The sequence below is a fragment of the Erithacus rubecula genome (genome assembly GCF_903797595.1).
Source record: "Erithacus rubecula genome assembly, contig: SUPER_Z_unloc_2, whole genome shotgun sequence".
NCBI lineage: Eukaryota > Metazoa > Chordata > Aves > Passeriformes > Muscicapidae > Erithacus > Erithacus rubecula.
This window is the reverse complement of record NW_027635860.1, coordinates 433,514-653,022: the sequence shown is the minus strand read 5'-3', so window position 1 is coordinate 653,022 and position 219,509 is coordinate 433,514. Positions and strand designations below refer to the sequence as shown.

At 40.7% G+C, this 219,509-nt stretch overlaps 6 protein-coding genes and 1 long non-coding RNA gene across 24 annotated transcripts; 4 read left to right on the top strand and 3 right to left on the bottom strand.

Moving 5' to 3' along the window:
* Positions 1-3,244: 3,244 nt before the first annotated feature.
* HOOK3 (hook microtubule tethering protein 3) lies at positions 3,245-93,046 on the bottom strand. 3 transcript variants are annotated; one of them, XM_079331276.1, is made up of 23 exons: positions 92,915-93,046; positions 79,309-79,394; positions 70,390-70,462; positions 57,469-57,519; positions 54,323-54,455; positions 52,547-52,614; positions 45,695-45,757; positions 44,304-44,387; positions 43,133-43,296; positions 40,897-41,037; positions 39,073-39,274; positions 35,659-35,769; positions 33,074-33,161; positions 32,444-32,513; positions 26,538-26,678; positions 24,360-24,447; positions 19,305-19,339; positions 18,419-18,501; positions 17,033-17,133; positions 15,888-15,992; positions 15,715-15,786; positions 14,137-14,273; positions 3,245-6,120 (listed from the first exon to the last, which is right to left on the bottom strand). In XM_079331276.1, the coding sequence occupies exons 1-23, from the start codon at positions 92,969-92,971 to the stop codon at positions 6,105-6,107; spliced, it is 2,169 nt and encodes a 722-aa protein (XP_079187402.1). In that variant the 5' UTR covers positions 92,972-93,046; the 3' UTR covers positions 3,245-6,104. The 3 variants fall into 3 exon arrangements, with proteins under 3 accessions (XP_079187402.1, XP_079187404.1, XP_079187403.1); XM_079331278.1 differs by lacking the exon at positions 92,915-93,046 and adding an exon at positions 59,754-59,848 and having other exon boundaries at positions 79,309-79,325; XM_079331277.1 differs by having other exon boundaries at positions 3,245-14,273.
* Positions 78,124-85,143, top strand: LOC306814838. Its single transcript, XR_013777256.1, has 4 exons — positions 78,124-78,227; positions 78,346-78,403; positions 84,225-84,385; positions 84,673-85,143. It is a non-coding gene; the product is annotated as an uncharacterized lncRNA (long non-coding RNA).
* Positions 92,970-116,723, top strand: RNF170 (ring finger protein 170; the record flags this gene model as incomplete). 13 transcript variants are annotated; one of them, XM_079331305.1, is made up of 8 exons in its annotated part: positions 92,970-93,187; positions 95,867-95,923; positions 102,185-102,328; positions 106,920-106,995; positions 108,285-108,393; positions 109,400-109,473; positions 111,326-111,430; positions 113,133-116,723. In XM_079331305.1, 8 exons carry the CDS (start codon positions 92,970-92,972, stop codon positions 113,400-113,402), a joined length of 1,053 nt encoding a protein of 350 aa, XP_079187431.1. In that variant the 3' UTR covers positions 113,403-116,723. The 13 variants fall into 13 exon arrangements, with proteins under 13 accessions (XP_079187431.1, XP_079187426.1, XP_079187432.1 ...); XM_079331300.1 differs by having other exon boundaries at positions 108,282-108,393; XM_079331312.1 differs by having other exon boundaries at positions 93,128-93,187; positions 102,185-102,254.
* Positions 116,724-141,261: 24,538 nt separating this feature from the next.
* Positions 141,262-146,129, bottom strand: LOC306814813 (transcription factor Jun-like). The gene has a single exon (XM_079331257.1). It carries the CDS (start codon positions 145,994-145,996, stop codon positions 144,701-144,703), a length of 1,296 nt encoding a protein of 431 aa, XP_079187383.1. The 5' UTR covers positions 145,997-146,129; the 3' UTR covers positions 141,262-144,700.
* A 3,494-nt stretch (positions 146,130-149,623) lies between these two features.
* Positions 149,624-156,456, top strand: THAP1 (THAP domain containing 1). The gene is made up of 3 exons (XM_079331313.1): positions 149,624-149,923; positions 150,272-150,467; positions 154,447-156,456. Exons 1-3 carry the CDS (start codon positions 149,628-149,630, stop codon positions 154,912-154,914), a joined length of 960 nt encoding a protein of 319 aa, XP_079187439.1. The 5' UTR covers positions 149,624-149,627; the 3' UTR covers positions 154,915-156,456.
* Positions 156,457-166,838: 10,382 nt separating this feature from the next.
* Positions 166,839-184,020, top strand: CHRNB3 (cholinergic receptor nicotinic beta 3 subunit). 3 transcript variants are annotated; one of them, XM_079331289.1, is made up of 7 exons: positions 166,839-166,913; positions 170,279-170,396; positions 173,400-173,551; positions 174,590-174,634; positions 179,896-180,005; positions 180,230-181,112; positions 182,420-184,020. In XM_079331289.1, the coding sequence occupies exons 2-7, from the start codon at positions 170,354-170,356 to the stop codon at positions 182,552-182,554; spliced, it is 1,368 nt and encodes a 455-aa protein (XP_079187415.1). In that variant the 5' UTR covers positions 166,839-166,913; positions 170,279-170,353; the 3' UTR covers positions 182,555-184,020. The 3 variants fall into 3 exon arrangements, with proteins under 3 accessions (XP_079187415.1, XP_079187414.1, XP_079187416.1); XM_079331288.1 differs by lacking the exon at positions 170,279-170,396 and having other exon boundaries at positions 166,850-166,913; XM_079331290.1 differs by lacking the exons at positions 166,839-166,913; positions 170,279-170,396 and adding an exon at positions 170,511-170,541.
* Positions 184,021-186,698: 2,678 nt separating this feature from the next.
* On the bottom strand, positions 186,699-212,706 carry CHRNA6 (cholinergic receptor nicotinic alpha 6 subunit). Of its 2 annotated transcripts, none has more exons than XM_079331285.1 (6): positions 196,412-196,765; positions 194,112-194,251; positions 193,334-193,378; positions 192,195-192,304; positions 191,087-192,071; positions 186,699-188,171 (listed from the first exon to the last, which is right to left on the bottom strand). In XM_079331285.1, exons 1-6 carry the CDS (start codon positions 196,743-196,745, stop codon positions 188,049-188,051), a joined length of 1,737 nt encoding a protein of 578 aa, XP_079187411.1. In that variant the 5' UTR covers positions 196,746-196,765; the 3' UTR covers positions 186,699-188,048. The 2 variants fall into 2 exon arrangements, with proteins under 2 accessions (XP_079187411.1, XP_079187412.1); XM_079331286.1 differs by lacking the exon at positions 196,412-196,765 and adding an exon at positions 212,568-212,706 and having other exon boundaries at positions 186,731-188,171.
* Positions 212,707-219,509: the final 6,803 nt, after the last annotated feature.

The window sequence follows — 219,509 nt, the reverse complement described above, 5'->3', positions numbered from 1 at the left end:
CATTTTATTTTCAGGGTCCTTTGGGCTGCAGTGATTACAGTCTCCATCAGCTTTAAAGGGGAATCCCGCAGCTGGTTAAGGCCTCAACTTGAAAGGCCTTTTCCATGTGAGAGGAAAAAGATCATGAGACAACAGAAACACCCACCCCAGCTCCCAACATGGACAGCCTGCTGGCAGGAAGCCTTGGTGCTCTGTGCTTGTGAACTTCTGGAGTGCAGGGACACCTGTGTTGTGGCCAAGTGGTCATGATCATGTAAAGAAGCATTTTCAAAGGTAACAGCAGAATAAATTTTATTACAAATTCGTGGAAGCCTGACAAAGTTCCGTGGCAAGATTCGGTCTTTTATCACACAAAGGAGAGCTGGATTAGAATCCATCTGGAATGACACACAACGGAGACTGGGGATGCAAGAGGGTGAGGATGGAGAATGTAAGGGTGCAGAGGGGCAGAGCCCCTCCGAGTCACAAGGTTCACAATGGGCTCCTTGCCAAACCCACCCTTGGAACTGCTCAGTGCTTTATGTGTAAAGGGTTTGGCAGCGCTTTATTAATTGACTGATTTAACTCTTGCAGAATGATTCCTTAAGATGTACCATAACCACAACACTAATTTGATTTTGAATCTAAGATGGCAACATTGGTGCTGCACTTGCTGTGCAGCGTTGAATTCAGTTTTCACAATGCACACAGACACAGACATGTTTATATTTGCAGATTTGTGTGTGTGTAGGTACAAAGCACCTGTTTAGGGCCCCCCCCCCCCCCCAGCCTGGACTCATCGAGGTCAGTGGTTTTCTCAAAAATCAGTAACGATAATTCTGCTTCACTACAGCTGTGACTCACGCACACACACACACACACACACACACAAAGTTTCCAAGGCTATTCGTTACAAAGCAGAACTTTGTTAGGAAACATTCCTGGAAACAGGGAGTGGTAATGATATTAAAGTAGACCATAATTGTGCATGTGCAGAGGGAAGACATGCCCCACCACAGGTGGGTCCCAGCTGCCGAGTTGTGTGTGCTCAGTGTGTGTGTGTGTGTTCTCTGTGTGCTGTTCGTGTGTGCTTGCTCTCTGCGTGAGCGTGCTGTTTGTGTTCTGTGCTATCAGGCGCCACCCCCGTCCGTATCGCTGATGCTTTCCAGAGCCTGCTGTGTCCTTTCCTGCCTGGTCAGCGCGGGCAGTGCCAGGTTCCATTCTGGCAAGGGCTGCCAGGGAGCCTTTGCTGGGGGTGATGCAGATAGAAAGGCATTCTGACATTTCACTATTTTGTATTTAAAGTGGTAGGGAAAATGGTTGAAACAGTGAAGTCCCTAGCAAGCTTTTTAGAATATTGGTGTGGTCTGTCTGCAACTTCGGATCTGCTTTAGTAAGAGGTCTAGGTTGGATTTTGGAACCTTTTTTATCTTTGTGTTAAAGTCAAAGAAAGGCTCTTACACATGGGAGTGTAACAAGCAGTGAAAATGCATCCAGCTCGTTTTACTTGTAACTGCTTTGATCAATTCCCTGGCACTGGGGGTTGGGGGAATTTCCATTCTCTGCCCTTCGTTCAGGTTGGGTCTCCACCTTGGCACAGAGTTGTGCTCCCTGTTAAGTTTGTAGACAGTGTAGTTTGGTGCAGAAACCAAACATCCTGATTGTGCACAGCTGCAGCTTTGAGACACTTGTCCGTTGTGAAGGACTAAAGGCCATTCCCTGCTACCAACAGGAAGTCCCAGGAGGCAGAGAGGCTCCACTGCCTCCTGGGGCTCTCAGAACTAAACCAGGGAAGCAGTGTGTGAACTCTGTGTGTGAAAATTTTCTACTTACATCACTTAATCTGCTTTTCCCTGGCAGAGCTGTCCTTCACTTCTGGTCAGCCTGCTTTGCCACATGGGTGCTCTGCTATTTGGAGGCTGTCTAATTGTTTTACCTCCTAAGGAAGAGGAAGGGTCTTGAGACAGCTGGTGGGCACAAAGATTTATTTGCAGTGTTTATTATAGTTAATGTGCACAGTATATAGGTGCTCAAAAAGAGTAGAAAAGGGGAACCCTGGGGGGGGGAACTGTGCAGCTTCTGGAGTGTGCCTTCACCACACTTTTTAACTCAGCACTGGCTGTCACCCCCTGCAACATCTAATGCAAGACAAACTGTGGGACAGTGGTAAAAGCAGGGCCCTGCAGCTCTGGGGTGTGGAGGAGAGGTACCACCAGAAGAGAACCTGCAGAGCTGCATCCTCCCTGCTGGACCTGTGGAGGGGCAGCATGGAGCAGGGGGCCGGGGGCACAATTCACCCCACACCATGTGGAGCATAAGTCATGGCCTTGAAGGAGTTGTCAGGGAGCAGAGGAGAGAACGGGCTGTGGAGGCTAGAATGAGGGTATCAGTGTGGGTCTCAGCACGCTGAGGCAGGAGGGCTGGAAAAGGAAAAAGATGTATAGCAAAAGTTAGGAGAGGTTAAGAGTGAGAGAAACAACAGCACAGGGAACGGTGGCCAGGGCAGGAAATGCTACAGTCATGCCGAAGATGAAGACTGACAGGTGAACAGAGGAGGGCAGAGGACCACAGTGAATCACAAGCAGTTGGAGTGAGGTTCTGGCAGCTTTCCTGCTTCCACTGTCCACTGCCTGTGGTGCAGGAGGAAGCTGACCACCACCTCTGGGGCTCTCCTGCCCTCCCAGACAGCAAACACTTCACCCCAGCCTGCCCTCAGCCTCACAACCTCTCCAGTCACTATCAGGCTGGCAGTGCTGCCACCAGGGCACCCTCCCCTTTCTGATCCCACCCCTTTGACAGAGCAGCCTCTGAAAGGCTGTGCCAGAGTCCTTGCACATCATTCCTAACCCCAGCACCACACACAACACTCATGGGCTCAGTAATGTCTGGAAGGTTGTTGCCTTCTCTTTCACAAAGATGAGCATTTGCCTATTGTGAGACAGACCCAGCCCTGCTCATCAGTGCAGGGTGGAAGGAGAGTTCTTCCTGCCCACATTAGCAGTGTCTCTTTTCCCCACCTTTGACAACATCTGTTGTGAAGCTTCCTCTGGCAAAAAGGAAAATTTTCTTATTTTGGTCATTTAGGCTTGACCCTTGGAGAAGCAAACAAGGGCATGCAGCTCAGGCAGCCGGAGGGGACGTGTCCCAGCAGAAGTGAGGATGTTGTGCTTTCTGATGCACTGGTGCTGCCTCCTGCCACTCACTCTCTGCAGAGCCCCAGGAAACGCAGCTCACAACCAAGTACCACATAAAGGAGAGACAAGCATTTACGTTTTATATAAGCGTTTATTTACAACTTGTTTAACAACTGTACACTCTTCTATCACCTTGGAAGCATTAGTGTATTTGACTGGGAAAAATATTAAACTTTTTGATTCCAATTATGATTAATGAGGTTTTTTTTGTCTATATACAGGTATGTATATTAATATTGCTACCATAACAATCTGGTAGTTACACAATTTGTAGATGAACTGAAATGGGAAATTAATGTTTTGACACTCTAAGAATTCATTCTTTTACAGAAAATATATCACTGGCAACTTCACAAACAGTTATTACTTTGATAATTGATCAACATTTAATTCAGGACTGTCAAACAAGCTGCTATTAAGAAGGTAAGAGAGTTTTCTATGCAGCACAAATGAAGTTAGTATATCAGAGACATGCTGGAGATCAGCTCTGAGTTGAGAGCTCACAACCACTTCATTACAGAGATGCCAGGCTAATCTAATTAAAGTAGCCAGTTCCTTGACTGACTCCACCTGGCATCTCTCTGTTGCATTAGTAAACTCAAACAACTTTTGTCAAGCTAAACACACTTACATACAAATGTCATCAAGGCTCAAGAACAACTGATACTTAGTCTCTAATCTGCACAGACCACTTGAAGAAATGAGGTACTGCTCGGCATCACTTTGGGACAGCTGTGGAGGCAGGTGCACAAAAAAAGCAATCCCCTCCTGCCTGGCACAGTGCCCTGATTTCAGGGAACCTGCACCCAGCCTGGCTTGGGGCAGGGTGTGGTCCCTGCCGAAGCAGCACTTGCAAATGAAAAACATACCATGCCTTTAACACCCAACTAAAAGAAGTTTTACTACTAACGCTTGCCCTGACACATAACAAGGGATCAATGGTTAGGACCTGGAAAGACACAAATCCTGCAGCTCTCTGCTGGACTCAGTCTGATGAAATGCTGCTGCCTCTGCTGCGTGAGTACTTGACTCATAATCACCGAACTCCTGGCTGCAGGTCACGTCAGACTTCACTGTCCCTGGCCCTTGTGGACCAAGAAAGACATATATCCCCATCTGAAGCCTTTACGGACAGCTGTCAGCCAGAACACCTGGTAGCCACAGTACCTGATACAGTATCCAGAAGGGAAAACACCACAGTTCTCACTGGGATCCTAGTTTTATCCTTCACTCTGCCGCAGGGCCTGCTTGGAGCCCTTTCCTACTGCTCATCCCTTTGCCAGGCAGCGCAGGCCACCCCTCTCTGGTGGGGAACACGTCTGTCCTTTCTCCATGTGTTCTGCACAAGGCCACGGACACTGTGGGATCGGGATCCCTGAGGACTGGACACAAGCGGGCGTCTCTGCACGCGAGGCGTGGCTCTGTCAGAGCCCACCCGATGGCAGGGACGGGGCAGGCACTGTGTGTGTGGCCAGAGGAGGCTGCAGAGACGGGTGGACACAGCGCTTCTTCAGCCTGGGGCTGCCCCCACGCCAAACAGGGCTGGAGGTTCTTCCACTGCCCAAATAACCAAAACTATTCCCGGAGGCAGCAGTGCTCATATCAGTATTTCTGCCAGGATTAAGATCCAGGTGAGCAAGAATGGGGTTTCTCTATAACTGGATTTCAATCAAACCGCTTAAGGTACTCAGCATTCAGATTTTTCAGTTTTTCCAGCAAATCCTATGGCTTGAAAGCCCCTTTCCCTGTTTGTTACATACTAACTCTTATACAATATAAACCCCTTAACTTACAACACTACAGCACTCCCTCGTCTTCTGAATCTTGCCAGTACTGGATGTCCAATACAAAACAAAGATACAGTAGTACAAATGTGCAGATATTTAGGAATATTAAATAAGCAGCTTCTTAAATTAATATAGGCAGTACAAAGCATTTTGAGTTACACTGTCTACATATGGCAAATCTTATAGCTAAATTTCAAAATACAAAGAAACAGCCAAGCTAGTGCAATTGGAAATTAAATAGCTAAGACTGTGACAGGAGAAAGAAAAAAGAAAAAAAATAGTACATAAACGATCCAAATCATAAACTGGCAAGGACAGTCTGCATAATACTGAAAGTGTAGATGACTTTCATACTTATCTCCATTCATGATCTTTCCTCAGATTGTTTTAACAATTGTACACAGATTGGAAAAAAAGTTTCTGAAAGAAACCAACAACACAGCTCAAATGTAGAGAGAAAAATACAACAGCCACAAACTACTGTGTATATACATATTAAGGAAGCAGGCAGTGCCTGTGAACAAAATACCACCCGGTAGTTTGCCTGGCTCGGAGATTATCAGATGAAACTTGCTTGGTTTTCTAAGGAAGATGGGATCGCCAAGCAGCATTCATTAGTCATTTCTCCTGGTAAAACACCTCCTTCGCTTTACATTATTTGTTTAAAGATTCAAAGTGGATCCTTTAAGGGTTCAGGTGCTTTGAAATTTTAACAAAATTCCAACCAAAAGGCCTTTTTTGGGAACTCATTAAGACTAGATTTTTATAATTCGGTATATGAAAATGTTGCAGGAAGTCTGTGTGTTAATACTGTTAATCAGAATTAAGTAAAGTGGACAGGTGGAAGTAAGATGGAGAGCTGACAGTGCTCTGTCAGTTTGCAGAACGCCTCCTGTTGAGTTGTGAATACAGGATTTCCTCTCTTCTAGCCTCATAGGAGACTTTTTGTGAAGAGAAAGAGTAAGTGGAAGTGGGAAATGGGAAAGCCACTCCCCAGGATGGTAAGCTTCTCTGCAAGTAGATCCCCCTTTGAAATCAGATGGCCATGAGTCTTAAGTGTAGAACTGGTTAAGTTTTGGTTATGCAGTCTGGACAGAAAAGCAAGTCATGCACTGAACAGTCCCTGTTATAATAATGCTGCAGGTCATGCAACCACATCACTGCAAATAAAAGAATAAAGAAGAAAGTTAAAAAGCAGATAACATATTACTGTTGAAAAAAACCAAACCAAAACAAAACAGAGAACAGAACAGGTCTTTCTAAAAGCAGTTTAGTAAGGCCACCTCTACTTAAGAGTTGTGCAAATTCATGGGGAAATACCTTTGCCAAGCAACTGTTTAAATTAACATTAAGATTACAGGCCAATAATTGGAAAAAGCAACAAAATAGCCTTGGTCAATATCTAAATTTAGCTGTAATTAAACTTTACACACTTCTGAGTAAAATATTTGAGGGCACCATTCTTAACTAATAAAGCTATGGCACATAAGTTTACACAGCAATGAGCAAGTGTCAGGTATTCCTGCTGTCTGTGAGTACAAATGTTACATCAAGATAAATCAAGATAAAGTGAAAGGTGCCCACTCAGTTTTAGCATGTGCTTACATGCTAAAAGACAACCAGAGACGACAACTGTCTTGAGCTCTGAGCACCACTGAAGGCATCTAAATTTCATCAGAGCTCATCCTGTGGTGCCTGAGGCTCAGCATCACTGCCCCACTGCAGTGGCAAGTTCTATTCCTTGCAGGCAAATACAGATTTGCATTGCCAGAAAATGGTACGTGTTCTTGTTGAAGTAAGCTGAGTTGGAGCCACCGAGCAGTCAAGAGAGCACTCCACAATGCTGCAGAAGGGAATCTAAGTTTGGAAAAGAATCTGAGAGGTTGGCACAGCTCTCCAAGCTCACCGGTGCACCCTTTTTCTGGGCCAGTGTAACTGGAATGGAATGCTTTACTGACACAGCTGCGGTGCCTCCACTTGCCCCAGGTAACACACACACCCCTGCACCGCACTGGCACAGCACTAAATGGCATTTGTGTTTTCAAACTGCAAAGAGTAAATTGGCTTCAGATTGAAATTAGAGCCTGTTTCCCCACTTCCTTCTCCCTTGTATTGCACTGGTCAAAAATGATTCTAAGAATGCTTCTTGTGATGGGCCAATCCAGGTCAAACAGATTAAAAAAAAGAGAATTTATGCTACAAGTCCTGTAGCTTGTGTATCCCTCTTTTTTCCCTTCTCATTCATCTACCCAGAATACTAACCATAATTGAAAAATAAATAGAAACACAGAGACACATATCAAATGGAATAAAAAATTTAACACATTCAACACATTCAAAGACCTTTACAATGTGTATTTTGAGTAATCATTGTCTTTTAAGCTTGCTTGGCACTGCTTGGTACATGAAATTACACAGTTCAGGATTAATATGAAGATCACTGTAGTTATTCTATAAAAAATAAAAAGTTCAAGCTACATAAGCATGTACCTATTCTATTGTGTATAAATGAATATAATCTACTCCTTTAGTCTAACCTGGCTCGAAGTTACTATTTAGTAGAACTTCAAGTGTCCTTCAAGTGTATGTTGCACATACAAAGAAGTGACACTTCAGGCTACTCTTTGAGTCAATAGTACTTTTGAGAGGTCTTGTAAACTCAGGACACTGTACTGTCTTTCAAGTTAGTGCCCTTTCCTGACTAGAAATTCTTACCATGTTCTAAAAACAGATATCTGTCAATTTCTCTAATTTAAAGCCATCTTTTGAGACAGCAACACATAGAAAACAGAGATGCAAGATGTGAGGGTAAATTCAGTGAGCATAACCTGTCACAGTATCTGCAGCATCTTTAGATGGAGACAGTCTATGCACAGACAATTTGTCTAGGGAGGAGTGACAAAGAGAATACAAAGCAGGTTATAAATTTTTTTTTTATTTTTTTTTTAAAAGGTGGCTTTATAATGTAATGCTTATAATTATTCCAAGACCTTACTGATACTGCTAAACAAAAGCTTTAAAATCTCTCTCAGAACCACTAATGCCTCCAGGAAATAAGTTTACTCTCCAGCTTAATAACCTTTTGTAACAATAACCTCTGCTTTACTGCATTTAAAATTATCTAACTGATGTTATATTCAAATCCAAATCAAAAGTCTGATGGCCTTATTACAACTATTTTATAACTCCATAAATACTACACCCCTGGGGATCTTCTCTTAAAACTCTGTCCATTTTCATGATCAGGCTGACAGTATCTAACAGTAACAACTGGACTTCATGTTAGCTCTTTTCGCTTCAAGTTAGGTATAATCATTAGGGATTCAATTTGCATTTCCAGAACAAACTACTCTATACCTGTGCAAATACTCGCTTTTGCAGTGTTTCAGATTCATGCCATGCTACAGTAGTTAGCAGTTCTTCAAAGTGCTGACAAATGTCTGCTTTTTTAACAATTAAAACAACCATGTTCCCCCTCCTGAAATCATCTCAACTGATCATGAAGCACCTTTCTAATGCAAAGCAATGAATAAAATCAGCACCAGAAAGGAAAGGCTGCTCAACTGACCTGTATTGCCCTCTACTAACAGTATTTTTATTGTTGTATGGATCAGACTCTGAGACCCACAGCAGCAAGACAGCCACAGGAAATTTTTATCTGACAAATGGAATCTGTTTTCAGTCTGGAAATGACACCATACGCAAAGGGGACTGAAGAACATGCAATTTTCCAAACAACTTTACATGTGCAGCAAACAGCAGCAGAGCAAACTCCTGATTTACCACCAGAGCCAACTAATGTAGAAACATACTTCAGGATAGTCCTGTACTAACTTGGCAAGGCCCTAAGGTGAAGGTAGAATCTGGACCACAGTGAAGCTGACAGCAGCACCATCCCCCGGCAGATGAGGACTTCAGTTACAGCAGTCAGCACAAGTTCCTACTGATCCACTGACTACAATCTGATTCCAGGACAATTTGTCTGGGAAGCTGCCTTGGCTGCCCTGTCAGGTGCTGTTTCAATGCCAGTACGATTCATCAAGTTTCCTAGAGCCCCCCAATCAACATTCATTCATTACCTAATTCAATGAGCTGATGCATTTTAAAAAATAACTTTATGTCTCAATATCTTAATGAATGAACAAAAATAAGATCAAAGAAAAAACAGATGATGAAGCTAATTAAGTCTTCAGCATCTCCAAATGGTACAATGGAGATGGTAACAGAATCAAAATTTACATGGTTTCACTGTACCAGCTGCAAGAAGTCTGAGGTTGCAATGGCTGATAATTGCAGCTTTTGCCTTACACACAGGTAAAATCTCTAATAGTTACTCAGTTAAAAATAAAATTTAATTAAAAAGATAAAAACCTGGCTCAATAAGCTCAGGTCCTTCATATGTTTTTAAAACAAAATCAAAATGCAAAATGGAGAAAGAATGCTCTTCTGATTTTTGTACTGACTAGTTACTTGCATCTGCTTCCCCATTCTCAAACCAAAGAAATCACACCTTATTTTTAGTTATAGCCTGCAGGATCACTGTCAAACTTCTCCTACTTTTCTGGACTTCCACAGGAGAGAAAGACGACAGGAATAAGGCAATCCAATCACCATGCCAGTATAGTTTCTTGATTCCTTAAGAGTGAAAAACTGGAAGAATGGCTAGGATCCTACCTAGAATATGACATTTGCTCCAAAAAAACCTCATCGCTTGGGAGTATATCCTGATAAATCCTTTTAGCTATTTATTCATGCAATGCCAGGTGAGGAAAATGCCTGCTTAATTTGGTTAGGAGATATTGAAGCTTATCAATACAATCTTACTGCAAAACACAGAATCCACATTCTACCTAAAACACGTGTGCAAAAACCCATTAGAAGTCAGTATTGCATAGCTGACTGAGTGCAAAAATACCTCCCTCATCAATCCTTGCAAAAAGCCAATATGTTGGGCAAGAATAAAAAAATCTCTATACAAGTAAGACTGAAATATTGTTTTGCTTCATATGGAAAAGGAAAGTTAGCCACATTCAGGGTAGTCCTCCTCCAAATCACTAACAACAAGAAAATCAAGTGGTGACATTAAAATGCAACTACCAAATCTACAGAAAATGTCAACACATCACGACAATTAAACCCACAGAAAATCATTCAAGAAGCTGTTAAGTGTACAGTCTCATATACTACAGAAGACAGGAAAAGCAAAAGCTACTCGACATGCCGAAATACCAAGGACTTTAAAGTTGCCAAAAAGTGTTTAAATTTTCTTGACAGTTTACACATACCACTTACTATTTGAAATCATAATAAAGCAGTAATAGGAATATTCAGTGTTAATTCTTTCAGACACACATAAAAATACCAGTGCTCCTTACAGAACAAAGAGCCACAAAAGACTTGCAGAAGTATTACTGCTAATACAAGTGACTCTTGAACGGGACAAGACTGCCATTTGATTTTTCCCAAACAGAAGGAAATGTATCTTGTAGCCATTATATATTTATATCATTCTGCAATATACAAAGTTGTATATTCCAGACATGTATTTACTTTTGCATTGTGGATGGAATACACAATTTAAATTAGATTACTTCCATTTTTCACAGAACTTAGAAAATATATGTTATGATCCAAGTGGTTATGTGTTGCTATCAAGAAAACAGGGGACTTGAATTTTTTTTCTGTAATGTCTGATTGGATATGCTAAAAACTCAACCCTTCACAGAAGCATGTGAACTGGACTGCACACCTGAACACATCCTTTTAGGTCAGAAACCAAGCTTCAGCTCTAAACAATGAAAATGTTTATTCGTTTATCTGTTATCTTTTATTTGGATTAATTAAAATCTGTCAGAAAGATTAGGCAGATCCTCAGCACAGTACCCAGAAAAGTAGTCTCATGAACTCCTCTGCTGCTTTATCACTGACCTGGAGAACATTCTCTCTTTAAGCTTGGTCGCAGGGGCTTTTTTCTGTAGTGTATCAGGACAGGATATAGCACTGGCTTAGTAATTACCACTACAATTTTGATGTAAATAGTCTTTCTTGCCTCAGGGAAAAAAATTATTCCTATAAACTTCTCAGAACTGTCTAATGTACTGAGAGAATTCTGTTTCATAGGTTGGGGCTTTTGCTTATATTCTTTTATTACTCAAGGTACAACAATATAGAACATATACTGGTAGCTCCCCTACATAGGTGTTTATTCCCTGGAGTCACAGTCTGAGCTCCTTCTTTTTCTTAATACACACTGCTTACAAAGTTACATACCAAGCAAGAGAAATAATGAAATTGAACCCTTTGAATAAAGAAGCTGTTCTTGTGACAGAGAAGGTTTAATGATATTCACTGCTTGCATTCATTCACACACCAAGATTAAGAATGGATGTATGCAGCAAATTAAAGAAGTAAAGCACTGAAGAATAAAGAATTGAATTCCTCTTAATTACTAATAGAAGACATAACAAATTACTTACTAGAACCAGACAGAAACCAAGTATATTTCTGTAAGAGTGGATACATTTTTAGGTTTTTATATTCAACATGAATTCTGGGAAATACCAGGATTTCTGCAAGTTTGTAAATTCTCAAAGACAAAATGATTGTTCACTTGCCTAATAATTACTTACTCAGATTCAATATGAGTATTGTGTTGCTCTTTGATACTATATGATACTATTTTTGAAGAGAAGTACAGAAAACATTTCAGTGTCTTATCTTCAAGGGAAAAGGAAAGACAGAATCACAAAGAAGAGAAAAGCCAACAACCACCAGGAAGCAAAAGAAACTATGAGAGACTACAAAGTAAAAGCATAAGACAAGGTTTCTAACCAGCATCTGTTCATGTCCTAACTCTCAGGGGCATTAGCCTGTCATCAAAACTTTGGAGGCAAAACAGTAAAACAAATACTAACATAATAAAGCAGTTACTTTTAATCTACTATGCTGATGGTGTTCAAGTTCTTTTAGACCTACACCTAATTAACAGCAATTAAGTAATTAAATTACTAGGTAAAATTAAGAGATAAAAATTCCCATTAAGGTTCCATCCCTTTCTTTCACAAAGAGCTCTTGGCAGTTTAGTAGCAGAAGAGTTAGATAGCTTTAGGTATTCCTAGGTTCTTGCTCTGGGTGATATAAAATGCTGTAACCTCAAACAGGAATATCAAATTCCCTCAGAGAAGTGGTCTTGCTCCTGTTCACATATAGCATGTGGTAAAGAGTTCTTCAAGCTATTAAAATAGATTGCACAAAATCAGAAGAAGATATCCCACACAAACTGTAATTGTCTAGATAATTATAGATAGTATTTTGTATACAGGGTATTTTGTATCTCAATAAGAGACTGCAGATTGAGTATATCACCCCACTGAGCTACAGAAATTATCCACAACTTTTGTTGCATTGTTGACTTTCTGCACACAGAAACTTGCAATGCCTCATCTAATTTTTGTAAGCACAGCCCATACCATTCATACACTGCATAAGTACAGAAAATCACTAGAAAACCATTTTTTCCCAAATATAAGGAATAAAAGACAAAACTATATGTAGCATTCAGCATTTGTTCTCTTGAGGGGCAGGGGTGTAATGGGAACAGAAAATATTTTTCAGACACATACTGAATGCTTTTCTCAGCCCAGATTAAAACAGATGATGCATTTGAGGATAAAACAACAGTACCTAAAAATGCCATTCACCTGGTTTTTACCCTTTAATCGAGGTGTGCTTGTTTTAATTATCCATTGCTCATTCTACCCAAGTTTGACTTAAAACACACATTCAGATGACTGATAAAGGCTAGTATCTTTTCTCTAAAGGGATTAATGAAAAAATAAATGTCTCCACTTAGAAGGGCATTAAAATCAGATGGAAGAATAAACTTACAAACCGACTGCATCTGCATTAGAGTCCATATAGTCTCTAAATAAAAACCTAAATTTAAAACCAGTCTCCAAATTTAAAAGAGAATCACAACAAGATGTATGAATATGAAACTTCCAGCCAATACTCAGGTTCTCTGTGTCTATCAATTTTTTGTAAAAATGATAGGGAATGCACAGAACTGATCAGGGAAAAAAGCACAACTTTGTAGGAGGAGCCTCCATCCACTGATCAACATGAAAGTGTTACAACAATTAATCAGCTATACACTAAAAAGGCAGTACAATGAGTCACAGCCAGTTTCCAACAAAGTCAGCAATAAACTCACCTGAAGGCACTGGTACCATTAGTAAGGCAACTGATACAATTATACCCTGAATCAATATATTAAAAGCAAGTCTTTTAGTGGGGGATGACAACTGGATTACATTAACAATATTAATTGGGGCCTTGATCAATTACGCATTGTGCATCCATAACAATAAAATTTTACAACAAATGTCCTTTTAAAATGGATGATAGAGTAGTAGATTAGCATATGCTAAATACTTCTCCACCTATGTAGAATATGTATTTAAGCATATACTTGACAAAGAGTGGAATAAAGCATTTGAAAATATTCATCTCTACCAGCAGAAGAGGTAACACCAGTTGACAAAGAAAAACCTGGAAAAAAGATCATCCTGCTTCCCTAAATGCCAAGAATAAGAGTAAACTTTGCACTTAGGAGATTAAAAATAACCCCAAATCTTTCTTTTTTGCATTGGTGAGATTTTTAGTATGAAATATATTTCACAATAATATTATAATCCAACTTTGCATTTCTGTAATGAGATTTCAGCATTTTTCTGAAGCAATAGGATAGGAGATGAAATAAAAAGCTAATTCCCTTTGAACAAAAACAGTCTTAGAAAGCATAACAAGCCTTACAGGCACAGAAATTACAACTGTGATAAGAAATCTACACTGTCATATGGTCCACATGAGGTTTTTTGTAAGAGACCAGGCTTCATACAAATAAGACTGTTTTTTACAGCACTCCTCTAGATGTTTCCAAAATTTTGGCACATTCAGAAAATGCAGAGAGAAATTAACTTCAAAAAAATAAGAGCAAAGGGCATTACAGAGCAATGAGAAAGCATAATAAAACCCTTTCCTGAACTGTTAAATAATAGCAGTAACAAGGGAGAAAGAGAAATGATGCTGGTTTAATTTCCTTGAATGTTGTCACTTGCAATAGAAGTGGCCTGGATCACAGGGTAGTTTTCTTTCTAAGGGCAAGGCTTCTCTACCTTGCTGTTGCTGGCTGGACATGACCAGGGTAAGACCTCCTTGTGCTTGTGGCTTGCCTTTGTCTAGCCAGGAAGGACTGTCCTGAGCCTGTACTAGCCAGTCTGTCTTCTGCTGCTTTTTTATGCAGAGTCATCCCCTATGGACAAAGAGAAAATCTCAGTGAATACCAATACAAAACACTGAACAACTTACTCATTTACATTTTGTTCATTATTTCTGTCTTCACACTGACTAAACTATTTTGAATTCCATACACAAAGGTGGTAATTTACAAGGACAAAGGTAAGATATTCTTCCTAATACTTTGTGTGGAACATTTCCCCTTCCCTGAAGTCATTCACTAGGTTTAGAGTAACCACCTAAGAATTCAATACATGCTCCTCATGGCAATTGGACAAGTCTTGGACAACCCCTGTCTCCTTTCAGCATGTTGACCTAGAAAAGTACTTTTCTGAAAAAGACTGAGGTATTGTCATCCTCTGTGGAAACACCAGCTAATATATCAGAAGCATATCTTGGGAGACAGTATGTTCTCATTAGGCAAAAACGCAATTAGGAAATTAAGGAAACTCTGGTGGGTTGTACATAAAAGCAGAGGCTGATTAAAGAATTATACAGACAAAGCTATCAGTGACCATCTTCATGTTCATGATAGGTCACTGAACTGTGGGTCTCCCCTCAGGGCTTGTCTTCTAGTTATTAGTGGGATTCATGTCATAAAATTGGCCAAGGACACTGGTCACTTGAAAATACCTTCAGTATGTAAACAATTCAAACAGTCTGCTTGAGTTTAGACCTCCTATTCATGAACACAAGAAGGATGTAGAACAGCAAGAAGAAAACTCTTCCAAAGGAATACAGAGAGGAGGAATTTGAATTCTATGGTGGAGCAGAACAAAACACTAAAGTAAAGATGTCAAGAGCAGATGTGAAGTTACAGATGAGCCATTTCAATGCAACCAGTCTGTTGAAGGGAAGTCTTGAAAACATCTGATGGTAGTGACAACTCCCCTGGCACACAGGCCCAGCAAAAGCTCTATAGCTGCACAGACCATACATATTGTCTAACCAAATTTATTCTTTGAAAAATTTAAGTGAGGGTCTTGCCAATGCTCTCACTCTTCATATGGGGCTATATTTACACCCAACTTAAATGGACCATTTCTCAGAGCACTTCAACTGAATTGCAAGTAAGATGAATTGCTTTGATAGTGCCCCTTCATTAGAAACAACTGGAAGACTGGACAGTGAATCAAAGTAAATTTGAGCACTGTAATTGTATAAGTGAAGGGGTGAGATTACAAAATAGTGATCTGAACCACTTCTGATTTTAAAACTTGAAAATCACAAACTTATTTTTTTGTTTTCCACAAGGTTGTTATAAGAACACACTCTTACATAGAGATAACCTATGATTACTAAAAAGTATTTGCCTCTGTGTTTGCATGCTGGAAAATGCTTTTCAAACTACAATACTGTAAATGAAGAATGCTGTTATAAACATGCCAGAAACAAACGGTATTAATACTTCTTTCCTTTATTTTCCCTTTTGAATTAAAAAATTAAAAAATTCTTACCATATTGTACCAGGCACTAACAATAAATTTCTCCTCCATTTCTCTTTGACTTTTTGTTTTCTCATATTCTTTCTATAAAACAAAAAATCCATATATTTAAAGCCAAAGTACTAAAGTATCAGTCTCCAACTAAAAAACAATAAGTTTTTACCACAAAACACAAGGATTACTACCTCCAGGGAATGAAACATTCTGTCCCGCTCCTGCAACTGATTTTTCAGTGCCTGAATCTCAGGAGCAGCACCCTGGTTCTGTTTAGGATCTAATGTGCGAATGACCTGTAAGACAAAACCAGTGTATTTTTTATTAAATCCTGCAAAAGCAATCCTGTTAAGTAATTAAAACCTTTGAAGTCAGGTTAAGAAATTTAAAAAAATGTAACTTAAAATATGTCTACCTCTCTCATCAACTGTGACAGAGCATCTGAACAGGGCCCTTCTTTACAGGACTGGGGAAAAAAAACTGCTGACAAGATGTGATACCTAAGAGGTTCAGTATCCCAGACCCACATTTGTAGCTCCTAACCCAGACTACATTACCTTGGGGCTATGGTGACACAACTTCTATAAGGTTTCTCTCTATAGTTACAATTTTCATGCCTGTCAATTTCTCCTGCTTGAGGAAGGACTGCTTCTATCCTTCTGGATATTTGCTACGATACACCTACCTGGGGAATCAGATGCTGTAATTTCTAGGTAGCTCTGTTAAGCCAAGAAGTACTCCCTGGCACATGCATAATTGTTATGCTACTAAAAAGATGAAGGGACATCTGGTACACTTGTATGTCTCATTTAAGAGTGCTAGCAAACAGAGCTAAACTAAGAAGAAATCCAGTAAAACACCTGAATTATTAAGCCTTTAATAGGAAATTGTGTGAAACTCTTTAACAACCTCTGGCTATACAGAAATAGACTTCTCATCTTTTATCCTTCTACCTATATCAGCATTGTGTCCACATGCTGAAATAAAACAATATCCCCAATAATTAAGTATTAGTCACCTTCTTGACAGATGCATATATTAAGCAATAAAGGCAAAAGAGAATGCTGAACATCATCAGAGAAATCTAAGAATTATTGAAGGTGATCCAGTCAAAAATATAATTTTATTGCAAAAAGGCATCAATAAGAGTCTCAAAAATGGGGTAATCTACAGAATGAATCCAGAAACACTAAAACAATAAGATGATAATCAATGGAGCTTCCTTCAACTTATTAGTGTGTCTACAAATACCTCCTTCATTTTCATTCCCACAGAGGGGACATGTAATACAGTCTCTGTCAGACAGGGATAATCAGCGAGGAACACATCTACTTACACTTTTGGCCTTTTCCAAATACTTTTTGTATCGTTCTTCCATTTGTTTCATTTCCTCCTCCTTTTTCCGTAGAGCTTCTTGTAATTCCTCAATTTTAAGTGCTTCAAGTCAGAAGATGCACACATGGAAAAATAACATCATTATATATGCATATTTTCAAGTTTTACAACAGAGACTTAAGACTCAGCTAAAATATATTTCAGTACAAAAAGCTGACATAAGAAACCTGATGTGGCAGATATCACAGATTTAATTACTGTACAGCTCAGAAATACATTAAAAATATATACTCATATAAAATCTCATGAAATAGATTGTTAGGGACATAATTTTGCTTTTTCAAATTATGACAAATAAAGAGAAACAAAATCATAAAGCAATCATGTCACTGAACACATTTAGAAAATGGGTTTACTAAGGATTTACAGCTACTATAATATCTTGTCATGCAATACAGGGAAATATGATTTTTCCTATTTTATGTAAGAGAAATAATTCCTAAGAGGCACAATTCCTGCTTAAATCCACTAAACTGTAACGTGAATATACCAAACTTAATTTCTCCTTCACATTTTCTTAAGCAGCAATCAAGATCAGTAGGACAATTTAATTGCACAGATTTTTCCTGTGTTGGTGTAAGAATATGTCAAGCCACTATTACTTCTACTTCTTCTATACAGCTTCTCAGATCTCAGAAATCAAAATTTTATTTTTTCTTCCATCTCATTATGAATAAAATAATTTTACCACAAACCACAAAAGCTGCCATCAGTTACAATCTTTTGCCTTGTGCTAGAATAACTAGTAATTTGAAAAATCCAGACTACCTTCCTCATAACTTCTCTGTAAAAAACGCAGCAATAATGTGCTAAAAACCACGTAGATACTGGGGTTCTGCATACCCTCTGGCAATATGATACATATCTTATATTCTCTTTCACCAGTAACCAGTTTGCTCAAATTACAACATATTTTTGAAAACACATTGAGGGAATACATATTGGAAGTAAAAAGGAGTCAGTGACAACAGCAAGGATCTTCTAAATTCTTGACAGTTGAGGTTCAACAGCAGGTATTGCAGTGAGCTGGTATTTCTATGGCCAATGTCACTGGGGTTTGGGACTAGATGATCTTTAAGGTTCATTCTAACTTCTTAGCATTCTATGATTTCTTGCTACAGTGTTCCTAAAATGTGATTCCCACACACTTCAAGTGTTAAAAGCAACTTTTTGGTTATCTTGGTTTCCAGAGAAATTAACTGCACATGTCACTTACATTACAAATGAACATTTTGCTTACCTGACACCTCTTTTAGGTATTATAATTAAAAACGTTGCACATGAAATAATTTACAAAGAAAAGAAATGGACTGCACAGGTAACTCACAACTGTTGTTGCATCTTGGTTCCAAGTCTTCAATAATAGCTCGTTTCTTCTGTAGCTCATTGTTAGCTTCATGGAGCTTCTCACTGTTACAAACCATAGAAGCACATATTGTTTCCCCAGTAGTATTACTGTGCTTGAAATGAGCACTAAGCAGTACAGAAAATCCTCAGAGAGAGAGTACTTCTAAGGGTATGATTGATTATTTTTTTTTCTGTGGAGCATGAGGACAAGTGGTAATATCACTGCAGAAATATTCATTAGATAAGACGAAAAACAGCTCTGTATTGGAGAACTGCAACAGCAAACAGTTCCTTAGTCAGTAACTGTGCTTAATTTAGAACTCAAGAGCTAATTGTACAATGAGGGTCTAGAATGAATACTCATAACTGATACTACAGTGGGGAAGAATGGCTAAGCCCAAAGGCAACAGAAACTTCTTTTTGCAAGACAGTCAAAAAACAAATACTCTTTTAGGGAAATAAAAGATGTGCAAAAATAACACAATAAAATGATAGCACTTCCTAAAGTACTACCTTCTATGCCATAATGTATACCAAAGAGTAAACAAATTAATTTTGTCATATTAACATGTTTTCCCCAGGAAAAAATAACTTAGTCTTCTTGAGCCAAGATTTGCACAATGTTAAGCAAAGTTTTCTACCCAACACAAAATAATGGTTCCCTTATCGCTCTTACTTTCACAATATTTTACTCTGGAAAAATAATAAGAATCTGAACAGTAGATTTCCAAATATTCCTGTGTTATCTAAACTCTCTTAGTTGTGTATTTGCCAGATCCATGATTAATGACTGTCTGCCTTTGTCACTATACAGAAAAACACATAATTTCAAACTGCAAATAACATAAGCAAACAAAAATACTTACAGATGTTCTTCAAGTTTCTTTTTCAGAAGAACTGACTAAAACAGAAAGTTAAATGTTTTATTTTAATGCATTGTGAAGCTTTAACATATTAAAAAATTATTTTAAAACATGCAATTTTGACATTCTAACCAAAATCTAACTTTTTACTTCAGTTTTAGATCACAACTGTAAAGCCTCTGTATAGCAATGTTTCTCTTCACAGCTGTGTGACTTATTAGAATTTTACAAATATTTTCCCAGGAACTAGATCAATAAAAGCAAGATCCATAAATGACAGAATTCTAAGGCAGTTGTTTTAATTTTTTCAGTACTTTCTATTGGAAAGTGCAGCAAAATTCGCAAGAAAAGCTGTCCTATCAATATTGCATTGCAACTTGCATGAAGACATGTAGCAAATTAGTTGAAGTAAATTCCCATCCCCACAGAAAACCAGAAGGAGTAGAGTATTTCTAACTGCAGTGTAGCAAAAAATTCATCTTTTATGTGTTTCTTATCTTTATTGATTACAGATGCATAAAATCACCGTACAACTTACAGTGTTCCACTTCCTGGTTAAATCACATTTAGATAAGCTCTTTGAATAAAAACTTTGAAGTAATTTTTAAATTTTAAACTCACTTCATACACAGTGAGTATCTTTCAAAAGGAAAAAACCTCAAATCCAATAAATGTCTATGAACTGAAAGTAGTGTTAAGTAAATAGAAAGCCATACTCACAATAGCCTTGAGCAGAAGCCCATGCCAAGAAACAGAGATGACATTAGTATAAAGCAAAACAGCAGCCAACAGAAGAAACTATTTAGAAAGTCATGAACAGAAAAAGTTAAAGCTATGTATTTTTCACACATGTGCAATTTCTTCCTCTGTTCTCATGAGCAATTTCATCTTGTAACATTTTTTAAAACATGTCACTAAACCCAAAAATATAAAGATAATAAAGAAGCACGTTTACAAATAATTGTGTTTAAATCAGAATTCCAAAGGAAAGCAACTGCTATTTTGGAAAATTTCAAAACAAAAATCATACAATTAACAAAACCAAGGAAAACAGCCATTCTGTAGGGCTACAACCAGAATTAAGAGATGCAGGTGTTTTTGTGGTGTGATGCTGAACTGTGTTATTGCCACATTGATTGAATACAAAGCAAATGTAGAATATTTAAATCTGCAACTGCCTTTTTAGTTTGTATTTATATAGTATTAACTACAGGGGAAAGTTAGCATGTTACTGATGGTCCACAGCATCATCATAATATAAGATAAAATCATCAACAAAATTACTTATTTGTTTTTTCTCCAATGTTCTCTCAACAAAGATTTAGTCACTTTGCTAACAGAAAAAAATGACTGTGTGCACTCAAAAAGCTGTTTTTTAAAGTTTAGTTATATTTCAAAATACTGTCTTTGATCACATTCCTGGGGCGTGTTTTTTCATTATTACAAAAGAGATTTTCTTAATGCATGACAAGAAAGGTGGGGAGCCATAAAAATAAGTCAAGATGGCTCTACTGACTTAACAGAAATTTGCAACAGCTAGGGATCTGCAGGTTTTGACCACCTGGCTTTTTTCTTTCCCTCTGAACAACTGCAGCAGCACCACCTTTTCTGTAACAAAATATATTCATATGCATCTTTATCAGCAACAAATCATCTAAACTGTCTTCATCACTTATATCTGATCATTTAGGGGACTACCAGCTGGCTGGACAAGAAAGGGAAAAAGTTGGAAGCAGTGCCCATTTCCCTAAGGAAATAAAATCAAAATGACCTCAGCTTTTTTTTTTTTTTTTTTTTTTTTTTTTTTTTTTTTTTGCGTCCTTGTATTAAGCTTGGGTTTATTTTGAAACTGACACAACTATTAGTCAACACTGATTCCACTGGTGTATTATTTACCTAGTACCTGCACTGTTGAGGGAGTAACCCCTCTCCCAGCTAGAGAGATCATGTTTTCACAAGCAAGAAACTAATTGTTATAAACAGCCCGAACAATTAATAGAAGCAGAAATGAGTTTACCCATATTAATTCACCCAAGACACATGATTAGGAATAAGACTAAAACATTCAATGTGCCATTCGAGGCACCCAAAGATCCTGTATATAGTTGGCAGAAAAACTCAAACAGATCACTCTAAAAATGGGCAAACATTACTTCCGGGATTTCTGGAGTATCAGTAAACTTTAAAGACTCATACAAATCTAAAATGCAATTAGTCTAATTATTCTTTTATAGGAAGATGAGTCTCATAAACACTACAGAAATAAAAGGATTGTTTGCTTGAAGTTCCTTTCATGCTTAAACAAGCCAAAAGAACAAGTCTGTCCCCCTTTTTAGGGCAAAAATTGATTTCATTTTAGATGTTGAGGTTGGGGCAGATGGCTAGGTTCTGGCCTGAGGTTAAGCTAACTTAGTGGGGTGTGGGAAACTATGGGACATCACTCCAAAACACTGCTGCATCAGATTGGTAACACTGTGGGGTGATGAAAGTCACAGAACAGCACCACGATGGATGGTCAGATTCCAAGGATGCTGAGAGTAATTACAGAATGGCTCAGATTGGAAAGCACTTTCAAATTTCACATAGTCCAAAGCCCTGCAAAAAACAGGGACACTTTCAAGTAGATCAGGTTGCTCAGAGCCCTGTCCAACCCAGCCTTGAATATTCCATGGATGGGTCATCCACAACTTCCCTGGACAACTTGTTCCAGTGCCTCACCAAATGAAAAAGTGGCTGAATTATGCAAAGTCATACAACAGTGGGTAACTGAAGAGGTAACAGAGTTCCATGGACCTTTTATGGAGATGTATCAGTAACCCCACGTAAGGCCAAGACTGTATATGTTACATTTTGAAAAACATTAGGTCTGAAATGGATTTAACAAGTGAAGCAGAAGTGACTAAAGGCAGGGTGTTTATACAGGAAGGGATTAGGGCAGAGAACAGGAGAACAAGGATGATAAAAGACAGTGATAAGACATGCAAATGATATAGTCAAAGCTGTCCAGGTAACTGCTGAGTAGACCCACATGACTACTGCGTTCTGGGGGAAAATAAATAAAACCTATTCTCAGCACACCAGATATATCTGAATTGATTCTGTAGTCTGGAAGATATGGGTAAGGAGCCTTTGCCTGGATAGCAAGGTAATACAAGGGATGGACTAATCATGCATCCCAACAGAATGTGTCAGTGCCCATCATGGCACAGCTGACTTCCATTGCAGTGCAGTAAAAAATCAAAACTGCTTGTCCTTGTGAACCTTGGCACACAGCATGTAACACTGCAAGGGCACTCGCCTACTGGGTTATGACACTGTACCTTCTTGGGCATGTGCAAAAATAACTTCAGCTTTAAAACCAAACAAAACTTAAGAGAAAAAAGGTCAAAACAAACAAACAAACAAAAAAGACCCAATGAAAAGCAAACCTGAGCTCTCACCACACATTTCTGGACTGAATTAAAACCAAGTGTCAATTTTCTGGATTGAGCACATTTACAGTGTAAGTGCATAAAAATACAAATTTCAGTACATTGTTGCAGAAAAATAGCAAAAAAGAGTGGAACTAAAAATTATGTTCACCATGAACTGTATGGTGAACTGTATGCCATGTCTCTCCCATTGCTTTTTCATATGTTTCTGAAGAATCACTTTTTTTTTGTATGGCTATCCTACAGACAATTCAGGTCATCTCAGCACAACTTTGATCTATTTGAGCAGTTGGGTTTAACTTATGAAGTTTGCTCTGCATTGCAAGGGAGATTGCATGAGGAGACCACAATGTCAGAGGTTCTTGCATCCTCAACAGTTTCCTGAGTCTACACTCACCCTTTTGCTTCCTTAATAGTAAATTAAATCCTACAGATCTATCTCAGCAAAACAGGCCCGAGATCAGTGCCCATAAATCACCACTTCTATGTGCAGACCAACATAGAAGCCATGAGTGCAGACACACCCAACAAGAGCCTCAAAACGGACACAACTGCAGTAAATAAAGATAAATACAATTTGACAGGGATCATTTACAATACTCAGTATCTGAGAAAAATTCTTTCATATTCTTGCTTACCCAAAAAATGTTTTGGCCAATATCAAGACAACAAAGAACATTTCAGAATATACGTATTTTAACGTGCATCCTAAAAAACATTCTAAGTTACTCAGGAAATAATCTTGTTGAAAATCAACTAGGTGTTTAACATTCATATAGTTTATTCTGAAAATTAAAAGGGTAAACTAAATTTAACACAATCTTAAATGAACATAAGCATCTAATAAAAACTTTCACTATTTTATATAAATTAGTTAAAACAAATCCACAAAAATAGAAAGCAGCACATTACAGTTTGTTGCCAATTAGCAACATGATACACTGAAATTGTGAGCATATTATGAATGTACAGTCCAACAAATTGCTGCTTCAAAAAAGTTCTAGAGCTTCTTTTTTGAAATACAGAAGATAATAAACAATTTTTGAGTGGAAGACTGAAAGTTGTTTTCCACGCTAACTCAGTTACAATGTGTCTTACATTTTAAATAAAGTTAACTCTGTATACAGAAACAGAAAATGCTGCATTGTGTTGAGGGCCTAATTATTTGACTTTTTTTAAAGTTTTGGTCCAACTGGTGTTTTTCATTCTGAAATACTTTACATGAAGAATTACAGACCTTTTGGTGGCTGGAAAGGCCTTAACTTTCTTTAAGAAAACTAAACCCAAAATAACTTCAGATGCTTTATTCATGGAGAATCAACATTTCCTTAATTCCCTGCAAAGCTCTCTATTTAATGCTGAGTTTTCTATTGCAACAGACACAAATATTTAAATAAAACATGAGTGACACCTTCTCTACATAGGATGGTTTTCTGTTCTAGATAACTGTCTCACATCCTAGTTAGAGAAGCACAATTTATTGGTAAGACCATACAAGCAAATACACAAAACTATTAGAAATCTCAGTTCATATAATTCTTTAACAATTTTTCTTTTATTACAAAAAGGTGAAAGTTTCAAAAATGGTAGCTACTTGAATGTAAGTTTGATGTACATTTCTACTTACATCTTCAGCTTTTGAACCTTGATCCTGCAAAGATTTTTGTAGTTCTTCAACCTGGGACTGTACTTCCAGAAGTCTCTGATTTACCAATCTAGGAAAGAGAAAATATTGGTTTTTCAAAAAACAAAAAAAATGCAATACTGTAAATTACTCACAAAAAATTATAGCACTAGTTAGATTTTACAGAAGTTTAAGAGATTATAACATCCAGATCATTCTCATATTCCTTAAGAACAACATAAATGCATGCAAAAATCAGCTCTACATACATAAAAGACTGACTTTTAATAGCCAGTTTTACTGTGTGAGAGCCACTAGCTTATGCTTTTACACCATTACAGAACCCTATAAACCTGTAGTTTGGAAGGGATGTCCACATGAAGCCTAGATCAAACCTCCTCAAAGCAGGTACACTTACAGAAGATTGCTGGGAACCATATCCAGTACCAAGTTTGAACACTTGTAAGGACAGAAGTCTAACAGTCTCTTTGAGCTTCTCTTCTAGAGCTTAGACCTATATTCCCTACTTTGTCTGTTGCTTCCTGTCCTTCCACTACTAATCTCTTGAGAACAGACCAAATCTGCCTTCCCATCAGGCAGATGCAGTTCACAGTACACTGTCCTCTACATCACCTTTCCTTTGGCCTGGACAAACCCAGTTCTCAAGTTTTATCCCACCTATCACACATTGCAGCGTCGCTCACTTTAGCAGTACATGCTACACATTCCTAACTCTCTGGTACAGGGGAATCCAAAATTACACGCTCTGTCCAGACGTAATATCGTAAGTACTGGTGGCAGGTGAACAATCATTTTCCTATACTGTCTGCGTCTCAGTGAGGACAGTCCAAACCACAGTAAATGGCAAGGTCCCCAGATAACACATCCTCCTCTGCCACCCACTAGGACTCCAGAGCTTTTGCTGCAGAGCTGCTCCATAGCCAGGGACAGCGGTTCCATAATTTCTCTGGACTATTGAGCTCCTTTGAATAACAGCTTTCCCTTTCAGGACATCTTAAAGTGCTACCATTCTCAAACTTGCTAAGAGTGCAGCCCCTCTCATCAGTGAAGTTGTTAATGAAAAGTGATGAACAGCACTCGTACTGGTTGAGAAACTGGTTACCAGTTGGGTTCCATTTCACTGACAATATTGCTTTAGGTTCAGCTGTCTGATCACTGTCCAATCAATTTTTTTTGCTCACTTTATTGTCTACTAACTTAGTTTATACCTAGCCATTCTGAACAAAAGGTTACCATAGGACACTTTATCAAAGGCTTTGCTAAAGCTAAGTACAGTTCTGTTTCGCCCTTCTTCACATGTGCTGTCACCTCATTGCCAAGACAACTGGATTAGTTAGGCATGACTTGCTCTGAAAAAATTCATGCTGACATTTGCCAGTTACTTTCCTGTCCCTCATGGAAATAGATTCCAGATGGACTTATTTTGTGAATTTCCAGAAATCGAGCTGTGGCTGACCAATCTCTGTCGTTCCTCATGATTTTTTTCTTGTCTTTCTTGAAGTGAGTGCAGTATTTTATACCTTCTTTCAGGCTTCAAGCACCTCCCCCCAGTTGAAGGGGAAGATAGGGGAAGACTAGATAAAGAACAGATTCAAAATTTAAACAGAAAGCAGCCTCACATCACTATCAGCCACATACTGTGGCATGCTTTGATACACTCTCTCTGGTACCATGGATATCTGTACGCTGATTGGCTCAACCTAGCAGTGTCAGCTAGAGAAGGCTGCTGAGGAACATGCCTGCTGAGTTTAAGTATCTACAAGAATGGAGACAACCTCTCTGGGCAACATACTCCAGTGCTCAGCAACCCTCACAGTGAGAAAAAAAGTATGTTCTTACATTTAGATTAAATGTAATGTGTTTTAAGCTCTGCCCACAGCTTCTTGCCCTGTTCCTGAGTATTACTGACAAGTCTGTCTCCACCTTCTTTAGACCCTCCCATCATGCACTTTGATAAGATACATTGATAAGATTTAACCTAAGCCTTCACTTTTCTAGGCTACAATAGTCTCTAACCCTCAGACTTCATTCATACAAAGACTATGCAGTCCTATAATCACATATCCTTGTGGTCTTTCACAAGACTAATTCCATTAAATCCATGTCTTTCTTCTCCAGCCTGCAGGAAAGTCAGCTGAAGCAAAGGACAAAATTTCTTACCTGTTTTCTGTCTCCAGTTCATTCTTCCGTAAGTTTGCATCATCGAGAAGGCTCTGCAGCAAGGCAATCTTCTCATTGTCAGAACCTTCTTGGTTCAATTTTAACATCTTGTTCTCATGCTGAAGGCGGATGAGTTTCTCCCTAAATACATAGAACATGATTTTGTAAAAAAAAAATAATGCCAATATCTATAACAAAGAAAACAAAGAAAGAAGTAAAATAATAACATAAACAATCTTTTAAAGGGAAATGCTGCAACAACAATCATGTCCTCAAACCCCCAAATACAAACCCAGTTTAAGGAGTTGTAATTACAGAATGCAGAACACACGGAAATTACCTCAGAACTCCCATCAGATCTCAGAGTACAGCTCAACAAGTTTATAGGAAGAACAGAAAATGTAAAACTTAATACTAAGTGTGAAGAAACATTGTAATATCAGCTGTCACTGAACTACTACACAAACCTGAGCAAGCCACTTCAACCCTTGGTCTGTTTACAGAGAATCACAGAATCATTTGGGTTGAAAAGACTCTTTACGACCATCAAGATGTAACACAAACCTAGCACTGCCAAGTCCACCACAGAACCATGTCCCTTAAGCACCACATCTACACATCTTTTAAACACCACCAGGGATGACAACTTAATCATTTTCCTAGATGCAATGGTTGATAACCCCTTTTAGTGAACAAATGATTCCTAACACCCAATCTAAACCTCTCCAGCACAGCTTCAAGAAAAAAGACCAACCCACACCTCATTACAACCTCCTTTCAGGTTGTTGTAGGTCACCCCTAAGCCTCCTTTCTCCAGTATGAACAACCACCTGCTCCTCATAGGAATTAACTCTCCAGGCCCTTCTCCAGCTCTACTGTCCTTCTCCAGACATACCCCAGCCCCTCAATGTCCTTCCTGTAGTGAGGGGGTGCAAAACGGGACACAGAACATGAGGGGTGGCCTGACCAATGCCATGCACAGGGGACAATCCCTTTCCTGGTCCTGCTGGCCATTCTAGTGGTGATGCCATTGGCCTTCTAGGCCACCTAGGCATTCAATGGGTCATGTTAGCTGCAGTCAACCAACAGCACCAAATCCACTCCAGAACAACAGGTGCTATCCAAAGGGATCTGGATAAACTGAAGAAGTAGGGCCATGAAAACCTCATGAAGTTGAACAAGGCCAAGTGTAATATCCTGCACTTGGCCTATGGCAATCCCTGGTATCAGCCCAGGCTGGGGATGAACAGATGGTGAGCAGCCCTGTGAGAAGGTCTTGGGGGTGTGTTGGGGGTTGAGTGTTTTTCTGTTACTGTGTCAATTGAAAGAATTTTTCCCATTATCATGCCAATGGAGCTGGCCGGGCTACACCCAGGGTCCCTGATGGGTCCAGACAAAGGGGGTGGGTGGGGACGGCCCCGGAGGGGCCTCTGAGGCTTCCGGGAGGGCACTCGGGTTTCTGGCGAGCCGGGAGGAGGACGCCTGGGATCGTTCAGCCACGCGGCCGAGCACAGGAGAGCCAGACCCTCTGCGACCACCTGCCCTGCATCTGCCCCGTTCCAGCCTCCTGCCTCTGTGGACACAGCTGATCCCCCGGACACACACGGTGAGCGAGGAGCCGCCGCTCCAGCCCGTTCCCACCCGAGACCGGCGTGGCCGCTGCTGCCCCTCCCCCCTCCCTCCTGCCTTCGTTCCCGTCTGCCCTCTGGCACATCCGGGCTCTGGACTAAGCACAGAAACAGCGTGCTTGCATCTAAAGGGACTGACACTGAGTTATCTATTCCGTTCTGTTAGCAATATTAACTGTTATTGCTTTCTGTTTGTACAGTTAGATATATTAGTAAAAGAGCTGTTATTCCCACCCCCCCTTATCTCTGCCTCAGAGTCCTTGATTCATACAATTATAATACTTGGTGGGGGGGGAAGTGGAACCAAAGTCTCTATTCCTAAGGGAAACTTCTGCCCTTACTGGCAGACACCTGTCCTTTCAAACCAGGACAGGGTGCTGGTGGGTGAGAGGCTGGACATGACCCAGACAGAGGCACTCCCAGTACAGAAAGTCAAATGTGTCCTGGGCTGCATCCAAAGTGGTGTGGACAGCAGGGAAGGGAGGGGATTCTGTTCCTCTGCTCTGCTCTGGTGAGACCTCACCTGGAACCCTGCATCTGGCTCTGGGGTCACAGCACGGGAAGTATGTCAATAAATTAAACGAGTCCAGAGGAAGCCAGTAAGGTGATCACAAGGATGGAGCACCTCTACTACAAAAACAGGCTGAGAGAGTTGGGCTTATAGATCAGACTCCAGGGATACCTTAAAGCAGCCTTACAGTACCTGAAAGGAGCCAGCTAGGGAGCTGGAGACAGATTTTTTTACAAGAGCATGGAGACACAAAACAAAACAGAATGTCTTTAAATTGAAAAATGGTGGTTTAGATTAGATATTAAACAGAAATTCTTTACTTTGAGGGTTTGGAGGCAATGCCAAAGGGAGTTCTGGATGCCCCATACCCGGCAGTGTTCCAGGCAAGGCTGGATGGGGATTTGAGCAGCTTGGTCCACTGGAAGGTGTCCTTGCCTATTGCAGTGGAGGTGGAACAAAATGACGTTTAAGGTCCCTTCTAACCCAAGCTGTTCTGTGACTCTACGATTACTTCCCGCTGTGAATCTTTTCAGACACTCTTCTACAAGCCTGTAGCACTGCACAGGTTGTTGTGACCCAACAGCAGGACCTAGCCTTTAGCAATGTTGAACTTCATGCAATTGTCCTCTGCCCACGGATAGAACCTGTTCAGATTCCTGATCAACACTGTTCTAAGTAATCCAGTTCTATATGCCCAAAATTGTTACTCTCTTCCTGCAGCTGGAAAACAGAATGGCAGGGGCTGTGGAGGTGCCTCAGGCTCTTCAAAGGTTGAAGCACTCAGTCACACGGTCACTCTGCCCACTTGGCTTGCCTCTTGGCTCTTTCTTGCCTCTACTTGCTACAGTAGCAAGCAAGAAGCTCTACTTCACAATCAAATACTGTTTCAGAGTCAATTCTGCAACACCTGTCTACAGCCATTCCCTCAGTACCCTTCAGACTTGCAGGGGTGTAAATGGCACATAGCTGTTTCCTTCTGTATTGTGAAGGCACTATTCAGCTTCTCGCATCTGTCTCCCAGACCAGTGATCTTATTATCAAAGATTGTGGCAAAGAAGGCTTTAAGTAGATCATCCTTTTCCTTGTCCTTTACTGGTACGGTTCTCGCTCACAACCAATAAGGGATTGAGTTTTTCCTTAACCCTCATTTAATTGTGAATGTATTTATAGAAACTTTTTTTGTTGACTTTCATTGGCAGCAGCCAGAATTAAGGCCTCTGTAACCTCATATATTTTTTTTTATTCTTCCCATGTCTGTCTCATTTTTCCTGGCTCTTGGCCAAAGTTTCCCATCTCTTTAGGACAAATCCTGGCTCTGGGCAAGCTACTTTCTGCCTCTCTTTCTGATCATTTCTCCCCTAGCTCATGGCTAGAATATTCCCTGCCTCTATTTCTGGGCAGTTTTCTGTCTCCCCCTGCAAAGACAGTCATGATGTTGAACGGCGCTGTGCCGAGATAGAGAGACATGCACTCTGTGACCATGCGACAAAAAGCACCTTTATTGTTCAGAATTGCTGCTTAAATACCCTTCTTAATGTTCCTTGGCAAGCACTTGTGATTGGTTTAAGTTCAGGCTGCCCCAGCTCTCTGACCAACAGCCTCCACAGCCCAGGCAGGAACTCAAAGGTCCGAATATCTCTGTTTCCAAATTTGTCCTATCCTGTTCCCTGGAGGACTAGTGTCCCATCAGGTTGCTTCTCCCTATATAGAGAACTGATTTGCCCAGAAACAAGAAAGTTTGTACTGTGACATCCCTCTGCCCCAGGGTCCCCCAGGCACGGCAGAGCTCCTTAGGGCACCCCAAAAATGGTCTGAAGGTCCTGGTAGCAGCCCCTGTGCCCTGGGGGTGCTCAGAGCTCCCTGCTGTGGTGCTGGGCAGGGCCAGAGGCATCACTTGCTACTCTGCACCATCCTCCTCCTGCCCCAGTGTGTCTCCCGCCCCAGAGCCATCCCCTCAGTGCAGGCAGAGACTCCTCCAGAGCCCCATATCTCCAGGGCCACGTCCCTCCACAGCTCTAGAGCTCCTCTGGGGGTGACAAGACACCAGGGACACTCTGTGCTCTGCATTTGGGATTCCTCCTGTGAGGAATGGCTGACTTTATCTCCAGAACAGGTTTCCAGGCATGCTTAGGACACAGCAGCAGAGCCCCTGTGTGCAGCAGCGGTGGCTGGGACTACACCAGTACAGACAGTGCCACCAGTACAGGGATAAGTGCTGGCACCATGTCCCACTGGGCCATGGCATGTTTGGCTTTGCTGTTGAACTCTGGGAATGGTGCCTGGATCTCGGACTGCCAGGGGTGGGGAGGAGGCTCTGGTGCCACAGGGAGCAGGGTGAGCTTCCCAGTGTTCCCAGTTGCAGACCCTGTGGGGCAGGGGTGGGAATGCCCAGAGATGGGTCTGTGCTCTTGGTGTGGTGGGGGTGGGGGGTGGAGCAGGAGAGATTGTCCCCATGCCCAGAGCTCAGCCCTTTGCTGCTTGGAGGGGGAGGCTGCCCTAGAGCCAGGAGATTCCCTTGTGCTGCAGGCCTGGCTGGAGATGACATAAGGCTGGGGGAGACTCAGCTTTATCTGGGAGTGAGCTCTGCTCCAGCGCCCTGTGCAGCCAGCAGGGAACTCCTTGTGATCCAGGCTCTGCCAGAGCTGTGCCTGGGCTGGCTCCTCAGAGGGAACAGCAGGGGGAGGAGGCCCCGGGGGTTCGGCCAGCCCGGCACTGAGTGGCCAGTCCTTGTCTCACTACAGATGGTGGCTCAGAGGCAGCAGGTGCTCACCATCATGTGCAGGTCTACATGGGCTCCATCTACTACGAGCTGGGCGAGGACACCATCCGGCAGGCCTTCACCCCCCTCGGGCACATCAAGAGCATCAACATGTCCTGGGACTCTGTCACCATGAAGCACAAGCAGGGCTGCTGGGCTGTGGGAGGGGTGGGGCTGGGTGGGATTGAGGGTCCTGTCTCTCCCAAATCAGTATGGGATTGCCTGGATCACAAGGTGGGAGGGGTGGAACTGGGTGGGCTTAAGGTCCTATCCCACCCAAACCACTGGGATTGCAGCAGAAATCTGGTAAATTGAAGTCCTCCATAAGAAGAGAGGCCAGCAATCTCAAGACCTCTCCCAGCTAATTATAGTATACCACATCCTGGACAAGTGGTCTATAACACATGCACCAAAATATCTGCCCTGTGGCCTTCCCTTTAATTCTTACCCATAAATGCTCAACTCTTTTGGCAACATCATCAAGCTCGAGGCTAACAAAACAAGGCGACAACAAGAAGCTGTTTCTAATATCCAACCTAAACCTTCCCCAACACAAATTCAGACCATTTCCTTGGGTCATGTCACTGGTCACAACACAGAAGGGATGAATGTCTGCCTCTCCTCTTCCTCTTGTAAGGAAGGTGGAGACCACCATAAGATCAAGCTGAGGTCACTTGATCTGCTCAGTCTCCTCCAGGCTGAACAGAACAAGTGACCTCAGCTACTCATCATATAGCTTCCCCTCAAGGCCCTAATCCATCCTTGACTCTCCTTTGGATGCTAACAGTCTTATGTCCTTCTCATATTATGGCACCCAAAACTGCACACAGGACTCTGTCCCAGTGCAGAGCAGAGCGAGACAATCTCCTCTCTTGCCCAGCTGTGATGCTGTGCCTGATGCACTCCCAGACAAAGCTGGCCCTCCTGGCTGCCAGAGCACTGCTGACTCACGTTCAACTTGCCATTGACAATTGCAGAGGTTAGTAAAACAAAACATGCATCAGCTTACTTTATTTCAGGAGTAATGATTTCTGCTGCTAAACTGTCTGAAGGCTCTTGTCTTCCCAGAGGCATCAATCCTGAGTAAGGAAAAGCACACCACTTACTTTTTTATATGAGAAGAAGTAGACATTGTTCTAGAAGTTTCAGATTACTACTGGGCAATGTAAAACGACACAAAGGCCACAGCAAGACTGATGGACAAGCACCATTTCATTTGCTTCATTTCATTACTTCTGATTTTATCTATTCTGAAGAAATAATGTTGCAGTTTATTTTCTGATCATTAACTTATCTAAGAACTACAAAGGTACAAGGACAAGATTACACATGCAAATGAACTCTAACACAGGAAACATCATGAGAAAATCTCTCTCTAAATAAAACTATGTAACTACATAGAAACCAGATATACGTGACAAAAATACCCCACTGGAGAGGAGACTACAATTTCTGATTGACTGAAATACCATTTGAAGCTTTTGCTTTCTTATGAAGCTATGAGTACTTGACGTTATCACTGCTGATTTTAGAAGAGCTTAAATTTATTCCGTGCTAAAAAAAAGCACATTCAATACTCTACAGAAAACTCCTGTGCACTTTAGAAAAGAAGTATTTAATCTCCTTATTTGTCCTTTACCTGTAGTGGTGAGTTGACCCTCCTGAGCTTGTACACATCTAAGTTCTTCAATAGTTTCTTTCAAAGAATCCCTTTCTGTTCTTAATCTCTGAATAATTGGAAAGAGAATGAATATCAATTTTGGCAGTACAAATCCATTTATAACAGCCTTCAAAATTTCAAAAATAATTCAATGCAACTTCAGAAATTACTTTTAAATTAAGATATCTCAGTCTATTTCATAACAGAATAAATGTAAATATTATATATTCCACACAAACAGTGGTTTGGGTTATTTTGGGAGAAATGTTGCTGATCTTATTGGACTAAGAATAGCAGGGGTATAAACTTATAAAATCAAGATACTAGTGACACAATGGCCCCAGGTAGTAAACAGTATCCACTGGGGCCACTCAGCTATGTTATTTTTCTTTTCACTGGGGCTGATTCCAAGGGAAATGGAGGTCAGTTGAGAAACCATGGATGTTTCCCTCACCATGAACACAAGATTCAACCAGGAGTGAAATAACGAACAGGTAAATACAGAATCAATATAACAAACAAACAAACTGCTTTTGCTTCATTTTGTCTTTCACCAGTGAAAGTATGAGTGGCATTTCCACATCACATTTCTTCTGTGTGTCAGCTGGCCTTGTCTTTCACCAGCATCTTGGACATGAAAGAAAACTAGTTGTGTAAGACTTAGACCAAAGAGAACTGAAGAACAGATCACCTGGGGATCCAGAGAGATGTGCTATTCAGTAGCATCAGGCAAATTCTCTCTCAATTTGGCACAAGTACCCTTCCGGCAAAAAAATGAGAATCTACAGATAGCACCACTTTTTTGTTCAGAAGGTTGCCAACAGTCAAAAAAAGGGAAAGAAAATGGCTACTATGTAATGATCCAAGTTGTAGTTTGCTCCAAAAACAGACATGTTCAGTATTACTGAATGGTCCAGAACAGACCTTGCCTCTGTGTAGATATGGAGTAGTATTGGCTGGCAGCATTTTATTTTCCTAAAGGTTGATTGGCAAATGCCAGAATATTTTAGTGACTTGAAAAAGCTCCAGGGCTTCACTGGTACAAACAGCTCAATAATTATCTTAGAACTTATAACACCACAGACATAAAATTCCAAGCTACTTTGATGAAGATATCAAACATCACCATGCTTTGCCAGAACATAAGGAAAAGGATAAAATCAATTTCAGTAACTACTTCCAAAATATAACTGACAAGATACCACTACCTAGTTTGTGACCTGTGGTGGGCTACTTTACTGGTACGTACTGACAAAGGAACAAAAAGAGTAGGTAATTCAGACAGTAAATCACTAAACTCATGTGATGAGAGACTTCTAGCTGTAATTTACTTCTCACAGGTGCATATCCATTCAAAAGAATGTACTTAAAAACAACATCGACTTCAAAAAAATGCTATTTGCCAGGTGTAGAACAGAAAACTGTATGACAGTGGCCTGCAATTCAGATCCTTTGTGCAAGATGAAATGGTACACTGAGCCATGGACAAGCCACAAAAAAACTTTACCATTGTTCAACATAAAAGAATTGGGAAAAAAAATTTAAAAGCAGGAAAGAAAGCCAAAGCACAATACCATTACAGTTATAAATAGCATGCCAGACTGATTTGAAAGGCCGATGAAAGGGATGTGAAGGTCAAGTGTCCACCAGAGCTTAAAAATTTAAGAAAAAATGGAAATCAATGGCCTATGAACTTAAAATAACTGAAAACTTTCAGTTCAAATGATATCTTAGTGCTGGGCTTGGAAATTTTGGAAATAACTGGACATGATATATGACTATTGAGGAAAAAGCCTAAAGAGTTATTATTAAAGCATGCCTGAGAAACTGCTAGCTTCAACTGCTGACCTTGATTTTAGGCACTTGCATATACATTCCTAAGAATCATGCTGAAATTAACTGTTGAAAAATGACAGCATGTAAGAGAAATCTGAAGGATCAGTCTTGGCAAGAGAGCACAGAGCAATTAATTGCAGAACCACTAGTAGCAAATGACACAAGAGAAAGGGGATAGATTGTTATCTACCCTATGTGTTCCACACTGGGAGGACAAGATAGGTCAACAAGGAGCTGTCATAAAAGGTGAGATCGCCACAAAGGACATTTCCCTCTACACAACTACTAAGCCTCATGCTACACTAGTGATGACTCTACAAGGAGAAGTACACTAATGGTATCTAAAAGAATGCCTTAGGAAAAAAAAAGCAACAGGAATTCAGTTCTAGAATGATAATGCAGAAACCCTGTTCTAAAAACCTTTTCAGAATACATAAAAATTACCCTGGGTATTTATTAACTTTCGCATGGTAAATGGTCAGGAAACAACTTCAGATGCCAAACATGAAGGCTTTTCCTCTTAAAGCAGGTTTCATATGTTTTTGTACAGTCACTTCATTCCATGCTGTACAATTCTTAGATTTAAAAAGTATCTTGTACAAAGCATTAGACAATTTTAAAGGAAAAAAGACTTCCTAATTTAAAAAGACAGCTAACCATATCCCTGTGTTATAAAGAATACAAAGTTGCTAATGTTACTAACAAAAAAATAACACCTTGGCACTTACATCTTTTTCTTTTTGGAGGCTGTCTACTTTTTCTTTCAGTCGTTTGCATTCATAATCTAATTTATCAGCTTTCTTGGATTCTTCAGATAACCTGTTTTGTAGTTCAACTGCCTGTGAGAACAAGAATCAATAATGTGTCTGCAAATGTTAAAACAAAATACACAAGACAAAGTAGCCAATTATAATGCACCACAAGTCATGTTGTAAAACAAGTGAAATAGTTACTTATAGGACATACTAAAAATTTCAGTTGTTCTGTGTTTCAGCAAAACAAAAAGCATTCAAATATTAGGTCTCAGTGCAAGCAAAAGATAGAAAAAAAGTGAAGCATTTTCAGTACATCTAAAACAAGAATTTAAGCTCAAGCAAGGTTTACAGAAAAAAAGCTATTTAATTCTAAAGATCAAAAGGCTAAGGAACAGCAGAAAAATCTATCTGCATTCTGAAAAGCCTAGTAAAAAGAAAAGAGACTGAAGAAAGCCAATTATCTATACCTTTTATTAACTTTATTTTGTAAGCCTCACTCAGAATTCAATGACTAGTTAATGAAGCCAGGTAACATTCCCTAACCTGAGATTTCCTTGTAAGTTTTAATACACTAACATAAAGATTCAGCCAGAGGCTTCAAACAGGTTTTTTTATTACAGTGAAACACACATGTATGCTTTCAACTTTCAAGATCAGTAAAGAGCTCTTAAAATTGAGTGAGCAGAAATGTGAAAGCCAAGCATAACAGAAGATAATTCAGTGAAGTCTTCCCTTTTCAAAGCTTACAGCCTTTACTAGCAAAGATTCATTCCCAGAACACTAGTAAATTTCATAATGCAGAGAGCATGGAAGCAAATAAGCTAAATAAAGACTGACCTGCAAATACAAAAGCTGAATGAAGACTCAGCTAAAGATCTACAGCTTCTTTTGAAACAATTTATAAGAAGGCTTCTTCATAGCTTTTATACTACAAAGGAAGTGATTAAACCAGTACCTATATCTCCATCAAGATTTCCCAGTGGTTCTAATGTCCTTTTATTTTCAATGCGTACAACTACACCAAAATAACTACAAGGCCTAAAATACACATGGTCTTAAGTCTTAGAGAAGGACTTTGCTGCTGTTGTTCTTAAATTAAAGGCTGCAGAACCAGCACAGGCCTGAATTTTCTGAGATTTAAGAAACTAATATGGTCAATTTGAAAATATTCAATTTTTTTAGATGTGACATCTATCACTGGGGCTACCCGCAGAATAACTGCAGGTATAGCAAAAACACTGCAGGCCTTCATCAGTGACAGCGACAAAACATGAGTATTTTCACTTCTAATGGAAACAAATGCATTTATGTTTGTAATCAATCATGCTAAGGTAATGGTATGTAGAAAAACACTGCAGGAAATAAATTTGTCTTGAATCAGGACTTGTGAGTGTATAGAAAAAAAATACAGTTTCATGGTAATGCAGAAGATTAAAAAAAAATTAACTGCCATCACATTTACTAAGCATTATCTGTGTGTAGAATGAGTAAAGCAGGAATCTTGCAACAAAGAAAAGCAAGATGTACTGTTAACTATGTATCAGAATGCACATGCACAAAGGGCCTGAATTAAAATTACAAAAAAATTATCCTGCAGTCTTCACATTCAAGTTCTTTATGCCGAAATAAAGTTTCTTAGAAAAGGCTTGTGCTTGCTCTCATAAGAGCAAAAACAGAACACCACCATTCAATGTCACCTTACAGAAACTGCTCTGTGCAGAGAAGATGCAATTTCCAGATTACTACAGTAATTTGAATCAGCAACTTTCATCTGCATAGCAAAATATTCTTAGCCAACGAAATAACTCTTGCATGGCATCCTCATGAATGGGGTTGGATCCTTCAAACACCAGACAAGACATATTCCATTACAAGAGCACATCAGTACTCAGCAGTGACGTAAAATTACAGGCCTTACATCTGGCTTACTTCGGATACCATAATTTAGGTTTCCCCAAAAAATAATTTTGTGGTTTATGAGTCACAGGCAGGTCTCAGAAGGAGTCCAGTCTTACAGACACTTAAGACAAACACAGAATGTTCATTTTGAGACACTATAGTTAGGTGAAAAAAACATTCTGCTACAGGACACCTGAGGTTTATTCCAGTCCCAGCCAGTAAACAGTTTTGCACCAAACAACAGTTCCTCATACAGGAAATCCTACCCATAAAATACACAGAATAATGAAGAAAAGGAATACTTTAGCAGCATAAACGATGGGATTGGCCCTTCCAAAGTCCTCTCAGTTTGTGAAATAGGAAGAATCAAAGGCAGATGTTGAGATTACACAACAGTATCACATGCTCAGCCATTTAACGGAGTGAAATATTGGGTTGCCAGTAAACCTGATACTACTCATGTGGAAGGTTATTCCTTTCTACATTTACTTTTTTCTTTGCTTCCCTGGACAATTTTTCTTGTCCAAGTTCTTTTTTTCTGGTAAAATAATTTGGGCTGTATTTAAAATTAACCCACATAGGCTGAAACTAGTTGTTTTAAACATCAAGATGGCCAAGTGGAAGGAAAAAATCTATCAAGTCTTGGGGAGACACATTGATCCTGGGCTTTCAATACTGAAGTGCTTGTTTTTATACTTCATTCTACAGTAAACTGACATACATGGACCCCTGTGCTGTGATCATTTGATCAGGCAGAAATACAGAGCAGGCACTACTGCTTTAATAAACCAGGATCTCTCTAGCCCTGTAACTGGAATACCAGAATGATACTGTGTCCCTGTAGTATAGAAGCAGAAAGAAGATTAAGCACATCCTCCACCTTTACAGAAACAGCATCACATGGCACTTGGATAAGTAGGAAGATAAACAGGTGCCTTTCACTCTACAGAGAATGCTGGTGACACATTTTGTATTCCACTAGTTGCATATAAATAATAAGGATGGTATGTGTCCTTCTCTCTTCTTAAGTGGAAAAATTAAGATGCAGAGGAATTCAGACAAACTAGAACGTTAAAAAAAGGAGAGATTTAACTACAGGATCAACTTACCTCAGCTGTGGTGTGCTCCTCACTGGTGAAAAATTGCAAGTGGAAAGTGGACACTTTTTCTGAAAGAACAGCCTCTAATTCAAGCCCCACTACTGAATATGAATTTGGGATCATTTTAGAAAAAAACAAACAACTTAACATGAGTTGGGTTTTTAAATGCAAGAAATACTGCTTTTTTACAAAGTAATAAACCTGTAGTAATGGCAAGAATTGCAGGAAAGGAGGACAAACATAGCAAGCACCTACAAAACATGGAAGTCTTCTAAACAGGAGTTGTTTTTCCATAGCTTTTTTTTTTACTTTGAGATAATAGCCATGTCAAGAAGACAGAGTGCTGAACAATACAAAGTACTATTGCATTGATGATGCCTGTCCTCACCTGTCTCTTGTATGTTTCCAGCTGACTGCGTGCTGCGTTGGCCTTCCTCAGTTCTTCCTCCAGGCTCACAGTATTTTGCATGTACATCGTATTCTTCTCTTCTAAAAGCTTCACTTGCCGCCGCAAATCACCCAGGTCCTCCAGTTTCTTTTTATATGACTCTACCTGGCTTTCTAACTTGGCTACTTTATCAGAAGAATGCCTGAAGGGACAGATTTGCATCAAATTTGAACTCTGAAAACTAACAAAACTAAAAGAAATGCTTTCCCACTGTTTTTTAATTAATGAGAAGATATTCTGAGAAATCATGGGGAGAACAAAAAAGCAATCAAATCCTCCTGTTTCTGATGTTTTCACTTCTAAATTGACTGTTTTCTTCCCATAACTATTTGTCAACTCTAAGAACTGCTGCTGAAGGTTCTTTTAGACCCTATCCCTCCTACTAATATACATTTCTTACCTGTTTTCAATCTTAAAATAATAGCAAAAACAACCTTACTCCCACTCACTTCCTTTCAATTCTAAATTATCTTCTGTCCTAAATATTTCAAGGTAAAGAAAAGTTTCTGCTGTTCAATTCATTTTAATAATAACTAGGAATAAAATCATAAAGATCCCTCTGCTAGACAAATGGTACTTGGTGACAGAGAAGCAACATAACAGATTTGGAACTTGATTCCTTCTTAAAAACAAAACAAAACATAACAAAACAAAACAAAAACACACACACCAAAAAAAAAAAAAAAAACCAAACAAAAAAACAAACAAAAAAAACCCCAAAACCAAACAAAAAACAACCCCCCCCCCAAAAGCCCCAGAAAACTAGGAAAAAAGAAAAAGAAACACCAGGTTTCAGCTTTTCATAGTTTTATCAATCCACCTGCTACACTGCCAAGATTACAAGAGATCTCACATCCCCCAGTGATCTCTGCAACTATTACTGTTCCCAGTTAGTTTTAGAATCAATCAATTTACAAGTCTAATTTCCTCTGAAATCCAGAGAATTTCTCACAGAATTAATGGGTTGGTTTATGGGACACTGAGGCTAGCTAGCTCTGTTTAATTCTCAGTGAGGTGCAGGGCCTATCTCTCGAGACAAGGAATTGCTCTTTGAACCCACTCGATCCACACAGTTTATGCAGCTGGATGGGTTCATTCCTTACATTGATGACAGGAGGTATAAAGACAGATAGCTTTGGTAGAAGGCTGCTGGTGAATCAGGAATAGCAACATTAAATAAGCCTTGTGGGAGAGAATGGGTAACTGTTCTGAATAACCCACGGCAATAGATGCCAATACTGAAAGAATATGCTCCATAGTAAAAGTGGCTGTCCCACTCTATAAATCCCTAGTATCATCTAATTATGATAGCTTTCATTGCTAAAATCCAGTGGGAACAAGAGCTGCAACAGATATTGTTCATATTAATATTACATGATAAACCAAAAGCACCACCTGAAGTCCAAACAACGCAAACCCAGGAAAGGAAACGGCCTGGTTTTCTGATGAGAACAGATGTCTGAGACATAATGAAGGTGAATACTGCATACTCACAAGAGACCAGTGAGTGCCCTGTTACAACCATAAATTGGCACAGAATTAATAAGTTTACTAAGAGTTATTGATTAGGTACAAAATAAGTAACTATTTTACTCAAGCAGAAGTGTGGCTCGGTCTATGTACCTAAACTAGAGGATTCAAAGAATCTTGACATTAGAAGTGTTTAATAGTAAATTATTTTTAAAAAAAGATAATGCAGATTAAGTACACAAAACATACAGATTAAAAGGTAATAGTTAAAGAAGCTAATGGAACAAAACCCACCTGAGTACATCTATCTCATCCTTCAAAGACTGAGCCTCCTCTGCCAGTGTAGTAAGTTCTTCTGTTTGTTGTCTCAATTCTGCAATTTCCTTTTCTAGTTCCTCACAGCGTATTCGATAATCATCTTTGGCAGCTTCTAATCTGTAGGAATAGAAAAAAACACAGGAAATAATTTTTCATCCTGAGCCACATTTACCTTTCCTCATCATCATCCCCTCTAAGAACATGTGAAATGGCCTTCTGCTGCAGTGAAGGAAAACAACAACCCAATGTGCTTATACAAAATGTAAAAGTAGACTGACTTTATCAATGCTCCCAATTTAATATCAGTCTTTCTGATTGAAAATTCACAAGGTATTATATGTTCTCATAAAGACAAAACCTGAGGTTTCCTTCTATAACACGAGGAAAGCTTAAGGAGAAATTTCAATTTTTCTTCATCTTCGGACATCCAGAGTTTGAACACGATACCTTTATTCCAAGATTCTGTTCAGCTGTCGAACTCAACCTCCAACAATATTGACCAGATTGTTATATGTTATAAATGCCATAGACCTTTCATTGAAGGAGTTTTATTTATTAACTCATAATGAACTTGTGCATGCCCAGTATATCTGGACAACCAGGCTATCTAGTTAGCAAGACCAAAGTTGCTGAACTTCTTGCATGCACAGTGCATAGGCAAAGCTCTATTAACCTAGCAGTGAACAAAGGGAGTAACAGAAACTTTTTCAAAGTATTTTGAATGAATTGGGGAGGACACAATCTAGAACAGAAAGTGCTAATGTGATTTTTGTTCTGAAATTAAAGCAAAAACAATCCAGGATAGGAGATAAGGGCATGAGAAAAAAAAATGTGAAGGAGTCCAAAAGGAATCTCCAAAAACGGAGACAAGAGAAAATCTTTAAGCCATGCAAACCAGAAACAACAAAGATTTGGATCATGACAGACCAGAACAGTCAAAGAACAAATATCCAAAACTAGGAGGAAAAGTGGTGTACTGCACTAGGCACCAGTTAAGCTGTACATATGTCCTACTTGATCACACAGAGCTGGATGCAACACACACAAATGCCATTAGAAGCCACATAATATGAAGACAGAGGAAGGACATAATGGAGACTGGGAATGAGTCTCACATATGAAAACAGTTTAGAATGACCTTCAGAACCTGAAACTACAGTAACAGGCAGGGCAGACATTGAATATGGCGACAAAATCTGTTCCAACAGTAATTGATACTAGACTCAGGTACGAATCACTGCAGAGCATGGAGATGAATCAGAAAAGATAAAAGGGGACATTATCATTACTTCATTCCTTTACACAGTAGACCTATAAAAAGAAGAAATCCAGGCACTAGTTGTTGTGAGAGAGAAACACAATGTTTTTCAAGGAACTGATGGGAGATGATATGTCAGAATAAGCAGGAAAGAGGCTTAGCAAAAGGAATTGAAAAATGGCAAAACAGACCAAAAGAGGAAAGTAATGTGGCATATATTGTAAAAATTGGAAAAAGGTAATGAGAAGACATAAAAACAAAAACTGTCAGTGTAAAGAAAGAAATACCATAATTCCACTCACAAAGAAGAGAGAAAGTATGGCAAAGAGAATGAAAAGGTTGTGATGAAGTGAACCAGCTTTCTTCAGCAGAACAGGCTTACGCAGCCTGAAAGCAACAGTCTAGAGGACCAGGAAGGATCTTCAAAGAGGAACTGTATTTTCATATATTGGGGAAATGTAAATCCAGAACTCATACATGGATAATCTCCATCTTTGATCATCTCCGAATCTTTTTTTCAATTTCAGAGGAGGACACATTTTGCTATGTAATATAATGCCACCAGCAGTACAGCCTGTAGCAAACTTTCACCGAGGAATTACTAGACCTTAAAAATACAGTAAGAATAATTTGCATAAAGGAAAACATGCTACTTTTCATTCTCACTGACTTGGCAAAATATGGGTGAAATGACTGCACCCAATCAATCGAAATAACTCACAGCAGAGTGACATATAAAGCACTTTAGCACTAAGAAACTGTGATTTCTTTAATGCTGGATCTTTCTTTAATGCTGTAAAGAGTGAAATTATAATGCACACATCACTTTAAAAACTGTACTACTATGGTTATACACCATCCATTATACCAATTCACATTTTCAGCAGAATCAGAAGTATCCAAGTCACCTCTATTGCCAGCTACAACCAATCTAATCAAGTGTAGCTTTTCTACCTGAATGTTTCCTCTTGGAGCTGTTCTAGTTGCGTCTGCAGCTGTAGATGTCTACGACCTGCAGGACTGTTAGGATCTTCAATAGAATCAGATTGATTTAAACGTTCCATCAAAATCTGGTTCTCGGCAAGCAGGCTGCTCTTCTCCTCTTGGAGGGCTGCAACCTGTTGTAATAGAAGTATGAACAGAAATAATTAACCTACCCAGGTACAGAGAGCAGTATTTATTCGTGTTAATAATGAAGTATCAACAGACTCCACAAATACAAATATTCAGCCTTCACTAACCACATTTCACAAGAACACACTGTATCATTTAATAGGTATTCAATTGCTATGCGATGTAACCAACATATTGCAACATTAATGGCAGAGTTACAACTCAGGAAATACAATTATTCTTGTATGTATTTCACACAAGCATTTAAAGAAAAAGTTTGTTATGGCAGAACACAACTTCATTATAATAAAAAACTACATACTTTCCCTACAAACAAATAAAACTAGCTCTCCACAGTAAAGACCATCTGCAAGCAGGCCTGAAACAGGAACACAGACCCAAAGAGCTATTTCCACTAACACTGTGAAAACAAGTAGTAGTGCAAAGAACCCAAAGTGCTCCAAGATCCGTAACAGGGATTCATATAATAACCATGACGAATGAAGATCAGCTTCCTTAATTCCAACAGTTACTCAACTACAAGAAATCTGAATTAATATTTCAAAGGAAGGTTGCAAGTGCAATACCTTTCAGGTGTGTTCCCCTTCACACTCCTCATGTCTTCCAGATCAGTATTGATTTAGTTACAGTAAGACTTAGTCTAAATCCATACACATTTGGTCTACAACAACATCTGACTGGGATTTAACTGTTAACTGGAACTGTTAGATCACCAGAACTTGTATGAGTTCTCTACTGAAAAAGTTTTACCACACAGCTCAAACCCTCCCCATATAAATGAAGTTTTGCTACTATGAATCATAAAACTGCTAACATGGCAACAAGATAAGAAAACAGTGACATTCATTCTGCTAGCACAAGGCAAAACAAAACAACTACTGTGTCATTTTCACTGCCTTCCAAAAATTATGTTTCAATATACTACTACTTATTTTTAGCCACAAATCGTTTCTCCACTTCAAAATTGATATGGACTCTATAGCAAACTTACCTGCATATCTAACTCATGACATCTCTGGGCAATTTCTTCTTTTGTCGCAAGTGCTTCATTTAATTCTTCTGTAGTTTTCTTCAGCTACCATAAACAAGAAATGTTTATGTTTTCATCACTCTCTGTGAGCCATTAAAATATTCAGAACTACATGTCTGTAAAATTATTTTTACATTTAGGTAATACTTTTGTTTTTTCTAAAAAAAACTGAGCAGTTCTGCTCACATAAAGAAAAGAAGCATATATGAATACTGTTTATATGCATCAGTAAAAACATACCTAAAAGCAATAGTTGCTCTTACATTAGAATTACCACATCTATTCTACAAATTGAGTCAAAAACTCTAGGAGAAATTGGGTCTGAAGAAATCACCAAATCTCCACACTGAAAAAAACCTGTCAACACCACTTTTCTTTACAGACACAAAGAGTGTATAATTTTGATTTTCAATCTACATTTGAAATACAGAAAGGACTGGAAGGTGGAATACAGGGAATAGACAATTAGGGTAAAATCCCTCTGGTCACTGGAAGCTACTTGTAGAGCACGATAAAACTATAATGTGACAGAGAAGCCTACCCTTCTAGAAAGGGCCACTGAACCTTACAACCACTGGGAAATATTCCGATGCTTCCCTTCAAAGACTTAATGTATAAAGACATACATCTCACTGGTTTGCAAATGAATGCAGTCAAGAGAACATACAAAAACATAGCTACAAGAAAAGTGGTCTGATAAAATAGACGCATTCATATTATGTATACAGACACAAATATATATGCACTATTATATATGATGAAGTTTAAATGGGCTTTCTCAAAAAATCATCATACCTTGCATTTGCAAGTTTATTTCCTATGCACTTGCTTATATACAAAGACTTAATTTCATCTGCAAGAATTTACATATTTCTTCAGAGAAAGTATAATGAATATGTGATGAATACAGTGAGCACCACCATACTATTCTTCTTCTCAATTAGAAAAAAATGCTAAGCATGAGAAGAAGCTAGCAAAAAAAAAAAAATACAGTTTGCAAATTTTTTAAATATATCAGACCAGGAAGGATTGTATTTGAAAAACCTCTCTTCTCTTTTTGGAGCAGTTCCACAGAAGCAGTTTTGGTTTTTTTTACACTGATTTTGGAAATAGGAGCTCAGATAAAAATATTTATTCAATTTTTATCTTTCTTTCTTTCTTCATTCCTAAAGATCTGTAACAATCTGCAGTTTTGCTTTATTGTGTCATACAGCTAGATTGGTTTTTCAAACCAACTTTTCCACAACCCCCTTTAACGATTAAAGACAGAAAGAAAAAAAAAAAAAGACAGTTCTTAATATGGCCCCTGACATGCTTTGATTGAAGGAAAAGAAACATCTAATCTTAGATACCTGCCGATCAAGGTCAACGTAAGCATCATTTCCAACAGAGACTGGAGACTCTTTACTCATCAACTGCAATTAGATTACACTGGATTAGAAAAAGCAAAAAGCTTTACTTTTACATTACAGCCTAAGTTCCAATGAAATACCGAGCTGATTTTCACTTTTGGGAGCTTTATTCTGAATTATTTAGAGAAGTTTTTAACTTCAATTTTATATATGACATATTCAGAAACAAGAACAATAAAAAATCTTCATAATTTGAAGTATTTATAGTGCTATAAAAGAAATCTTACATCATCTCTTTTTCTTTTGACAATGCACATTCTTTGTCTATGACAAGCCTACAGAACATCCCAGTAAAAATTTTACTGCAGCAGCATTGGAGTGATAGTAAATTATCAACACACCATGCAAGACCTATTTTTAATTTTTCTCTGCTAATGAGTGGCATTTTCATATTGTCATTACCTGGACTGATTAATTTATTTCACTCAACTTCAGGACATATCTATCTCAACTACTAGTACGAAGCAAAGGTGATAAAAATTCTCTTCTGGAGTTGTCTGTGATTTTCAACCTTAAAAAGTAATTCAGTACAGTGCATTCCTGAAATGCCTTATGTACCACTTCAGTGCAGGAATAGCTGATAGTGGTTTTGGCCTAGAGTATTAAAAAAAACCCAACAAAACAAAGCAACAAAACAAAACAAAAAACAACCCCAGCCAAACCCTGAAGTGCTACAAAACTGACTGATGTACTGATCAAATGATAAAGAAAAAAAACTGGTAAGTTTTTATGGTAACCTAATGATTACCTGCACCAGTTGGAAAAAGGGAAGTCAAATGTAGCAAAAGTTCTAGCTCACCAACATTCTCCCACACAGCTCAAACAAACAAGTAAGTTAACATTCTTAAAAGTTGTAAAACAAAAACAGGAAGAGTCTCGCAAATACAGTGTAACTAATTTAATAGGCATCATTACAGAACAGCACTGATGATTTTTGTCCAAACACAAAATATTCCAAGAGCTCTCCATTGACGCGATTCATGAAAGTTACAATTTTAAAGGCCCTATCCTAACCAAAACCAGGACAAAATTTCTTCCCTGGAATCTCCTGTCTAGTCTGGTAAGTCTCAAGACAGTACTTCCTTTATTCATTCTAGAAATCAGTGCTTTTGTACTGCTTCCCTTAGCAAGGTCTTTTGGGATACACTGCACAGAGTCTTCACTTCTCAATCTTGTTTATATCACTGTGTACAACTGAAAAATCTGTTTGGCATTTACATAATTCAAACACGTACACATACATTTCTCTCACTTTCCCCATTTCCTTAAATAGGATTTACCTGCATAATTTAGATTAATCTATTTCTCCCCAGCAGTCCTCCTCAGACCCTGACAATATTTGCCAAATCTCTTACATTTTCTTTTACATCTTTACAGTGACAAACTACTCCAGGAAGAAGCATTCAGAGTGTGGGCATCAAGCCCACACTTTTTGCAACAATAATTAGAAAGAACCAAGCCTCAGAGCTGTTCCCTGAAAAACTAGGTCTCGTCTTTTTCATTACCATATATAATGGCATTACAAACTTGTCTTCAATTTAGGACCCTGTTTTCTAAGCTGATTATCATTTAAACAAAATCTCCCAATCCCTCCTCTCCTTTGTGATGTTCATACACACTTTGAATACTTTATTTCACCAGCTTTTCCAGATGTCAAACAGGGATATCCCATATTAGCCGAACACTGAACTCCTCTCACTATTTCATATTCCACAATGCTGCTCACAAACACACTTTGGACACATTTACTCACTCACACACACACACACAGAGGTAAATTCCACCAGCTAAGTCAGCACTTTCCAAAAGGCAGGTCTCCTGCTGCATGCAGCCTGCAAGGGTGTAGAACAACACGTCCCTAAAAGCTGCCACTCCTTTTTGGCCCTCACACAACTTCCTCTCTGAAAAACCAGCTCAACAGGCCTGTCCAAGACTTAAAAGGAATACAAGTGACCACACAACCCACTAGAGGCCACTGTGGTGTCACTGCTTTCGATTATTTGCCATAGCCAATAATACAACCTCTATTTTCTTCAACAAGTTTTGCAATTTCTCCCAAAACATCCTGTCCTTAAGAACCCTTAGCAGAAGAGAGGACATTATCTGGAATACCATTAGGTACTAGAGATGCATAGTCTGGGTGTACCTGAACACACAGTGAATGTGTGAACTTCACACCATGAGGGTACATTGAGAATATCATGGGGAAATGCGAATGAGGCACCAAGGGCAAGAGACACAGATACGTGTGTAGATGTATCTCAGAGGACTCAGTGCAATAGAAAGCACCTTGCAATTGGATAGTCTGTGGTATGTACAGTGGAAAAGCTTAAGGCAGAATTTAAGGGACTGTTTTGTGTTCAGTAAAACAAATCAGACAAAGAACAAGAATGAGATTGCTAAATAACTAAAAAAGAACACAGGAATCCAATTTCTGATCATCAGTTAACAATAAAATAATTTTAAGAAGTGGGATATAGCTGTAGAATTATCATGGCAAAGGAGTGGTTCCATCTTTTCCCTACACATCTCCCCACATACTGTAAATATGTAAATACTTCATGCAAAAAATGTCTTGACCACGCTCTCCTTCAGGACTGCCTGTACACAGTCTCTCCCCACTGAGAAGCAAAAACTTTACCATAAATAGCACAGCCAATAGAGCACACAATTCCACTCACCTACCCAAACTTCTCTCTCTCCAGTCAGATTTTTTAAAAATTTCAAGAAAACTTGCACTGAATTCTATGTTTTAAGATTCCATACAGACAGGTATATCAACTTAAAACACATACTACACTATCCATCCACCTAAAAATATCGTACAAGAAGCTCATCTAGTTTCCCCTATTCTTGACTTTGTTTCTGGTCAGTCAGCATTCTCTGATATTACTGAAATTTAGAGTTGCAAAATGCCCATTTAATCAGTTACCTGCTCAATGGCACATCAACTCTTTCTGCATTATTTATTACTAATCCTACAATACTAGTAGGTTGTTAATAATTTTAAAGCAAATTTCAATATTGTTGTCTTCTATATATTTCCTTTACTTAAAAGCTTGCAGTCAGAAGAAATTCATTAAATGCTGATCTAATTTCAGAGCTTCACATGCAACCTGCAACCATTATACTAGAGTATGTGGTATTGGGAGGTGTGGATCAATGGCAATACTTTTGAGTTTAGAGGGGCAAACTTTATTTCATTTGTATTTCAAATAAGTCAAAAGCATAAAAAGCAGAAGGAAGTGGCCATCTCATTTTTCCTTCACATCTGTGAGTTTTCTTCAGGACCTGACTACAAAGAGCATAAAGGTTTACCTTCACAATTCTGCAGCACTGGAACTGGCTTTCATTTCCAACTCATCATTTAGTCTAAGTATAGTATAAGCAACTATATTCACATGTATCTTTAAAGGAGGATGATGTGCAGAGATTATAAAAAGGGAAACATTAAAAATGTGCTTTCAAATTGAAGTAATTGCATTAGGCCTCTACAGGAGAAAGAATAGTCTGCTTAAGAGCTTCCCAGAGTGAAATAAACAAGCACCTAGCATTTACAGGCTTGCTCTTTTTCCTGTTTATCTTGCATAGAGGTCAGTCTGGATTCTAAATCATGCAATTATTGGGACAACATGACAATTCTTACACTTATTCGTGTAGTTTCATAAGAAGTAGCTGTCATTCCCTGTTAATCCTTTACATCTATGTTTTTTCAGGCTCATAGCTTCGGTATGATATATTGCATAATACTTGTAGGTCTGCTAATCCTGTATTATTAAAACCTTCAGTTTTTAACTGCTTTCACTGTAAAATGTCAACAAGCTCTGTTGTCATAGATACATGAAGACTAGGGAAGGGGTAAAACCTATCACAAAACCAGCATGCACGAATTACCTGAATTATGAAAGCTTTTTTTCCCCTACATATGATTTTGCAAACACCGTTGCTCTATTTAGTTCATGATTTTAAAATCCAAAACACTTATTTTATCTGAAATGCTTCTACACTTCATAATACTGTATAAGTTCACTTAAGTGTCCACAAAGCAGTATCAAAACCTAGCTTCTGTACTCATGTTCTTTTTCTTAGAACATCTTTATTTTAGTTTTTAAGAGTCATGGCTATATTTGACACTGTACATCCTTTAAAGCAGCAGGGCTTTCCTCTTCCTCCATTTGATAACCACTCTACCTTCAGTCTATCTGCTGATAGACCCAATAAAATACTTTCATATCATTTCCTAACTTATCAAAAATAGTTTTACTTCAGACAAGACAAATCTTTAAACAACCAGGACAAAATAGAGGAGAGAAAAGCCCCACAAAACAAAAAAGTAGAAGTAACACCATTGGTGTTACCCCATAAAATAAGCACCTTTTCCTACTTCCCCCTTGGCAAGTTTTAACACTACCACTGACACAATTCTGACTCTCAACTTGACTTCTAGAGAGAGCTGCTGAGTGATCAAATTTAGAGATATTCTAAATAGCAAAGGCAAACAATTTATTTACCTCAGTTACCACCTTCATCAACAATGAACCTAGGCATATTTTAAATATTTAAATAAGTGAAGAAAATAAATTATTAAGAACCACAGGTTAATTAAAAATGAAATAACAATATAATTTAGCATATAAAATGCTGCTTCTTCCATTGAAAAATCAGCTTTAAAAAAAAAAGGAAAACATAAAAAAAAAAAGGAAAACATGTTCTACCTGTGCCTCACGAAATATTTTCATGAGTAAGATGATTTACCATAACCAAAAAAGCATAAAAAAAATTTGTATGCGCTCAGCTGAAACAAAAAAATTAATTACGTAATACATCAGTAAAGTTTAGAGAGGTCTTCTGGCACACCTAATTTTGAAGACTACCTGCAATGACAAACGCTTTGAAATGTCTGGATTAGGTGACATAACAACTTTTCAATACGCATGTATAGCTAATATCCTACACACTGCTTTTTCTAAGTCACTTGGATTCTAGGAGCTGTTATGAGTTTAGAAATAGGAAATAATAAGAAGAAACAGAAACACCTCCTTACAAAATCTCATTAACTTTGACTGCTTTAAAGATTCTTCCTTTATCAAACTGTGCTGGCTATGATCTAACTTCCAGAATAATCTCCATAATTTTGTCAGCCACTGAAGTGAGACAGGCCTCTAACTGATAGCATCTTCCTTCTTTCTTTTCTTGAAAACTGGAATAATATTTGCTAGCTTCCATCTGACTGGGATCTCTCCAAACTCCCAGCCCACTGAAAAATAATGGAGGCCTTGATCTCAAAGTGTGTCAAAGTCTGAGACAACTTCCTGCCTCTTCATTAAGCACTTGAGATCCTCCTCATTTGGTCCTGAAATGCCTTCAATTTCTAAGCAGCTTGGAAATTAGAATCAAAATCACTTAAAACTGTGCCAATAGATGAATAGTAAGCTTTTTGATTCACTGAGTTTTAAAAATCTGTTCCAGAATAACATACCCTTACCCTGTGATTTCTTCCTACTTCTAGTCATCAAGTCAGATAAAGGGCACAAATACTAAAGAAGTTCAAAGTTTACTCATCAAATGCTGAATACTGTTGGCTGCTTCAAGTCTAGCTATTTTTTCAAATAAAGAAGACCTTCATAAAAATCAAGTAGATTTTCAACATAAAGAATGAAGATAAAAGAAGGTTTTCTATTTCAAGGTGGTGCAAAAGACAGTGATGCTGCAATTTGGCTTTAATAAAAAACACTAGAAAAATCCACCAAAACACTGCATGTTACAGTTACAAAGATTACAAAAAAGTGAAATATACTGAAATTCCAGCAAACTGGTGCTTGGCAGCACTGATTGGAGGATGATTTAGACAATGATTCTTTTGATAATTTCAAAAATCCTCTCTGCTATGTTATAGACAGCAGTCCACACACAATGAATGCACGACTGCATGGATATAGCACCAATCAAAGTGATGACTGAGGACAGACTACCTTGTAGGCTCACTGATATTTCTTTCTCTATTCAGACATTACAGACATGTGAAACTGCTCTAAAGCGCAACGTGAAATTTAGTTTCTCTTGTTCAGGTTCAGAAGAAATGTGATTTCTAGTGGTTTTCTGCCTTCCCTATTGAGTGGCCTGCCTTGCAGTAAACATCTGTAGACTGATGGGCATTTCTCTTAGAGGCAGTTTGGACTTGTAAGTTACAGAGGAGTTTCAGTGGCTAACACTGTGGTTTTGATTTACCACAGAAGAGCACTTTTACAATATGCACTGAAGTATACTCACTGTGTTTTATAATTCATATATGTTCATGTTACATATCATTACCCCACTCATAACACTACAGTTGATAAAACAATACTGTTACCCAATTTTCTTTGTTTTCACTTGTCTACTTTATTACTTCATTTAAAAAAAATTAAAATTAACTCTTTATAAAATATTGTAGTTTCAAGGTACAAATTTTGACATAAATACACAGTAACTGGTTATCCACGTAAAATCAATCTAGCGCGCTTCAGGATTCACAGGGTGGGGAAAAAAAAGGGAAAGGGAACCCAGTATTAAAAATATCCAGAAGTTTCAGTCTTCTAGATTTAAAGAAAAGTGGGACATTCAACCAGAGTTCCTTGACATAAAGCAAGACTTTTCTAAGGAAAAATAATAAATTTTTTCACTGTAAAAAGGCAAAATCTATGACCCTTATTTTCTTTACTTCCAACTAAGTTTTTCCTAAGTGGGAAAAAGCATACTACCATAAAATAATGAAAGACTGAACTTCTACACACTATGGGCATCCCAGCATACCTCCTGAATGGCTGTCATGACAACATGTTGAACTGATTCTTCCATCATCATTATGGTCTGGATGTACTCTGAAAATAAAAGCATACTGAAATGTCAATGCTGCAACTCAAGCCATAGAAGGTAAGATCAGAAGCTGCATCCTTCCTTCAAAACGACTAGATGCCATGGATGACACTGAAATGTATAATTAACAGCCAAGTCCCAACCCAACAAATCCAACAAGATTTTAATCACAAGCCTGCTTAGACACAAATCCAGGCTTCTTTGAATTCTATAACAATGAAAAAAGTACATGATTACCTTTTTTCCTCCCCTGTCATTTCATACTTCTGAAATAACTACTTTTATCCTTTTCTCACTTTGTTCCCAAACTGTTCAGGCTTTTGAAATAAATGACCCATGCATAGGTTGTTCTTTCCTCTAAGTGTAACAATAACAGCCTGCCTTCCTACAGCATTCTCATTTCAAAGCATTTTCACATTCACTTTTGGCGTTTGCTCTTTTTTTTGTACTACATTGCAAATTAAGTCCCCTCCACTTTTTAAGTTTTCAGCTATAAGTACATGTGAGTAAAGAGCAAAGGGGACACAAGAATAAGATGTATATCCCGCTTGAAAATGACAAACAGTGACTAAAAAGAAAGTAATTTTATACAAAACTGAGATGACAAGAGGTTTGATAAACCAGTTATTTATGTATTTGTGAAGAACATTACTTCTATTTTAATTAACAGAACAGCCAGACTACTTCCTGGTTAAGAGAACAGAAGTAATTTCCGAAGGAGAAACTAAGAAAATTGGAAACGGGAAACTAGCTGTAAAATTAAGATGCACTGAGCAAGAGGAAGATAAAAGGCATGAAATCTTGGCAGCCATCAAACCCAAAATAAGCTAAATCTGGAAGACTTTCAAGTATTTAGAATAAACGTTTGCATTTGCTGTTACCTTCACCTGGCTTGAATTAAGTGATATTTAATGTACGATAGTAATAATAAAGAGTCTGTACCCAATGTAAGTTTAGAACATGAGATGTAGCATACTTTAACAAACACCTCAATTGCTCATCATATCCTCTCTGGCATCTTCAAGAAAGATGAATGGATCTCTATGGTATTTGTGCCAGTCAGAATTACAGTCAGTGTTTTGGATTAGAGAGGCAGGAGCCTCCTTCAAGGACTGCTGAAGTGGGATTCAATCATCTGGCAACTGGCCTGAAAGTGACTTTTTGAGTCACCTTATTGTGCTCCACCTTCAGCTGCTGCTCAGAAGGGCATGGTTGCCAACATTATTTTTTCCTATTTGCCAATGCCCTAGAAACATCTCAGAAATTACAGTATCCCAGATCATACCAGACTTATCTTCAGACCAAACAGTCATACTGATGGCTTTCGGCCGTGTAGTAAGATGCTGCCTGGAATGCATCTGTACAGTCAAAAGTCATGCTGAATAATGCAATGATCACATTTTTTTATTCTTAACTATCCTGATCTACTTCATAATGGTTAAAAGGTGGGACCAAGAATTTTTTATTTGTAGACTGACTTTTCAGTTCAGCAAACCAAAATTTAAAATATGCATGGAAGTAAATTCAGTTCCAGTCTGAGTCTCTAAAAGTAGTGAAGCTTACACCAAAAACCAGTTGCTATGTATACAACAATATAATGTCATCATTATCTAAAAAAAAACCAATCTGGTTCTGACAGAAGCCCAAGAAATACAATTTTTCTCCTTATTAGTTGCACAATAACCAAGAAAACATATTTTCCAAATGTATTACCTTGCTTCTGCTCACAATTCACAGCACATCCCAAAATAAGCTGAAGCATTCTCCCAAGTTCTGCAGCATCAGCATGCTCTCCAATCAGGTTAACATCAGGAAGAGTGAAGTCATTTATCTGTTGCCCCAGAATCTGCATAAAGACGAAATACTACGTGGCTGCATCACTGCACATACACATATCCATTTATTTCATACAGAGATGATTCAGAATCAACAACAGCCAATTCACTTGTACTTTACCATAGTTTTGAATACATCTTCAAAAATTGTGTAACACCTAATATCCCACTACAAAATCATACTGTTTGATACAAATAATATCTGGGGAAAGACAAACATGACTGTCTCAAATCACAAGCAACTACTAGATAAAGACTCCCATAGCGTTATCTAGAATCTAAGATTCTTTCTCTTCAGATAAGAAAGCTAGCAAAAGCAGGCCACCACATAGCTAATTAATTTTTTAAAAATAATTCTATTAAAAACATCCAACTAAAAACACCTCCTGTAGCAGAAGATATTACACACAAATCTGACATTTCTTACAATTACAAAGTCAGAAAATTAAATGTTTCACCTACACAATACATATATCCAACAATGACAGGTGACAAATACAATACACCAAAAAACTCAGATCATTAAATCTCACACTTTCAGCAAATCTAAGGATATCTGGCAAGTTTTACAGCTAAAAAAGCTGTTCCATGGAAGAGAATCTGAGGTAGTAGTACAATGATATGTAATTAAACAGCCTACGTGCAGAAAGAAAGAAAAAAACCCGCAAAACAAAAGCTCATGTGAGTTGCAATTAGTGTTATCTGATTTATCATTAAAGATCATTAAGGATTAATGACTGTCAGGAGAAGGAACTAGACAATTCTGCTAAATTGCTCTTTACTGAACAGAGGGTTGAAAATATGAATATGAAATTTGGAATTTAACACATCTCTGACACATTAATTGCAGATAGAAAGAAACTAACTTCTTAAACAGAGTGCAATAAGGAAACAATGACTATATAGAAGGAATCAATCATGCGTTTGCTGCCTGCTCTTTTTTGTGCAATACCCAAGAAAAACAAAAATCAGGTTAAGGCATTTACAAAAAACATAGTGTATAGGAAGAATGCAAAGAAAATAAGCCATTCTAAGGTTTAGTAATGTGGGGCTTTGTGGAAGTGTTGTGGTTTTGTTCTGAGTATGTACGGTGTGTTTTGTGCTGAGGAATGGTAGGATTTTAAGCAGTTTTCTCAAAGAATTAATTTCAACACTACCAAAAACCTCTGTATACTTTCAAGGACTGAAATTTACTGCTGTTGGAAAAGACTTTCTTTACGTCAAAAAAATTCTGAATTCATCAACCATAATAGAAAAATATTACCATCATATACAGATTGCAGTAATAGAAAATGCAGTATTTTTTAATTCTGATATGCATTTATATATTGATCTGTAGTTCCTGAATTTCTTTCAGACACAATGCTGGGTTTAAGTTAACAATACTACAGTGACTTTATAGTCACTGGCAATAAAACTCTTGTTGAGGAAAGCTGAAAGGAAGAGGTAAATTGGCAGGCACAACGAAGAAGCCAAGGATCTGAAGGTATGAACAGAGTTTGAAATGAACAAGATAAAAAGATTAATTAAAAAAAAAAAGAACCAAAAAACCCATCAAAAGCCCTGAAAGAAATATGAAAATTAAGGATATACTCTACAATAACTGTTTTGAGATGAAAAAAAGCATTTAACACATTTTTGAAAAATATTATACCTTTACCAAAAAAATTAAAAGTTTCCATTCCAGAGCAGCAGAGGTCTGCACCAAAATTAACTGAGGCAGAATCAAGCATGAAAGCTATAAATAATTAACTTAGGCTTCTATACTTAAATGGACAAAGCATTTGTACAAATGTAGCATTTTTACTGATTGCTCTTCTGAGCATGATACAGATTTCTAAATTTTTGAGGATGAACAAGACTAACATACACATTCAAAGGTTTTTAGTTACATCAGGTAAAATCCACATATCTATATTTTTGTAGCCAAGCAGGGCATAATATTGAGGAAAACATAAGAAGAATTCATTAGTAGAATCCAGATTCCCTCTACTATCACCTCCAGCAGTGCCTCAGTAGGAAAAACACCGACCTAAACCAAAATCCTGCCAGATTTATAAAGGTGCATTACCTTTACAGAAATTAATCAGCCTGAAATCACTCAAACTTGCCTAAAAGCTTCTGCACCAGAGACTTAATCATCGTACATACTAACCAACTAAAAAGGAGCTTGTATCACTTTGTCCTAGTAATATTAATTTTCCATAACAAAAAACTGATCTGTTTCTTTTTAGTGTTTCCAGTCATGACCAGCTTGCTTAATCACCAGTTTTCAACACTAATTTAAACATGGATACCTAATAATTTACTGAAGATGAACTCCCAAGAATAATTTTCTCTTTCTGAAGTACTTCAATTTATTAACAAATAACCTAACCCCCATAGGATTTATAAGAAGATACTATTTTGAAACAAACAGTGTCTAGAACATGCATATTATGGATTTTGTGCTGCTGCCTGTACAGATTAATTTGTCTCAAACATCACTGAAAGCGTATTTCAGCTGAAGATTCACTACTGAAAGAAAAAATACTGTCTCCTCTGGAGAATTAAGCACTGAGTTTGCTCAAAATAAGTGAGAATGGGCTGAGTCCAATACCCCTGAATTAAAATACTTCATTTGAAATTGTAATGTCTAGAAATGGTCTTTACTCACTCTCCTCAAGAGAAAAATAAGGAAAAAAGCAGACCTCAGCTGCAGAGGAAGAAGGAAAAAAATCAGACACACATACATTACAGTACATCAGACTCGAAGTGCATCATCAGAGCATAGTCAGAGAGCCATTTACTCTTTACATGAGAAAATTTGCATATGAGGCTTCCCTGGAACCCCTGAGTAAAGCAGGCAAGAAGTTCTACAGAAGGCCAAGACCAGGGAATGGGCCATGAATCACTATATATGCAAAAAAGTTTGCAAGAAAATGTGAAAACTTAACCTGCACAATACAATTTATCTTCAACAGGTTAACTAAAATACATAACTCAAAAGGCAACTAGACGCAGATAAGTTCAAATGGTTCTTACCTCATGGTTGTAATCCAGTATTCCTTTTAAAATTTTCTTCAGATTGCTTACCTATTTGGCAAGAAGGATGAAATACAATAAATACAGGAAATATTTTACAGAAAAATGATCATAAAGTGGGTAATCACAGAAGAATCACACAAAAGAAGGATATAATTACATCTATTTACCCGCAGTTAAGTTTAAAATCATGAAAGTTATGCAAGAGGCCCTTACAATCAGACTTCCAGATGTGATCACAAATCTTTATTAATTCACAGAACCCATTTCAATTTATGAAAAATGTAACATTGTCTTGGATAGGCTTTAAATCTGATCCTACAGCACCAATGTTTTTAGGTACTTGCTTCGCTCAGGATTATCTTTGCACCCAAAAGTTGAAACAATCTTTTCCTCCTTTCTTCTCTTGAAGAATCCTAGTAATCTACTTTCTGCACTGATAAACCTCTTCTTCCAAACCAAAACTAGCTACTGCTCAGTATCATCCTTTATTCCCAATCCATGTAACTTTAATTTGTTATTTTTCTCATTAATTATTCCTCTTAGCTCTTTCATTTTTGTTCTTAGCATTCTCTGTCCCTCCTCCCCCCTCCCAGTTTTTACAAATGAATGTCTGTCTTACAGAATCTAGTAAAATTCACATTTCTCTGTGATGACTTCACTGCTATACAAAGGTAGCTTCTGTTCACTCACATAACCAATGGCACCAGTTAAGTATCTCTTGCTGTACAGAACGTATCTCACATTTCTCTAGTAGTGAGTATTGCTCCCTTCCCCCAGCAAAAATCCACTTGCATCAAGTCTCTGAAAGTAGTGTGTTTAAAGTAATAAAAATGCCTGTGGGTCTCACAGGTGAAATTCCAACAACAAAAAAAAATCTTTGCTGAAAAATAACTGCTAGCAATTACCACCAATTACTGTTCAAGCATTTTAAGAAAAGAATTCAGATAGTAGGAGCAGCACACTGTTTCCTGGGACAGAGGAATGGCCGAGGGAGCTGGGGGTGTTCAGCCTGGAGAAAAACAGGCTCAGGAGTGAACTTATCACTCTCTACAACTGCCTGCAAGGAGCGTGTAGCCAGGTAGACAGTTAAACCTCTTGTCCAAGGTAACAAGAGATGGGACAAGAGGAAATGGCTTCAAGTTTTGCCAGGAAGAGTTTAGGTTGGGTATCAAGAAACATCTCTTTGTAACAGGCTACCCAGGACGTGACTGAATCACCATCCTTGTGGCATGCAAAGAGCTGTGTAGATATGGTACACTGGGACATGACTTTTTGACAGCTTATGGTTATATTCTAAGATCTTAAGGATTTTTACCAATCTAAATTATTCTATGACTGAAGTTTAAAAAGAATCTGCAAAGACTAAAATTGATAGAAACAGGATTCACAAAGTCTTCACCTACCGGAGCAGCCACAGCAGGAAACTGTGGAACTGCAATGCAGGGAAAGCAAACCTCTCAAGTTGTAATTGCCTTTGAAGCCCACAAGGAATTTTATATTCTTGACTGCATTTCAGAAATACCCAGTTAAGAGATTCTGTCCACTTATTGAAGTTATTTACCTTTCAAATGACCTGATGGTTGTGATACTGAAATCCAGGGGCAAACTCAACACTTCAATATGGCCAACAAACACAATGGTGTGATGAAAGTAAATTCCAAACTCAAGAAAGAAACAGGATACACACACTAAGAGACTTTTGCCAAGAAAACCAAAGTGATAACTATCTGATTACCTGACTCCCATTAATCTACTCCCTTCTGGAAACAAGCGCCAGAAGTTGACACCTTATTAAGATTCAGGAACATTCTGACTGTCTCCATAATCACTGAATTTTAAGTCATACAAGAAACAAAAATTCATTTGGATCTTAAGTGTGGGTGCAAAGAAAAAAGGGACATCAAATACCCTGACAACGTAGAACAAGAATTGGAGATGCCATATTACAGCATGTATATGAGAACATTTACTGTCTCTCCCATAACAGTGTAATAGGCAGTTTACACATCCTACACCAAAGCACATACTGTTTCTGTACTATTACACACAACACAGCATGGCTACATAAGAATTGCAACTATACAACTAGGTGTCTACCCAAGGGCAACCAAGACCACCACTCAAAGGCAATGCACAATCATAACCAAAGGTCACAACAGATGTAAGAATTTATAGAAATTAAGCAATTTTATTTTTACATCAAATCACCACAAAGCATACCACACTGATTGGAATATTATTTTCAAACTTGATTAATTAAAATCTTCTGGTTTACAATTTACCTGAGTCTGCTGCAGAAAGAGCCACAGAAACGCAAGGGCCATGTTGCTGAATTTAAGTCCTGTTTACCGATGAGAACATTGTGAGGAACCTTGAACTTGAACATAATCCCAAAAAAATGAGAAACCAAATGGAAACCTGTGAAATATTTCTTTTCCCTTCTTCTTGCCAGCATTTTTAAACCAAAATCCTTTAAATGCAAAGAGCCACCCTCTTCCAAGTAACCTTTATAGGACTTGGAGTTGAGATAGTGGAACAAAGCCAATATTGATCAAAATTCATCATGAAAATGAGCTTACAGGGCAGCATTCTTGAAACAAGAGAACTGCAAACAAACTGAAAAACAAATCTTCACAGTCCTATTTCATCTCACTGTCAATCAACAGTACAGGGTAGCTTGTTTTCAAGAATTAACTATACCGTCTTTGTATTTGGCATACAATCACCCAATTGTGAGGTTAAAGTAGCTTCTTTATAGACTTCTTTTAAGACTAAGACTGACTTAAACGTAACCATGATCTTCAGTATTACTCCAGACAGCTCTTGATTTTTTTTCTAACTTGCATGCAGTGAATAAACTGGGTGGTTTTACTGCCCCAGGCAGAGAGAGGATCATCATAGGGAAACTACCACTAATATTTTGTATTTTGAAACTGAACTGAGTAGTTCCAGCAACATTTATGAGGCCAAAGCATATGAAAGGAAGAACTCAAGCACCTGAATGAAAATAAAGAGCCCAAGAAAGTGTTAAAGACAACAATTATATCAGAATTCTAAGTCACAGGAGGTCATGGTTGTTCAGAATTACTTTTCACTTCCTTAAGCACACAGGAAAACCTAATTGTAGTTAACAAAGACCACTAAATTGTGCAATGTCAGAACACAACAGACAGAATTGCCAATATAGATTATGACTATAAAGTACATAATAAATAAATATAAATAATCATTCAGATGTCAGACCACATGAGATGCCTATTTGCTTGCATCAGCAACATGAGTTATTCCTTTCCCATAAAAATATACGCTCTACCTTCCCAACACCTTTTAACATTCATTCCCTGCAGCCATACTTATGCTGGAAAATATATGAATTTTACTGGGGTAAAATAAGTGATAACAACATTTTATTTCACCTCAGAAATTTGTTGCAATTCACAGTAGACAGACCATTAAGTATTTCTAGCCAAATCTCAACCCATTTTCAATTTCTTTACCATCTGGCCTTTCTGTTTTACTTTCCTAATCTCATATTATGAATGACAGGATATCTGCATGCACAAAAGCAACCTGAAAGTTCTCACAAATTTGAACACCTAAATTTCACCAATACCCACACCAGAGTTGTGTGGGTGTTCTCTGTGTTAAATTGCCATTACCTCTCTGTTAACAGCCATCTTGGCTGTAGTATAGCACTACATGCTAAGCACACAGTGCTCAGTATAAGACTGATCCTTATTACACAGTAGTAACCTGATAAACTGACTGGAATGAAAGCAGGGATGATGTGACCTGCCAACACCAGAAAACTTCACGGTTGTTTTTTCTCCTATTTTTCTTTTATTCTCACTTGTCATATAAAATCTCTATTTAATTACAATATACTTACTGTTTCCAATCTCACCTTTGTAAGAGGTAGCCTGTCTAGGTTTCTCTTTTTACTAATACAGTTGTGCAACAAAGCGAAAGGCCAATGATATGGCAATAAAAAATGCCCTTAAGCTTGTGATTGCTGAAAAAAAGGGAGCATGAGTTATCTAACTTCTTGGTTCTTCTCCAACATTATGACACCTAGTCTCCAATTTTGCATTATCCTTGTATTACATGTATGACTGAAATCCTGTTTGTGCTGAAGGCTCTATGTAAATTGGCTTTTCTTTTTTTATTTCAGATCTTGAATAACCTCTGGAAGTCTTGCTGGAGCACACTTTCAAGTGGTGTGGGAATTCTTAACCAATAAGTTTTGAATATCTCATTAAGGTACATTTTTATCCATCTGCAGTTAACAGGTGGGGTATGGGGTGGGTGGGCATGGGGGCATGGGGGATGTGTGCATGTACACCAAGGAGAGGGAGCACGTGTGTGCACAGCACGCATTTGGTTCCTGATTTAAACTGCATTTTGAAAGAGTGGGTCTCATTGCTGATTATAGATGGAACCTAGAGAAAGATTAGGTAGCGAAGGTTCACAAGACTAACATAGCTTGCTACTATAAAATTAGTAAAACTGTACTTTAAATTAATGCTGCAGTCTGAATGCCAAAATGAAAAGTTCAGAAGAAAAAGTCAGAAATCAAACTGAACAATGTGTTTCCTTTCCTTCCTAAGCTTCCCACACTGAATGAAAGAGGATGGCAGGGAAAGGGGGACAATTTTATGCCATCGCTCAGACAGCCAACAGCTTAATCTGTAATTGCCAAAACTGACGTGCATGTGCCAAATCAGTAATTTTTTTCTTGATTAGGAAATTTCATTTCTGCATAATTTTTGGCAAATTATTTTCTAAGCTGCTTTTCATTTTCAGTATAGTTTATATTCAAGATGTCATCTTCCTGAGCCATGAAATCCTATGTTGTACACAATTTAAATCTGGACTATATAGAAGTGTTCACGGTACATGAGGAAAGAGTTAATGTCTTTGGCTTTTTCTTTTTTTTTTTTTTTTTTAAACCATCATAAAATCGCAGGTAAGGCAGTTTTTTTCTTGCCCAAGGATAAAAATAAATTACAATGTACATTGATGTATGCTATGAGCATGAAATTTTAACCTGAAGAAGGAACATTTCTCTACTAAATACAGCAGACAAAGATCTGGTCAGCTCTAAGAATCAGAATACTTGCTGAATGGTTCCTACTTTGCAAGCTCCCCAAGTTTAGTGTTTCCCTTTTTCTCTCCTGTGAATAGCTCAATTTCTCATCTGGCAACTTGCCCTGAAACCAAGAATTTAAAAACAACCCTATGAGTTGTTTTGTTTTTAATGGTATAGAAACAGGAAAAAAATTGCAGTTATCAGAAAACAAAATGCTAAAAAAACTAACCAAACCCATGTCTCCCCCTCCTCCCTCCCCACAAAAAAAAAATCTCAGCCTTATGTTCTTTCTTCTCCATACAGGACAACAGACAATTTAAAATTAACAATCACATCAGTCATTACCTTCCCCCAGGTAACAAGTGACAGGACAAGAAGAAACAGCCTGAAGTGGCACCAGGTAAGTTTTAGTTTAAATATTAGTGAAAGATTTTCACAGGAAAGGTTGTAGACCAGTGGAACAGTCTGCCTGGCAAAATGGTAGAGTCATCATCCATAAAAGTGTTCAAAAAATGTGAAAACATGGCCCTTGGTGACATAATAGGTTGTGGTGAACACAGTGGTGGAGCTATGTTGACATCTGGACTCAATCTCAAAACTCTTTCCCAACCTTAACAACTCTACGGTTCTATCATTTTCTGAGTACTTCTATGAACAGTGGTTAGGTGGGCTGTAAAAGACTAATCTCTACCAGCCCTCCCAAACACTGTTTTACAAAACTTCCTACACACTACATCTTAAATTTTTTGAATGCATTTTCCCTATTAGACTGGCTCCTTTGTGCAGTTCATGATACCAAGAGCTCATACAAGTAGTGACTGTTATACCAGATGGCATCAGAGGCAGAGAGTGATCATGTTTAGCAACAAGAAAATAATGCAGCTAATCTGCACAACATTTGAAATAATCAAATTATCTCATGGCACTTCTTAAAGTATGAAGGGAAATCTATATTCTAGAGTCATGCAAGTAGTATGCCCACATCTTAAATCAAGTAATGAATAAATTTCTAAAAGGAGGTTGTAGAGAGGTGAGGGTCAGTGTCTTCTCACAGTTGGCAAGTGACAGGACATGAGAAAATGGCCTCAAGTTGTACCAGGGTAAGTTAAAATTTGATATTATGAAAAAATTATTCACCAAAGGAATTGTGAAATACTGGAACAGGCTGTCAAGGAAGTAGTTGAGTTACTAAGTTGAAGTTGTTTAAAAGAGGTGTAGATGTTGAGCTTAGGAACATGGTTTAGTGCAGACTTGGTAGAGTTGATCTTAAGCATTTTCTAAGCTGAACAATTCTAGGAATAGAAATGCCCAGACTGGAGTGCTCCTACAAGTCAGACTTTAAATGAAGCACTGGACAATAGACATTTGGAAAACTAGACTACTAATAATATTTACTTGGATATAAAGAGCAGTTGGCAAAGTATAGGATTACTTTCCTGATTAAAAATGAGTTAAAGTATCACAGTTGTGCCTTTTAGCATTCTTCATGAAAAGAGAAGTGGTATATAGAAATGTGTACAAAAAAGTGAATTAGGCATATTTCTTAAACAAAACAAAATCAGTTATGCAGGCACTTGAAAAACAAGATGGAATGACATAATGAAGAAAATGAAATTTGACCTGACATCTTGCCAGCTTCAGTCACATAAGGAAGTTACTAGATTGCTCAGCTTTTTTTTTTTTTCCACACTTGCTCAGCTTTTACATTTGCCATTTACATTTGCCAATGGTGGGAGACATAAAAATAAAATATTTATTCCTCAAACTCCATATGACAGCTAGAGATGCTGCTGCTCCACATTCGATCAACTCAAATGCTTTTATAATGAACAGCCTCAGTTTGTTATCCTCCACATTTAACAGCCAAGACTTCAGTACTCCTTAGGAAAAAAAAAATAAGCCAAATTTACAGAAATGTAATGTGGGAGCCCAGGGTGTACCCCTGGCCTCCTTGGGGGTCTCAAAACCCCCCTGGCAAGGGTCTCAAAGACTCCTGAGTGAGACCCTGGTGTCACAGGCACTGAATTCCAACCCCTGGGGAAAATTACCAACATAGAGGGAATGGAAACAAGCCACCAAAATTAGTAAAGTGTAAATTTGACTTTTAGAACATAGATAAATAGGTTTCTTGGAATGTTTATGATAAGGGACACGTGGTCAAGATGGAGAATTTGGGGGGTGGACACCTTTTCCTCCTTCTTCTCCCTGTCATCCATGTTGGGTGACACGTTGGCACTCTTGGATTGGATGGGGTCAGGGCTGAACTATTTAATAAAATTGTACTGTATTGGGAAAATTTTGTAAACATGTAATACGTAGTACTAACTATATAAGATAAGCCCTGCCTTCACCAGGCAGATTCCACCATGGATGCCAGGCTGAGCAGACCGCTGCTGGCCAGGCAAAAAGTCCCAGAGATAAGAGATAATAAACAGTCCTTGGAACAAGAGAAAACCGTCTCCGGCAGTCTCTCTTCGGCGGCTTCGGGGAAAACCAGGGTTTGAACCACCTTCGTGTCCCTCTGGGGTGATCTCGGGGCAAAGGAGAAACCCCAGACAGGGACATCTGTCATCCCTGGGTGGGCATTGACATCTGGCATCCCCCTAGGTGGGCTGCAGCCCACAAAGGTGGGTGCGGACCCCTGGACCCCGACACTTGGCATCCCTCTGGATCGGCCTTGTAGCCTGCAAAGGCAGGTACAGACCCCCAAAAGACAGAGCTTCAGAAGAGGCACGCTGTTGAAAAGGACTGCGGAGGAGATTTATGACCCTCTGCCAAGAAAAGCCGAGCTCCAGACACAAGTCGGAGAGAAGGTGTCCCGGGAAGCCTCGCTCCTGTGCACTGCTGGTCGGTATCAGGAACCTCTGAATCGATTTTGGACTAACTGCTTTTTGGGTAAGATGGTTCAGAATCAGACACATCATAGGATTCCCACCTAGCCATGAGCAGGGGGAGGGAGGTTTATGGCTGCCTTGCTATCAGCAGGCGGAGAAAACAATTAAAGTCCCTCAGAGACTGGGGAAGGATTCTCACCTAGCTATGAGCTGGGGGAGGGAAGTTTATGACTGCCTTGCCAGCAGCAGGTGGTTCAGCAAGGGCCTTGCCAGCAGCAAGGCCAGGGAAAAAATTAAGTTAGAAATATTTCCAAGTGAGTTGCAGGACATACATTTTTCTATTTCACCCCTTCAAAAACCCTGACCCCAGAAGGCGGGAGGGTGCTACAGGCGACTCCCCGGGCGTGGGGGACAGAGGGGAGGGGGACGGGACTGTGAAAAAGGCGGGTTCGGTGCATTTAGCTGCAAGGGATGTCCAGGGAGGGGCAACCTGCGGCAATGGCCGGGACGCAGAAAAGCGGGAAGTGCAAAAAGGCACAGACAGACCTGTCTCCAGCTGTCAGGAATGCTGGGGGAGGAGATGAATGCCCTATTTCAGGGAAACCTAAGATATCCACATTAGAACTGGCAGATTCTAATGGGGAAAGAAATTTATGCTTTGTAAAGTCAAAGGAAAAAAAATTAACAACTTTGAAGCAATTGCAGGCAGCTGCCCAGACACAGCCGGACAGAGCAAACCCAGGTACAGCAGCATGAAGTCACCAGCCCAGGCTCACCGAGAGAAGGGGGGGAGGCACAGCCACCCTGCTCCAGAGGCTCCAGCAGCACCCCCACTGCTCCCCCTGTGCCTGCACAGACCCAGTGCTGCAGATGGGAGGGGAATGGGGGATGGAGAGAGGCCAAGAGCTGCTTTTTATCTATACTGTGGAGAACAAACAGAACAAGGGAACAGGACAAGAGAGTCAGTTTTATTTTCAGTTCTTGTATGTTAAACTAAAGATGTTTGTTTTGCATTGTTGTTAACAAAAAAAAAAAAAAAAAAAAAGCTGAAACTTTAAGAATGGTGAAGGTATTTTAATAGTATTAGATATTTTAATAATTGAAGGTATAATAAGGTATTTTGTATTTTATTTGAATACATATCAGCTATATTTAATGATTTGTTATTGCTCAGATATGAGTGGACATTTATCTAAATGTCAACATTGAGTTTTAATTTTCCTGTAGCTAATTGTTTTAAAGAAGCCAGTTTATAAGTATTTGCAATACTGTCAATATAAATCAATAGATTTTGAGTTGGATTTTAAAATTTAAATTTAGTTTCTGTATTTAATTTTAAAAACACTGTAATAAGATTGTATGAATTCTATACCACAGAACGATTTTGTTTTCTGTTTCATTGTTTAATCTGAAATCTTTCAACCTTTTAAGTAAGTTTTGGAAAGCCTCCAGACGTGTCCTTGAATCAAATGTATGAAGATAATCAGCTAAATTGTGAACTTAATGTTTCTTTGTTTTCTTTTTATTAATTCTCTCTTTTATTCTGGCAGGTCTTCTGTGACCTGGCACTGTGCTGTCTTATGGTTTTGAATATTTTGCAGAATTCCAGAAAATTATTTGAGCTTCATTCTCAGAACAAATTCCTAGTGTTATGGTTTTCCTGAGTTGCTATCACAGAAGCACTGCAGTGTCTTGCCATGTTCAAAGTATTTCGCCCTCAAGAAGAATTTTAGAGAAAATGAGTTGCTAGAGGAATTTAATTTCTTTTTGAAATGTTTAATTGTAGCTTTGCTGTTAAGAGTTGTGGGTTTTTTCTTTAATAAGAAGATGTCAGGACTTCTCTTCCAATTAGAGAACTCTGGCCAAGCCTTGATTCTAACTGAAAGAGAAATTGTGTAAACCCAGGTGTTTTCTGCATCAAAATAATATTCCATTCGTTTGGATTGGCAATTTGACTTATCAATATAAAAGCTGAAGCTGACTTTGAAGTGAATTTGGTGTTCATTTTCCAGAGATGACCATCTAATTCCTCATTGAATCAAGGTTTGTCAGCTGTCTGCAGACCCTGAGGTGATGATACAGTTTTTTAAAGATTGATGATTATCTAATCTCATAAATGTATATCTGTTGTTTAATGTACTGTTTATTATTGTACTGTGTTTACTTGCAGAAGATTGTAAATTTTGGGTTTGCCTTATGTTAGATAATAGTTGAAATAATAGTTGAAGGAAAATTCTCCAGTTTTGATCAAAAATTTAGAGACAGAGAAAGTTGAAAGCTTTCAAAGTAAGCATTTGGGGGAAGGGTCATGCTTGTGTCTCCACAGAGAGAGGACGGAGATGGAAGCCAGTGAGATACGAGAGGCAATGTCCGGCCAAGACGCGGGCAGATGCCAGCCCTGGAAGTGAAGAAGGGAGCTCGCAGACAGAATCAAGGACAAAGGATGTGAACTTTTCTTCAAATAAGATATAAAAGACTTAAGGACTGACAGTGAAACATGTTTGTTTATATGTTGTTGTATCTTATTTTTTGTCAACTGTATTAGGTGCAAAAGCGGATCTACTGATGATCCAGCCAAGGGAGCATGTTTGGGAAAATTTAGCATGGACAGTTGGGTTGGACACAATTTGTTTGACGTATTCCAAGCCAAAAAAGCCATTTTCAACATGTCTGGTGGGATTGCCAGTGAAAGAATGGTCCATTCCAGAGGGCATCCCTTCATGGGTGATGTGAGTTGTGACAACTCCTGTGAATGGATGGCATGTGTGGGTTCAATTTCTCCCTGTGGCCTTCTTCAAACTAGAAGAATTGGAAATTTTTGGTTCGACAATGGATTTTTGAATTGTATTTGATGTTTTAGGGGTGACAAAGAACCAAACAATGGATGTTACTCTGAATCAGAATGTATATAGAAATTATATTGTAGTCTCAAACAAACCATCTTTCCGAGTTCTAGCACAGTTATTGTGCCTGGATGGTCTGTTTGACCTTTTTGATCTTTTACATTTGTAAAAAGAAATTTTGAATGTAGGTTTTATATATTAGTGGGGCTTGTTACTATTCTCATTGCTTTGCCATGCATCATCCCATGCACTCGGCGCGCCTTGAACAAAGCTGTGAAAAGGGTGTTTTTGGTGCAAACAATGGGGGGAGATGTGGGAGCCCAGGGTGTACCCCTGGCCTCCTTGGGGGTCTCAAAACCCCCCTGGCAAGAGTCTCAGAGACTCCTGAGTGAGACCCTGGTGTCACAGGCATTGAATTCTAATCCCTGGGGAAAATTACCAACATAGAGGGAATGGAAACAAGCCACCAAAATTAGTAAAGTGTAAATTTGACTTTCAGAACGTAGATAAATAGGTTTCTTGGAATGTTTATGATAAGGGACACATGGCCAAGATGGAGAATTTGGGGGGTGGACACCTTTTCCGCCTTCTTCTCCATGTCATCCATGTTGGGCGACACATTGGCACTCTTGGATTGGATGGGGTCAGGGCTGGACCATTTAATCAAATTGTATTGTATTGGGAAAATTTTGTAAACATGTAATACGTAGTACACACTATATAAGATAAGCCCTGCCTTCACCAGGCAGATTCCACCATGGATGCCAGGCTGAGCAGACCGCTGCTGGCCAGGCAAAAAGTCCCTGAGACAAGAAATAATAAACAATCCTTGGAACAAGAGAAAACCGTCTCCAGCAGTCTCTCTTTGGCTGCTTCAGAGAAAACCAGGGTTTGAACCACCTTCGTGTCCCTCTGGGGTGATCTCGGGGCAAAGGAGAAACCTCAGACTGGAACAAAGTAAGACCTATATCCAGCTCTTCACTTGTAATTCCATACAATTATCTGCAATTTCATTTATATTACATGCTCTACATGCAGCTGATGCCAAAAGCATCCTAAAGGTTTTTTAGGGATCATGTCTTTTATTCATCACAGTCAATATATCCTCATCAATGTATCTTCACTTTACTGGCAGCCCTAGTAGACAAAACATTCTAAAGCATTCCAAACTTCACATAGCTGGTCAGACAGCAGAAACCATGCTCATATGCTCCCTGGCCAAGTCAAAACATAAACAGCAGCAGCGTGCTCCATCTTTGTTTCAGGCAGCATTCTGTTTGCATGTCCCTGGAATTCAGAAAGTGACGTTGATAAGTGATGTAACTACTAGAGCATTTCACAGTTGTAGGCCTTCCCCAGACGCTCAGAATAGGTTTCTGTGGCTGGAACAAAATGGTTTTGCAAGAAATAAGAACTAACAGTAAATTCATAACTATTTTTCTTCCCCCAAACTAGTCAGGCTGAAAATGGAAATTTAGAAAATAATTCTCTGAACAAAACTAATCAAAAACTACATTAACATCTGCATGTGAGACTGTGTTCTTCAGATTCTAAAGTAAAATGTTCTTCATTCATAGTTCTTATAAATTCTATTTTCTTCTCTTCAGGTTTGCAGAGAAGTGCTAGAATGCCAAGTGACAAAAATGACCCAGCAAACAGACCCTGGTTAAAAACCATGCTGAGTAGAAACACAGAAAAAAAATTACTTCCTCCTTTAAAACTCAGTAGTTCTGCAGAGCTGACAAGGTAAAAGGAAGCAAGACTTTGCTATTTTTCTTTAAATATATTGCTTATTATGTTTCTATTTTTATACAGGTGCTTCTCAAAAAAGCTGCTTTTTAAAAAGCTGCTTTCACAATGTGCATTAAAAAATCTCTCATTCAACATTTGAAAAACTAGAGGTTATTGAAGCACAACATTTATTTTAATGTTTTCTTTTTAAATCATTAAAACCTGCTTACAAATTCAAAATGTCTTTGTTAAAACTGTGCAGGACAATATAACATTAAAAACAAGTAAGTATAATTTAAGTGGTCTAAAATTCAAAATGCTGCCTATGAAGCAAAATCCTAATTCAGAAATGCAAGAATATTTAGACACAATATTGTATTAAGAACTGAAGTACAGATTCACAGACAAGCAAGTCAAATACCTTTAGCCTCCAATTATCTCCTACTTCCGTTTTGATTCTGTTCAGCCAATTTTCATCAAAGTAAGCTGGATCTCTGAAAGACAAAAAGTGTATTCATTAAAAACACGTAACAGAAATTGTGAGTATGCATTAGTCACTAGCTTCTGTCTCAGGTTTGAGTTAATTTAAATGACTATTTCTTCTATCTAATGGACTGCCTGAATATAGTAGTTCAGAATCCTGTTACTGCTCACTTTTCTAAGGTCATGCATCCTGTTGACAGCACAGCTTCATTTATGTGCCATTAGCAGCTTATGCTTTGAGGAAGCTTCTCTATATTTTGAATGCATTTTGCCAGTTTTCCCTCCATAAGTCCTGCCTCTTGATCTCTCTTTTGGTGCTGCAGAAATGTTTACTTGCATTTCTTAAAAGTGTTAAAAATTATTACTTTTTCACATATTATGAATACCTACCATTGTACACTACTTACAACTATTCAGCTTCCAAAATAAAAGCCTGGAACTGAACAATACACATGCTGTCTTGATACAGAGCTAGGAAGCATCACTAAAGCTTTTATGACTAAGAACACACTTCACTACTTCATCTACCAAACGCTATCAGCTCTTGAAATTTTCTTTTCACAGTAACCCTACCCAAATATTTTTGTGAACACCATTCCTCAGAAGTTTTTCTATCCTCTGCAATTTTTACAAGGCAATCAAGAAAAAGAACAGAGAACTCCTATGCTAACAGAGTGTACTTCTATTTCTATGGACTTCTCCCTAAGCATTTTTCTCGAAGCATCTCCCACAAGCTGCTTTCTCAAGACACCTCCTGAGATTCTCTATCCTGCTGCCAAGCTCTATAAGCCTCTAAAAGGCTGACATTTTCTACTGCTCAGTTCAGTCAAATTTTCCCTTTATCATAGAGAATTTTGAAAATGCTACTATCTGAATTAAGGAGAAAGAATGTACTACATATAACTGGTTTTAAAAGAGTAGGAATGGCTCATACTGCATCCAATATATAAAGTTAATACAGTCAGAGTGAAAAAAAAAAAAAACCAAAAGACCACCTTTCTATTGTTAGCAAAATGTTCTTATGAATTTGTGTTACGGTTTCAGGTGAAGTACTTATTTTCTGGATTATACTGCTGCATTTGCCAGTGATTGCTATTAGATTTACCGCTGCACCTTTTACACATAGAAGAGGTCTGGACTGAGCTCCCTTTTTAAGGGCAAGATGCCATGAGATCCTTTGGCAAAACTTCAAGAAAACTCTGACTATGCCTGGAGATTCAAATAACATCCATATCATATTTACTGTTAACCCGGTACTTCTATTAGAGCACAACTTTGCAGCCACACTCTGCACCTTCTTGCAGAGTGCTGTATTCTATCTCTTCTCCACAGTGTCTTCACAATGCACCAAGGTCTCCATGCTGTATTACAACTACAATACACAGCAATGGAGGAAGATCACAAACAGCAATATTTCTCTACTGACACATTTTCATTGCTATTTTTACACACTTTGTTACAGATTCTAGTGAAGATTACAGCCTATTTTGTTTCCCTCGACATGGCATCCGCAAACATATATCTGGAAGAACAGCTTTAATTACTAGTTAAGTTGATGACTCCAAATTACTTCCATTCAAAAACAGTACAGTTCTAGCACAGATGACAGAATCTTAAATTATGAAACAGAAAAAGCAATGTCTCATCCCAACCATCACCTGTTTTTTAAATATATGCTTTCAAATAGCTTCCAAATGACCTCTGTGCCACAAGAAGACAAGTAAACCTATGAATGACATTGATTCAAGTATATATAAGATCTCTGACATACCAAGAAAGTTCACATTCTGTTTTTACATGAAACAGATAGCTCTAACTGCAAAAAGCCTTAATTAAAAAGTCTTCATTTGCCTAATTTCCACTCAATCATAACAAAATCATCTGGACACTAATGAAAAGAAGGACAGTTCAAATCCCATTTTAGGTGTGGGGTTCAAAAAACACACTGATAACTGTCAAATAGGTCTTCTGGGAATGACCAACACACAAATAAGGTTGCTTAACAACAGATTCACAATTACAGAGTATTTATGCAGCTGAGAGAGAAAGCAGGTGTGCTTCACCATCAAAAAACCCAACAGAACTTCCTTAAGGATTGTACCTTATAATTTTAAGGGTTGCACTTGGCCACTAACATCTTCAGCTGCTTCAAGGCTGCAGTGCTGAATATATCAATCCTTGACATACCATTTTCATGGTAAATAATGGTTCTAAGAAACAACATGGATAACTACAAACAACACCCCACAAGCAAAATTATATTTAACTGGTCAGCAGATATTGCATATCCAGTTTTCAACAATAACAGCACCAATAAGGACATCATCAATAACATGATTTCAGAGTTGGACCTAACTCACTTCATTCTGGAAACCTGAAATTCAGCAGAAACTAAGCAGCTTTTCACAGCTACTACTGCAATAAAAGTAACACGTGGCCAAGCAACTGTCTCTTTCAGTCTTGTTGAAACTCACAGGCCACCTAAACCCTTATATATGTCATCAGATACACTTGAGGAAGGCCCCTGAGAAATAAATGTAAACTCAGTGTGATAGTTCTCTTCCACAGACCCCATTTGTTTTTTTATTTGTATGTGTACAACCTCATGGAAGCATCCAAGGGTACAGTTGAAATCAATACCATGTAACAGTGGTCAAAATAGCACAAACAATTTTTTCTAGAGAACCTTCATACAGCAATAAGTAATAGCACACTGCAAAAACACTTTGCCAGGAATACAATAAGAAAAGCAACAAGTTGTATATCAACATCAATCAAATCTAGAACGATCATCCTTTCTTTAATTTAGATCACCTACCACTATAATTTTCTTTCTCTTCAAAAGTCTAATTAAAGTTCATTACTACTACCAACAGCAAGGCTCTCCCTATATAACAAACTACTAGAAGTCAAACCTGAAATAAAAACTTTTCCACAAGAATTTCTAAACATACTTTTAAAAAGAGGCTTCCAGATGTTATGTCATTCACAGCCTTTGCTATAAACAAATCTCCCTTTGCTGAATTTTTGGGGATCGGGATTCAATCAAATTTAGAGTCCCTTAACCACCTTAGGCCATTTCATGTGGAAGCAACAGCGTTCTTCTTACAGTGTTTGAAAAAGCATCACCTAATCAAATATGAAAATGTGTGGCTAAGAAGTGAGCAGCTAAACTATAAGAAAATTTATAGTTTAGTTGGATTATCTTCATTACCACGACATGACTTGCACATGAACTAAGTATTTTGAATTCAGTAAGTTTCTGAGCCTCCATCCAAACTTACAAAATCTCTAGCACTGGATAACTTTCAGGTTTAGAAAGGAATTTGTGTATCAGTTGATTGCTGACTACTATCTCAGTAGCACTGCAGATAAATGGGATTTTTCTTCAGATACTTATGCTGTTGTTAATGTTCTATCACTTCATGTGATGTTTTCAGCAGTGCTCATTTAGACAATCTCCATCTTATTTTGTATGCAAATTTTCCTTTATTTAAGCAATCATCTCTCTGCATCACAGATGCCAAGAGACAGAAATACTCTTCTGAAGAAAACCAACCCACAGAGCATGTAGTGTAACTCATGATTATTACTCATTTTAACAGCGGTACAGTAAGCTGCTCCAAAAAACGTGTAATATACAAAATCACGGCTTTTGTGTTTTGCATGTGTTAAAACATACACAGTGTGTTGCAACGTATAATATAACAAATGAATAATTCACTGAGGGGGGCATAATGCACAGCTGACAAAAGAAAAAAATATACCATTTCTTCCATTTACCAAGGCCAATATGACAGAGGAAGAAAGAATCAAAACAAGAGGGACACCTGGTATTAAACAGTCTCCAGAGTGGGATGAAAGGAAAATTTAAAAATGTAGTATAAAACATGAAATCATGCTATTCTAGGGATATCAGTGGAAGTGAAAACATAAGTAACATCAGTGCAAGCTACACAAAAAAAAACCATAAAAGGATGCAATTCAGAAGCTAGCTATGGCACCTCTACCAGCACACAATTTTAGGCCAACAGTCTACTCATAAAAAAACTAAACATTTTCTTTTGCTTCTACTACTTCTTCCTGGAGTACATCAGTACTGAATGTGTACAGGCATTTTATCTCACTGTATTTCACATCAATCCTACTCATAGGGCCTAATGCTAGCCAGAAGGACCACCACATCTGATAAGAAACAGAACAACACACAAAAGATAAGCTAAAGCATAGACTCAATTTCTTCCTCCCAGATAATACAGTTAGCACTAGAGAATTACATTCAATGGTACTTTAAGCTGAAATTCAAATATAAAGTTTTAACACTATAAAGGATGAAAATGTCCTTTGGGGATTTGCCAACACCTGTTTTTTACAGCTGAGATTGTAAGAAAAACATTCATGCTTGGTTATATAGAACATACTTTTGCAATATACTATCATACATTACAGCAATAGTGAAAAGTTTCTGAACGTGTCAGCAATTTCCTCTGTAACTTTTCTTCTCACAGCTTCTTTCAGCAGCTTTTTAAAAGAAAATTTGCTACATTTGTTGTGATGTCTGGCACTTACCTACAAATGGGCTGCTACTGTGAATGCAAAAAATATTGAGGATGATGTATGAAAAATTAAGAACCATAGAAGAAACTGTCAACCCTTTCCACCTGGCAAAAGGCACAGCTGTTTTTTATCAGCTGATGAGTAAGCAATGTTCTTCCTCCTTTCTTTCTTTTTCTGACAATAAACCCTACAATTCTGTTTTGAGCAAATTTTATGTATGTCTAAAACAACTGATCCCCTGAGCTAGGGATCTCTAAAAACCCATTCCTCATGATGACCTACATCTTCTATCCTCATAGGTACCAGTGGACTCTTCCTATGAATGTAGATGTAAGAAAGAAAAATAGAAAAAATAGAGTTTGCTATCAAACCTTAAGGTTTTTTAGTAGAAATGCTTATTATCCCTCCCCTCTCTGGAAATATACCCAGATCACTGGAACACTCCATGCCTTTAAATTTTCATCAATGCCTCTCTTTGCTGGATATATTAATCTGCACTTTCAGCTATTTTTTAAACATTCATTAATTTACTATAGTAAAATCCTGACGCATACAAGTTCTGGCAACTTTCCCTTCCCTACCTTTTCCTAATTAACCTCCCCTCCAATTGTTATTAGTCTCAAAGAACACATACTTAAAAAGGGCACCATACTTAAACAGGAAGCACCTACACCAAGAAACACCCAAATTTCAAGGAGTAATTTAAAAAGAGTAATTTATCCTTCTCAATAGAGTAAGAGTGGCATTTAAGTTGTGTCTGCAGTCAAAACAACAGTTTTCCTTTGAAGACTAACTTTTTGAGAGAACTTCACATCAAAGACAACTATTCAAATTTTCACTGCAAATGATATGTCTGCAGTGACCTGGTGCTTTCAGGCTTGCTCTTTGCTATTTACCATCACTGCATGATTTTTCCAAATAACCTTAATCATGCAGCTGTCTTCCTGCAAAAATTGCCTTTCTTGGGACAGAGTGGGAACCCATGCTGCTCATATAAAAATAAAAAAAGAAAAAAAAGCCTGCTCTAGACTTGCTTCACGTTGTTGAACATGTCCTGACTCCCAGTAGTTTTCCTGTTGTATCTCTTCAAAGGACCAAAGGGAGGACTACACTGCTAGTGTTGAATTTGGTTTTGTTTTCAAGAAAAAATATTTTAAATGGTTTTGTCAACACTCCTGATCAGTTTTCTAGTCAACTATACCATTGCCAATACCTGTATTTGACTTATATTCCAAACTCATGTTCAGGGGAAAAAAAGAATGTTTGGCTATTCTACAATCCTTGGTTTCTACTTCAAAAGCCAATTAGACTAACCTTCTTATCTTATACTACTTTTCTTCTGTTCATTCTGTTTTACAAAGAAAAACAAAAAGGCAATATTTTCTCTCAAAGATTGTTCATGTGATCATTCCTGTCATACAGTCCAAGATGACACTTCTCTTGCTCTTCAAAGTCTATCTCAACAGGAATGCAATCAAGATTTAGCAATAGTGTTGCTAAATTTCAGCATGAGAATAGGCCTGTTCATTATATAAGTATGCAAAATGTTAAACCTGAACCACACTATCATAAAATAACATAGCTGAATACTAATTTTGGCATATCCAAATTATTACATAGGCCATAAAGAAAGAATTATAAATTGTTTGTGATCTTTATGTATTTTAAAATCATGCTACAGAAATGCAGTATTTGTATTGTATATTATTTGTGATCTTTATGTATTTTAAAATCATGCTACAGAAATGCAGTATTTGTATTGTATATTTATTTTAAAAGTATCAGTTCATGAACTGAAAACAGTATATCAGAACCACATGCTAAAAATTCAGGCTTTGAAACATTTGACTATATTGAGATTTCCCTTCTTTCCTTTATTATTCTTCCTGTTAACTGGCTGTTCCTTCTTTCTCTAGGAGGAAGGCTCCTGCTCCTGACAATCTGCAAGGACAGAACAGACTCAGTGCCCTCACAGCAGTTACAGCCCTAGGAGCTCTGCCAAACAAATGATTTGTTTGACACAACACAACACAAATCACATTTGAGCCACACAGCAGCACTAGAGGGAAGCGCTAAACACTAGAATAGGATGGAGCACCCTCATCTTCTGACTGACATCATCCAAGAAGGGCTGTTGTTTGCTCGGGGTTTGAATTCCTGGCATTGCTGAAAGACTGCTGAAGCTTGTCCAGCCCTCGCATTATTACCTCTTCTGCTCTTCCACCAGGGCATGAGCTAGGGAAATCTGCAAAATGCCGAGTATGATTATGCAGCTTTGGAAGCTATGGTCGAGGCTCAAGCGGTGTTCTCCCCTGCTGCACCACTTAGTGAGGAGGTGGTTTGAGCAGCAGACAGATCCTGCAGGTCATCAACAATAGTGTTGGCAACAAAGTTTTGGTTATGATAATCATTAAACCCTCTTGAGAATAAGGACTGCTTGGAAGAGATGGGATCCACCAGACTATGGTGGGCAGATGCATTTTCACGAACAGGCTGGCCAAAAGGTAAGAACAGTTTATACAAGCAACAACAGAAAAATAAACAGGTGACAAAGTAGTGGACCCTGTTGAAGAACTGGACTCTGTTGAAGAATTAGGGGTGAGGAATGATATGAAAAAAAGATACCTTGGAGCCAACGAAACAGGTCTGGGATCACCTCAAGCATATGCACATTATCATAGAAAGGCCTAAAGAAGAACACTCTGGGGAAAGCTTCATTCCTGGGAATCAGAAAGACTGGATGCATACGTGGAGTGCTTGTGCACTGATGCATGCACCATGGTGAATAAATTGGAAGAAAGAGTTCTACAAGATCGCAGTCTTACTGGGATCATGAAGTTGTGGTAGAAGGCCCATATGCCAAGGTTGCTGCCATGAACACATACATGCTCTTCAGGAAGAATGAGCTGAGAAGGCTGTGACAGACATCCTTCCCACAACAGACTAGAGGGAATGCACAAGCTCTTTCTTAGGATGGATATGAGCCAGCTGAGAGATTACTGGTTAGAATGACTAAGAAGATCAACATGAGTGACACCGTGACAGATTCCTGCTATAGACTGCCTGATGAGGATGACATCTTCACAGAAGAACTGATGAAGCATGACAGGGCTAACTGGATAGCAAGGTAGGCTGAAAAATGGCTGAAATGCTAGGTTCAAAGGTTTCAGAAGCATGAAATCCAGCTGGAGACCAGTTCACTAGCAGCATATTCAAGGGGTCAGTACTATAAAATGCCTTTAACAGAGACCTAGACAATGGGACAGAAGGCAATTTTTCATATAATATAAAAATGGAAGCAGTGTTTAATACATCTGATAGTTGTGTTGCCATTTAGGAGAAATTCAACAGGTTGGAAAAACAAGTTGAGAGGAACCTTACACATTTCAGAAAAGGTAAGTGCAAACAAACCCTATTCACCAGCATATACTGGGGACCAGCTGGTTGGAAAACAGCTTTGCAGACAAGAAACTAGGCAGAAACCAAGTGAGACACACTTCAGCAATGTGTCCTTGGAGCAAAGAGGGCCAACCACAATGTGGGCTGTATTGGGAAGATTGCTGCCAGCAGGCTAAGGGAGGTACTGCTCAGATCTGTTAAAAGCAGACCTGAATTGCTGCATCTGGGACTCCTCAGTTAGAGAGACACCTGGACATAGATGGAAGTTCAGCAAAGGGCAATTAAGATGATTGACAGACAGAAGTTTCTGTCAAATGAGGTGAGACTGAGTGAGCTGTGTTTGTTTAGCCTCAAGAAGAGTAGGCTCAGCAGGATCTTACCAATCCTGTGTATAAATAACCCAATGGTTCCTTCTTCTTTATATCCTCACATAATCTCAGTGGTGTCTGGTGAACAGAAAAGGGGTAGTGGAAACAAACTGAAAAGTACTTCCAGCTGCAAACAACTAAACTGACAGTTCCACTCAGCTTATCATGGAAGCTTTATTACATTTATATAAACAAATTCTAAAGGCACTGGCTATCGTTTGAAACAACAATCAGGGCCAATTACCTTACTGATTTAAATTTTAAATGTGAATGTGTAAGTTTAGTTTTAATTCAGCTTACTTTCCATTAAGTTCATACCTGAATAAACAGTTCTCCAAAACAAAAATTTGTTTTATAATTTAACATAGTTATCTGTGAACTACAGAGAAGAAATCATTAGACATGTTCCAGTTTAAAGTACCACGTAAGCACATCCTTAGGGAATACCAGCCACGGAAAAATACATGGAAATATATTTTAAAAGTACCCTAAAAAACCTCTGTATTTAATTCATTAAGTAAACAATTACTTACATTTTTTGAAGAACCTGGGCCATCACAACCCCACTCGTTAAATCTTCCACGGTCTGGCATGGTGCCTCTACATTAAACGTTTGGATCTGTGGGAGAAAGGAAAAAGTTATCTTCATTTCCTTCAATGCCAAGGAATTTTCAAAAGTTTGAAAAAAAAAAAAACCCACCACCAAATAGAATGAATTCCACCCATTTAGTGTACATGTTAGGTTTAAAAAGCTTTATATTTAATTGCCATCAAAGAAATGAACAGAGCTCAGTATCCTTGTTTTCTCAATAAACTACCACAAAAACCAGTATTACATTCTCCAAAAGGCAAACTTTCTACTGCATTTTCTACTTTCTGAAAGTCATCAGTGCATTCAATTACTTCCATACATTCGTGTATATATTCAAGTACACCCTCTCAATCAACAAAAGTAAGAAACTCAGTTTTTAGAAGGAACACTGATTCCACAGAACACTCATCAGCTCCCCACAAAGAGAAGATGAAATGTAGATTAACATACATATTCCAAACTTGATTATTTCTTACAATCAGATGGAAGAGAAGAACACAATGCTGCTAAACCCTAATTGGTCTGTACACTACTAGAATTCTGAGTATTTCATGCTGCTGTATTAACACAGTGACAGACACTACAGTCCAGAGCAAAGCTCTTTTCTTCCTTGCTCTATTGGTGAGAAGAACCAGTCCACTTTAGGACAATCGTTTAACTGGTTTAAGTTATTTGATCATTTACTTCAAAGTAACATTGGTTTTTGGGTGAGTCTGCAACAATAATTTTGATGGTACTTTTTGCAGGGTATCTCCCTAGTGCTCTCTGCTACTGTTCTCCTCCTAGGGGAAGCTTGGGCTTATACATACAAGGGATAAGTCAGTCTAGAAGAGCACTTGCAGCTTCAGAGTCCAGAAATGTTAGATACATCAATCATTTTTTCTGAACGTAACATACAACCATTCATTCTTTAGTGGCATTTGAAAGAGTAACAGTGGTTAGTAATTTTCCAGTAAATACCCTTCATATGTGTGTATTACAATAAAAAGCAATTTGTATTTCAGTAGGAAATTTTGAAAGTCTTTCTCTGAAAAGGCTCTCAAAAAGTCAAGTGCACAGTAGCCAGATTCTCCTTATACCTTTGGAATAGTTATAAGCATTCTTGGTCATGTAAGGTACAACAAGACATGTAAGCACTCTAACAATGCTATTTAACATTAATTTGGAGTACAGGCATCTAAGTGAATTTTCCTTCTTTTCCTTTATTCTGGAGAAAAAAACTAACACTCAACTAGGAAAAAAAAAAAGCAATAACATCCATGAAGAGTTACAAATTGAGCTCTCAGAGCATGTTTCCTTATCAAGTCCAACTGTGACCAGTCAATAGCAATGAATGATGCCCATGTCCCAAAAGCAAATGAATAAATTACTGAATGGCATATAAAACAGACAGAAGTGACCGCTGCACTTCTGATCCAGATTTTATTACAGCATTGTCTGAGATACTTAAAAAAGCCCCACAGCTGCTTCTCCAGAAAATCAAGAAGACATCACAGATTGTCAGGAACACTAAAGTAAAAGTAAAAAAGTAAAAGTCAGAGTGGGTGGGTGAGGAAAAAAACCCATGAAAACACAGTGTAACAGGAGACAACACTGAATTGCTATTTTGCCAGAATTTACCAGTAGTCTCTGATTTGCGGCAACACTGTTGAAAGAATACCGAGAGTTCCTGACTCAGCAACATATTAAACAAGAAATAATACTTTACAGCTACAACAAAAATGATTGGAATGGCATTATGGATGCTTAAGCTTGAAGAAGTTCAAGATGCTGAAAAGATAAAATTATTAAGCATGGACAATGAAAACTTTTTTTTTCTAACTTTGAATATTATATGCTTAAATAATGAAAATTGAAATCGCTTCTCCGCATAAGAGCCAAATCAAAAAATCACTAAAGAACTACTACTGTTATAGTTTCTCAGAAGTAGAAAATATTAAATGTTCTTTTCAAACAAGCAACATAATTAAGATCTTCAGAGTGCAAACTAACCAGGGTATTTTAGATTTATTTTGTAACTTGATATATGAAACACTTCCTTGACTAAATAAAAGCGTACATAAACAATAACACTACAGTGATGGTCCATGAAAGATGACTAAGCCTATTTCCAAAACACGGAAAAACAAGATGCACATCCTCTGTTGTTTTGTACATAATTTTATCATCACACTTTCCCAAAACTTTATATAGAAAAAAGGTCAAAACTGCCATTAAGGTTCAGGTAACCCATCTGAACTCTTTCTTCTTCCCATAGATACACATGCAAGATTGCCATTGAAGAAAATTATGTTTCTGAAGAACAGAAAGAAAGACTTAAACTAGTGTTACTTTTTTCTTCATACACATCTAAATTTTATAATAATGGTCTTTGCTTTTATATTTTAATTGTGCCAAATTTATGCTGCAAAACATTTACACAAATCTTTTTTTTTTTTTTAAGAACTATATGCTTTTCATATCCTTCAGTAATTATCCTTCAGAGATATGAAAGTAACAAGTTTTCTTCAAAAAACCTTACACAAAATAGCTTTTCAAATTTACATCAAAATTAAACTCCTTTACCATTGCCAGTTCTACAATATGCCAATCTCATCTAGAAAAGTAAGAGTTCATTTTACAGAAGGGAGAAAATGACAAGAATGTAGCAAATGATAAGAATGTTGCAAGACACAGAGTTCCATCTATGGAGACAAAGAAGCAAATTTCTGCCCGTGTGCCCCTAAACAGCTATTCAGTAACAGCTGTTAAAACACTGTTATCCTGGGCATTGTGATGCTCTCCTTCTGGAAGACTTCTCAGCCTTCCGGCAGGAACTGTTCCTCTGCTTCTAATTCCTGAGTGCCTGCAATGCAGTCCTTGTTGTTAAGTACACAACACTGAATATTAATTCGTGTTTGCTGTTGTGATTATTGGAGTTCTTTCCCCACTTCTTGAGCAGCTGTATGGAGCCTCTACATCACGTCTGCAGGCACACATGAATCTCATGAAGTTCAAGGCCAAGTGCTGCATCTGCATTGGTCTGATCTGCTGCATCCCTCCACCACAGGCTGGGGAATGAACAGATCACGACCAGCCCTGCCAAAGAGTTGGGAGTGCTGGTGGGTGAGAGGCTGAACATTAGTCAGAAACATGCGTGGGCAGCAGGTTAAGGGAGGTGGTTTCCCTCTCTACTGCTCTCTCGTGACACCCCACCACTCTCAGTTCTATGTCCAGCTCTAGAGTCCTTCGTACAAGGAAGACAGACATACTGGAGCAGGCCCAGAGGAGGGCCTTCTTCCTATTAGGAAAGGCTGGGAGAGTTGGGGCTGTTCAGCCTGGAGGTTACAGGAAGACTTCACTGTGGCCTTTCAATACTGAAAGGGAGGATGGACAAACTTTTTAATAGGCCCTGTATCAACGATTAAAGCAGTAACTGTTTTAAATGGAAAAATCATGTATTCAGACTAGCTAAGGAAGAACTAGTCTATGATGAGGGTGGTGAAACACTGAACAGAGCAGAGCTAGACTCCATCCCCAGTAAGGTTGGGCTAGGCTCTGCACAACCTGATCTAGCTAGCTGAAGATGTCCCTACCAAAAGCCGAGGGGTTGGACTATTCGACATTTAAAGGTCCCTGACAACACAAATTATTCTATGATCCCATCACACAAGACTCTGGGGAAAAGAAACTGGAAAACTTGGCTCTACCGCAAGGTCTAGTAGGCCTTCACACCTTCCATCAAGTACCATGCAAAGAGAAAAAAAGGCTTCCTTAATTGTATTAAATATTAATCCAGATCTCTGATCTGCATGGCCATGAACAGCCAATTCTTATACAAACCTTAAAATAAGAATTAACAGGTGACTGTTACAATGCAGAAGAGGTTATCGCTGGGGACTAAATGACTGCTTCAGAAAGAAAATACCTTGGAAAATATGAGTTACAGTTCCTGATTTCCTGTACAACTAGTGAGGATCTTTTAGCTGCTAGGGATAGGATGCAAAAATGTATTTAATGAAAAATACTTTCAATATGAAGGTTAGTGAACTGCACAAACAATCAATTGTCAAAGACAGTAGGTGAAAACCAGGATAAAAATGTGATGGGGAAACCAGCATCCCATGAAATATGAAGGAAAAAAAAAAAAAAAAAAAAGTAAAAACCAAAACAAAGCAAACCAATTCTACCTCAAAGACAAAAAGAAATTCTCAATGACTATTTCCTTCTCTACACTCTACACTAAGGGATCATGAATAATTTGCTCTTTGCACAGTGATTATATATACATCTTGGTTTTTATTAATGATGCAGTTATGTAATAAACCTCTTAAGTATTCTTTTCTAATAGTACCTGAAATTGTCATTAGTGGTTCTTAGCAAATAAAACACTGTGACTGGTTACCTTAAGCATAAACACAACAAATAGTAACACCCAGTTTCCAACTTATCCAAGCAAAGCACTCCCTAGTCACTGCTGGAGGACAAACTGAGCATAGGTCCACAGAATATGACCAACCTGCTTGTTTCTGTCAGTCTTGCCACTCTCTTTCCTTCTCCTTACCATTATCATTATTATTAACAATTATTATTATTAGCATATTTAGCACATGTTATTTTCATATATAGTACTATTCTATGCTTATGTTATCACTAGCCTATTATTGTGACATTTTGTTTCAATGATTAAATTTTTCTTATGTAAACTGCTAGGTTTACCTTTTCTTTCCCAGTCTTCTTCCCACTGGCAGGGGAATTGGGGGGAATGAGTGAGCAGTTGGGTGATCCTTAATTCCCAGCAAGGGTTAAACCATGACACCACGACTTTAGAATTATTTATCCACTATTTTCCTGTATTTTTGGATCTGACTATGCAAGCTTACAGTTGGTTGCTATGCAGAGCCAAGAGCAAGGCCATGCCACTACAGAAGGAACAAAGCAGAGAGACAAGACAGGGAGAAGTGGCTGTGAAAGGGGACAATGAAGAAACCAGCCTCACAGGGTTGGATGCGAAGAGCACACTGGCAGAAAAGAATAAGGTGGGTTGGATACTTTTGTCCTTGAACATTAATCCTGTATTACATACAACATCTGCAAGAATCTCACTAAAACATTTACTCAGCTTCAATGCGTAGAGGAAACCAGAATATCAATTATTTTCACAACAGCGAGATAATTAAGTGATAACACACAGTAGTCCTTCCTCAGATGTAAAATTTTTGTATTGAGACAGTCCTTTCAAATTAGAAATGGATTCCCACCCTAAAAGCAGATCTTTTCCTTTTGGATAACCTTAAGGTTCCTTTGCCCATTTTTCTCCTCACAGATGGAGGACTGCTGCTGCTATCTTCTGCCTGCATAGTCACAGCATAAGCTGTTTTTTCATGCTTTTCAAGACAACAGACTGCATGAAACAAACAATGGGGAAACAGATTCTCTAACAAGCAGCAGCTTTATTCTAAGATTTGAATTTGTGAACGTTTCCACTAATTTTTGGGTTATCAGACTTTCATTACTACAATCTCAAAAGTTACTCTGCAATCCAGCTGTAATGTTAGCTACTCAATTAGCTCAACAATTGACAAAGTTTTTACATTACTGGTCAGGGTGCATATTCTCCTGGGGAGGGACCTGAATATTAACTTTTTTATTAATTTGCCTCCCATTTTATATATATTGTGTTTAACCCCAAATACCTGAATAGGTCAAAGCCATGAAATATTTTGATTAAAATATTTTATTCAAAGTGACACCTTTTCAGATATTAAATATCTCCTTTGCAGAAACACAGTGCAGAAAGCAGAAGACACACCTTGACTAAAGCTTACTAAATGACATCAGAGATGAGAGCCACGACAGCACAAACCAGTTCTTACTCCACTGTCTTGGCACTGCCAGTAAATTGCTGCTAACATGTTCAAGTACGACAAATTATTAAGATACAACAAACAAGAGTCTCAAGTCTGAATGGTTTTTGGTTTAACCATTTCAGGAACACTAATGAGAGGCCAAGCTAACCTACCAATTCCTGTGGTGCAAAGGAATGTATTACTATTTTCAGTTGAAAACCAGATGAGCCAACAGAAGAAAAATAATTCTAAACAACATTTGTAATGAAAATAAAATGAAGATACGCAACACGTAATAGGAAGACCTAAAACAGCATCATAAACAAACAGTTCTTTCCAAGCCTTCATCTATCTCAAAATGTTTTATTTATACATATCAGTCAATGCCTTCTCTTTTCAAAATATAAGATACTAATACAGTGCAAAATTGCCAAACGTTAAATCAATGCACCCACATTTATAGGATACCTACATTCACACTGCATAAGCACCAATGAATGTTTCCAATGAAAGCTTCAGAAGTGCCTTTTAAGACTAAAAGTATCTTCTCATGGAAAAAAACCCAATCCAAAACACAAATGGTAGGATTACCAGGAACCAGTAGCTTCCTCCACTAATCAGAGAGCAAAAAATTTCCATCTCTGTTGCCCAGAAGAAACAAAATAACACACTTATTATGTTGTCATATTAAACACAGAAGTAGGATATCTTCTACTTTCAGCACTCTGACTCACAGAAGCCTGGAATGTAATCCAGCCCATAGAATTGGGACATGTGAAGTTTCACCAAAGAAGGATAATGAAACTTCTCTGTAAAAGTAGGTGTTCAAAAAAAAAAAAATAGCAGAAGACTGCTCAATGAACAAAAGAGTGAAATTATCTTTATTCTGAATGAAGATGGCTAGGCTACTACAAACCTGAACAACATCAGGCAAATGCACTCAAAAGGATCCATATTAAGATAAAGAATAGGCAGCAAGACATAGTATTTATATGAGGGCATAGGGCCAAGTAAAAGGCAATTAACCTCTTGACTACTGGCTAGCTAGAGAAACTTTCCAAATTTACATATATTCCTAATATTATTTAAACAAAACACACACACACACAAAAACAAAAACCAAAAAAAACCCCCAAAAACAAACAAATACCAAAAAAACCAAAACGAAACAAAAAAATACCCACAAAAAACACCCAAACAAGTCAACTAAACAAAAAGCAAACAGAATCAAAATAAATAAACCAAACCAAAACAACAAACAATAAACAATAGATGACAGCTTTCCCCTTGCAAAATACAGAGAAACAATTATTTAAAGCCTGCACTTCCAACATTTGCAGCTATAATTCAGGTGAAAAACAGTCTCTATTGACAGGTAAAATAAAGAGCTCTCTTTCCCAAAAGCACAGAAGAACACTAAGTTCTACTGAAATATTATCTGCACAAACTTTCTGATCATTGTGAAAACAAAGGCTTTCACAGGATCACATGAGTAAGAAAGACTTAGCAGCTAAAAGATAGGATTAACAGAAAGCTGGCACTAAATTTTCACCAGGGTAAGAAATTTCAGACTTAACAGATTCTTGAACTGGTAACAGATATATAGCACACTACTAAAATTAGAGTATCTTGCAGTTAAAGTCTTCTCCTTTTCCTTATTTATATTTCAACTATTACCTGAACTTCACTGAATTCTGTGCAGAGTAAGATTTTTCAGAGGCTGACCAAATTCCATGATTCCTTAAAAAAAAGGCAGTAGCCACCATACAACAGGATCTTTTGGCATTGCCCATAAAATAAAATCATTAACCCTGCCATAGTGATCAAGTCATGCTGGGCTTTTCTTCCTAGTCACAAAAAGGGACAGTAGAATTAATAAAACCAAAAACAAACACACACATACAAAAAAAAAAACCAAAAACCCATACAAAAAATAAATCAAGAAACAAAAAAATCCCACACAAATTCTGCTGCATTTCATCACACACTTCTACTTATTCCTACACTGAAGTAAAACTAAGGGTACTTTGCTGCCACGGCAAACGAGTTCCCCCAAAGATTTCCCTTACGTAATCCTGAAATGTAGAAAAACTGTAATTAATTTAATATTTTGCAACACTACAGTGAATAAATTACAGATGCTCATTGTCCCCCTCATAAGTTAAATATGTCTTTACTTGTTTAAGTATCCTAACTTAGCAACCTTGAGAGACTTAGCTTAAAATGGGAGGTCCACAAAGGATACAAAGCACTACACTTCCAGCATGACACACTTTTGAAAAGAAGCTTGCAGCTAAATGGCATGAAAGAGCCCTAGGAATTCCAGGGCTAAAGCACATTATCATCAGATTTACAATGCATCTTCTTGTGCAATACTTGCTCCACTACCTGCACCACTTCAAAAATATTTCCTGTGTGCCTCCTTTGAAACGCTCCCATTCTTTTGTGGCCCAGTTAGTCCACTGAAACATAACTCCGGCTTTGTATCCGTTCAGAAGCTTCTGCCTGCCACAGGCAGGAGTGGAGCGAAGTCCGGACTCCTCCCCCCCCTTAACCTTAGAGATCTTCTCCCTGCACCGAAACCCTTCTCCTTTCGATGCTGCCTCTTTGTTCTCTGCCCTGAATGAGCAGTACTAAGGAATTTACGGGAGGGAATGATTTAAGTCACGTATGGCAAAGACAGACAGAAAAACAACACAAGCACACTCTGCAGGGCAGGAAATCACTACCAGCGGTTAAGGGAAAGAATTAATCCCTCTACCTTTCCTGTATGGCAGGAACTGCCAGGCTGTTGTTGACAAAACCCACAAGGACACTGCTACTCTCTTCCCCTCACTTCCCACCATGCATTCCTGCTGTAACCTCGTGCTAATGTCAGTTGCCATGTGGCAAATAACCTCGCTGTTGTTTGGGGTTTTTTAAATAAATCACAAGGACTTGAAAATTAAATTGATTAAACAACCCCAGATTTAGGTTCTGAAGCTGGGGCAGTTAACAAACCGAATTTAGGCACCTTTCTAAATGACCACACTGAAGAGTCAGCCAAGAAAGGAGAGAGCAGCAAGTGCAATTGTGTAGCAGGAGAGAGAAGAGAGGCCCAAGACTCAACTTCAATGTCTGCAATTTCAGTAAAGTCAAACACTGCAGCAAAGACTTCTATTGGTCCAGAAAGAACAGAATGACAAAATATTATCTCAAAGTTTACAAGCCCCAAAATGTCACCATTAAGACAGAGTTGTGCAAAATTCACAGTTTGACTTCATCTCTTCGAAACATCTGTGTTTAAGTATTTCAGAGAATACAGAAACAGGTTTCTCTCCACACCTCCCACTTTGAGATTAACAAGCTAACAGGGAAGTTGTTTCCTTTACACTCTCTAAGGTTCACAGTTCCTGGCAGCAAACTCTGTTTCTTCTCCAAGCAACTATCTCTCAATTCCTCACCAAAAAATGAGGGGGCAGAATTGGGAGCTGAATTGAGCACATACTAAATTATATTGAAATGTTGTTTTGTTGTTTTTTTTTTTTTTTTCTTCAGAGAACTATTGTAATTGTACATTGTATAGAACAGCTCTTCAGGAAGGAGAAAATATTTTAAAAAAAGAAGAATTTGGGACAAGGCTCCTAAGAACAAAAATCTTGCAGTGTCAAAATGCACACTTGATGAATAATGCCCGCACCTCCAAATTCTGTGTTATCTTTTTTCTCAGATTGACTTAAAAGATGGGGAGGATGGCACGGAATATATACAAACCATGTCCTACTACCTTGAATTTTTGTACTCCTATGTTATCAGCCTATCACTTACTCTTCAATATAATCTTGAAGAGAAGCTCCTGTTTCTCCTGTTTGATATCTCAGCAATACGTCAAAAAAATCCCTATTACCCAATAATAGTGCTACACACTCCAGCTCCTTCAAACATGGTCAATGTTACACAGAATAGCACAGTCACAGACAACTACCCCTTTAAAAGCTGGAGCAACTGATTCTTTACTAGTGAGAGGTCATTAAAAAAAAAAAAAAAAAAAAAAAAAAAGGTTGCTCAGCCTAGTGGTCTTTCATATTAGTTACATGAGCTGTGACCTGCCACCTTCCTCAGACCATATTCCATGAATGCTGACAAGCTCAAGTTTTTCTGTCCTCTGAAAAGCAACAGATTGTATTCAAATGGAATAGTTTTCTTGATTCACTGTCATCATCAGCACAATCAGCCACTCCTGAAATACGTTTTTTCCAAGACATAAGGCATGTTTATGCAATTATATTACCAGAAGAAAATTAAACTCTACAACTTTGTGGTCAGTGGCCAAGGAGTGGAAGAAGAAACAATTTAAACAGGCATAGCAGGTTACCTACAACCTTGGCATCTACAAGAAAGCAGAAAAGTACTTAAAAATGCAAATGCACAAGGATCGAGAACAGCATAATCTAAAAAGAATATAACTGGACACCGGTGAAAAAGAAACTCCTTAGTAAACTCCCCCAGTAATTTCTCTTAAAGTACCTGTCAAGCATTTGCAAGCAGCCTTTCAGAGGAATCTATTTCAGTAGTTGATCACATGGTCTCTATACTTCATACTGCCACAGATAAATCCTTAGAGTTGGGGGTAGGCCATGACACGGAGAAGAGAGATACACTGTACTGAGGAGATTTTTCAGTGAAAAAGGGGGAAAAGTCAAAGGACTGATATGACATCAATAACCAAAGTGCTTATAAAATGGAGGATTTTGAAACAGGATCCTTGCAGAGTTTAGAAAGTTCTCACTTATCACAAAAAGTTTTAACAGAAACTTTATTTGGCCCTGAGGGTTGGAAAAGAAAGTAGGCAAAATGCAGCGTGGTGGAGTCAGCACATCTTAAAATAAGAGATGTTTATCATAATGAAAGAAAGTTCATGACATCTCCACATCAACTTATTACTTACAAACACTTAGTAGCAACCTCTTTGAGGAATCCTCCTGTTCACATACCAATGCTAAGCAATCTTTTAAGTATCATATCTCAGCCATAAATTAGAAAACCTTTCAGGTTACATAGCAAAAGCCTGTAGCCACCACAATGATTTCAGATACACTAAAGTGTTACTGGCACAGACAATTTTGACAGCTCTCCAAATTTTATGAAATGCTTCAGCTATGTATCTAAGTTGAGAGCACTCCTGACACTATACACACACACAAACAACCCAAACCAAACACCAAAACACATGTGCTCATGTGTGAGCCATTGTAAATTTTCAACAGAAGAAGTTGTCAATCTCTGTTAGATATGCTGAAACAATTTTAGTATTATTGCAGGTTACCTTCACAGCCACTTCCTTCTCAACTGCCGTGGCTGAACTACATCTTGGATAACAATCCCACGGTGTGTAGGACAGTCTCAGAGGAGGTTTGTGGGAGATTTCTGGTGGAGCAATAGTTCTAGTAGGTTTCAAACACCGCTAAAGTGCAAAAAGCAATTTTGAGAGGCCAATACTTGGCCTCCAGTCGTTTGCTTAGTTTTGCTCAAGTTGCAACTACTGTGGCTGTCTCAAAATAACACCATAGTCACCTGCTAAAGTGGTAGGAAGTCAAAGTTAACCCAGCTTTTTAAAATCCCGAATAAAAATTATTTAGGAAGCCATGTAATGACACTGTCAGAGAGGTGAAAAATAAACAAGAATTACAACCCAAGCTAAAGCCTAACAACAGAAATAAGTATTGTCAAAATACTGAAAAATAAACCAAAACATATTCAGAGGTAAGCAGCTTGTTCCAGCTTAAACACAGCAGAAGAGAAATCACAGGCATGAAAGGTAAAAAGCCTAAGCGATATTCTTCTTAATTAAAATCATGAGTTGGCATAGGGAGGAGCACTTTCTTCTCACCCTATATCCATCTGAACAAACATTCAGTTTAGACCAAACAGGTTCTCAGACTTGCAGAAAGCCTTATCTATTCAAAACACAGACAAACCAGTTTAAGAACCTCTGTATGAATGTTAAGTAAGCAATTTGGGAAGCTAAACCAGTTCTAAAGAACAGCCAGCTTCTCTGTCATAATGGGAAATGACTGACCTTCCCAGATGTGCATAAACTGTTATTAAGACAGCTCTACCCTCCTATCTAAATGAACGGTTTCCCAAGAATCATTATGAGACTAGAGAGAAAGCCAAGCAACATAAACAACTTCTTTATACACAGTCAGTTTCACCGAGAAACAAAAAACTACCACTGCCTCTTCTGCAAGTTTCACGTATTCCCACATATATGATGAAACTAAAAATAACCCATAACTTCATACAGGCTCCACTGGGTACATACAGCTTCAGGACTGCAGATTACAAAGACCGAGCCTCTCACTCGGCTTTTCTTTGCCAGTATTAACCCACATTACCTTCCTCATATTGGAACTTTGAATTTCCCCAAGTGAAAGAGACAGCATGGAAAGCCAAAAGCAAGACAAATGGCCAAAACTTGTCAATAACAAAGACGGGAAAGTTGGCAGGAATGTGAAGGAAAAATAAACTAGGCAACTTATTCTAGAGCTATATGAAGCACTTTCCCAAAATTGTTGCCTTCTATACTTCCCAGGCGACTTGCTCACCTCTAACAATTAATAAACTTCCCTCACTCATCCTTTTTGACTTTCATTGAGAAATCTAACATGTTACTCCCCAGGAACTTATTCATCACCATCAGAACTTCAGTCAGCTCTGGCTTCTCATGGAGAAAATGTCTGAAATTTTCTTTTTCTATTTAAGAATCAGCTATATTGTAGAGATTCATATTCTAGGTATTTACTTGGAAATTTTGAGTATAGGGGGGTAAAAAAACCCAAACCAAAATCCACTGGTTTCAAACAACTGACCAATAACTCAGCTACTACAGAAACACAAGTTCCATGTCTGTGTTACAGCCATTGCTCAGATTACACACGGCTATAAATCCAGGTTTATTGTCCACTACATTTTGGCTGCTCTTTGAGTGACAGCATATTCTAAAGACATTTTCGGAAAAAAACCAGCAAACATTAAAGTAGTATGAAGTAATTTTTATCACAAGATTATAGAATCATACAATGGTTAGACCTGGGGAAAAAACCTTGAAAATCATCTGGTTCCAACCCCCCTGCCATGAGCAGGGACATCTTCAGCTAGACTAGGTTGCTCAGAACCTCATCCAACCCGGCCTTGAACACCTCTAGGGCTAAATATATCACCTCTTAAGTTGATACTGTAAAATCCTCGACCTCATAAGCGAATTTTGTCTCTCAAGACTCAAGCACCGCTTAAAAACAGAGAAAAACAAACAGGCGGAAATGCAAGTTTCTGATCAGTAAGGGCGGCCTTGCTAGTCAGCGACGGGCGGGTGCGAAGAGCGGGGCTCTGACACGCCGGCAGAAGAGCGGGGACACGGAGCAGAGCCAGGCCGACAGCTCGCCCGCCCCGCCCGGGCGCACCTGGGGGCGCTCCCGCGCCAGCCCCCGGCCCTTTGTTCCCCCGCTGCAGGGGCAGCGTTCGGGCGGAGCACGGCCCTGCCCGGGCACCCGCAGCGCCAAGATAAGGCGCCAACTAAAGCAAGGCCGGGCCGCCGGCGCTCCGCCGACCCCGGCCCGGGCGCGGTGCGGGCCGCGGGGCCTCCATCGCCGGAGCGGAGCCGCGGCGGGGCGGGAGCCGCCCGGCGCCGCGGCCCGGAGATGCGGCCCGGCTCGGTGCGGGCGGGCAGCGCGCACTCACCCAGGTGAGCAGGCTCTCGCCGAGCTCGGCGCGCTCCAGGCTCTCCACGTTGAACATGGCGGGGCTGCGGGGCCGCGGCCGGTCGGTACCGCCGGTCCCGCCCCGCCCCGTCCCGGGCCGGGCGGTGGCGCCGACACGTCACCGCGCCCTGACGGACCGGCCGCGCGCCTGCGCCCGGCGGCCGCGGGGCGGGGCGGGGACGCGGCGCGACCCGGCGCCGTCGGGGGGACGCGGCGGGGCGGGGCCGCGGGCCGGCGGCGAGCGGCGGCTGAGGTACCGCGGGAGCACGGGCGGGCCCGGCCGGACCGGACTGTCCGCCCTCGCAGCCGGCCGGCCGGGGGGCGCTGGGGAGGGCGAGGGAGGCGCGAACCCCTCCGTTGCGTGCCCGCCGAGGCACCTCGTACGCCGCCGGGCCCTCGGGTAGGAGGGGTGTGCAGCCCTTCCCCGGCACTCCGTGTGTGTGTGTGTGTGTGTGTCCGTGTGTCTGTGTGTCTGTGTGTCTGTGTGTCTGTGTGTCTGTGTCTGTGTGTGTCCGTGTCTGTGTGTCCGTGTGTGTGTCTCTGTGTGTGTGTCCGTGTCCGTGTGTGTCCGTGTGTCCTGCGGCGGAGGAGCTGGCTGGGAGAGTGTCCGGCAGAGCTGGAGCGTGGGTTTGTGAGGATGGTGAACTATAGCACAGACATTATCGAGGTTGGTGTGTAGTGTGGCTTGGCTTCTGGATGGAGTGGCCTCTACAAGGTTTTTCTCCCTTTTTGGAGTAGAACGTAGACGTTCTTCTGTTAGTGAAAGGAGCCGGCCCACAAGGTTTTTGTCCTTTTGGAATAAGAAATGACCCTACACTCACAGACATACTATAATGTGGCTTGGCTTGTGTATGTAGCAGCCTTAACTACATTCTTCTATGGTTTTGGAGAAGACAACAATGTTAGCTTCCTTTCCACAAAGGTCTGCTGTAGTAAATTTAATGATCAGGCCACCTACCAGCATCTGAAGGGAATCTGGAGGGAAGCCAGGGAGAGACTCTTCGTTAGGGACTGTAGTGACAAGAACTAATGGGTTCAAACTTAAAAGAAGGGAAATTTAGGCTAGATAGCAGGAAGAATTTTTTTTTATGTCAGGGGTGTTGAAATGCTGAAACAAGTTGTCCAAGGAGGTTGTGGATGCCCCAACTCTGGCACTGTTCAAAACCAGTTTGGGTAAGACTTGAGCAACCTGGTCTAGTGAGAGATCCTGTCCCTGTAAATGATGGGGATGTTGGGACTGGATAACCTTTAAGGTTCTTTCCAATCTCTCAGCATACTATGATTCTATAAATTACTTGCTTAGCACTAGCTGCAAGTGGTGACTTGCATATGTTTTGGGAAGAAGGGTGATTAGGTATTGGAATGGGCTGCCCTGGAAGGTGATGGAGTGGCAGTGGGTGGAGTGAACAATGTGTTCAAGGGTGTTCAAGGAAAGTCTGGACATGACACTTGGTGTCAAGTTGTGGTTGACAGTCTTAGATTGGACTTGATGATCTGGTGTCTTTTTCCAGCCTAATTGGTTCTGTGTGATTCTTAGGTGATTCACTTAATTTTTTATCTCAGAGACGAGTCTGTCTGTGGCCAGAGTGCCCCTGCATCCTTGCTGTGCCCCAGCCGGAGGAGCTCTCCATCATGCTGCAGTTGGGTCACCTGGGGAGTTCGAGTAACTCTTTCTCAGTAGCGTGTTGGATTTTGGATTATTTGAAGTTTGTGATGAGAGGGTGTGGCATCATGATAAGTTCTGCAGTTCCCTATCAGTTAACAAGGGGTCTGACATGCAGCAACATGGAGTAGCAAGCACAGGGCACTGATAACAGTGGAGGGTTATATAAACAGGAAGGGCCACACATACAGAAACTGTCTCTATTTCCCCCCGTTTTCTCAGAGTTTTTCCATTTCATAAATCAACAGCATGGACAAAGTCTGAGTGCTCCTTGTATGTCAGCTTCTTTTGAGCTGGAGAGTATTGTAAGAACCTATGAAAATTTTCAGGTTTTCCCGGGAAAATGCTTTCACACTGGTCTCATTGTATAATCTGCTGGATAAGTTATAGATCAGCTCTTCATTTGAAGGTAACTTTCAGTTTCAGAATAAATTTAGTCTTAGAAAACTGCACAACTACCAACTTCCCATTCCAAGTTTTAGGCAACATGATTGGTATTCTTGACAAGCAATGCTTTCACATGTACATTGCATTGTTTTAAGTTTTCTGTCATATCTTCCTCTATGTCTCATTTCCCACTCTGCTTTGCCTGCTGCCATGAGGTGTAGCTTGTATTTTGTTGACACAAGCAAATGTAGTGATCCTTTTTTGCTTTGCTATCTAGCTTAGATATGAGGTTGTATATGGAAGTAGTGCTTTCTACACTGAGAAATTCTTGGACACTTTTCCTAAGAGTGATCTGAAGCCTCCTAATGCTTAACTGAAGTATTACCATATTCTAGTAAGGATTATTATAACAAAGTGACAATATTTTCTTTTTCTTCCTGTCTGACCAGGGAAGTAATTTATCCAAGCTGAAGGCATTAGCAGGCTCTTTCTCATGCTCTTATCTGCCTATGAATTCGGTTTGTTTAGAACTCTATACCTTCCAGTATGTTTTGACCTTGTGAAGTGGTGGAACACTTTGTTGGGAATTATTTTACACAAGTCATACATCACCCAGGCAGATACTCAGAATAGTAATGCTAAACAGGCCATTGAATTTGTCTGTTTGCTTCAAACCGTCCATATGGTTTTGAGCTCAGGAGAAAAATTATTGGGTATGTCTTCTTTTCCTAGTAGAATGGTATATTAATTTTGGGTTATTTTCCATCACAGCCTTGCACCTGTTGTTTGCAGCTGCATTATTTCAACTTGCAAAGCATGATTCCTTCAGAAAAAGTAGAATATCTGCTTTCTTTCTTCTTCTTTTTTTCTTCTCCTCTTTAGGAAAAATGTGCCTCAAAGACTGCTGACCTCAGACCTTGCAGAAACCTGCTTTATCAGGCAAGTGCCTCAGTTGGTTTATACTCGTCTAAATCATTACTTGCCTGCTGAAATGGCCCTCTCCTCTCTATTGGCAAGACTGTTCAGACCTTTTCCATTATTTTTTTGCCAAGAGTATGCATACATTTAAATGTAGTCAGCACAGTCCTGAAAGCAAAGGCGGTTTATAGTGAGCATATAACTGGTTATACAGCTGAGTTTGGCTGTATTTCTTGCACCAGCTGAACTGATTTGTAAACCCAAAGGTGATGCAAACTCATAATAATGATGTATTAACAGGCTGCACAAAGTTCTAGTAGGATAATCACAAGTCATTTTAACAGCCTTGACACAGAATGTATCTCACCAATTTCTATGTTGTTGTATTAGATATTTTTAAAAAATCTGTTAGTAAATGTGCCCTTTGGATTTAATCCTACTCATTTTTGTAATACAGGGAGGTACTTAGTACTAGACGTTGTTGTGTGGTTCTTTATTCAAGTAAGACTGTGCTCACAAAAATGAAAAGCTAATAAATTGAGTTTCCTCAGAAATGCTTTTTCTAAGAAAAAACATCAACCATTTCAATTATTTCTATTTTTGAATATTACATTTGCCTACACTGTTTCTTCTAAGTCCAACTTTAGTGCACTAAGGAACCTGAATAAAATGTATCACCTCAGGATTTAGCTGATTTAGGATTTAGACTAGTAAACTCATAGAGTCTCAACACTTCCACTGTTCATCATGTGCAGTCCATGCCTGCAGTTGTTAGTTGTTTCTGAATGTAGTCTGAGCATAATTTTGGACACTTAAAGAAAGAGAACATAAATACCTATAGGATCCATTTTGCTGAGTCAAATCCATTCACAAAGTTCCATTGTCAGCCACAGAGAGGGCCCATGACCTGCTACTACCCTGAAACAGGAAGTAATTAGATAGCTTCTGATGAGACAGGTCTCAATTTTTGCCCTACATATAAGAATTTTACTTTATTTTGAGAAGTTTTGCCTGCTTTTCTCTTAAATGAAATATGCTAAATTTATGCACATAGATATTTCAACATAAGATAATATATGTTCAGGGGATGGGTTTACAGAATAAATATGCTCTGTTTCAGTATGTTTAAATTCTTAAAAGTTGGTTTATGTTGCCAATCTTATAGGAACTTTGATACAAATAATACCAATTTTTTGTTTGTTTCTCTTATGTGGAAGAAAATTTTGGGGGATTAAAGCCTTTTTGTTGTTAGGAAAGCATGAGCTATGGTATTTGACTAGTTGGATATGAATTAGCTTATCCTGGAAAACAACCTCTACAAATTAAACATCTTTTTCAAAGAGCAGGGATGTGCTTTTGCAGATATAAATCAACTGGCAGAAGAAATTGGTGTTCTGGCTTGCATACTAGCTCCCCATCACTGTCTTAACTTTATAACTTTTTTCAAGATCTGATGGTGGCTGCCAATATGCATCAAGAGGAAAACACGCAAAATAAAACTGAAATAAATGAAACCCCAAAACTCCATTTTTCTCATCTAGTTCACTCCCATAAAGGACACGTTGTTATCCAAATTACCTTTAAATTTGTTGAGCAAATTGTACCATGCTCACAAAGTCAGTACAGTAAGGTTAATAACTTGTATCTCACTGTTTACTTCTCAGACATTAAGAGAGCCTCTTATTCCTTTTTTACTGTGCTTGCACATTCCTTTGGTAGTGGGTCCTAAAAATCTCTTGGTTTTGAGAGTGTGTTATCATATGGCACTTCCCTGATAAACTCAGAAAATTTCAAATACTTGAGAAAACTATGAGGAAAATTCTGACTTTGGATAGCTATTTAGCATATCACAGTAGAGACTAGATTGTTTTTCATGTCATTATGAGTCATGGCATAGAGTGTTGTTGTAGCTGGGCTTTATGTTGAACACTGAAAGTCCTAATAATACTTTTCAGATCTGAAAAACTAAGAAATTGTACATCTACCCTGATGTATGCCTTCACTCCCTAACACTTCAATGTTATCTGTATGTATTTCTAAGAATAAAAGATATTGTACTTGCAGTATTGCTCATTATAGTTCTATTTTTTTTACTTTAATCTGCATGCATTGCTAATACATAACCACAGAGGGAAAACATAGCTTTTAAAAGATCTGTAGATTCTTATCTAAAATGTAAAAAAAAAGTTAGTGTTACTTTCTGTCAGTGATCACTCTGAGAAAAGCTGATAAAAACAAGATGATTTTCTGTACAGATGATTAATTACTAAAAGATCTACAAATAAAACTGTATTATTTTGCAAACAGTAAATTGCATTCCTTTCTATTGCAAAATCTTTTGTAAGCAATTTATTCTGAGGTTGTTTACACTCTTTAGCCATCAAGAACCCTCACAGAGATAAACCTGATCCCAGTCTACTGGGATGCAATGTCAAGCTGTAACTTATGTGGCCGTAATGGAATGAAGGAGTAACTCCTTGTCTTTTTCTCCTTCTTCTGAGTTATTTTACTTGAAGCAAGTAGTCTGAAGATAAGATGACAGAAATCCGTGGTTTAGGATTTTAACTTTGGTGGTGTTGTTTATAATGTAGGAAAAAGGCCCAACATTTTTGTCAGTTTATAAAAGTTTGTGGTTGATATTTTTAACATTCTGAAGTTAGTTGTATAAATTCCAGTTTTGGTGTGAGATATTACTTGGTTTTCATCCTGTCATTGGAACAGAGAGTGGAGTTATGCCTGCATTTAAGAAATGTGAAATGGCTGAAAAAAGTATTGAGTATAACCAGAAATAATTTATCAGAATTTAATATTTTTTCAATTACTGCCTTTTTTCCCCCTGAAGTAATCTTATGCAGTTGGTGCTTACCTCAGAACTAGTGTAGACAAGAATTAATTTACTATATTAAAGATAGATTCAGAGCAAAAAAATTCAAACCTTCTTTGCAATTATAAAAAGAAACAAGGTAATACAAAGCTAAAAGAAAGAAAGAAAGTAAAACTTTAAAGTAATTTAATGTCTAAAAAGCCTGTGATGTAGAACCCAGATCTGAAAATAGTTATATGAGGAAAAATTTGATGAAATGTTGTTATTTTTTCATAGCCAGATAAATGTAATGGATCAATGGATGGAATTTAGTATGAACCATACTAATTTTCTCTTGAATTGCATCAAACTATTAACAGTGACTATTTTAGGAGTGATTAGATATATTTGTTAAGTTCTGGTTCTGGAAATTTTCTCTGACACACACTTGGTCTTTATCAAGGCTGGCTGTCTCTGCCACGAAATGAATCTTCATTACACAATTTAAGAGTAAATCTACAGCTTGCTTCTTAGTTGCACCAGCTGAAAGAATAACATTTGCTAAACACATGCACTGTGAGGTGAGATTTCTTAGAAGCTATTTTTAGTTACCTAGCCTATCATACATTCAAACCACTGCAGTGATTTTATTCAGAAAATGTGCTGGAAGTAATAAGAAAAATATACACAGCACTTGTTGCTTGTCCAGAAACAGCAAGTAAATTAAAATATGAACAACATGAGCATTAAGCATTGATAGTTTGTCTTTTCTGAAATTCAGTGATAGAAGCAGCTGAGAGTGAGACTGAAGCAGAGATTCCACTGCCCCTCTATATAGTCTTTGCAGTATGGATACATGAGTGAAGACAGAGTATCTCAGGGTGTTTATGTGGAGAGAAAGACTGTGTAATAATTTCTCTTGGACACTCCTTATGTCAAAGCGGTTCTTGAGAAAGTCATGTTTCAAAATGCAGGGCTGAAGTAGACAAAGTAACTGGCATTATGTCCAGGAAGTAAGAGAAGGTGAGGATCTGTGTTTTTAGTTTTGATGTTCTGATTCTAACTTCAGCACCTTAGTTTGTGTTTCAAGAAAGGCAAGTGAGCAGAAATGAAGGCAAGCAGATTCAGTGATTTTGTTAATGGTAGGCAGATAAGAATTTTGAATACTGTTGCGAGGAGCATACAGGGACAGAAGAGCTGGAGTTGTCTTGAAGGCTGTTCAGGGAAACTGATTTAAATTGGTGTGTTATTGATAATTCATGTGTTGTTTTCAAAGTGCATCAAGCAAGCAGTAACGAATGAAGTTCAGGTATTAGCGTAAGAAACACTTGCCTTCCAAAGGTACAGTTAAATCATCTATATATCTCTGACACAACAGGTATTTCTGAAAAAAGACGAAAAACAACAAAACTCTGTGTAATTCATAATGGGATGTAGCTGGCATATTGTGTATGCTAACAGAGCTTATGTGGAGCAATGGAGGAGTTATATCAGTTCCTCATCACTTAATTCTGGTTTTGTTCTGAGTGGCCAGCCCAGAAAAAAAACCAAAAAACAGTGGGACAGAGTAAAAATTAGTTGACTGATAATGATACTTAAGGAGGAAAAACATACAAATTGAAGATATCATCATACATGGTTGTGGAAAATAGTTGTCTCAGAATGGTGTAGTGTAAGAAAGAGAAGCTTCTTCAGGACTGGATATGCAAAGAAATTAAATATACAGGAAGGTTGAGCTTAGGGAGGCATCACAGCACACCTGCCAGTTCAGATCCTCAGCACCAGGGAACCACTGCTCAGAAAAGTTTCACATCATAACTTCTTGACTTTAGCTATAGGAAGGTAATTTTGTCACTAGCTATGCAGAAAAATGCTCTAACTCCTTGTGTAGGCCCGTGTTCCTGTGTAAAACTTTTCACAAAGATATGGTCTTTTATTCATTAGTATATGTAAAACATGTGTAAACATTGACCTACTTTAGACATGCCTGTTTATGAGTCAGTGGTGTTCCACCTTTGAAAGAAGTTAGTCTTTCCAAATACTGTGACACAGTTGCTTGTTAAAAGGTGTAATTAGCAAAAAAATTACTATAGTTATAGAAATAATAGTCTCAATTCAGATTGGCACACTTGGGATAACTCAGTTTATTGTTTCACTTCATATATGCTTCATCATTCCATTTTACTTTTCACAGTGAATGCCCAAAAGCATGACAATGATTAATGAAATCTCCCCTTGTTCTCCACGAGTTTGCTCTGCTCTTATGGTACTTAATAATACAACTTACACTTTTTAACAATACTCTTAGAATGTATCAGCTTCTCTTGTATTGTTGCTACAGAAGGCAGCTCCCACAAATACAAGGAAGTTTGAAAAAAGTTACACTGCTTATACTAGAAACAATGTGGAGGATGAGAGTAGCTGTTTTAGGAAAAAGATGATGCTTTTTTATTAGCAATAGACTGACATGTTGAAATCTTAACAGGGTAGTCATTATAGGTGTCCACTAAAATCCTGATGACTTGTGTTCCATTTCAGTTTTGCAATTAATTCAGGACCAGAGGGTGTTTGGTGATACTTGCTAGACAGCAAGGTTTAAATAAAAAATGACACATTGAGGTGTAGTGAAACACTGATTTGGCTTGCAAGCTGGACCAGGAAACAGAGAAAAAGATACCAGTCCTACCCTGCCATCAGAAACCAATACTGGGATTTTATTTTGGCTTCATGGAAAATACTTCAATTGTGTGTGGACAGACCTTCAGTATGACTTTTCATGTCATTTGACAGAGTCAGTTTTACCCTTCTGATTTCGTAATATTCACAGCCATAGTTCATTTCCACTTCCTGAACTGCAACAGCAGTGATTCAGCAGTGGGTTGGAAACTATTTTATGTTGCATGTCTCCCGCTGTAAGTTAGTGCTGTAGGTTAATAAAATGTTAGCCTTTGTCACTGGTGGCTAAAAATGTGAAACAAATGTGAAAAAAGTGATCTAATTAGGGAATCCTGATACTATTTTTCTTTCAAGTTTTCCATGTTTCCAGCATAAGGAAAACAGAAAACAGAGTGCACAGAAAACCCTAAGGAAGTTTAAAATGCATCCTCTGTATCCAAATGAGCATTTAAAATTAAAATTCCTTGTTACTTCCTTCATATAAGTGTTGAAAGTTAAGTTTTTGTGTTGTCTTAGCCTACCAGCAATGATGTGGTGTGCGATAGCTAAAATTCTTGATAGTGATCTTGATAAGAGTCATTAGAATGGTTTTTTTCAGTAACTCTCCTTAGAATATGGCCAGTTCAGTAATGGCCTATTCCTGTACAAACTCAATGTTTGGTAAAAATTGATACATTCCTTAATTTTGCACCACTCTATTCTCCCAGCAATGACTATACTGTTTACATACTGTTTGTAACTGTGTTTGAAATATCTGTGCACATATGTTTTAATATATGTATATATTTCTTTTTACATTTTAGAGCTGTGATGGCCAGTCACCAAGCAGAAGTTCAAAGTTTGAAGCTAGATAATGATTCAGTTATAGAAGGAGTAAGTGACCAGGTACTGGTGGCAGTTGTGCTCAGTTTCACTTTCATTGCTGCTCTGGTATATACACTTTTAAGGTGAGAATGTGTTGACAGGAATTATTTGTTTTTTTATAAAAATCCTAACTTCCTTGACAACTTTGTGCATCAGTACATAAAAACTGTGATTTTGTTACAGTATGGAAGTGATTGATTGCTGAATATGTTTAACTAATTGCTTGGCACAGCTAGAATCAAAAGTGGAGTTTAGCTCTTCCTTATCTTTAGATAATCAAACTGAGTAGTATTCAACATTCCTTAAGACTGCGAATGGTTAAATTCACAGTCTGTGTGGCTGCTGTGTTGTATTTGGTTATAAAATAAAGATTTGTAGATGACTCCTATATTGAAATGATATATTCCTCCTGTGTATATTCTAGCTGCAGTCTCCTTCCAAGAAAACAAAAAAGAAAAAAAACCCAAATCCAAATAAATTGACTAATTTTTTTTTGTCCAAATAAGCATGCTGTAAAACACTGGACTTCAATATGCATTCCATACTAAAAATGTTCAATTCACAATTCAATAATTTAATGATCAAGTTATCAAAGCTTATTTTAATTTCAGAGTTTTTTTTGCATCGTAACAAATATCTTGGCCTATGTGTTTTGGGAAAATGAGTCTGAGATTCAGACTGGCTTTTGTTTTTTTGGTTTTTTGGGGTTTTTTTGATGTGTGTAAGCTTCTGAACACAAAACAATTTTCAAAACCAAGGGAATTCTGTTTTAGTGACACAGTGGTGTCATAGAACTTACTGAAGAGGATATGTCTACATGAGAATTATTGCTGAGGTAGAGTTACTTGAGAACAAGCTACAAAATAAACTATAGGTGGAAAAACTTGATTGGACTGCAAGGCAGTGCTGCAGTTCCGAACCAGGAGATCAATGGAATCTTAAAAAGTGCATTCACCTCGTCTTGCCTTTTTTTTTTCCCAAAGCTGTTTCAGTTACTGACTGTGCTTTGAGAATGCCTCTTTTTCATGTGGTCTGTTATGATTTCTCTGCCCTTCATATTGACATTTTTGGCAGTTGTGACTTGAATTTTAAGTGTTTAGTTTGAAATGTAACACTTTATTTTTAAAACTCTAGAAAGTCAAGTAAGAAACATTAAAGAAAAAGTGAGTGGAACAAGAGTCAGCAGCTGGGAAGAGTAGCAGGAGTTCAGTCAGAACTAAGTTCAGGGAGACAATACATCAATTATGAGGAGTTACTTAGGGAGGAAGGCTACTTATCAACTGTGTCTGCAGTGTAATGAGGTAGGTAAAAAGTTTGTGAATCCTGTTACATACCTTGGTCATTTGTTTTCTGGAGTGGCAAGCAAACTGAAAACACAGAACTTCCAAACTTTAGAGATCTGCACTGTATGATTTGTAGCCAGTGACAGGACTTGAGGAAACACATGAAATTGAGTCAGAGGAGATTTAGTTTAGATATCAGAAAAAAGTTTTTCACCCAGAAAATGGTTGAACATTGGAACAGGCTCCCCAGGAAAGTCTCAGCCTGACAGAGTTGAAGATGTGTTTGGGCAATACTCACATGCATATGTGTCTTGGGGTGTCCATGTAGGGCCAGAAGTTGAACTCAGTGATCCTGATGGGTCCCTTCCACCTTGGCATATTGTGTGACTGTGATTCCATGACTGATGGCTGAAAGAAAGTCTTACCAGTATCCTCTTAGGTCCCTGCACAGCCTTCTGGTACTTTTTGAAATTGTCTGTATTCAGCAGCACTCTTCATCCCTTTGTATTGTTGCCATCAAAATCTGCACAGTACGCTAGAAAACCTGTATAGTACAAAAATTATAGTACTTTTAATTTATTTAGCACTGAGGGGGAAGTGAGGGAGAAAAAGAGTATTTTCTTTTTCTTCTCTAGTTACCTTAGACAGTAGAGTGGTCTTTGTGTTCCTTATATGATGTTCATTGCCCCACTTTTCTTTTTGGCCTTTCTTGCTTCTGTAGCAACAGAACTGAAATACTTAAGCTGGGTAGGAGCAGGTCATGGGTGAATATACAGGAAAGAAAGCTTATGGTAGTGAATTGCAGGAGCTGAATAAAAAGGGAAATGAGGAGCAAGGAGTATGTGTTGCAGTAGATTTTAAGGGGCAGAAGCAGAATATGGAGAGAGCTATTAAGGGATTTAATAGTTGCACTTGTTTCCAGGTGAAAGAACTGAATGAAGCATCACATCAAGGCTTCATTCATCCTTCCGGTGGAAAAACTTACAAGACATAATTAACATATGTAACAAGTTGCAGGTGTGTAGTTCAGGCAATATATGATACTTTTGTGAAGCCTATATGCTTTTGAGTTACAAATTCTGATAAAATGAAGTCAGATTTTTTCCATCATCTTTTAAACTGGTGAGTAGGTTGTCACATCACATATTAAACTGGGAAAATTCAGTGTTCAGCAAATTAAAGGAAGCTTGAGCCTTTAATTTCCTACAAGTGATTTGTTCTAGATGACTTACCTGTTCCATGTTTATGGGTCTACAGGTTTAGATCTTTTTAATCTCATTTTTCTATCCATCATATGGTTTGATTATAAGACCAAGTCACTATTTTTAGCAGAAGTGGAAATTCAGTGTGTCCATCACTGCACAGTCATGCACCAGTCCTCTTAACTACTCTCTTTCCTTGTGTGAAACTGCACACTGCATGAGTAGGCAGTCTTCTTCCTTCCAATAGTAATAGTTTGGTGGGGCCCTCTGTGGTACATGATGCAATTTTTCCATAGTGAGACCTTTTTCCTCAAGTTTTGGCATGCTAGTATTCAGAAATGCGGAGACAAAAGACCTCTACATCTAACTTTATTTCTTTCTAGCTTGTGTTTGATAATGCCTTTAATTACATGGCACCATATTGGTTTTCATTTTTTTCAGTTATCTTCTCACACTAATTGCATGATAGAAGTTATGAATTTGTTATGTCTTGAGCTCTGCCTGTCCCTTTCTCAACATTTCATGGTTTTCAGCTACCTCACCCTTATGCATAAGTGACAGTACATGCTGTCACCTCTGCAGCTCTGCAAATGCTCTCATGATTTCGTCATAGTATGTGATACCAGGGTAAGGTCATATAAATGAACACTTTCATTAGCAAATTTGCAATTAGTTGTTTATGGAGAAATCAGAATAAACTGTCTTACAATTCACACTTTCCGCTTGTGTACATATGTCAAATTGAACTTCGATGTGTATCAAACATTCTGGCAAAATGAAGATGTGAAATATGTTCATTTTGTAGCAGTAAAACAGAAAAATATAACATGTATGACAGACAACATTAGGTGAAAGACAATATTGCAGAAGCTTCTAGAGCCATTGAGGAAATTATATAATATAACTTCAACCAAAAAATGTCCTAGAAGTTCAGCCAGTCCAGCCTTCATCTCTAACAGAGGATCAACTTGCCTCAATATGCCTACAAGGATATTGGAATGCTGCAACCTGTTTTTTGATTTAACTTTTAGTCAGGGATGGATCAAAATAACCTGAGGAAATTTTGTCTGATTGTGTACACTGTGCAGTAGAAATGTGTTTCCACAAGCCTTTGGTAACTGGGAAATAATTGCTCATATTTATAGCACTAAATACCTAACCTGTCCGCTTTTCACTCCATGAACAGTCTTCTATATATGTATTGACATTTCTTAAGTCTTTCTCTAATGTTTGAAAAATGTGGGCAGTAGTCCTTATATCTTCTGAACTTCCTCCAACTTCTCTATGTGTTTCGATGCATTTAGCCCAAAATGGAGAACAGAATCCAGCTGAGATCTCAAGAATACTAAGCCGAATGTATCATCTTTTAAGTCCATATTAATAAAGCATAAAAATTCACATTTTTAATATGCTGTTGGCTCATATTTATTGTAACTTAACACCTCTGATTGTTGTCAGCATATTTTTAATTTCAATTCTGTCCCATCATGCTTTTGAATTTCAAATTTGTAAAATATCCATCCTTCTTTCTTCAGTGTGTCCTTTCCCAATGATTCTTCTTGGCATACCTAATCTGTACTTTGCTTGTCTGTAGAATCATTCCTTTTCAAAAAATGAATTATTTTAAAAGAGTGGTTTCTTTTTATATCCAGTCTGCTGATAGTTACATAAATCCAATATTCTAAATGTAAGTTTGTCTACCCTTTCTTATGCAAATGTCATGTAGCAAATAAAATTGAAGTAATTAGGAGGTTTCAACTCTATGGCTTAGGCAGTGAGTGAAAAATTAGTAATTTATGAGTAGACCAACAAATAAGAAACTAGCAGTGCAGTGAAGACAAAAATGAAAAATAATTTTGTGTATTTAATAAAAAAAGCTTTTAAGCAACTTCATTTTTTGTAGGTTCATGGCTTAATTTTTTTTCTCAGATTAAAGTCTAATTTTAACGTGATTTAATGGTTGACTTTGGATTCTCTGAAAAATCTTGCTTCTATACAGCTTTAAGTGTCCAAAGTAACTTTATAATCTAGAATAAATTCCTGTTTCCTTAATCATTTATTATCCTTTAAAATCATTCAACAGGAAAAAAGGATTGTTTGCCCTTTGTTTGAGTTTCGTATTTGTTTCAGTGAGTTGTTTTTCAGTGTTGGATCACAGGGTTTTTTACTGCTTGTATTTCCTTTCACAGAAATGAACATCAGAACATACATCCAGAAAATCAAGAGCTAGTGCGAGCTCTTCGTCAGCAGCTTCAAACTGATCAGGTGCTGAACTAAGTGTTGGGCATCATTCAGCTCACTGATGTGGGGTACTGTAGGCTTCTCTGAGTTCTGGAAGAAGATGATCTTGAGAGTTGTGGGAGCTTACTTACTGTGCAGAAGCATCCTTGAAATCCATCAAGTAATGAGATAATATAGCCTTTTTTAGTGGATCTGTTAAGTAATCAAAACTACATTTTGGTTGGTTCTCTTTTCAAAGAAGTTTTTGCCACAAGGTGGAGTATGTTAGATTATGCTGTGTGCTTCCTGGAATGTTTCTGGGAATTTAAGGGTAAAGGAAAGGAAATCTGGAGTACAGTTTGCTGAGACAGGACAAGGTTTAGATGTTTGGACTGATAAACTGTGTATAGCAGAACAATGGCACAGCAACAAGAGCCAGGCAACAGAGTGACAGAGCGGAACTTTTGAGCAAAGTCTTTAGTCACAGGACAGAGAGTAGTGGTTTTAAACTGAAAGAAGCTAGGTTGAGATGGATTGTAAGGAAGCAATTCTTTACTGTAAGGGTGGTGAGGCTGCCCAAACAAGTTATGGATGCCCCATCCCTGGAAATGTTCAAGGCAGAGTTGGATGGGGCTCTCAGCAGCTGGTCTGGTGAAAGGTGGCCATACCTAGTGCAGGACAATTGGAACTTAATGATCATTAAAGGCCCTTCCAGCTCAGACCATTCAATGATTCTACGGCTGCATCCAGTTTGAACAGGTGGAGTCTAGGCCATACTTCTGGAGAATATTGAGAACAGTCTTTCATCATGATACTTCTTGAAATAATGGCTGCATATTTATGTGGAAGACAAATAAGGCAAAATGGGGAGAAAAACTGTTTCATGATAGTGGCATGCACAAGCTCATATTTGTGTTTGGGCTTGGAAGCACTAAATGCTGCAGCTGGTAAGCAGCACAGTTTAGTTACCTGACTCTGGACAGAACTACTCAGGATAATGAAGTAACGATATAGGTCTAAGTTTGTTATTCATGCTCCAGCATGAGTCTAACCTGACTCAGTTTGAAGGACCAAGGAGGTTCTTTCTTTGTGCTCTTTGACTGGTTAAAGAAGGGCACACTTCTTTAATAGATTAAGGGAAAATGATGGTCCTTTCACAAGAACTTGCTTATTGCATCAATGCATCTAAGTATATTTGGTTTTTACATGTAAGTATATTTCTCATTTCGCATACTTATAGTGAATTAATACAATTTATTATTATTTTTTAGAACTCAGTAGACTGATGCAAAATACTATCTCTAACATTTTGCATTTTCCTGCTGTTCCAGCAGGATGCTTCTGTTGGTGATCGGCATCGCTTCTATACAGATATGTCGTGTCCAGTCTGTTTGCAACAGGCTACATTTCCTATAGAAACAAACTGTGGACATCTCTTCTGTGGTAAGCAAGAAAAGTCAAAGATTAAACTGGAACAGAAATACAAATTTTTGGCACTAGCTCAGGCATCCTAATTCAAAACCTTGTTTGCTTCTGTTTATCATTGCGTCTGCAAAATAAATAATTTTTTTATAAATAATTGAGAAAATATATTTATGAATAGTCACTTTAAGAGTGTGCTGCGCTGTTTCTATGCTATCAGGAATTAAACTGGTTAATTTTAAAATGTCAAAGAGTATAATTGTTTCCGGTTTAGTAAAAAACTGAAGAGGTTGAAGGACATTTGGATATGTACCATTTTAAAAAAATGGTTTAGAAAGAATAAAATACTCTTTATGTCACAGAATATTTTTTCTTAGAAGTCCTGCAGAATTATGAGTAAGTGCACAGTTGATTGAAGTGTTTGGTTTTGTTTTTTTTTTTTTTTTGAGTCTATGTTTATATACAAAAACCCTATGTCACATTTTGCTTCATCTCCTTCAGGTTCCCAATAGGATTTTTTCACTGCACTTATCTAGTTTTATGAATTATATAGTGTATACCATGCCTAGCTGTTTAAATTTTTAAAAAAGCAAGTTTGGAAAACAGATAAAATACATTTTTATATTTGTGTTAATCTGTTGAAACTGATGATGATAAAGCCAAATTTTAGGATAAATTTTACATCTTTTGACATTTTTGTGACTTGTAAATTTTAAAATGGTAAAAAAATTAATTATTTTCTTCTTCACTTAATCATTCAAAATTTGTTGTCTTTTCAGGAAATAATGCCTTAAAATTACTAATTCAGTTGAACCTATTCAGGATTTTTCTCATTAATAGCATTGAATTTGAACATGTTAGTTCTTGGTATCTTGAGTGAATGCTGTACACAAAATTACATCAGATGTAGATTTAACCTAACTGCTTGAATGCACTTTCTGTTTTTTCCCTTGGTATGTAACATATAATTTCAGGCAATGTGTTTTTCATCTCAGGAGTTTAAATGTGCATTACTTGCCTTCACCAGGTTCCTGCATTATTGCCTACTGGAGGTATGGCTCATGGCTGGGTGCCATCCGCTGTCCAATCTGCAGGCAGACGGTAGGTAATGTTTAAGTCATCATGGACCTGTCAGTTTGGCTGTCTAGGATAGCCTGCCACGAGGCACTTACATGTGAGCTGCAATAGTGAGGCTGGCAGATAAAGAAGTCTGAGAAACTGACAGAATGTAGAGGGATATGTGAGACAGGAATGGTGGTCATTCAGTTTTTCTGAACTTCTTGCTTTGACAAATGGTTAAAAAATTCAGATTGTTCCTGCAACTCAAACATGAGTGAACTGTGGTGATAACTGCTGTTTTTCTGTGAAGAGTTTATGAAAACAGAAAATTGTGAGATTTTAACTATGATTCTTTCATGCTTTCTGTTCAGGATGTTATTTAACTTCTTTTACCAGAACTTGCATCTGAAAGGTTTGGCTGTTGTGGCAGACTGCCAGTAGCAGCACACTACTGGTTCCTGAAAAATACCTTCTCCCTTCCCTCTGTCCCTATCAAAAGACCTATCCAAGTAAATTTCTTATTTTGACCCTATTTTTAAATTGTACATATTATTCATTTCATCTTTGTAGAGCAAGCATTAACTTACTTCCTACGCAACTTACTTACATTGTCAGTTTGAAATATGTTCCTGCAACTCATTAAGGCTTAGGATCTCTGAGTCTGATAGTGTATGTTTTAACAAAAGTACATCTTTATTTTAGCAATACACAAATTACTGAGCTATGAATTTATAATTAATTATATAACTCTTGCCCTTGCCCCCTCCATTATATCCTGCTTTGGTTGTTTGTATCAGCAGGACAATGACTGTAAGACAGCTGAAGGAAAGAAAAATAGATTTGGCTGGAGGAAGAAGGAGAAGGTTTAGAATGTAGCCAGTGAGGAAAAAGACACAAATAATAAAGGTGGGGAAGGTGGAAAAGGGGAAAATAAGTGGGTTTTTTTAGTGTCTTTCCTTATATATTTTTTCATTTACCTTCCTGTGAGTAATAGATATATTAGGTGGCACTGTTTGCATGGTTATGTGTTTGTTCTCACCCTGGTTTATAAATGGGGAAGGGAAAGGTATATACATGAACATGAGCAATAAAGAGGTTTCTGACAGGACCAGAAGTTGAATGTAGATCTGCTCATGCTCTCCTTCCTAAACGTGACTGGTACACAGATTTATATCGCCAGATATAGAGGAAGCTTCTGAAGACTCCAATGTTTTCAAGTGCTATGCCTTGCCTGTTTCCTATGATAATCTGCATTTTATACCTGTATGTTGCTTCCAAATAAAAGTCTCAAGTTTGCAGCAACTCCTGTGCAGGAAAATAACATGCATAAGGTCATATTCAAATATATATGTTGTTTCTCTATGTTGCATGAAAGTTAACCCAAGAACAGAGCAAAATTCTCTGTCCTTGTGAAAGAACTGAAGGTTAATAACTTTTCTGTTAATTTATTTCAGTATGAAGATCCATAAGCAAAACTGTAATTTTGCTGAATGTTTGTTGTCATGCAGAGCAATTCTAAGTATAGAAAAGGAAATGATTGCTTTATTTGATTTTCAATTTAGGAAACAAAATTAAATTAATTTGGTAAATTAACTTTGTTCTCCAAATCATCTGTCCCACTTACGAAGCATAAAGCATTTAGATGTTCAGAAAAAAACATATGAGCCTCTCTTGAAAGGAAGGTTATTTTGCACTTTTTTAACAATCTCTTTAAAAATCAATATTCTGTAAGGAGCTGTAGGCACTTAATTAGTTAAAATTTAATAGCAGTATTCATGCTAGTATTTTTCAGTTTATTCTCCTATTAACTATTCACCTAAACCAAAGTTTTTTCTATATAGTTAACTGAAGATGACTGGTTTACAGTGTAACATAATCTCCCTGCTGTTCCTAGGTAACACTATTCTTACCACTCTTTGGTGAAGATCAGCAGGGTGCAGCCCAAGTGTTTCAAGATGTTAATGATTATAATCGAAGATTCTCAGGACAGCCCAGATCGGTAAGTTTTGGGTAAATTTGATTGGAAGTCAGTGATGTCAGGAGAGTTTGAGAGCAATTTTTTTGTGGTTTCCTTTTATCCCCTTCTCTTTTTTTTTCCCCCTGGGATATGGATTTTCTCTTTCTGATGCTTAGGGCCTAGGCAACTTTTCTTTAGGAAATTCATGTTGAAATGGTTAGTCAAACCCAAGACCTCAAAATTATTTATTTGTCATTTATGAAAATATGTGGAAACTTGGTTTTTTGTTGTGAGAATCTAGTAAGTCTTGAGTTTCCTCAAGTGTTCATGTGTTAAGTTGGTTTTGAGATATGAATCATTATTTGAAGGGATTAATATTTAGTCAGTAAAAGTATTTAATGAAATACATGACCTGCATGGAAGAATATTCACTTCATTGATCTCTTTACACTGATTAGAAGACTGAAATTCTGCTCTGTGCCTTTCTCTTCAGACAGCTATATGCTGTCTAGATTTCTAAATATTTACCCTAGATTATATTACAGTCTTTATTCTCCTCTCTGAGTGAAGAAAAACAGATTTTTTTGTTCAGTAAATAGCTAAGAAAGGTGGTCAAAATTCTACAAATCTTAGGAAGTCAGCCTTGTGAGCCCATCTCCTGTGTGCATATCCTGTTTTGCAAGGTGAAATGCACACACACATGCCTATTAATAACCTCCCTGCTTGTCTTCATTTGTAATGGGATTTTGATATAGCAAGAAAACATTAGCAAGAAAAATGTACAGTACAAAGAGACAGAAGAGGAAGGGGGATTTTTCTGAACCACAAAAAGTACGGGTTTTGTCCAGAAAAGATTTAAACTGCCTTTGAGGCTCCATTAGACCTCTCTGTGAGCTGTGTCTAGTACCCAGTAACCTGTCTGAGCTCACGCCAGAAATCTGCACTAAAGCCCTAATTGGATTAAATAAATTGTCCTTGATTTATATGCAGTGTTACCACTTACAAAATTTCTTTCTCAAAAGCTCTTTTAGCTATGGCAATAGCTCATTGTAATGGAGTTAAACAGCTCTATGTGGAAACTGTGTACCATTGAAAGGAACCAGTTTAAAATAGTTTTAAAGTTCACCCCTCTCTACTAGTCTCTACAAAACACCTGAATATTTTCTATTGAGCTGACTCTTGCTAAATTGGCAGAATAATAGTAGCAAAATGGAAAAGAGCCAGGAATGGATTCATTTAAAGGTTCTTTAGTTTACTTTGAAGCTTCATCCATCCTTTGGAAACTTGTGTGAATCACTGCTTATACACCAGGAGAGGGGTATTATGTTTCTGAAAAACTGTAATCCCTGCACTTGTTCTACTTTACCTGTTAGGTTTTTTCTTACAATCCTTGTTTTCTTGCATTTCACTCCAGTTAACCTGTTTGCTGTTTCTAACTTACCCAGTGGGTTTTTTCTTCCTCTAGTATTCCTTGCTTTTCCTTCATAATAGATGCAGGTATATTTTCTAGTGATGTGTGTTAAGTGTATGCTCTTCATTGTAGAGTAACATAGTTTGTCCGTTTCTTGAAAACATACATTCTAAATCTGACTTTCTACCTCGTAAAACTAAACTCATTAACTCTTCCCAGATTTTGTTTTAATTCCTATAAACTAACAGATTCTAAGATGTAGTAGTAGAAACTTCAGTTTAGCATGGATGAGTTACTAAGGCAAAATACTAAGTTTGTGTTCTTTCTTTATAGATTATGGAAAGAATTATGGATCTCCCCACTTTATTGCGACATGCTTTCAGGGAGATGTTTTCTGTCGGGGGCCTCTTCTGGATGTTTCGCATCAGAATATTCCTCTGCTTGATTGGAGCCTTGCTGTACCTGGCTTCACCTCTGGATTTTCTTCCTGAAGCTCTGTTTGGAATTCTGGGGTTCTTGGATGATTTCTTTGTAATTTTTCTTCTGCTGATATATATCTCTATCATGTACAGAGAAGTGGTAACACAGCGTCTAAATAGATGAAATGGACAAAAGTGACCTAAAAGCAAAGTCAGTTGTGGAATGTTTTAAAAAGAAAACTATAACGTAAGTATGATATAGCAAGGTGCCTGCTTTATCATCTGTATGATTTCAGTAGAAACAATTTCTTAGTTGGTTATGTTATGCAAACCTAAAGGGTTAGTATATGGTGATGCTTAACTGGAATCTTTAATTTGTGCATTACATGTGCTTCATAAGGATGAGGTTAGTTTTATAATGTTGTAATAAACCTACTTCATCTACTTCCACCTGATGAACAGCTGTGTATTATGAAAGCAGGAAACACTTTTTGGTGTGTTGTGGTTTGTGAAAAAGGAGTTCTGGCAAAATACTTCAAACAATAAGCCTGTTTATATAATCTAGATGAGTAAGAAAATTCAGAAATTCTTCACAGTATAGTTATCATGGCTAAATTGTTTGGTATCTTCCTGTTGTGGGCTAGAGTTTTTTGAAGTAAAAGTAGCTTTGTTTGTCTCTGTGGAAGAAGAAACCCAAGGACTGCATTACAGTTATCACCCTGCAGTTTGCTGTTGTCCACATGCTTCAGAAGAATAAGGATAATACCTTGGTATTGCTTGAACTGCACTGTGTACAGTTGCATGCAATTTGTACCATTTTATTTTTATATTTGGGAATATACACACAGTATCTGCTCTACATTGAGAAATCAGTATTATGCATGTCACACTCACCAGTGCTCTATGTTTTTAAGTGAGAGCATGGTTTTTCTCTTCAAGCTTTTTTATCTGGTAAGTATATATTTTAGAAGCAGAGGGTGTGTGCTGCTTTAGGTCAATGCAGTATGTGTGAAATGCAACTTTGCATTTCTTTAGATACATTTGGCCTATTGGAGAGGACACTCAAATTCCAAATAGTGGTTGAAAAAAAGAAGTCAGAACTGGATGTTTACACTACATGTACATATACTTGTATGTGTGCAGTGTAGGTGTTCACCCAAATGTACATTTTGCAATATATGTGTACTAAACAACATAGAAATTGGGTTGATTTTCAGTTGGAGTTTTCTTGTTTGGTTGGTTGGTGATTTAGGTGTTGAAAGAAGAGATTCTGAATTACCTTGAAAAATAGGCTGTGATAAAGGACCACCAAAAAATCTTGAAAGTGTTTTCAAAAATACCAGGGTATTCATTATCCTTACAGTTGATTTTTTTTTCATGTTGAATTTGAGCATATGCTATCATAGCTATACAAGTAATTTGAAAATGCTTTCATTTTGAGCAATGATTGCCACTATAAAGGTCCAGGATATGACAGATCATTGTACTTTTTAGTTAGAGGAATCATAATTGCAATTTAACTTCCCAAGTACTTGAAAGACAGTGAATTAACAGGTGATTCTTTGTCTGTTTACATATATGGAAAGAAAGGGACCTTTTCACTGCTTCTGTGTTTTCCCCTTGCAGTGTCTTTCCACAGCTTCTAGTACTTGATGCAGGAAGATGATAGAACTGAAACCTCAGGTGTCAGTCATTGAGGGTGCAGATTGTCCTTCAGTGTCAGTGTTCTAAATGACATTCATTTAAAATTAAATTCATTGATTCTTCATTGGAAAATTTAGTTTTAGAAATCCGAGGACATTTTACAAATGAACTGGAAAGCTAAACTTTTCTTTGTTGCTGTTTGTTAGACATGGGCAAGAAGAGAAAAGGGAAGTGAAGCAAGGTTTGGAGGAAGAGAGCTAGAGAGAAAATGACATTTTTGAAAGCAAATGCTAACTAACTTTCCTCGAGCATCTTGGTTGAGCTTTTCCCATTGTGTTGGCATTGCTAATGTATGGTGATGTTTTAGTGGCTACCTCAGTTAAAACTCTTTAAGGTATTATTCAATAAGGATGAGATATTCATAAGCTGTTAGGTGCATTTACAAAGCAAGATAGTAGTGTAGGATGTTATATAAGACAGGATTTCACAGTTTTGCTGTATTTTTTTCTTGTTTTAGGGTTTTCTTTCCCAAGAAATCTAGCTGAAAGCAAACCCCAAAAATTCTTTTTTTGACTGAATAAATATAACACCCTCTTTTCTCCTGTAGTTTAAGTTGTAGGTCTGTTTAGAGAAGAGTGTGAACTACTCTTGTAGCATAATTGGAGTTTGTTCATGGAATTTGTTGCTCTAGTACCTCATCCATACTTTTATCCTATGATTGTAATTTTCCCAAGATTCTCTAAATCCAGACTGTATATAGATGCACATGAAGCTGCTTACTGACTGGTTTTCTTTGAATTTCCGAATTTCATGTGCTGCTTTGAAGTTCATGTGGAAATTCCCTATCCCATCTAATAGGGTCCAGTGTATCTGAAGTCATACACAAACCACGTCTGAAAGACTATGTGAAGTTTACCCATGTTCTTTTTCTTCAGTACATTTCTGATAGTCAGAAGGGTTTCACTCAGATGCATCTGCTTACTTTTGAGTACTGAGTAACACTGTAATAATAAATTCAACACATTAAATGCTTGACAGAATTAGGACTGTTCTTTTCAGTGATATGCGTGCTTGCTTGTGGATATTCTGTTTTGGTCCTGCAAGCCAATGATAAACAGTATTATGATTTGTTCAGGCCTATTTGTGTAATGCAGAGATGCATCTGTCCTGCAACATCTGGCCACTGCTCCTTTCCACAAATCTGAAATAGTTATAAGTTAGGTGTCTTGGGTACTTATCTTAAGCTTAAACTAAGCTCTAGAACTCCCAAGAAGCTGGAGAATAAAATAGGAGCGTGTAGTATTCCTGAACTGCATGCTGCCAAGTTGTTCTGGCAGCACTGTGAAGGGTAAGGGTTAGGGCTGAACATTGGCTTCAGAATGTGGAGGAAATACGTGATGCTGTGTGCAGAGTGATTGAAATATCGCTGTGATTTTGTCTCCTGGCTTGTCTCTAAGGGAGGAAAATTTAAAAAAGGAAAGCTATGGCAGGAAGATGTTATGGGGATAAAACACAGTTCTTAAAAGATCACATGGGCACCAGAAACTATGTGAAATATTTGATTGTTCTAGCAATATTAACAAAGAGGAAAACAAAGATTATGTTTAATAGCTCTTGCAAAATAACTTGTAGCATCTTGAGGCCTAAGGATCATCGCTGTATGGAGTGATCCATTTCTGTGCTGTTTGTGTGCCACACCATTGATGTCTGTGAGGACCAGGCAGAACGGTGTGGTTTGGGGATACAATTTTGCTGTAAGTTTCATAGAACTGTAGCAGTATGTTACACAAGATTTTTAAGACAAAAGAATTTAAAACTACTTGTTGTTACTTTTAATGATAATAAATTGCTGTTAAAGAGATTCTGTTGAATTATTTTATTGACTATCTGGATGCAATATTGTTTTATTTCCCCTTTTTCCACTTCCATGCATTAAAGTTGTAAGTGTGGCATCCCACCCTTGAGAGGAAGAGTGCTCAAGATTTGTAGGTACTCATGGTCAAAAGTAATTACAAAAGTCAGAGGGTCCAAAAAAACTCACAAGATTCTATTAGTAAATTACATACTTGGTATGGAATTTGGTATAAGTTAGGACCTGATCTCTATGAACACATGGGTTTTGAACAGAGGAGTGGAGTGAAAGGGGAGAGAGAAAAACAGAAATAAATTAAAGAGGAGGAAAGAGAAAAATAAGTAGAGAGGAACAGATCATCAGTCCTAGATCCATCATCAATCCAGCTGGAGTGTCCTGGGGATGCCCACACATGTGGGCTTGGTTGGAATACCTTTCATAAATACATCTCCATGGTTTGGAAATAAGTTTCTCACTTTATATGCGAATTACCAATCCTGTGCAGTCCATTCCTCTACACCTTTCTGGAAATGGATCAGAAGACTTTGGGGATTCCTGGTGGTCTCAATCCCTCCTATAGTCCATGCCCATTTCTCAGCCTCATCCCTGCACTTCTGCTGTGTTGTGCTCATCTCCAGGAGCCAGAACAAGGATGTTTGTTCCAGAAATGTGATGCCCTACCTCCTTATGGCCTCTCCTCCAGCCACATCCTGTTCTTTCTCAGTGTATTATTATCAACAATTCTTGGCTCTTATCACCAACAGTCCATGGTTGGCTCCACAGCTATCTGGCTATTGGTGTTTGAGGCACACACATGAGCCCTCTTGTCTCCTAGGATTCTACAGGCAGTAACTTTTCTGCAGTTGTGATCTGTTTTTGTCTTGGTGTCTGTGGTCAGGATGTTTGGAGATAACTCAGCGTTTTTCATCTTTATGATTGCCATAATAAAGATTACAAAATTCCTAAGATCTTAGTCCCAAATGCAAAAGTCATGCATCAGATGTCCTTCCCTAAGCATTCCAACCAGTTCCATCATATCCATGAATACTAAGTTTTTAGGCTGCCAAACCAGTACAGATGATCACTTAGCACCTTCACATAACAGTGGTTAAGCAAACAAAAGCATAAAGCCGGCTGTATGAGAATGTGAGCAAACAGAAAATAGTCTCTGTATGTTTATAGGAAGGATGAAGATTGGACTTGGAGGAATTGTGCTGCAGTCCTGGGTTTTTCTTAATTCATGTCATAAAAGGGCCCTAGACATCATGAACATATGATCTATTCTGCAAAGAAATGTCTAACAAATCATAGCTGGGAAGTTCAGTACCAAGTTGGGCTGAATCTTTTGTTGACTTCATAGCCTGCTTTGGTACACAGTTCCAGTGTTTATGGAAAAATACGTAATTGCATAATTGGTAAGATGCTATTAAATCAGGTTGGAAGTTTGATTAAGTATATGCTACACTTGTCCTTACATGTGATGCCCATGTGCCTGCCATGGAAAGCTCAGCTAAACCCTTGAAAGTTCCTCAGCTAAGGCTGCAAAAGGACATAGATTTTTTAGGAGGTCTGTTACTCAGTTCCAGTTCTGGGTAGATTTTCTGCTTCCAGCTGTCAGCTGAACAGAAAACTGCCTATTAGTCATCCATACTGAAAGCTACATGGGCATTTGCTCCATGGAGACAGAGCAGCCAGTCTTACTATCCCTGTTTCTTTGAGATGGTGTGTCCTAGGAGGTTGCCGCCTTCCCTGTTGTGTATACTGTGTTTTTAAACGGGGGAAGAAGCTGTGAATTTCATTCAGTATATGATTCACTCAACTTAGGGATCTATAGAGGTTTATAGCAAAGATAGGTCTCAAGGTCCTGCTCCCACATGAACAGCAAGTCATTAGGCATTGTGGTAAGTAGAGGTGCTTTCTGTAAGTTGGGGATTTGTTTTTCATTCAGGGCATGGGAAGCCTATCCAAATAATAAATGATTAATACTGCAAAACCAGGAAAAAAGCAGGAGTTTAAATGAATTTCATATTCTACAACTTGGATTAGGCCTCTTGGTATGTCCTTGCTCTGTACTGTGCTGCCTTATGTGAGATATTTGTCACCTTAGCATCCACATAAAAGTCTACTTAGGCACAAACAAAATTTACCTCTGATAATCTCAGATCTTACCATGGGGATTTCTATCACAACCTTCATGTCAAATATTAGGGTTGCTGTATTGAACAGGTGAAATTAAAGGGTGTGGAAGGTTGAGGGGTAACAAAAAGGGTCCTCCTAAAGTAGATTTCTAACTGTGTAATATACTCTCATTGATACTGTATGGCCTTGTATGAGGACATCCGAATATCTTTTCTCTCTTTGTATATGCTAATGATAGATGGAAGGCAGAAGCATTATGATAAGACTATAAAATAAATCCAGAAATTAAGGTTGAAGAAACTGGTATTTTGACTATAGGATAGACTGAGGAAGATACGAGTCTTTATTTATGTTGAAACAGGACTGTATTTCCTGTATCAGATATGACTGGAGAAATGCATATGGCTGGAGTTTGAGTGATAGCAAATGAGACTTAGACTGGAACAGATTTGCCAAAGTGAGTGGGGAGGAGATTTGGTGTTGTGGGAACTCTCCTGGAAGGCCTCTGAAGGCAGTCCAACACCTGTAGGGACTGTTTTTTGCACAGCAAGTCATGCCTGGGGAAAGGGCAGGGCAATGAAAAGGTTCCTGCTTTCAAGACAGCTCGTCTGGGCCTTAATAGATGTGAGACAAAGGAAGCTTGATCTGACCAAGTCTTTATTGCTCATCATGTTTCTGACACACATTACCTCTGTGCATCAGCTGGTAGATCTGACCAGCTTACCTTTCTCCAGGAATTTTGCTAAATAGCAGTGTTTAAAATCTGTGACATTACAATATGGCTACACCTTATTTCAGGACACCTTAATGATTATTTACTATATTATTCCGTTTTATTGGCAAAACTTCTTGTTTGTCCAATATTTTCCAAGTGGAGGACTGCTTCTCATGATTAACAGATGATTAATTGGTGGGAGAGAAGGAGAGAGGAAAGGAACATAATTGATAATATTGAGTCTATTACTCATTGCTGGCAGGTAACTAATGAGGAGCCATGGGTGTATCAGGTATTAGTAGTAACTTGGCTAGAATATATTTCATGGAAAGCTGTTCAGCTTCATAACTAGCATATGCTGTGCTTCACAGTCAAGAATTGTTTTCTACCCCTTGCCCCTTTTATCTTCATTCTGGAAACTCATTTCTTCTTTTACCAAGATGGGGATGCAGCAAAACCTGAAAACAATCCACGCTTTGTACAGGGTACTCAAGTGCTACCAGGTAAATGATATTTTTCAAGGATAGGCTTCCCATCATCCCATGGGATGTGTCCTTGCTCTCCAGAGCAGAAGGTCACATTTTTATCCTTCCTGCCTGCTTCACCATCTAGTTACCAGGGCTTGGTGCTGATGTGGTGTTGCTATTATGTGCGGGCTCTAAGGAGGGTCATGGTAACCAGTTTAATGCAGGTAGACCCAAAATATTCTTCACCAGTTTGCTAATTTATGACAGTTTATGCTTTCACCCCATCTATGGTCTTTGGCATCCAGCCAATCTGACCTGAAGCTGCTCTAGTTTCATTTCTCTTTTCCTTGCAGGATTTGGCTGTTTGTTCATTCCCCTCCTACCTTCTTACTCTTCTCTGTAACGACCAAAATGATGATCACAAAAAAAAAAAATTGATGAATCATTTGCTTATATACTGCAACAGTTCACATCTTGCCACTGAATATTCCTTCCAGCCAACCCCTTCATGCTCTTGCACCTTACAGACCATGCATCAGGAAGGAGGATAGACATGTCTGTCGTTAAAGGGCCAAACTCCTCATGCAGCAGCCTGAAGAAGACAGTTCAGAACAGCTCTGTGGTTCTGCCTCCTGTCCACGCAAGGAGCTAGGCACCCTGGTCTGCTGCCTTTTCCAAGAAAGGACACAGGACCTGAAGTCCGACAGACTCTTCCCTTACAGCTAAAACTGCTCACAGTAATGCCTCCTGGTTTGGTAGCTGCAGGTGGAGAGTGAAGCAGCAGAAGAAGCAAGGCATCACACGGACCCCTTAGATAAGCAGGCTGTGTTTGCACCTGGGGGCTGGAGAAGAGCCTAAGGAGCTGTTGCATTCAGTTTCAGTCACATCTGGAGAGACTGGTTTTCTGTGTCACTGAGGTTGTCAGGTACAAGTCTTTTCTTGATGAAAAACAGCATTGCTTTGAAAATAATCTCTGTGGTGCTAACCTTTATTTACATATAGGTATTTTGAGCCCCTGGGGTTCTTGCTCTCATGGTTTCTTTCACAGCTCCCACAAGAAAAGATTGCCTCAATCTGAAAAGAAGAAGAGCAAACTCAGTAATCATATTGCAACTGCAAGAACCCTAGGAAAGAAACCAACCATGTAAGACACTTGATTAAAACCACAAGGACTGACAACATGGTGCCAACAAAGCCGCTTCTCTGGAAATCCCATGAATTTCCCATTCTGAGCTGCTGGGCAAACCCTTCCCTGGAATCAGATTTTCACTGTTGATTCATCTTGCTCTGAAGAAACAGGTTTATAATTTTTTACTGGTCCGGATCAGCAGCAGAATTAGCCACACTGTCTCAGTTCTGGCAGAACTACTCCTGTTCTACCTCTTGTTCTACTGTGGGCTGCTGCCCTCAATGGCTGCCTCAGTGACTCACAGGGCACTGCAGATGCTGTGGTTGATCTGGGGCAAAGGGGGTAGGGGATAGCTGAAACTTCTCATAATCCATGATTGCTGATGTCTCATTGCCAGAAATGGAAGAAGGAAGTAGCAAGATCTTTACCCTTTGAAAGAAAGAGGCAGCTCAGGGGAACACAGGCTGACCAGGAAATCCCTAAACAACAACCACAGTAAGGCATGAGGAGTAGTCAGATCCAGTCCTAAGAGAGGCTCATGATGATCCCGTGAGGCGTGTGGGGCAGACAAAAAGCAAGGCCAGGATGAGGTTGCAGGCTGGGCACTGGCCCTCAGCATTGGTGAGCCAGTGGAGGGGAGCTGCAGCAAAGCAAGCTGTGTCCCACTGTTCCCTCAGCACTGCAGAGCAGGTCCACTGTACACTGGAGAGGAAAGCAGATCCCTGGGGCCAGGACTGAGCTAGTGGTGGCAGCTGGCTCTCCACCCCTGTGAGTTGGTGGGGTTGCCCTCACACTGTGCTCCTTCGTGTTGCTGCAGGGATTTCCAACATTTTTGAGAACCACCTGGCTTCTCAGGGTGTCTGTTGCTTCTTTGAGCTGCTGCTGATGAAATGACCAAAGCCCAGCAGGAATGAACTGGTTCCACAACCCTTTCCAGAGAAGCTTAACATGAGCTTGCTTCTGTTCTTCTGTTCTGTTTGCTTCAGCCAGTCATTACCCAGTGACTCCTGGGTAGTGTTGATCTTGATCAAGATCATGGCAGGTAAGTAGAGATTGCATTGCTCAAGCTGACATTATGGGAAGATTCAGGAATAGACACAGGACAGGTGGGGTCCTCTGGATATATATCTGCCTATACACAGATGTGTACACTTTCTGTACATTTTCCTTAAGTACTTATGCTTTCTTGGAAGGGACACATCTTAATCTCCACTGGGGTACTGCTTTAGAGCTAGCCACTTCTCTATATAGCATGTGAAAAATCACAACAGTAAGACCCTAAAGGGTTAAATTTTATCAAGTACCAAAATTTAGCAAAAATAAAATAATCGAATGGGAAAGGGGAATCAACTTAGGGATTAGTCATTACTGAGTAGGATTTACAGAGGAGTAAAAGTAGCGTAAAAATGTAAACTAGCTTTGCATCCACCCACCATACCATGTTTGCTTGCTGAGAAACACCAAGCAAGAACCAGTAGGCACATCATCTGATATACTGCAGCAAAGGTCCATGGGTCAAAATAATCTAGCAAAAGAATGACATCTCACACAGCAAATGTACACGCCTGAGCTGGAAGAGACCAGCTTACAAACAGAGAGCACACTGGTCACTGGCCACCAAGCAGTACCACAGCCTTTGCCCAGAGCTCTGTCTGCAGATCTTGGTATTGCCCATGGGCCATTTCCCAAGACTTGTTTCACAGAGAGGGTTGCAATCCAGAGTATTTTCCACCCAAAGCTGTATTCTAATTCTTCCTGATGGCACCAGAAAGATCATGTACTTGCCTATGGACAGTACTGTGGAATGATGAGGTTGTGGACAGATGTGCTCCCATAGATGACTCCTTTCCCTCTGATAGAGCCCTTTGCAGTAAGGAATGCAGATTAAACGCCCAGTGTCTCAACTGCATTCTCCTGCCCTGCTCTGAAAGCCCACTCCCACTAAGCCCTAGTCCCTTCCCAAAAAAAGGCAGCAGCTTTGCACATTGCCAGTACACAAGGTTTGACACTGTGCACAAGGATTCATTTGATGATTCATTTGACAATTTTGAGGATGTATTTCATTCTTCATTGTTCAAAGACCTTTTACTTTCCGGGCAAACGTAGTCTGATAAAGAGGTTTCAGTTTCTTCGCTGCTTGTGGTCTATCCCATATCTCTTCCCATGGTCTTAACATGTGCCTCTTCTTTTCTTCTGACAGCATCAGCCTATTAAATCAAACCAACCTGGCACCCTGCTTACAGCCCCAGCTTTGGGAGTCACATGAGCATGGAAAAATCCTGGTTTACATTAACCCATCTTCACAAGAGGTCTCATGTTTCCTGAGAAAAACTCAGTATCAGAGATCCCAGCTTCCAGCTTTATATATTAAAAAAAAAGGAACATGAAGAAACGAGCTGCTGAACTCATGTTTTGCTAGGTTTTATATTTCTGAAGCAAGTCTTTGTAGGACTTGAGTTCAATTAGCTTTTGAAGGTATGGTTTGTCAGCCTTAGTTCTTCTCTTCTTCCCCTTCCCTCCAACTACTGCCCATAAGTCTGTTTCTTTTCCCTTTTGTCTTGATTCCTTCCAAGCTGCCTTTTTCTCTCCCTTTGCATGGCAGGGCGAGTTTCTGCTTGCTTACTGCTATACTGTATCTACCTGCATGTTTAGTGTGACACCTTTTCATGGAAGGTGATGGAAGGACAAGGGAGGTCCTTCCACTTAAGACCTCAGCATTGGTGCTGCAAAAGTAAAAACCTTAGGCTCTAGAAAATGTGTGAAGTTTTAGATACATATTCCCCCTAATTTAAAAAATATAATTATGCCAAGCCATCTGTTGCTGATGTAAAAAAAGATGTAAATAGATGATACATAGTGTATGGAGTGTCACATGAGTGCTCCATCTGCTATGGGGAAAGTCACCACTCCCCAGCAACAACACTGGGTGCTGAAGTGTAATCCAGCATTTGGAGCAGCCTTAGGCTTTCCAAAGGCATAACCAGATACAAAGGCTGACCCAAAAGAAAAACAGCTCAAACAAGAGTGGATTGGTAGATGTCTGTACATCAATATTTCATCTGTTTTTCTGACAAGTAGCAATAGTGGCTTCATTGAGGACAGGGTAAATTATTCCTTTGTGCTCTTATTTCAGACTCTTTGCAAGCTTAGGGATCTTGCTCTCCTTACTCATATTTCCAAGGTTTAACTGGCAGACAGGTGTCTAACAAGCTGTGTCTCTCTACTTAACAACATCAGAATGTGCCCACATTATCAGAGTAAGTGGGCAATGAATTAGAAGATGAAATGCAGCTCTGGTGAACATGGAGTGGTGGGCATGGGGCAACAGCAGTCCTTGGGTGCTGATTAATGAACTCCAAGTCAGCTGTTGCCACTCAGCAAGAGACCCAAGAGCTGCTATGAATGCTTTGGTGTGCTCAGCAGTGGTTAGAAAAGAAAATAAAATACTGAAAATTATGAGAGAGGTAATAAAGACCAATTAATCCTCTAGTGCACGTGACTGAAGAATTCTCAGTCTTCTTTGCTCTAAGTCCACCACCTAGTTCTGGCCTCCCCATCTCAAAATGGTTGAAGTGACAGGACAGGGAAGCTGGAAGTAGAACATAGTTCTCTGCCTGGACACAGCAAAGGTACTAGGATCCTTAGCCTGCTAAATAGAGAAGGTATAGCAGAGATCTTAAGAAAACAGGACTCTGGTGGGAGACGTGACAGAAAAAACCACTATTCACCTCTTCTGATGCCACTAGGTATGGGTGACACCACAGGGAGTTAGCAGAGCACAGTTTCTAAATTCAGCAAAAGGATGAGCTGCTTCACAAGGTGCAGTTACCCTCTGCTGACAGAACTGGTGATGCTAAGAGTTTGTAGAGTTCCCCAAAGGTTCTAAACAAACCTGTGGCACTAGTTCCATAAGAACTGATAAATATGGAAGCCTCATAACAGCCATTCCCTCCAAAATTTCCCAAATGCTTGTCAGCAGATGGAAGATCATTTATCATGCTGTACTCTTTTCTGAGGCGTCTGCTGCTGTCAGCCAGGGAGCTGTGTCAACAGGCTCCAGTCTCACCAGCCTTGAACAAGCAGTTTTGTAGAATCTGGTACCATGTTTCCAGTTTGCAACAGTTTTGGGATAAAAAGGGAGAGCAAAGCCACCCAGTAGGAAGCACTGATTGGTTGAGAAAACAATCTTCATTCCCACAGCACCATCAGCCCTTCCTTCCCAGGTTTCTCTTGGAAGGGTGTGAGATAGATGTCTTTGAAGGGCAAGCTTTTCCACTGGGGGCACAGCCCCTACATGAATCCAGAGATGGGGAGAAAGGCAAAAACACAGAGAGCAGGGCAGGTCATGGTGCCTGGCCCCTTCACTGGGCTACATACCCTGTGATCTCCCTGCTGCTGAAGGAAGGAAATGTTATCCAGTCCAGGGATGGAAGGTGAACCATTCTTCAGGGACGTAATTTCTTTTCAGGTGTTGGAGTATATCATCCAGCACGTCTTCATTTCCAAAGAGGCCAGGAGGCTTCACTTGAAGGGTAGTTCACCTCTGAACACAAAGGTGATGTCTGACTCACCAAGGATTTTCACAGCAAAAGGATGAGCAGAAGAAACCTGAAGAGAAACCATCTTCTGGGAGAGGGGCAGTGGGGTGAAAGGGGATGCCCTTGTGATCTCTGCCTTGCCAGGAATCAGGACTTCTTGCTCCAGTGATCCTGGGGAAGATACAGCTACATCAAACACCCACTTCTGGGGCCAAGGCAGCTGTTACCAGGGGGATGAAGCCTCCCCGTGCTACCAAATCCGTCTGAGAAAGCAGGATACACATGGGTTTTGTAAACAGCAAAACCAGGCAAAAATAAAAAGATTATGTCACCAACCTGGAATCAGCCCAAACATCTGTCTGGTCCAGACAGAGCCTGAGTTTTGCTATTGCTCAAAATAAAGCATCACAAAAAATATTTTGTACCTTTTAAAATCTGATTCCTTGTTTGTGAGGGGGTCTAATTCTGCCTTTGGTGGGAAGGGCATGATCTGCTCTTGCATCTTGGTCGTCTTGCATCCTTATCAGGTAACAAAAGTTCCCAGCTGACTGGATCATGAAAAGCCTAATGCAGATCCAGCAGTTTGTTTGACTATGCAAACTGTGAGGTTTGGAAGTTCAGGATGGGATCAGGAGGTGCCACCTGGGTTGTCCTCCCCCCCGCTTCCCTGCAATCTCCCTTGCCAAAGCTCAGCTCTTCCTGCAGATGTAGAGCATGAGAGACAGCACAGGAAAGCCTTTGAACTCCCTGTCCCTGCCTGGAAAGCTGCTTCTCAGAGGTCCAAGCCAGCAGATGAGAGGCAGGTGAGCTACCAGTGCTCAGAGGGCATTTAGGCACATGAAGACTGGCTGTAACAGGTCCCCTCTTGTTTTTCACCTTTTACAGCTTCTTGAGAGGCCTGGATGGCCCTAATTTTGCATTTATGTCCTTTGCACTGCTGAGCAAACAAGCAGAGCCTTGTCTCCACCAGACTTCTCCACCCTTTGTTGGCTGCCTTTCAGTTATCTGCCTTAGTGCATTGCAGGCAAATATTTGCTCTGTGGTCTCAGACACTACCTCACTCCTGTTTGCCCAGGTTCCCACTTGAACACTGTGCTAACCACACCCACACCCTGGGTGACCAAGCCACAAGGACACAGCTTTGTGTGCACTGCTGTGTCCCCCTTTGTGTCCCCCCTCCCTGGCACTGGGACACGCAGGTCAGGGTTGTCCAGGCTGCCAAACCCGCAGCAGTCTTTACAAAGCCTGTCCTTGGTGGGGGCTGTACCAGCCACGCCTAGCCCCCAGTAAGCACAGGGAGGTGACCAGAGGGGGCAGATCCACGCCTGCTTTTTGTGAAACCCTGTAAATGCTGAGCTAAGAGTCAAAGTTTGCAGTGACTACCGTCTGCTGCAAGCCCAGAGATTTGAAGTTTCATCTTTTTCACCCACCTTGCAAGCAGAGCAGTCACTTGGGAGGGCTACATTTAATTATATGTGTAGTCTTTTTTCATTGAGCTGTGTTCCCATAAGGACATGCAAGCCACATAAAATTATTGGTTGTGACCGTGGGGAGTGCTGTGTATGAAACAGCCTGGAAGGCCACATAAGCCTCCTTGTCTAGGCAAAATTGTCCAGTTAGGGCAGATGCAGGTTCATCCTTCCAATTATTTTCTCAGTGGTCTGCCCAGTTTGTGACTGGGTACCACATACTCCCCCAGGAAAGCCCTGATTTAGACCTTAAGGGGCAAGAACAAAATTAAGCTCCCATTGTGTTCTGTTCAGTTTGCTTTTTTTTTTCACCTCTCCTAAGCTCACAGCCTAAGAAGCTCAAAAGTGTTTCCAGACCTGTTGTGTTACAGAGCCATGGAGCAAAGACCCCTAAAGTGCTCTCTATGTGCTCTGATATCAAAGATGGCCCATTCTGCATCTGGAGAAGTTTAGGCAGGACTAACACCAGTGTTAATGTAGAACATAAAGACTGTTAGAGTGAAGCAGCAGCTTTGCAGAAGGCCCTCATGGTTTTAATTTGGGAGGTACCAGGGAAGAGCCACCCACCAAAAGGTCAGGCTGCAGCTGTTGTACAAGCCTGCTGTACATCCTGCTGTGGGATGCCTGCTCCAGGGAGGCACTGCTGCTGCTGCTGCTGCTGCAGTAGCATGGAGCAGTCAGAAACAGCACAAAATTGTAAATATGATGCACTAGCAGAGCTGCAAGCACCACAGCAACTAGTTCTAACAGCCATGGATCTACCCAAGAAGGAGGGATTTGCCTTCCTGGAGCTTCTTGCAAGGCTGATGTGTGCAGAGTATGTGGTTTTAATAAAGAAACAGCAGCATAAAATTTGACAAGTTCTTCCATTCAAGCAATTTGTCTTTCTTTCTAGCTAGAATATTCACACAAAGTCAAAAGAGAAAAACAGAAAGTCTCTCCTGGTACTGGCTGTCAAAACTCAAATAGCAATGCTAATTTTGAAAGTAGAAGAGAAAGGGCATGAAGTCAAGAGGTGATTGCCCATTGATCTCTGCTGCATGGCACAAGGCAGACAGTCCCCTGGGCCCCGCTTTGCAAGTCTGTCATTTCCAGAAATGACAATGAGTCACATTTGCCCCATGTCTCATTTAAAGAAACTGAAAGAATTAACTGGTAAGGCACTGGGAAAAGCTTGTTGTGAGTCATGCTGTCAGAGCCACAGCTGCACAGGCACAGGAAAGCCCACATGGCTATTCCCAAGCTGCAGCCCATGGGCAAAAATGTCCCTTAAAATCTCCAGAATCTGCAATCAATGAGACTCCAGGACCTTCAGAAAGGCAAGAGGGAATCCAAGAGAGATATTGAGGGTTCAAGATGTTCAGTAGCATAATGAGAGGTCCAGTCATTTTTACAGCTGTTTTTGGCTGGGTTTGTCTTTACCCACAGTGTGTGCTCTCAGGTACCCTGGAAACAGGCTTCAGAATAGTCATTAAGAAGGCATTTTGTCCAACAGCCACAGCCACTCTGTAACAGAGGCATTAAGGGTGAGAAGAGTTGTTAATTTTCTGAGATCAACCAAGCTGGCCTGCATGTGGAGTTAAATATCCATTTCTCCTCAAAAAATTACAGCGATGTGAGAAAGATACTGGAATGTTCCTTCCCAGTCAGCTTTTACTTAATCTGAACTGCAAACGCTGGAGAGCTTTGGCCTGTGGCAAAACAGCAGAGGTAATCTGGCACCTCTGTTGTGCTTTCTTAATTACCTTCAAGTTTTGGATTTTCTAAAGCGTGTTTTGGAGAATAGCAACAAGTCTCCCCATGCTAATGTTTTGCCCCAAAGTATTTATGTTAGTCTCAATTTTGTGTAATTTTCTGTCTGGGATTTTCCTTCATTTTCTCCCCTCTTTAAGCCTGCTAAACACAGAACCCAAAAAGAAGGGAGATCCAAGACCTCCGTAGAACCAAGGGCTGAATCCACAAAGCCCACATCGTTTTTAAAGCCACATTCTTCCTGAGGCTTTACCCTAGCCCTGCCCAGCCCAGGGAAGCAAGGCTGTGCTGAACCTTCATGACACTCACCTTAGGCAAAGGCTGCCTCCCTTTACAGCTGCAGCTGTTGGTCAGTTTATCAGTTCACTGAACTGAGATTTTCTGCTTTTGTGCATTGACAGGTGAAACTGTGGAGGATAACACGGTATGCACTCGCTCTGTCCCCTCTTCAGGAGGTGTATTCAGTTTGCTGCACAGCAAAGTGCCTACACACACCTGGGCAGGGAAGGCAAAGAGAGAGGGAGGGGAGCTGGGAAGGCTGCCAGCCACAGCCTGAGGGAACAGATGGAGATGCAGTGCTAGGGTTAGAGAAGTGCAGTGAGTGGGAGGCACCAAAGGAGAGCTCAGACATAGAGAAAAGATGGAAACAGAGTGGAAAGGAAGAAAAAATTTCTCTTTGCAACTGTGTGTAAGCTTCAGGAATTCCAGCACATCGGGAGGTTGTATTTGGTTTACACATCAAGGTTCTGGTAATGGGGGCACTACAGAGATGGCTTCTGTGAAGAGCTACCAGAAACCTCTCCCATGTCCAACAGAGCCAATGCTAGATGGTTCCAGGATGGACCCACTGGCCAAGCCAAGCCAAGCCAAGCCAAGCCAAGCCAAGCCTGGCCAAGCCAAGCCAAGCCTCTCAAGAGATGGTATAATGACTCGGTGATAACATCTTGAAACAGGGAAAAACGTTATTGTGAAGAATTAACTGAGAAGAGAGTTAACTGAGTTGATTGAGTTAACTGAGAACTGGCCAGAGAAGAGAGGAGTGAGAATATGTGAGAGAAACAACGATGCAGACACTGACAGAAGGTGCGGGAGGAGTTGCTCCAGGTGCCAGGACTGAGATTGCCCATGCTGGAACAAGTGAGTACGTGAGAGGAGGCTCGTCCAGGGTCCCAGCAGGGACCTGCAGACCCCTGGAGAGAAGAGCCCATGCTGGAGCAGGTTTCTAGTAGAACTTATGACACTTGTGACCCCCAGTGTGGGGGACCCACAGTGGAGCAGGGGAAGGACTCCTCTCCCTGAGGAAAAAGCAGCAGCAGAAATAACATGGGATGAACTCACCAAAACCCCCACTCCACCTCCCTGCACTGTTTGTGGGAGGAGGTAGAGAATGGGGAATAAAGTTTAGCCTTGGAAGGTCAGAGGGGTAGGGAGGTGTTTTCAGGAATTGTTTTATGTATTATCTTGCTCTGATTTTGACTGGTAGTAAATTCAACCCAAGTGAAGTCTGTTTTGCCTGTGATGGTAAGCAGTGAGTGATCTCTGTTGTTAGCTCCTGAGCCTTTCCTTATGTTTTCTCTCCCCTGTCCATTTGTGGGGGGAAGTGATAGAGCAGCTTTGATGGGCACCTGGCATCCAGTCAGGGCCAACCCACCACACAGGTCCAGCTGTTTGATGAGGAATAGAGTAACACAGGAGAAAGGCTATTCTACTGTAGAGCACAGGCTATGTGTAGCTGGAAATCTTCAGGGGTAAGATCTGCTTAAGGCCTCTCAAGCAGATGTAATTGTTGCAGCCAAAAACCCAAAACCCCATTTTATATTCCTTTCAGTGGGCCCTGTAGCTCAGGGCCATGGATGACTGAGCTGTTTGATATCCTGCTTACTATGGAAACTGGACCTCTTCTACCAAGTCTAAAGGAAAGAACTTGTTTGATTAAACTTAAACACACAAAAAATGACCAAGAAAATAAGCAAAGGATGAACATTCAACCCCAGACATATCTACCTCAGTGTGATGTTCAGAGCTGCTGCTGTGTTGGAGGTTACATGGTCTGCTGCCAGGTCACAAAAGAGCAGGAGCCCTTTTCACTCAAAAGTATGGCTCAAAGAATGGCCAGCTCCAGGTGCCTCCACAGATTACTAAAAGCTACAAGTTGATGGTCAGAAATTATGTTCTCTGGCTGCCTGTCTGTCTTCTCCTGCATCTCCTGGTCTGGGTAACTGGATAGGTGAAGAATGAGCTTTGAGACACCCTCCAGAATTCAACCACTACAAAGCATTACACATTGCAGTCTTATCATGGGTCATGACATGTATCCAAGGTATCTGTCGCTGGCCTTTGCAACTTAGAACCTCAGGAATCAGGCCTCCAGCCCTGCCCAACTTGCTGGCCACAGGCTGATATCCATCCTGTCACCTCCCTGAACTGATGAATCCATCACTTACAGTCATCAACTCTCCCCTTTCCCTGAAGCTGGGTCTTTCTGGGGCTGACATTTAAGAATTGTAGCAAGAATGATGACAGCACAAATTTCAGATTTGGCAGAATGGCTCAGATGATGAAACATCTGCCCAAACTTTGTAATTTACACTTCCTGACCTAATTTACAGTTGGTGGGGGGAAACCCAGTGCAACTTGCATATCATATCTTCCACTTAGCTATGTCACACCAGAGAAAGGAAAAACTTTGAAATTACGTTAATAGGTGAAACAGAAAGTAACCAGAACCACATCAGGACAAGTGAGAGAAGTTCACAGCTTTTGTGTGTCACCTGCTATTTGACTTCTGGCAAGCGATGCAGCTGCCAGATCTTCCTGAATGGCCTATGCCAGAACCTCAGTTTCCCTGGCTGAAGGAAAAGAAATAACAGGCTGCAAGAGAACTATGGGCCTTTGCTTCCCTCAGTCTGGAAGATGTGCAGCGCCCAGGAATAAATTTTGAGTTGCTGTTCTATGTCAGAGCTGTGGTTTTAGAACTGTGCAACTGTTCTAACTGTGGTTAGGACTGTGTAAGGGCTATGTCTGTTTCACTCTTGCAAGGAACCCCGAGACAGAAAGGAAGAAGAAAGGGACATTTTCAGAAGAAAAAAAGAAAACCTGAACACAGTCCTTCAGGTTATTCAACCAGTGCAAAGCACCGCCTCTTATTCCACACCTTCTGGATAATAAAGCACAATCAGTCTCAACCATCTCCTTCCTGAGCACCTCTGAAGGCACCATTCTGAGGCACTCAGATCTAGAAGAACTTGAAGCTTAAAGAGAATGAGTAGACCAGTTCCTATACCACATATTCAAAACATTTTTCCTTTGCTCTTAAGTTCAAATTGACATAGAAAATTAACACCTCAAACATCTATCAAATCATTAAAGGCACATTCCATTTTGTTGTTCTACTTCCCCTCTGCAATTAATTTGGAAAGCATGAAGTTTATTGCAACAGTGCTACAGACCTTCCCCTGAAGAAATCTGACTTTATTGGAAATCTGCAAGGAATGGTCTGACTAGCATGTGTGAAACACAGCCTGAAGCCATCCACAACGTGGGGATTAAAAGGCATTAAACAACTCCCAGGGCACTGAAGGAGGCACGGTTCACATTTAGAAGTCACAGCAATCCTACACCAAACTGATAATGTGGTCATAAACCCAAGTTTATGTCCCAGCCGGGACTTCAGAGGTGTTTCCAGCACGTGCGGATGTTTACCGGGAGCGCTCCCTGCGGAACGCGTCAGGATGCGTCAACGCGCGCAAGAACATCGACGGCAGGGGGGAAGAAGGAACACCTTAATTCAGCAGCTTTGCTCCAGGTGTGGTTCAGAGCAGTTCCATTTGCTAAAACGTTTTACTGTCACTGGCTCTGTTGAACCACAGACGTGAAGACGGGTAACTGGAGACCCATCCCACAGCGCTGACGGCTCCAGCCAGCTTTTCTTAGCAAGCGCCGAAACCCGATATCGTCAGAGCCGGACTGCCTCCTCTCCTCTACTGCTCTTTATAAAGGCTTAATTTCTGAGTTGCAACTTCACTCATATATGTAGGGAATATATACATATATAGGGAAGTTATCCCAAAGAGCAACATTTTTACAAGAAGAAATTCGTCCCTCCTTGCACTTCAGTATATGCAGTGGATCAAGCATGATTTAAAAGTACTTTTAAAATTTCAAATCACTGTGCCTTAAGCTGACTTTAAAAATTTCTTGCTGAAATAATAAAAAACACAGCCAAAAATATGAATATAAAGCAATTTTAATTTTCCTCTAGATATTTATATCAAAGAAATAATACTCATGTCCAAGTACTGTACATACAATATCTTCCTTATAAACTCTGTAGTTTAAAACACATGTACAAAATTGCACATTGCAGTTTGCAAAAAATCATAAATACATTTTTGCATGTAAACAATTCCAGCACAAGGATCAATGTTATACATTCCAAAATGTCTAAGTGTCTGCTCACAAACAAAAACAAACAAAAACCCCACTGTGATCTCCTAATGTTACAAATCAATCATTAACAGATTTCTAACTGATGTACAACATACAGGGATACATAAATGAGCACAAGGCAAGTCGCCTTTTAGTCATAGGTACTTAAGACAGAGGCTTGGAATACAATCCTGCTGCCATTTAAATCCACGGTATCCATCCCACAGTATTTAGTGGTAGCAGCATTGAGTTAATTTTTCCAAGATTGCTAATTGCAGTATGCCTTACTTTAAATTCTCAAATAAGTTGGCTACCACTGAACAGTAGGAATTTTAAAATTATTGTAAACACAGTTATCACTGTTGTATATTCAGTAAGTTACAGTATTCTCATAAACACATCACTAAATTAAGAAAATGTTTTACATTTAATCAAGTGCAAGATGCCCACTAGTATTGTCCATTTTGTCTCAGAAATAAGTAGTTTGAATATAATACAGTTAGTAAAAGTAATGTAAAAAAATTACAATGGACATAATCCTCAGCTGAATATTATTAAGCCCTGTAGCTTGTTTACATTTTAAAAAATCACCACATCAGAAAAAAGGTCTCAGAAGTGTCCTTTAAAATCTCTCCTGACCAAATCCAGCAAATGAGCAGCTACTGAATTGTTTCGCTGCTATCTCCATCTGTGTGCAATGCCCTTGCCAGCATATCTGTTTGAAGACTTCCCAAAATTAATCAGGTTTTAAAAGGTTCATGATATCCATACAGTTATTTGTTCTGTTGTCTCTTTTGAGTTGCTTTAATGTGGGTTTTTGTTGTTCCTGTTTTTGTTTTTTGAGATTTTTGGGGGGTTTTTTTGTTTGTTTTTTTTTGTTTTGTTTTGTTTGTTTCATTGGATTTTTTTGTTTCATTGTTTTGTTTTTTTTTTTTTAAATCTATTCCCATGCTGCAATTTTATAAAATCTACCAAAAGCAGAGATTCTTACAGGGTTTCTCAGAGCCTTCCTCTGTGCCAGCTAACTTAATAAGGCAGAATAAGAAGGTACACACAAACACAAATTTAAAAAAACCCAAGAAAGGATGTAGGCAGACACCCACCCACCACCTAGTTGCATGTAAGCTGCTGGAAGAGCCAAGCCCAGTTTGAACTGCTCTGCTTCTGCCTTTCATTTTGAAGAGCCACCCTGAAGGAGAAAGTTTCAGTGCCATGCCTCAAGGCTTACGAAGAACCAATTTGGATTGAAGAACTGTAGGAAGCAGCAGTTTGCTCATACTTCTTTTGGACAGAAACAGAGCTTGGAGATGCTGGTGGTGACACAGCAAGGAGGGGATTCTTGCCCTGTGCAGGAAATCCTTTATTTTGTTAATCAGCATGTGGCATGAATCCCAGTAAGGACCACAGAACTTGAGTGATACTACCAGCAGCCCCAGCCCTTGACCTTGCAAAGAACTGTGATTATAGTAACACAGATCATTAAGTGTCTTCTGCATTCACAGAAGCTCACCAAAAACCAGAAACCACCAAGGGTTTTCAAAGCTGGGTCCTATTCCCCAAGAGCTCTCCTTTATCTGATCGGAGTTAGTTCCTCTGTTGAACTGACAGAAAGTAATGCTGCATAAAGAATGATAAATTTCATCTTTCCCAGTCTGCACTTAACTGGAGCTACTCCTTTCTAAGGGGATCTTTTCTGAGTCATACAAGACTAGCCATCACAAGCAGCACACAGTGAGGGCACATGTGCGGTTCCCCAAACCTCAGGAAGATTTTTCAGTGTAGGCAGAAACTGCAGGAACAACCCAACCTTATATGAGCCACTGCATGAAAGAGAAACTGGAAGAATGTGCTACAACTCCACAGATGGAAAAACACAGGAAGCTGAAGAGCTACTTCACCAAAAGACTTACTCAGCAACACAGACCCAGCTGCCTTTCCTGGTAAGATGCTGCATAGGGAGTCTAAGAATTACCTTCAGATATCATCAACTACAGGTAACCTAACAGAGTGAGTTTTAAGGACAAGGAGGCTCAGGGCCCTTCACAGCAAAATATCCCCAGTACTGCCACCTCCTAATCTCTCTACCCTTCTCCCTCTTGTCTCCTTTTCACCTTAAGAAGCCAGTATACCTGTTCCTGATTAGGAAGAGTGGGAGTGGCAAAATTCAATGGTTAAAATTTGGTGTTCGAGAGGCCAATGCAGACTTGCCTATCATTTTCTATTTAAAAGTCAGGAATTGCACAATACTATATTGCAACATTTGCTCCCTTCCCTTTGTCCTGTACAAAGTAGCAAAGCACAACCAAAGCAAAATCGCTGTTGGGAGTGTTTAGATTGATGGGCTCACATGTCAGAACTGCACTAAGCGTCTCTGTAATTACCGCACTTCGCAACAAAGCAAAACAATTCTCCAATATACACTTGTGTTGGACCTTTTGTTCCGGGTTTGGTTTTGATTCTGTGGGTTTTGGCTTGGTTTGACTTTGTTTTTTCTTGGGGGGCGGGTGGGAGAGGTAGCGAAGCTGGAATATTTAATCTGTTACATGCAGAGGAATGCTCAAGGGGCTCGCAAGAACTTGTTTTGCTGCACATTGAGCAACACCACATGGCAAAGCCTTGAAATTAGAGCAAATGCTTGAAGACAGGGCGTAGCTGCCTTTTGGAGCTCGTCCTTCATGGGCTGTATTTTATTAGAGAGCAGACCTTTGCATCACCAGCCAGCATGCAGAGCTGGGCTTTACTTGGTGACATTTTAGTATGGTGGTTGCCATGGCTTTAAATAAATAAGTGTAAGTGTGAAATCACTAGTCATCAGGCCAAGCAGGGAGGAGCAGTCTCCAAAGAAGAGACCTTTAGAAGACACTTATGCAGTAATAACAAAACAAAGCAAGTTAAAAAGCATTCTGAAGAGCAGTCTTAATTATCTGCCACTTAAACATAAAACAAATATTACCATTAAATACTGTTTCAGAGATAAATATTACTTGTTCCTTGGATTTATTTTCTTTTTCTCCTTTCTGGTGCTGGTAAAGTCAACTATCACCTCTATCACCAGTGAGGAAAGGAATAAAGACGTAAACTTTATTAGACACTAGTGGCCTGCTGGGAAAGTGGTATCATACCATAGGGACATATGGGCTTGCACAGTGTGTGCACTGAGAGGGTGCACACAAAGACTGTCAAAAATCACAAGGATCTACAATTCTATTCTAGTAACTGGCACAAAATCGTCTGGATTGATAAAAACACTTGGGTAGCATGTTAGGAATCCCTGTTCTTAAGTTTCATCTTGCAGACCATAAAGAGGTGTCCTAGCTACTTACGGCCATAACCTGCATGACATCAGTTATAACAAGAGCATATAACTTCCTAACAATATTTCCTCACTATTTCTGTCACCTTCTCATGAAGAATGTTAAAAGACAGAATGGTAAAAGTTGGAAAAATCCAAGAATTCAAACTCTGTACTTGTGAAGAAGAGCAAGTTATCTTGTACTTCTCTCTCAAGTTATCTTCTACTGCTCTCTTTCGATAGCTGTTACTAGGGAAAAAGAAGGAGACTATCCAAAATACACTCTCTGAGTGTGTTTAGAGCATACTAACTTTATTCAACACTACTCCATTGCTCATGTCTTGCATTACAAGAAAATCTGAAGATTTATGAAACAGAGGTGTGGGAAAGATTGTCAAGTTCAGTACGTTATCTTTCAAATTACTCAGCGTGTACCAGAAGACTATCTTCAGTTAGTCAGTTAGTTATCTAGTTAGTTATTTTAAAACTGTTAGTTCTTAAAGGTCAATTTTCTATATGAGGCAGGAGGGACACATCCGCTGGGGCAGCGGGAAGCTCTCTGAAGGGGATAAGAAAATGGCATTAACAGCTCCTCAGAGTTCAAGCTACAGGCCATGATTTTTCACCTGTTCAGTCTATTGTTTAAGACTAGAGATACAGTGAGAAGCCAGACTCTTAACAGGTTCAGCTCTCTTCATCTATGAGAGAACTAATACCAAAGTTGTGCAACCACTGATTGTAACTGAACAGTTGCAAGACATACTTAAATGTACTTATCAGAAAGGTTTTCAAATACACTCAAATAATTTTTGAGTTAAGAGTGAAACAGGATTCAATCTGAAGAAGTAATTGGACTTGTAAAACCAAAACAGAGACTTCAACCAAAGATTTTTTCCTCCCCCTTGTATGGAATGGTGGTGTGTTACTGATCTCCAGTAAGACACCTCTCCAGACTGCATGGACCCTATTTAGGTGACTTATAATTCCACCCATACTTGGTTCTTAAGCAGTAAGTAACAGCAGTAGCAAATGCTATCAGCAGTGTGTGAAATATCAGAATCAGTGTATTAGTGCACAGTGAACTGGTCATATCTTCAAGGCTTCAAACCCAACCATCATTTCAAAGCATTCCTACAGAAATCTCATTCTTAAGCCAGAATAGTTATCAGAACATTTACTCCTTAAATATTGCAGACCCTGTTTGTTACTAAGGGTAGAAATTGAGAGCAAAGCTCAATTTACAGCTAGCTATGCTATGGATAGAGACTTTTTGATAGCAGACAAAAAAAGCAAATATCACATAGGTAATTATTTAGGGTGACTCCTTTAAAACATTATTTATGATGATCAACATTTCACCTTATAGTAAACTACTACACATGAACTGCAGCACTTCAGATAATATTAAGGCTAAAAGTGACTTCAAAATAAGTTCTCTTTTTGTGCCAATTTAGCATTGCAAGGCTTGATAGTCCTCCAATTTGACTGGAAATCTACAAAAATCACCTTGTTATCACACACAGAAATGCAGCTTAGTCTTCTTCTGGAAGAATTTGACCATAACAAAAGCATATGAAAAACCCCATTCTGTACTGTTGCAGCTAAGAAAATCACAGTTTCTTCTTTTGGCCATCCCCTTCTCTATGCATGCTGGTGTCTGTGCTCAACACCTTGACATGCATTTGCAGGTATCTGTGCTTCAAAAGAATTAGTTCATACAGGCTGGATTTGCTGTTTCTTCACTTAGTCCTCACTGACTTGAGAGGATACCACCCAAGCAGGACTCCAGCACAAGAACTTATGTCCCCTGCAGACACAAGACCAAGATTCAGAGTTTTTACATCAGGAGCACACTTTTGTCAAGACTACTCAACTGAAAGTTGCATTTCAATACACAGCTCTGGTGTGAAGATCCTGATCCTGGCTTCCTTCCTCCCCACCACTGTTTCCCCAATGGGACCTTCAAAGACAAATAGAGCAAGGCATTCTGATTGACCCCTAAGAAGCCAATTCCTTCAACATCCGAGCAGAGATCTGTTTTGTGACTATGTTGATAAAGAAAGTAAGCCTTCAGGTATGCAACAGCTTAGGAAAAAGTGCTCCCAGACTAAAGCAGAGAGCAAGGATCAATGCCCATAGCAAGGCAAGAGGATGGTGCCTCGGAAAGCTACTCTCATTATGATTTATGTGTATACATTTCTAGACTCTTCTAGCAACACACAAAAACCAGCAGGTTCTCCACTGTGCACTCACGTTGCAGCATTTCTCAGAAACCTACATTTAGCTTGTCACACATGACCAGTTCATGGAGAAGTTGCTTCTGTCCCACCTCCAAGCTACTGAGTCGTTATGAAGAGAGAAGTTTCACAGTACAAACAGCTGCAAGACACTTCATAGGATAAAAAGAGACAGATCTCTGAAATAGGATAAAAAAGGACAGATCTCTGAAACACTGGAGAGGAGTAACTATGAATTACTAAAACCTCTTGACTCCCATAATGTACTGTAAAGGCCTAAGTTTCCATGTATTCAGATTTAATTCAACACCTTCACAGTAAAGTTGCACCACGTGCAGCAAGATTAACAAGTTTCTTACAAACTTTAGATTCTGCACTTTGTCACAGGAACATTTATCATTCTCCATCAGATACACTACACCCTGGTGCAACTCCACAAGTGACTGTGGTGTGAGAAGGATGAGTTGCAGGATCACTATTCACTGTGAAAGCTTTCTGTCAAAGATTTTTTTCCTGTTGATACAGGTCTTACCAAATACTGAAAGAGGTGAATCCCTGACAAATTTTATGGTCCACCTCTACTGAAAGATAAGCAGTCACTACAGGAAGCAGTGATCAAAAGAAGTGACCAACAAGCATCAAAACAGGTTAAGAACTCTTCAACACTCTTTCTTACAGTAAAACTTCAAATAAAAAACTGGAAAAATGGAAATGGTTTTGTACAAATCAAATACGTACACAGATATGTCATACTCCAATTCGTCTACTTGCTAAACATAGAAACTTGAAGAATCAAGTAAGGAAAGAGCAAAATTATCCAGCAGAAGTTACAGCTGCACATATGAATAAATGAAAATGTAACTCATTGCTTTTCCTTTTTTAACTTGCACTCCAGAAGCAGGACACATAAAATGTACCAAAGAATGACTTATATTGCAAGAAGACGCCTTTTTTTCTCTTGCATATTAATCTCAGATACAGAAAAATCTTCTCTAAGAAGCTGCTGGATTCAAATAGTTACGACTCCAGTTATAGCAGCCAAGATACTATTTTCAGGACAACTAGTAATTCATGTGGCATGCACCTGTACTTCAGACACTATCAAACAATATACTATTCAGCATTTTGGGAAGCATTAATGAGTTATACAACTGATTAGAAATTAGTTGCCAAATATATTTCACTTCAACAGCCAGAAACTGCAGAATGCCCCAGGGTTTAACCTGGGGAGGTCATTCATTTGTCAAAGGTAAGACAGAGAGTCAATCAGATATTTAAAGCAATGAAGGATGCCTCATGACTCTTCCTTATGTAAAGACATAAATACAAGCCAAGATAACAGAGAACTGCTCTAGAGCCACCATTGACCTCACTGCATGATAGTAAGTAGTGACTACTGATACGCAGTGAAGAGTCCAGGTAGGTTGAGATACTTACCCTTTGGAAGACCATCAAAGTCTTATAACAGAAAACATCACCACCACCACCAGAATCGCTCCTCACCATGATCAGGACTTATCATGTCCAAACACCTATGCTTTTCAGATTATGCAAAGTATTTGCTTTTGGAAAGGCTCTCTAAGCACAGCAAATGGGCTCGACCTGGAATCACAGTAAAAGTTTTAAGAACAACTCACCAGCTGCCTGGACCTGTCTGGAGGCCTTGTGATTCCAACAGACTGCACAACACTGGAGACCAAACCAATCAATTTTCCTAGCAATGACACCATTTGAGTCAGTGTTATTAGAGTGGCTTCCTTGCATTCTCATCAAAGAGGGGCAGATCTGATGGGGACTCCACCCTCGGCCCAAGGAAGGAGTGAACAAGTCTTCTCTAACTGAAAACATGCCCCTTCCTACATCCCAAGACAGAAAAGACCTGATAAAAATTCAAATAAATCAAAGCCATATATGAATTAAACTCTTTTGCTGTAGCACCTAAATAAGAAGGCACTTCACATCTAAACCAAGATACTGGTTCAAGCACATTCAAAAATTGCTGGAAAAAAAATGAGATGTTCACAGGAGCAAGCATTCAGCAACCAAAACAGACAAAGAAGGAGACTATCTAGTCTCCTATTAGCAGTTTACACCTGGGGCAAAGAAACAAAGAGGGATGTTTATTTGTCATAGGTCCACATCTGGAATGAAAACCAGATAGGAAGGACATGAGAGTTGCCTGCAAATCAAGTCACGTAGCATGAGTCTTTGCAAGGACTAGCAAACAGTGTGCACAAGTATAACAAAGCATGAAGTTTTGAAGGATGAAGAAAAATGCTAAAGAACACTGAGCTAACAGTAAACATAACTGAACATATTTTGGGGGTTTAATTTTTTTGTTTGTTTTTTGGGGGGTTTTGTTTCTGAGGGGTTTTGGTTGGTTTTTGTTTTTCTTTTTTTTTTCTTACAGTAACACACAGCCAACTTGCTTGGTGTTACTGAAAAGGAGCTACATGGATGCAAACCATAGAAACAGTCTGAAAAATTTTCACCCAGTATCTATCTTTTAACATCTCACAGTGACCAAAGTTTTTGGCAGAAAACCAAAACCTAAAACACACACACATTTAACAACAAACTGAAGAACAAAGGTAGACAAAATAGAGAAGCCATATTTAAAGATTTAGGAACACTGCTAAAGGCTAAAATCAGAGTATTGATACATTTTAGAAGACAAGAACAATCAAGTCTGACAGCTGCAGCAGGTGAGTACATCTGAGTTGTCTAATATTGGTTTAAAGTGTTAGGTGCTTAGGCTTTTCAGTAAAATATTTGCGAAAAATGCAGCAATCTCAAGCAGAACCAGTCCAAGCAGAAAAAAAAAAAAAATTCAACCACCACACTATCCTCAAATTTTGGTCGTGTCGGTGTTAGATACTGTTTCTAAGCCTAAATGCCAGATTAAAAAAGGTTATTTATGAAGGTAACCGATCACTCTACAGAAAACTTTTCTTTTGGACAACTCCACTACCAGAATAGTAGCCTCTGGCAGAGAGCTGGAGCTGCCAGCCTCACTAGTAATCTCTCATCAGTCATCAGGGTAAGAGAGCTGGCTTGTCACCACTTCTACCACTGAACAGATGTCAGCTAGAACAGAAAACAGGCTACCAAAGAAATTACCACACGAGGTCTTTGAGATGCTGGGTGTGAGACTGCTCCTACAGAAAGTTCAAACTCAAGTGAGGTAAGGTGGGGTGGTTTTCAGCTTTGACATCACCATGCTGAAAAGGGGAGCTCATTATAACCCTGTTATAGCCCACTAGGGCCTTGCCCGTGTCTGGGAATGGGAACTGCAGTGATTTCCCGTGCCTTACAGATATCCCATGTCACTTGGATATTGCTAATTTATTATGACCAGAAATTATGAAGTAAGTAAAGAAGTATTGCACAGCTGCATTTATCACTGTCCTGTGTTCTACCAAAAGATTGTTACTTAGCCCTACACTCATTTACAAAGACAAGGACCAAAGTAGAGGTGTTCGCCCGTGTAATGTTTTACAGTTTTTTCCAGGATTTCCTAAAAAAATCCCCACCTCATTACATATGCAGTAAAGTATCTCACATCTACCAGGCAGCATTACCTCTCTCACTAGGGAAAAGTGTTAAGTGTGGGGGGGAAAGAAGTTTTTTATCAGTTTCTCCAGACTTGCAGAGTCTTTGCAGATGGGTGATGACTACCAAAGTAAAAACCATATTTTTCATCCAGTTATTATATAACAGGCAGTGCTACAGATCATATGCAGTATGGTTCAGAATGCCCCTAAGACGCCTTTAAACCTTTGTTAAAATCAAAATATTTTTTTCCTGCTCATTAGTATTTCCAACAGCAGAATGTACTGTTACAGGCAATCACTTCAACCACCAAAAAAGGCTCTGATGACACGATCAAACAGTTATACAATGATTAATATGGCTTCTACCTAATTTGCATATGCATTAAGAAAAGAAGTATCCTCGGAGCCATCTCAGCTACAGTAACAGTGTAACTACTCATTCTCATATAATTTCATACATGTGCCAGGAACGGCTGTGCACTAAAAGGAAAAGCTCATACACTCGATTGCTGCAGCCCAACTTTCTGAACAGATAGCACTCACATATCCCCAATAAAAGCATGAAAAACCGTGAGTCTATCCCATTCTTATTGGATTTCACATCATCAGCTGTAGCCTTCAGAAGAGGTAAGAGATGTTTACCAGCTCCTGAGTGGCTTTAACAGATCTGAGCAATTGCTGTACACGTAGAGATGTCTATGCCCTCTCGGCTCCTCATGCGATTTACCCTTTTTTCACCAGCTGGCACACACACATATCCCCATGAAAGATTTGCCTCTGAGTTCAAGCAGAGTTTTTAGCACAGTTTCAGCGAGGGAAGCGGGCCCCACACTGCAGCTGGATCTGCTCAGGAGAAGCCCTGCCTTCCTCCCCGCAGGGCAGGGCCGGCCCGCGGCCCCGCACGGAGGGGCTGGTGGCCAGGGGGCCACCACCGAGCGGGCGGCGTCCCAGCCGGACGGACCCCCCGCTCCGCACCCAGCACGGGACCTAAAGCTGTCAAAAACTTATTGAGGATTATGTCTAATCAGAAGAAACAGTTCCTTTGCTATACTCTCCTACTAATAAATTCTCGACAAAGAAATAAATCGCACCAATTCTTCCCGACCAGAAAAAAAGCACTTCACGTTGAAGTATTGACTCTTTCTGTCTATAGAGTATTGCAGAAAGTTTCTTCAGAACAAAGTAGACCAAGAAGCAAGATATACAGATTTCTGCTGAAAAATAAATCTAGTTCTCCATAATATTTCTGTGATTTATTCAAACAGAATACAATGGAAGTATCACCTTTACAGCTAACCCACCCCAAATCTGAGCCCTTTTCTGTATAGCACTGAATTGTTACTATACTGTGAAAGAGCACACACTACTGGAATGTACACAGTGAAGGAAAAACAAAAAAGTAAAGCTCTTTTTGCCAAAGTAACCATTTTCTCTACTAACGTGTTATCTAGAAAAATAAGGTCTAGGCAACGTCCAAAAAGTGTTCAAGTTTCAATAAATAACTATCAATGCCCCAAATTTGCACTGGCACAAGAAATATGGAGCATACAGGTTTAGAAAACTATTTTCCTATGACTGAGTCAGCAATGCATTTCAATCTGCTTAAGATTTACAACAAAAATCATTTCCCTCCAGGGTTCGATTTGAAAATCAAAGCCATGTAAGTGCAAGAGCACCCACACAGCTGTCTTAACTCTCAATGGCAAATTAAAGCTCTAGAGAAAGACAGTATTTTAAAAAAGGTTCTTTATCATTACCAAGAAAATATACATAGTCATATTATGTTTTAAATATATATATACACGCACATCTTTTCAAAAACGATTCTGGCTATTTTTTTTTTTTTTAAGTTTGAAAAGCTTATCCATTGCTATACAGTTCAGTAAGGTGTATTAGGAAACACACGTTTTATATCCCCCATGAAAATAAAGTTGAATCTTTCTGTAAACAGTAATTTTCTTATTTTCGGAAATCTCTACAGACCTCAAGTACTTCACTGAAAAATTAACAACCACCTGCCCCAGAACCACCCACGGAGACCCTCGCTGTTGAATGCGACATCGACAGAACTCGGGAAACGCTTAGCAACAACCCGGCTCCCGCAAAGAAAAAAACGCCTTCTCCGGGCGCAAATAAATAATATTAATAATAATAATAATTAATAATAATAAAAAAAACAGTAATAGCAGAATGGCGGCGGCAGGCGCGCACCTTGGCCCCGCGGTGCCCCCGGGCGGGCCGGGGTCGGAGCCGGCGGTGTCCCTCCTCAGCAGGCGCTGGTCTCCGGCGCGGCGGCGGCCGCCTCGGGGGGAGTCTCCCGCGGCTGGGCGGCGGCGTGAGGAGGAGGAGGAGGATGCCCGGCGGCGTTGATGTGGCAGCCAGAGGAGAGGTGGCTGCGGACGCGACCCTGCAGCTGGGTGACCTGGGCGCGGAGGAGGTTGGCGGTGGCGGCCAGCTCGGCGTTCTGCCCCTTGAGCGCCTTCACCTTCTCCTCCAACCGGGCGATGCGCTCCAGCTTCCGCCGGCGGCACTTGGAGGCGGCGATGCGATTTCGCAGCCGCTTGCGCTCTGCCTTCAGCCGCTCCTGGCTCTCCGCGTCCAGCGGCGACAGCGACGGCGGCGTCGGCGCGCTGCTGCCGCCCTCCCCGCTCGCCGACGGCGGCACCTCGGGCACCGTCTGCGGCTCCTCCAGGGCCCGCGCCGGCGGCAGCCGGCCGCTGCCCAGACCCGCCGCCCCGAAGGCCAGGCCCGGCGGCGGCGGCGGGGCGGAGGCGGAGGGGTAGGCGCTGCCCGAGGGGCTCAGCGGCCCCGCGGGGTTGAAGCCGCTCAAGTTGGTGTAGACGGCCGGAGGGTCGGCGGCGGCAGCGGCGGGGGCTCCCGGTGGCCCCGGACGGGCGGTGCAGCAGGGTCCCGGCGCGGAGAGCGGCGGCGGCGCCGCCAGGAGCTGGTTCTGCTTGTGCAGGTCGGCCAGGGCCTTGACGAAGCCGTCGGCGAAACCCTCCTGTTCCTGCGTCACCGGCTGCCGGTAGAGGAACGGCCCCGCCGCCGCCGCCCCGCCGCTCCCCGCCCCGGGTGCCGTCGGCCCCGGGCTGCCGGCGCCCAGCCCCGCGCCCCCCTGGATCAGCAGCTGCTCCAGGTCGGCGGCCGGCGGCAGCTTCAGCAGCGGCAGCTCCGCAGCCGACCCCAGTGCGGCCTCCGGGCCGCCGCGGGCCGCCGCCGCCCCGCCGCCGCTGCCCGTCTCCGCGGAGCCCGCGGTGGGCGGCGGGGCGGCGGCGGCGGGCGGCGGCGGCAGCAAGCGCAGAGCGGCCGGGCTGCCGCGGGCGCCGGCGGGCGGGCGAAGGGCGAAGGGCCCGGGGAGCGGCGCGGGGGCGGCAGCCGGCAGGTCCCGCTTCTTCCCGGCGCCCAGCAGCAGCTTCTGCCCCGCCGCCGCATCGGCTCCGGGTCCGCCGGCGGTACCGAAACCCGGCAGCGGCACGAAGTCGGGCAGCAGCTCCAGTCCTTCCTCGGGGTAAAACGGCGCCTCCATCTTCACGGCGGATCGCCCGCTACGCCCGCCGCTCATGCTGCCGCCCTCGCCGGCCGGCGGCGGCTCCGGCGCGGGGCGGGCCGGGCTGGGCGGCTGCTCCGCGGGGCCGGCCGCCCTCGGCTGGCAGCGGGGACTGAGCCGCCTCCCGGCGCCGCCGGACCCGCGCCACGCCCCGGGCCCGCTGCCCGCCCCGCCGTCGCCGCCTCCCTGCTGCCGCCGCCGGTCCCCCCCCGCCCGCTCCTTCCCCCGCCCGCCGGGCTTGCGCGGAACGGCTTCCCGGTGGGGTGTCCGCGGGGAACCCGCGCTGCTCCTCCCCCTCGGAAACTCGCCCCTCGACTGCGGTGTGGCAAAGAGGGCAGTGCCGGGGCCTTCGGCCGGGAAGGGGGGTGTTCCTTGGGACCATCACTCCGGACAGGAGTCCTGAATCCTGCAGGAGGAAAGCGAGCAAGGGCCACGCGTGGCGGCTGCTGGGGCAGGTGCTGCGCGTCCGGTCTGTGATGGATGGGCACACCATAGAGCAGGTGTCGACGACTCATGATTCCTGACTACACGGCGCTGGGAAGTGTGACAGGGAAGTGCTTGGCCATCAGGAAACATGCCAACTAGTCAAACTAAAAGTCACTCAGAAGATGGACATGAATTTGATGTGGCCTTTTTTTCTTGGGGAAAAAAAAAAAAAAAAAGTTAAGAAAAAGCATTTGAAACATCCTAGACGTAGTTCCAACATTTTCAAAATTACTGAAACATGAATAGCATTTTTCAGTGTAGGGATTGTATTTATTTGTTATCTTTATTCAAGACAATTGCCTCTGCCCTTCTCCACGTTTCTGAAATACTTATGGGATAACGAAATTTATTTCCATGCAGTCTTTTATAAATCCGTTTTTCTTCAGGATTTATAAAATTCCTGACAGAGCTGCTGAAAGCTCTCATTTAAGTCTTTAAAATCAGCTTGCTGACTGATGGTCTCAGTGGCTTATGTGCACATACGCCAGATCTCATTTGTGGTGGACCTCCTCAATTAGGTGTCCCCTTCTGCAACCTGTTCATGCTTTCTCCCCAAGCACTTCCTGGTGTGGCACTTCCTTAGTGAAGCTGCTGAGCTCTGCTCTTTGCCCCACAATCTGTGTGGCCATGCTGTGCCTCCTCTTTGCCTAAGTTCATTCCAAAACCAGCAGTGGAGGAGAAGATGGAGAGTGCTGTCAAATCCAGGACTTTGACTCTGAATCCCTCTTCAGGTCCATAGGACAACTGGAGTCTAGGTGCACTGGCTGAGACCTTAATGACCTTGACTCAAATACTTTGTGGCCCCCAACTCTTGTTTATTGGACGAGAGCCCCTTTACAACACAGCCCAGCACCTTCAGTCCCTGCCTGGCTGTGTCACAGGTCTTGCTCTCTTCAGCTCCATCTCCTGGGTGAACCTTGGACCTGTGTTTCCAGTTCTGTTCCTGGCACCATCCCCTGCTGCTCCTGCCTGAATTACCTGGGTGGACCTTGTACGTGGTTCATCACCTCACATTGTGTGCATGTGTCCATTAGTATCTGCCCTGCTCTTGTGCTGCAGGACTCTGTCCAGACTGACGAGCCTGGGCTTTGTCTCTGGTCACCCCTTACTCATCTTGCCAGGGACAGCCAGCTCTTCTGGTCCTTGAGGCTGTGGCAGAACTGCTGCCCAAAAAAACTTGCAGCAGGAGGACTTAAGGGAGAAGAATGCCATCAGGCAAAGGCCAGAGAAGAGGCATTCACATGAATAGGGGAGGAGTAACCATGTTTTTCTTGGTGAGGAAGGTAGTGCTAGAAAGAGCTTATTTTGGTTTCCTTGTCTCTTGGCTGACCTAGCAGAAGAGGGAGCAGAGCTAGCAATGCTCAGCCAACAGTGAATACCGAAAACAGCTCATGCAAGTAGCTTTGTGGAAGTATTGTTGAAGCTATACAGGCTTTTCTGTCATATTCTTGGGCAAGCAAATGGCAGTGACTGGTACCTTCCACCAGCCGGGCAAAGAGACCTGTCTAGGCAGAGAAGCCACAGTCTCCAATCTAAGGCAAATAAACCTTCTTTTTGTTCCCTCACAAAGCAAGTGTAGAGGGGAAAAGTAGGCTGAGGAGAAAATTATGATCTGTGTGGGGTCAGAGAAAAAGCCATGGATGTTCACTTGGGTCTGGGGTCATTGTCACTGAATTTCTAAATATAATGTTACACTGACTGGGGTAGCCCTAAAGATAGGTTCCTTCATCATTCTTATACAAAAATTGTCACTTATGTTGGATGGTTTTACTTGATGATCAAATGCAGAGTTCGAAAGAGATCACACAGAATGGGAACATGTCAAAACTGCTTAAAATAAACTTATTTGTAACAACAGATCGATTTATTGAGAGATCTATCTGCTGTTTGCTGATGCACCTGCAAACTATGTTTTGGCGAGTGACACAGAACTGTTTTACATGTCCTTAATGAAACTGTGTGTTATGGCAATGTGGTCTTTGTTTTCTTTTGCTTTTTCCCCACCCCTCTTTTTTTTTTTTTTTTTTTTTTTTTTTTTTTTTGTTGGTTGGTTGGTTTTGGGTTGTTTTGTTTTGGTTTTTTTTGTTTTTTTTTTTTTCTCCCCGAAGAAATTCAGAACCTCCCGCAGGGCTCACAGCATCAGTTTCTTTCTGTCCCTATGACACCTGCGTGGTTCACACTCGTCCGCCTGACCGCAGCCCTGTCTGCCGGCTGGGGCAACAATCCCCGGCACGACTTCGGGCATGGCGCGGCCGGAGTAGCCCCTGAGGGTTTCCCCTCGGTGCAGGAACGGCCGCAGCCCAGCCCTCGGTCTCGGGGTTGTGCCTGGCTGCGCGGGAGGCGCAGGCCAGATACGGGCGTGGAGAGAAGCGGCATTGCTGCGGGTGCGGGGTGTGAGTGGCGCTGCCCAGCTGTGGGTGCGGGGGTGTGAGCGGTGCTGCCCAGCTGCGGGTGCGGGGTGTGAGCGGTGCTGCCCGGGTGCGGAGTGTGAGCGGTGCTGCCCAGCTGTGGGTGCGGGGTGTGAGCGGTGCTGCCCGGGTGCGGAGTGTGAGTGGCGCTGCCCAGCTGCGGGTGCGGGGTGTGAGTGGCGCTGCCCAGCTGTGGGTGCGGAGTGTGAGCGGTGCTGCCCAGCTGCGGGTGCGGAGTGTGAGCGGTGCTGCCCAGCTGCGGGTGCGGAGTGTGAGCGGTGCTGCCCAGCTGCGGGTGCGGGGTGTGAGCGGTGCTGCCCAGCTGCGGGTGCGGGGTGTGAGCGGTGCTGCCCAGCTGCGGGTGCGGGGGTGTGAGCGGTGCTGCCCAGCTGCGGGTGCGGGGTGTGAGCGGTGCTGCCCGGGTGCGGAGTGTGAGCGGTGCTGCCCAGCTGCGGGTGCGGAGTGTGAGCGGTGCTGCCCAGCTGCGGGTGCGTGATGTGAGCGGTGCTGCCCAGCTGCGGGTGCGGGGTGTGAGCGGTGTTGCCCGGGTGCGGATGCGGGGTGTGAGCGGTGCTGCCCAGCTGCGGATGCGGATGTGAGTGGCGCTGCCCAGCTGTGGGTGCGGGGTGTGGGCGGAACACGGCCGGGAAGAGGAGGAGGAGTGAGGGAAAGGAGGCGGCCGGATTGGCGGGCTGGCCGAACAAGGCCCCGCCCCAACGCTGCGCGCCGACGCGCCCAATGGGCGGAGCGCGATGCGCGCCGCTCCCGCGAGAGATTCCGTTGAAGCTGGCGCCGCCATCTTGGAGTTGGGAGAGGCCGCGCGTCCCGTTCCCGTGCCTCTCCGCAGGGCCGCGGGCGCGGGGGGGGGGTCGCGGGAGGCGGGGGGACCATGGTCGCCCGGCGGTGAGTTCGCGGCGCCCCGCCGGCTCATCCGTGCCCTCGGAGGCCGCGCCGCGGCGGGCGCGGGGTTGGGCGGGATGGTGCAGTCCTGTTCCGCCTACCGCTGCCGGAACCGATACGACAAAGAGAAGCCCATCTCCTTCCACAAGTGAGCGCGCGCGGGCGCCGGGGCGGGGTCGCGCCGGGGGCGGGGCCAGCGTGGGGGCGCGCGCGCGAAGCCCGCGGGGGGGCGGGAGGCCGGGGGGGGGGCGGGCGGGGACGGACGGGCAGAGAGACAGACAGACGGAGGGACGTGTCAGTTCGCGGGCGCTGAGGGCGGGCAGCCTCGCCCACCCCTCCCTGGAAAAAAGCCGAGGGTCGGGACGCTGTGAGCCGCCGGTTCCAGAGCGAGAGCGGGCTGAGACCCCCTTCGCTGGGGGGCAGGAGGGTTTTGGCTCCGGCCAACCTCCGCCTTATAAAGCTTTCCAGAAAAGCTGAAAGTGCCTCTTTCTTGCAGGTTTCCTCTTACAAGGCCCGATCTTTGCAAGAAGTGGGAAGCTGCTGTTAAGAGGAAAAACTTCAAGCCGACCAAGTACAGCAGCATTTGCTCAGAACACTTTACCCCCGATTGCTTTAAGAGGGAATGCAATAACAAACTCCTAAAAGAGAATGCTGTGCCCACTATATTTTGTTACACTGAACCTGGTGAAAAGGTAAACCCGAAGCACCCATGTGCTGGAATATGTGTGTGTCACTGGCTGCAGCGTGGCAGGGTGGCAAGCAGGGAGACGATGCAGACTGGGAAGGATGAAGGCTGGCAGGATGCTGAGCCTGTATCCCTGGGGTCACCAGCAAGGCTGTGGTGACTGAAACACCTCCAACAGCTGTGCTTGTTTTCTGTGAGGCTCTCTGAGGCTTTGGAGCACATAGTCTTGTACAAGGAGACTCTGGATCTGGCCTGCTCATGTGTCTGTTTAATTCAGCATCCATGTGCAAAATTAAATGGAATGGCAGCAAAGTAAGATGGTACTGCCCTGTAGTTAAACTGTTCTTTGGCATTTTCTGCATATTTGGAGTCTGAGAGAGCCTTCATTAATGCTTGCGAATGGCACTTACTCTCTTTCCATGTCAGATGGCTACTGCTAGCACTGAGACATGGTGGATATTAACTGTGAAACTTAACTGGCCTCTTTAAGAGGGCTCTGCCCTCTGGTTTTGCTAAGTTAAAGTGATAAGCAGAACCTTACCTGCACCTGCTATCTGTCCTGAGAGCACCTCTGTCTTGCCTTAGCCTTGTGTTCAAAAGCCAGACTAATCCCTGACTTCTGATGGTAGAATCTTCTGTGTCTTCCCCTCACTGTGCCACTAGTGCAATTTACTGTGAGATGCAAGTCACATATGGTTCTAACTTCTTGAAGTAATAACTTCAAGACAAGAATGGAAAAATTGATTTCTAACCATTTTAAAAGAATAAAATATTTAATCTCTTATCATTCTGCCATAGAGAAAGTGGCAAAGGAGACAGTGGTAGACAGAGTAGATATGAGAGCAAAAGATTAAATGGGATCAAATGCGCAGAAGAAAACTCAGAGTTTTCTTGTTAAAATTTTCTCTCTATATATGGTATTGGAGTGTTGCAGAGATAAAAAAGCAACACATTGAAACATGTTTTCATTTGAAAAATGAAAAGTGGCTAATAAGAGATAAGAGAATATAAACAGTGTAAACAAAGGGACAGACAATATACAGGGAAATATGGCTGTGGTTTTGTTTGATTGCACTTCCTTGCTTATCTGTGCAGTACACATTTTCTTCATTGTGTGTAAAATACTTGCAAATTTTTTTACAGTCTGAAAGCTGAATGGGTGTGTAGGGTAGTCTGCAAAAGTACTGTTGGTGCAGCAGGATTAGTAGTGAGCCACGTTCCCAATTTCACTGTCATACCTGGATCTACAAAAACACAGAAGAGTGAGTGCCTTTTAATTCTGAAGGATTTTGTTCTATTCATATTTGTCTCACGGCACTTTTAATTAAACTGCCACATATCTTCAAGTAATAGTGTAATAATGAAGAATAATAGTGGTTGTTTTGAAGTTGAATCCATGCTGATTTTGAATTACAGGTTTTTATCTTTTGCACTATATAATTTGGTATACTTTCTTTACTTATGTCTTACAAGAAGTATTTATTGGCTGGCAGAAGTAATTAGAAGTCACTGATGATGTCACAGAGATACCAAAGATCTATTCTCTATGATATGTTGTGACAATAATAATTTCTATATAGAGGTAGTGTATGTTCTATAGCTTCAAATTGAAGTCTCTGTGAATTCAGCAGTCCAGGAGTGATCTGATTTTTGCTTTTCTCTCTAGCAAGAATGAGTTTCTTCTGACTGGCTGTACCTTCGCCTTGTAGGGTTTTTTGGTAGAAAAGTTTGATAGCTGATGGGGTGAAGCTCTTTAGAATATGCATGTATGAGTTAGGTAGGCTAACAGCAGCAGTTTTTAAAAGTGAGAAATAAGACTGGTAGTTGACTGCTTTAATACTTACATGTGATCAGTTATATTTGAGTGCATATTAAACTTTCCTTTAATGCCTGTCACCACTTTCCTTCAATAACAATCACCAAACTGCCTTTCCAGTTCCTGTCAGCCACGTGTTGTAGTTTGTATGAGGGACAGGGAGACGCCCATATATCTGTCTTGCATGTTGAGTCAAGGAGGTTAATGATATGACCTTCAGATTTGATGAGCTTGATATTTTGATGCTGAGGACTGTTGGCTGCTCTTAAAATCAACATTTCCCCGGTCCTTAAGCTTTTCTTTGTAATAATGTTGGCAACAGGTGGGTAGGTAGAAGTTTTTTCAGTACCTCTTTTACTGAGAATGTTGTAAACTTTCTTTTTAATAGGCAGTATGCAAGCTCTTTGGTTTTAACAGTGCTTTTTTAATCAACATGTGCACAGAAACATTTCTGAATTATACTGGATTCCTTTGGGGAAGAAAGAATCTGATTCTCTGCTCTGGCCTATACTCAAAATGGCTTGGGATCTGTGTTGTCCTGATCTGTACAAGAGGACATATCAACAGCTATGTGATAAAACCTGCGATTTTATCTGCCAAAAAAACTCTGCAGTGGAGTTGAGCCAATTAATATTGTGCAGCTGCCAAAAGGGAGAACTGTGCTTCTCCCTTGTCCATTCCGTCTGCCAGCTATGCAGTCCTGTTCCTTAACATGACCTGGCAGTGTGAGCTCCCAGCCCTGAAGGCCAGTTGTGTCCTGGGCTGCATCCAGAGCAGCGTGGGCAGCAGGGAGGGAGGGGATTCTGCCCCTCTGCTCTGCTCTGCTCGACCCCAGCTGAAACCCTGCACCCAGCCCTGGGTACCAGCACAGGAAGGGCATGGAACTGCTGGAGGGAGTCCAGAGGAAGCCAGGAAGATGACCAGAGGGTGGAGCACCTCTCTGAAAGACAGAGGCTGAAAAAGTTCAGGGTGTTTAGCCTGGAGAAGAGAAAGTGGTGTGGAGACCTCATAGCAACTTCCCAGTATCTAAAGGGGGCTTACAAGAAGGCTGGACAGGGACTTGTTTGTAAGGGTGGCTAGTGACAGGCCAAGGGGTTATGGCCTTATGCGGGAGAGCAGGTTTAGATTACATATTAGGTATACAATTAGGTATAAATTCTCCACTGTGAAGGTGGTGACGCACTGGAATGGGTTGCCCAGAGGAGCTGTGAATGCTCCAGCCCCAGAAGTGTTCAAGGGTTGGATGGGGTCTGAGCAACTTGGTCTAGTGAAAGGTATCCCTGCCCATGGTGTGGGGGTGTTGACACTGGATGATTTAAGGTGTCTTCCAAGCCTAAACCATTCTATAAATCTATGATTCTCACTTTTTCCACATATCAGGGCAGGTGTACGTCATACCTTTTGCATTGCTTTGATGTTTAGTAATAGACAGAAAATCTGTGCAATGATAGTGGGAGGTCAAACAGCTTTCTTTCAGTTTTAGAAATTATGTTTGAGCAAAGAGTAAATATCGGGTGAGAAGGCTGTTTTGCTGTTGAAGAGCTGTTTATTTTGATTCATGGTGTCTCTTTTAACCAAAACCTTATGCTGCAGCCCAAAACCAGCAGAGAGTCCCTCACAGTTGTTGAGAAGACTGGTCTTACTATGTCTGTCTCTCTGCTCTGCCAGCCTATTAGCCTGCTCAGTAGTTGACCCTTATTCTACCTCAGCAAAAGAATGTATACTTCTGATGTGTTTTTGATTAAGTTAGCTGGTAAGTTCAATTATGTAGTGGTATGGTGCAGCAGAAAGGAGGAGGGTCAAAGGGGAGTGGGATGGGAAGCAGTGAGTCACTATGTCATCTGAATTCCATTTTATGGAACTGCAGTCCGTGTCCTTGCTTCTTAGGTAATTATATAGATTTCAAAAATCTAATGTTTGAAAAAGCTGCTTAGACATCAAGGACTTGAGTTTCAAAGAGCCCTTTAAACAAAGCTGCTTAAAAATATTTCCAGTTGAGAAGCCAGACAAAGCATGCCCAGAAATGCTTGCCAGTTCTGAAAATCATGTCTTTGAAATTTATTTTATTAATTTAAATCCTGGTTGTTTAGATTATTCAGGGGTATAATAAAAATTTGTATTGTAAACAATGTTAGGTGAGAAAAGATACATTTTTTCCTGTTCTTTCTAGTCTGAAGAATTTGCTGAGCAGCCAGAAGATCCACTTCCACCTCCTCCACTGCCACCGCCACCACCGCCTCCACCACCACCACCACCAGCAGCAGCTCCAGTACTACCACAGTCTCCATCAACTCCTTCTTTTCATTTGTCTCAAATAGATGCCAGATTTGTAGATCCAAGTATTGGATTATTGATGCCCCCTCTCCAGACCCCCAGCAATCTTGCTGTTTTTTGTGATCATAACTATACCGTAGAGGATACAGTCCATCAGCGAAAAAGAATTCAACAGCTGGAGGAGCAAGTTGAAAAACTGCGGAAGAAGCTCAAGACAGCGCAACAGCGGTGCCGGCGTCAGGAAAGACAGATTGAGAAACTGAGAGAAATTGTTCAGTTTCAGAAAGAAAAAGACATACTGGCTGGAAAGGGCTATGTGATTCTGCCTAATGACTATTTTGAAATTGTAGAAGTACCTGCCTAGCAGTCATGAACATCAATTTTCACTTTGTTAGGCCAATAAATTTAGGTTAAAAACTAAATTCTTTCTAATAAGTAAGACTTTCCAGAATTCTAAAACAGTAATTAAGCAGTCATATAAATAAGATCGTATTTTTTCTTCATTGTCATTTCAGTTTGATACACTTTTAATATATTGAAGATGCAAGCATCTCAGAATTAGAATATGCAACTAATTTACAAAATATGAATTGCTTCCAGAAGGAAAGGATGCCAAATTGAGGACACTTAGGAATCTACTTTTTTACAATGTCTGTGTTATGCTTACAGGGGCTGGGAACTGAATCTGGCTGAGAATGAAGTTTAGGTGGTTGTACACCTAGTGCTTTGTCAAGATTTTTGATGTTGGCTTTGGTAATCCCAGTAAGTAGTTTTCACTGATTTTAGAAAGAACATAATTAGGTCAGCTAACATCTGCAAGTGCTACAGAAAGATAGATAAGATGCACATTTCAGTCTGGGAAAACTTCCAATTTCAGTTTGCTATGCATTTGAAGTGCTGCAAAAAGTCTAATTCCTGCATCCCTTTGAGTGAGATATGTAAATGAACTGCTTCTTTTTGAGTAACTGTTCACCACATGTGTGTTTTGAGAATGATGAGGAGAGTTTGTTAGCGTAGGTAACAAGATCTGTAGAAGCAGCTTTTGTTTCGAGGACACTTAAAAATAGTCCTAAAGTGCAGGGCTGAGCTGAGCATGTATGTTACTGCAGTGTTGGCAGGATTAGTCACAATGTACTGTTTACAGTGACTGCTTACAGAAGGACACTGATAATACACAGTCCCAGTATGTTATAGGATCATCTTCCCATAAACACTGTAACTGGTAGAGTGTTGTCCTTGGTTTTGAAATTAACTCGCATGTCAACCATGTGTTTCTTCAGGAAATGAAGTAAGTTTGTTCTTTATCTAGGGAGTCAGGCAGTTATGGCTTTGCAGTATACAGTGGTTTTATTTCTTTTCTTTTTTCATTCCCCAAAGGGCATCCACCAAAGGGCAAATAGGGAACTAGACTTTGGAGTTGCTTGGTGCTAGACTGGTTTATAATATCTCAAATGCTGCTGCCTCTTCTTCAGCCTTCTTAAGACTTTCTAGTAATAGCATGACAAAGTAGTGCAGCAGTTTGCATTTACTTTCTAATAATTTATTTAGCCAATGAACTCATTCAAAATGAGAGAAAATGGCTGACCGTAGTGTAGGCTTCACAGCTGAAATTCCTGGATATACAAGACTTGAGGAAAATTTCTTTTCTCAGTCTGTGTCAAATTTGGGAGCAGTGTGGGTTCTAGAGCTGATGTTAAACAAGCCTTGTTCATGATGGCTTTAAAAGCTTCCTTAATATCCTGTAGCATGGCATTTTGAAATATTTCAAACCAGTCTTGATACTTCTGACCTCACTCTTACCATGTGTCTATTTTCCCTATCATTTCGTACACTTAAAATGAACAAAAATGCCAACGCTACCTTTTGTGTACATTTATTATACCTAATTAAAAATTTGCAAAGCAAATGATGTGTTAGATTTTTAATTACTCTCTCATCTCTTTTCCCAGGATTTTGCCAAAATTATCTTGACAGTTTGGATTTTTGTTTTTTATTAGTCCTTGTTTAGATGTTGGAATCCCAAGCCTTGTTGCTGTAACACTTTGTGTTTAAAATTGGTAAAATTCAAAAGTGACATGGAAAAGACACTTTAAAAACTGTTGTCGTGCTGTTGGCATGTGTGCCAGATAGCAGATTGTGTCTGTTTTCTCTGCAGAATATTCTCTCTTCTTACTCTGCAGGAATTTCAAGTGTGACTTTCTGAGGCACAATGGATTGGTGCAATACCACACCCCCTGCCACCCACCTCTGCACCCCAACACTTGGTTGTGAATTACTGCTACAGGAGGATACATAACCAGAATACAGAACAGGAGAGGCAGCAGAGGGCCAACACCTGATACAAATTCAAGACAGGGACAAAAGCGGGGCATGAGGAGAAGTAAATCCTCTGGGTGCCATGAGCATCATGCCAGCTTCTTCTGAAAATGCATGGATAGATTTCTACTCTGAATCTTCAGCACTATTTCTTTCCACCTGGGCCAAGCTGTTTCCTCCACTCCTAAAACTCTGGCTGCTGTGCTTGTTGGGCCCTTCCTTTGGGTGTTTTAGCTTCATAACTAAAGGGAAGCAGCTGAACAAAACTAGGTCTGCAAGTTAAATTTAAGGTACGCTGGTAGATGGCTGATAGATGGCTGTGTCCTTGTGTCTTTAAGCTGTCTGCACTGGTGAAATTGATTTAACTGCTGACTCAAATGTTTCTTCTATTGAGAGGGTTGATTATTCCTTGTCTGGACAGTTTCAGACTGAAGAAGGGACTGCTGCCCAGTTGTCGTCCTTTCCTCTTACCAGAGGATTTTTCTAATAAGGGATGAAGCCTGTTGTGACAACAGGCTTGAATTCTCCTGCAGCAGCTGGTTTGGTTTTTTATTTTTTCCTTTCAAAAAAGGTCTTGTTAATTCCTGGTGTAGCCTTGTCTCGGCTAAGTGTGGACTTTAGTAGACCTGTGGGGGCACTCAGTACAACAGAGCTCTGAAGTGGGAATAGAAGACTGGTATGGAAACAACTGACTGTCTTTCAGCAATTGACTTTTTATACACTGCAACCTACTCATCACTCTTCTCAATCTTTCTTGTTTGGTAGCATTATAGAAACATAAGGTAAATGCTCTCTGGTACTGGCGAGGGTAGGAAAAGAATTCCAGCTAAGAAGCACAGTATGTTCCACAAGCATGTGTTAAAATTTCCTCCTGTTTTGGGATCTGTTACATCCACGCAATCATCTGTTAAAGAGGTCTGCAACAGTTACTGTTTGCATTGGCCACAACTGGTACCTGCATTAGCACCAATTTCATAAACCTCTCTGAAAATATGTGATTGGGAATTAAAAGGCAGAGGTTGTAATTGCAGAATGGCATGTGGTCGTTCAGGTGTATGTGAAGTAGCTGACATAAAGTAAAAGCAACTTTACTGAAGCCTATTTTATAAACTGAATAATTCAAGCAAGTTAGAAAGCAGCAAAATTGGCAATAAACATTTGGTCATTAAGTTATAGAAAGATTTATTTTGAAATGGGCAGATGCTTCAACAGATAGGAATTGGAGCCTCTTCTGAACAGAAGTCTTGGCTTAATTCTCCTTGTTGCCCTAATTCCCCTTTTGCTGCAACAGGATATCTGATTTATATGTAGTGTTTGCTTTTTTCTTCTTACACCTCTGCAAAGTATTATATTTCCCTGTCTAAATGGTACTTTTCAAACTCAGAGGTATGTTTGTTTTATTGGAGAAAAAAAGAAGAGCTAAATACTTGAATAAATACTTGTCATGCTGAGGGAGTTCTTTGCCAGTGCTCTGTTTACTCCTGTGTTTCCAGTTAACCATCTTCTCTGTGTTGTTGCTGGTGTGGTCTTAAACACTGTGGCAGCATATTAAGGAAATCAAAACATCCAAGAAATCTTCTGTCTTGCTGACATTTCATTTTCCTTCAGCTCTGTTAGGATTTAAGGCCTTGGTGTCCTGTGTGAATCATGAAGTTCTCTTGCAGCTGAAGAAAAAGCTAAGCAAATCCCACTCTGAGTGTAGGAAGAAAAAAAGGAAAACAGTTGCTTGGGTAAAACTAAAACCTCAACAGCTTCTGAATACTTTCCAAAGGACTCCTGCTGATATTTGCTTTTCTGGACTCAGGCAGTTATTCCTAGTTGCCCATTGCTTTCTTTCTTTCATGAGATCTGTTTTACATTTTAGTCAGTATCCTTTTCTGCTTCCTGACAGCTTAACACCTTCATCAGGTGGCTTTGGCAGGGTGGAAGGGGGTGAGCCATAGTCTAATTTTAACCACCAAAACACAATCTGCTGAAGCGTGTTGATGTCTGCATGTTCAGGTATGTAACTCCTGCTGTTTTGAGCACAGCAGTTTATTTATCATACTCTGCTGCAATAATGATTATAAATGAGAAAGAGAAAAACAGGATACATGACTCAAAAATATTACAGCAATTGCTCTTGGGGATTTCTTACAGAAAGGAAATCCCTTAGTGCTTGTTCAATGCTTTCAATGGAAGTTTTATCTTCATCTGGAGATCTTTGATTGAACTGCAGCATTTTATTGCACAAAATTGGCAGAAGCCCTAACAGGGTCATATAGGCTGAAAGAGTTTAAAACTGGGCAAAAAAATCTGTTGCAAAGTTGCTGTTTAATTCACTATGGCTCACTTGAAACAGTTGCCCAAAAAAGTCATCTTAAGTATTCCAAACTTAAGGAAAGCATTTAAATCTTTTACTGGGAAGGAAAGGTTCAAGTACCTCTCTTGAGAATTTACATTACATTACATTACAATTTACATTACATTGTCATAATTAAATTATTAATTAGTGTGTCTACAGTCTTGCCACTATCAATTTGTTCAGTATTGAGTATCATGCTTTTTGTTGTGGAAAATGAGCCATTGATAATCCTGTAGCTGCCTCCTCCTATTGTAAAGGGCAAATTGATTGTGGAACCTGGGCTCACACTTTCTGAGAACTTGTGAAAAGTGATTGTCCTCTGCCCCTTCATTGGTTCCAGTGATCCTTTAGTTAGGGAAGGATATGGAGAATACTATCAGACCAGTTATTAGAGTGGTCGTTTGGTTTGATTTTATGTTTGTTTCTTTGTTGTTGTGGGGGTGGTGTTTTTTCCTTTGTTGTGAGTTTTTTTTTGTTTGTTGGTTTGATTTGGTTTGGTTTTTTTAAAGTCATGGAGAACTTGAGCAAATCAGGTAGGCTTCTCATTTCCTCTCAGGTTTCATTGGCTGTGACCATTACAGATGCAGAGTCTAAGGCTGTACTAGTCCCTGTAGAACCACCAATGCTCCAGTATCTGAGGCTATGACAGATGTGTGACTTTCTGCTGGGGGCTCTTCGAGTCAATGGCTGGGACAGGTAATCCAGAAAAAGGAAGAGGTCTTGCCTCCAGTAATGGTGTCTTGTTTTGTGTTGGGCACATTTAGTAGCTTGCAGCCATAGTCCAATACTTTCTTACCAAGTTCTTATAGATGTATCCAGGACTTTGATTTAGCAGAATGTTACTGCAATATACTGGAATTGCAGCACAATCACATTATAGCTGCAATATTAATGGAATCAATTCAAATATACTGTTCAAAATCCCATTACTGGTCTCTAAATAGTTGCTGTCATGACATACTGTCCTCACAGTTACTGGGAAGAAATATACAGGTTACACCCAGCTCAAGCCAGTTACTGTCTTCCAAGCTGATTTTTTGAGTTGTCTATTTCCTATACTTTGTATTGGGCTGAGTCACATACACACTACCTTCCCACGCTGGCTTGGTTAGCTCAGGAAAACATTATCCTTGACTAATTATTTCAGGGAAGGCTGTTTATTTGATCTTAGGACTGAATGATGCAGCTGTGTTCCTGAAGCAAAGTTTTCTATTCAGTCCCTCTTGTGCTGAGATAATTTCATCTTTCTTTATGACAATTCATTGTTTTTCCTTACATTCCTCCTTCAGTGCATAATTCTTGCCTATATCCTCTGGGCATTCCTGCATTACAGGGGTCAGTCACCCATTCTCATACTTTTCAGGAATCTCACACATGTATTTTGCAGAAAAAAGTTAATTTTTTTGTCTTCAGAAAGGAAGAAATTTTCAGGTGTGGTACTTTTTCTGTATTAAGAGGAAGGACTTTGTTCTTGGCTTAGGAAATCCCAAGACTTCCACCTATACTTACAGGTTTGTGATAATAACCACAGTTGCTCACTGAGAGAAGGAAACTTTGGACTTCTACAGTCCAAATTTCTTGCCGTTTTTGGATGTGGTTTGCTTTTTTTCCTTCTTTATTTTGTGTTGATAGGATCAGACTCTTCATTCATCACTTCAGTGATACTGATGTTGTCAGGCCCAGAAGAATACTGTCTGCATGTAAAAAAAAAATCTAAAGAGAGTTTTTCCCAAACTGGTTGTGAACCAGCAAGGTGGAATCTTACAGCTCTCATAGGAGGTCATGTGAACTCAGGTCACAGAAAATAGCCTTACTGATAAACATTTCAATTTCTAATTATTTTCAGCTTGATCATCCAGGCTTGCCTTGTCCTGAGCTGACACAGTGTTATATAAGATGATCTCATGGTGGTGATTTTAATCTGAGGAATTCTAGGAGCTGCTGTCAGAAGAATATTTGTGGTATTATGTTGAGGGGCTGAAAAATAATTTATTTAACAATAACCTCAAATCCTGTTTCATGTATATACTTTCAGTTCTTATCTTAATTTTTTTCTTTCTAAATTCAGACAGGAAAATATTTTTGCTAGTGTTCTTTCTTTTTTGCTTGACAAGGGACTGAAATTGCTGAGTTTATGTTCAGCATGGTGAGGAACTGGGCGGGTTCTTTAGTATAGATACTACAGCATGGCAATCTCTTGGTTGTGTAATCTATTCCCCCAAGTGAATGCTCATGTAGCTGTTTCAGCTTAAAGAGCTCAGCTTGTTTGGAAATCGTGTATTTAAAATATAGACATCCACAAACCACAGTTATAAGACCAGTGGAATTACCTTTCCTTGATTCTGCCATCACCTACAAACTTGATATTTCCTCGTGGTAAATCTTCATGTAACTGAAAAAGATTTTAAATATATAGGTAATAAATTTTACACTCAAATGTTCAAGCAAGTTTATCATAACATTACTTAACCTAATAGTATTGCTATGGTGATAACCATCCTTCTATCAATATTGATATTTACCTCTAGACCTGTCTACTTATGTTGCTGGATTTTTGATTCGTGTAATTGTCACTAGGTACTTGAATTGTACTATGACTTCAGTGGTAAGATGAAATTAAATTAAATAAATATCTGTAAATGGTGCTTTCTTGTGTTGTTCACAGTGCTGCCTGGATTCCTACACCAAATAAAAGCCCAGCTTCCTTCAACACCTTTTACTCCTTTAGTCACTGAAGAAATCAGTTTATACATACAGGAGATGATGTTGTCTCCTTCCTTGTTTTTCACAGTAGGATTGCCACAAAATCTTGCTGCCTAGTAAATCCGTCATCTCTGTGATGAGATATGAGTACAGAAGTAAGAATTTTCTCCCTTCTAGACATCTTTTATAATATTAAATAGTATATAATTTTCTCTGACTATTCCTTGTGTGCCTTGCCTTGCTCCTCTACAGCATCACTCTTCTCTCTTAACAAAGATTTATTTGGTTTTTTTTCTACTAATACTATCAGAATTTAAACATCTGTTTTCCAACACATTTTCTGATCTTTTGTACGTGATAATGAGACACCAATCTACTCAGTTACGGAACTTGTCAGCAGCTGAACAGGGAATTGAACTCAGAAGGTGAAACAGTAACATTTTATTATGGACTGGTAACTTTTTGCTGTTTCATACTAAAAAATGTGCCACGGAGATGGAAATGGAAAATGCTGTAGGAAACAGCATTGGAGTGAAAAGCATGTCACTGAAGACTGTTTCAGGTTAATGGATGAGTTTGGCCTGAGAAAAAAGGAGCTTGGTTAATATTTCAATGGATTTCACTCTGTTTTCAAGCTGAGTTTTGCTTTTATTCTGCTTGCCTCTTGGTTCCTGTACATAAGAGATATAAAAGTGAGCTTAGCAATTCCCAGGGGATGGGAGAGCTTTCTTAGCAATGTCTTCACCACTGATACAACTTTCCCGCTCCCCCTCAAAAAAAAAAAAAAAAAAAAAAAAAAATCAACTATAAAGGACCTGCTAGTGCCAAAATGTTAAAAGCCTAGCTGAACATTTTGGGCAAAGCTTTGCTGAATCCTGTGGAACCATAATTTTTTCTTTGAATTTCTGGAAGTGGTATTGTATCATTACGAAGTCCACCACGGACTTTTCTCAGCTTTTTGCAAATGAGAGTTTCTTTGGCAGCCTCATTTTCTCTCATGATGTCACAGCAGGAGATGAGCTCACAGCAGTGTGGCAGTCTGCTGTGCTACTGTCAGATCATGGTAAAATCCAGCTGCAGTTATAAATGGTTGTTTACCTGGCTGAGTAAGGTGCCTGATAGCATTCTTATGCAAACAGTCATCCCCATTACCCATAGAGAAATTAAACCTTGAATTAAACTCTTCAGTCTTTTTATTGCTCCTTTTGATTTCACTGATTATCATGTTGTTTGCACCTGGTGTTAATGCATCAAGCTCTCTGGGCTTACTGAGAGCCTCAAAACATTGCAAAGCATATGAAATCAGGTCTGTTGACTGATTTGCAATGAAAGTGAATGTGAGAAATTGCCTCAGTGCAGAGATAGAAGGATGATAATGTGGAGAAGGATGACAGCAGCCCAGTTTGGCCTGAGGCAGTTCAAAGGTGGTTTTGGGCCTTTGTGAAGTTTAGTGGAGGTGGCATTTGTTCTGTAAGCTCTACCAGGGCCATGCCAAGCCGTCTCCTGGCACTCTGCCCCATCATCCCTTGACTTGCCAGGGACTGGCCCTACACGTACCAGCCTTCTGTTGGAGAACTGGACATCTTCCCAGCCCGTTTTTCCTGCCATGGGAGCAGCCTGCAGAGCATTTTGGCAGTTATCCCATATGTTCTTCCTCCTAATATATACAAATTATCAGACTCTGCTCCCAGTTCAGGGAGTTATTCCAACCCACCATCAGTTTACTAATAGGTGAAGTTACCTAAATGCCTTCAGGCTAATTCTTCTGACTAGGAACAAGCAGGCCATTAAAAGTTAGAGGAAATAGGATATTCTGACATGATAGAAAATGCAAACCTAGTTTCTTCATGTTTTATAGGTAATATCAATTCTACTCTCTAGTGAGGTGAAGATGTAAACATTAGGTTTTGCATTTAGCTTCCATGGCTGGTAAGAAGCAAAACAAATTATATATATCAAAGGTGTCAACAGATAGCTGTTTAGGTCTCAGAACTTTCCAATTTGTTGCTTCATTACTTTATTTGATGAATGTACACAGTTTTAAGATTTATGCATAGGTTATACCAAATAAATGCAAAATTTTATTGAACTATTACAAAACCATTACTACCAAATATTTGTAGGACATTCTACAACCTAACATTATCTTTCACATCACTTTTGTTATGATTATTTATTGGCCAAAGGTTAATTTTTGCAAATTATATGAAAAGCATACTCTGACTTCATTCAGAAACAGAGAAAGCATCTGACACACTGTGCTATGTTTACACTCATGTTTAACATCAGTTGTTTCCATAGTTCCAGGCTGGCTGATATTACTCAGAACTGTTCTGTTGAGAATATAGGCTGCTATGTACTCATGTCAAATGCCTTTGTTTCTTCTATACTCGGTACTCTCAGGCAAGAAGTCTGATGGGGTTTTGGTTGTACATATTCATGAGCAAATATTCATTTGTGAACTCTAACATAACGAGCAAATACCTGGCGGTAGATAACACAGAATTTTAAGCATATAGGTAGACATTCAAGAGAACTGTAATATAATAAGTCATATATTGATATATAATAAGTTATTATGGATAGAAAATTCTGGAAGTTATATGAAAGTTGGCTTCTAAGTCTACATTTATGAATATGTGAAAAGAGGAGCCCAAAATGTCACTGATTTTCAAAATTATGGTCCTGCATGTACTGTCTTTGGTTCCTACCTGTAAGCATTTTTATCTTATCTTAAGAAACCTATAGAAGGTATAAATAAGTTTCTTTATGAAGTATATGGCAATAACCCCAACAATATAAGATTCAGCTTGGCAAGCAGACATCTCAGGATAGAAGGCCTGCATCCCAATTCAGCCCTCAGGCAGGAGTCTCCAGAACAGCAGAGGGCTGACTTGAGCCCTCCTGTGACACCCTAGAGAAGGACAGGTAGGAGCTAGCTGGTGGTATTAATGAATAACACCTCACAAAATCTCTCTCCTCTGTTTTCCTATGGAGAAGGTGGTTTTGTGATACTTTGACAGAGGTCTGGTTGTTGACTGATCTGCTGCCAGGGCAGTTTCTGCTTTTTAGCCAGGGATGATGCATGCACATCATTGGATCCTGAGTTTTGTGAGGCTGAACATAGCTGAGACAATTAGTGCTGCTGCATTTTCTGTAAAAATAGTAGCTTTTGACAGCACCACAACAGCATACAGTAATATAATGAAGAAAGACATGAAGTAGTATTGGCTTTCAAATGTTTCTAATGAAACTTGATAATTGTTTCAATCTTTTAGATAGTTCAGAATTATTATCTCTGTCAAGATACATTTCTAAAAACACCCTCCTTATTTGGATTGCATGAACTATGTGGACCCACAAGGCAACCATCTCTGTTGACTGAGCAAAAGATCATGAAGGGCAAATCCCCTCAAATGCAGGCAGGAATGGAGCTTGTAGAACTCATCCAATTTCTGACAAAGTATTTAATTTTGCAATATCTTTAAGGGAGCCCCCCCATCCTCCCATGCCAGATGCAGCAGCTCCAAAAAGAAAGTTTGTCAGCTACCACCATTCTGGCTGTGTGCTGGAGCTGTCACATCCAAAGAAAAGTGGATGAAATGAACAAAGCTGCTCAAGGAGTCATGCAGTTTATCGAGGTCATAGGACGTGGCAGGAATTGCCCTTTAAATTTTATGATTGCCTTGGGGATAAAAAGCCTGTATTAGATCAGAATGAGAAAGCAGAACCTCTCATCACAGAGCACTGCATGTGCTGGGATAAAGGCTTCTAGATAGCAGGTGTAACCATTGAAAATGAGAGGCTGATGCAGTTAGGCATGACCCAAGTTCCTCTGTCATTGCTGAAGCAGTTGTCCTTAAAAGAGATTTTTCTTTCACGTCTTGCAAATTTTTCACTTCTTTTTTTGCCAGTTGTTTGCTTACCCCTGAAATCTCCCAAGCCTTGACATCTGAACAGCAAGTCCATGATGCTGCGATAAAATTTCAGCTCTGAGGGGCATTTATAAAAGCAGAGAGGAGCTTGATGAAATGGGAAAAAAAAAATCTGAGAAAATGCCAGAGCTAAGCCAGATCTTTGTTTACAATTATTAACTCAGAACGAATGGGTTTGAAAATTATCATATTCAATGCTAGGTAATGTCACCAAAAAGCAGGAGGTGATCACAGTGCCACAAGGCGCTCCTAAATGAAACCTCACGGTAAAGTTAGAACTGAAAAGGGAAAAAACGATTCTAATGCAGGTGATGCACCACCTATGAGAAATATTAATGTGCATGTGGTGATGAAGAGCCTCTGCACCTGGGAAAGACCCGTGTCCCGCTCCCGGTGACGCGCTGGGAGGTTTTCACAGCAAGCTCCAGTTGCATGGACTCGGCGCTGTCAGAAGGCGCAGGGACTCAGTCTCGAGTCTGCATTCACACGGATGTTATAGAAAAGGGAAGGAGGGCAGGGCGGGCTTCCTCATGGCAAGAGGGTGCCAAGGAAACCAAGGACTGAAATGGCTGCTATTCTGCAAAACCTTGTCCCGGTACTTGCAGAGCCTGATCACTGAAACAACTGCGTGGGTGCAACTCGGAGGAGTTCAGCCCAGGCAGGCTCCTCCATCAGCCCTTTCTGAGCCTGCCGTGCTGAGTGGCTGCGTGTTCCTCGGCGTGGGTTGTCATGCCGGGGTTCCGAGCCCTTCCCGTGCCGCTGTGTCCCGAGCAGAGCTCCCGGTGCCGCCTGCGCTGCCAGCGTCCAGCCACGGCGGGGAGCTGGGACTCGGCTGGGAGCGCGGCCAGCTCCGGCTGAAACGGGCGTGCGGGGCGGGAGGGATGGATTAGGGCGGAAAGGCAGCCCGGGAGAGGCTGAGTGGGGTTTACTTGGTGGGGCCGGCAAGCAAGCCGAGAGAAAGAAGGAGGAGGGTGTTGGGGGGAGAGCAGACAGGGTGTATGGACAGGTGGATGGTTGGCTGTTCCATCTGGCACATGGAAATGTCTGGTGCTGCAAAAATTGCTGGTGAGCTGGCTAAAAACAGCTCTGTTCTTGCCCAGTGGAGATGGGCGTTTTGAGAAGCTGCTAGTGACGAGAGGTGCTTGCTGCTGACCAGAATTGAGGTCAGAAAGGATCTCAGAAGTGCCAGGGCAAAGATGAGATTCCTGGAGTTCTGCCCTTTCCCACTCCATTTTGTTCCAGAAAGTGTCCCTCACCTCCTAAAGGCAGGTGTTCATCCTCTGGCTTCCAGTTTCATGCCTAATGGTACAAGATGGATTAAATCCTCCCTTGGGAGCTCTGGAGAGCCCGGCTCCATCACGAGTCCTGGCACTGCAGGTGTGCCATTCCTTGGCTTCTGCCATATCACCTACAGGGACCAGGGAAGCTGAAATGGTTTGGGAGGGAGAAAACATGTCTACCTGAAGAGTGTCTCTTGTTCCTCTCTTTTCTCCTTTCTGGAGCTGACAAACCTAGGGGTATGGCAAACTCTGCTTCGGCTCTGGGTTTTGGGAACAAAGCCTCACAGTTCTGGTTCAGAGCACCTCCCATCTATGCCCTTCTTCTTCACTATCCTTCTAATTTTAGTTCAAGTTTCTCACCCTCTAATTGCCAGCCAGCACTGTCACCTTCCCCTGGAATCTGTTTTCCATGCTGGACTGCATGATGCCTTCAGGTAACATGGCTTAGGACTGTCCTTCATAACCTCAAGTTTTCAATTGCTGCTAGTATTAACCATGTGGATGCAAACTGATTAATTTGTGCTTTTAGATAGATTTCTCTTTCTTTCTTTGTTTTTTTTTTTTGTTTGTTTGGTTTTTTTGTTGTTTTGGGGGTTGTTTTTGTTTTTGTTTTTGTTTTTGTTTTTGTTTTTGTTTTGTTTTTGTTGGTTTTTTTTTTTCCTTCCTTGGTATTTTTGCTGCCTAGAAGGTGAGGCCCAACTCCAGCTCCCAGCTACTGTTGCTTGTGCCCAGACAGTACCTGGCTCTTTGCAGCCCAGAACTGCAGCCTCATATTAGTTACAAATGTGGTGAAACCTGTGGAAAAGCGAAGACATTTTCTCAACAGAGAATAGCCACTCAAGTACTGCCACAAGCAGAGTTCTGCTTAATAGCAATAATTAATTTGCTATCTCGGGGTGGATGCACCTCATGCTTCATGGCCTGTCTGGCAAAATGGGGTACTCATGCATACCCTCCTTTCCAAAATGTTGGAGTGCACATCTGAGTAAAGACTTGTGAACAGAAAGCAGCAAATAAACAGAATTTTTCTCCAGTACTCTCCTCTGGCTGTCTGGTAACTCTGGAAGCCAATGACCAGGCAGACCTGATCCTTACTTCTTGTCAGAGTATAGGCAGTGTAATAGGGCATAAAAATGGTAGCTTACTTACTTCATATTTCCCTCCAAGCAACTATCATGAAGCAGCAATAAGCATATTCCTATAGGCAGATAATAAATTAACTCAATTGCCACAAGGCAGAATGTTAAAGCACTGTGAAAAACAAACATCTCTCATATTGTCTAACAGAGCAATGCCTGAGTGCAATCTCAGGCAGCAACTAAAATCAGAGGTGTCAATGGGCAAAGACTGGGGTTTGCAGTCATGAAGTGAAGTTATGGATGATGTCTGGGGGTGCCTATTCCTGTACAGAATCACAAACGTGATGGAAAGTATGGGGTAATCTGCAGAGAGCACTTTAAAGGCTAATTTGGTTGCAGAAAAAATTGTGTCAGACAGAATGATTATGTTTAGTTCCCACTCAGTTTTGTGGCAGACTGTGGTGCTGTCTGTCCCTGCCACTCTAGCCAAATGACTGTTGTTCTCTTGAAGACAGCATTAAAAAAGGAGCTTTCCTATGTACCTCAGGCAGCTCTGTTCTTGTGCCCGTCAATCCAATAGGGAAATGGAGAAGTTACAGCAGCTGGGGTTGAAAGTACTCTTCATTGAAGATGGTCTTTTGGTAGCACTCTTGTTCTTGCATGGCTTTCTGCATCTGAAATGAGGAAAGGTGCAGAAGAAGCCAGCTGCTCCTCCAGTGCTGCTGGGGGAACCAGGGGCAGAGCTGAGGAACTAGCAGGGGCCCTTGCAGGTTTCTTGTGTGTAGCACAGTAGTGGGTAAAGTTGCTGCCAGTGGCCTGCCTGAGAGCTAAGGATGAAGTAGGCTGCAAGGCCACAGAAGCATGAATAAGTTGGCAGGACAAAAATGTTGCTTGCAGCAGCAATGTGATTTTGAACCACACTTAAATGGCAACTTTTTCATTACAGGAAGCTGAATAATCTGATAAGATTACAGCTGCCAGTTATCAGTCCTCTGTGAGGACCTTAGATAAGGCAAATCTGAATCACAAATCTTGTGACTGTACCAAAATCTGGGCCACTGCAAGAAGTGTACCAGGTTTCCCATACAAAAGTCAGCAAGCAATTGAATAGCTAGCAAGAAATAATCACAGCAGGAAGAGTTTTGTGTCTGGAGACAAGCTAAAAGAATTTTGCATGCCTCTTCCTTGAACTTGAGAAGTTCAGGAGAAAACTTGCTCTTTGGAGAGATATGGCAAAATAACTCTCATCTGAGAAGAAAACAGAGAAGACCCTGGTATCCTTCAGCAGAGGAGTGTCAGGGGGATGGAAAAGAGAAACCTGCATCCCTTTTGATTATCAGCAATTTCTGGTGGTTTCTGAAAGGAGCCTTGTGGAAGGTGTCACTGGAGAGGATTGACAGAGGTCTGACTGCAGAGGAACTGGCTAAGTAATCCTCACTCCCAGTGCTGAACACAAGACCCCCAGGCAACATGCTCTGTTAAGATGTGTCAGTGGATAGTATTGTGCAAGCATTTCTGTGCTGCTGTCTGTGATGTTTTGTGTATGAAATATAAATTTAGAAATCAGCATAGTTTTCCCACTTACATCTTACTGGGATTTTTTTCCCCCCTAAATCCATTTTACAGCTCCAGAAAAGCAAGTGTAGCATGAAAAATGAATAAGCTAAGTTGGGTCTGTAGGGAGTCTGCTTCTATTATTGGATCAACCAATACAGCTGGAGCAAAGAGATAATCTTTAAGGCATCTGATTTATCCTTGGGTCTGAACTGCAGCCTGTTTTTTTTTTTTCACCAGCTGTAATTAGCAGTGTAATAAAAGATAATTTACCTCCTTGAAAGACTTGCATACTCCTAGGCTGCAGTGCTTGTAACCACCTAAATGCTGCCACAAAGAGATCAGTCAGGGTTTAGGACCCAGAGCTCTGTTTAAGGCTTACAGGATGTGACAGCTGACTGAAAATCAATGAAGTGTGATTTGCCAAGCGTCATAATGAGGGCAAGATAAGGCTGGAAAAGTGCTGCCTTGCCTTGCAGACTCAACTGTCTTTGATTTTTTAGCTAGATTGTTTTAGTTCCTTACAGAGATGAGACCGATTTGCTTATGAAAACAGAAGATCAGATTTAAAGGAAAAGCCACGGTGGTGCCCATGCTTTGCCTGGTGCTCCTTGTGCTGTGCCTGAGCCGCTCAGGTAGGTGTCATTTCTTCTTCTTCTTCCAAGCTGAGCTGCAGGTGTTCAAGTTTTTTTTTCTGCTGGCCAGTTAGCTGCTATTTTCTGGGGTACTGGCTGCTTTCTGGTGAATGCTGGCTTCCCTTGGTCATCCTTTAAATACTGTGTGAGTAGTAGAAGAGGGTTGTATCAGTTGCTGCCTTTGTATTGCAACCACGGTCAGTCTGACTACCAGATTTTAATAACTGGTGGTGGGGCAATTGCTGGCTAGAAATTAACAGAAAATCCTAAACTCAACTTTTGGCTGCTAAAGGGAATTAAGGGAGAGCTTCTATCACCAAGAGAAAAACTTAAATGCTTCAGGCAAACTGATGAAAGGCTAAGTGTCTTGTTCTGCACATTTGTTTAGCAGACTTTCTGCCCGTGTTCTGCACCTGTGGGGAGCTGCTACTTGGACAGATCACAGAGAGAGACAAGAACCTGGTGCAGGGGGGGAGATGACATGCAGTGCTTGAGTGCCTGAACACGTTAACCTGACTGGGCTCCCCAGTTTTTGCCTCTCAGTGCATCATAGGGTAGATTCAGGGATGCATCTGTCCTATGGCTGCTTCTCTGTTTTTTTTCAAAGGCAGTGCTACTTTGTTCAATGTTTTCTCTGTGGTTTTATCTTAATCATAAAGTGGGGACCTTGGTGAAAGGAACTGTTAGGTTATCTTCCCACATGATATTTCTTATTTCTCATTAATAACTTCTGCTTTTAAACTGTTTTTGTGCAAGTACTGCCTGTCTTACAGAGACATCAATCTTCTTCCTTCTGAATTTCTTCTTTGTGAGAGTCCTCAAGTCTTTTTCACCTTTTTGTAGCTGCCTCAGAAATGAGATTCAACATATCCATCCCCAAACCCAGCTTTACCGGCTTTTTGTCTTCTATACCTACTTGGAGCATTCACTACCTGAACTTTATGTGAGATATGAGCTGTGAAATGGCACTATATTCTTTTGAGGGAGGTCTTACACATCCATGGACACAGCGTGTGTGGCTGCATGTATGTCTGCAGGATGTCATACTCAAATAAAAACAGAGCAGTGTATTATGGCATTAAGACAGACCTTGTTTTGATCCTGCATATTTTGGGGCTATGGATTTTTCTATTCAATGGCTTTTCTGCTAGATTTCCTGTTTTTAACAACCGTACACCCTCATGAATCTCCTAAAGGCAAAGTGAAATGTCTAGGAGATAGTATCTCTGTGAAGATTCATATCTCAGGGAGCTGAACCTCTGAGGTTGTGGGTAGTGAGGAGGCAGAAATGTGTTCTTTCCCTTCCTTTGGTTGCAGATGCAATACCCATCTGCCCTGTTTGGGAAGCCGATCTAGTTTCGTAGGACAGACTGCAGACTCCGTCCTTCATTTGCTGTGCTGATGTTGGGGTCAGCTCTGGCATGAGAATAAAGCCTGCAAATAAAGCAGAAGGGGCATTTGTGGAAATAGCAGACCTCAAGAGCTTGTGACAAAGTGACAAGACTGAGTGTGGCCACAGGACCGCTATAAACTGTGCTGACAGCTTCATGAGCTGTGCTGGCTGTGGGATGGAGCAGGTGGAAATGAGTGTGAAAGCTCCCTCTACCTGCCCAGGGATTGGTAACCCCACCACACGTGTGTTCCACCTACAGAGAACAAACACACCTTGTGCTAGAACATCTGACAGTAAAGTTGTTATCCTGTGTGTGCAAGCACTAGGTTTCAGAGTTTATGGCTGGAAGTGAAGAATGTCAGTGTTGCTTGGACCTTGTGCTATCCTGAGAGGATCTGGACAGCATTGAAGAATGATTTTGTCCCATGGAAAGCTCTGCTATGAGAGCAGGTTTTTGCTTTGGGCAGTTCTTCCTCTTGCTTGCTGCCAGCCTAGCCCTGTCTGCATCCTCAGAGAGACCCTGACCAAGGTGGAGGAGGCTGCACAGCCTGTTGTGCCCAGGAGGTGGGCAGTAGCTGCTGGGGAGGAGGACATGGGCAGAGATAGTGGTCTGTGGTCACATCCTTTCCTCCATGCAGAGGCAGAGCATGATCCTCTGCCTCCATTTTTCTCCCTGGAGAGGCTGCTGGGTTTGAATGCCCTTTCTCTTCATGTGCACAGGGACTCTGCTGGGGGCTGCCTTAACTCTGAGCATTGATGCACACTGTGTGTGCATTTGACTGTGCCCTCCAGGGCTCTCCCACTGTCAGGTTGTGGCACCATCCACGGGCCATGACCCTCTGCCTGTAGACCCCTCCTGCAACTAATGCTTGGCAATCCAGGCACTGATGTTCTGCTCACCCTGGTGTTAGCAGGGCACAAGCTGGGGCCTGGACAGAGTCCTGTGAGGTCCCTTTTGACTGCAGACACAGCAAGACTGGCTGTGATCCCTGCTGTGTGGGGCCAGTCTTTTTTCCTCCATGGTGGCTTTGAAGAGAGCTAAAATCCTTCTCATCCAAGGTTGCTGTGTATGTGCACAAGAGAAGAGATGCAGGTCATGTCAGAACCTCACTGTCACAGGGAGTGGGGCTGAAGTTTGGGAAAGGATGGAGGGTCTGAACTGCCCTTAGCCCTTCTTGGTTACAAGGTGAAAAGGGAGCATGATGTTGGTGATTGTGGGAGTCACAAGTCGGGCAGATACAGACAATGATGGCTCTATGCTTGCCTGACAGATCTAGCCCTGGCTGCATCATCGAGCTCCTACTGCCATGTGGGCTCTTTTTGCTTTGGCAAAAGGGCTATAGGAAACACAAACCTACTACAAAGTCATCACTGCTCTGGTCTGATGATTTTTTTTAATGTGAGTTGGACTTGGGTTATCTTGCCTTTCCATTCACTTGCCCTGGTTCTGCTGAGAGTCTGTGCATCTGAATTCCTGCAGAATCTGCTGTACAAGTCCTGCCCAGATGTGAGTTTTTCTCACATCATTGCTCTGCCTCACTTCTTCACATCATTGCATTCTCCATATCTGCTTTCTGGCAATGCCTGCACTCAGTGTTGCTCTCTTCCAGATGTGGATGCCTTCAGTTCCATTGCTGAAAATGAGGATGCACTCCTTAAGAACTTATTTGAAGGCTATCAGAAATGGGTCCGCCCTGTGGAAAACTCCAATGACACCATCAAAGTCCTTTTTGGGTTAAAGATATCACAGCTTGTGGATGTGGTAAGTGTTATGCTACTAAAACACCACTTCCATAAAGATAGTTATGCCTCCACCTGGGAGGACTGGTAATGTGATTAGCTTTTGCCTCCTGACACAAGAAATGCACAGTGATAATTGGGCAGCAAAACACTGAGCGTGAAATGGTGCTGGTGATAGGACCTTCTTCCCCCCACCCCCAGTATGGACTGCAGGTCTCATTTGTTTTGAAGGAAACCTGAAAGTCCTTTTTTCCCTGCTGGTCTCAGGGAGTAAGGCCTAATTTCCATAAAGTTTTAATCAAATGACCCATGCCAGATAGTCCTTGACATCTATGTTGCAATTTAATGACAAGACAGCTAAAGGAGAGGACTGAGAAAGTGTCAGAGCTGGTTGCACATTATTCACTCCAAGCAAGCTTGCATTGAGGCCAAAAGTAGCTCAAGTCTTAACCCAGCTGGTCACTAAGATAAAACTCTAGAGGCAAAATAGATTATCCAGTGTTTCTGGCCATGTGGAAATTTTCCCTTTTCTTTCTACTGCAATGCACAGTGGAATTTGCCCAGAGGTACCCACACAACAGTGTGTTCCTTACATCCCCAAGCATCTGGTAATGTCTCCTTGTGCTGTGGAAGGCACTCTCTAATTTTGTGCTTTATTCCCATATTTAGGACAAGGTTTCAGCTTGTATCTTTCCAAACTCACTCCAGGCCGAGCAGTGCTGAGAGATGAGCCATGCTGTGAGCCCACAACCATGTGTGACCTGACACCACTGGCTGGCTGAGCCCTGCCACACCCTGGGTCTTTGGCATATGATTCCTTTGAGCTCCTGTGAAATGCCAGACCTCAGTTTTCCAGCCTCAGGGGCTCCCAGCCATAGCAGGAACAGCACCTAGAAAGTCAGTCAGTTTTCCTCAGCAGTGACTGAAGAGCTCAAGCCCATGGGGGAACAGGTCAACAGGGATTTCCTGGTCTCTGCACAGGGTTGGACTTGGCAGGCACAGGGTCTGTTTCTAATGACTGCTTTGGTATTGCAATCTTCTCTTCTTTGTGTCACTCTAGGATGAGAAGAACCAGCTGATGACAACCAACGTGTGGCTGAAACAGGTAAATCAGACCACATCAGACCTCCCTTTCCCCACGTGGAACTGCTGAGCTGAGTAGCCATCTCAGCCTGCCACCTGCTGTGCCATCCACTCCTTTTTGTGATGCTGAGTGGCCAGCACCAAGATACCTACCCTGAAGTTTGTACTTCACTCTTCTCACATCAGGAAATGTAGAGACAGAAGGGCAGGCAGGTCAGCCTTTAGGACAGAGGGTGCACTTGTCTCCTGACCTGCACCCCAGCTGTGTGCTCATGCCAGCTGTACTTCAGGGAAGTGACACAGCTGGTGCTGCAGTGGCTATCCCTGGGATATGGTATGGGCCCTGAGGGACTATCCTGTCTCAGATTTAGAGGTCACACAAGCACTGTCTCCCTTGTCTAAGCCAAGACTGATGCCTCGGATAGATTTCTTCATTCCTCAGCATGTAAATGAAAGAAGAGGCCAGTGTGGTACACACACCACAGACCTTCTCCCATTAAAAGCTGTAGCTAATGAATCAGATCTCTCTATCATAATTGCTTCTGGAACTGACAGTGATTTACATATGCAAGGAAATATGCAAGTTGAATTGTTAGGTCTCCTTTCTCTTCTTCTCTCCTGAAGAACACTGTTTTTGGTTTAGGTTACATTGCACCAGTTTACTGACCTTGTGACAATTATTTTAAGTCTCTCAGCCTTGTGAGTATCTGTAAAGATGTCAGGTGATCCCAGGCTGAGGACATAAAAAACAAACCGTACTTGAAATCATGCCATGGAGAAAGATTCTTGGAGTTGCTAGGCTGGTGGATGAGAAATTTTTTACTCATTTTTTGTCTCAGTCTGGGTCCTGTACTCCCGCAGTAAGTTGTCAGATTCTGACTGGAGAAAGACCCCTAAAACCAGTATGAATATGGTGTGTCAAGATGATCTCTCCCTTGAAGAGGGAAAAGCTCAGACTTGCCCTTGCTGTGGGGAAGACAGGATTTTCCCATTTTGCTATAGAAATTCCTCCCTGATCCAAATGCAGCTGCTGGGAACCTGCCCTGAATTATCTGCAGTACTACAATTCCCACACCTTCAGCTGCAGTTGTAGAGTCCCTTTTGTGCACAAGGCCACATCCTGGCTGCCTTTCTCTGCGTATCCACCTTGGCAGACAGCAGAGCCTTCCTGTAAAGGACCCTCATCTGCCCTCATCCATCCTCTCCCCATTCCAACCCACACTCCTTGCAGGCTGTAGCACCCACCTTCACCTGCAGGTCCAAGCCCTGTAGACACACTGATTTCTCTGGAAACCTGTAGAATCCCCAATTTTAGCCAGCGCAGCTCCTCAGGGAAACTCAGTGCTGTGATTTCCCGGAGCTGGGCTCTCTTGAGTTGTTACTGTTTCTAATACCGCTTCTCCATCTGATGGGCTGAGATCATCAAGGCCCCAGGTAATCAAAGGGAGTGGCAAATGAGGCACAGGTTGTGATTTTCACATGTATAAGTGCCCTCAGGAGTTCAGGCTGAGCACTAAATACCTGTGCCTGATCCAGGTGTCCTGCTGTGGAAGTTGTGTGTTCATGTAGATCCAGCTCCCTCAACCTTTCCTAGTAGAAGAGGTGCTTCAGTCCCCTCATCATCTTTGTCCCCTTCCACTGGACCTGCTCCAAGAGCTCCCTGTCTCTCCTGTCCTGAGGAGCCCAGAACTGGACACAGCACTCCAGATGTGCCTCTCCAGGACACAGCAGAGGGGCAGGATCACCTCTCTCGACCTGCAGGCAATGCTCTTCCTAATGCACCCCAGGATCCCGTTGGTCTCTTGGTCCCCAGGACACTCTGCTGGCTCAGGGACAGCTTGTTGTCCACCAGGACCCCCAGGTCCTTCTCCTCAGAACTGCTTTCAGCAGGTCACCCCCAGCCTGTGCTGGTGCCTGGGTTGTTCCTCCCCAGGCCCAGGACCCTGCACTTGCCTCTGCTGAATTTCAGATGTTTCTTCTCCTCCCATCCCTCCAGCTGTTGTGGTCTCACTGAAGGGCTGCACAGCCCTCTGGGGCATTGGCCACTCCTCTGAACTTTGTGTCATCAGGGAACTTGCTGAGGAGGCATCTGTCCCTTCATCCAAGCCACTGGTGAATAAGGTTAACAGCACTGGGCCCAGTATGGAACCTTGGGGCACATCACCAGTGACAGACCTCCAACTCAACCCTGTGCCATTGATTGGAGTGCTCTGGGATCTGCTGCTCAGCCAGGTCTCTATCCCTCTCACTTTCCACTCATCTGATTCAAACATCTTGAGTTTGCCTACGAGGATGGTGGGTGAGAGACAGTGTTGAAAGCCTTGCTGTGGTCAAGGTAGGCAATATCCACTGCTCTTCCATTGTCCACTCAGGGAGTTGTTTAATCATAGAAGGCCATCGGGTTGGTCAAGCATGATTTACTTTTAGTGAATCCATGCTGATTGCTTCTGATCACCTTCATAGTTTCTCAGCAGGAGTGTTAATTTGCTTGAATAAGCAAAGTTTAAACACAAACAATTTTTTTTTTTGTTAACTTCAAATATCCCAATGCTCAAGATGATAGCACTTGATGCACCAGCAGGCTGATACACGAGGTTCAGAGTAACCTTTAGTGGTTTCTGAGAAAGTGTTTGGATTCAGGTCAGCTATGGGGTCTATTAGCAAGGCTCACAAATCTAGATCCAGTGTTTTTGTTCCACTGGTGGTGGGTTAAACCCTTCAATGATGACACAGATATGGGAATTTGGCAGAAACGGTGGAAGGAGAGAGTGTTTGTAGTGTCTGGAGCAGCTCAGAAGAAAGGGAGAAGGTAGGAAGGAGCCTTATGCATCTCCTGCTACAGTTTGTGTCAGCCTAGCCTACAGGGAGATTCCTGTTTTTAACTGCTCATCTTCAAAGTCTGCACACAGCCTATTTTCTGCTCTAGTAAGAACACACAACCATTTGCCTTGCAGACATGAAAGCGCACTTTATCTGGGAGAGAAATCAACGCAGGGCCGGGGGAAAGCAAGGAGTATTGCAGATGGAGCAAATAACCCTGGCCAAGGGGTGCTGCAATTCAGCTCCAGAGGCATGATTCTCTCTCTAGGTGGCTCACAGGGTATTTGTGTTAGTGAAGCCTACAAGATAACTGTGTTGGTTGCTTCTCAGCCCTGACTGTCCCTTGCATGATGTATGTTTCCAGCCTGAGCCCCATTATAACTACTAAGGAAATGTCCAGGACGTAGGTGAGACTGAGACCACTTAAAAGCCTAGGCTGCCGGAGACATCTCTCAGACACCCATCCTCAGAGAAAACTTAATGCTGAAAGTGGCATTCTCTGTCCCTGATGTTGAGGCTGCGAGCAGCAATAGCCCTTCTCCTCTCCTCTCCTCTCTCTCCTCTCCTCTCCTCTCCTCTCCTCTCCTCTCCTCTCTCTCCTCTCCTCTCCTCGCCTCTCCTCTCCTCTCCTCTCCTCTCCTCTCCTCTCCTCTCCTCTCCTCTCCTCTCCTCTCCTCTCCTCTCCTCTCCTCTCCTCTCCTCTCCTCCCTCCTCTCCTCCCTCTCTCTCCTCTCCTCTCCTCTCCTCTCCTCCTCTCCCTCCTCTCCTCTCCTCATCCTCTCCTCTCTCTCCTCTCCTCTCCATCTCCTCCCCATCACCATCCTCTCCTCCTCCCTCTCCTCTCCTCCTTCCTCTCCTCTCCTCATCTCCTCTCCTCTCCTCTCCTCTCCTCTCCTCATCCCCTCTCCTCTCCTCTCCAAATCTCCTCTCCTCTCCTCTCCTCTCCTCTCCTCTCCTCTCCTCTCCTCCTCGCCTCTCCTCTCCTCTCCTCTCCTCTCCTCTCCTCTCCTCTCCTCTCCTCTCCTCTCCTCTCCTCTCCTCTCCTCTCCTCTCCTCCTCCTCTCCTCTCCTCTCCGTCTCCTCTCCTCTCCTCCTCTCCTCTCCTCTCCTCTCCTCTCCTCTCCTCTCCTCGCCTCCTCTCCTCTCCTCGCTCTCCTCCTCCTCTCCTCTCCTCTCCTCTCCTCTCCTCTCCTCTCCTCTCCTCCTCTCCCTCTCCTCTCCTCTCCTCTCCTCTCCTCTCCTCTCCTCGTCCTCCTCTCCTCATCTCTCTCTTCCTCTCCTCTCCTCTCCTCCTCCTCTCCTCCTCTCCTCTCCTCCCTCTCCTCTCCTCTCCTCTCCTCTCCTCTCCTCTCCTCTCCTCTCCTCCTCCTCGTCCTCTCCTCTCTCCTCTCCTCTCCTCTCCTCTCCTCTCCTCTCCTCTCCTCTCCTGTCTTTCTCACAATAACAAATGTCTCTAGGTACAGCTGTGAAAAGCATGTGGAATCAAAGAAATAAGAAGGGAACAATATGGAGAATTGATAGACAATATTCCTTTTTTTGGTTCATGGAGGAAATTGCCCGGTGAAGGCTGAGACCTCCACATCCCTGGAGATCTCTTAGTGCTGTAGCTTAATGGAAACTTGTTCATCTTCCACTTGGTATTGACCACAGTCTACAGCTCTTGCATCACATTGCTGCTATTTCTGTGGACAAATGAATATCCTCATAAATAATGAACAAGGATCAGAGAGCTGATTTTCCATTGCTTTTCTGTGAAAATCTCCAGGTTGTTGGAGCCACTTTGTTATGATCTCCCTATTGGAAAATCCAAAAAATGAGACAAAAATAGTTCTAAGTTCAGCATGATGAAATTGAGAGTACTCTCTCTTTGTAACCAATTACTTTACAATAGCACCATATTGTTTTTGCTGCAATAGTCTGCAGATCTTTCTGATGAAAGATCAACTTACTGGTTTCTGCAAGGATGGTGTACTGATATTAGGTGTTGTACTTCTTTCACTGAAAAAAGTCAGGTCTTGACTGAAAAGTGAATTAAGGCCACCTCTACTAGTTTGAGTGCTAGGTGTCCACCTCCTAGGGTCCATGGGGTCTGTGCCAGCCAATACCAACTTGGGCTGGTTCTCAGAGGGAAGGAAAGCTGCTGCACTGAAGGGAAGTGGCTCTTTCCTTCTACACTGCTCTCAGGTGGGCTGTGCAGGGTGGTGAGTGAAGTGAGAGTCAAGTGCTCTCCAGGAGTGCTGGCCCTGAGGTGGCCAGCCTAGGGATGGGTTCTTGGGTCTCACCTGTGTCTGGAGGACAGTGCTTGTGGGCATTAACACCTCCCAGCCATGCCCATCTGGCACTCTCTCTGCAGCTGAGCACATTGGACCAGGCTGTGCCCACTGTGCTGTGCATGCAGTGGTCGAGGCACATGCAGGGTGTGCTGCATGTGAGTGGGCAGAGGACTCTGCTGTTTTGTTACAGGAATGGATCGACCACAAACTCTCCTGGAATCCAGATGAATATGGTGGGATCACTGCTATCCGTGTCCCCTCTGAGTCTCTGTGGCTTCCAGACATTGTTTTGTTTGAAAAGTGAGTAGTGTGGCTCCTGGCTCTGAGTTTAGGCAAGAGATTTGACAAGGCATGTCAGCTACGGTGAGGCTTGTGTGTGCTGTCAGACAGCTGCTTCTTTAGGCAGTATGAATGTTGTGCACCTTGTACTTCAGGTGAGGGATAGAAAGCAGAGCTGAAATGGGGTAGGACTGGGCCAAACACAGTCCTGAACGTGGTACTGTTTCTTCCTGTCCAACTCCCAGTGCTGACGGACGTTTTGAGGGATCCCTGATGACCAAAGCCATAGTGAAGTACAATGGAGTGGTGACCTGGACACCACCGGCCAGTTATAAGAGCTCCTGCACAATGGATGTGACCTTCTTCCCCTTCGACAGGCAGAACTGCTCCATGAAGTTTGGGTCGTGGACATACGATGGCAATATGGTGGACTTGATTTTAGTGGATGAAAATGTAGACAGGAAAGACTTCTTTGATAATGGGGAGTGGGAGATCTTAAATGCCAAAGGTATGAAAGGCAACAGGAGGGATGGGCTGTACTCTTACCCATTTGTCACTTACTCCTTTGTGTTGAGGCGTCTTCCACTGTTTTACACTCTTTTCTTAATAATCCCTTGCCTGGGCTTGTCTTTTCTAACTGTCCTGGTGTTTTACCTACCTTCAGATGAAGGAGAAAAGCTTTCATTGTCGACATCAGTTCTAGTCTCCCTCACTGTTTTCCTTTTAGTGATTGAGGAAATAATCCCTTCTTCTTCCAAAGTCATCCCTCTGATCGGTGAGTATCTGCTCTTCATCATGATCTTTGTGACCCTCTCCATCATCGTGACTGTGTTTGTTATCAATGTCCACCACCGATCCTCAGCCACTTACCACCCCATGGCTCCCTGGGTTAAAAGGCTCTTTCTCCACAAGTTGCCTCGTCTGCTCTGCATGAAGGGCCATGTAGATCGCTACTCGTTCTCAGAGACTGAAGAAAAGGGAACCACCTCAAAATCAAAGTTTCTGGGCAAGCAGAAGTACAAGCAAGCAAAAGACGGAGAAAAAATTGTTATTGCCTTTCTGGAAAAGGCAGCTGACTCCATTCGGTACATTTCCAGGCACGTTAAAAAGGAGCATTTCATCAGACAGGTAGGTAGAGGGAGAGCATTTCCTTAACAGCAATGGCTTCCAAACTCTTTCTTTTTCCTCATGCTTTTCTCTTTGCCTCTTCCTCCTGCTCTCCTCTGACATGTATTCTTCCTCAGACCTTGGTAAATAATATATTTTTTGAGGCAACGCATAGCTTCAAGGAGAAGTTGTTCTGTGAGAGTCCCTGCTCTTCACAGATGCAAGAGATTCCAGGAGCCTCTGCTGTAGAATTCCTGGTTTGGGGTTATTTTAATAACTTTGTGCTCTGTAAGTTTGAGATACACATAAATCTGGAAGCCTCTAAACTGTGATATGCTAAAAAAATGTAACTTTCACACTTTCACATGGGCAAGCTCTATGGCATTTGCCAGGTGTCAGTCCTGTCCTCCCAGCACATACTGTTGAACTGCATAGCTGCTCTGTTTTGACTGCAGGTCTTCTAGATTTTCACTAGCACCTGTTTAGATTAGCTCCCAGCTACTATCCTTCACCTCTCAATGAGCCTCCTGGCTTTTAAAAGTGCAAATTACTGTGTTTGCAAACAATGCAGCTCATGCAATGGTAGGACAGCAGAGCAATGCAGTGGCAGCATTCGGAAAAACTTTTGTTAGCACCCTCCTGGCAAGAGCCTGGGCTTTGTTCAAACTGTGCTGAGAGGACTACAGCAGAAAGAAGAGCAGTAAATCAATCATGCAGTGTGTGAACACATACTTTTTCATGACTGAATCTTGTTTGAAATTGTAATAATTTTAATAAAAAGGAGAATTAAAAGTGCTATTTATTTACCTTAATAAATATCACTTTTACATGTGCATAGTTGTGCCGGCACTCACAATTCAAAATTCCCCTCCTCAGTTTACCCAATCTGAGTCAACAAATCACTTAAGCAAACACAACTAAATCGTACTGCTTGTACTGGAATCAATGCCTGTGCCCAAGTGATGTGCCAGAGTCTCATCCTGGCACTTAGAGAGAAATGCAGATCTGTAAAAAGAAATACAGTTCACTGTAAAGCCATCTTCAAGGTCGATTTTCATAAATGCACTTAACTAAATATGCACTAAAAGCTTTTGTGCAGGCTGAGTAAGTCTCATCACCATGTGCATAGAACTATGGAATTGTTTTAGGGGGTTGAGTGATTTGCAGCCATGAGTTCTGAAGAGGTGATCTCTGTTAATTTTAGGCTATCACATACTACAAACCTCTACTTTTAAAACCAGATTTGGGGAGCTGAAATATATGTAGCAGTATCAACACACTATCAGGCTTGTTGCTATTTATATTTATCCTCCCTCTGTCCCTCCCAGGTTGTACAAGACTGGAAATTTGTAGCTCAAGTCCTGGATCGGATCTTCCTGTGGTTATTTCTGGTGGTGTCAGTGACGGGTTCAGTTCTCATCTTTACCCCTGCATTACGGATGTGGCTGAACAACACTTTGTAGAAAACACTCCTGCAGTAACATACAGCAAGTACAGAGCCAAGGGATGGTGGTGCCTTGGAGCTTGACCTCTGCTGTACAAGAGAGGAAGCAGCAGCAAGAATGAGGAATGTGATGGTAACAGCAGGCATTTATCAGGGCTTTTAATCCTCATAACTCTACCAGTTATAAATTTTGCTGAAATCAGAGAAGAGCTTGGCGCACAGCCAAGGCCTGAAGTGAACTGGGATTGCACAACTGGGTTATAATTATTTTATTGTTAGCTTGGTTATATTACTATAAAAGCCAAGATTATTAGTTAAAATTGGAAATAGAAGATCTTGCAAAATCATTATACTTAAAAAGTAGATCTTCCTGTTAAAATGCTACATTATACAAGAAGTTACAATAGGAACACAAGTCTCTACTCAGTTTATCTATGTTTACAAGTGAAAACCACTAAGAGTCTACAGGTTGCTTTATGCGTATGTCAGAACTGGCAATTGCATAGCATGTGCATCAGAAAAAGTATAAATTCTTCCTAGATGGGATGCTCAAAACCTTGACTGTCTACCCTCACCTTGCAGGATCAGCTCGACAGGGGCAGAATCTGCCACTGTCTACCTGCTATCAGCCTTCATGGTAGCATAAAGATTTCTCACCTCAGCCATCAGGTATTGCCCAATACAAGGTATTGCCCACTTTTCAGTATTATTTCCAATTTTGCTTGCTGCTGTGTAATGTACCAGAAGGCTGGCAAAGTGATGATTTTCCCCCATGCTGCACATTTATAGACTATTATTCCTTCACCTGCTTTTTCACGAGTGGAATATCACATAAGTGAAGGTGGCTATGCTCCTCCATAGGGTAACAGTGGTATTCCTGAAGTGTTCAGCTGGAGGGAAGCTGCAGACATCTCTTTCAGCAGATGAAAGTTGTGGTTGTTGCAGGAAGGGGATTTCTCTTGAGAGCTGTGGGGTGGGCTGGTCATCAGGAAGATACATTTTTGGATGTTGGCTTGTCCGTGTTTCCTAGGCAATTCAGAATTTCATTCCTTTGATTCATTTACTAAGGGATCCCTTTGCATGATTAGAAGCAGCTCTTTAAAGTGTTAAATAAGTGAGATGTGACAGAAAACCCCCAGGTGAAACTCTTAAACACAGGAATAAAGCCCTCACCACTTTTGTTGGAGCAGTATTTTCCAACATGGCGTGCTTGAAAAAATCCTATTCAGAACTTGCAGATGTTTTCAAGGTTAGCAAGGGATTTGGAGATCCAATTTTTGACAACCTAAATATATGTTAAAGTTTTAGCTAGCCTTGAAACTGTCTCCCTAGAGATGGAGGTTAGAAAGTGTTAAAAGTACAGACAAGTGTCCTTGTGCTTGAATTGTGCATGCCATACTGGACTTCCACGAGTTAATGTAATCCCATCATGTTGTGTCAATACAGAAACTTGTGTTCACTTGTGCAATTACTATTAATAAAGATTATTAATAAAGAGTATTTAGTAAATGATTCTTGGAGTGTCCTTTCACTGGGGTTTGCTGCTGATTCGCTGTCAACAAAGCTAGACTGTAGCCCATTTAAAAAGTTTTGTCCCAAATCTATTAAAACAGAGGGTTGGAGTTTTCTTGGAAAGTCCTCATTAATTTATAGCTCTGTATGTGAGTTTGAGCAAGAAGCATTCAGATGTGGTTAGTATATTGCTGGAATAAACTCATTTATTTTAGCATATACAGAGAGATGTCTTAGCATAAGATACTGGCATAAAATTCATTGACCATTGTATCAGTCACTTCTCTCTTCTTGCATAAAGCGTATCTGCTCCCCTGGTACTGTGAAATGTCTGTAGGAAAAGAGCCAGGAAGTTCTTCTTTCCAGTACTTCCAGACTCTTGAGCTCCAGTAGTGATAGGTATTCCCTGTGAGCACTGCCTGTTTCTGTGACAAATGACAACCTCCTCTCCTGGGCAACACTTTGGTTGCCCACATGCAGGCAACACATGGCTCTGTCTCACACGTCTGTCTAATGCCAAGCTGCTTTTTCTGGCTTGTGCTGGGGAAGATCAGCAGAGCTCATGTGTTGGAGATGTATGGAAATTGCTCAGGTGTGGCTTCTGGCCTCAAGTCTTCTTAGCATTGCATCTGGTACATCTGGAACTGCTACATCTGCAATCTCACTACCCATTCCCTTCTGCTGCCTGATTCTGAGCTTCTCTAAATCTCTTTGCTGCTGGCCCACAAAAGCATTCAATGTGTTTCCCACAAAGATCTGCCACTAAAAAAACAGCTAGGGAGGACAGTCCTCCAATGGGGCCTTTCCTCTGCTCCACCTACTCTGCCTGTAGATGACAATATTGCAAATTGCAAATCTTAAAACAAACATAGTAACCCTCAGCCCTAATACCATCTCAACGTGTGTTTCTGGGCACTGGTTTGCCAAGATATTGGCACTGCTTGGCAAGACCACACATATTGCCCAGTTACCAAAAGATAAATAAGAAAAGCTCTTCTGTACCTTTTAGTGGAGGCAAATGGTCTCCATTGGGAAGAGAATGTAAAGAGATGTTGAACTGTTGAATTTTTTCTGTGCTTTTAAAATTAGGTCATAGATGCCATCACTCTTGAGAAGAATTCTTGCTGCCAGCAGTACACTCATCACTGAGACATATTAATAAAGGGTGTTACTGATGTGACTTTGGAGCTGATGGGATGAGAACAGACCTTTTGTGTGGCTGTGTGCAATGTGTGACCCAAATCAACATCTGGGATGACACCAGTTCTAGTTGTAACTTCTCTTGTTATTTCATTTAGGTCTCTCAACCTTCCACAAAGGTGGGGCAAGCAAAAATGTAATTTTTGGTGTGGGCTCTTCCATGTCTGCTTGCAGGGGCACCCCTACTGTAGCTTTCTTCAGGGTGACATGCTGATATGCCACTTGTATTCCCCATCTCTACTCCCCATAATCAATCAAGTATTTTCATAAAGCTGGCAGTAGTACATTAATTTACCCATACTGAATGTGCCAAACACAGCTGAGAAACTGTCTTATGTTGCAACACAGGATGTGACCAAAAGCATGTATTCTATCACCATCTGTCAAAACCAGGTGGGGCAGTGACCCTTATCTCCATGGGAGATATTCTCTGCTAATGGGCCATCTTTAAAACCAGGTGGGGCAATCATCTTTATCTTTTCCAAAACCCATCCTCCCTGCAGGAAGATACCATTAAGTCCCACTGTATGACTGATAAAATTACATCATCCCACTGGGAGATGCTCCAGCCAGGGGGAGGAGCCAAGCCTTTCCTATCTAGATAAAAAACTGAGATTTGGAACATCAGAGCAGCCTTTTTCCACTGGATTCCAGAAGAAAACCAGACCTTCCCACATCATCCCTGGACCTTCAGAGGAAAACTGCAGCATTCTACAGGAGCACTGTTTCAGCTGAACCACACCTGCCACTGCAGGGGGACTGCAGCCACCACTGAATGGGACTGCTACCAACACCCTGACTGACAGGGCGTCAGGTTGTATTCTGACTCTGTCAGTGTTTTGGGATTGTTCTTTGTAATACTATGTTTCTGTTTTCATTTTCCTGGTAAAGAACTGTTATTTCTAATTCCCACATCTTTGCCTGAGAACCCCTTAATTTCAAAATTATACTAACTCTGAGGGAGGGAGTTTACATTCTCCATTTCAAAGAGAGGCTCCTGCCTTTATTGGCAAACACCTGTCTTTCAAACCAAGACAGAAACACAAAAGATGGCTCCAAAAGTTACTGAGTTGGAGAAAGGATGGGCAAATAGCACACTAAAAAGAGACAGAAGATGACTTTGTAAATCAGGGATTTTGCTGAAGTCAGATTATTGACTGTAAGGTTGTAGCTGTCATGCTTAAGACACCAATGCAATGCACCTTCAGCCACAACATTTTCATGGTTTGTATGGTCATAGAGTGTAACAGTGAATGCTGGTGGTAAGATGTGTTTTCCACAGAAATGAAGCTTTTAGGCTCAGAATGCAGCTCTCCTCTTCAAATTTTCTTTCATTTCTCTCACATTCTTTCTGATTAAAGAGCCAGTAAAGTCAATGTCATTTAGTAGCACCTATAAACACATTTCACAACAGGAAATCTAAAAAAAAAAAAAAAAAACCACAAATTCTTCAAGAAGGTGTATCTCAGGAGTGACATTTAATTGACAGGCTGACAAAATAAACCATACTTTTTCATACATCTGTGTGTCAGTCACTACATAACTAAACAACATTCAGGGGAATTACAGAAAACAATAGTTTTCTTCTACTTGTTCTTCTACAATCATGACTGGGTGGATTAAGACAGTTATATTCTTGTCATTCCACCTTTATCTCTAACATATACACTAATTCATTCATATTCTTTTTATTAGGAAACATGAAAAAAGAGTAAAAGACCATTCAATGACTTCAGAAACAGAGATTCTTACTTTCCAAGGATTGATGATATTCAGAGCAGAGACTGATGCATGGCAGACACTAAAAATACTGCATTGACACTGTACAGTTAAATTTAGAGGCTCTTATAAGAGGAAAGGCCTTCGTATTCTTGGAGCCATCTGATTCAATTGTAGTGGTGCCTTTTACAGAAGAACCCTTCAGCAAAAATCTTACAGGAATATAAGCAAATGAGGGACTTAAGGGTAAACCATGCACATTTTATAGAAACCACATCAGAAGCACATCTGCTAGGAGTTTCAGGAGGAAGCACACTAGGATTGGGACCCAGTTACAGATCAGCAACCTCTGCCCCAAAGGACATGGCCCTACAGTTAGAGGTTTGCACACACAGCACAGACCCATGAGGAGCCAGGAAACAGAACACTGCTGCACAGCTGTTTCAAACAAGGTGCTCAGCTTTGCATAGGATTCATGGTATCCAGCCTTCTTCTGCTGGGATGTGCACAATCTTGGTTGGTTTTGTGTTTTAAAAACACAAAACCTCAGATCAATCCTATGTTGTCAAACCAATTCTGTCTATGACAAGTAGCTACTCAGGGACAAACCCTTCTCTGTTGGGTTTATGTCTCAGCCTGAGCAAACATGAGTTTTCAGAGCAGTATCTGTGGACTAGGACCACAGTTAACCTGATAGATACGTGGCTTGGAAATCCTACTGAAGCTCATCAGGGACTTGGTACTCAGTATCAGGAAGTAAAGGGGACTTTGGCCACATGGAAAGGTAAGTGGCAGATCAAACTAATTTTAGAAAATTTTAGAAGCATGTAGTTTTCAAATGTGTATGCCCCACATGGTGACCACATTCTAATGTTAAGTCCATTTTTCAAGTATAATTAAATGATTAAGATCTGTCTGATTTCAAACATAAATGTAAAAACATACTTTATTGTTCTGGGACCCTGGCTGGGTGCTTATGACATGGTGAGCAGAGGGGTTAGGTTAGAGGAGAGAAATAGAAGATAAATTTCTGAACTGAAAATGAAACAAGATCAGAAGTGGATAAAAAGCAGCGGGTTGAGTTATGCCTTTGCTATTAGTGGCTGGATAAAGAGCCCTACAGTTCCAAACACACAAATGATTATAAATACCCAGAGAAATACTCTGTCTATCACCATAGCTACATATTTCCAATCATCTTCCACCTGCAAGAGAATAAAAAAAGAGAAGGATAAATTACATATATAATGTTACATCAAATTGCGGGTTGACATTATTCAATAAAAAAGTCAGTTGTGCTTTTGAATGCGAGGGAAAGCACACATGCAAGTCAGGAATATTGCTTGTCATGCTTCGAGTTGCTGCAGTTTTCAAGCCTTCAGAGGGGGCTGACTTTCTAATGGTATTTTACCACTTTTGGCTAAGAACATGCAACACTGTCCTAGTCTGCTGAGGGCAGCCCATGCATCGTTGTGATGCTGCTATTAACAAACAAGACCTAATCATGTGGTGGGTGTAGAGTAGGGTAGTTTAACAGCAGCCATCATAGCTGCACATCACTAAACCCTGTTGAAGGATTTATCCCGACAGACCACACAAGACACAGTTTGCCATTTGCACAGTCTGATTTGAAACACTGTCTTGCCAATCGAGCCCCAGTTCTTTCAGGAAACTGGACACAAAGACACATGGACACATGGACCATGGCAAAGCAAGGGTTCCTTGCTTTGCTGAGCAAACTGCAGTGTGGTATGCTAAGCAAGACAGAGTGGATTTTGTATGGCTGAGAGACAGACCTTAGAACCACATTCAATCAAGTTGCTATCCTCTAAACTGCACCTTTAAACTTGTACTGCACATGAAAAACTGCATCTGAAGAACATTCACGCATATAGACTTGTGACTAGCTAAGGGCTCTCTGCTGAGAGATTACACTTGTTTTCCCAATTTTACTATACTTTCCTCCAAGAAAACACAGAGTTTAGGATTTTGATAGTGTAGAGGATGAGGAATACACCAGCAAGTATTGGGGAGTGTAAGCAAAATTTAAGTACAGTAAGTTTGAGGTTGTAAACTATGATAATCGCAATTCAGCCCAGAACTATTTACTTTATTATTATTATTTACCTGTAAGAAACAGATAAATAATGACTTTACAAGTTTGTATTTTAAAAAACGTTAAAAAATGTTGTTTGTCATTTTAATCCTATCCAATCTCTCAAGGCTACTGAGAGGACATCTATAATAGTCATTAATGCTGGGTTGAGTGATGGGAATGTTATGAAAAAGAGGGTGGCCATGATAGTAACATGACCATGGATAGAAGCAGGCTGGTACTCAGGGAAGAATTTTGGAGGACTTCTGAAAATCAGAAATGAAAGCTGTACTTTGCATGAAAGAACATGCAGGATAAACTCCAACAGCTGATAACATCACACATATTACATTGTATATCTGGCTGAAGCAGAAGCAGCCTCCAGAATAATTTTTATCAGAGCTTGCCTGAGAACAAATCCTGTTTTTTCCCTGAAAATATGATTTTTGCAAATGAAAATTCATGCTTTCCATCTCTAGTATATTTTGAAAGGTAAGATACAAAGCTGTTCACGAACACACTGAACTAAGAATAAAATACTGTGTGGCAGGAAAGATTTGCAAAATGCAAATCAATGAAACTAGGAAAGGAAGACTTCTGAGTAAGTTATTTGGATGACTGTATGCAAACTTCTTTTTAGGAGGGCATCAGAGAAAGCAGCTGAATCAGTGCAATATATTTTGTGCAGCTGGTGTGATTATGAGAGCAGGTTTGAAATGCTTGGGTTAAGCAAACCACTAAGGCCATAGGTACTAAGAGGGGCTCAGCTCAATCCCCATGTCCCTCGTGGTGATAGATTCCTGTCTTTAGCTTCAGGCTGGTGTGTACTACATGCTCACTCTGTGAATTCAGTCACCAGCTTAACTCTACTTCATTATTCAGAAATTTATAGATTTTGCTTTTAGATAAAACCTTTTCTGCAGGGCATAAAGGAAGGGGTGAATACAGATAATTTTTAGGTTTCACAGAAGTTGTATGAATTTCAACAAAATATTCTGACAGAAGGTATGCATATCAACATTTCCCTTATAAAGTTTTTGTTGTTTTCAATATAAATACAGCAGTATTTAGCTTTGAAATGGATTTTACCAACATAGAGCACCTAAAAAACTTCAAAACCAAAAGCAAAAATTCTATGACAGATCAAAGATGTATATTTCATTAGGTTCTAAACATTTTTAAAAATATATTGAAGTGTCAGAGAATTTCTGCTCCTTGTGTGTTCTTGGTGTCAGAAAATCCTTTTGCAGCTTCTTTTAGTTCCCTGTATTTACATAGGAGGATATGGCCCCAGAATCCTTTAAATTCCAATGTGCACCATTTTCTACAACAGTAATCCCAAAAAGAAAAAACATTATGACCTCACACAAGCAAATCCATTAGATAGTCTTCTTCCCCAGCAACTTTGTCTTACTGCTTCTGTATCTTTAGGATTTCCTTCTTAGATCACATCCAGCCTGCATGGACTCCTCTGACCTCCAGGACTCAGTTCAAAGGGACTCTGGCAGTCAATTTCCTAAGCAGGCCAAAGTCTAGCTGCTGGAGATCCATTTCTGCTGGTACCCCTCATAACTCTACCCCAAACTAAAAACTCTGTCATTCTGTGGTGCTGTGTGCACATCTGTCCCATCTCCTCAAGTCCTTCTCTGTTCACAGTGTATGCAGTGCAGCACCTTCCCTGGTTCGCTTGTTTCCTGTGTCAGGACATTATCTTCCACACACTCCAGGAATCTCCTAGACTGATTCTTCTCTGCTGTGTTATAGTTCCCAGCAGCCTCCTGGCAAGTAGGAGTCCCTCATGAAAACAAGGGCAGGTGATTATGACATTTCTTCCAGCCTCCTGTAGAATGCATCATCTGCCTGTTCATCCTGCCCAGGTGGTCTGTAACAGACTCCTACCAGCACTCCCACCAGGAGCCCTGCTGTCCTAGCCCCTGATCTTTACACACAGGCACTCCACCTTGTCATCACCACCGATTGCAACACAATCAAAACAAGCTCTAATGGGATGGTTACCTCCCTTACCTCTTTGGTTTCATTTTGAGACCTCATGTTCTCTGCGATGAACTGGACGTTGCTAATGACATCCTTCACCTCTGGGGAGTACTCCATGTGCTCTGCCACCCATTTCAGTGACTGATGGCTCAGCCTTCTTTTGGTGGTAGGGAGTTCAGTCGCCTTGTCACAGTGACTGCACCGCTGCTCCTTGTGCAGTTTGGTGTCTTTGTGCTTGCTGTGCTTCGACTTGCCCAACTTGCTGTCTGATACTTTCTTGTTTTTTCTGGAGGTGATTTTCTTCTGCTGTTCTACTGGCCTCTGCATCAACAAGACTTTGGGGAGCAGGCTAAGAAAGATGGTTTTTACCCATTTGGGCATTGTGTGTGTCGTTGGAGTCCTGTAATGTATATTGAGGACAAACACTGTGATGACAATTGACAGGGTCACAAATATCATTGTGAAGAGTAAATATTCACCGACTAGGGGAATTACTAAAGAAGTGGATGGGATTGTTTCTGTGATCACCAGTAAAAACACAGTCAAAGAAAGAAGCACAGAAATGCAAAGAGTAACTTTCTCACCACAGTCAGATGGCAGGTAAAAAACTAACACAGTCAGGAATGAGATGAAAAGACAGGGAATGATCAGATTTATGGTGTAGAACATTGGCAACCTTCTAATATAAAAAGAATATGTTATGTCTGTGTAGATCTCTTCACAGCAGTTATATTTGATATCATGTTTGTAGCCAGAAGCGTCAACTATTTCCCATTCACTATTTTCCCAAAAGTCATTCATATCTACTTTGGATCCAATAATGAGAAGATCAATTTTGGCTTTGTCATAGGTCCATGAGCCAAATTTAAGTGAACAGTTCTGATGATCAAATGGGAAAAAGGTAATATCCATAGGACAGGAGCTTTTAAAAATAGCTGGTGGGGTCCAGGTGATCATTCCATCATAGCGAAGGAGAGCTTTGGTCTTGCCTTCAACTTGAAAATCTCCCACAGCACTGGAAAGACAAATGAGGCATAGGCAAAAAAATTACCATGAAATTGTAATGGTTTCTGCAAGGGGATATTTTTGAGAAAAGATTCAAATGAATCAATAAGATTGGTAAAATTAATCATCATACTTATTATACAAGACAATATCTGGTTTCCAAATTTTATCTGCTGGTACCCGCACAAATTCAATGCCACCATACTGTCTGGGATCCCATCGCAGTTTGTAGTCATTCCAAATCTGGAAGAAGAATGGACAAGGATTATAAAACCTCAAATTATGAACAAATATCTGCTTCTCAGATCTTCCTGTAAAATGACAGGAACAGTGTAGCATGTGGAGAAGGGAACAATGGTCCAAAAGACAGCAAGGCCATGACTCACAGAAACACTGGACCTGTGTGAATACTGCTCCCACTGATTGCTACTCCCTTCTCTGTGATGGGATGGGGTGCTAATTGCTATGAACTGCTGGCATGCTGAGATCTCTCCTCTGTCTTGAGGAAACAGTAGAGAGCCTTGTCTGTGAAAGGTGACCTCCCCACTGCCAAGAGAAAACAGGGGCCCTGCTGCAGCACCCCACAGGTGAGAGGAGCACAGCACCAGAGGAGACCCGCAGCCCCGTGTTTGGCCCACCTGCACATGAACAGACATCTGCTGCCAGAAGAGAGTACTGGCTCTGCAGCAGTACTGAAATACCAGGTCAGGGCAGCCAGGGATGCACAGCAGCTCTCTTGCATTGCTGTCTATTGCCCTATCATGGGGCCAGTCTCATGGTCTCTTACCTATTGTAAGTACTGTTTCTCTTATGGGAAACTTTGTATGGACCACAATCAGTGCCTGAAAAAAATGGTGGAAGCTATATTTTCTCAGCAGTTTAGGTCTTCTGAGGATCCTTAACTATGTAAAAACTTGAAAACTATCAGGAATAATGGAGGTGTGTTCTTTTTCTAATAAATATTTTTGTGTGATGACCTAAGACTGCAGAGCTACATATTTAATCACTCCTTAAAGAGTACATCCAGCTAGATTTTCCAGAAGAAAACCAATCATGATAAAGTTGGAGAAGAATATATCCCACAGAAAAAAAAAGAAGATGGAACTTATAGGCAAAAAGAATGAAGAAATTACTTTTTCAATTGTGGAGCTTCTCCTCAGTAATTTTTTTAAATCCTTGTTACCAAAAAAAATTTATTCTATAGATGTAACATACAAGTAACACACATTTCATCGTTTCGATGCAAAATGCATTACAAATGCAGTCACTTACATGTCTTAGCCACAAATTTGTTTCCATAATCTGATTGACTTCATCCTATTAAGAAACAAAGGCATAAACAGTTAAGTATCCTGAGATGTCCAAAAACTTAGCCCACAAAACTGGAAAGTAGATTTCCACATTAACTGATAGAGGTTTTTTTCAAGCATCTTCCAAGAGGTTTACACATTGTACACTGTCGTGTGCAACCCTACTGAAAAATTAACAAAACTTTACTGAAAAATCATTCTCCATAAATATCAGAAATACAGAAAGCTGCACTCTTTTGCCAGGCAGTATCTGGGTATCTGAGTATCTGGAGAGCACACAACCTAGAATTGCGACCCGTACCAGAAGAATAAGGTTCTTCTTGTGGCTGTGCATTTTGCTGGATTCAGTGTTTAAAAGGCTCTTATTACACAGCACAACTGGTTGAGGTTCAAGGAAAATGGCATCTGTATCACAGTGTTTTAAATTTATATGCAAACCTCTAGAGCAGAGGTATGCCAGCTTACAGAGCCCAGGGCTGCTACCTGAGGCAAAAGGGTTTGATGCTACAGAGTAAGGAAATGAATCTATGCCATTCAAACCACTTGTCCAAGCAACTGGAACAACTCACCTGACTGAAAGAACAGCAAAGGTCTCAGCATGTGGACTTAGATACACATGAAATGAAAGCTAGAGCAGTTGTGGGTGCATGTAACCATCACAATTACATCTCCTGCTTCAGTGGTTTGCATGTGTTTACAACCATCCCCAAAGCTCAGCAGCATTCTGTAGTGAGTCTTACCACATTTGTAAGCTGGGTAATGGCCAGTTCAAAATACACTGTGACAGGATCAGACACATTTTCCACCGGCCTAATGAACTGGTTGTACTGGGAGAAGAGTTTGTGAAATAACCGTTCCTCTGATTCGCAGGCTGTGGTATCTGTATCAGTAAAGATAAAAACAGCTAAGCCAGAGGTCAGAAAAAAGGGAAGAAGGTGTTGGTTAACATACCAGTCTGTGCTATGTTGGATCGCAGAAACCTGGGGTGTGATACCACCCTGGTATCACACCTACGTAGAATAAGGTGGCTGAAATAAGAGACATAGAAATGTGACTGTAGAAGCAGAATTCTGAGTCTTCCTGGTAAAACAGGGTGTTTATGAAAAGCACAACTACCTAAAAATTAAAAGGTAGAGGCTGCAACTACTGTATCCAAATCTCTACCAGGTGATAAGGCAACTACAAAGATGTCTCCGAATGTTAAACATTATGACTGCATTTTATCCCCATAATTGAAATTTCGACTCTTTAGATAGCAAATTTTTCTTTGCAGAAAGTTAATTTTTTAAGTTCTATGAACGAGAAAAAAGTGGAAATATTAACATTTCTTATAGAATAGCATCCATGTAATACAGAGTTGTTCTTTTGGAGCAAGCAGATCACAGCTGTAACTCCTCATTAGTGAAGAATACAACAGATGGCTTAGAAGAAACCAGGTATGTGACAGACACTGAGCTGACACTCACTGCAGAGTTAAGGATGCTCTTAACCTGTTACACATAGTCCAAACCTGAAACAGTTATTTTCACAGTGTTAAAGGCTATACACTTCAATTTCAAAAGAAAAATATTAAATTTCATTGGCTCTGGCAACATCAGCTCAGAAGAACAATTTTCTTGAATAACTTTGCTATTACAATATATTACTGTAATTCAGCACCTAAAATAAAAATATTTTATAAGGTCAAGATATAGAATTTCTTTCTCATGTTGTACACAGCTGTGTTATCAAAGCTATATGATGATCCCAAAGATATTACTGATACAACTGAGGAAAAGTTTGTTTTCAGACTAATTTTCACAAGTTTTTTGCATTAGTCCCAGACTGCAGTAGAACATATCAGACAAGCAACCATGATATGACTGCAAATATTAAACATAGAAGGGGTTTGTGCCAGGCAGCATGGTCTCTGGCACAGCATAGGACATAAATTTATAATTACATATCCTTCAGTGAACACAAGAGCTTGTGGATGTGCAGATGTCCTGCAAGGAGACACTTGGTCTCAGTATGTTGCACTTTCATGATTAGACTGTCCTTACCCTGCTCTTGAAAAAGAGATTTCCTCTCTAATATATCTAAGGTGATATAAAGCATCCTGAAATTGCAGGGGATCATCATAACTGCAAGATGAAATGCTGGCTACTGGTCACTTACATGCACAGAAAGAAAATTCTAGTAAAAATTTGAAAATTTGATGTTTTATTTCATTCTTTCAGCATCATTCAGAGAAGACACATTAATGTCTATAAAGTTTGGATGCTTTTATATAACGTACTTTTCCACTCAGAAAACAACTAAAAATTTGCTTTTCAGATTTCATCATCACCACTCATAGCACTTTGATTAGAAGTACACTACAATGGGAACATGAAGACTCATGACTAAAGTAAATGAGTCTAAAATCATGTTGCATTTGAAATTTTCCCACTGGCTTCTTAACAGACACATGCTTTTAAATAAAGTAACAAAACCAGATAGGTATTTAGGTCTTATCTAATGGTGCTGCTTTAAGACAGTTTCTTATGCCTTGCAAAGACAAGCATTATATTTAATACACATCTTGGCCATCCACAGAAGTGAGACTTTCAAAACAAATGTGTCCAAAAAGCGAAAAATGCTGCTAAACTCAGTGAGAGTTGTGAACAGAAATGATGGCAGCATATTTAAAACACACATGATAAACAATAGTGAACAACAATAGATCAAGTTCTTACTTTTGAAAGTGTGAGTACTGACCATGCACATCCAAAGCCTGCATTATTTAAGCACTTACAAATACAAGTAACAAATGAAATTACTAGGTCCCTAACCCATTTCTATTGTTTTTTAGACACAGTTCTTCCGATAGTTATCAAAAATGAAGATTTTTACATTGGAAAACTAGTATTGCTTTAGCTCTTTTCAAATACTGTTGAAATGTTACAGATTTCAGGTTAGAAATAGCTGGTGGAAGCTTTACATTGAATTAATTCAAGAAAACAGAAGAAGAGACAGTAACTAGGAAATATTCTAGAAACTGGTATTAAAGAGAGCCTACCTTTAATCAAGGATGTGAACACGAATGCCCACACACAGAAAGCAGGGCAACAACAACATAGCCACGTCTCAGGATGCATTGCTAGCAGCAGAATAGAGATTCCTTTTGAGAACAGAGGTTTGGGGGAGGAAAGAAGAGGCAAGAAGACATATAACCCTCCTGATGGTAAGTAGGCAGTAGAAGGATGGATTTCTGTTTTGCATCTGCAGCAAACTCTGCAGCCTGCTGAGCAGAGCAAGCCTTGCAGAGTTGCTTTCACTAGCACTAGGCAAGGAGAGCTCACGCTGCGCAGAGCGAAGGGAGCCAGGCAGCATCCTATCAGGTGACTCCACATTCCAGTCACCCGCACCCCTGCTCGGGGAGTGCAGGAGAGAGAGGGAAGGCAAGGCACTGGACAGCCATCAAGGAGCAGCGGGAGCATTCCCTCAGCCCTTCACCCAAGGGTTAAGAACTCTCACCGTACTAAAGCAGCTGCTTTAGCTGTTCTGATGATCACCTGAGTCTGTCAGAACGTGCAGAGGTTAAACAGCTTCAGCTTCTTAGCTAGGACTGATTCTTCAGGTGAGAGAAATGGATGTTATATGTTTTTAACACATCTACCAGAAGCCACACGAACCTTGAAATAAGCAAAACATCAAGTGATAGAATTGCTTGACAGTATTCTAAGTGAATAAGTCCAAGGCAAGTAGGTTTATTATTGCCATCTGACAGGAGCAGCTAAGCATGCTAAGTTCTTTTCTGACAGTCCAGGCAGTTTACGACATCAATTCTTCTAACTTGTTTTGCCTTGTGTGTGCAGTCTCCTGTGTCAGTATGCTAGTGTGGAAATGGAGGAGCAGAATAAAGGAAAAAACCACCAGGTGCTGTGGCGCCTGGCACAGGCCAAGCTGTCTGCAACAGAGTGTTACTTTTCATCACAGAAGTTAAAAAAACCCTTGATCTCATGATCCCTTAGAAGTTGATGCATGTCCCCTCCTTAGGTGTTCAGTACATATGTCCATGCAAGAGGAATACCTGAAAAGAATCTGTAGGGAAAGATGTGGGAAACTGAGGGTCCTGCTTAGCTGCAGGGGTGGAAAGCACCACAGATTACTTGGTGCCATCCAGCCTCCCAGAAACAGCTCAGACAGGGAACCTCCTTTATGTGTGCTCAACCCAGCATGAACAAGTCCGAGTGACTGGATGGATGATTTGATCAAAACAGAAATGCTGTTGTATTTTTAGGCACTTACATTGTTGTGTACGTGTAGAGAGAAAAAAAAGAAGCCAGAAAATGATAAAAGTATTCCCTCCATACTACAAAATACAGATGCAAAACTGCAGCACAGAATAAAAAAGTAATATGTCATTTATACAAATTGTTAAAAGTATGGATAGAAAGGAGCAGGATTGTCTGGAAGAAAAAGACTTAGGAATGAGTTGACTGCACAAAGAAGATCCGTGAAATGGACCAAGAGTTGCCCATGACAAGTTTTGAGGGATGAAAAGTAAATCTTGAAGGATTACAGGCACCAGCCTTACTCCAGAGCTCACTAGAGGGGGTGAACTTAGGAGTTCTGCAGAGAGATAAGAAAGCAAAAGAAACAAAACCATGAGTTTTTGGAAGTCTGAGTTATTTTGCCTCCTCAAAAGCAGCAGTGTAAATGTAGACCACAAGGCATAGATATGAGGCATCTCTAAGCTGAAGTTAGATATATATTCTCCTTGCAAATAAGTTTAAAATGAAAACTCATATTTCAGCATGGAGATTCATCTCTCAAATTTCCATTTTGTCAACATTTTCTAGGAAAAAAGTGAAAACCACAAAAAAAATCTGCTTTATGCCAAATTTTCCCAAGTTGCAATGTTTATTTTAGAATGGTGTTAACAGGTCCAGGTCCATAAGCTTGCAGTTTCCTCACCTTACCAAATGAAGTTCATATTTTCTTCTTGAATTGGTGTGCCCATGGTGCACTGTGGCAAACAGAATTACACAGCCATGTGACACCACAGGACTCCCGTGGCTGGTTGCAGACATGGCATATGTACCCCTGTTAAAGTCCAGGGCTTCTAGAAGGATGACATAAGGTAAGATAGTCACATACAATTTGAAAACAAATTCATCCCAACTTGAAACGTTTTGACATTTTCAAACTTTTTGTTCTCTCAAAAAATGTACCAGGCCAGAGAATCAGGTGGGAGAAGTTAACAGATCTGCACATGCATGTCTGCAGACTGAAAGGTCTTCAGAGGTGAGGGTAATGAGTATACTTCCTCTCCAGAGAAAGGAGAGCAGTGCAAGGCCAGCTGGCAAAGATGATCCTTATTGTCACACTTGAGGGAAAGAACTACTTTGCTGTGGGGAGCAAGGGACTGGAGAAGCAGGCTGAATTTGGAGGCAATAACAGCCATTCAGTGAGCAGATGGCAGGAGGGGTTGTGCTGCTGAGACCCTGATGGAATGGGTGATGCCTCTGGGAAAGGCTGAGGAGGAAGGCAAAGATCAAACTGAGCCATGACAAGTGGCTGATGAGGCATCCAGATGGAGAATGCAGAGAGACCAGCTGAGGTACTGCCTCAGCACAAGGAGGCAGAGCAAAAAGCTGAGAATCATTGCTACTTGGGAAGGTATGTAATTTAATCTAATATGAACTGGTCAAAAGAGGCACCAAAATGCCAGGCTCAAACAGTAAGCATATATAGACAGGCTTTCATCTTTTGCCCTCTGAGTGTGGAAGAAGAGACTGATTTAGTCCTTTCACATGTACTTCTATCCTCCAAGCATATATTCACTCAGAAAAAAATCTCTGGTTTATTTTCTGTAGGTAAGGTGGCTCAGGAAAAAGAGTGTAAGCAGCTTGCAGGGATACACAAAATCTGCTTACCAAAAAGGTTTCTAGCCCATAGATACACTTCACAACTGGTGCACAATGTTGTAAAAGCTGTGTGGTATTCACAGCAAAAAAAAACCAACAACAGGAGAACCCATTTGGAGGGTTGCCTATGCACCCAAGAGCTGAAGGCTTGCACCATGGTGCTATTTGCAATCCTAATGACAGATCTGCTTGGAGTCAGGCTTGGGTTTGAATTGCTCTAGAGCCAAGTAGTCCTTTGTTGGAGAACTGGTTCTGAGTTGTTTGTAGGATTTGACAACGCAATGGATTAACCTGTGCTGGGACAGTTGCAAACAGCTCTGTGACAAACACCTTTTCCATTATGAGATACTCATGTCCTGGTCACCTGCTGAGAAGCCTCTGCATCCAGTGGAGAAGTTCACAGTCTGTCCTTGCTAACTACCACTACCAAGTGAGTTTGCATTAGGGGCACTTCTCACCCTTTGCTGCTCTAGAAGCACTGGGAGGATCTGAGCCACTTCTCACTGGTTTCTTGCTCAGGGCTGCCTATACATTTGCTTGTGGTGCCTGCCCTGAAACAGCTGAGTGGGACCTCAGCAGAATTTAATTTTATGTCTACTCTGCTACTTATCGCTTTTGCAAGCAGACAGCTATTAGGAATTAGCCAACTCTGCATACTCACACACAGTGCTTCCTTGGGCATGGGACACCTACTGCTGGTAAAAAGGGATGCCAGCAGAAGAAAACTGTAATTGAATAGTGAAAATCAGCGAAGTCCTGCCATCTGACAGTTTTGTAGTCACCCTTGGATATCTTGTGCATTATCTAAATTAAAGTAAATGGGAAACTCACTAAAGCTCACAGAGGGGAGATTTCTAAGAATGGGAGATACTTAAATTAAGCAGGTGTCCAAGTTTGGGACAAATTTTAGGAAAAAGACCTCCAAAGGGTCCCCTCCCCCTCTTGCAATTTCTTCCTTCACCAAGCTCGGAAAGAATTTTCTTCAGGGGAAAGTGGAAAAAACTTTTTTATTAACAAAATACAAAAGAAACACTTCCCAGCACAGACCCAGATTGAGATGAACTCAGCAGATCTTCGCCGGGAAGGGCAGCAGAGCTTCTTTGGCAGACTTCCAGAGGTGGTCTCCGAAGTTCAGATCCGTTTCCTCTGGAGTCGGTGCAAATCTTAGGGATGGGGGGGGGGGGAAGGGAGAGGGGCAGTTTAGGCAGCCGGGGGGGGGAAAGCAGCTGAAGCAGCGGAGGGGAGGGGGGCAGGGGGGCAGCAGAAGCAGCAGCCAAAGCAGCAGCAGCGAGCAGCGAAAGCAGCGGCAAAAAGCCCCAAAAGCTGAGAAAACACCCGGCTAGATAAAACAGCCCGGGGGAGGGGCCGGCAGCTCCATGGTGGGGGGTAGGGAGAGTAGCTAGTCAAAACATAACCCATAACAGCAGGTAATTGAAGTACAACCTCTAAAGGCTGGACCATGAAGCTCCTTAAAATACGAGTGATGAAGGAATAGTTTAGCTTGAAAAGTTTATATGGACTAGTACACTTTCCATGTCTGTGTTGCATGGGCAATTCATCAGCATGGGAACACTGATATTTTCCCATAAAATGCTCTGTTCTGATTCCTGGCATTTGGATTCACCTTCCAGATTTTTCAGGACAGTTGACTGTAGAAATAAAGCAGACTTTTTAACCATTCAAGGCTTTGCAGACATTAGGCAGGGTGGCAGAGGCCACCTGTGACCACCCTCTGAGGGAAGTGTTTGATCTTAGCAAACACTGGTCTCAAAGTAGGACTCTCCAAAGGTCACAAAGATTTATACTTTTTAGAGGCAAAACCAGAATTCAATTATTTTGGTTGTCAGAGTTGTGGTTCACTAACAAGTGTGCATCTATTACTAGGGCAGAGAAAATCATTGCTTTCTGTGTTCCCCCATCTGACATTACCCAGACACTTTCTCAGCTGTTTTTTCTTGGTTACCTCTGCCCTGTTCCTGAGCTGCATTCTCCCAGCCCTATCCCTTCTCCCCCAGTTCAATAGGCAAAAGATTGCCTGATGGTCTCTTGGTCTGAGTTCCACCTCTCACCTTCCTCACACAGTTAACTTCCTACAGCTTCATAGAAGCGATACTGACAGCAGCTGTACCTGCCTTAAATGTGTCAACTGCAGTCTCATAGAGGAAAAAGATTGCTGTTAATCTGTGTTAGCCCTGAATGCTGTTGGGATCCACTGTTTTGCTTCAACTTCTGGTATTACTACAATAAATCAGACTAACAAGGCATTTACCAGAAGAATATTAGGAATCCCGCCTTCACTACCTGCTTGGAAGTCATTCAGCTGTCACAGAAGCCATTCCAGGACACTGCCTTTTGCTAAAATACAGTCCAGCTTGCCAAGTGTCACACCCAAGCACTCCATTCACACTCCCTGCAGCAAAGCATGGAACTCACTCATGTGTAAGTCCTGCCCTTTGGCCTCTCTCGTGCTCTGGGACCTCATATGCCAACAATGTCTGCTCTGTGATCCACCAGACACTGACCAGTGGCTTCTAGGGTGCGGGAGATATGAAGGATGAGTGAAGATGGAACTCCAATGGCTACTGTATGCAGAACAATGTGTTCATGCTTTAGACTGGATCTTTTACTTCAAAACTTTTTTTTTTTTTTTTTTTTTTTTTTTTTTTTGTTCTTGGTTTTGATTTTTTTGTTTTTGTTTAATTTTGTTAGTCAGATTTTAAAGATGTGTGGGAAGAGGCCTTGAAGCTTGTACTGATCAGGGCATTTCCACAAACCGAGCACTGGATTTCTTCAGTAGGTTGCTTTGTAATAAAGTCCTTTCTTAATTTTTCTTTTGTATTAAGAGATTGAACCACAGCACTCCTGTGAGTCTGCCTCTGCTGTCCCAGCTATGAAGTGGGCAGCCAGTCAGCAGGCAGTCAGCATACACTGAATAGCCAAGCACATGAATGGAGATGCCTTTTCCTATGGTCCTGTCTGCTAAGCAGATGCAGTAACCAGAGTACAGCACAAAGATCCATTTTTATATGCTAAAGCGTCACTGATGGCAACATCCCCAAAGCACCTTCTACTGTACTAACAGCATCACTTATTTTTATCTTCACCAACATTCAGCTTGGACCAACTCTTCTTGTAACTTGATGGAGCTTATACAGGCTGGTAAAACCTAACCCATTCCAAGGAACTAAACTTCAAACCCATCAATCAACCCTGTTCAGCTTTTATAGAATTCTCTACTAAAGCAACAGCTCATGGGAGGAGGTTTTGGACATGTAACATATGTTTCTACATTTCCCAAATGTAAATACCCTTTTTTGCTGCAAACATACTTTGACACTGTGTTGGATATTTCTGAACTCTCTTTTGAGCTCCTTGCCATAGATGCCATTGCTCCTCAATCCCAAAATGGGAATCACAAAATTCTGGAGCAACTCTAAAGAGCTATAATGGACAGAGGCTGGCAGAAATCTCTAGCTTCATGCACACAGTTGTGATAGCAAAACTAGCATGATGACCACACAAGCTTGCGGAAGACACCAAATTCTATACCGATATATGCATTGCCTCCAGGGATGCTACTGTAGCCAACATTTTATTTCTAAGAAATTTAGCATTTCTTAAGTAGGGAAAAAACAAATCAATCAGAAGTGTAAATGTGAATGCTTAAAGGGATGCTATGATACGACATCCTGAAAAAGTTGGATTCAGTGACTGTGGGGGGGTCTTATCATGTCCTTTCCCTGTAGTGAGAATAATGTATATATTAATATATTATTAGGGAAAATACAATAGCAATGAGTGTGATTAGTTGAAAAGGTAGGGGTCTTTAACAAAAGGTACAGGGCCAGACTGATCTAGTGAATGAAGGGAATATGACTGCAGCAAAGAGTTCCAGACTGAATGTCTGAAATTGCCTAGTCTAAAAGGGATTGATATGCAAATGCCCAGTTTTAGGCCTTACATGTTCATGAAGTAATAGACCATTGGAAAGACCAAGGAACTCAAGCACCATGTGAATAGAGCACACTTCACAGTGCTATGGTTGATCCAGCAATTCATGGTTGTGGTCATATACTGGATGAATAACTACTCTGAGGCTGTGCTCTAGTGGATTGAGATTTAACTTCAGCAATACTCTAGCAAATTAGTGGGTGTGTTGCAAAGAAACAATAAAATCCATGGAGAATTTGGTAGTTGGGGAAAGAAAAAAAAAAACAAAAAGGGTGGGGGAAAAGAATCCTCTAACAACTGTAAAAGAAGAACTATAGTTGTCATGGGAAATTGGCTGGTCAATGAGCTGGAGGAGGGATGGAATGTTATTTTTTGTGTATGCATCTTTTCCCTCCAAACTTCCAGTATCTCAACAGCCATGACCATTCCTCTTGTTCACGTTTAGATCCCTAAAGGGTACAAAGCAGCCTGTGTAGAAGCTGTGTAGAGGCAGGAGCTGGGTGTATCTACAGTGATTAGTGAACTAATAAAAATGTCCTGACTAAACATGTGACTTCTTCCAAATGAGATATACAGTCTGTCTGTTGTTTCTTCAGTTGGGACAAATCTCATTGGAGTTGTTCTCTTAAACCAGTTTTTGATTAAAAACAAATTTACAGACACTTAATTTTCTTTAAAATCCATTAAAAAATGACATTTGGAAAGATCACTGAGTAGACAGAGAAATATGTGATGAAAAAATATTGTTTGAGCAGGACACACAGGTGAAATAAAGAAGAGTTCTATTCCTGCATCAACCATTGGCAACATATATAGAAAACAAAATCATCAGATAGGAAATAAGTTAAAAAGAGTACCCGTCCTAATTTTCACTCAAAATCTGGAGTAGGAAGTACACCACCTTGAAGATGAAGGATACATCTTCTTAAATAAGGTTTATCTCCTGGAATATTTGGGCCCAAACATATCCAAGTGCAGCAGAAATAAGAAATGTTTGACTGCGTGGTGGTAAACACTGTATCTATTAATGTAATTAGATGACAGATTCTACCTGGGATGAAAACATCAGAAGAAAAACATGCCCAGACCAGGCAACTTGACATTCCTATATCACTAATCTTTTGTCAGAGGACAGAATTTAAGAGAAGCTAAGTAGGGGGAAAGGTTTTGTCAGATTGGATAATGAAGTAAACCCATTTACCTTGCTGATACCGAAGGAAAGCCTTAGCAATACGTTGGCAATCTGAAAGATGAGCTCACAGCAGACCCCCCATCTCATAAAAAAACCCTGTGATATTTGAGAGAACTTGTAAATAGATGAGGTAAATAATCTGTAGGAATTCTACCATTCACTTCTCAGATTTCCCCTGTAATGAAAAAATCAATGTACCTTGGAAAAATCTATGGTGTCTTGGCCTGAAATCTGAAACACCTTCCCAGGTGATGAAAAAGTTGAAGGACAAAGTTTCTAAACATATCAAAAAGAGGTTGCAAGTTTGTTTGGAAGTTCCCAAGACTTCAGCGTTTATTCCTTATTTTGGAACACTGAAATGATCTACTAATGTTTCTCTTAAAAATTCTTGCAACCCTCCAATAATTCCCAGGACACTAAAACATTTTATGGACACTGCAAGGATGTTTGGAGATGGCAAAAAGGGCTCCATATGTTCAAGACATACTAAAAATTTTGTGTGGGAACTTGCCTTGTTAAATGCAAATGAATGGAAAAAAATCTGAACTAAGGATGGAAGATAAAGTAATCCTGTTCATTTCAGAGTCTGTGAGATGCTATTCTTCTTAGTATCCAGTAGATTTTGAAGAAACAGTATTGTTTGGGATTATCTGTGCTTTGTTTTGTGAGCAGTGTCAATATTTTGTGATTGGGGAGAATGTTACTTTTATTAACTTAGCTTATTCCCTTTTTGCTCCTAAAGTCCATAACACCACTCTGGAAGAAGAAAAGTAGTAGTAAAAATGTTTGTGATTGAGTGAACCCGGTATTTCCCTCTATATCTGTTTTCCCAGCCCATCACTAAAGGTTTCTGGAGCTCCTTACTGCCAGTGGGAAGTAAGGATGCAGTCATGTAATGCATGGGCAGCATGAAATTTCAGTGTCAAAAAAGTTCCAGTATCAAAAATATTTACTTTGCAAGAGCCCTGCACAAACACACTGACAGGCAGACAATCTTTAGAGGCATCAACTTCTAAACTGGCACAAGAGGCAAGACAAGGAGGAAAAGGAGGAGCTCACCGGTCACATGGACAACTGGAACAGCTAAAGCACTGAGCTATCAGGGGAGTCAACAAAAATTGAAATTGAAGATATGGGCTTCAATACACTAACCACTAAGAGATACTTTCTGGACAATCAGACATATTCACAATCACAATTTAATCTGAAAAATTTTTCTGTTTTTCCACAGATTTCACTGTAAATTGGTCAGTGGCAAAAATTATAGACACAAGTTCTTGAAAAATTTTTGAGCAAAATCAATAACAGAAATAGAAACTTACTCAGGCCTCAATAGTCCTGTAAAGATTCCATGTGGAACTGAAAAATTGTATAAATAAATTTCTTTAGACTGCATGAAACCAGTCAAAGCACAGAGATTTAGGGCAGCACTGATGTCAGATCCTTAACATGCAACAAAACATATTAAGTGTGCTTTGATTTCCCATCAGCTGAGACTTCTGTCAGAATTCCTCACAGAGGACACTTTTCCCCTCCAGAAGGAACTAGTGCAAGTTTCTGAAGAATTTTGATCTCTTTGAAAGAGAAAATTGTTACCTCAGCAAGTCTGCACTGTGCCGTAGAACTTGTACTCAAATTGTGCTGACGTGATTTAGTAGGGCTGTTTTAAACAGCCCAAAGCTATTTATCTGAGCCATTCCTACAGTTTATCAGAAAATCATACAGATTCTCACAAGAAATTTAAATTTCCTTTTAGGCAAATTGTGAGAAGTGAACTAAAGGAGTATTTGGCCAAACCTAATTTTTTTTCTAACAGAGCTCCTGGTGAGGGGAAGCATGTTATTACTACAGCGACATACAATAGTCTCAGAAGAGCAAGCAGCCAAGTGACATCTTTCATACAATCTCTTCATGACATTATCTCCTCTGCAAAATATTTCAACTGCCAGTTGATTAATATGAGGGATAGGAAGAAGACTCTTTTATCCTTAGAAAATTGTGCCATTCTTTTATAAGCAAAACTCCTCAGCCAAAAATCCATTTCCTTAGCAGAGAATATTTTTAATCCTCTTAAAAATGAATTTCTGAACTCCTTAATTCTTTACTCAGTTGATGGTTCTCAAATGAAGTGTGCTGAGAAAAAGACTGCTGTGGGACTGATAGAATTTAAATCAGCAGTAGCACAAAGTACAAAGACACAGCGGTATAAGTGACCAAAGCAAATTGAAACACGATTTTTTAACCTTTTAGGGCTGGCTTAAGTTTGCATCTGCAAGGAGAGCTCTTCAAGTTTTCCTAAAGAGAGTATCAGCCCATTCCAGTTTAAATGGATAATAAATTAAGATCCAAATTTTCTGGTAATGCAGAAAGAAAAAACTAACATCTCATCCTCCGCTACGTGAAGAGCAATCCTGCTAAGAAAACAGTAATTTTGTAACTGAAGGCACAAATGGAAGCATTTAGGTTAACAAGAACTAAGTGGCAAGATCCTGCTTCTGGTGGGTCAGTGGACTTGTCCATCTCTCCTGGTGGATAATTTCGTATTAGTGAAGGAAGCAGGAGGCCATCAGCAAAGTTGACTGACTCTTCTTCATACAGCAAAGCTTTATTTTCCTTAAATTACTATGTGACAGCTACAGAGCTCTGTACACTTCATTTAATGCACGGCTTTGTGAATCTCATGCGTTCTGACATTTCTAGGACAGGCTGAGCCATCAATACCTCTTGTGCCTCTGGCCAAAAAGTCTAAGAGAAAGCCTGATGTCATTATGGTCAGAAACCATCTTTTCTTTTGTGCTCTGTCTGAAAAAGCTTTTTGAAGGAATATCAGCAACCTCATAAAGGGCATTGTGACCGAGAGAGGGAGGAAGTGGAAAAATTAATTTAAAACATCATCTGCTTTAGTTACAGAAGTATTGCCATTGGCTATTATCCCGAAAGGCAGTGTCTAAAGAGGAAAGGCTTCCAGCCTTGCACAAAGCCTTAGGATTAGATCAGGAGTGTTTGGTGATCTGTTGCCAATGCTACAGCCTTTGTGATGAAATGTTCGGTTTAGGCAGAGCTGATATATTCCTGTCTTTGCTTCAGGCAGAAGCAGATAATCTCATTAATGGGGATTAATTCCATCTTGCTCTAGCTGTGCAGATATGAGGCATCTCTTTCAAGGCTTTCTCTGCCATCAGCAGAAGATTTGATGCTGCAGAGACTTCAGACAGAGACATCTCAGAGCCTCTCCTGCAGGATCTATCTGACTCTGCCTTCTGGATGGTTTAGGCTGGGCTAGCTAGATCCCAGCCTTTTTCCTCCCATTGTTTCATCTGAGCCAACAAGATAACAATGTTATGTATCTCAAATCTTCTCTGGACTCTGACACTGGCACAGAATCCATTGGCTGTATGCTTGTACCACCCAACATCCTCTAGAATTTGAAATAAAGGCAGTAACAAGGAAGACAGATGGTAATAATCATATTGACAATAATCAGGGTAGCCTTACATGAATAATGAGAATAATTTGCTTGTTTTTATGGACAAAATTGGATGACAGAAATGAGGGAAAAATGACAATTCCTTTTCAGACCTTCAAAGGCTGTGCAGCAGGTCCTATGTCAACTTTACGTGATGGATGCCTACTGCATTGTACCACTAATATTGTACATCTACGGAATTTGAGGTCATGACTCATCTATATTAGTATCTGATGAAACACAAATTGGTGCAGAACATATGATAAAAATCACCAATAGAATTGGACAGCTGAGTGCTGTAACTAAGTATAGTAATTTATTTTTTGTCAGAGCATCGAGTAACACATTATTAAAAGCATCTTAAAACATTCTGCATTACCTGTGTAAGGAGGGATGCAAACATGAAGGTATAGCCGAAGACAGAGCGTGTGTTCAGATGGAATGTGCATAAAAGGGCAAATTTCAACACTCACTCATTTAGACTACAGAAGATGCAGCAGTTTTGAATCAAAGGTGAAGAAGGTAAATAGAAATTGGCAGAACACCCCTTGCAAATTCAGTTCCAGGGCCACAAATGTGAACATTAGGGGGAAGACATGACAAAGAGGAAAAACAGACACACAGTGTCAACTGGGCATCGCAGCGTGTTGGGGCCATGTCAAACATCAGCACCAAGGCAAGCAGGAGTGTGTCAGTGATTGTCTGACATTCTTACATTGTCAATGAGCTGCAGCTTGACAAGGAAGAGCAAAGGGTGAAATTCCCTGAGCAGACCCATGAGAAGTGAGCAGCAATGACAGCTAACATCTGCTGGAACTAAAGTGTTGCTGGTTCAGCCAATAGGATCCCCTTGTTTAGAGATGGCTAGAAGCCTTGCAATTCAGGAAAGGTCAAAATCTGCAAGAAGGCAGAAAAAATTAATGAAATACATTTTTGGAAGGAGCACCTAATTTTTCTTGGTCACCACTGTGGCCAGCAGAAATTTTTCAGGTAAAATAATTTATGCTTAAATTCTAATTTGTGAGGTTTTGTGAAGTTAGAACTCTTGAAAAGAAAACTGTTACTTTAAGGAAGGGAAAACTATTAAAATTTGAACCCAGTCTCATAAACAGTTCTAGATTTTACTGCCTTGGATGCCTGTACCTACAGAATACTTTACTTCTTACATAATTAGCTGTCAAAGATGTTTTCCAATTCTATTTTGTTTTTCTTATCTCAGTTCTACTTTGTTTCTCTTCTTACTATAGTTTGTTTCATCCTTCTACCTTCAACTAAAAAAATCTAATAACTGTGAAGAAATTTTTATCAGTGTGGTTGAAGTTTGCAAAATACAAGAATATCCTGTTTGGAAAATATAAAGTTTAGTCAGATGGAAATCTAGGAGCAGTAAATATGCCCCATGAAGAAAAATGAAGCCACCATGTAGAAAAAAGATAATCACTCTAAGGAGACCCATTTGCAGATGGTAACCACTGATTGACAAGAAACTGAGAGCTGACTTGCTTGGTAAGGGGAATATCTATCTGTGTGTTTCTGTCTGTGTATGCATATACATTTTTACTAATCATATTGATAGATAGGGAAGGATAAGTGCAAAGACTACTTGAAATGGATGCACTGTGTTAATCTCATCCTTCCAATAGTGCTGTTCTGTCCAGATTAGGCTGCATCACAGAATGTAATGGTGCCAATGCATATATCCATAAAATCTCAAATGAGTGTGTGCAATGCTCATATCTGCTGAGCTGCTAAATGTGCTTCGGGCTCTGGAGGAAAGGAGTTATGCTCCAGTTCAATGAGTTTACCAGTCTGTTTTCAGGAGGAAGTAAAACTGGGAATTGTAACTGTGCAGAAGAATTCACATGTTCTGTATGGGAAGCAGCTGCAATCTCCTGAAGCTGAATGACCTTGTGCTCTCTTTTAATATGTTGTGTGATCCTCAAAACCAGCCCATTTTAACATGCATTATTTTAAGAGTTCTTTTCCCCAAAAACGAGCACTTAGTTAACTTGAGAACACCCACTCCTCCACTGTGCAAATGAGAAAACCTTACATGAGAAGATATCCCATTAATTATCTACCCACAGTTATAACTTACAGTTTCTCCTTTAATGGAAACCCATGGGCAAGCACAGTAACCATCTTTCAAGCCATTCAAGTCCAACTTACTTTAGCTGGGGTACCACTTTGCCCACATAATTTCAGGAGTACTTGTTTTCTTGCTCTGCATCAGGCTAAGCATGCCCTTAAGGCTCAGGTGCAGACCCTGGGGTTTTCACATGACAGTACTTTGTGTTTGAGCAGATTTCTGCCATTACAAAAAGCCTCTAGAGGCACTGTTTAAAAGGGTGAAGAAGCTGGCAAGAGACTGATGCCCTGGGACTGGTCATTGCTCCTGCAGAAGAATAGGCTTCATAGAGAAGCTGTATGAAACACTGGCCATGAATATTCTGCACTATCATTTGGAATGGCAATGAAATGGGAATGTTATCACAAACTGTCACCATTTATTAATGGCTTGTGTACAGCTGTGACTACAGGTAAATCTATCAAGATACAAGGTCTGTTATGAGTCTAAGACAGGTGAGGCAGGGCAGGATATATGCCAAAGAATGACATGCAAGTACCCAAATGAGATGTACAGCCATGCCACAGACAGCTAGAGATTGCCCAACTCTGGAAGGGCTAAGAGCATAGATTTGTTCTATGCAGCAATGCACCTGCAGAGCTGCCCAACAGCTGAAGTTATCAACATCTCTTCCTTTCTCCCTTCTGGTGCCTTATCAGATGATGCCCGAACACTGGGAGAGCACAGGAAGGCTTTTACCAGCCTTTCACAGCACACTGCTAAGGCCACGCTAAGACAGCAGAGGTGTCTGTAATCCCCTCTACAGCTTCAGAGAACTGACAATTCGTGCTACTTCTTGATGGAGAGAACTGTGTAAACCTATGAAACAAAAATATTGCAGGTCCTGCACTGATGAGAATACACCTCTGAAGCACAGCTCCTCTTCTAATGCACTAGCATTAAATCTTTGAAAAACAACTAAAACAACTTAATAAATTATTAGGCAAAGAATTTCCAGTAGCCTTTCTGAACTTTATTCCTTCTGTTTCTAAGCATCACTTAGTGGCCTGCTACTCTGCTCTGTTCTGCAGTTCATGTCTAAAATAGAAAGGCTGCAAAGCTACAGGGAAGATACTGATGGACAGCTCTGCAAATTGTTCCAGCTGAACCATAAAACTGTCAAACAAATGATACATGTTAGTTGTGATGGCCCCATGCCTCCCAGAAATAAAGTGAATCCTTAATGGAAGACTTTAGTAAGGAATTAAACATTAATTAGGGCTTATATGAGATAGACATAAAAAGAATTAGAGACAAATCACAGTTTTGCTGTAGCAATGGTAGAATGAAAGAGCATTTATTTTTGAACTTTGGTTGACTGATTAGAAACCATAAAACTGAGAAGGCAGAGGAAAATATCTTTATTCCTTGTTTTGAAAGAGGTAGTGGCCCAATGCCTTTAATTTTTTTACTTGCCTCCCAAGCACAGTGCTGTGAGAGTACTTATGTTCTCAGTTATTGACATGGTTCATAATTGGGAAAGCTTCTAATGGGCTGACTCACAAGCTCATGTGATAGCCACAGGAAGTCTAACACAGAAATTATGGCTATACTTGGTGTCAAAGCAGCAAATAGCTTTGTAAAGGAGATATATTTTTAACTGAGTATATCTGGGTTGATTTGTTTAGACAAAAGTGCCGATGTAAGCTTTCTAGAGGACTCACATTATGGCCATTCTGATTTTTCTAGAGGACTCTTTGATTTGTTATTATTTTTGCCTCTGCCTCTCCACAGCCCTCACAAAACATCAGTTACAATCCATGTCCTGTGGAACAAACAAGTTAGGATGTGTACATCCTGTGCTTCTCCATTATGGGGCAGACTTCCAAATGTGTATTTATTAATTGTTGACTGGCATCTAACCTGAATTTAAATTTCTATCCATGAGTCATCCTTTTTACTAGCACAATATCACAGATTTCTAAAACTTGCTTTCAGACTGAATATGGAAGATTTTAATTCTAATTCACAAAAAAAAAAAAAAAAAAAAAAAAAAAAGTCTCTTGGATTCTGTTTACAGAGCATTGTGGCAAATGATAAGTTAACTGACCAATTAAAATCAGATATATAAATAATAAATATTCCCATCTGGATCAGATGCAAAACAAAAACAATGCATGGCTTGTAGCATTTGGGAGTACCTGGAAACTGTAACCACAGATGCCAAAATACCAGCAGCTGATCACAACCTCCACATGTTTAGTACCATGAAGTGTAATACACTGCTGAGAAAGGTTCATGTTCTTTGCATGGTAACCCACAGCACTACTGCTGCTGACCCATAGAATTTGAGTTTCCTTTCTGGTCCTCAGCTATTCCCAGTCATGCAGAAAAAAGGTGTTGACAGTGGATAAATTAGATCCACCACCCCTTCTCTTCCAGACTCAGTGAACCCAGTGCAGAGAGTTGCAGACAGTGTGATCTTCTACTACAACTGTACCCTAGATCTTTGAGAAGCCATGATGGTCAGGAGAGGTGCCTGAGGACTGGAAGGCAGAAAATGTCACCCCAGCCTTCAAAGAGAAAGAAGAATGACCCAGGAAACTACTGGCTAGTCAGCCTTACCTTTGTGCCTGGAAAGGTGATGGAGCACCTCATCCTGAAATGAGGCCATCTCTATCCACATGGATGACAAGAAGGTGCACAGGAGTAGTCAGTCTGGACTCAATCAAGGGAAATCATGCTTGACAAACCTGACTGCCTTCTGCAATGAAACAAAGACTTGGATGAGTGAAGGAAGAGCAGTTAATGTTGTCTACCCTAATTTCTTTTCAAATGAGCTTGGCAGAGCAAGCTGTGGAAATCAACTCCCCATGCTCTGTCCACCCTGTGTTCTGATGCCAGGAGTAAAGACAGTACCAATGACTGTTGGGGTTTGAGGGATAAATCTGATCTTTCCTCCACACTCAGCCTCCTTTCCTCAAAGCAAGAGATTGGAACACACTCTGGACACAGGTAAATATATGCAAATCCTCACTGCACAAAAGGATCTAAAGGAGTTGTAAGAGAAATGACTATGTGGGGTGCCACACAAGCACATAGTAGATTTTACTCTTAGGACCTAATACAGCCAAAGAGGGAACTGAGGAGAAAACACGTTAGAAGGATGCAAGGCAGTGTATCATTCTCAGCTAACCAACATACTGCTGCCTCTCCTTTACCTAACTCCAGTCCTAGCAGATGTGACTGCCATTGACATCAATGCCATTCTTTCTGGCAGCTCTACAATACTCTCCCTACATTCTAAAGTAAATTTTGCTGTGGATAAAAGGGAAAACAGAGTGGAGCTCAGAATTTATTGTTAGTCTAAATAGGGTCTTCACCATCTAACTAAAATACAGAAGCTATCTTTGGCTCAGTCATGGTAAAACCAACACTCTGAAAATAAAGAGTGAGATTAAATTCCTACTGTCTATCCCTTTTCTCTGTCCTTGTGTTTAGACCACTATTGTCCTTCTGAGTTCTAAGACTTGGAGAGGACACAAGCTCTCTCCAAGCAGGAAATGGGTATCACACTGAGTCCTTGACATGTCAATTTCTTCATCAAATGTAGGCTCCTGGTCATTGTAGTGTGGTCACCTGAGCCCCATCTGGGGCTATTTTGGATGTTCTGTTAATAAAATCTGTTTTGCTTTCAGTAGTTGTCATCTAAACTTTGACACCCAGCAATAGTGTTCCTCTTTGCTCAGGGACAGTGAAGTAAATCCAGAACTTTACAAGTGGCAGTAAAATCTTTCAGATTTATTTCCCTCCCAAGTTAAGTGCAGATGAAATACATACCAGCCTCAGGCCCAACACTCCAATCCTCATGAAGTGTAGGAACTAGTACTTAAGCCAGTATAGGAAGAACACTGCATATTTAGAGGTGTCCTTTCTATCTATGAGAACTAAATATTGTCATTGCTGGAAACACAACTTTCCCCTTTCAGGAGCCCCATTTCAGAGGGGCTTTAACCCCTGCCTAAGCTATCTTGCATGAGTGCTGATCTCAGCACTGCCTACATCTGGTCACAGACCTTTGATCTAGACTCTGGTTCATAGACTAAGTTCTCCATTTGGCCCCAGAGCTGTCCTGTCACAATATTTGCCTGGTCCAAATTAATGACCTGGACTCTGGGCTGATCACATTTTTCACTCTGCACCTGCCTTGCCCCTCAATTCAGAAGCAGTGAATGGGGCTGCTGATGAGGACATCAGTTTCTTCGGGGATAAGCTGGCCCTTACTGAGGGCTGTTATACTTTACCCTGGATGCTAGTCACTGAACTAAGCTGAAAAAATTTAGGAAGCTGTGACACAGCTATCAAACAGCCTTTACCACAGCTAAAACAATCTCAGGCCAAGACAAGCCCTGAGATAACACACACTGTCAGGCTGATGTGAAGCCCTCAGCCTAACAGTAATAACGACATATTTAGATGTACCAGTTTACATGTGATGACAAAAATAGTTGTACATTGCTGAATTGCACCAAAACAATCCCCTTGAGTCACGTTCAATCATGGTGGAATAGCAAGTGACATCTGGGTGATAAAGTCCATGTCCCTTGAAAAATTAGAGAGCATTTAATAACCCTAGGCTCCATGCATTGTATGAAATATATGGCGGTATCACAAATGCAGGGAGATGTCAAATCCTGGCCTCGAATGTAGCCAGCTTTGGGATATTAGAGATACATACATGGATGGTGTCAAGAATTTTAAGCATCCACATAATAGTTGTTAATTTTGTTGTATTCAGCAGAGGTGATAGCAAGATTTCCTAATCACCTCTTAGGTAAACTAAGTAATGATGAGGAAAGCACTTATAAAGGGCTGCAAAGTATTTTCATCACTCTGAGTCTGTATCTACCCAGACTATGTTGCATACAAGCAGTTGGTCTCCTCAGGGCACGTGTCCTGGTTTGAAGGACAGGTGTCTGCTGATAAAGGCAGAAGTTTTTCTTTGAAATAGAGACTTTAATTCCACAATGTTGTAACTCGATGCCAGAAGGTGTAAGGAATGCCTTAACCTTTCCCTCCTGTCCCTATCCTATTGGCAAAAAGCCAAATTCTCCTCCCTGACCCTTTCCTAGAAGAGACTTGTTATCTGAGATCCTCTTCCTCTTTTGCCCTGGGACCACCATGAAATAAACTACGAACATAAGAAAGGCAAGGAGCCTCTTTTGATCCTTTGTTTTATCCTATGCAGTGCCTAGCTTCTTCTTAGAGACTAACACAGTAAATAACTAGGAAGGAGTTACAGCATACTGCAGTTGGCGCCCACTCCCTCCAAGTATTATAAATGCTTGAATCAAAGAATCTGAAACAGAGATAAGGGGGTAGGAATAACAGCTCTTTTACTAATATATATAACCGTACAAGCAGAAACAACAGCAGTTGTTAAAATTACCAACAAAACAGAACAGATAACTCCGTTTCAGTTCCTTCTTTAGCTGCAGGCACATTCTCTCAGTGCTCGGTCTGGCGCTGCAGCTGGAACAAAGCCCGGAGCTGCAGAGGGAAGGCAGGAGCACAGGAGCGGGGGGCGGCAGCGGCCACGCCGGTCTCGGGTGGGAACGGGCTGGAGCGGCGGCTCCTCGCTCACCGTGTGTGTCCGGGGGATCAGCTGTGTCCGCAGAGGCAGGAGGCTGGAACGGGGCAGATGCAGGGCAGGTGATCACAGACCGTCTGGCTCTCCTGCGTTCCACAGCGGGGGCTGCAGACGGGGCATCCTGCTCCGAGCTCGCCAGAGTCCCCTCCGGAAGCACGAGAGGCCCCTCCGCGAGCCGCCGCCACCGACCCCTTTTGTCTGGAGTCATCAGAGATCCTGGGTGTAACCCGGCCAGCTCCATTGGCATGATAATGGGAAAGATTCTTTCAATTGACACAGTAACAGAAAAACACTCAACCCCCAACAGCATGAAGTACCATCACCTTAGCTATGAAGTCTAGAAGGTCCACTGGGAGAGCCAAGAAATGCTTCTGAACTTGTCAGAGTTGTATCTACACCAAAAGTAGGACATTGAAAAATAATTATGGCATCACACCAGGAAAGAAGCAGAAACTAAAAAATATGAAGCCCTTGGGAGGGAACAGCACATCCCACCCTACAGCAGAATAATGCACCCTGTTCTCTCCTAGACAACTGATCAACCCTCAATAATTCCATGCGACTCTAGCACGATATGTCCCAGCACCTTCAAGCTTCCAAGTTCCCCCAGGAGTGCACCCACGTTCCTGCATCATGTGCCATATCTGTCTGGCCTGATCACTACAAGAAAAGAGAGTACAGCACAGGTAATCACCACCAGATGATTATGTCTGTCTGCAGCATGCCAAGCCTGTGGCAGAAACTTAGTGCTAGAGGTACTGCACGTCTTGAGGCAGCATAGCACTGTCCCACTGAGAGGAAAAGCAACAGATAGCTGCAGGCCACATCCAGTTCAACTACTCATCCCAAAGGCTGGAAATAAATTGAGGAAGAAGGAAATCTTGGGGATCACAAAGCCGACCAGATCATGGGTAAAAGCTGTGACATTGTCATAAATTGAGCTTTGAAAACAAGCCATCCATAAGAAAAGTTAGAACCAAGATCCCTGCTGTGTTGCTAGACTCCTGATGTGAGATATATATGCCTGACACCTGTAGTACGTTGCAGAAATATTATGAGTGCAGTGGCAGTTTGGTGATTGAGGTGGCTGTATAGAACTGCTAGACTCCTGCAAGAAACAGAATCACTTCAGAGTTAGATTACAAGGCTCACCATGCTAGGGAAGCCATGAAGATGCACATGTTAGAGCAAAATTTCATACTATGCCTTCTCCAGCCTACTAGCAGGCAGTTCAGTCAGGACTGGTCTCATTCTCTCCTACCTCTCCCCCCTGCTTCTTCTGCTGTGTACTACCAGGTTACACAGTGTCATGTCTGCAGCTTACCTATGCACAAGAAAACAAACTGAATCAAAAAAGGAGATGCTTCCCAGGCAGTCAGCTAGATGAATTACCCTCCTTTAAAGCTTCCTTGATGTTGGACTTGACACATGGGAAACAGAAGCAACAGACATGCAGTGGCAGGGTGTGCTGGTTTCATATGGCAGGGTGGGGTGGGGCGAGCCATCTGAGGGAAGAGCACAGGGCCGGAAACAGGAGAGCTGTCCCCTCTCTGGGAACTTTCCCTGTGAGCTGCACGGACCACTCAGAGAGCTGATTTAGTAGTTGACATCCAAAGTAATCAATGAAAACTTATTTAATTTCCATAAATCACATTGGTAAGGCTAATTCGCTCTCTTTGGTCTTCCGGCCGCAAGGCAGGCAGCAAACAGTGGGGCCCGGCCCTGGATGGCCCCGGCTCGGCTCAGCAGGGCTTCAGCTCAGCCCGGCTCGGCCCCTCTGCTCTGCTCGGCTCGGACCGGCCTGCCCGGCCCTTCGGGGGATGGCGGAGCCACCAAAGCCCTCTCCCTTCCCCCCTGTTCTGAGAGGAGAGGCCCTAGCTGACCACACGGTGGAAAGAAGTCCAACCTTTTCCACGTGGTCCCTGCGGCCACATTTTTCCCAGGATGGCTTGGCCCAGCTCCTTCACTTTCTGGATGCAAGTTTAACCCTTTTAATGCCTGGATGAGACTCTAGATCTCCTGAGCTCCCCGGAATGAAAAGAATAAAGCAAGAAGTCTACTGAAGTCAGTGAAATGAAAGCTAAGTTTCCAGATGGGAAGAGATTGAAGAGATGCTACTAATAACTAGCTGAAAACCCTTTTTTTTTTGTGAGCTATAAGGGGACTGTGACTACACTAAAATTCCTTTAAACTGTGAAATATACTTGGGGAGGTTTAAGTGCTTGAAAAGAGGACCCTTTGCCTCGAGGAAATGGGGCTCTCTGTTTTGGGACTGAAAATGTGGACAGAGATATTTAACAGAAAAGGAGATAAAGAGAATTTTGTTTTTCAGCAGCCTGCCTTTAAAAGTGGTACCCCAAGTGTGCAGCATAACCCATAACACAGCTCTGGAGGGACAGTGGAGATGGGAGGAAATTCATGGTTTGCAGATCCAGGTGGATGCAGATTGTAAAAGTGAAGACATACCCCTAAGCCTAAACCAAAAAAAGGAACTTTTCTCTCTAGAGTGAACTGAAATGATTATTTAAGTAAATAACTGACTGAAGTGTTCTCTGTATGTTGCTGTTAAGAAATGTGTAAGATGATGGAAGTGGGAGGAGGGAATAATCTAGAAATCTTATTCTGAATTTTTTTTTGTGTTATTAATAAATTTCTTCTTATACCCTTCTAAGTTTTAAGCCTGCCTTGTTTTTGCTCCTAAATCCTATTTCTAAAAGAAGCTAAATATATTAAAATTGGCAAACCCAAGTCAAACCATGACACAGGGAAGGAGAGCAGGACAGAAGTCCTGGTTAGACTGGATTAGTTGTAACATGAAACTTGAGACTATTCAGCCAAGTCTATCTGCCCAAAGACCAGATGCTGCCATGTGGGAATGTGAAGTCACCCAATAAGCAAAGGCTGTCATAAATCTTGGAAGGTCTCACCAGCAGTTAGTTATTTACAACAGTAGTTAGTTATTGAAAATATGGAGATAATCCAGATGATTTTCTAGGCTTCAATTGCATATGTTACAGCAGAAGTCTTGTTCCTGCCATGTGGCTTGAGATGGCTGTGTGACAAAGCCATCTTGGCATTTCCAAGGATGCTCTTTGAAGCCAAGTTTATAATTCAATTAAGTACTAAATTATCTGGAGGCATCTGAACAAAAAAGCACACACACACATTCACAACTCACACAGACACAGCTCACACAGACACACACAGAGATACACACACACACACACACACAGAGCTCACATAGACACACACACACACACAGACACACACACACAGACACACACACACACAGACACACACACATACATTCACAGCTCACACACAGAGGCACAGGCGTGCACACACACACACACACACACACACACGCACGCACACACGCACGCATACCCTGAAGCACATACACCCAAATTTCCTGTGCATTGTGCAGGTATCTCTTCACAAAGAAAGAAAATGCATCAGGACGTTACCAGGTCCCTGACATGCCTGAAAGGAGCCTGGAACGCCTATTTTCTCAAAACATCTGCAGGGATGTTGCAGGGAGAGCTGCTGGGACTAAATGCCTTAAGCACTCTTTCTCAGAGGAATGACTCAACTCAGGAGTAACAGGTTTTACATCTCTCATCTGCCCAGTTTGAGACACTGGAGAATTTAAAGCTGGCCAGACAGCTGGGAAGGGTCAGCCTCAATATGCTGAAAAGGGCCAATGAACAGTGCTGCTCTCCATTCCCCATGCCTGTGTGCCTCCTCAGGAATGCCTCAGCACAGGAAGAACTCTCACTCAGTCTTTCCAGGGAGATGGGAGGAGGCTGTGGTAAAATCCCCAGGGTACTTTGGGTGGGAGGGTCAGCTGTGGGAAACCATCCTGGTATGCTACACAGAAAAACTGCTGCCGGACACTTCCCAGCCCTTGGAAGAGA

Bases quoted from the DNA above. Each gene is read 5' to 3' on its own strand.
- HOOK3 (XM_079331276.1), bottom strand. From the start codon at position 92,971: ATGTTCAACGTGGAGAGCCTGGAGCGCGCCGAGCTCGGCGAGAGCCTG. The intron at 32,514-33,073 runs GTAAAGGACAAA...TTCCTTACTCAG, and splicing joins GGGTCAACTCACCACTACAG to GATTGATGCCTCTGGGAAGA. The intron at 15,993-17,032 runs GTAAGTAGATGT...TTTGTCTTACAG, and splicing joins ATTTGGAAAAGGCCAAAAGT to GTCATTCGCACATTAGATCC.
- LOC306814813 (XM_079331257.1), bottom strand. From the start codon at position 145,996: ATGAGCGGCGGGCGTAGCGGGCGATCCGCCGTGAAGATGGAGGCGCCG.
- THAP1 (XM_079331313.1), top strand. From the start codon at position 149,628: ATGCGCGCCGCTCCCGCGAGAGATTCCGTTGAAGCTGGCGCCGCCATC. The intron at 149,924-150,271 runs GTGAGCGCGCGC...TCTTTCTTGCAG, and splicing joins AAGCCCATCTCCTTCCACAA to GTTTCCTCTTACAAGGCCCG. The intron at 150,468-154,446 runs GTAAACCCGAAG...TGTTCTTTCTAG, and splicing joins ACACTGAACCTGGTGAAAAG to TCTGAAGAATTTGCTGAGCA.
- CHRNB3 (XM_079331288.1), top strand. From the start codon at position 166,859: ATGGTTGGCTGTTCCATCTGGCACATGGAAATGTCTGGTGCTGCAAAA. The intron at 166,914-173,399 runs GTGAGCTGGCTA...GCTCTCTTCCAG, and splicing joins TGGTGCTGCAAAAATTGCTG to ATGTGGATGCCTTCAGTTCC. The intron at 174,635-179,895 runs GTAAATCAGACC...GTTTTGTTACAG, and splicing joins CCAACGTGTGGCTGAAACAG to GAATGGATCGACCACAAACT.
- CHRNA6 (XM_079331285.1), bottom strand. From the start codon at position 196,745: ATGTGGAGTCACCTGATAGGATGCTGCCTGGCTCCCTTCGCTCTGCGC. The intron at 194,252-196,411 runs GTAGGCTCTCTT...TTACTGATACAG, and splicing joins GTTCACATCCTTGATTAAAG to ATACCACAGCCTGCGAATCA. The intron at 192,305-193,333 runs GTAAGTGACTGC...TTCTTCTTCCAG, and splicing joins CAAATTTGTGGCTAAGACAT to ATTTGGAATGACTACAAACT.